Here is a 288,358-nt window from a genome sequence, read left to right as displayed (position 1 = left end):
GTACAAATATTCATTCCAGCCCCATCAGTCATTAAGAGGGTGGGGAATTGCACCATGAGCCAAGAACAAAGTTCGTTGCATTGTCTTTACAAAACAGGAGCTTGATCTTTGTAGAAGAAATATGATCACAGCCTATCAAGTTTTTCCAAGATACTTTGAACAAAATAATTGAGCAGGAAAACCTCTCAGGCCTTCATTTCTCAAAATATTAAAATTGTAATGTAAATTATCTTATGCCTGGAGCAAAAAACTTATAAAATGTCAGGATTGTCATGGTTTTAAATACAGAAGCAGTCAATCCTTTGTCAACTCATATTGGAATCTTAGCCATCCAGATAAATTGTTCCTTCACAGAGACACACACATATAGACACACACATAGGGCTTTTTTTTTTTTTTAAATAATGAACCTGCACCTCAAAGGGTGTTGCAGAGACTTGCAATTCCTGGCTTCTAGAAACATCCATAAAAGGAGCCAGCTAATATTTTCGGAGCAAATCCACCTGGGTGTGGGGAACTTATTTATGTAAAAAGATTTGACTGTATAAAATGATTTCTGCTACTGCATCCATTTATATTTTTGTCTTGGTGTAACTAATGGATACAGCAGCAGACCGTGATGGAGGAACATTAAAGAAGTGCAGACTGGCTTGATCCAAATAATAGATCTTTAAAAAAATCCAGTTGTGAGCAAATCTTTGAATACAAAACTTGTCTTGGGGTGGATTGTGATTCAAATGATGCATCCCGTGCAGACAAATAAAACATATCCACCTCTCCCTGAAGATGCGGCGGGCCCAGGCTCCAAGGCTCAGGTACAAGAAGCAGCACCAGGGCATCCCTGGGCAGCTGGGCACAATTTTGCCGACCATGAGCTGGCAGTAGTGGTCAGCATGAGAAGGGGGAATTTTGGTGCTGCTGCAGCCAATAGTCATTTACTGCATCCCGAGAAAAAACAGGGGAAAATGGGATGAGCCATATCAGGGTACAGCTGGGGTGGTGGTTGCTGAGGGTTAGCCCTGGGATAGTTCAAAGATGTTTTCCACTTCAGCCTGTGCCTGGAAAAGCAGTAGCTCTCAGAGGGGATTTTTAAATGGCTGTATTTAATTTAATGTAGATTTGCAGCCTACAAATACCTTCTTCCTGCTGATAGAGAGTTTTCCTAGGATCTGATTCATGAATGTGCAGATTTATCAGAGGTAAAAGCATTGCTTACACTTAGCAGGAGATAGTTTGCAGTTTGTTCATCATGTTTGTGGGTCATTTTGGGGGACTAAATATCTGCTCAAGTCTAAAAGGAAGATGTGTACAAACGACTTAGTGTGCACACAAGAGTCAGTCCTTCCTGGGTACACAATGCCTGGGCTCAGTAAGTGTGGGAGGAGAAATTTTTCTCAACTATAATTTTGCAGGATGGTTTTTATAGCTCTGTTGGAAGTTAAGGCAAAGGTGGATGAGGTCACTGGGACTCCTAAGTGGTGCCTGTCTGGAAAGGACACAGCAATGATGCAATACATGTCAAACAAAAAATTGACAGGAGGGTGGCTTATATCTCATCATCTAGATGAAGGCTACTTTGATGTTTTGGCTGTGGGATCTCCAACAAGAGGTGGTGAAAAGACATGTGCAAAGATGGCTCCTTCCAGCTTACTGTTGTACCAACAACTGTGGATGCATATACAAAAAACATTACTAGGAACCCTGATCATGTTGCTTATATGGGGCATACTGGTTTACAGCTGGATTAAATCAAATTCACATACAGCATAAGCAGCTCCTTGTCCCTGACCTCTTGGCCAGGCTTCCAGTTTCAAGACAAGGCGCATTTCTGCAATGTACAGGATGTTTTTTCTTGCTCAGCTTCTCATTTTATTGGGTTTTTGCTTCCAAACTGCAATATCTTTAACATCTAACTGGCCACATGTAAATGTTTTTGTTGTGTAGAGATCCAAATAAAGCTGGTTTATATTTACTCTTCTGTTTAACTTCTCCTCTGGTAAAATGCTACATCCTGAGCTCCTTGTCTTTTGTTTGGCAGCATACCTATCACAGCAGTGTTTGGCATTGTTTTGTACCTATTTGTTTACAGTATCCTATCCACAGTAATCAAGGGTCTAATTTAATCTACCTTTCTGTGCGTTGCTGATTAAAAGGGAGCATAAGAGAAAGAGACTGCAGCACGTGACCTCATTTATGCAAAACGGAGTCTGTAGCACAAAATGGTTTTAATTCAGTCATACTCAAGCCAAACTACATCGATATTTTCTTGTGGATCTCAGATAGATGTAGTTGTCTTCTGAGGTGTGTATCTCACACTGTTGACCATGGAAGAAGCTGAGACAACTGGTTTAGTTTAAAAGTCTACCTTTAAATGTCTAAGGGATCACAAAATCAATCCCATCCTTACACTGCAAGTGTTTCAGCAGCGGGTCACGTCCCAGCATCGTCTGGTAGTGCCCTGCCCAAGGCAGCTCCAGGTCCAGGGGACCAGTCCCAGAGCAAACGCAACCCAAACCATCCTGCCACGGTGCCTGCTCTGTCGACACAGGTAGTTCAAACCTTCAGAGCTGCTACGTAAATCTGCCCCTTACCAAAGCACTGTGTGCAACGACGACATAAATCACTCGAGGTTTTCTAAGCCGGATGATCCCAAGCAGGGCAGCGCTGACCTGTGCTCAACATGTCATTTGCTAGCCTGCGTTGATGCATTATTGAGCCAGTCATAATTATTGTGTCAAAGAAAGCCAATTTGTACTTGGGCAGATTGACATCTTGTTTTAGGTGGCAGCAGCCTTTCCTTCAGTAAATGAAATGATTGTTCTTAGTGTGCATTGTCAGAAAATGACATTCTTGCTGATATCACTGAAGTGACTTATATTCACTCTGGAGCTAAACAGATATTGTCAGGTCCGAGCTGACAAGTCATTTTCTTCTTTCAGGAAGAAATCTCATTACCTCCAGTGATAACAGGTGGTAGCCCCAGCGCTTTTGGAGGGCTGCTCCGGGGCGAGGGTGTTGTGCCACATACCCGAGGGGTGCTAAGGAAGGAGGTGAAGAGGTCGGGGCTGGGCAGAGGTAAGTCTAAACCCTTTCCTTGCAGGCAGGAGGCAGATCAAAAGTGACTTAAGGGGTCCTGAGCACAAATAACCCACCGGAGGACTTGAGGGTAGAACAGATCTGTCCCCTTGAATCCAGTCCTGCTCTCTAACTGGGTGTGAGTGCAAACTGGAGAGCAAGGTGAAGGCTGTTTTGCTGCCCCAAGTTGGCGGTTTTGCCTGTTTCTGCATGTGGGCACCCCAGGAGCTCATCTGCCCTCACCTGCAGCTCCGTTGCTCTTTGTGAGCCCCATTCGGAGGGAGGCTTTCCCTGGTTTGTGCACCCAGTGCCCTTGCCACTTTGGAAGTCGTTAGGGAGGATCCCAGGAAAGGCCATGGCATGGTGGGACGACGACCACGTCCTCGTACACCACCTGTCCTTCTCAGTTCATCCTTTATCAGATTTTACTGACGAAGCAGCAACGTGGAAGAATGGACATAAGGTCTACAGTCGAAGCCCCTGTCTAAGATTGCATTTCCCTCCATCTAGCTATCAGAATATTTTAGCCTCAGTCTCTAGAGGAGGAAATTTGGAAAAATGTCAGAATCTTCTAATTACAATCAAGCTACTATTTAAGGAATGTTTTCTTTTGTGAATTGCTCACAAGATTTTATTGAAATTTCTATCAGAAATTGTTCTTTTTGTATTTCTCCAATAGTTTTGTTGTTTATGTGCTTTTTCTCTTAAAAAAAGAATATTGCCCCCCCCCCCCCCCAATAAATCAGTCTGTTTGCAAAGTTTGTGAAATGGAAAGAATTTAAGAATTTTGACTCTTTCCTGATATGTTTATGACCATGTAATGATGGAGAAAACAGCAGTTCCAGTGACTCTTTCATCAAACGGTGAAGTCAGTCTCCAAGGGTTGAAATGGATATTGCTGAACACAGTGCAGGCTTTTGAGTTTTTCTCAAAGCATCCAAAGCACAGAGAATTACTTTAAATTGTACTCAGCCTACTTGTCCCTAATCCAGTGTTCCTTGATATTTGCACTCCTTTTTTTAACACTGAGCATCAGTCTAGTTTTAAGGAGAAGTATGCTGGATTGTTGCAATTGGTGTTGTCAAGGCTAGTAAAAAAAAGATAATCAGCTAGATTATAATAAAAAAAATGCAGTTTCCTTTTTGCTTTAACTAGACCCACCCCCAGGTTTTTATGCCTAAGTTAGCTGTGCATCTTCCTGCCTTTGTCAGGAACATTGAGAGGACTCTGCCTTTCTTTTATAAAGTTGGACACGTTAACTATATAAATGTAAGATACTGGAATGATCCCCTTTTCTCAGTATGGGTAAGTACTGACATATTTGCACCAAAGAGTTGTTGAGTGTTAAAAGTTCATTATTGGCTCAGTCTTCACTGGCAACCTTTCTTCCCACACCTCTCCAGTGGATGGACTGCAAGACAGGACTAGGGGAGCAAAGTCGCTCCCACTGTAAGAGAAGATCAGGTTCGTGACCACCTGAGGAACCTGAACATACCTGAGTCTATGGGACCTGATGAGATGTATGAGTTGATGAGTCCTGAGGGAATTAGCTGATGTGGTTGTCAAGCCACTCTCCATGATATTTGAAAAGTCATGGCAGTCAGGTGAAGTCTCCGGTGACTGGAAAGAGGGAAACATTGCCCCCATTTTTAAAAAGGGTAGAAAGGAGGACTCTGGGAACTACCAACGTGTCAGCCTCACCGCCGTGCCTGGGAAGATCATGGAACAGATCCTCCTAGAAACTGCTAAGGCACATGGAGGACAGGGAGGTGATTTGAGACAGCCAGCATGGCTTCACCAAGGGCAAGTCCTGCCTGACCAACCTAGTGGCCTTCTATGATGGAGTGACTACATCAGTGGACAGGGGAAGAGCCATGGATGTCGTCTATATGGACTTCTGTAACACCTTTGACACAGTCCTCCACAACATCCTTCTCCCTAAATTGGAGAGATATGGATTTGATGGATGGACTGTTTGGTGGATGAGGAATCAGCTGGATGGTCACGTCCAGAGGGTAGTGGTCAATGGCTCAATGTCCAGATGGAGATCAGTGAGGAGTGGTGTCCCTCAGGGTTCTGTATGGGGACCAGTGCTCTTTAATATCTTCATCAATGATGTAGACAGTGGGATTGACTGCACCCTCAGCAAGTTTGCAGACAACACCAAGCTGAGTAGTGTGGCTGACATGCCTGAAGGACGGGATGACATCCAGAGGGACCTGGACAAGCTCAAGAAGTGGACCCATGTGAACTTCATGAGATTCAACAAGGCCAAGTGCAAGTTCCTGCACCTGGGTCAGGGCAACCGCTGGTATCAATACAAGCTGGGGGGTGAAGGGATTGAGAGCAGCCCTGAGGAGAAGGACTTGGGAGTACTGGTGGATGAAAAGCTGGACATGACCCGTCAACGTGTGCTTGCAGCTCAGAAGGTCAACCATATCCTGGGCTGCATCAAAGGAAGCGTGACCAGCAGGTCAAGATTCTCCCCCTCTGCTCCACTCTGCTGAGACCCCCCCCTGCAGTACTGCGTTCAGCTCTGGGGTCCTCAGCAGATGAAAGACTCGGACCTGTTGGAGTGGGTCCAGAGGAGGGCCACGAAAATGATCAGAGAGATGGAACACCTCTGTTAGAAAGACAGGCTGAGAGAGTTGGGGTTGTTCAGCCTGGAGAGTAGAAGGCTCCAGGAAGACGTTATTGTGGCCTTTGGGTACTTAAAGGGGGCTTATAAGAAAGATGGGGACAGACTTTTTAGTAGGGCCTGTAGCAATATGACAAGGGGTAATGGATTTAAACTAAAAGAGGGTAGATTCAGAGTAGACGTAAGGAAGAAATTTTTTACGCTGAGGGTGGTGAAACCCTGGCCCAGGTTGCCCAGAGAGGTGGTAGATGCCCCATCCCTGGAAACATTCAAGGTCAGCTTGGATGGGGCTTTGAGCAACCTGGTCTAGTTGAAGATGTCCCTGTTCATGGCAGGGAGGTTGGATGAGATGACCTTTAAAGGTCCCTTCCAACCCAGATTATTATATGATTCTGTGATTCTATGACACTCTCTGTATTTTGTCTAAAATATCAAAGGTTTTTCTTAAACACACCATTGAAAGGACAGAAAAAAATCTGACAGGACAAAATAATAAAAATAGAACAATAATCTGCACAAGGTTTGTAGTTTAACAAATTTAAAAGAAGCAACTTGTCGGATACTGCCAGTTGCTATTGAGCCAATATCTATATTTCATTAGTTATTATTAAATATTAGAGAAGAAAGTCAAGAATGTGGGGAGAGTGACACAATTTTCCACTGATGATGATTTCTGTATTTTGATGCTTGATGTGTTTACAACAACAGAGTTGCTTGTATGCTGAATTGTGTAATATAAACCCAGCAAAATAATATATGAGAACGTGGCTGGTAAGAGTGAAGGGGCCATAAGGTGCAGAGAGCTTTCAGTATCATTACCAGCTTTCTCACTTGAGAAGCAATAAATCCAGGAATAATGCTTTTTTGGGTTGAACTACTTACACTTCTTCACCATTTTCTCTCCTCTGAGACTGTCTTTGGGTATAACAGGGAATTAAGCATGTGAAAGCAGGGAAAAGTGCATCATCAAAGTGCAAAAATCATGTTTAGCACTTCAGTAAGGAAAGAGCAGCCTGTAAGGAGAGAAAATGATGGTGAATAAGCTTGTGGAATAAACCAGTTATGTGCCATGTCCTGAGCAGACTCAAAGTGCGGGCTGCTCGCTTTAGAAGCTGATATGCCTTTTTTTGATTATTAATTCATATTCTTTTACCTGGCACACCGCACAGAGAAAAGGACACATGGGAGAAATATATATTCTTGTGATAAAAGACCAAAAAAGAAACAGAAGTGCTATTACTCCAGTTTCTTGATACCTGTAGATGATTGCGAGCAAAGGCTATGAAATAGCACCCACCTGAATATGCCCATATGGACATGTATTTGGTGTTACCAGGGAAAACGTCCTAAATGCTTTTTGTGCCTAAAACACAGGTGCATAATGGCTCTGAATCAGCCCGCTGGGAAAGTATAAATTGGTTTCAGGCCTTTCCTATCTGGTAGGGGCTTGTTGTGGCTTTAATATACTCTGCATGAGGTGCGGGTATGGGTTTCCCTGCTGTCCTGCTTTGCATCGTTGGGGGGCCTGAGGACCAGTGGTAGCTGCGTGGGTGTGCTTCCACACTAGGGTAGGTTTTCGGAGCCTGGTTGCTGCCAAGAGGGGGAAATTAGGCATCTTTCTGGAGTAAGCGATATCTGTACAGGTTTTGCTGCATCTTGGGAAGCTACAGAAGGTGCTGGGAACCAAACCTACGAGCAAGAATCTCCCTTGCAGAGACACACGGTAGGAAAACATGGACTTATAAACGCTTTGCATTTCTGATGTGGCTGAGCCAGTTGCTTAGTGCTTCTTTGCTTTAAGCGTTACCTATCCTTGCTAATATTCTGATAAACCCACTTTTAATTTTGAGATTCCTTATAAAGAGATGTTCCAGGTGCCTGATTCAAAGCTGTGGTGGTCCTGAAGTGCTGCTGTAGGTGTCTGTGGGCTCTGTGCAGAGCTGTTTGATGCTGTGCTGATAAAAGTGGGATGCAGGCGTTAAACCCTACATCACTTGGTGGTACCTCTGCACTGCATGGGCTGGTGCAAACCTGAGCCTTTGGGTGTTTTGGGTGTAGAAAGGACAAAAGGCCTCATCCATGACCATGTTTTAATTGTGGTTGCCAAGCCATGTTTTCCTTGAGCTGTTGTATAATTTCAGAGCTTTGAACATGGAGCAGAGTCTGATTGTTTTAATAATTTTATTTATTATATTTTCTTAAATGCATTAGTCTAGGGATCATGATATGTTATGGCTATATATTGCAACAGCTTCTTTATTGGGAATTGCTTAAACTTGTTTTTGCAAGTTGTCTGAAGGCTTCTTTTTAAGTGTTGCTTCAAGTGGAAGTACAAGCTATCAATGTACAGGTTAAACATGGACAAATGTTGAATATGCTGTATCTTGTGAAAAAAGATTTGATATGCACATTCAAGAGGATCTATTTTTCTAGTGTATGCATTTTATGCCCTCTTGTAATGGAGGGCTACAGTAACAGACTTGAATAAGAAAATAGAATTTCTGGCCAGACATATCTCAGCAATTTTCTCAACATTGCTGTTTATCTGAGGACAAGGTAAAGTTAGATTTTCAATTCCTATGTGAACTTTCTGTATCTCTTTAACTATAGCTTTTAAGATTTTGGGAATTGCCCAAACCCAAAGCTCCCTCATATGATGGGAGCTCCCCTTTTACTGGGAAGTACTGCTCATTTTCAGCACTTCTTTGGCCACCAGAGCCCATGCCTTGACCAGCTATGAACATGTTCTGTGTTTTGTTTTTGTTAGTGATGATTCCTGCCTCGTCCCCCTTTATTTCTTTTCATCTTGCCAGTCCCAAAGCTCTTGATAAAGGACATCAAGCAAGGCATATGGATGACAGGGAGGTGATTAGAGACAGCCAACATGGCTTTACATGGTAACGTGGTAAATCTGGTGGCTTACTACAATAGAGTGACTGTGTTGGTGGCTAAAGGAAGATCAACTGATGTCATCTATCTTGACTACTGTAAGGACTTTGACATGGCCCCACACAACATTCTTGTTGCTAAAATTGGAGATATTGTGAGAGACTAAAAGAGTTAATGTCTCAAACATTGTGGTAGGGCAAGTTTTGCTTAACGACTAACTCTGCATAACAAGGAACTCAGCCTAGCAAGGAATCCCAGGCCTATCAGCACAGAACATCAGCAACAGGGGGTGGTGGTGGTGCAGGAGGGTGCACAGCTCCCTGTTCTGATATGCTGAGCAGGACAGCTCACCATGCAGGGAGGGGGAAGTTACTCCCCAAACGAACCCCAAGCCCAAAGGCTCACAAACCACTCATGATGCCTAATGAGCCTAATGCCCACCCGAAGGAAGGGCAAGGATGATAAAAGGACACAAACTGAAGCCCCAGATGTGCAAGCCCACCAGAACCGGACCCCTTGGCTGACTGGACCAATGCTGGACCCAGGACTGGTGACATCTTTCTCTTTTCTCTCTCTCTTTTCCACATAATTTGTACACCTCATTCCTTTAGACATAAACCATTGACCAAGTCTGGGACTAGGACCAGATCCAGCTGCCCCATGGCTCCTTTCTGAGAAGGATTCTAGAAAGCGTGGGGGTCTGCCCTGAACCTCCTGACCCAACAGGAGGGATCTCCTTATTGTCTTCCCTGAACTGATCCCCAAATAAGCAAGGCCCGTAGTATATATCTGGTGATGTATTGTTAGTATATGTTACACAGTTTACTGACATAGTTTCATGCCAGTTTTTGTGGTGAGCATGCCAATTCTTGTTATGAGTGAATAAAAATTGGGTATTGTGAGCTAAAGGATCCCTGGTGGAGTTCCACCTTAATCCTGACCTGGGAATCAGCAAACCTGAGTCATTGTCCTGAGAAATTGAGACTTGACAGATATGGATGGACTATTTGATGGATAAGGAATTATCTTGATAGCCATATCCAAAGGGTTGCAGTCACTGTCTCAGTCTCCAAATGGAGATTAGTATCAAGTGATGTCCCTCACGGGTCCATACTGGGACAGGTACTGTTCAATATCTTTATTACTGACATAGTTGGATTGAGTGCAAGGCTTTGGATGACACCAAGCCATGTGGTGAGGTCAACACGCTGGAGGGGAGGGATGCCATCCAGAGGGACCTTCACGGGCTTGAGAAGTGGGTCTGTGCGAACCTCATGACGTTCAACGAGGCCAACTGCAAGATCCTGCACATGGGTCAGGGCAACTACCAGTATCAGTACAGACTGGGGGATGAATGGATTGAGAGCAGCCCTGCAGAGAAGGACTTGGGGATACTCACAGATGAAAAATCGGATATGAACTGGCAATGTGTGCTTCCAGCCCAGAAAGACAATCATATCCTGGGTTGATTCTGTAATCAGTTTTACTGTTCCTACTTACAGTTGGGAAGACCTAGGCAGAGTGTTTGAACATCATTAGCAGCCCCCAAATTTCCTTGTTGCCAGAACAAAGATACCAGGGTTTGATTTCTGGTTTAATGCAATCCCATGCAAAATATTCTCAAAACCAATCCCTCAGTTTCAGTGGAAAATGCATTATACAGAACAGCAAGAACAAAAGATGGCTGTCAGTAACATTTCTTGCCAAGTTGCACTTCTGAAGAGTAGATTTTTTTTTTTTGTATTGTTTGTCAGACTGACTCCAGCTCCTGTGACTAAGGGCAAATGTGTTCCCCTCAGGTGGGACTCACTGGGCCATCCAGAAGGATGCTGGCCAGTCCTGGGTGATGCTGAATAGTGGAGATGGATTGATGGCTCACAGAGAGGCATCTACTGTGGCTGGATTGTTTTGCTGGGCTAACGCTGGATATACTACTGGATAACAAGAGGAAGGTGCATTAGAGAGATGGTGATAGCAAAGGGTGGAGGGAAGTTTAGAGGAACCTACACAAAATGTTCTGTAGTTAGGTTTGCAGGGAAGGTATTTGCTTACGAAAAACCAAGCAGAACTCTTCTGTGACAGAGCGAAGGGCAGAGCACAGCTTGGTCACCACCACCCTAAACCAGCATAGGTGATGGGGTGAATGCTGTTGGTGGGTCTTCACCTCCAAAATTGGTTGAATTAAGTATTTTTTGTACAGGTTGGTTGCAGAGGCGAGTCTGTGTCAGTGTACCTGGGAGAGGGTGGGAAAATAGCTTTTCTTGGTCTGAGATTTGAAGCACACATCTCTCGTACTAATTCCTGTTTCTGACAGGTGTGGCTCCAGAAATACCCTTATCACGTGGCTTTCCCTGTACTTGAGATTACCTTCTTGTTTGGCTGGATAAGATTTGAGTCTATAAGTGTGAGATTATAAAATCGCTTGGCCTTGGAGATATTTCCTAGCCAGAGTCAGCAGCTTACTCAAATCCTCTTTCGAGATCGGCTGTAACTACTTTCCCTCCACTCCACCCACTCCATGATGGGTATTTGTGTGAATCTTTATTTTGTGTATGATAACAACCTTGCTGCACAAAACCCCAGTGTTTTATCAGCTGTGCTTCTCAAATGGATGCTTTCTTTATGAAGGCTTCAGTATTTTGTGGGAGATATGAAGTGCTTTTTTTTTCTTTTTTTCTTTTTTTTTGTTTTCTTCCCACATCAAAGGTCTGGTAATTCAGCAGATCACCATCAGCAGCAGGCTGCTCTATTATACATGACATCCTCCTATGCTCACAGCGTGCTCTCTTCACAAGTACTCTTCAATCCTCCGAAACAAGAGCACTCATCACTTTCTAAAGCGGACCCTTAATCTTGTATCAGATACTCTTTTGAAATAGTTGCATGCTGTATCTGGCTGTGATTTGATGTATGGGGGCTATATTTCTTTATTGTACGTTGCATATTTAATAAGCTGAGTAGCTCTCAGGCTCAGCAAAATGGCTTCAGCTTCCTTGCGCCTCCGCACTATCGCTTTGAATACGTTTTGGAGGAAGGATGGGATAATTTGGTGTTTCGTGACTGCTGTGGGTTTGTAGATAATTCTGCTGTCTTCCAGATGCTTTCTCCCACCCTGTCTCACCTTTGCAGATGTTGATCTAACCCGTCAAGAGTCATCACTAAACAAATATCTGGATTGTACCGGAGTCATCTGAGGTGTGGGTGTTTCATGCCAAACCCAAGACACAGCTGTGGCTGTAAGGGTTTCTACCAGTTTTACATGGCTGATTCATGAGGGTTAATAATTTTTGATTATTAGAGTCCCAGACTGAAGCTGTGCAGAGAGCAGAGGTTCAGCTTTGTGAAAGGTTTCTGGAGGGGAGCGGGAATTTTGAAATTTGGCTGCTTTGTCAGTAGAAGCTAAAATGGAAAAACTAAAAGACTTTACAGAACTGGAAGAGTAACAATTTATCAGTGAAAAATATTTGTTTTATGGTATGTCTTTCATCACTGATCCATTTTTCAAATGTCTTATTAAAAAAATGTTTATTTTATATATGCCACTTAAAAATGAGAAATCAGAAGATGGGAAGCTGATTCTTTTGAAGGTGATATTTTGGGTTTGTCCTTTGTAGAGCAAAATGCAGTTAACACTGGACTGATTCTGTCTTTGTAAAAAAAACATTTTCTGCTAGAAAAAGGCTTCAGCAGAACTTTCTGCCCAGCAATGCATCTGAGGGTCAGATCTGTCTCCGAGGGAGGAGGCTGATGGCAGGGCTGGCTGGACCACAGCTGGCCATGTCACATCTCTGCATCTTTTGTTTTGCAAAGAAATTGGCTCAGAAGGCGTGTGGTAAAACCCCAACAGAGCTGGAGGTAGATCTAGCTTTGAGAAGCAAAGTCTAGGTTGCAAGCTTTGAAGAGAAACAAAAAGTAGATCACATGGTGGTAAGTTAATTAGGCGTAGCACTCCCCGAGTATATCTGTACCCTGTCGATGGCATTGACTATATGATGCCATCAACAATTTCAGTTCTTTCAATACTGAAATGAACTGGCACTGGCTAGAAAGGACTGAGCTGCACTGCCGTCATTGGAGAAGCATACCGAGAGAGCAGAGTGGACAATAAATTATACTAGTCCACTTCCACTAGCGGCTGTGCACTATTAAGCTGCTAATTTTAGTCCGACTTGATAAGAGGACAGTGGTGCTGACTGCTGCGTTCCTGGATTTCAAACTAAAGTACTTTCCATTAACAAAGATGAGGATATATTGACTTGAACTGGAAGAATAAGTGTCTCCTGCTCATTTAATTGGCTCCTTACGCTCCCCTTCTGGTGAGCTGCTCTGCATTAGAGATTAGTGTCTCTACTTGATTCCTTATGACTTCCTAATTCCTAAAGAATGCATGGTCACCCTAATTGCAACGTATAGTGGAACATCTCCTTTTTTTTTTTATAGATGCAGCTAGAGCATCAGACAGTATTTTGCACGCAGTCTTGTAGTGATGATCTCTAATTATAGCCATACTCAGCTGTAAAAATGGGTGTTTTGCTTTGTTCCGTTGGAGAAGGAACTTAATTATAGAGACATGAATGTTGTGCTCAGAAGTGCCAGCCTGTCCTATATGACAATAAGAGATTCATTAGGAAAGCTGCTTTGTGGTACAGGCAACATTCCCTCTCCTCTGCCTGTGTATTAAGTCATTGAGCAACATAAATGTTGAACTATTATGAAAATCAAAACTTAGAAATTGACTCCAGTTTCACATGCAAGGATGGCTTAAAATGAAGAAAACAAGCTCACTCTTGGCAGGCTTATAATATGATACGCACTCTTTGTCAACTCATTTAATATGTGATTATGATTATCAGCTCTAATAATAATGACCAAATAAGCAATTAACAAGGCTGAGCTTGGCATGGGCTTAAGACAGAAATGCTATGTAAGTAATCTGAATCTTTAAAATTAAAATTGTTTCACTCTAATTTCTCTTCAATAGTAGTTAAATAAAGTGCTTGAGAGGTTGTATGTTAAGCTGGAATGCTGTGAGTGCCTCCATAGCTTGTGTTATATCCATAAGTGTGATGGGTCACTGGCATCAAACTGAAATGAGGGGTGGAGAAAATCTTTGTAGCTCCCTTGATTTCTGGTGGGCAGCATCAAATAGAGAATTGGTCATCAAAAGTTTGGGCAAGGATTTCTTTTCTGTTTATGATAGCTCTCAGGGATGCAGATGGAGACAGTTTCAGTGCTGGGAGACCTGGAACAAGATTTGGGGTGGGTGGGGTGGAGAGGATGCTCAGCTTTCTCTGTCATGAAGGTTTGGTACCTGTCCTTTTTTCAAAACTAATTTTAAATCATTTTTTTAACATAAAAAATTTTATCAGAGCACTTCCAGCATTTTCAGCTTTTCCCTGATTTTTTTTTTTTTTAACCTAAATCTTGGTAGTATTTGGGGTACTAACATAATATGGCCATGGCTGATCATACCCATCAATCTGGACCCCAAATGGGCTCCCAATCATATGAGAGCATCCCAGGACTGGGCAGATTGCTTGATTTCCCCATCTTATGGGAGTCCTGAGATTATGGGGTCTTCCCTGGTCTCTTGGTGGTCTATGTCAGCCCTGTGGGGATGAGTCTGCCTCCCGGGGACTAATTGCATCTTGTTGCCTGATGGTGTGGCCGATCTTGGTCTCAGACAGGAGATTGCCCCCTTGGCTACAGAAACGCATTCCATGGAACTGACTTGAGTAACGACTCTGATAATAAAAATCCCTCTGTCCTGCTGCTAGCATCTCCTCTGGTTGGCTCTTCTTACTGCTCTAGCGGGGCTCTGGACAGCCTGATTGAGAGCTGGGTCCCATCAGATAACTCCCCATGGCTTGGGTGATTAGTGGCAGCTCAGGAGTCTGGAAGACTTGTGCATCGTCCTAGCAGGAACAGATTTCCTGATACCTGACACTTAGATCTGAGCCAAAAATATGTTATAACAGCAGGCATTCACCTGTTGTTCCACATTTCCCATTTTGGACCCAGTCAGCATCTGGCAGTACAGCTGTAAGAAGCTGGTGGGATGGTGCTGCCCTCCTTTGCGGTGCTGGTGTGTTAAAGGATAACAGCCCAGGGCTGCTGCCACATAGCCCTGAGAGGGCTTAATCAATGAAATAAAAATAAGTAATAACGTAAATATGCTAAGTCATTCCAGAGATTCGTTATTAGCTGAGCTCTATGGAGAGGTGATGGTTGGGAAGCAAAGCTGCCTTTTGAGGTTTGCAACCGAGTCCATGTTCAGCAGCTCCAATGGCAAGGCCAGGTTGGGTATTAACAGAAGCAGATCAAATTATCTCAATCTCTCATCAGCCTCATATTAGAACAGAGCTGAGAGATGCTGGTGCTTAATATGGAACAAAAGGCATGCAGGATCCTCAGGCGTATTATTGACTCTAAGTGCCATTTGCTCTCACTGGCACACATCTCATATGTTTTTAAAGAAAATCTTTTAAAACGTTATTTGTCATACTTTTTGACTTGCCAAGGCCTGCTGGAGAGTAATGTGTCCCTACGACAACGGAGCTCTGACGGCATATCCCACTAATTCATCATTCCCAAATTGCATCCTGATGATGTATTACATTAATACATCATCAGAAACACAGCCTGCTGATCACTAGATCTTTAATGATGTATTTGTGTGAACTCTGATCAAAAGGCCACCCTTATGTTGATATATGACTCAACAGCATAACCAGCCCTGTTTGGCAAAAATATGTTGTATAAAGCAAAGAACTTGAATTTCCTAGTGTGAGTTGGAGACAGCAGATGCATCTTTCATTCCTGCGTATGTGGTGGTGAAGTGAGGACAAATGTGAGAGTAAAGCTGCTCTGAAGTCCACTTGTTTGCAAGCTGATCTAGGGACGCGTACCAGCTGAACTGAAGTGCAGGGCCTTAAATGCTGCTTGTATTTGTTTGAGCTGTGTATAAGACATGGGATAATAACTAGCTTAAAGGCTGTTTTCCTTGTGGCCTGGAAAACAACAAAGGAAACTCTGTTAATCTTGGGTTTATGTGCTCAGTGGTCCTTCAGCCAGATGGTGTAGGAGGTGTTCAGTACTGTAAAGTATTTAACACAATATGCTAAAATGGCTTTCTCTGTTTATTCTGGTGCGAAGGGAGGACAGGGAAGGTATCTCATGATCTTTAACTCTGTGTATGCAGAAGCTCAGACCATAACCAGGTCTTCATTTTGCTTGGAGGATCACAAAGGTCCTTCATGACAAAACTTGGTTATGGGACAGTTTTGGTTTTGTTACCACTACAGAATGATGCTTGGGATTTAGCAGGCTTTTATTGCTGAATGGGAAAGTCTGTGGTGGGCAAGAAAAGAGACCAGTAAGAACTTTCTCTGAAGAAAGGAGTCTATTGGATTTTTTTTTTCTGACTTCGACTGAATCCGGGTGTAATAGGAGATAGCTATACTTCTAAAGTGCGTGGCTTACATCATCTCAATTGCCATGGGTTGTGGCAGGTTGGGCAAGAGGCATATGACAACACATATGGGACAAAGGGACCTGAACACCTTGGTCTTGGCTTTGAGCTGGCTGTGCGTAAGCAAACTCCTGGCTACTGGCCACAGACCTGTGTTTGTGTGCCTGGTTCCCTGGCTAACACAGCCCCATGGGGTCAAAGAAACCTCCTCTTGCCCTTCCCTAACTCAGAAAGGAGATGTCAGTGTTGCCCAGCAGTGGGACATCCTGCTCGACTTTACCCTGTCCTCTCTTGAGACAATGTGTTCAAAGCCAGCCATGAGCTCCTAAGAATCTTGCCTAATTCATCCTTCAGCTGGCAAAGCTTTTAAGGAAGTTCAGTTCCTTTTTTCGGCACATATTCTTCATTTTACAGGACATACTAACCATTGCATACAATCTTAGCACCTTCATCCTAATGCTGTTGTACCCTTTCGAGAAGAGTATCTTGGATGAAAAGTGCAGTTTGCTGAAAGACAAATTTTTGTTGGTAATAGAGCAGTCCCAGAAGATAAGGACTACTTTAAGTAATTCCTCCCTGCGACCCAGAGGGTTGGTGATGAGGGTTTGTGTGTTTTCCTGCTACATGTGCTGGAAAGAGTAATGTTAATCCCAAGAGCAGTTGGAAATGTCACCTGGCACAGGAGTTACTGCCAGGGACCCATGGGTCTGCACCAAGAGGCGACTTTGACAAAATCAATACTGCCAGTGCTCTAGCAGGACTGGTTTTGGAAGGTGTTTCTCTTACACAGCCAAAACTTTCACCTTCCTTTGGTTTCAGCTCTGCCTCTGCTGTGGGTGACTCCTTGGGATAACCCATGACCCAACGGTTATCACCAGCAACTGCCCCACAGCTGGTGAAGGACATCCCTTAGTATGTGATGAGCAAAGTGTCACATCTGGACAGGGAGAGGTTTCAGGGGCCATCCCATGTCAGTGCAGCCAGCCAAGTGATGGGGATGCCCTTTGGGAATAGGGTAGTGTTTGCCTTTGATTCAGTGCTTTTTCTATCTGACTTTCCACTTTGAAAGTATGGCTACTGGCCTTGCAAGCCCCACTGGTTTTCCATTTCAGGAAAGCTTTTTAGTTTTTGGAGATTATCTTCTTAACTCTTTGCTACCTGAGAGCTCACAGCAGAGAGATTTTTCTTGTAGGCTCCAGGCCAGGTAGTAATGCCACTCTAAAATAGAAGCAACAGTGGCAGCAGCGGTGTGAAATCTTTCTTATTTGATTTTGATTGAGTGCACTGTTGGTGAGGCACTACAATGCCCAGAGTCAGATCTATATTTCAACATTTCTGGAGGGTTCATGCCCCTGCCTCCTGTTGTGTACTGTAAATAACCTTGTTTGAGTGTGACAATGCTTCTCATTTCTCATCCTCAGCATCTCCCTGGGTGGGAATCTGTGTATGACTTTAGGCTGAGCTCTCTGTTCTAAGCACGCAGGGGGAAATGCTTGAGCAGGGGGTTGGACAAGGTGATTCCAAGATGTGCCTTCCAACCTCAGTGATCCCGTGTGAACTTCATGAAACATATATGATGATTAGCAGTATAAGAATGGTAATTTTAAACCAGAGAGACACAAGCTTGGGAGATGGCTGAAAATGTACGCACCCAAGTGGCATCTTCTGTGTGGACCCCAGTAGATATTGAGTGAATTCTGTAGGAAGTAAAGGGCCACGGCTGATCTATGGGTAGATGTTCTGACCCAGTCTCCACTTTATAGCAAGTGTTAATTTAGCAGCCAAGCTTTTAGTGGGGGGGTTACGGGATAGGGCATCTTTTTTTTTCTTGAGGAAGGCTGAAGTGCCTTCTTCAGCAGGCCAATGGCTTCTCAAAAGCAAGGCGTATTGCTGATTTTGTGATAATCTGTATGGAAAAGGCAGCCCTACCAATTTTATGGAGGATGCAGTGCACTGAAGGCTCAGGCAAAATATTGTTAGCATAGTGTAACCTGCTACCAAATATCATTTGAGGTATGGTGGCAGCCTATATGTGCGCTCTTACTTTGCAGCAAAATCAAAATACCACTTAATTGTCTGTCAGTGCAGAATAAGCTCAACGGTGTTATTTTTCCCGTTGCATTGGTTAATGCTCCTTATGAGGAAAATCACCCCAGCTCAGTACCTATATGGTAACTTAAACTCAGGTCAGTTGTGGCTGAGCCCTGTGGAATGGAATTGTTTTTGGCAAGCAACATGCAAACTGAGATTTATGGTGTCTATTGTCACTTCAATAGATATGGAGGATGTATCGTTTTTCTTAGGAGGTACCTACAGTGCTCGTTGAACAGCACTTTGAGTGCATGCCCAAGAGCAGCCTTGGCTACTTTGCAAGCCTGCAGTGGGAATTAGCCTTTCCTCTGGCTCTGGAGCTTGGTGAAACTACAGAGCCCCTCAAACACCTCAGCATCAACCCATTCTTGCTTGCTGGGGTGGCTTGGGCTGGTTTATCATGGCTGGGGCTCTGCTGAGGCCCCAGTTACCAACAGACATACCTTTCTAGAGGCTTCAGATGTCACTACCCTTTCCTAGCAGACATCTTCCTTGGGTCTGGGCCTCGTTAAGTGCAACGTGGAGGTTGTACACACAAACTAAAGAAGGGCTGAATGCTGTCAAGTCAGCTGTGCAGACAGTCAATGCAGAAGTTGAAGGACTTTGAGCAAGCCTGATTTCACATTGCTCTGCAGAAACACGCTCTGAAAAACATCGTGATGGTCCCTTTGGAGTTGATGGTCCAATGGTTCTTGCAACAATTTTGGATCATATACATATGGAAAGAATCACATTCACTTTTTGTTAAAAGCATTTTTGAGGGGAATAAAAAAGATTGTCAATATTTTGTAAGTCAAATTGACAACATTACTGTAAAAGACTAAAATTTGATAAGTATTTTGGGTCTTTTTCTTGCTAAAAGTAGTTTGAAATGATGAAACCAGGTCTCGCAGGGCCTGCCCTGGGGAACAGGCACAATCATTTCTCTCCCCTGTGTGGTTTTCATGGTGGGGGAAGGAGACAAGGTGAAATGCAGTTATGTGGATGTGCACATTTGCTGTGAGTATCCTGGTACCTCAGCTGGATAGATACATTTTAAATGTTCCTAATTAGCTTTCCATTGAATGTTGGCAAGAGGATCCTTAGCTCAGCCCTGGACTTCTTGACTCAACGTCTCTGAATAGGGCCAAATCCTTTGATGGAGTAGAATTCACCAACCCCATCTTGGGTGAGTTTTTTAGCCTCTCTGTGTAGGCTAGTCACCTTGGACTTATTTATAGCCAATGGAGTGAAACATTTGCCTTCAAAGAGTGATTAATGTCCTATTCCAGCAGATGTTTAAGTCAGATGAATCACCCTTTGCATGTGTCTATCTTTGAACTCGAAGAGTGAGGAACAGCAGCCAAATTATATGTACAACTACTGGTCATATGAAATTACATGAGATGTATCTTACCTGTTGTGTAAATTCCATAAATATCACAGATGTCATAGCATTTTGCACCAATAGAAGTTTATAACATTATTTTTAAAAAAGTGTGAAAACTTGTCAAAACCTTTTTCTACAACCCCCCCTTTTTCCCTGGCTGTTTTCTAATGTGTTCTTCATAGACTTCACCAGCAATTTCTTTTTCTTTTTTTTGTAGAAGTTTTTTTTTTTTCCCCCCAATAAGATTGGGTCTGTAGGCTGACTAGCCTATAATTGAGATAAGCAACAGTTAGTATGAGTAACGTGTGGTTGAGCCCAGAGCAAAACAAGGAATGAACAGATTAGCTGCCACTGAGTAATTCACATTGCTAAGCAAGATAGGAGATAAAGAGCAGTGGCGTGATGAGTAAGCAGAGGCATTACCAGACTCAGACAAAGAACTAGGAAGACTGTTGTAGGGGATCCTTTGCTTGGAGCAAATGAGAACTGAACGTACCCCTTCAGTAGAAGCATCCTCCTATTCCCAGGGCGTCAGGTTGCCAAGATAGTGCTCCCAGGGACTGCCTATCCCTGCTCACTGCTGTACAGCTCCATGTGTACCCTGAAAGCTCCTTTTAGAGGATGGCTTGCTTTTCCCTTGCTGGCTGACAGTGGTTGCCTGATACCTGGATTCAGCCCTGTGACCATAGAGCTGAAAGAAAACTGCACCTGATCTTGAGATTGCCTTTGAAGGTTTGTTCAGCTCTGAGCATGATTTTAAATCACCCAGCCCCTGCAGACACTAAGGTTTCTACACTGTTTTCTTCACTAATGTTTTCTGTATTTGTATATATTCCCTTTGTAAATCTAAGGAGTGGGAGAAGGCCAAAGCCCAGCATCAACCTTGCTGTTTAAACCTGATTTAATGTTAAGGCTGATATTACAGTACCATTGCTTACTCTGGTAGGTGGCCAAGGAACCTGTTTGTGGGAGATGGGAAGAAGTCAGTCCCTGCACAGACTTGACAAAAGGACCTGGCTTGACTTGTGTGAAGCATGAGGTGTAAGTGAAGAGTCCTTCAGTGCAGTCACACCTCACTGCAAAGAGCTGACGAGAAGCCTGAGGACAACAGAATTGCTTTTTTGTTTTCTGAACACTCTGAGAAGGGTTATGGAGCATCTAAGCCATTGCGTCTGCGTCATGGCCTCCAGAGCTGGGTTGACTCCTGTTGCAGAAGGATGGCATGGTCAATGCTTCTGTCAAAGAGAGTTACTGGGGTCTCTTTCTTGTTATTTCCAGTTAACAGACTCTGAAGCGTTTCCCTCGTGAACTGAATTCTCCAAAGCCCCCACACAAAGTTGGATGAAAACCAGTTAACATAAAAAGTTAGATGAAAGTTTTTGGGATGTGCTTCCTTGTAATGACTAAGGAAAAAAGATTAGTTAAGTCCCTGTAATACTGAGTTTGAGGTTTTTTCAGTTTAATTTTTAAGATTTAAGTAGGAAATTGAGGCTTGGAGCTCAAAATACTTGGCATGTGTAGCATATATTACAATGTAATGTCATGACAGGCTTAATTGCTGATAATCATTATAAACTAGCAATGATGGATGGGGCAGAGAAAAGGGATGGAGCCAATGACCTTGGAGCATTCAAAGGTAAAAAGACTCAAGGGCTCAATTATCCCTTTCCCTGCATTCCCTCTGGTACCTCAGTACTTGCTGGTGCTGTTGTAAATTAAGGCAGAACTTGGCTCCCTTTCTCAAGGCAGACCTTCTGTATGCATTTTTGGGCTGTCTTCAGGGAATCTCAGTAGCCGGCACAACGTGGCAGTAGCCTACAGTTCAACAGAATGATCCCATCATAACAAATCTGAAGAGCAAAGAACTGCACCAGTGGTCTTATGACATACAATATGTCAATATTGTGTGAAATTGGAAAATGTAGTGGCTCAATCAAGATATTCCTATATCAGCAAACTAGCCAGTGTCCTTTCTGGATGTATGGATGTTAGAGTCACTATTACTACTCCAGGTGCATTAGCTTGGGGCTTATTCTTAGTGGATGCTCCATGGGATGTAATAGCAGTTTTTTAATATATCTGGAGAAAACAGGGACAGTTCTAGAAAGTGAATTTTTGACAAGCAAATATCAAAGGGATAAAATAATTTTGTACTTTTTTAAAACTTGGTAATAATTAAGTATCCATGGAAAAACTGGTGCTCAGCATCTGTTCCAGTTTTTCATCAGTATATGTATATATTTCTCAGGTATTTGTGCCAGGAAGGGTCCCAGGAACAGGCGTAACCCGAAGGCTGTGGCCCTTGTCACTGAAATCAATTGGGGTGTTGATTTGCTTGAAAGCTTTGATGGCAGGAATCCTGTTGACAGGAGCGAAGATTCAGCATCTTGTCCTGAAAGTGATGTCTTTTAATTTCAAGAATTCAAGTTGACAAATGGACCTGTACCACAAGAGCTGTTGTGATTGCTTCTGAAATGCTTTCTCAGAGCGTACTGCACCTGCTAAGTGAAAGCCTCCTGGAGTACAGTTTTATCTAATTGTGACGAGGATGATTATGAAATGCATCCATTACTTAGATTGCATGAGTCCTGTCAAAATAGGGATCCATTATGCTGGGAATGATACATGCACCAGATACTGCTATTTTAGCAAGCTCATTAGGAAACCCAAACAGATGAAAGGTAGGGGGTAGATGAAATATATATTGTAAGTGAATATAGGGCTCAGGAACAATTTTTCTTTTCTGCTTATATGTCTTTGCTGTATGGCAAAACTTATATGGTGTTTTAAAGTCCCCAAAACAGGACTTGAGTAAGAAATGTGTTTGTTAACTTTACACTAGCTATTCACATAACGGTGATTCTGATCTTTAAATGTTAAATCCCAGGTTTCCTGGATAACATGAAAATTTAAACGTTCCTTGTAGGAGCATATGTTATTTTACAGCTTCTAGAGCAATGTGCTCTAGGTAGGAACAAGTAGCTTTCTGACTGGAAAAAAAAAATTCTTAAGATAATATTTGAGAGGCAGTTCACAAAATCTATGTATTAAGAGAGGCAAAAACTTGCTTGCTTTTTTTTTCCAAGTGAGTGCTTACTTGTGACATTCTTGAAATAAAGTATAGGTTAAAACAATGGCTGTCATATACAGTATGCCATAATCATGAACTTGATGGATAAGAAAATTGTGTTTGAGCTGTGAATTGGGAAAACCTTTGTTGGGATTAAACAATTCAACACAGATGTGCAGGAAGGAAACTGTGGATCTGAAGTTTTCTTGTGTCATTGGCAGTGACTTCACATGAAGTGCAGGAAAGCACTAAACCCACCTCAGTGATTGTCCTACTTATCAGGCTCAATGTCAAATAAGTGTCACAAAGATTTAAAGCCTCAGTGATAAGGGTCCAATTGGAAATGCATTTCTATTATGCATTTATAGCAATGTGATGTTGCCTGTTAACCAAACAGAATTTAAAACACTCGAGCCATTGAGAGATGCAATTCTCATGGTCCAATACTAATTTTCATTGATCACTTTTATGACACAATCATCATCTTTGAGATTCAGCTTTTGCTGCAAACTTGAGGCCACCATAATTTGGGAATATAATAACCTGTGACTTACTAATGAGACAGCCTAAGGATCTCTTCATGGCAATAGTTTAAAACCAGCCTGGTGTGGGTTGTTTTTCAGGCCTTCTCTGCTATAAGGAGTATTGGCTGCATTTGGATTTTGGCTACAAAATATTTATGGTGTCTAGTATTGAGGCGGGCTGCATTCACGGTGGTGGGATCAAGGTTTTCAAATGCGAGTACAGGTGGCTTGAACACAGGTGTATCTGGAAGGGCATAGTTTTGCCTCTCCCTGGAAGAGATTTGATATGAATGATAAACAACAATTGTATATCAAATGGCATAGTCAAAATGGAAGAGGTTTTAAATCTTGGAGTGCATGTGACAGTTTTACTGGTACAGATAAAGGTCAGGCAGTTGTTCTGTATAAACTGGCTGTAATTGAGAAATTAATAGAAATACTAGCGGAAAAGCCAGGTTTACCAGTAGGTTTGAAGAGGTTTGAGTCCACATAGCTGACTGGTAGCACTGCACGCTCTCTTTCCATGTATATAGATAAAATCAGGATGGCAGCTGTAGTGATATAAAAGTTAACCTCATTAATGGACACCATAAATTCTCATAACAGTCTTAAATTTTAAATGCCACTGTTTACTTCTGACCGTGGCTGGTGTAATGAGGGTAAGGAATGCACACATAAAGGTTTCTTTGCTGTCACCCTTCCAGGCATAAATATGTGATGTGAACTTTTACCAGCTGGAATGGTTATTCTGGTGAATCATTAAATTTCCTTTCTCTGGAGTTATTAAAAAAGAAAAACCCCTCTCTGGCCCCAGTGAATGAGTGACAACTTCTTCTGGATGACAGTCAGAGGAAGAGCAAAAGGCTGCATCCTCTGCTGGTGCACGCTGGCAGAGCTTCATGGGTGCTGCATCAATTTGCATTGACAGACTGTCTGGCCCAGTGGCTATGAAAAGTTCAACATGAGCATTGGGTGGGTTAGGAGAAAATAGCTGAATAATTTTTCAGCAAGGTGCCAGAGACAAAAGCACGTGGTATATTCAAACAGTCTTTCTCTTAATTAGTGCTTTAAGTGCTGCCAGACTGTATGATGTGTCCCATTCTTTAGGATTAGTAAGCAGCTACCATTACATTTTTATCACTTATGGCTTGGCAAATACACACAAAATGAAAACAATTAGGAAAAAAATACAGCTTAAAACAGTGATATTTACAAAAAAGATAATTGGTTACATGCAGCCTAAGGTGGAGGTATTACAGTGGCTGTTTTTAATCAGTTCATACACATGTACTCAATCTCGATGTATCTATGGGACTGTTTTGCTGTGACCATGACTAATTATGCACACCAGTCATGCATTGCTTTTGGTTATAAACAAGTTAGAGCAAGAAAAATGCTGATACAGAGTTCAGCCTGAAGTTTCCCAGGGGCTCCGAGTCTGTCAAATTAGCAGGACAGAAATATCTGGTCTTGTGTTAAGAGTTGCCTAAGACTTCTACTTTTTCTCTGTAGCTTCTTCTTCACTTCAGTAGGCATCTTCATGGACCAGGTACTCTCATCTTTATTTCTCACCTTCCCTGCTCTGTTTTGCTCCCCCTGGGTTTTCTGTTTTTGTTTCCCATGCTTAGGCTTTGGATCTAGGGCTGCTTAATGCAGACACTTGTATCTAGTATCTGCATTCAAAAAATTATCAGGGTGTAGGCGCGTATGTGTTTTTTTGCAAGATCAGGACCCCAAGCACAAAACTTATCAGTGAAAAGTGATAGGATGGAATTCACTTGATAACTGTCTGAATTGGGCTGGTTTGAAATAAGGTCTGGGGTTACGAGCAGTGTCTTGTGTACATGTGCAGCACCATTGATTGTAATACATGCCAGTGAACACAGGGGTCGGAGCTTGCTGCTCATGTATAGATTTTCATCTGAAAAAAGATGGAATGCTTCAAGATCAGTTTTAGGACCAAGCTAATTTAGATCATCTTTTTCCTTTAAATGACTTGGAAGAAAAAAACCATTGATTTCACATAATCTTTCCATACAGCAGATTAAAAAAACCCAGTGCTTTGTTTTGGGCAGATTAAAAAGTATTAATAAAGGATCAAGAATACTAAAGTTAGCAAGTGGTGAAAGGACAAATCCTTACCCACAGTGTTTTACCAGCAAGAGCTGTTCAGCCAGGTGTTGTGGGTGCTCATTCAAGTAGCTCTGTTGCCTGTGCTGAGCTGAGCCCCTCCATCCTGGGATGGAGCTCTAACCGCTGCACAAAAATACCTGGTGAGCTTGTATGTGCTCAGCCTCTTCTGAACGATCATTTCAGCTGGGAGTAGAGCTGTAGATACAGTTGTGGGTTGTTGGTCTGTAGGGCTCCCTCACAACATGCGACACCTCAAGCAGAGGCTGTTTCCCGCAGGTAGGATGGAAACGGGCAGCACCCGCACCTACACCCTGCGCTTGTGGTAGCCAAGGGAGGAGGGAAGAGCCTTGGACAAGAGGAAAAGTAGGAGGGGAAAAAAATAGCATCATCACAAATGGAGGCTGGAATTGGGCTTTGTTTCCTTAATCCGGAGGAAGCACTTTAATGACCAAATTATAACATCTAAGACTGGGGTTTATGGTGACTGTCACCACCTTTGTGTTGGTAGGAGTTGAGTCCTTCCCCTTTTCCTGTTACTTTTCTGTTCTGAAAGTGTTTAGTAAATTTTTACTGAAGTGTTTTAGTAAATTCAAGTTCAATTCTTTAATAGTTTCCAACTGCATCCTTTTGGCAAACTTTCTGTTCTCCAGAAACAATTTTCCTACTTCTAGTTAGCAAGTGAGCAAATAATTTAATTTCAAAGAATCAGTAAGCATAGAGAAATCATGAGCTGATTAATCTAAACTATTCAGGGCTCTGAGAACTTTTTTCCCCACATTGAATGCAAATCCTTGGTAAGACAGAGTAGGAATGCTTGAATAGATCTAGAAATTGCAAAATAAGAGTATGTGCAAGCAAAACAATTACATGCCTATGGATTGAAACCCTTTCCCTCCCTGATGAACAAAGCACATGATTTAAAACAAAAGAGGGAGGGCACTACCAGTCTAGCTTTTCAGCTAAGTCTCTTCTCTCAAAGATGTTGATCTGTGCCACCTGAGAAGATGTGGGAAGAAGGGAATGCATGTGAAATTTTCATAAGCTTTCCCATAAGTACGCCAGTTTGTCTCATCGTTATTTTGGAAGCACAATGGGTTCACATTTGAGTCTTGTTTGGGGATCTGTGGGTTGAAACATCAGCTGCTCAAAGAGAAGGTACCAATTCAAATTTTTTTTAAAAGATGTTTTTATTGATATATTCTTAGACAGACTTATTTATATACTAGATCACAACAGCTAAAAATGTTCTTTCAGTTTGTCTGTTTGCCAGGACTAGTGTGATCTGATAGAATAACGTTTGGTAGCAGGGTCTTGCTGAGAAATTTGATTTTTCAATAAAGGGAGATGTAATTTCTAAGGCAAATTCTAGATTCAAGAAGAACTCAGTGTTTGTTTCATAGATGGGACAGGAGAGGGCAAATGTACTCAAACCTCTTAGGACCTCTTAGTTTAGACTGTAGGGCAATGACGTTTAAAAAGGTTTTCTCCCATTCTTTGTTAAATGGAGCCCATTGAGAACAGCAGCCTATGTGAACTGTTCAAGGGAACCCTTGGCAAATGTCGTTTTGGTGTGTGGGGGAAGCCATGATGGCAAGCACAGTTAGATATTGAAGGGAAGTTGCAGCTCAGTGTGGGGCGAAAAAGCTGGCTTCCACCTAAACTTAAATATTCATGTTATTTGCTGGGAGCATGGAAGGAAAGAAATGTTGACACCTTCCTATGAATGTGACTTTTAATTTTTTTTTTTTATTCTTGAAGCATCCAAGTTAATCTGTGCAGCTAGTGCTGTGAATTTCTATTTGTCATCCCTTTTATTCTGTCAAGATGTCTTTCTGCCTATAGGTAGGAGCTTTAGCGAGTTCGAGAAAAATGTTGAAGTGAGTTCCCTCTTGTAGACAGGGCTGTGTGTTCCGCGCAACTTTAACCCCATGGAGACGTGGGGCAGTACTGCTTTCTCTCTCAGGAAGGGTTTCCATTGCTTTGCAAGCAGAGGGCAATCCTAGGAGTTTGTGTTTGGAATGGCCAACATCTGAGAAGGGAGCAAGCCATTCTTACTCTGTGCTACTGCTGGAAAGCTTCCCTTGGGTCTACTTGGACTATGGCTCAGGTTTGTCATGGATTACCCTTCCTGTTCTGTGCTTTGTGTTGCCTGGGTTTTTTTGAACACCAGAGATTTACAGGGAAGACTGGTGAGGACATAAGCGCACATAGTGCAAGGTGTGAAAGGAGCTGCGTGGAGGAGCTTGTATGTACATATACATCTATATGTGAAATGGGAGATGGAGAGACTCTCAATCAGTGATAATGGGTTGAAAAAGCACCAGGCTGATGCAACAGGGAAAGGGACAGAGAAACTAGATGGTATCAACAAAGGGCAAGTAATAAAAGTTCAGCAGAACACGATAGCTAAAAGCACAACGATACCAAGAGCAGATGGGCTGTACACGAAGCAAATCTCGCTCGCCACTGGCCTCGCTTGAACCTGGGAGCTCGCCCCCAGCATGCAGCATAGCTCAGGCAGGACTGGCAGTGGTGCTGATTAGGGTAGTGTGTTTTATGATGGTACTATTAAGCAGGGTTATTTATACCATCATACTTCTCACTTTATCGCTTGCCGAGTTCAAAGCGTTCTCCTTTTGGATAATGAAGCTCAATGTTTTTGTACCTCGTGGTGTCCCATTATTCTGCAAAGACACCAATGTCGGTAAGGTATGGTGAGCTGACAGTTTTATTCATTGACTACTGTTAAATACTCATATTCTGTATGGAGCTATTATGTGTGTTGTACTTTAGATAATGGGCTGTAAATAATAACGAAATCTAGTCACTGAATGCCCTTATAGGTGACATTAAACTTCATGAAGAAATATGTTAAAGCCATGTGGAAATAATTTCCGCAAGACAGCCTTAATTTTCAGCCTCAATTTCCAAATAATGCTTATTAGGTTCTGTGGCCTCTGGAGATCTCCTTTTTAGTCAATGATGACAAATGAAATTCCTTAAGAATATCAGTTCACCAAATAGACCTGCATGGTATTTTTGTTACCCTCAAAGTCCTGGAGTGGTGCCCACCTGGCCCCCTCATCCCTGCACAGGAGAAAAGTAGAAACTTTTCATGATAAAATGGTGAAGGATACACATTTAACCTGAGAACAACTTTTTTTCTCCCTTAAATGTTGATAGGCATTCACTACCTATTCTCAGATGCCATTATCAGTGTAATAGGTTTCATCCCTCTGGAGATGTTAAAAAAAGTTGTTTCCATAGGTAGATTATCAAAAAGATAGGTAAACCTCTCTTCCTTTCTAATGAGAAGGAATTCCCCTTGCTAAGGCTGTATATGTGTGGAGATGGCCTCTCCTGCCCTCCTCTGCTGGGTGGCTGGGCAGAGGATGCCAACCATAATGAAGGATCAGGTTGCCTTAAACTACTTGTTGCCCTCGTCTTCATAATTTATCTTAACTACCATGTGATATTCCAGAGTGTGGTGGTTTTTTTTTAAATCCGTAGTTTGCAGCAGATGCCTAAATGGGACTGTCGAGTTGCTCTAAGTGCAGATCTGTCAAAGAATATGAAAATAAGTGCACAAGAGTAGGAATCAAGCTGCCTTAATCTTTTGGGTGATGGATACACACCAAATAGTCCATATTCAAGTATCTGGCATCAATACTTTAGGAGTATATTCCTTGGAGGGCTAGGGAAAGGGGATGTGACCACAGGCTGTTGTGATCCTGCTGGCCTGGAGGTGGGTAGAGTGGGCAGAACCAACGTGTCTATGCGATGCAGCAAACCTGCCGTGGGCCAAAGACTCTGAGCTGAAGGACAAGCAGAGGGAGGGGAAGCTGTGTGGAAAGGCTGTGTGTGCTTGCTGACGGGCTCTTTTTTGAAACATGATGGTGGGAGATCTCAATGGGTGTTAACTTTCAAAGAAATGCTATCCCACAGGTGGTTCTGAGGTAGGTTAGCTCTCCTGGAGATGCCCTGGAGAAGGGAACAGTCAAGTATGGTATCTAGGTGAGGAAAAATCCTCACTTTGCTGACTCGATTGCAAAATTCCTCCTAGATCTGCTAGCTTCAGGATTTTAAACATTTAATATATAAAAAATTATTATATACACTATATATGTTCAAATTTTACATATTTAAAGTTTCTCATACAGACACATATACACATGTATATGTACATACATATGTATATGTGCATATATATATGTATACACACACAAACACATAACGCCCTTTGCCCACTGTTTTCTCTCTAACCCTGTCCTGGGGGAACATCTTATCCCCTCACATTGCTAAGTTTTTTTGCCAAACACTTGTTTACTTGCCTTTCCTTAGTGAACTGTCTCTCCCTATAGCAAATCTCAAGACTTGCCTGGAAATGCCACAGAAAGGTGTCCTGAGCTTGGCCAAATGTTGCCTCTGTATTTGATTATATTTTTTTCCTCTCTTTTGATCTCAAATGCCCTTTCTTTGTTTCCCACACTGACTTCAGGAGGACCCAGATCTGGTCTCCTCCCATCGTGCCTACCACAGTTCCTTCTCTCCTTTTTACTGCAGTCCCCCTACGCTGCTATGTCGTGGCTGCTCTGATGTGTTCGTCTTCTACTTAACCCACTTCTTGTGATGCCTTTGCTGCTTCCCAGTGACAATATTAATGTGTTCTGCCACTGTTGCCCCTTTCCATCACACTTCTAAACATCCTGTCTTTACTTTCAAGTAATTTCAAAGCTTTCCTCCCCTCTCCCTTCTGTGTCTTTATCTAGTGCATCGCCCTCTCCTATTCTCTCCACTGGTTTCCCATGCATATTTGTCTTTCTGCCACAGGCCTCATTTTCTTCTGCAATGTCCTCATTTCCCAGCTAATCTACTAGTCACTTGTCTCTCAGCTCCTTTTTTCATCCCTCTTCTGCTTTTGGTACCCGTAAGAAGGCATCAGGTAACTGAATCTTGGTGATGAAAAGGAAATGTGTAATGAAGTCTGTGAAACACAGCTTCACACAGCAGGTTTAGATGCTGTTTAAAAGGTAAATGCCTCTGTGCTTTCTGAGGAAGCAGGTGCCCAAGCATAATCTTTAAAAGTTGAGATTAATACATATATATAAATATATATATTTATAAATATAAAAATAAATCTCAGCCCTGGAAAGCAGCTGAGCAACAACAGCAGGCTGGCCAGACTAGCTATCTCGATCAGACAGCCTTTGCTCTTGGTGAGCTAGTCTCTCATGAGCATGACATTTTTCCGATTCCTGACTTTCAGCATGCCTACTACACTTTTGGAGCTGACATCAGCAAATTTTTAACTTTTCTGGAGTTGGGAACTGGTTTCCAGAACCTTTGGATACTGGGGCTTTTCCATGGCTTGGGAGAGAGGAAACAGAAATACGTATTTTCAAATACTTTTAATACAGAAGAGCTCTACCACGTGTGCTCCTCAGTAACATATTTAGCAAAATCACTGCAGAAATCACTTGGAGGCAGGCAGGAGGCCTTGCTGTGCAGAGCAGCTTCCGCAGGTTGCAGGAAGGTGGAGCTGAGCACCCAGAATTTTGCATTTCTTATTGTGCTCCTGTAGCAGCCAGAGGTTTCAACTGAAATAGGAACTCCCGCCAGGGCAAGCACCATAAAAATACCCAAGAAGGATGTTACAAACCTCACCCACCTTTAGTTTAGTTAGGTTTTAGTGCAGACCAACCATCAATTTCCTTTTATAACCAGTGGAGACAAAAGAACATACAGAAAATGATTCTTAGCAGAACATGAGTTATCTTATGGAATTATCTTTCTCTCCCCATTAATAAAGGAATTTTGGAGAGTTGCTTAGTGTGAGCATCCAAATTTTTGTATGTTAATGGGTAGTCCACATAAACAAAAAGACACAAAAGGTTGGGAGAGGAGTCAGACTTGCTCAAGGTTAGTAGTTTAGTCAGGAGTAAAATCCAAGACTTGTGGCTTGCAGTTCAGTTCTCTATCCAGTAGAGAATATTCTTCCCCTTGGAGGAAGAAAAATAAGGGAAGGAAAAGAAGCCGGCATGGATTTTCACTGAGCAGTAGGTAAGAGCTAGAGATAGGAAATACTGGTAGAGAAAACTGAATCTGGTGGTATTAGGTAGGACACCATAGGACAACTCCAGTATAGGAGAAGGCTTCTCCAATGTGATCACTGACCAACACCTGTATGAGGTTGTGTCCTGAAATTGTACAGCCTCAGTCCTGTGAAGCCCCAAGTGGCAAAGAACAGGACACCCTTCCCAGTGGTCACACGTGTCTGTCTTACCTCTGCTGGAGGTCAAACAGTGCCAACAGCAACATGCTTTACTGTGGCTGGCTGGCTTCAATGCCTCCATATAAAATCCATATACATAATGACTTCATATACATTCCTAAAAGCTAATGCCTGAGATTTAGCTCATTAAAATTCAAATGGCACACTGGTAAAATGGAGTCTACCAATGTACCAGATTTGCTCACAGAAAAGTAGGATGCTGTCAGATTTTTCCAATCATTTATGAGCAATAAATATTCAGTAGTTTAGAATAAGTGCTTTCCTGCTTTTTGACTGCAGATTCCGGAGGAAAAACTTGGGGACACATGGGGACAGCTCTTGCTAATGCTGAGGATACCCTTGCATGAGTGAAGTGGGCAGGGTTGGCTGCAAATAGCATTGGATGCAGTGTTGATCTGCAGCAGCCCTGGGATTTAATGCATCACTCTTGTACAACGGACTTGCTGTTAGCAGCTGGAATAAGCTACTTTGCAGCATCTTGCTTGTGAGTTTGTGTGCTGAGAGTGCTTCCTGCAGCTCAGCTTAATGTACAAAACCTCTCCGCAGAGAGGAGGGTCCCACCAGGGAATAGTGGAGAGCAGCTTTTCCACAGCAGAGCTGCCAAAGTGGTTTTGTTCCAAGTGCTTTGTTTCAGCATTTTCTGAATAGGGATGATATTACTCAGTTGAAGAGCTTTGCAGTTTGGAGCACAAGCTGGTTTAGAATTGGGCCCAATTTATATGGAATGGGTTTATTTCTGCAGTAATGGTTTCTTCTAGGCTGAAAGTGTTTATAGCCTTTCCCTTTGGAATCATTGTCACTCAGACTAGACTGTCTAGACAGCTCAGTTTTCAGGCATACTCACCGCCCTGTTCTCTACAGTGGATAATAATGTGTCAAAGCCATAATACTGCCAGCTAAGGCAGGCTCTGCAGGGGGAGGTGACTCTGGTGTCTCTCTTCTTGGGAGGGAAAGTGGAGAAAGTTCTGTTACTGCTGTTCGGGAGGGGAAGGTCCATGGTCTACTGCTCCTCCAGTCTGCGTATCGCAGGTGCGAGAGCCCTAGGGGTGGACCCAGGGGTCTTTGGCTCCCAGATCTGTCACTTCATTAAATGCATGCTCCCTTGCCCTAATGTGCAAGAATATCTGGAGCATTTGCAGAAAGGAAAGGAGCCAGGAAGCTTTTAGTTCCCTACTTCAATAATACATTCTTTAAAATACATTTCCTTTTGGGAGAAACAGCTGGTGATCATGCTATGTAAATACCATGACAATAGTTGTCCTCAAGGAAATGGAATAGGCTTTTCCCACCAGCTTGTGATTCCAGGTCAGATGGAAGATCTTGACCAGATTGATCTTGTTTTATGTACCCTTTCCAAGGATGCTCAAGAAGCATGGTGTGATTTGCCACGCATGACATGGCCAGACCAAACACCACTGTGAAGTTGTGGGTGATGTTTTGCCATGCCTTTGAGTCTTGTAGTCTGTGCTTTTGCTCCCTTTGACAGCTTGGTGAAAAATCAGAATATTGTAGAAGCGTAATTAATTTCAAGTAGATGCCTGCTGGGCCCTTCTGCACAGTCTGTGATTTTAGGGAGTGATGAAGTAAATTTTTTAGCTCATCTTAAAGACATTTGTAAGAGAAGAACTGATGACACTATATAAGTGAATTCCGAAAGGAGGATTCCCTTTTGTAGGCTACTTACAAAAATGTGTTGCACAAACTTATTCACTTAAATGACTCGTGGATCCAAAGTTGTTACACCTGCCCTAGAATTTCTGTACCTTCATTGACAATGGCTAATTGAATTTAGTGGTTGCAGGCTGGTGGCTTGCAAACCCCACAGGAAGCGCAGAAATGCTCCTGAAGCCTTTGGATACTAGTAGAGGACTCCCTTGGCCGGAGAGGATTGTGGTTTAGAAAGCGTGACAAGGCATTTTGCATTTAGCAGGCTAGGCATCCAGGGCTCCCATTGGTACGTGAAGGGAAAAAGTAGGTGCCACTGACATATAACCTCCTTTAGGCAGTGGAAAGGTGGAGAGCAATATCAGATGCTATTTCTAGTTAGATATACAGTGTAAATATACTACACTGCATATATCTACTTATATGCAGTGTGTAGGGCTGATGAGCAGCCTTAGTACAGCTATCGGTCCTATGGTTATTGTGAACCTGGCATTTGCCCATGGAGGGATTCAGGGGGAAGTGATGGGAACGTCCTTCCCTTCTGCATCACTGACTTGAGTATCTCTGCCAAGGAGACTGTCACATAATCCTTTTCAGAAAAATATCAGGCTCTGTGGTTTAAGACTCTACTACTCTTCACAGAAAGGCTGTTCCAGATTTTTACTGCTTTAACAGTTAGAGACTTTCTTTAAATTTCCAGCCTAGCTATATTCACAGTCAATTTTGTCCCATTTGTTTTCATGCCAGAATCACTCTATACTTTAAATATACGTCGTGTTCCCCCCCCTGCCGTTAGTGGTGTTTTGAGGTTGTTGAGACTGTCTGTCTTCTGTAATGAAAAGCAATAGAAACATTTGTGGTGGCTTATAGTTAAAATGAGGCAGAGGTGACACTTTGTGGCATCTCAATAAATAATATCTCATTAGGCACAGAATCAGGTATTCCACTAAAATATAGCACTTCTCTTGATCTGAGACACATACACTTGAGTTGCTGAGGTCCTCTCTAATGGTCTTTCCTGGCCAGCTCTCTCCTGCACACAAGGCAGAAGCAGAGATGATGTCTTGTTGCTTAATGATGCTGCCAAAATCTATTTCAGAGGTTTCTTAAAGTTCAAGTACTTCTCAAACAACGCGTCTTGTGTTTGATCTGAGTTGCCGGCAGAGACGTTGCTGTTACCCAGCTATCAAGACTCTGCCCGTTTCAGGAAATGCATTGACTATAGGATATAAATAAATCTCTTTCAAACAATCAGACTTGCGGTGATTACAAAAACCCAGGCATCCGCTCCCACGTATCCCCTGGGAGTGCCAGCATCTGGCGTCGGCGCCTGCCCTGAGTAGAGAAGCGCTCTCAGCCTACAAACCAAAAGTAAACCAAAATGAGCCAATTAACCTCTAATGTGATCAAGATTTGACCGTGAGATTTGCCAGCTTCTCCATGGCTTGAAAAGCAGACAGCTGAACAAATGCAGCAGCAGTGATGAGCATGGATGTGTTAGATGGGACTTGATGTAAAGCAGGGCATTCCCGCATGGGTACTGTTAAGAGTAACCCAAAGTGACAAGTTTATGAGGCTTTTTGTTGTTTCTTTTCAGCTCGTCAGGGGATACAAAGTCCCAGAGAATCTGCAGCTGTAGTCCAGGATGGCTTTCAGACTGAAATGGCTGTATTAGTGCTTTGGTGGTTTTTATTGCTCATCCAGGTTTCAAATACTGCACTACACTAAAATTGTCACTTGCTTTGACAGTTGGTAAGACTAATGGAGGTGGAAAAAGAGTATATAAATCTTTACTCTTTCAAGAATTCAATTTTGGACTTGACTTTACTCATGAAAGTAGCCTATGGAACAAGTCAAATAGTGTATTTACTCACAAGTACTAAAGTTTATGGTTTCAGAACAGTAATTTATCTGTGGTCACTTAGAAGAGATTTTTATGGTATCTTCAGTTCTAGGATCTAAAATATGACCAATTTCACATCTCCATGGGCAGACTACAAAGCATGCTGGCCTGTTTCAGAGGTTGCTCCCCTTTTATCCTGGTGTGTCAAGGCACCGTGTAGGACAGACCTTCACCTTTTCCAAGGGTGTCTACTACCTGCTGAGACTGAAGCTGGGCCTTGTCTACCAGCAGCAGCTTCAGCAGGAAGGAAGGCTAGTCTCCACGTTGGCCAAGTGGGGACCTGGTGATGTTTATTCCAGGGAGGTTATAATAAGTGTTAGTAGCAGTTTGGGGAACAAGGAGGGATTTCTCCCCCCCCCCCCCCCAGGTCACATAATCATATCCCAAATATCCAAAAAGACCTGGTACAAAGTTAAAGATGGGTGGAGCGAGTCTGAGGTGAGATGTCTATAGGATATCTCTGTACCTTGACAAGAAATGGTCGTACCTTCCCATGCAGTAGAGTGTCTACAGCCTGGAGTCAAGCTGTACAATCAATTGTACAGCTCCATTGCTGCCCCTTCTCTGCAGTTGGGTTGGCTTAGCCAACAAAACACTTTGACAACCTACGTGCATGTTTTCTTCTGCTTGTCCTGTGCCTGCAAGGGTGAGGAGGGCAGAGGAGGTATTTTGGAAGCTGCCCTCCTTTGTGTTTTGTTCTGTAAATGGATGTTTCAATTTACACTTTGAGGGTGGCTTTACAAAGAAAAGGGAGAAGACAAATTTGTATTAGAATAAGGAGGCCTAGAAGCTGTCTAGCAATACAAACCCCAGTTTTCCTAAAGGGTCTGCTTCGGGCTCTGTGCGGTCAGTGCTGCAAGGTCTTTGCCGAACGTGAGGCTTCCCAGGCAGGGCAGCGCTGCGCTGCGGGTTTAATCACACTTTCCTCCGCAGCACATGAGCATGTTGCTGCTTATTTGGAACAGACTGCCTTGAAAACGAGCAGCTTTCTGACTTTGAAGGACAAACTCATTTTTTCAAGACTTCAAGGTTGCAACTCATGATGTTCCCGACACACTTGTGGCAATCACCTGCCAGCTGAGTTCCCGTTCGTGCTGGCAGTGGCTTCGCCGGGGACGACGCAGGCATGAGGAATTGCTGGCTTTGAGCACAGTTGTCATTTTGGATTATTGTCAGAGGGATTCGATGTGCCCGTGATGATGATGTTGAATATATACGCTACACAGAATAGCGGTGTGTAGCGTCTCTCCTACAAACACCTGATCAAAGCCCACTGAAGGCACAGTGTGCATTAGTCTCAACGTTTGGCATCTGTCCCCTCCCACCCATCTGGTACCCCACTGAGCTTTTGAGGCATCTTCCATCTGTGTTGGGCACCTTGCTCTGGTTTCTCATGTCTAAAATTAGCTTTGCATTGGAGGAGGGGTGAGTTTAAGGCCGTGAATCTTTAAATACCCTCCAGAGCTGTAGCTGTGAGACATTAGCAGAAATTAGACCTGCCAATTGCAGGCAGGCTGAGCCTTGCCAGGAGTCTGACCGTATCGGGTCTGGCTGAGATGGAGTTAATTCTCCCCATAGCAGCCCTCGTAGTGCTGTGCTTTGTATTTGTAGCTAGAAAGGTGTTGTGATAACCCACCAGTGTTTTGGCCACTGCTGAGCAGTGCTCCCACAGCATCGGGGCTGTCTCTCCAACATCCCCCCCTCACCGGCAGGCTGGGGGTGGGCAAGAACTTGGGAGGGGACAGAGCCAGGACAGCCCACCCAAACTGACCAAACAGATATTCCATACCATATGTTGTCAGCTCAGCTATAAAAGCTAAGTAAAGGGAGATGGAAGGGGTGGGGGGGCATTCACTATTTATGTTTGTCTTCTGGAGCAATCACTGCAGGTACTGAAGCCCTGCTTCCCAGGAAGTGGCCAGACATCACCTGCTGATGGGAAACAGGGAGTAAAACCTTTTGATTTTCTTTGCTTTTGCAAGCAACCTTTGCTTTTGCTTTATTAAACTGTCCTTATTTTGACCCACGAGCCTTTTGTTATATTTTTCTCTGCCCTGTTCAGCTGAGGAGGGGAGTGATAGAGCGGCTTTGGTGGGTACCTGCCCTCCAGCCAGGGTCAACCCACCACACTGACTTGGATGAGCGTTTATCTGCTGGAGATGCTCTGGGTTGTCTGAGTGCCTTTGCCTCCTTGATGAACATCTCGGCACCCTGCACAGGTAGAAGACAGGTTTGCCCTTTGCGAGCAGGGACCTGGGGTGCAGAAGCTGCACCTCTTTACCAGCCTCGTCATCCTGAGGAATTCAGCACCTTGAATGAGGCACTGGCATAGATACTGAAAGGAGCTGTTTAAACTTACCTAGTGTTAATTACTTTGATATTTACTGGTATAGAAACTACAGTGAGGGTCTGTGACTGCCCAAATCACTGGGCCAGACACTCAGCGTAAGGCTTCCAGGTTAATTAGCCAAAGCAAAAAAGGTTCAGCAGCTCCAAAAGTCCAGTCCCTGGAATACCTTGCGCATAGGAAGCTTACGCAGTGATGAGGAAGAAGCAAATCCTAGTTTCCTTGAGAAATGAACCCGTTTTGATGAGATCCCTGAGAGCTCTGACTCTAGGCTAAACAAGAGCAGCAATTAGCTCAAGAAAGAAAGGGAGAAGATGCTGCAGCTTTCTCCCTAATTGTGCATTGCTCAAGAATGTGCTGAGCTGCTCAGTCCTGCCAAAGTGGACATGCCCACAGCAAATCTTTAGGAACCAAGAGGACTTTATGGTTGAAAACTCCTGTTAATAGAAATTCTTTGCTCCTTTTTCATTTTGTAGTGGCTGTACAAGGATTATGAGGATCTGTATTTTGGACTTCTTTCCTGTTATGCAAGCATAGAGCTTTCCTAGCACGTTCACTGGAGCAAAACTGCTGCCTTCAGCATGGTACTGGGTTGTTCTTTAGTCTATTAAACTGCACTGGCTTTCTATATTTCTGTATTAATTGTCTTTTTTAACTATATGTCACACTTCAGAACTTGCAGTCAACATGTGGAGCAGGGAGCTTTGCCACATCAAATATTAACCAATTGCTGAGTACTCTTGAATGGTGGCTGGGATCAATTTGCAGTGTAGCTCTCGAAACGTGACAGCTCCTGGAGGACTGCAATAGCCAGATGCACTTGCAGAGCACAGCTACAGCATCTGCTACCGTTACTGACTGCTCATGCCGGCAAGCCGTACTCCTTTGCAATCCAGTTGACAGATATTCTGGTTATTCCTGGTGAGTGATTAATATCTTCTTTCAAGCAGCCCACCCCAGGTGTTTGATTCAGGCAGTTTTGTAGGGATAACAAGGTTTTGGAAATCTTAAAAGAATTGTTCTGGGAGTCCAATGTAGTGACAGAGCTCTGTGGGTAAGGGTTTGGGTCTGCCCTGCGAGGGAGGAAAACTGTCCTGGCAATTCAGGGGGCAGCTCTGGCTGTCCAGCTGGTTCCTTATTCATCCAAACATTTGAAGGCTTTATGGGCATAGCTGCCAAACATGTTGGACTGGTGGACTGTTGTCAGCAGTCAGGTATTCCTGTGATCTCTTGTGCACCTGCATCACCCAGCTTTTAATTGAAAATAATTGGAAGCCTCGGCCAAACCCTGAATGCAGAGTTGTTGCCTCTGAAACCATTCCTGAGCCTTGTACTGCTGGAACATGGAAGAATATAACTTAGCGGTGCTGCCCCAGGCATAGCCTCAGGAGGGACCCTTGCTGCTGATTTCCAGCTACATGCTGACAGTTTAAAACTCTGTAAAGACTTTTTTTAATTGATCTGATAATTCGTGAGCTGTGATGCCGCGGATTAGGTGCTATCTTGGTGCAAATGGGCCCCAGGGATGTGGGAGAAACTCCCAGCCTGCTCCCCGTGAGCAGCCTGCCCCAGCCCACTGAGGATCCTCCTCCAGACTGAGGTTGATGGTGTAAGTGCTGGGGAAGACAGGAACAACATGTCTTGAAGGCAGATCTGGGAAAAACAAAGCCTGAATTTTGGATTTTAACCATTTACATGCCAGAAGGGCTGGACCCGAAGTGTGAGCAGAGATCTGAATTAAGTTTGCTGTTGCTTTACAGCTAGTTGCCCTACTTGGTTCTCCACTGAGAAAACTGTCAGTACAAGGCTGGTTCCTGCTTTGTAGGGGTAAGAAAGTCTGGGGGCAGATAGATGCATTGGCCTTCAGCTGCAATGCCTGTGCTTTTGAAGATATTTTAACTCTGGGAAATATCAGAGCATGCTCAAGGCAGCAAGATTTGCCGGCTAATCTACTGTGTCTTGCAGTTCCTTGAGAGGCAGCTGGGGTGGTGGTGGTGGGTGGGGGTTATATCAGATTAGATGCACACGAAATGGCCCCCGTAACACTGAGTTGACACTACTAGGAATTGCAGGGAGGCTCACAGTGCATCTGGGATCTCAGTAGTGCATACAGGGCCCTGCAATTCCCCAGGCACATCCTGTTGCTTGATCTTTTAATGTTGTGATTGAAAACATTGTTGGTAGGAGACTGAGTTGTTCCCCTCTGTTCACCAGTGGTGTCCCTGGTGGGGAAGGCTGATTTTTCAGGAGTGCTCAGCACTCACATCAACTTCAGGCTGTGGCTAGAAGGAGCCACGATCCTACAGTGGGACCTAATTTAACCGGGATGCTCATGTAAGTGTCTAGGAGCTATTTTTGGAAAGGTGGACTCTGCATAGAGGGAGAGGTAAATTCAGAAGTACAGGAGAAAGTTGATAGGAGAAGAACTGTTAAATCTGTAATTGGCGAGGGCTTTTGGTATTCTGTCCCTCTGCTGAAATTCAGGTTCCTCTTTTAGTTTAATATCCAGGACCATGAACTCACTCGCTCCTGAACAGCACTTCACAAAAGCACTGTTTGCATCGTGTCGCGCTGAGCATGGGCAGTGGTGTGTGTCTGAGCCTCTCTGTCCCACCGATGCAGTTAATACTTCCCTGCCCAAGCTGAACCAAAGGTAAAATATAAATTGGTCCTATCCACACAGAGCTGGAGCCTGTAGAGAGGTTTCATCAATCACGTTAGCACTGGAAAGAGGACCTGCTCCTTTCCTGAGCAGGCAGCCGTGCTCTGTGCCGAGAAGTGATATAAATGTACGCTGTGCCTTGGCATTAGCTGGGGGCGAGGGAGGTTGACGAGCGTGACTAATGGTGGAGGTGAAGAAGCCTTTTCTGAGCCCGCAGAAGTTCATTTTACCAACAGGGATCCCGGCACCTGAACCCATCCCAAACCTCTGCCATGTGGCAGAGACAGCAAGGTAGTTCGTCCCACTAATTTTGTTGCTCTTTGGTGCGGGATGGGCAGCAGCGCTTTGGGAAGAGTCACAGCATCGTACAGGGATCCGAGAGCTCGCTGGAAGCCAGCGGGAGAGGGACTTGTGTATGTGGTTTGGAGGCAGGCTGGAAGGGTGATGGAGAGCAGCCCTTTCACACTGCACTCCCAAAATGTTTGAGTCGTCCTAAAAAAGTGCTTAGAGAAGAGGAAGGGAGGAAAGATCCAGGGAGATGGAGGAGAAAATGCAAGGCTGGCACAGCTGGCGGTTGGGATGGATAGAGACACAAAGCCTGGGCCAGAGGAAAAACAGATACCTGGAGGGAGGGGAGTAGAAAAGCAAAGTAAGGAAGATGTGGTGAGATAAAAGAAGTCCTGCTATGTGTCGCTTTGGATTTTGCCCCAGTTTCTCTGGCCAATAGGTAGCTTGTGAGGGTAACAGCTTCCCAGCATGGCTGGCCAAGCTGTGTGGCTTTTGGGGTGCACTCAGAGCATGGCTCCTTTGGGTCAGCTCCTCCTGCCTCCTCTGCTTGTTCCCAAAGCCTTTGACAGGTATAGATCTTCTCCTGTGACACTACCCACTACCACAGAGTGGCCTTATGATGTCACTGTTTGTTTTGGGTGATTCTCGGCTTTTCTTGTGCTCATGGGCTTTGCAAAACTTGGTTTCCTGCACCTGTAGCGAGGGATTTGCTGAAATGGAAGTCACACTGGTTGCAAAATGTGCAATTAAAATGCTACACGCTGTGGCCATCAGGACACAAAAATGGCCTATTTTCTGGTGTATTCATGGTCATCCAAGGTGGATGTCCATCTTCTGGATTCTTCCAGTGTGCTGCTGCCTGTTGTGGATTACTTTAAACCAGTGAGTGCAGTGTCCTCGTCTGTTACCAGAGCTCTGGTGGAAATTAGGGAACAACTGACCCGTGCCACTGCAGCCATGGGAAGGATGCTGGGGAACATTATGGATTTCCAAGTAAAATCATCCAGAGAGGCAGCAGAGATGCCAGCAGAAGTAAGGGAGGACACAAGGAAAGCATGACGTGATCAAAATTTGTCAAGGAATATTGCTGAGGAGAGCCGGGACCAAAGCAGGGCCAGCAGAGCTGTTGAAGAGCATTACCTTTTATGTGGCTTGGAGAAGAGTGCTGAAATGAGATTTAGGTTTTGGCTGCCATAGGCAGTTGTCTAATCCCTCTATTCCAGAGCTAGAGCTGCTGGCAGTTTGGGTCAGTAACACTTTGACACCTTTTCAAAGCGCTTTCCAATCTCTGGCTGTGATATGAGGGAGGCATAAAGGTAGGGGGATAATTATTCAGCTGCCTATCTAATCTGTTTGATCTCACTAGTCTAATCTCCATTATCTTCAAAAACAGGCGATGGGTGCTTTTGATGCAGCCTGTGATCAGAATCCATGCACAGAAAGTAGGAAAGTAGGGCAGCTGGCTATTTTCAAAGCAAAGCTACAATCTATTCCTCAACTGTCTTCTGATCAGAAATAGGCTTTTTCCATCTACAAATGGACTTTTATCTTTTTTTTTTTTCTTTTCCTACCCCTCATAACAAACAGCTTTTTTGGTAAAGTTGTGATGGCTGTTCAAAAGGCTTCTGCATTAGAAGTCCTGGGATGGAGAGACTGTATCTGGGGATTGCCTGCAAAAGCTGCATTTGGTGTGGGCTTAAGAGCGTTTTTTTCTCTTGCACTGCAGTTTTTAAAATGCTTGTGGGGCAAAACATTTTGATCAATTATTATGATAATGACACAAGAGTGGAATTATGAGCATAATTATAATTACCATTTTTATGCACAGTTAATTAATCATAAAATACTACATTATAGAATTTTTCTGTTTAATGAAATTCATTATAGAGGCCCCTGAAGCCCTAAATTTAATGTTAAACAAATTAAACCTGTGTCTGGGTTTAGGGCTATTAGCACAAATGTGGCCTTAAATTAGTTGCTAAAACAGGACTTGGTGAGCCATTAGCCAAAGGGGTGGTGGTGAAAGCAGCTCTTCCTGACCACAGATACCTGCTCCAGGTTGAGTGAAGTGAGCTTTTTGCCTACTCTGGTATTTACTCTGGGTAGGTTGTGTGCCAGCCATTGAAAAGGGTGAGTTCATTAGCCTCTAGCCCAAAAGTTTGGAGGACAGTATGTGCTTGGAGGAGAAAAGCTGGTTTTCTTGACTTATTGGTACGGAGGTTCCTGAAGGGTAAACCATCCCACATCTTATCAGGGATAACTTCTTACCACATTTCAGCTCTCCTATCAGGATGTAATGCAAAGAGAATAAGAGTATGGGGGCATGGTTAGACAGCCTTGATGAAACACTTTTATAACTAGACATTGAACTTTATCACTGCCACATATCAAAGACTTGTGAAGGAACCTCCTGGAGCATACTAGCAGTGTGAAAAAGCCTGATGTTTTGAGTTGCACAGCTTTGAAAGAAGAAAGGTTAAGTTTTAGGATGGGAAGGCCAGCTGGGAATAGGTTGCAATCAGCAGCAGCGTCATTGCTCCATGTTCATTCATATTCTCTCCAAAGAGCTGTGCTGACTTAAGGCAGGTTGTAGATCATACTTTACATTGCAGCAAATCAAATGGACATCCTCTGTCTTTTGTAACCTTGTCCTCTTTAGGTAGGTCCCGGTGGGTGGGAGACATTCTGCAGCATTGTTCTCCAGCATGGCTCTGAGTCTGAGAGCTGAAAGCATGTGATGGTGTGGTTTGGTTTTTTTTTTTTTTGGGCACTAATCCCATATTGCATTTATGCCAGTGTGGCCATGTTGATCTGTTAGAGCTCTTTGCTGGAGGAGAACTGGCATCCAGGTAGCTCCATCACAGACATCTCCAGTGAGCTAAACAGCAGAAGGGCCAAAAAGCAGTGAGTTTGATCAGGAAAGTACATTTTAGTTAGGAGATGGACCAAAAAGAAGGACAGAGGTCATCTTCATTTGCCTTTAGGCATGGGAATTATCATTTATGAATCTGGGTTAGTTATCTAGTTGCTTTTATCACCATAGACCCAGTTCATTTGGCCTGTTCTAGTTCCCCTTATAGGGCACATCTTCCCTGAGCCCATTTTGTACTTCTCAGGCCAACAGGGTCTGCATGGTGGTGGGGGTGGAAGCTGTGCTCAGGTTTGTAGGGTGGCTCAATGAAAACCTCCCTGCTCCTACCCTCAGAAAGGACTTGGAAGAATGCAACAGCATCCTTCCAGCTTGCTTTCTTACATGGTTGTCGTGCCTTTTGCAGGGACGGTGGCTGGCGCCCATCTTTCCAGTCCTGTTCAGTTGATCTCATCCCTGTGTACGGTGAAAGGCTTTCAGAACTGCATACATTCAGAGATGCTGTTTGGTTTTGTTTTTACCAGTGTCTGTGTAACGGAAAGAGCTCTTGAGGTATTAAATTATCAATTTTCTCACAGGTACCCAGAGTGCTGATTGTTATGGTTGTTTTTATTGATGTCTGATCTGGAAACAGATTGCAGGTTTTGTTGTTTTTAATATAATGTGACATGTCTCAGCGTGCAGCCATAGTAATGTAATACAACAAGAAACAGGCCTATTCTGAAAGTGTCGGCATTGGTTATTGCCCTTTGGCTGGAAAAATTGCTGATGCTTTTTTCTTTTTTTCTTTGCAGTTCTTAATCAGGGAAGCTAATTCAAACCTTTGCCAAATTCTGTGTTTATAACTACGTCATTGTTAATGCAACACATAGTAGTACCATATTAACTTGTGTTGTGTGGGCATATCTAAACCCCAGGTTGCTGCTGTCTTGGGAATCTGATAGTATTGGGCAGTATGTTCAGTCACCTCAAGGTTTCCTCTCAGCATCAGGAAATTCCACTTTGTCTACTTAAGACTTTTTGGGCAGCAGAATTAAGTTTATAGTGGTGGCAGAACAGATTACGAGCTGGAAATGAGGGTGGTCCTTGGGAGGTTTGGGAACTGGGGAGGGTCAGTAGTTATATGGGTGACTGCAAGGCATCTCTGGGGGAGTAAATGGGAAGGCAGGGTCAGCAGCAAGGGAATGACTGAAGGAAGAGACCTGGGCAGCATCTAGAATTTGCAGAGGATTAGTGGGTGGAAGAGAGCTGGGAAAATATCTGTGGAGCCTTTGAAGGACTAGCAGCTGCTCAGCTTTGCCACTGGCCTCCCCTAAGAGAGGGGAAGAGTGAGGAGTCCTCCCCTGAGGAGGAAGGAGCGGCAGAGACAACGTGTGATGGACTGACCACAACCCCCTTTCCCCGTCCCCCTGCACCACTGGGGGGGTAGGTAGAGAATTCAGGAGTGAAGCTGTGCCCGGGAAAAGGGAGGGGTGGGGCAAGGTGTTTTAAGAGTTCGTTTTATTTCTTATTACCCTACTCTGGTTGATTGGTAGTAAATTAAATTAATTTTCCCCAAGTTGAGTCTGTTTTGCCCATGATGGTAATTGGTTGAGTGATCTCTCCCTGTCCTTGTCTCAACCCATGAGCCTTTCATTATATTTTTCTCCCCCCTGTCCAGTTGAGGGGAGGAGTGAGAGAGCGGCTTTGGTGGGCACCTGGTGTCCAGCCAGGGTCAACCCACCGCAACTGTCAAAAAACAAAATATGACTTAGTTATAAGGAGTCCTGTTCTCTAGTGTTAGCGTATCCTTAGCCTATTTAGGGAGTAAGTACCATGAGAGTAAATGCAGCAGCCACTGCTGTTAACCACATTTCATGGAGCATTCTGCTTGCGAGGAGCGGTCCCTTGTAGGACTGAACCACAGCCCAGTCCATGCTGTAATTGCTCTCCTGGGAATTAGAAGTACAGGCTGCGAAGAGGATCCTCCTTCAAAAATACTTATAACAAGGCTACTCCTTTTTGATAAAAACACTTCGGTTTCATATTCTGGGTTTTATTTTTAGCAGCCCTGCTGTGAAGTCTGTCTCGCTTAAACAGACCCTGCTCTCTGTTTTCACTGGTGCTTCTGGCATAAACTCAATAAACTTATAATAAGAGAAATCTCTGGAGAATTTTGCAGAACTTTGTTAGGCTGACAACAGGTGGAAAAAATGCATTATAGGTTATATTTAAACCACACTGATTCGAGGCATGCATTCGCGTAGTAAACAAACTCATGGCTATTCTCAACTGAGTAGTTAAACCTGCAAATGGGAAGTGCTGGAAGGGGCATGGAGTCCTCTGGTCCGTCCTCCTGTGCCATGGCACGGTCAGCTGGGTTCATATCGCTCCCATGAGGTGCTTGCTTAAGAGCAGGCTTAGGGAATCATCATTTAGAGACTCCCTTCAGTACAGTACTGGAATGCAGTATGATAAAAATTAAACTAAACCTCCCAATGATCCTGACCCCGCCTGAATACCTATAAGAGAAAGACAAACACTAAGACTTGCACCTTATTCTTCAAAGGAGACCTATAAAACCTAATGGCAGCCAGAGAGGTAAAAATTTATAGCTCTGAATATAACAAGTCCTAAATTCAAGTGAGATATTGGCTTCAAGACACAGTTCTTTTTTCCCCACTGCATACTTTTTTGCTACCTCTCACCTATGCTGACTTCTTGCCTCCCTTTCAGTATCACAAAAAGGCTGATCACCATTTCTGTGCTCTACAGGTGCACTTCTCCCTCAGATTGCTTAATTGGTTAATATAATTAAACATAGAGCAAGTGTTCCTAATCTGTGCTTAGCTTGAGGTTTTCAGCTTGTGTGTCACACTTGAAAAGAAGCTCCTGTGCCTGTGAGTGTGCTCATTATACTTTCAGCTGCATCCAGTTGATTAAATCCAAGATACTGCTTCTTTCTGAAAACCTTGTCTGTCCAATAAATCTTTAGAGGTATAAAGCAGATATTCTGCACATCTCAACGCGCGTTGGGTGAGGAGTGGGGATTTCTGAGGCTGTAATGCAGCTTGGGTTAGCAAACCAGTGATGGGGTTTGATGGACCTACGATGACAACGTTTAGAAGCTAAAGGAAACAAACAGTGCTGGCAGTTTACATTTTTCTGTTAGAGGGGACTACAGTGATTTTCCTGATATTACTGTGCTGGCATACGAAGTAGAAGTGTCTATCACTCATGCTGCAAGTGCTGAGAGAAACTTTGGGGACTGTGATCGTCTTTTATTCAGGAGCAGAAGTATTTCTTGCTATGGAAAATCTCATTGAAAAATCAGTTTGAGATCTCTCAGCTTTTATGCCAGAGGTGTTCTGCCAGTTTGAGGGAAAAGAATAGTTCTGATAAATAAATACTGCAGCAAGTATCTGAATGTGAGGAATGCTGGGGGAAAAAGGCTTGTACTTGGAAAAACAAAAAAAGCACTCTACAGTGCAGAGGGCGATAGGAAATAAAGCGTATTGAGTGATTCTGTTTATGGGGAGAAAGATTAAGGTTCTTGTTTCAGGCAATAGGCTGCTCCTGACCTCCAGGTGGGGAGGGAGCTCTTTTGTCAACATGTTTTTACAAGCTTTCAGGGGCAGAGATGGGTTTGCTTTTGGGAGTGGTGTGAAGGAGATCCCCTTGTTCATGGTGCGCAGCACCTCTGAATGGTCCTCGTGTGCGATGTCCAGCATGGGTGGGTGCCTGTTACTGGAAGGTTTGCCTCTGTTAGAGGCAAAAAGTTGAGTTTTGCTCTATTCATAGCACTCTGTGCCAGAACTTAGGCATTTAATGGGCACTGGTGCGGTTTGCTGCAGGGTGAGGGTTGCTCGGTGTTTAGGATCCACAGGTACGTGCAGGGGGATCTTCTGGTCACAGAAATACTTCCAGGTTTGTTTGCAGCATGGCTCTCCTGCATGCTGTGCAGCACACTCTCAGGGTCTTGACACTGGTAAACAGGGGAAGCCAAGCTGGGATTCACAGATGTTGCATGCTAGTTTGTAGCTGGATTTTTGGTTTTTTTGACACCTGTTGTTGAGGAGGGCTTTGGGTCCTTCTCCTGACGGCCAGCAGCTGGCTGTGAGCCCATCCTTAGGCTGGGCAGCCCACATGGCTTAGAGCAGCCCAGGGGCCCCATGTGGGTGCTCAGGAGAGGAAAACATAGATCTACTTTGATGCATTTAGATCATCTTAAAAATATAATTTTTTCAACCTTAATTTCCCTCCAAACAGAAAAATGCTTTGAACATCCTTATTCTTCACGAAAACTATCAGTAGATGTTTAACCTGCCCAAAAATCTGTTTTGGCACTGAAGATAAATAATTTTAGTGTATAACATGTTTGCTTTCAGAAGGAAACTTAGCTCCTGAGAAGGGAAGCCTAACTTGAAATTCTTTTGTGTGTACACTGAGCATGAAGCCCAGTACTTTATGATACTTATAGTATTGGTAACTTGGCAACTTTTAAATCATGAAAGATTTACACAAGTGCTGCGGAGTTGGAAATGTTTTATGACATGTTCATTCACACTAAATCAGACTCTGTCTTTTTAGAGTTTTCTTTCTAGACAGTTATGCAAATGCAAAAAGACAGGAATGGATTTAAAATGATTTTCAGCATTGGAAGATTAGCAGAAAGTGACAGACTGCCACGAAACACTCTGCTGCCTTGGCTGCTGCAGACTTCCAGCCCTGGTAGGGATGGGATGGGCAGCAGTGAGAAGAGGAAGAAATAGATTAAAGGTCTTAGGTTTATCTTCATTACTGGAACATTTCAGTGCTTGGATGGGATGATGGGTCTGTTTTGCAAGGTGGCTGTTACAAAATAATAATTAAAAATGATTATATAGGAATCTAGTGTAGGGCTTGACTGTTCCCAGTGTGCAACTTCTCTCCTCGCCTTTAATTGAAAATGAGCTAGGAAACTTTTCCTTTTGGTCTTGTCCAAGGACTGGACCCTGCAAAGACTTTAAAGTGATAATTATCTCTTGCTTATGTGGCTGAGCTTGTTTGTTTCTTTGGTTATGGAAGAATGAACTAGTTTTACCATGTGAAGGGCACAGGCAGGATTATCCTGCCCTGTAGCTCCCCCACCCCAAATTGGAAGTGCACTGTTTAATACCACTCATCAAAAAAAGTCACTGCTCTTCAGTGCCTGCATGCAACACTGAAAAGCTCAGTTGTCCCTGTGCTCGTATTGCCCACAGTATTTTTAATGTGCTTTTAACTCGCATGCAACTGCAATTCTTAATGGATGATTAATTGGCTTAATGTAAAAGATAAATTCATGGAAGTGACCTGAGTCAGAGCCCTGCACCCTGCTAAGGTAGGCTACTCATCATACAGTCCCCTAGGATATCTGATATTATTTGCAAAGAAGAATCCCTTAAAAGGACTGGAGTTGATAGGGTCTGGTTGCTGTCACCAGCCTGGCTGTCTCTGACACAGGTGACATGCTGAGGACAGGGGTATTTTGTACTTGCAACCTTCACTTTGATTTATGAGTACTTTGTACAAGCAAGAACTTGGGGATGTTGGTTGATGAGAAGCTCAATATGACCTGGCAGTGTGTGTTTGCAGCCCAGAACGCCAACCTTATCCTGGGCTGCATTAGAAGAAGCATGACCAGGTTGAGGGAGGGGATTCTGCCCCTCTACTCCGTTCTGGTGAGACCCCCCCCTGCAGTATTGTGTCCAGCTCTGGGGTCCCCAATGTAAGAAGGACATGGACCTGTTGGAGCGAGTCCAGATGGCTGGAGCACCTCTCCTATAAGGAAAGGCTGAGGGAGTTGGGGTTGTTCAGCCTGGAGCAGAGAAGGCTCCAGGCAGATCTTAGAGCAGCCTGCCAGTACCTAAAGGAAAGCTGGGGAGGGACTTTTTACAAGGGCATGTAGGGATAGGACAAGGGGTAATGGCTTTAAACTGAAGGAGGGTAGATTTAGACTAGATGTAAGGAAGAAGCTCTTCACTGTGAGGGTGGTGAGGCACAGAACAGGTTTCCCAGAGAGGTTGTGGATGCCCCATACCTTGAAGTGCTCAAGGCCAGGTTGGATGGGGCTTTGGGCAACCTGGTCTGGTGGAAGGTGTCCCTGCCCATGGCCGGGGGTTGGAACTAGATGACCTTTCAGGTCCCTTCCAACCCAAACCATTCTATGATAGTTGCCAGTCTTCGGCACTTTACAAATCCTTTTCCTCAAAACATGCAGCTGGGGGAAAGCAACCCTGCCCACTAACTGACTCTCGCATGGGGAAAATGATGAGAAATGTGGAGTGCAGGAGCAACAGGCTTTCTGGACAATTGTAAACAGCAATCATGTTTAAAAGCATCATCATCTGATTGCAGAGCATTCAGGGACAGAAAGGGAAATGCTGTGTTTAATGAATTAAATTGTTCATTGAAAATAATGACCCATTTCTGACATGTAGGTAGTTACTGGCTGTTTGTGATGCTGGTAGCCCTTCATCAGCACAGGGTGTGAGCAGCTCCTGCGTGTGCTTTCTCTAAGCCTCACTGCTTTTGCTTTGTGCCGGCTATGCTTGATTTGTCTGTCCTGTGCAGCTGTCTGGATGCTAACTCTATTGCAGAATAACTGCTGTGCATATGTTAACAACAAAAACATATGTGGAATCACAGAGTCACCAGCTGGCTGAGGCTGGAAGGGACCTCTGGAGGTCATCTGGTCCAACCCTCCTGCTCAAGTAAGGCCACCTACAGCCAGTTGCCCAGAACTCTTGTCTAGATGATATTTGAATATCTGCAGGGATGGAGACTCCACAACCTCCCTGGGCAGCCTGTTCCATTGCTCAATCACCCTCAAAGCAACAAAGTGTTTCCTGATGTTCAGAGGGAACCTCCTGTGCTTCAGTTTGTGCCCGTTGCCTCTGGTCCTGTCACTGGGCACTGCTGAAAAGAACCTGGCTCCATCCTTTCTACACCCTTCCTTCAGGTTTTTATACATATTGATAAGATTCCCCTGAGCCTTCTCTTCTCCAGGTTAAACACTCCCAGCTCTCTCAGCCTTTCCTCATAGGAGAGGTGCTCCAGACCCTTAATCATCTTTGTGGCCCTTCATTGGACTCTCTCCAGTATGTCCACGTTTCTCTTGCACTGAGCAGCCCAGAACAGACACAGCACTCCAGGTGTGGCCTCACCAGTGCTGGAAAAAGGGGAAGGATCACCTCCCTTGACCTGCTGGCAATACTTTGTCTAGTGCAGCTGAGGGTATTGCTCCCCTTTGCAGCAAGGGCACATTGCTGGCTCACATTCAACCACGTGTGTTCCTGTGTCCACCAGCACTCCCAGATCCTTTTCCTTTGGTGGCCCCCAGCATACGTTGGTACCTGGAGCTGTTCTTCCCCAGGTGTGGGACTTCGCACTTCTCCTTGTTGAACTAGAAAGCAAATGTCTTTTAATGTTTCTGCATTAAGGCTTCAACTCCCTCAGATAACTCATTGCCTCTCAAAAATGTTCACAAGGTCTTTTTCTATGCTATACAGTAGAGGCAATGCACTTGCAGCTCCCGTGGGGAAGTAGATCGTGTACTGTAATGTGTTTTGGTTTCTACACCAATGCACCAAGCAGGAATACCATGTTCCCCTATATTTTCCCTAGGACAAACTCCTTATACCTGTATTTAACACAAATGAACTCTTCAAAGCATCAAGGAAACTTTTCTTAAATATGGAAACTGGTTGAGAAGATGTAACAATGGGTAAGGTTGTAAGGCTGTTCCAGATGAGACGAAAAGATACGTGTAGTCGAGGACTCATTTAGGGATGTTTATTGATGGAGTGTTTCCATCGTCTTAACGACTCGCGCTCATGCTTGAAGCAATGGCAGGTTCAAGAACGTGTTGATAAATGTTTTGCTGTCGTTGGTGAGGCTCTGGTTTTCCCCATACATTTTACTGGAGAGGTGGAGGTACTTCTAATGGTAACAAGTAAGTCTTCCTGCTGATATCTTTAACCTGTTATTTTTCCTCTTTCCTGTGAACAGCTGCAGGTTGTGTGAGTGCTTATTCTCAAACTTCTTACTAACTCAGTGTCAAAGATAATGTGTGTATGTAAACATTTATATAGAAATACAAAGACAGTGTGTAGAGAACAGGCTCTTAATTCCGCATCAGATCTCTCCTCCTAGCTCAGGCTGGCAAAGGAGGGAACAGAGGCTTTCAAACCTGTCCAGTATTGCTATAACCTTTTCATAGTTTCCATGTGCTAACATACATTTAAGGTGTGAAATCTCGGGTTGCTGTCTTTGCAGGGCTTGTCTGATTTTAGATGTAAGCACATGAAATACCAGACTTGGAGGGTGTGTAGGAAAGGTCGTGCCACGTATTGCGTTGTCCGATACCTCACGGTCCAGAAGAGCAGCTGGGGTCGGTCTGTGATGGCAGACGTGGGTGGACTTTTATATGGGCGCTGCTGATGATTGCGATGGCTGCTCTATCTGCTGTGCCATATTTTCTGCCCCAAAAGGCTGACTCTGGTGCTAGGGAGAGCAGTATGCCAAGCACTATGATTGCTTGGACTGGGCCTATAGCACTTGGGAGTCCTTTCCATGTCAGTGGTGATTAAACCACCCTTCCTAGGAGCTGGTGAGGTGGAAAATGCTGTGATTACCAAGCTGATATCCTGGGATTGCTATTGACAATCAAATTGGGTGATTCTCCTCTGGCTGATTAGACCAGATGTGCAGGACATTTTTAATAAACTGCAAAACAATTGAGATGATTTGATAGCAAACCTGAAGAGAATGGATTAATAATTTAAGACTCAAGCAAATACGGTCTTTGAAAGTCATGTATTCTGGCAGGCTGGCTAATGCTTCTGCTCAGCAGCTGTGCTGCCCTTGTGCTCCAGAAGAAACCTGGCAGACCCAGTAAGCCCTGTGCCTTGCACTCCAGTTAAAGTACAAAACCAAATCTAGCGCTTGGACTTTGCATTCACCTCCGTGAATTTGTCCACACTGGTGCCGATGGGATGAGGGGTCGGTTGGGTGGTCGGGGCATCACGGGAGATGCGGCAGAGGTACTCAGCATGGTCAGGTAGATGGAGAATCCTGCTTAATTAACACACTGTGTGCTAATCAATGCCATCATTGCATTTACTGCAAACTAAATCTGTCAGATTAAATGGGGTAAGCTGTGGGAACATATAGGAAAAGGTACTTCTGTTGTGGTGGTGAAGAGCTTTACTGTTTTGCTCCAAACTGCGCCCACTTCAATTTGTCATTCTTATAGGCTTGCTCTAAACAGTTTCCATCAATGTTGTATACGCATTTGAACATTACTACTACTTTTATTTTTAAAAGGGAAACAGCTAAGTAGAGCAGGCATTCTAATAAATGCTGACACAAAGCCAAGTGTCAGACTGTCCAAATCAGTCAGATCAGAGGATTGCATTAAAGAAATTAAATTTCATGAAAGCTCATTACAAGGGACAATTAGTGGGGAGCAGGATCCTTATCAAATGGCAACTATGCCTTCAAAATACAAGGGAGCGCTGACATTGGGGTGATTAGACCAGAGGCTGTGGGTCATGCACTGTGTAATTAATTTATTCTAGAGCTTGCATTGAGAAATCAGATGGTAGTATATTAGAAACGTGGTAATTATAAAAGTATGGCTTACAAGACCATTTGCAGAAAACTGCTACTTTTATGTGATATCCTGCCTCTGGTGACATTCAGCCACCCAGTCTGGTGCGAGGTGCTTCCCTACATGACCTCCCTGAGGAAGATGTTCTCCTTCTACTTGGGTATCTTCAGATCTTATTGGGATTGTGTGTTTGAAACACCGTCATGCAGTCCAGTTAGACGCACTTTGCCTTTGATGAGCTTGAGTAGAGATATTTAACAGAAATACTTGTTTAGCAGACAGTCAGGCTTTTGCTGTGTGAATTCCTTTAGAGGTCTGGGGAGCAGCAGGAGGCTGTTGCTGAGTTCAAGTAGCTTATTATCCGTACACGAGGGCTGCATTTCATTTCTATGCTTAAGAAAAGGCAAAGCTCGACATACTTTGCTTCTGTTTCTGAATAGAAAGACAGGAGGCAGACTACAAGTTTCTCCAGGCATGTTGTGTTATTCATGCAAGAAGGGTTGCAGGCAGCTCACGAGGAGGTGAAATGGGTTATGTGCTTTTCCAGAGCAGTTGTTCCTAGGGTTTTTGGTTGCTTTGTTCAGAAAGTTTATGTTTTTTTCCGCCTGAATGCCACTTTCCACTCCTCCTTTCTAAGCAAGGGTTTTGCTAGCAATAGCTTTCTTGGACTATACAGCATGGGTAGCAAATGCATTGGCTGCCCATTTCTGTGTCTTACTCTTTCTGTTTGCACACTGACTTTGTAACATATAACATAAAAGCAGTAGATTAGCCACACCCAATTAGAAAAATCCTCATCTTTTCTAGTGTCATGTTTTCAGCAGTGATCAAAAGCAGAGCCCAGGGAACAAGAGAGTGAGGCAAGTAGGTAGAGATACCTCCTCAAAATACTATTCCCACGCTCCAGGAATTTGCTTCTTGGGTATTTCCTGACCCAAGATCGGTGTCTTAGTGTTTAATAACTATGTATCTAAGTAATCTCTTCAGTGACTTTTTTTCATCTTGCTTGGAGGTTGGCATAGTTTTGGTTCACCAAGGGACAGTTGGTGTCTCTGGGAATATGTACAGCACTGTGCACAAAGCTCCCCTGCTCCGGAGGGGATGCTACTTCTGAAATTATTCAAAACCTGTCTCCCAGGAAGGTGAAGGACCACACCATAACCTACTGATCCATTTGCAACTGTTTGAGCATCCTACCTGGCTTCTTATGCAGGTCCAGCACGATGTTGTAGTGGTACTCATTGAGACACTTACCAAAGATTACAAGGATCTGAAAGACACTGTTAGAGGTTTATGAGTTGTTTTAACAGCCTAAGTCTTTTTCTGTGATGTTTCTCACGCACTGGTTGCAGGTGGAGAAAATTAGCCATAAAGACAACTTGATTTTAGCTTATGATTAATTTGATTTTTAGAAGTTATCTCTGTTCAATTGCCCTTCTGGGAATTTCTACGTAAAAACACAAATTGTTTCTTAAGAGTCTGAAATTAAGAAGCTCTCCAGGTGCTTTTTGGTAGAGGTGCTCACACACTCACTCACTTAGTAGATTATGCAGGAAATTCTGATTTTTCATATGGCAAGGTTTAGCTGACACAATACAGCTTCGGAAGGGACAACATGAATTAACTGAATTATAAGGTGAGATATCTCTAAGTGTTGCAGGAAAGTGTTGCTTTGGGGAGCATTCCTTGCATTTCAGAAGTGCAGGAGATGCAGGGCTCCCACGACGGAGCAATGCTGTCCCATGTCCTTTGTGGAAAGTGTGTTGGAGGCTGGTCCTGAGCACCCGAACACCAAGCAGGTCATATCCATGATCCAAAATGAGCGGGGATAAAATTCTTCCCACCCTGCACATGCCTGTACAGCACAAGAAAGTTATTTTAGAAGTGCTTTATAGCGGCTTTAAAGAACTGCCTTGGTTCCTTACCTTGCACATCACTGCCTGTTAAAGCCAGTTGCCTTAATTACCACAAGTCCAACTCTGCAGGATTGAGAGGATATTAAAACTAATAAATGTAAAACATCTCTCTATATCTTTCTTTATGTATCTATAGAGCTGGGCCTATGGGCAAGTCAGTTAACCTCTCTACCTCATTTTCCTCATCCATAAAATGAGACTAATAATCACTTACATCACAAGAATATTCAGAGAATTAATGTGCTTTGAAGGTGAGAAGTGGGCTATGAATAGTGATCATAGTGAAATAGGAGGGAAAAAAAAAGGAAAACCTTCCTCAAACAAAAATTTGTTTATGATATCTCTTTTAATGGAAGTGCTGGCATCAGTTCCTGTTCACTGGGTTATGGAAATTTAGGACCGGGGAAAAAGTTTCTAAAGGAGTCATTTAGTTAGTTTGAATTTGCCTTGATTTACTCCCCATGTTTTACGCTTCCAGCACCTCTGTACATCTTTGCAAGGGATTTGTTCCTGTGTTTTAAATATTTTTTTGGAAGCAGAGGCATCTGAGCATCAGGACATGCACAGAAGGGCGTTTCTGAGGGTGTCCCTTTCAGTGGACATTGAGCTGAGCCTTTATTCTGAAGTGGGCAGCATAATTCCACTGCTATAAAGTGGAGCAGGGCAGGTCTGTGCATCTGCTGTACACCTACACCTCCTCATACACGGTCTTCTAATTGTGTCATTACCTGGAAAACCCTAAGTTTTTATGAGTCTTTATAGCAGTCCCAAAAGAGCTTTTTTGGACATTCCCATATAGTGATTTTGTTGTTGTGTGATGGTGTCTAGAATAAATGTCATGGCTTTTGAATATCTTAAGTGTATTTTGATTTTGAGTATTAAGCAATGTAAGGTCACTAGATATACAGGGAACTGATGAAAGTACACAATTTAAGGAGAAGCTGCTGTTCTGCCTGTAGGTTTCATGCTTGTGCCGTTTCCAGTTCACCATGGGAGGAGTTACAGGCAGAGTGTAAGTCTTCAGAGAACATAATTCTTCTGCCTGTCTTTCTGAATACTACTCGTAGAAATACAGGCACAATTAGGTTAAGAGGACTGAACAAATGTCTCTAAAAGAAACAAAAAAGAATGACTCATGCTATTTATTCTCCTAGAGCATAAGTTTATATCCCTCTATCTGATAGCGATGTCAAAAATATGAATCATTTCTGCGTTAGCAAAAGCCAAACTTGGGCACTGTCGGCAGTACGCTTACAGTCGCGTCAAAATGAATCACCATCACAGGGTTGTCTTTGTCATACCGTAAAAATTATACCCACGAATTCTAGGCACTCCTCCATATTTGACATGAATATTCATTCATGATTAAAAAACACTTGCCCAGCTTTGTAAGCAGAAAAAAACAAAGTTACCGTTGGTGTTTTGTGGCTACCATGTTATGGGTTGTGGCTGGTGTTAGAGAGCAAAGCTGAGGGTGAAAAGTGTGTGAAAAAGCTGCTGAGGGGGTTGTATAGTGTGCAAGCGTGGCTGTGCTCTTAGTGGTGCTTTGCACTTTTATGCCACCTTTTTTTTTAAAAGATGATCGTGGAGCTTTATATGGCACAATGCCCTTGTTCAGCTGGATTAACTGAGGCACAAAGCAAGGTTATGATTTTCAGAAGTGCTGAGCCTCCACAAGTCTCTTGGCCCCTGTGTGGGCTCTCAGACAATCAGGTCCAAATGACTTGTTTAGGGCGTACCCTGAATTTCTGTTAAGAGCTAGAAATAGAAATCCAGGAGTCCTGACCTCTATTCTTGATGTTAAACCTGTAGCCACACTTCTTCTCACTACATGTAGTCAAATGACCTTCAGCTGAAGTAAACTGAAGCATCAGCAAAGTCTGTTCATAACTGGGATGGTTTGCTGAAGATGGCCATTAAAAAAGAGTTTTGAAGAGCAAATGCAGCAGCCTTCATCTGCCAAATGCTACTGGTGTGGACTGGAAGGTGTGTGGCAAACACCCTGGGGATGCAGCAAGCGCAGTCCCACGGGCTCCCTGGGGGATGTTCCATCTCTTTTGGTGAGAAAATTCAAAAGAAACCCCTCTTTGAGCAGCACACAGGCGTTTCAGATGCTGCGGTGTGCAGAGTTGCTCCTTATGAAGATGTCAGCCCATCCACACTGTAAATTGGCACATTATATGCTTCATTAGGATACAATATCAGGATGGGGAACGGTACTGACAACAATATGGTCCGAGCATCTGCGCCACAGCTAGAAAATGGCTGACGGTGGGCATGTAGCGCTTACGTCTGCAGCTAATTCTGGTCAAGGACTGGAAATAATTTTGTAAAAACTGCACTAGCTTTATATTGGGAAAGGCATACCTGTTTGTGGTGTGTATTACCCACGGACACTTGATTTCTCTATTGGCTGACGCTGTGTGGAGGTTCCAGGTGGCAGTGGGAAATGTTGGATATGTATGATCTGGGATACGTGGAGGGGGAGAAGTTGGAGAGGAGCCGCACAGTCTCATCTCCAACCGGAATTTCCTTGCACTGCTTCTGAACTGTAAGCCGGGTTTTGCATCTTGGGCGCTGGAAAGCCTGCCCTCCATGCTCTGTAAAGTCCAGTGTGCTGCCTATACCCACCGAAAAGCTGGACCTGGAGCTCCTGCAGGTGTTGGTGACCGAGCTCTGCTTGGCTTGGGCAGGTCCCAGGAGCAGTGAGCATGGGGCTCAGTTTCTCCTAGGGGTTTTGGGCCAAATGTGAAGCTAGGTCAGGTCTTTGCAAGTGACATATTGGCAGCACCTGGGATATAACTATGATCACACTGAGCAGCATTTGCTCACATGGGATTGCTGTCTTGGTGCAAATCAGTGAGGGTTTTGCAAGGCTTGCCACATGCTGGAAGAGATTTTTTGTTTAAAGCTGAATTATCATCCTGTTTTCTGTTTTCCAAATCTTCCCTGTGAAGAAATAGGGGAAGGAAGAAATGCCTGTGCCATCAGCTGGTGTAAAATCCTGATAATCTTTTGACTGGCTTTGGCAGTCCATGCTGAGATGATTGCTTGTGTGCCTGTTCCCTCATTTCAGCCCTCAGGTGTAAACGAATCCGAGCTACGCAGTTGCAGGGTAGTTTGCTTGGAGTTTTGGGAGTCCTACAGCTAATATCAAGGGGATTGCCATTACACAGCTTGTAGGGGTTAATGTAGCTGGCAAGGGGAGAACATTGATTTTGCACCTTCTCCAAGGGAAGGAGAACAGACAGCCTGTGATTTTGGGACTGCTGGAAGGAGGGGTGAGAACTGGTGAGCTGCAGAGACACCCCCCCCCCCCCCCCCCAAAAAAAAAAAAAAGATCAAAATGCCCAAGAATAGTTATCATTTGTGGAAACTAATATTTAATATGGTTTTTGAATTGCAGGAAAGCATTGCAAAACCCTGGACCCTTCATATTGGTAAGTGATAAGCTATTTTCTTGGCATTGCTACATGTCCAAAAAGGAATAAATCAGAGGTACAATTATTGTGATAACGGATAACACTCAGCATCTGAAATGGATTTAGTAAAACATTACCAAAAGAAAAAGAAATGAAAGGTGTAAATTAAATCTCCATAATGATGAGGGATTTGCATGATATCAAACACTAAGATACCCTATTAGCTGATAAATAACCCTTGTGCTGGTTACCTCCGGGAGCCATGTTTACATTTTATGATAATTACTTCTTGTCTTGGGGCATTTACTAAGGAAAAAGCCCAGAAAGTTAACAATAAATTTTTATAATTAAACTTCAAGATGAATTGAGACTTTGTAGACATAAATCTTTTCATTTGTGCCAAGCTGTAACATTTTGTTAGCATGATATCAACTAATTTATGGAAATATTGCCAATTATGGACATTTTCATACAAATGAAACAAACAATACTGACAATAATGGAGCAAGCAGCATATTTTGATACTCCATGGATGTGACTATGTTATTAATGAAGACAGCTTCAGTTAGTTTAAGAAAATGCCAGAGCCATTTTTAATGAGAGGAAAGCTCCCATGAAATACAAATGACAGCTGGGGAATTAATATGATCATCAAGATCCTGCCCCCCCCCCCCCCCCCCCAAAACTGTGCTTGATCTGGATCCCCTATCTTTAGGCACTCTTAGATATGGAAGTGGGAGAGTAAAAGGCCTAATCCCAGTTTTTATACCAATTTGTTGCATGATCTCGTGTGGGCTGCGTGACCTATCTGGATTGATTCAGACCATCTCTAGATTAAGTTTTGCTAAAGGGACAATGGAAAACAAGACAAAAATAATTGCAGGTCTCTACAGAAATCATCATCAGACTATTGATGAGGGAGTGTGGGAGGATATTCTGGGTCCCCTTCCTCCTACCCCCAAATTAGGATGTATTTACCCACTGCAGGAGGTGAGGATGGGTGTATTGACAGAGACCCGTGCTACCACATTCCCCATAAGTACCAAAGTCGCCCTCTAAATTTTTTCAAAACTCTCTCTATCCTCCACATCACGACAGCTTCCTAATTCACTCAGATTGCCTTTCATAACCTATAATTACTCCTTACGTAGCACAGAAGTTGTTGGGGACATCAGTGGCTCCTTAACCAGCAGACTGGAAAAAACCAGGTATACCTACTGGAAAAGGCTTTGGATTTCTGACAGCAAAAGGGAGGTTCAGACACTTACCAAAAAATGATGTATCTATTTATCTCCTGAACACCTCGACCAAACTAATTTTTCAGACTTGCCCTGGCATGGGACCATGCCTGTGATATATTTGACAGGTTGGTTTGGTTTTGATAAAGTTGAGGAAGTCAACTGGGATAACCAGGTTGATGCTGTAAGACTTGGCTTAATGATGAATGCGATGAATTGTTCAAAACAGAGAGGCAAGGATTGAGGGGATTTGTATCGATCAGGAAAGATCAGAATGAAAAGGATGTGTTGGAGGGTTCATTTTTTTCCTGCCCAAAAAGCAGCAGCTGGCTATAAATAGCTTCTGCGGTTTAAAGAAATGAGAGAGTAAAATCTTTTGATTAACTTTAAATCTTGAGAAATGGAGAAGCGCTCACAGCATTGACAAGCCGAGAAAGACAAAATGTTTTTTCTGTCTGTTGCTCGGCATTTTGGGGGAAACGGGATTTAGGAGAAGGGAAGGTTCCTGCTAGTGTGGGGGAGCGAAAGCCAAATTGCTGCTCCTCAGCCTGGCTCACGGGGGTCCCTGTCAGCTTGAACCCCCTCTGAGCTTTAGTATTCAGATGCATTTGCTTTTCATGGGCTTTTCTTCTGCTTCTGGAGCCTGTTCTGTATCACCCAGTGCTCTGCCTCTGGCCCTGTGACACCTCCCTTGGATTATTCGGTAAAGCCTATCATCATTTCTGCATCCTAGGTAGCTGTTACTGGAAAGTAGGACCTGAGCGAACCATTTACATGGTACTTAGCTGTTTTTATGGTTTTGTTACTGTTCCCTGGCTAACACGTTGGCAAAGCAAAAGGAAATATCCTTTGGACTGGTGCAGTGAAGGTGTGTGGGCATATTGCAGTGGGTGGGTTCAGTGCATCCCTGTTGCTCCAAGTGCACCCAGAGACCCGTCTCCTTTAGCGCTTTCATTCAGCAGCAGGAATTTGTCCCGGACCGTAGGATGTGTCTGGCTGAACTGTGGGCTACAGACTTCCCCGCTGCACCGAGACGGCCCCAACTCCTGTGCCAGTGGCAGAGAATAGGCGTTTTTGGGTTACGATTCACCTGATCCACTTTGGGTGTCTGCTCCAGGTGGAGATGGACCATGTGGTGGAAGGGACTCGTTCCTCCCATGCGGCTGGAGTCTCGCTGCCTGGCTCAGCCCCCGCGGTAGCTGTCTCTATCTGGCCGAAGGGATCCCACAGAGACTCTCGCTTCTTCTGGAAACAAGCTTCATTGGGATTTTTAGATATATTGGAATTTTTTAGCATCGTTTCCTTGTGGTCTAGTGGGGAGGTCCTGCTTAACAACAAATTGCAACATATGGTTTTATTAAAAAATAAATCCTGTTTATATCTTAAAGTAAAGGCAATAAATTTCTGGTTGTTGGATTGAGTTTGTGTCAATACAAAGGAGACCTCATGTGATACAATAAAAGTGATACCGTAACTAAACATAACTGTAGGGCAGTCTTATTCCTACATGGTTTAGGTAGGGTGTCAGTACTCTGGCAGTGATTAAATCTCGATATTCAATGGTGGCTTATGGAGAACTTGATTTTTGGGTGCCTGAAACCCTTCAGATTTCCCTTTTGGGGCTGCTCAACTGGGATAAAGCATCTGCTTTGTGTTGCTGAAACTAAGGCTCAGGATGGCCAAAAAAAGGAAATTGCCCAAAAAGAAACATCCAAAAGTGATTGCCATGCAGCCGCGCAGGGACAGTGTAACCCTTCCCTGGTGCCCTGCACTGGTCTGGCATGGTGAAAGCATGATGTCCCCTTCGTTAGCAGAGAGCCCAGGGTGTTACAGGCTTTCTGCACAGCCTTTAACATGAAACAAGAAACAAAGAAAAAAAAAAGTAAACCAAAATAAAACAAAAGCTTCTTTCTGCTCTGTGGCATCTTCCTATGATGGCGATGGGGACTGTGCAGCAGAGGAGCAAGCGACAGTTTTATAACAGATTGTCTGAGAGTTTGAAAGTCTGGAGGTAGAGAAGGAGATTGGTTGGAGAAGAGAAATGCAGAGATGACAGCTGTTTAGGGCTTTTGAAAGAGGATCTCAAAATATGCCCAGTGTCCTTAGTAGGAGGAACGTAGCCATAAACACAAAGTGAGCGGCTGGCATAGTCCCTGCAGTGATTCAGCTCAGCAAAACTCAGCCAAAAAAAGGGGAAAAAAACAAAAGGCATTGCAAGGAATTCAGAGAAAGTCCAGTGAAATTTGGAATGGAAAGAAGATGGTAATGCAGCAAATCCTGCGGTGAACAAAATAATTAAATGTAATTTATGGCAACGTAAAAATAGTGTTTCATTTAGCAAAGACCAGCTGTAGAATATCCTGTACAGCTAAAGGTAGTTCTGCTGCTTGGGGTTGCTTTACAATCATCTTCCTCATTCTTGTCTGAGTGTTTTAATTAACCTTTTGTGCCCTGATCCCACATCCACTCTTCATCTGTAGCTGTGCTCGTATGGAGTTATGATCCTGATTAGCAGTGCAAAGCAGAACTGGAAGGGAAGGCTTCCAATTAGTCTCTGTCTCCGCACAAGTGAACTCCTTCACTAGCTATCCATTGTTTGCCATAACATTAAATTGTTTCTTTTTAATTTAAGGAATGAAGATAAGACCTCTCCCTGTGAATTTTTAAAGGCTCATTTACAGAAAGCATTAGTAAAACAATACATGATCTATGGAATAAAAAATAATGATTTAATTCCAATGAGCAGCGTGACAAGACAGTACAACGTGGATGCTTTGCTACCATGGAGTTTAAGTTACTCTCTTCCACCACCATAGTACTCTTACTCCTCCGTTTGTGATTTTAAATTGCAGGTACTTAATGCTCAGCAATAACTCCTGGCTGCTGCCAGAGTGCCCCGGGAGAGCGCGTGTGCCTGCAGACCCAGAGCATGGCCGAGGTGTGCTGGTGCATAAACTGCGAGGGAGGCGAGACCTTGGTCTGACTCTCGGGTGCCACAGACTGTGAATTCGAACAGAATAAAAACCTGGCTAAGCAGTTTGCAGTGTTAGAACTTACAAAGTAAAAGTGAAGGCATGAACAGAGCTATGAGGCTGGATGTGCTTAACAGTGACAAATAACAAGGGTTGGGTTTTTTTTTTTTTGCTAATGTAGCTTGTTTCCTCCGAGTTCAAGGTGACATCACTATATAACTCCCAGGAACAGCAGGTAAACAAATCCGCTGGGCTTTTAACAGATAGTTTTTGAATGATTCATCATCTGGCCTTGTGGCTCAGGGCTTCTTTTACTTTTTGCCTTGTGCTTCCTCTTAGTCAGATCCCTGATCCCTTAGAAATCTGTCCCCTGGACACTTGCATTGGCTTCATTATCTGCAAGGCAGCTCTGTGGTCTGCTATCCTTGGAAAATGAAATGCTCTTGGAAAATGAAATTCCTACACTCACCCGCTGTAAATGCATCCTCATTAAGATTACCCAGAAGAGCCTTGGCTTTGTAGCCACCTACCCAATTTATTTAGAGCAATGTTCAGTTTTGGTTGCAAATTGCTTCTCCTAATCACCAGGCAATCATGGCCTGATTCCCAGTATTGTGAAGAATATAATTACTGCTTTACAGGCAATAGCCTACCAAGCTGAAGTTTCACCAGCGACTCACAGCATACAACAATATAAAAGTATTTTCCCGGTGAAACCTGCTTCCCAGTGCTGCCAGCACTGGGGCTGGGACTCCAAAGAACCAAAGAGCTGCTTGGGTGATTTCCCATCATCCATGTAAGCGTCTGGACTCCCTCTGCACTGACCTGTTGCGAATTTTGGGATGCTCGCTTGCTGGCTAAAGGAGCCAGTTTGAGGGGTCCGGATGGGTCAGGAGAGCTGAAAAGGGCAGGACCTATAAAAGGGGCTCTGTGATGAGGGACAAGGCAGGAATCAATGTCCAAGAGGGACCAAGGAGGGGGTCACTGTGATTGCTCTCATATATTTGCCTGTATAGAGGGGAAAGAACCCCTTCCCTCATCCCCACTCTGTAATTATCCAAGTTATTTTCTGCTGAGGTTTAGTCAGAGCCTCGTATAAGCAGTCTTTCCACTCGGGCAGTCCATCATGCAGAAATGTTTGGCCATCTCTTATGTCTTCAGAAGTTTTTGTTTTTTGTTTTTTTTCAGTCTGATGTTTTGTGTTCTGCACTGCTAAGCACAGAGCATCCCTTTGGGGTTGTTTCTTCTTGGGATTTGAGCCCTGGGACAAAAGCCAGGAGTCAAAAGAGTGGGTGGACTAGGAGCTCTTAAGCATAAGCATCCCAATCCTGATAAGAAACTGTCCTAGCAAGAGTGCAGCCCTTCACTGTAACAAACAGCAATGTTTCTGGCTGCTGCTTTAGATCTGCTCTCTGGCTATTTCCACCACGTTCAGAAAACACCTGCCTTTTGATCTGCTGATTTTTGCTCCTTTCTGTAGAAGAAAGAGGCCACGAACTTGCACTCACAAATTTTGCACTGAGGCTGTATTTTCCTGCAGAGCTGCTGTGTGCTTTTTGGAAAGGCTGGCACTTCTAACTTCCAGGCTTCCGTGCTTGAGGAGTTACTGCCTCTTGTGAGCTGCCCACAGCCCCAAACACTGATTTCCACTGATTTCCCCTCAATCTGCAGCTTTAGTATCCATCTTCAGGTCTTGCTGTTTAGTCAAGGACCCACAGTCAGGATCTGCCTCCCCTTGCTGGTGCAAGTGGGTCAGAAAGGAACTGGCTTTCATCCTCCCCTGGCACCAAAATATTTAGTGGCTTCCAGGTGCCCCGGGGATGGGACTACCTTCTGCGCATCCCATGCACGACCCAGGGGAGGTGTGTGAGACAGAGCCAAGCTTGGTTTGGTCCACCCTGCATGCAGAGAAACTCATGGAAGGGGCATGGTTGGCGGTGGAGTAACCTTATTCCATCTGCATGGAGCGCTGGGAACATGTGGATGACAGCGAGGCAGGGTCGTGGGCATCAGTGTCCCTTGGGCACTGATCCTTGCACTGTTTGCACCCAGCTCCCCACCTCTGCATGGGGCAATCACCCAGCTTGTGCCCCATTTTTCCCCCTTTCATTGCCTGCATTGATGCTCTGCGTGTGGTGTTGGCACAGGCGGAGCATCATCTGTGTTTTCCCAGTGCTTTGGTGCACAGTGAAGGACCAGAGGAAGCTTTGTAAAAACACTCTCCTTCATCCTATCCCATCCCACACGTACAGTCAGTGTCTGTAAAATTGTGCTGCATCAGAAAGATTTTCCTACTGCAAACCCATTTGTTCCTCTTGCTTTTTGGCTCCCGGAGAGGTTTTGTGCAGCATTCCAAGCCTGCTTCCACTTGGGTGGCTGAGCCAGTCTGCAGCTTGCAGAGCTATTCCTAATTCTATTTATTTCCTCATTTTTGTAAAAAATGTATTTATTCTGTTGGGGGATGTCATCATCTTTCTGTGTTCACCCTGGCATTTTGTCCATTACCTCTGGAGTTTGCCCACGGGAAAGAATTAAACAGCTGAGTCTCCTGTAAAAAAAACAACAAACAGTAAACAAACTTCGAATCAGATAAATGGGGATGCTGTGCTGCACATCGGTCCTGCTCTCATAATGCACTCTCCCAATTTATTCAGTTCCAGCTTCATCCTTAAAGGAGACCACCTACTTAATTCAAATCCTCTGGAGGAGTTCTCAGACTGATGAACAGGGCAGCAGGATTAATGAAGAGTAATGGCTGGGAAGGCAAACCTGGAGCAGTGGCTGATGTGGCTAAGACTCCCAATTATGTTGCTTTTAGGTATAACATCTGTGGCTGGTGTTTTCACATGTTTTCAGCATTTTCTATAGCAGCAAAGAGAAGGCTGAAGAGGGCTGAAGTGCTTTTCTGAACATAAAGGGGTCAGGATCCAGAGATGGGGTCAGCCCTCTCCCCTGGGGAGACGCAGTTCTGCACGACGCCTCCGCTTCTTGGCGTGTTACAAGTCTCCCCTAAATTGTTTTTCATCAGAGATTTCACCTTGTTTGCGCATCAAGCCTTTCTTCATCTGCAAACTTCTCTCAGTCCTCCTGGCTATTCCAAAACCAACCTTGTCCTCGTACATCTCCTCCCCATCAGCGCTGCTGGTGGCCCTGGCCATGGCATCGTCTTCAGAGCTGCAGGGCATGTGGCAGCCTGGGAAGGGGATGCGATGGTCCATCCCCAACCCCTGGGCTCCAGCAGCTTCCCCAAACCCCATCTGTCCCCAGACCCTGAGCTTTAACAGGGCTCCTAACCCGACCCTTCACGCTGCCACCGCTGGTCCTGCTTGTTTCCAGATCTGTGTTGTGCTCCCCTCGGTTGGGTGATAGCGGCTTGCTTTCATGCCGCTAAGACCGCTGTATGGAGACCAAGGACCTCCTCGCTGCTGGACGCTGATTTTCCTGAAGAATCTAAATATATGGCCTGGCTGGCAGGAAAATTCAGTGATTGTGATGGTTTCTTCCAGCCCTTTTCCCTATTTTCAGCTAAAGAAAGAAGACCTTCTGTTGGAGAGGCTTTTGGACTGCTTTGTACCACCTCTGGTGCCACCTTGCTCATGTCTGCCTTTAGGCAGCTCCAGAAAATGGGTTGATCTTAACTGGGCCACGTTGGCAGAAATGAGGTGGTCCAATATGATAAAACCGAGGCAGGAGGGTTTGCCTTCATGTGTTTTTGGCACCTGGTGAGCCTCTGGGAGCGTGGAAACAAATTCAGCTGTGTAGCGGCGTATTAAGGCATAAAATAGGGCAGCATAAAATATAGACTAACTCCCCACGTTTTCCCTATATCCTATCTCTGGCACTTCTTCAGAATTTCTGTCCAAAAACGGACTTGTGATGTGACTGTAATGAAGGGTCTTGTACGAACATGAATATTTTAAAGTTTTATTTTTCTTGTGAAATAAAATTTAAAAAGAAAGAGAAAAAGAGAGAGAGAGAGTGAGCAAAGACGCTTCAGTCACCTATAGATCTGTTATTTAAGCAAGCTTGGTTTTGTGGGCAACCCTCCCTTTCAGCTTGAGAGACCATTCCTGATGGACAGAGTCTTGACTTAGGACTCAGGAAACCTTGATTCCCCCCTGACCTCCAGTCTTCTAGCTATTTAATTATGCCTGGCTCAGTTTCCCATATGTAAAATAGGGATGAGAGTGCTTAATTTCACCCGTAAAGAATTTAAAGCTCTACTGTTGGGGGATGCATAAGACAAGGATTTATAACTTTAAATAAATTGAATTGCAGCCAAGTTTTGCATTGCTGCTGTAATTGTCCTTAGTATATAGTGTTTTTTGTTTTTTTTACACCGTACTAAGAGCTTGTTAGTACTGCTTTGACATCTATGCTATTAAGTACAAGAGAAGTAATTGATTGCTTTTATTTAGACCTGCTCCTTACACAGATGATTTTTCTTTGTTAAACTGTGTTTCAGTGCAGTGCATTAAAAAGCTGGATTTCCAGAAACTCTTTCTTTAGTGGGAGTAATTTTTCAAGAGAACACCAGGCCCATGGTGGTAGACGAGTGAAGCTGAGCGAATATTACTGGGAGCTGCTGCCGGTGAGCAGGGCTGGGCTGGCAGTTTTCTGATGGAGGATTTTCTGATGCTGCGTTTTTAAATTCTTATTCTGTGAGAGTGCCTGAGGGCATCATCAGGATGTTTTACTTCAGCTGTGTTATTTTAACTCTTCAGGGATGCTGTGCGTTATGTAAAAGTCAAAATGATAAAGCCAGGGCGAAAAGCAGAATGAAATGAAACTTTAAAAATTTTGACCTACAAGAAATGTTCTGACCTCATCAAAAGCGGAGGCGTAAGGACAATGCCAAACTGTTTTCAGAATATTCCATTTCACTGCAAGGTTGAGATTCTGACTTATTATTCCAATTTGAGTGGAAACTTAATGTTGAGTTATTTGACTTTCTCACAGCAGGAGACATATCAGCTGTAGCTCTGCATGTTTTTGTAAACTGGACCCATAGCCCAATTTTTAACAATCTATTCATATTGGTTTCCACCCCCTCTCTGCAAATCACTTGTAAGAGTGCAGGTAGAGATTTAGAATAATCACAGAAATAATATCCTGGGTGCTTTGATCACAGATAGACACAGACCTTTGCTGCTGAACTCCAGCAGCCCATCTCTGATTTCAGTGTTGTTGTAAACAAAAGGATAGTGAGGTTAATAACACTTGAGGGTAAAAACTCATTGGTAATTGGGAGCATTTATTGTTATGGATATCAAAGCCTTGCAAACACTCAGATGCATTGTACACAGAGGGATGGCAGTAAGAAGAGTCATATGGCTTATGAACTCACCTTTGATGGGGAGCTGAGACAACCTTTTGCTTCTCTGCAAAACATTGAATTTAATACTACTTTATGTATAACTATTTTTCTTTCCCATATAGTGTTTAACTATTTTTGTTTCCCATATAGTGTTTGTGTACGCAGGCATTTTTGGTTAGAAGCTGACTGCATGCTTTAATTAGTGAGCAAGACCAAGAACTGAAGCAGAGGTTTATTGGGGTGAAATGCTCTTCTCACCCATTTCGGAGGAGATGATCTGGAAAAAAACAATTGTGAAGAACAGTTTCCTTCTCCCCCTCCATGTGGCACATGTGCAAGATGACCCATAATCTCTGCGGCAGACCATTCCAGTTAACACGGTCTAGCATGTGAAGATCTGCAGGTAAATCACCTGTGCTCAAGGATGCTTGACTTTGATAAGACTTGTCAGGGAGCACCTGATGAGATTCGCTGCGTGCTGTGGGTTTGCAAAGACCCCGATATCAGCGGCACGTGGGAAGGTCTGCGGTGCAGAGCCACGCTTGAGGCTTGCATGGGATGAGGGTGGATGCTGCTGAGTCAGAAGTCTTCTAGCTGCAGCAGAATTAATTTTGGGTTGGGGAGGGAGCAGCCTGGCTTGGCTCTCCTCTCCCAGATGATCCCATGCACCCCTCCTTTTCCCTGCCTTTGTTCTAGCCCTTGCCCAAAGCCATCCTTCCCACGGGTAGGATTTCTTCCAGTGTTGTCCTTCATTTATTCTTATCCTGGACTCTTTCCTGTGGAATTAGTATTCTGCTTTTTCTGCCCAGACACTCTCCAACATCATGTCCCAACAACTAAATTAAAAAAATCACCTTGTTAGGTACTCAAGTGGAGGAAAATTTATGTTCTGCCTTTTCTAATGCAAGGAGGAAAGCATCACTGAATTTTTCTGGCGTTTGGAGAATGAAGTTTGCCTGAATTGCATAGGTGTTGTCCTTAATCTTATGTTTGGTCTTATAGAAAACAAACTCCACCAGCCCAAATATTAGTGTGCCAAAAAATTTCTAAAAATGCCCGTTTGTACATCGGTTTCACATGGACATGCTCATGCAAAGGGATTTATTTGCTGAGAAAGAAATGATTGCAAGTTAGATTTTTGTCTTGCATTTTATTTTTGTTTCTTGAATGAGCTGTAATTAATTTAATTAGTTATGACTGATTGTATGCATATCCTCAAACATACAAATACGTGCTAATATATACTTAAGAAGGTGTGCCTATGTGCCTCTGCTTTGCTTTGTAACTAAGGGAATTAAGAGCCAATGAAAGAAACTAATGAATAGCAGGAAAAGAAAACTAAAGAATAGATATCTGAAATACTCTCCTTTTGTACCTAGGTCACTAACTTAATTTTCTCCTCCAATTGAATAGATTTTAATTTCTAGGAAGTCTTACAGATATCTTGAATCTTTGTCAAATTATCATTATGTTGATTTATTATCTTCACAAAAAACGTTAGCTCCACCACGCAGAGAAACCAATCATTTCTAATGGAAACCTTTAAACAATTCTTTCTGTTCAAAAGGGAGACTGTAATATACAGCACTGAGTCTAATTTTCATTAATTTGTGCCTGAGCAAAGAAATCTTTTTTTATGGAGTAGGAGACTCACTTTATAATCTGCACGAAACTGAAGTCATTTGGAGAGATGAGGAGCTAGTGCCAATGATCTTTCACTTGAGGAGAGGTGAAATATCCTTGAACTCTCTTCTTTTTTTCCTAGCAATTCCTATCACGCCATAGAGCCATAAGATGATCCTGAACTGGATTTGGAGAACAATATACTGGCACAACTCCTCCAGAGTTGGGAGCATTAGCAGTTTGGCAATGGCATGGGGTGTGATGAGCAGAAGGTCTGGTAATTTCAATTTAGGAAGAGAAAGAGTGAGAAATTGAAGGCTTGTCCCTGCTCCGTTTCTCAAAAATACATTTTGGTTTTGTACAAGATAAAACCTTGACAGATGGGGAGGTACGAGCTGCTCTCTTGGTGGCTCTAGAGCCTGGCAAGGACCTGCCAGTCGGGTTGGTTAGGAAATCTGACTGCCTGGTGGCGGTCCCTTGCCTGCCAAGGGCAGCCTCGTACCCCCCAGTGCATCACGTACAAGAGCAATTAAGCTCATGCAATTATTGAAATTGCTGAGCGTGGCCCCACCTGGGCAGTTACGGGTTTCCTGTTACTTAAATAAAATACTAGTGATGCCATACCTGACCCCAGGTAGTTCAGCTTCATAAATGGCTCACAAAGTTGAGTCCAGCAGTGCGGATCCCAAATTATGGGGGTGGATGCTTCCTTCTCCCAAAGACCAAGTGCCTTTCACAGGCACCTGGTCTTGGGCACCATCAGTCTGTGCACCTCGGCACTGCTGTCTGCCTCCCAAATCCCCTGGCACTTTCTGTTGGTAAAAACTAGGGTCCCACAGACCCAGTAATTCATACTCCAGCTTGCTTTTTCATTCCCTGCAGGGCAGCATCTGGAAATGCATATCACTTATCTGTCATCCTTCAAGGAAAATATTTCTATTGTGGTTGAGCATCTGTTACAACTTTATAAATTGCACACCTTGTTTGCAGCATAGCTTACTGTAATGACTTTATTTGATATGGTGATATCAATATAAGAAGTGATATTTCTTGTATTGCAGTACATTCATCGTTATGGAGCATGCTTGCAATGCACTAGGTAGCAACTCTGACATATTCAAACTGTGCAAAGGTCACACTGGCAACTTCTGTTTTGTAAAGTATGTGATATATATTTGCTATGAATACCCAGATTTGTTTCATACTTATAAGAAGTATCTGAGAATTTACAAAATATATAAGATTAAGAATAGTTGAATTAATATCTACCTTTTCCTACCCTTCCTTCTTTCCTTTCCTCCTGGAAAGATTTAGAACCCAAAGCACCTTCTGGCTATTAGTTCCCACTGTTTCATGTTTTGTCTTTGCAATATGTATTTTTCAAAAAAATCCTTCATTAAAATTTAAATTGCAGTCCTCAGTACAATTTACTTTGCATATTTGGCATACACTATACTTTATTTAGCATAGCTAAATGTGCAGGCTGTTGTCTCTGCTTTTAGGATATTGGACGAGGATGTATATGGAAAGTGATCATTCCTCATTTGCCAACTGCAGAATTTTTATAAATTCCTTCCAAGCATCCGGCTTTTGACACAGCTGCAGACAAGAACTTGGGTATGATAGACAGGTTTTAATTCATTGTTGCATTTCAAATTGTTCCTGTGAAGTTAGTAAACCTAGGAGTAGGGTTGGAGCTGTTGAGTTTTATGCCTTATTTTCTTTTTTCTTAAAAAAAAAAAATAAAAAAAAAATTAATATCCTTTCTTTTAGCAACTAAGTCTGTAAGTCAAGTCTAGAATAATACTAGGTAGCATATGTTCTCTTATTCTCCCAGACAGCAGAAAATAAATAAATAAAACCCCTTTCCAATTCTTTTACCTTAACCAAAAAAGCAATCTGCTATAAATGATATCTGTAGCCAAGTATTGCACCGCTCCTGGCTTAATAAGACCTTGAGACTTAGTAAGGCAGAAGGAGGAAATAAAGCAGCACTTTCAAAATAATCCTATTCTGGAAGAATCCTTTTGTTTAATAGCCCATATACTTTCATTAAGCGTAATTCCCCCACTCAGTTTCTGCTGTCAATGAGATTATCCCGTGTGGCTTCTGGAGTTCAAATGCAGCAAAGTTGAGAGCAAAGCATATCTGCTTTGCATTGGTCTTACCGCAAAGAGGCAAACACGGCGGCATTTCCCCTGGACATCCTGAGTCACATCAGTCTTCATAGAATCACAGAATGGTTTGGGTTGGAAGGGACCTGAAAGATCACCCAGTTCCAACCCCCTGCCATGGGCAGGGACACCTTCCACTAGACCGGGTTGCCCAAAGCCCCATCCAACCTGGCCTTGAGCACTGCCAGGGATGGGGCAGACACAGCCTCTCTGGGAAACCTGTTCCAGTGCCTCACCACCCTCACAGTGAAGAACTTCTTCCTTACATCTAGTCTAAATCTACCCTCCTTCAGTTTAAAGCCATTACCCCTTGTCCTATCCCTACATGCCCTTGTAAAAAGTCCCTCCCCAGCTTTCCTGTAGCCCCCCTTCAGGTACTGGCAGGCTGCTGTAAGGTCTGCCTGGAGCCTTCTCTTCTCCAGGCTGAACAACCCCAACTCTCTCAGCCTGTCCTCATAGAAGAGGTGCTCCAGCCCTCGGATCATCTTCATGGCCCTACTTTGGACTCGCTCCAACAGGTCCATGTCTGTCTTACGTTGGGGACCCCAGAGCTGGACGCAGTACTGCAGGGGGGTCTCACCAGAGCAGAGCAGAGGGGCAGAATCCCCTCCCTCGACCTGCTGGTCACGCTGCCTTGGATGCAGCCCAGGATACAGCTGGCTTTTTGGGCTGCAAATACACATTGCCAGGTGTCCTGGTTTTGGCTGGGATAGAGTTAATTTTCTTCCTAGTAGCTGCTATAATGTTGTGTTTTGGATTTAGTATGAGAATAATGTTGGTAACACACTGATGTTTTTAGTTATAGCTGAGCAGTGCTTTCACAGAGTCAAAGCCTTTTCTCTTCCTCACACCACCCCACCAGCGAGGAGGCTGGGGGTGCATAAATATTGGGAGGAGACACAGCTGGGACAACTGATGCCAACTGACCCAAGGGATATTCCAGACCACATGATGTCATGCTCAGCATATAAAACTGGTGGAAAAAGAAAGAAGATGGGAACACGTTCAGAGTGATGACACTGGGGCATGTGCACATGCAAGACATTTTGATTCAAAACCACTAGAATTTTTCATTCTGTATCAAAATTTAGACTGAGAGGCAAAGACTAGAGGTAAGAGAGGAAAAAAACCTACTTCAAACTTTGGTGCTGGCGTATAACTCCCTTACTATGAAGAAAGCTTATAGACATCAAAGTCTTTACAGTAAACTTCCCCAGTGCTTTATTGCTCAAGCTCCTGGCTAGGACGCAGCGAGGTTTCCACTGCCAGAGCTCATGCCTTGCGCTTTAAGACCTGGGAAGTTTGGGAGGGCTGTGATTTATCACCTGTGTGCAACCGTACCCCTCTCCTGTGAATGCAGCTTTGTTCTAACGAGCTCGAGAAGTTGGTTAAATCAGCAAGTCAGGGGGTCCCTGAGGATTTGGTTTCCCATTGAAGCTGTCAAGCTTTTGTTTATCGCTTCCCCGCTGAGTTTTGTACACGAGCTGCCACCAGCTCTCCTTGTGCAGTGGAGGTGATGATGCTTTGCTGCTGAGGGGGGGAGCGAGCCTGTTTTACACCCAGCCTCTTCCCCCCCATCTCTGCTACCCCACATTGGGACATGGTGACCCTTGTGATTTTTTTTTTTTGTTGTGGAAGAACCAGCGTCTCTGCAAGCCCTCAGGGCCATTGTTATGTTTTGGGTTCAATTGTGTGCATTACTCCTTAATAACAACTCCTTCCCTTGGGTATGGACCTTTAAATCTCATTTATTGTTCTTCAGTACTGCTGTTCAGGCTTTCTGTGTTTTGGGTAGAGAGGAGGCACCGCTGTCTGTGCAAAAGGAGGGACCAATACTGCCCTGTAATAGGAGGGTGAAAGCCCTCTTCTCTGCCTGTCCCCACCTTGTTTTATCCTGATGTTTGGAGAAGAAACCACATTTTTGGTGTGTTTTTTACAGCGCCTAACTCATTCTCCTCCTACCCTAGTTCTTTAGGGGTGCAAAGCATTTCTACCATATGCACAAAGAGCAGTGGTTCCCTAAGAAAATAAAGGGTTATTTTTAACCAGCTCTGAAAGCATAGATCTGAATTTCACAGACATGAAAGCACCCTTGGTTCAGACTCCCTGGAGCTCTGAGGAGCACTCAAATATGGGGTAGTGCAGAGGAGCTCAAAATGTGCCAGAAAACAGCTGAGCACTGCATTTCAGATGCGTCACTTTGGAAAGCAGGTTTTTTTAATAAGGAATGAGCGATGCAGGAGACTCAGCAGGACAAAGTAGTCACTAAATGTTGACATGTGTTTGTAAATCCTTACGTAAGGGCTAGTGTATAAACACATAAAGATGGTATGCTATACATTTGGGAAGAAAACACTACTTTATTTATATTTTAATTTGTTTAGACTGAATTTCGTTACAGTTGTTCACAAAACCAGACTCCGCTGTGTAGGCACAGGTGGAAAGTATTGATTTTAGTGCAGAGAGTGTAAACATGTTTTGGTAACAAATAAACTGTTAATGTGGGCAAACGGAGGGAACTTGGTTGTGTTTATCCTGGGGACTCAGCTGTGCAGGGAGAGGCAGCAGGACAGGAGTGAGATGGGGACCCACCACGGCAGCACATGTTCATGTCTTCTGCCCATTTCTGGGGTTTTTCTAAGTTGCAGACATAGAGGCCCGAATGCATATAGAGGAAAAAAACACGCCCAAAGGTGTTTATAAAGAAATCATGCTGCTGCTGTCTGGGGATACCACAGGTTTCTCAGAATTCCCAGTTGGGACCTGGATGCTTGAGCCTTGGGCTTGTAGATTCCCTGGAGTCCCACAAGAGCTGACATTCAGCTCTTTCCTAAAAACCTCATCTCTCTGACCTTACATTTCAAATTACTCGGCTTGTTCAGTTTGCTTCCTCTCCCTCTGGGTGTATAATTGATATCTCATACTATATCTCTGATTGATATGTCACAGAATTAAATGCTCTGCATGGCCAGGTAACTCTAGACAGCAGTCTTCCAGCTGCTGGTTCTGAATAATGAAGTGTTTTGCTCTGAGAACAACTGGGTTAAACATTTAGGTTTTTAAAGCCTGGCACATGGTAGTAGGACATATAGAGCCTTTATTTTAACTGTTTGAATTATTCTTCACTGCTCTGTGGTCATCCTGGGGTCAGCTTGGTTGCTTTGACACCACAATGTATTTTTTTCACCTCTAGCATATTCTCTGCTACCTTGAGCATCTCTGCTGCGGGTCCAGCTGTGCAGGGCAGGTGCACTTGTGGTTTCTGGGAAGAAAACCATTTGCATTTGTGAGGCTAAGAGAAGTCATCAGCAGCTGGTGGTGCACAGGGCTCTACAGTCGATATGCAGGAATGGCCGAGCTCCTCGTTCTTCCCCAAATCCAGGGAAAGCGCTCGCTTCTTCCTCACTCAGCCAGAATAGCAATGACCTGCTATTAACCTCTTACTAGCTAACGATTTATTGGAGATTCTGCAGAGAAGAACATCGTTTTCAGGCTCCTGTGACGCTGATAGCCAAACGCTGCCTGAGCTGATACGAGGAGGGGAAGCAGTAGTATATTTTGGACGTTTACTTGAGGAATCCAGCCTGTCTTGGCAGAGATATGAGGCAGGTGGTAGAGGTGCACCTCAGCATGGCTGTTGCTTTCCCCACGATAAGGAAAAAAAACTGGTGGGGAATCAGCTGGAGGTGTGACACATTGCATAAATCACAGTGTTTGTCGCAGAGAGATGTGGTGCTGACACAGAAGAGATGAAACTGCAGAAAAGCTACAGCATACCTCCAGGGAAGTCCAGTCCATAAGCCAGGAGACGGGGCTGGGGTTGGGCACCCCTAGGGAGCAGATCCATCAAGGTCTGGGTGCCCAAGCAGAGGGTGCTTGGGTGGGGGTCCCAGTGAGGCTGGTCGGGGCCACGAAGCCCTGTTGGTGCCCTCAGGATAAAGGTAATGAAGGTGATCTGAGGGAGGGGAGCAGATACGCTCCCTGAGACTGCAGAATTGGCTCTGCTGGCGCACGTTTCCTAAACCTGCACTGACACCACGCAGTGGGACAAGACTTCCCAAAGGAGGGTGGATGGACACAGATGCGGGATGAAGAAAGAAATTTCCGTTGTTGAGCAGGACATGGGCTTTTCTCACCGTAAGCCAAAACCTGAGATCACGGCGGGAGACTGATCACCCTGATTTCCCTCCAGCCTCCTGCTTGTCTCAGCACACGTGGCCTTGCGAGCTTGTTGACTCTGCCGCTGTCTCGCTCTGCTGTTGACAGTCTGATTTCCCTCTCTCCAGCAGCTCATGTTTTAGCTCCTGCCTGTGTTCTCTTTGAAGTCCTTGCGAACCAGCCAAAGCTCATTGTGCTGTTCTGACTCTGAAGTCTTTCAGCCTGAGAATTTGCCACTTCAGCCCGCTTCATCTCTTCAGTGCTCATGCTGTTTTAGGCACCTGCTCAACGCTATGGAGCAGTTTGCCTCGAGTTTGAACGTACTGTGCAAAAACAAAAAAGGTTGTTGAGTTTCTGGACCACTGGAAATTGTGACAGTTACTGCTGAAAAATAACATAATTTGGACTACTGCAACATTTCCTGCTGGCTGACTTTCAGGAAGGAAATCTTTCATGCCAGCAGCTGAAAGCAGAGATGTCGTGAAGATGGAGCGTGGCTTCCTCTATGCCTGGAGCACACGGGGTGGTGGGGCTTGGTTCCTGCCACAAGCATGGGCTTCACAAGGGATAGCACAAGTGCAGTAGATATCATGGAGGATGACGTTTCTTTCCCCTTGCTATTCCTTGGGAGCAGATACTTCGTCTGATCTCGGGAGGGAGGCAGGAGCCTAATTGAGAGCATAACCATAGCCAGCATGAAAAATCCCGAGTCATGCCCTGAATCCTTGGTTGTTGGAGGATAGGTGTAAATTTAAGACTGCTCAGTTTATTTAATCCTGTGCAGCTACTGTCTGTCTGATTTGAAGGTGGACCCAAAATGACAGCAAATAGATACAAAGATGTTTAATGATCCACATCATAATGATGGACCATCTCATGACAATGGCTTCTTCTGAAGTGTATGTGCTAACCCCAGAACAGCAATGGACTTGCTGAAGGGCTAACACCCAGCCTACGGACTAGGTCAGACTACATGGCAGAGGATTTTAGAGATATGCAGGCACGTGAGTTCAGCTTCTGTTGATTTCAACTGGAATCGAACTTCTGTGGTGCTGAACAAACTGTTAGCAGAGACTTCATGTCACCTCTCTTGGCTGCTAAGTGGAAGAGGGACTTTTTTGATGGCTCTCCAAACCCACCCTGGTGCTGTGTTCTGCCATGGATGTGTCTTTGGGCAACAATCCTGAATGGTGCCTGTTGTACTAGGCAAAGCCCAGCCTCTTGGACATGCCTCCAGCAAGCGATGGGTGCCCTGGTCCCTGGGGACGTGACCTGTGCACCGTGGGAAGGGCTGGGGTACACGTCATCCCAGCTCTGAGGTGGTTGAATGCGGAGAATGGACTTGGCATATCTGATTTGATGACCTCCTCCAGTGTAATCCCCATGTCCTTACCTGATATATCAACATCTGTATCAATATTGTCATCTATATATAAATATAGATGTATACACACACACACATATATATCTTTTCCATGCTTACCGAGAAGCAAATGCAGTTTTCATCTGCATGGTTTCAGTAATCAACAAGACAGTATCTGGCTCCCAGAAGTCTCTCTCTGTGGCTTAGGGTAATTAAATGTGCAGAATGCACTTACCTGCATTAGAGAGGGATCATTAGGGTAATCACAGCCTGGGTACGGGTGTAGGGTTGCATCAGTGTCATTTTACTAGTACTGAAACTCATCTTTCTCTGCCCAAATCAGGACAGAGGCGACCCAACAGGAAAGTTAGAGAAATAGTGAAAAGAAAGGAGGTGTGGGAGCTTTCTGCATTTGTGATTTGTCACACGTACCAGTGGAGCTGCTAGATTAGCTGCACTAATCAAGATCTGGAGAATCTGGTTCTCCATTTGAAGGGAGCATCCCTTTTGTAATAGTCTCTGAAGTTGTTTTAACTTGCATTGACACAAATTAAACAGGAATCTTGCTGTCTATTGATTTTGTCAGCAATGTTTTTTTCCCCTCCTGAAGTCATCTTTAAAGACTTTACTTTTATTAAACTAAATGCTGCCAGTTAACTAAAGTCTTTGTTTTTATAGACTCAAGAGAACAAGATCTAACATAAATTAATCATGACTTAATTGACTGAACTAATTCAAGTTCTCTCCAGTCCACTGCACAGCAATATTCCTGTCTTCCCAATGCTGAAACTGAAGGCTAAATGGTACATTGCTTTAACAGCATAAACTTTTTATATCTTTAACACAACATTTTTACTGTGGACAAAAGTTTTAATTTCCTTGGAATTAAGTCCGCAAAACACTTTCACAGTTAGGAATGCTGAAGTGAACACCCGTTTTGTAATGCATATTAGAGCTGACTTCAATTTCTTCCTATTATCTTTTTTTTTTTTCTCTGTGCACGGACTAAATTATTTATTTGGTATTACTATTTCAAAGGAAAACCAAGTATTAATTCAATTTACAGCAGTAGTCTCTCACCCTACAGAGCATAAAATGAAATGCAATGAATTGCTAATGCCACTGATGTCAAGAACGCAATGCATTTAGCGAAGCTGGCTAAATCATTGATGCGAGTAGCTCTCCTCAAAAAGGCACTGCCGCCAGGAATCGGTGAACGCAGTGCGTGGCTTTTGGGTTTAGCCCATGCAGTGAGTCCGGGCACAAACCCACCAGTCGTGTCCCGCATGGCAGAGCAGGGAGGGAGTTTGGGGCTGCCTTGTTGGGAGAGCTTGCAAAATTAGGGAGGGTGCAGGCTGTGATCCTGCTGCGATGGCCTTTCAAGGCCATTAGCCACCAGCTCCAAAGAAGACAGCCCGGCAACCTCTTTGCTGCTTCTTGGGGACGGCACCAGAAATCTGGGCAGGCGCAGCTTCAGCTCAGGATATTCACCATTGACCCATGAGGCAGTGGGCTTGAAGGATTATTCATTGAGTGCATTTAAATAAGGAATCCATGCGAGGAAACTGCAGGCTGCTCGTTGGCTTTCCACTGCTGAAAGAGGCAAAATTAATCAAATAGGCTATTCCCTGCCTAGTTTCTTTATTCAGCTCTGCATTTTTCAGCTCTGCGTTTCCCAGCACTACTTCTTTCCTGCAGCAGAGCTTTAAATATCCCAAGCAAGGGTGGGTGCTGTTATTACTTCCCTTAGGAGCCTGTTCCTTAATCTAACAAATCTCTGTCAGGAATAGGGCTTTTGCCCCTATCAGCCTAAACTTTTCACAGCTTTATTTCATGCTCTTTTGCTTCGTTTTGCCCCTCAGCATCATCCACAATAAGTTCTACTCCTAGGGCAGTTCAGGGAGTTATCATGTGTTATCCCATACCAGCGTGACTCCCATCTCTCCATCGGATGAACTGTGCTTGTTTTTCTTGGTGGAACTGTTTCTTCAACCAAAAGCCGCATTTGATGCTAGTCTCTGTGTGTTCTCTCATTTCACATCTTTTTGGTGGCTTCCCCACAGCCTGTAGTTGACACAGTGTTAATGTCTGGTGGTTTGCAAGAGCTCAGTGATACAATGAGCTTTTGAGCAGAGGTTTGGAGAAAGGAATACCCAATTTTACCATTTCTTAGTGGTACCACTTCCTAAGAAGCTGCTGCAAGAGAAGATTTCTGTACTCAGTGTCGAGCGATTTGGGGCAGATAATGGGTTTTGTGTTGGGTTTTCAACCACTGGCGGGGGAGAATGCAGACCTGGGAACAGCAGTCGGGTCCGCAGCGGGGACCGTCCTGCTCGTGTCCTCTGACGGACTGCTGGAAACCTTCATGCTGCCTTGGGAATGGTCAAAAGAACCCTACTTGAAACGTGTGGAGGGAGATTTTTCCCTAGGGGAAGCTTTTGTGTCAAGCCTAGAAAGTACATAATGGCTTAGACCCTGAGTGTCAGGAGCTTGTATTCGCTTATCCAGCGTTTTGCTAATGTACTTGGAAAAGGTCTGAAGAAGCATTGTCCTTCAGTGACAGAGGTCTGTTTTGCCATTAGTATCTGCTCTTCCAGCTGTTTTATACTGTTAATGCCATTCTCTTAGTTGTGTCTTTCTGTTCTGTTAAGATGTTTCGATCAATTTATGTGGTACTGAAATAGGGAATAATGTCCGTCTGGGACCACCACGATCATGGTAAAACCTCATTGCTTTGAAGGTGGCTCCGGTCTTTGCTACCTGCACTGAGTTGCTGCCAATACTTCAGCTTTGTTCACAAGCACCTACTGACACTTCTTCTGGCTAAGACCTATGCAAAATAACCTTGTTTTAGCTTTACCTCACTCTTTAATTCCTCTTTTCCCTTTTCAGCTCTGGTGTGAAACAACCTGCATACTGCTGGAAGGTCGGGAGAGACACTTTCACCTATAAATAAATACAGGTTTACAGCCTGAAGGCTTCTCTCCTGCTCTGTCTTCCCAAAGCTCCTCTGCATCATTTCATACTGAGCTGATGTTATCAGCTTGGGTTTCAGAAGTCAGCGACTTCTGGTCAGCAACTGCTGCCACTTACTCCGGTGTAAAACTGACCCTTAGGAAGGGACTAATTTTCTGTATCTTCTGGGAGCAGAGGTTGTGAGTAGAGAATTGGAGAGACTCTCATCCCGCTTAACCCGACGTACAGCTGTGTGGCTGCTGGGTACTCTTGTCACCAGACCCTTTGGTGGTCAGCAGAACTGAGGTGGCACGTCCAGGGGTGCTGCATGACCTTCTTGTAGCACAGGATGAGCTGCCTTTTGAGGTTGCCTCTCTCCCTCCATTGACCAATGCCCGTCTGTTGAGTAACTTTGACCAGATGCTTAGTTTTTGATGAAGAAAGTCAGATCGCATAAATCCCACCTTGTATTTTATATAGAAGTGCGTGCAAACTCCAGTAATTTCAGCAAATTACAGCTATGTACCTGTGCTGAGAGTCTGAAACAACAGATTTTGGTTTCTTGAAGCCCATCCAGGCTCGGAGCTCCTGGACGCAGTGGAGTCAAGATGTATACGTTCCTTGGACTCGGGAACTCAAGAGGTGTTAAATGAATTAAATTAATGTCACCTTTATAATCGCTTGAGCAGGGTCTGTAAAGCAGTCCTTCATCGCTGGAAACTCTCACCCTGAGAAGAGACTCCTCTCCATCTTCCTCACCACGATAAAAAGACTCTATAGTACTTCTCAAAATGCTTGATAGATGTACACACAAAGCATTAATGCACTTTAAGAGAAAAAAAGTTAATGTACCGTACAGCCTTGCGTACTATTTAAACTTAATTTGATGAAATACCAACTACCAACAAATGTAAAAGGTCTGTAGTAAATATATGTAGTGTTCTTCGTAATGAAAGTGCCATCATAAGGTGTGATTCATTATAGGCTCATCACTTTGCTTTTATGTTTCAGGTCATTAATTGCTGATAGAGGTTACAACACAGAATGGATTAGGTGATAAAATTACATTTCAAAATCTGCCCTTTTTCCTCTGAAGACTAAGAAATTTACATCTACAAAAGCAAAGTAGCATCCAAATATCTCAGAGCAGATGTAAACTATCGACATTGTACTTCAATGCACCTGCATGTAATGAAAACCTGAAATTGAATTTTAACTTAATAAAGTAGATTGTTTTTTAATTAAATGTTGGTTTTTTTCCTTTGACTGGGAACATTCCCACTCTTTAATTATGTTTCATTTAAGAGAAGAACAAATAAAATCAATTTATTTTCTGACAGTGAAAAGGGAACATGCAGTATTTCTCAGCAGTTTGAAAAGCAGCACCCCACACCTTGAGCAAATCTATTAAAATAATGTGCTTAAAGCAAGCAGTCATTTTTAATTAAAACAGCTACTCTGTAAACAGCTTATATATCAAGGCTTCATATATATTCTCACTGCACGCTGCATTTTTTTGTGAGGGCAGCTATATAATGCATGGTGAGAGAAAGCCGTTCACAAAGGAGTCCTTTTTGGAGAAAGCTGCAGTTTTATCTAATGCTGGGCAGGTGCCTGGCAGGGACCACCCCAGCACTGATACTGGGCTCTCTGGTGCGTGTCCCACCCCTCCGTGCACTTGACATTCAGCTGCCTGTCCCTGGCCCCGCTTCACGTTTACGAAACGGGAAAAAAATATTCCTCGAGTTCTCCCACACTGACCCTGTTTTGCTGATAATAGAAAGACATTTCTGCAAATACCTTGTTCTTCCCAGTGTGGCTGCAACAGCCTTGCTTTCCTCTGCTTTGATGCCTTGATCTGATTTTCAGGGTGAAAACAGCTGGGGCTGTACTTAGCTGGCTTTCCCAGGGACCAAAGGAGGTTTTAGAAGGAACAGAACTTACATTTAGTAATAAATTTTCATGACAGCATATCTTAAATACCCAAATCCTCCAAAGTTCTTTAAAATTTCCTCTTCAGGATGTGTTGAGCAAAACATTCATTGTCAGGATTTTTGATCTCAGTTGTAAAGTTTGGAACAGAAACATCAAAGATAAAATGTGAATGATCTCACGTTGCATTTGCGTGCACAGCATTCTCCTTTTGAGAACGATGATGTGTTTTCTTTTTTTTTTTCTTTTAGGACAGTAGCTTTTTTCTTTCTTGCTTACTCTATGCTGGTTTTTGGCATTAGAACAAGAGAAGGGTATTAAAAAATCCTCTTACCCCAGACAGGGAGAGAGCAGGGAAATGGCAAAAGCAATACCTCCCCCTTTCCATTGCATTTTATGCTTTTTCCTTGCTCTTTCCCCGCTGGAAAGATTAAAAGAAGAAATAAGGAGGGCAGGTTCCTGCTTTACTCCTTTTCTGTTGCTGATAGACTTTGCTGGGAATCATGTATTCCCATTTCATGGGATATCTTAATGTGACAAAAAAAGGGAATGGCTTGATATCAACAACAACTTTCTGTGGAGTGGGGAAGCCAGAATGTCTGGAAAGACGGAGTGACGTTTTCTCTTCAGTATTTTGGGATGCTCTGCAGGCTCACCATCGTGAGCCAGGACATCCTCGCAAGCTGCTGGGGAAGGATGGGAAGGGTGGTTAGAGGGTGTCTGGAGCGGTTTGGTGGCACCGCTGTCCTCGGAGCTGCCCTCCTGAGGCTGGGGGTACACCCAAGGGTCCCTTCCCAAATCGGCGCTGCATGGGGCAGGAGACTGCGAGGGAGCCGCTCTCGCGTGGAGTGTCCTCGCCACGGCTTCAGATTAACGGTTTTCGTTGCAGCAGCTCGGTGGTCAAGACTGATGAGGTAGAAAAGGGCGAAAGGTGATCGTTTCGCGACGGTATGTGTCTGAAATCACTCACAGGCTGGAAGCCCATGTCTCTATAATGGGAAAATCTTCTCTGGTGTATTCCCAAAATGAGAGCAGTGATGTCTGAGGCTTTTGGGTCTGACAGTGCTGTAGCCAAGTCCCTACCACAAGCTACTTTCCTTCCCCTCAACCTCTTTTCCTTATTTCACGCCCCTGGAAGAAAAATACCAACTATGGTTTACATAGCTGTTTGATGGGGATAAAAGCAGAAAAAGCACAAATACTACATAGCTGTTTGATGGGGATAAAAGCAGAAAAAGCACAAACACCTTTCTCCACTCTTCTGCACATGTAACATGTCACTGTGCAATGCTCAGCGCGGGCAGCAGGTGCTATTCAGTCCACCCAGCCTCTGCTTTAATAAGCACGTACTTCAAAAGTGAATTAGCAGCTGATGAGATGGGATTTTGTTGCTTCAGCCCAAAGGTGGTTAAACATTTACTGACATGTCTAAGCAAACACGGGATGAGGTGATGGGGTTTGAAGTGCTGTGATTACGCTGCTTGTAGAGCAATGCCTTCTGCAGAGCAGGTGGGATAAGGATTAAATCAAACAGATGCATTTACGCACGTGTGGGTAGCAGACTTTTATGAGGTTATTTTACAGAATAGCCATTTTTTTCAAGGCAGGGCTGATCCCAGTTGTGACTTGCTAGCTGGGAAGGATGCTCACACTGCTTTCGCCTCTGCATTCCAGCTACAGCTGCCCTGCTGTTGTGTTAATGCTGTGTATTGAGGTTTGCTCATTGTGGAAAGTTTAGTGAAAGTTTTTTCCTTGAAAGTTTCTGTCTTTTTGTCAAAAATGCAGAACCCTATTTTTTTTTTTTTTTTTTAATTTCAGTGAAAACGTGGAAATCTTTGACCAGAATGAGAAAATGGTAGTACTTTAAAAAAAAAAAAAAAAAGCTATTACTAACCCATACAAATGGAAAAATGTCAATGTAATGCAAAGACCACATTAACAGATTTCAGTTTACCAACAGCAAGCTACTGCGAAGTCTTTGTTTGGTATCAAGGCAAAGGTTAACTTTAATAGGGATTTGAAAGAGCTTAATGAACTGGAGGGAGGGTAATGCACGTTGTCACACAGAGACCTTACACATCCCCAGCACACTTGGATCAGATTTCCCCAGAGCTATGTAGACTCTATGACAAAAGCAAATTTGCTTTTAAAAAGTATTTGGGCTCCATCAGCGGCTGGTCACCAGATTTGCATGTTTAGTCTACACTGTGGCTGGAGTCAGCAGCGTCTTTTCATTGATTTTTAAGTGGTTTGGGGGATTCTGTGTCTCCAAATGTGGAAATAACTAATTTTGCTGTTTCTTGGTGATTCCAGAGAAAAACTAGGTTAAATGGAACACTTAATTTAGCTAAGACCAAGCAGTTTCCTTCTTGTTTCTACTGTTTTCCTAAAGACGTAAACCAATAAACAACTGAGGGCATTTGTTTACAATAAAGGAAAAACCCCAAAGCTGAAACTTGTTTCAAAATAGAAAAAACTCCAAGGTTGTCTCATTCAGGAAAAAGAAAAATGAGACATTTTCACTTTCCCAGATTATTGTTCTTTTTTCTTCTGCCCTTTCTTCCCAGGCAGACGTTTCAGAGAAGCCAATACGCATTTGCAAAACATTTTGATGTATCTGAACCTGAAGTTTTTAGTGTGGAAAAAAATGGTGACCAAAAAAATTCTTCGGGTTTCCCATGGCTACGGAGGAGACTATCCTTGCACCAGTTATATAGCTACGTTCAGGGGAACCGACTGCATCCTTCTTTGCTGTGACCTTCCTCTGTAGCCTTTCTTAAAAATGAACGACATCAGGAATAAACCCCAAACCAGGAGATGTTTTCCTTCATGTGCTTTGTGGGGCTCCTTGTCCTTGTCCCTTGTGGTGGTATGTCCTTGAGGGTCTCTCCCCAGGGGTGAACCTGGGAGGGGGGACATCGCTGCTGCCTCCTCCCAGACCACGTGCGGAATAGCTAATCGCTATTTCAGCTCTGTTTGCAAGAAATGGTGCTCAACCTCATCCCCCGCAAACTAATTACAGGTTTGGAACATCCCCAGGGAAATATCTTAGGCTTGATTTCTTAGAATATCAAAAGGTAGCAGCCCAAATCTGATTAAGCACGGAGTGCCCGATGAATATGCTCTGTCTGCAGAAAAGGAATTCCCTATCAGATGCCTCTCTCAGAGCAGCCACCAGCAGCTACCATCGCAAACAAATTTTAAACCACTGCACTTCGTCTTTTCCTCCATTTGCTCCATCAGGTCTTATCAGAGAGAGAGCCCGTGACTACTGTGTGTATATTGAAAATGAAGAAAGTTTCATCTCTGGTTAAATCTCCCACAGCTGTCACCACGCTCGTGCTAGCAGCTACCCAGAGCTAAACCACACAGTGATGGGGACACGGGCACCCCAGGGACAGCAGATCCTACCTTGGACATCCATCATGGGTGGGGTGTCTCACCTGACCTCCTTTTTTCCTCTGTTTTCTTTGGAAAAAATACAGAATGAGTGCCTAGATTGCTTTTTAGGGTCTGGTGCTGCACTTCTGTTGATGGAGACAAACAGCCCTTAGGTCTAGTTGTCACCCAGGATTTTCCATACCATTGCCTTAATCAAACTAATGACATACCGGTTTTATTTATGTACCAAAATCCTATGGATACCAGATACTTTGCGCTGTGGAACCTGACAGAGGGAGAACTTTGCACTGGGATGTGGGATGTTAGATATGATCATGGCAATGGAAGGAGGCTGGAAGAGACCTCAGGACGTCTAGTCTGGTCCCACGTATCTAACACGCCTCCAGCAGCGAATACTCCGTAGCTTTTCTTGTCAAACTATTTTAGTGCTTTGTTACAATTACTGCTTAAAAGTATTTTTCCTAATGATAGTCTGATTTTCCCTTCTCGTACTTTACTTAAAGGCCATTCAATTCTAAATGAATCTCAGCTGAAATATATTTCACTCCCCCCCAAAAATTTAAATAAATTGTTTTGACATGAAGAATGTTTCCTTGGCTAATTTGCAGTCTGAACTCTCTGATGAATTTGACCTGAGTTCAGAATAGCTTCAGTTTCACCAAAACGCGACTCCTTGGTAAATTTACTGTTCACAAAAGAGAAACCCCAGATTTAAATTCATTGTCTCACTTCAGTTGCAGGAATCTGCTGGCTTAAATTCTGAATACATTCAGGAGGAGAAAATGCCATCAATACTGTGGAGCCCAAAGTAAACACAGAAAGAAAATAAGGATTATCCTGCATTTATATAATATAATCAAGTTCAAATTTACCTAGGTGTTGAGTAATATAATTGGGGATTTGGGTGAATCCCACAGCCAATGGCATCTTTTAGAGATAACCAGTCTTTTTAGAAATGAGATTAAGTGGGGAGAAAGCCTAGTTATGCTAATTAAAGTAAAAAAAAAAACATCCAGACTAAGGAATAATTGAATTTAAAAAATAGCCCACTGCTTAAAGAACATGAACTTGAATAGCTCTAAAATATGTCTGATCCTTGTTCCCTGCTTGCAACTAATATCCTAGAGAGTGTGTGGCTGTGGCTTGAGTCACTGCTCCATGGCTGGGGCTGTGCTCAGGTCTGGGTCAGGATAAAATCCAAGGGACTGGGTGGGCAGACAAATGCAAAATGCTCTGCTTGCACTCACGGAAAGGCATACTCGTATGTATTGCTAACGTCTTCCTGGAAGCCCTTTGGAAAGCTTTTACTAGTGCATAACTTCAAGAAGAATCATGGTGGTAGGGGTGATGGTTTTACTGGCAGAGCAGTTTGCATCAAGCAGAAAAATTCTCTGCACTGAGATGATGCTCTGTGCGGCGCCTGGCATGGGAAGAAACAGCACCAAGGCCGACCAGGGATGAGAGCTAGCATGAGAAATGTTTCCTTCTGCTGACCACAACATTTCCAGCAGGTTCGTGTTCAATATACTCTTTGAATTCAAAACAAGGTAACTCTTCAGGAGCAGAAGGCTCTGCAGGGCTCTGTCCCCCATCTCAGCACTAAACACTGATTCTGCTCCTTGCAAAAGCTGCTCAATCAGTGCAGACTGGCTGGGCCGTGTGACAGTTTCAGTGCCATCTATTAAACCTAGGGAAGGTAGCAACAGCTTTTTTTTAAAATTTATTTATTAATTTTTAACTCACAGCTTCAAAAAATTCTCTCTCTTTTTTTCTTTTTCCTAGACCATTTCTGCTTGATGTGCTTGGTGGCCCAGCCGTTTCCTCCCTCCCTCCTGTTGGTTCCTCAGCGTCGGTGGCTCTGTTAAAGTTGCTTTTGATTTCTCCACCTTTGCCTGGGAAATGGACTTGGCCACCCTCTTGCCTTACTCAGTCCTTTGCCGAATGTCAAGCGCGGCCAGGTCCCTGGGCTGACATGGAGGAGCTGCCTGGGAGCGTTCCCAAGAGCAGCGAAACAGGTACTTCATCTTTTCATCACCTTTTGCATCAGGGGTGCCCTTTCTTCTGCAGTTAGCACTTTCCAGAGCCAAAATGTTGAGGGTGGTCTCTGTCAAGTCCTACGTGGTCCTTCTGTTTTGGAGAGGAGATTTTGGCCAGAGGCTTGTTGCAGCCGAATACAGCAGGGCTCTGGGTGAGGAGCATCATGGCTCAGACCACATCTGTCCCTTAGTGACAATAAATAGGGACCTGAAACAGAGATGGAGCAGCATAAAAGAGGCAACCTGAAGAGTTTTATAATGGTTTAACTGAACTGCATCAGTAAAAGAGAAAATTTTTGCTCCATTAAGATACCGTTTGACAGCTCACCAATTGCTAGCCAGAATGCAATGCAGAGCACCACCTGACTTACCCTTTTTTAGGGATATCTGCCCCTCTTCAAAGGTCATCCTGGCCATGTTGCTTATCAATTCTTGGCAGCAGCAAAGAGCCTGTGTGCTCCAAGCACCACCACCCATCCTGACCGATGCTGTGTTATCGTTTCCTTGCATTTCCTCACCTTGCATTCATTTGCTGTTGCTTGGATTGGGTATTTGCTGTATCCAAGTTGCTATACTTGGATAAGAAAAAAACAGATTGATTAGGGCCCATCTGGTTGTACAGCACCGTGCAAAAAGGATCCACACCACTGCAATACAAATGAGGTGTTTATAAATTTTTTGGGACCGACAGAAGTTTGTTCATTAATGTGTACGCACACACAGACTTACGCTCAGTTTAATTTATTTGGTGGCTGAAGCAACCGTACCTCTTACGCCAATGACTTTACAAGGATTAGGTGTAATGTAAGAGCAGGAGTTGGTTCTGTGCAAACAGTGCATGTATTATAATAGAGGAACTTCCCTGTTCCTATGTTTGGGGTAATGCTTTTGAAAAGCGTGGTGGTATGCTTACACCTGGTGCATTTATGAACTCTTGACTCTGTGAAGGAAGATAAAGGATCAACGGCTTTCCTAGTTTTAGAAACAGGGAATTCTGCTTGTTTCAGCAGAAATATTTATAAGTTGAGTCCCAAAGAAAATTTTTTGCTTGGACGGTGTAGTGTTGTATTTCTCTCATTTGCACCCTCATTAGCAAGAAGCATCCGCAGACCCTCTAAGCGCACAGCAGCCTCAGAAATAACGGCGAGGTACGGGATGAAGGGCGTTCCTTAGCATTCTTATTTTGCTGCTTAAAATCGAAAGGCAAGCATTTGCTTGTGCACTTGTGCTGGCAATAAAGTTACAGATAAAGCGGCTCCCTTTATTCACGAGCTATCACGGTGTGTGCTGTGTGTTTAAGCGCCTTAATTCTTGGCTGTTTGCCAAAGATCCCCTGCTTAAAAGTTAGCTGGAATGAAGTGTTTGATTTGGAAGGGGCATGATTCAGTGCGGTGTAATTCACCTGTAAAATTCCTTTCCACCGTTGCATTTTATTTCAGCAGAATTGGCGGGGGGAGTCAATGTTGTTGTAATTCCATAGATTTTCTGTTTGATAGACGCTGACCATAATTATGATTTATGAATTGGATTAACTCCCTCTTCTCTCTAAGCCACGGTATGGTGAGATGAGGAAGAGCTTAATGAAATCGCACCTAACTCCAACACGTCCTTTAACTCCTTCCTTACCTACAGAGTGCTGCTTGCATTGCTGGTGCTTGCAGTGGTGTGGACTTTGGTGTGAATTCCCAGCAGATCTGGCAAAGTCTGGGGAAGATGGGGGCATGGGCAGGATCACCCATGGGGATGCATCCCCAGAGCCTGCGTGGGGAGGGCGATTGCTGCTGGGTGTAAATCGGTGAGTGCTGGGTAAGAGGGTGTGAAATACAGCTGTTAGGCTACCATGCACCATATTTCTACTCTCAAAACCTCATTTGTGAGCAAAGAAGAAGCACACATTACACATAAAGACCAGAATTTATTTTTAAGATTTACTGAAATCTTAACAGTGTAATCCAAGAATCGTCATTACTAGCCCAGATGTGTCTGTTACAGAAAGACAAAGAGTATATCTATGCAGGAAACCTTTTAATAGTAGTAGTACTACTACTAGTACAGTTAAAATTGTTACTCATACTATGTAGTTTCTACCCCTTTTCCCAGCAATATGTTCCCCCTGCTCTTCTGGGTGCTACAGTTGGGGATTTCGCCCTGGGGCTGGCCTCACAGCGAGTGCCAGCACCAGTGGTCCTTTGCTGGGATGGGATGTCCATGCTGATGGTTTCTTCTCCCTCACCACTTAGAGTCAACTTTATATGTTTGCTAACACGCTTTTGTACCTTTTCCTTTCTTCACTGGTCCTCAGCTCCACGTCGCATCCTAATTTACTATATGTGGTGCCCTTTATGCATGTTAGATACTATTTCAGAGTATCTGAAATGCAGAAAACAGAGATGCTATTCTCTTGGTTACACCAGAAACCAGTTTTGTCCAGGTCTAGCTCTGCATTTCTTTAACTGTCCGTGGGTGAGCTGTGTGCAGGCTGTGGCGTGTCCCATGCCAGCCTGTGCCCATCTCTTACTATCTGTTGCCTGACCCAAGCTGCATCCTGGGTCCCCACTTCCCAAAGCCTCTGCTATTGTAGAAGGTCTGGATTTCTCTAATCATCAGTATGTTAGTGATAAATATCTTGTTCTACCTAGAATAACTGCTTGTAACTGCTGTCCATATAAAACTACAGTTGTACCATACAAATATAAACAAAAGTAGAGCAAATTAGCCGCAGACAGCTGGTCAATTAGGAAAACTGCTGTTACAGCTAAACCAAGTAAGAGAAAGCTGCAGGCAGGTCAGGAAAAGTTCAGGCAGAGCAGAGCTGAGGCCACGCAAACTTAGGGCAAAGCTTATGGCCTGTAATATCCTATTACAGGGCTACACGGCTGCAGGATGACTGCTATTAATGATAATGGAGCAATGGTGCAAACTTGCTGCCGACGGAGGCAGCGGTTAGCCAAGGGGGCAACGTGAGTGCATATGATTAAGAAAAAATATACATGAAATAGGTCAACTGGGAGGTGGGGCTGGGTAAATCACCACATTTAAGGGACAGTGGGTTTTGCCAGGGTACTGTCATTGGTGCTTGTTTTGTTAACTCACAAACATGACAGCGACATGGCCAGCGAGGGGGTTTTCTTGTTGGCTTGTTACATTGACTGCAGTAGAGACTTCATATCCATTTTCTTTTGTTTCCTTAAGACTAATGTGCAAACATCCCAGTAACAGCTTACATACACGTTGCAAAAGGACAAACGTGTAGAGGGATATGCCTCTACCTGCACCTGAGGGTTAGTAATAAGTGACAATCCTGAGCTAGTAACGTGCTGTGCACGTTTTCCTGCAGAAAAGAAGGAGGTTCATGGATGCAATACTGTCCAAAAATCACATATTGAAGACATCTCCTCTCAAGACTCACTTCTTAACCTTCACAATGGCCTCACTCCTGAGGTTATCATAGGATGCCAAAAAAATTTGAAACACTTTTTTGCGCTTTACTTATGCATTGAGTAAGATGTGAGAGAAGCTGCTGAAATACTCCAAAGCAAGTTTGTGCCCAGGAGCAGTGCCCCGGGGAAGCAATTGATGAGTGATCCCTGAAGTGCCCATGCTGAATTTGTGGGGCTTATTGAGGATTTTGGAGCTGTCTCAGGACCACAAAGCCAGTGACATCCATCAGCCCTGCTCATGTGGCGTGGCACCTCACTTCTCCCATCAGCTCGCTCAGCGCCTGTAGGGTGTTGCTGGGTGCAAGGCAGTCGAGTGTCACTCAGGATCCCACGATGAGATTTAAATAAGCATTGTGCTGTGGAAGTTACCCTCATTTGTCACAGAACAGTTTTCCTCAGGAAGAACACTATCTGCGCTAAAGGAGCTTGGCCAGGTCGAATCCTGTGTACCTGAGCTCAAGACAGAGGAGAAACAAGCACAATGTGGCTGAGCAAGGGTGGACGAAGCTGACCCTTTGGACCTTGTGTACTGCAGTGCCATTTTGCAAAAAAAATGGGAAAAAAGTTCCTCTTAGTTCAGACCCATGTGTCTGGATGGAGTCACAGCTGGATTGGTTTTGTCCTCGATCTCCCTTCCCTCAGCTGTTCCTTGTCGCACTCCTCCTTCATTTTCCCCTCTTTTTAAGACAGCAATCAGGAGCAGAGTCAAACATTTGACTTCTGTTTGAACCATGATACCAAATCAGTGTAACATGCAAACAGGACAAGAAGGATGGAAGGATGCCATGGGAGAGAAATGTGATGGCAGAACCAGGCTGTTGCTTTTGGGAAGAAGCACTCTTTGGTAGGTAAAGGATAGGATTTAATAGTACCAATGAGCAGACTCTTTTCAGGGTCCTGTTATATTGCCTTTTAAACACTGAGAAGGATACTTAAAAAACTAATAAATTCTGAGAAAGAATTTCTTGATATTTGTTCAATACACTTAGCATTAAAAGAAAACAGCGTGTCCTTGCTTTGCTTTGGAATTTAGAATTAAAAGATACATTTTAAAAACATTTTTCTGATGCTTTTAGAAGCAGCTTTCCTACCAGGCTTCGATTGCCCCCTCCAAGTTCTATTATTTCCCTTGCCTAAAAAATGCAACACCATGTCCTTCTCCCTCCTTGGCAGGGGAGTGCAGAAGGGGAACGTGAATTTCCATTTCTACTTTATACTGCACCTAGTGAGAAGGAGCTGAGCAGTGCATTTTTTCTTAAGCCCTCCCTTCTAACATACTGAGATGTAAGGAGAATTTCACAAGTTGATTCTGAAGTGTTTTAATTTACTGCTCAATACCTGAGAGCCCTGGAGGTTTGGAAGTGGTGATGGTCATGCCAGACTGGTAGATGAGTAAGTGCCTTCTGCAAACACAGGACAGGAACCAGCCTGGGACCGCACAAGTCTTGGATCCTTTTATTCAATGAAACAAAGGAGAATCACCCAGAGCACAGCATTTCATAGGCAGAAAGTGGCTGCGGTACAACCCTATGATTGATTTTTTAGGCTCTCTGATGTGTGAGGACCCCATTTCTGCTCGCACAAGGGGCTATGTTGGAGTGGAAACCTCGGCGCTGCACTCAGAGTTTAGGAAGCTACTTTTGAAAATTGGACATCTGGCGTCAATGAGGCTGTTAGTGCTATTTGTGAGATGAACACATTGCTTTTCCCAAGGGCGGTGATGCATTGTAATTCTTCGCTGTTCATTAAACAGAATATTTTCCCAGTTTAATATCATAATAGTCATAATTGCTCTGCTCATAAGGACCAAGGTTTACTAAATTCAAATGATGCAATGGATGCAAAACCCACATAAGGGTATTTTATCACTGATACTATAAAGACTTCCCTATAGCAAACATATTTTTATACTCTGCAAACAGCTTTAGGAAGATTAACAGAAAACATCATAAAAATACTCCTTAAATTAAAGATTGCATTGACTTTAGTGGTTTACCCTTCCCCCATACCACCATTCCAGCAATAAAAACACAATGATGTTTACATGGTTTCCAAACCATAAAACACTCATTTTTCATTATTTCTCCGATCTCATAATGTAGAGTCATGTTTATCTATAACTCAATACATTTTAACAAAAGGCCTGACATTTAAGTGAATGCTGATAGGAAACAAGCACAGAAAATGGTTTATAAACAAATTAACAAGGTTACTACAAGAAAATTAATTGGAAATAAAAATGGGATCTATCAAAGAAACATACTGATAGGTTGTTTGTACCTGAGGTGCATTTTTCCATGAGTTTTTCAACGTAGGTCTCCATCATTACTGAACACCAAAATTATACTGTCTGACACCAATGTAACCACCAGCCTTACCTCCCTCTCCCCTTACTTCTGCCCAAATTACGCACCAGGCAATTTTGCACCTTCCTGGAACTGCCACTGACTATTCACAAAGGCAGGAGGTCTGGAAAAAAAAGTTTATTGTTATGTTATTTTTCTGCTATGACAGCAAAGTCATAAACTGAAAGGGTTTAAACCATTCTGAACAGAGGTGACCAGAAGCCACAGCAGCAAAATCAATGCATTTTTCTAAAGTAATTTCCAAAATCCAAAGCCTGGGGTGTGTGGCCACCTCCCTGCATCCTGGCCCCATCCCTCAGCAGCTGGCTAGTCTGTGGGGGCAAAGCCACCAGCTCCTGTTTTGGCTCAGCATCTTCTTGATGGACCTGTCCCACTGGCATAAGAAAAGTAGGAACAAATAATTACAGCCGAGAATAATTATAGCCCTAGCACACTTGAATGAACCAGCGACTTCTCACATATTTCTCTTGGTGGTAGACAGGAACATAGTATAATGGATTATTTGTCACTACGCTGGAATTTTAATATACGTATGGGAAATAGTTTGCAGGACACTGTTCCCCATAGGAAGTGCCATATTGTTTCCAAGACACAACTTTATTCTGCTCTTCATTTGCTAGAATTAAAAATATTGATCTCCTTGGGAAGCACAAGCCCTCTAACAACAATTGCTCTCAAACACAATGGCAATACTGGGTCCATTAATATAATCGCATTATCGCAGAGATGATATTGTATATTATTAGGCTGGAGAAGGGCAGGGAGTGGGATTAAACACATCATCCAATCAATCCTGAAGGTGTAATTCAATATAAATCATTTTTTAATCAACGGGAGGATGTGTTAAAGTCATTTGTTTGTGGTGCCTGTTTGTATTGAGAAAATGCAGCCATATTAAAAAACAGTTTATGTCTCTGAATGTATTTTTAAATTGTTGTTTTTTTTTTTAATTGGCCCATAGTACAATAGGCAAATGAGATATTCTCAAGTACATATTTGTCATCTGAGATGGTTACGTGTCTTTTGTAGGAGATATACCGCCTTCAAAAGGTAAGTTGAAAAAAATCCCTGGTCTCTAGTCTTCATGTTTACATATCACCCCCATTTTGCCTTTATGCGATAACTCCCCTCGCAGTTAATAGCAGAACAGGCAGCCGTGCGGCGGCCGTGGTTTGCTGCTGAGCACCCTGCCCTGAGCACCGCTGCTGGAGACACGCTCTGGCTTTATTTGCTGAATTTAATGCCACGCTCAGACCCCATTACATTAACCGATGGCAAAGAAACTATTTAATTGTCTCCTGCGCTCTGAGGGTTGGCGGTTTTAATTGCATGGTGGCAGTTTAATGCATTAAAAGTTATGATTTTAATGCAAAGGAAAGAACGGTGTCTTCAGGAGGGAAGAGTGGTGTCCTCTTGTACCTGCCTTCAGTCAGCACGGGAAGGCTGCTGCCGAAGGAATAGCACCGGAGAAGGAAAGAGTGAATTTGGGCTAATCCTGCAGAAACAAGTTTGGTTCGGCGTGTTAGCGCAGCAGCTATTCTCTCCCCGTCCCAGCCGGCTGGTGCATTGGATTGCTGCTAGCTTATAAATGTCATAGATTTTTCCCCCTTCCTGATGAAAGATGCGATGCTGGTGGGTTGCATGGGCAGCCTGACCTTTTCCAGCAAGGATGTGCTGATTCCGCTAGGATTTCAGCGGTGCCCTGTTCGGGTATCGCTCACCGTCTGTGGTTTGTGGGAGACCCGCAGGATGTGAGAGGGACCCCAGGGGCTGGGGCTGTGTCTGCCCAGCTCTGCCAAATCTTGGCTTCCACATCTCTCGGGGTGGGGGGGGGGGGGGGAAATTCCCACCCTGTCTTCCACATCACTTGATCTAAAAAATTTTTCACCTGTGCTGAGATTTCCCAGCAAGCCAGTTTGAGTCAGGGAAGGTAGCTGGGTCTAGAGGGCAAAACCCACCCTCTTCTTCTAATGGGTGGTGGGAACCCCCTGCCTAAGCACCAAAGCAGGTAGGGTGTGCAGAAATGGCACCATCAGTTAATTAGCCCTGAAAACCCTCCGGTCTTTCATGTCGTCTGCACTGCTGATCGCTGCTTGGGAGCTGGAGCAGGATCGAAGAACTGACCTCGCTTCTCTGCAGTTTTTGCACTCTCAAGTAATTTAAAGGGTAAAGAAAAGATCCCTTAGCTGTTACAGCTCTTAACAATTACTCATCGTATTAGCTGTACCTCCCCAAGACATCTTGCCTAACAAATGAATCCACTGTGCTGATATTGAATTCTTTGGAAAATTACTAAAGATTTTCAATTATACACGTTTCTTTCCCTAAGTTTAAAATATGTACATGCATTATGGACTTAAATTAGTATTTGAGCTATTAATTGGAGATTGCACTTGGCAGCAAGTTATTTTTTGTGGTGCAATGCTCATGTACCCAGAGATAATATGATGACTGCATTTTTAGCAGCTTATAAATAAATAAAAATAAATGGAATTCTTCAAGAACTACTCATATCGAGCTATCAAAATGAATCAACTTGATTGCAGGGCCATTTGCTGTCTGACCTTGCCCTTTGCCTAGCACCTCTGTGCCACCCCTCTGGACCTGTGAGGCAGATCTTCAGTGCTTTTGAGGTGTCCCATGCACGAGCAGCACTACAGCTTTTTAGCATCCCATTGATTTTTGTGCTGTGAACAAAGGTTTGTGAACCATTCAGTGAATTTAATTCCTTTCTCGTGCTTGTGCATTATCCAGGAGCAACCTGCTATTTTTATGCCTTCACAAACACCTGCAAGGAGCAGCTCTGTGCCTGTATTGAATAAATAGCTGTTTTGCAAGAAAGCTATTGTGTGTATTTACTATTAATCAGGTGATGACTCTACTAATTGCCAAAGCATTGTTTTAAAGGTTTATCAGATAACCTGAGCTCTATAGGTGGGGGAAAAAAAAAATACTCTTTCACTTGTGAATTATTTGTGGACATTTATAAGCATAGGGTAGGGTCATTGTGTGAATGGTGAATTCAGGCAGTGACCCACAGAGTGTCTAAAATGTTTATTAATAATATTGCATGAATGATAATAAGTGCTTTAATGTGCACATTACTGTGTTTGGAAATGACCAAGAGAAGAAATAGGCTTAATTTGCCAAAAACTCATCAGTCTTTTTTTGGATCTTTGTCCCTGCTGACCTCCTTGTAGTTAAGTGGTTTATTTCTACGAGTTCCTCCTGCACAGCGGTTCAGCTCTTACCCTTTACACATCTTGCCTGACCGTGGAGCAGGTATTTGCTGTTCGAAGGGACGATGCTGGAAGCAGCCTGGCAAAGCTCTTTCTGTGCCTGTCTAAATTAGTTATCAGTTATGCAACCAGGATACGTACATGAGAGGGGGAAAATATCAACTCACAGGAGTAATTTCATTAGCAAGTTAAATCATTCCCATGTGTCAGCTGTGTTTTAGGAAGACAAAAACTCTCACTAAACTGTTTTCTGTGGCTGATTGTGTCACTCATAAAGCCTGCTGAAATCAAAGGAAGCTATTTGAATCTTTCACACGGCTGCCTTTCTGTCCTGGTTCCCATGAAGCGCTCTCAAACTCATAACATTTGTGATCCATCAGTCCAAATAGCTCTTGCCGTATCTGATTTATAAGCTAAAATAGACATCTCCGGGGCTCTCAGATAATACGGATGGCTGCTTTTCCTTTTATTAACAAAATCTATTAACAGCAGTTGTCTCCAACATCTCCGCAAACAAAATCTGCTTCAGCCCCCTCATCCACTCGCGGGGAGGAGCTCATATCTTAAATGGAAATGTGAACAACTGTGTTTAAAGTCACGCAGATGGTGTTACTATACGCTGGTGCTAAACGGTTTCACCGTAGAGAAGGGAGGTGTGCATGTTTTGAGCCTCCAAGTTTTTCCACTTTTCCTCAACTGTGTGTTAATTACTCAAGCCATTATGAAACAGGATATACCTGGAGAAATCAAAGCACAGCTGAACAGAGCAAAATTAATCAAAGTTCATTTCAGAGCAGAAGTGAAACACAGGAAAACCTACAGGCGAGACTTCAGGAAGAGCTGAGGGACGTAAACCAAACTCCTGCTCCTTCTCCTGTTCATCTGGCCAACATGGACCTTGTGACGGTCCTGCTTAACACAAGCAACAAGTGGTGGTTTGAATGTGCCCATGTGCAATGTTCACGTGCATTCGGGGAGGAGGATTTGGAGATGGGTCTTCTGTTGGCGGTGGAGACGTGGCGGTGTTACACACAGGACACCAGTGTCCAACGGATGGGTAAATGTCCCTGTGCCTCGGTCCCTTCTCTGCAGAGGGGCAGCTCTTTGCATGACCAAGACACTGGGCTATGCACTGGGTTTGGAGAAGTCCTCGTACACCGCGGTAGACTAATATCTTACTGCGACTTCTCTGCTCTCTCTCGTATTGAAAATCCCAGGTGAGCTACTGAGATTCAAAGCAGCGGCAGACGGTTGTTTTGGGGCCAACATCACTGGGTTGTCCTGAATCCAGGTGTTTATTCATCCCATGGAGGAACCATTAGCATCTGCAAGTTCCCTTTCCCTCTCTTTTCTGCAGTGTTGGTATGTTTGAGGGTCCTTGTGCATACAAAGATTTTAGTACAGGGGCTGTAAGGGCAAAAGCGTTGGCTCTGCTAGGTCTAAACAAAAATAACAGGTCATAAAATACTGTTTGCCATTTTTCACTTTGATCTCATATTTAAGTGGTTTGAGATTTAGAGTCCACTCAGTAGTTGAGATGTTGCCTAGTTACCATTTTTGATATCACAGAGAAAGAATAAATAAAATGACATTTTAATATTAAATGCTGTGGCTTGAGAATTGCAGATGTGCTCCCTGTGCGTCAGAGAGCCAAGTCAGAAATCCTCTTTTGAAAAAGCTCAGATTCTTCTGTCCTTTTTAATTTACTTTTTTAATTTTTTTTTTTTTTTTTACAATGGTCCCTGCATTGCATTTGCTCTGCAGTACAGAGTCTGAGACAGGGCATTTTTTTTTGGCAGGGCCCAGTAACCCCAAGCATAAAGTCTTGCTACTGGGGTATATTGTTACAGGCACAGAAAAGTCCAGCACTGCAGTAGCCACCACCCCAGTTGTTGGTCGTTGTTGTAGTGTCTGGGTCTGCAGTGCTATATTTTGACCTGCCACACGCTCGTCATACTCCTTGCGACACATTACAGAGTTCCCCGCCGGGCTGCCTTAGGAGAGCAGACAGCTACTGCTGTTCAATGATGACAATTTATGGGCAATGCCTGCTTTTGAGGTGGCTCTTGACTGCTGACCCTATTTCATCCTCAGTGCCTTCTAACATCAGAATTAGGCATTCTTCTTGCTTCCCAAACCTGACATTTGAGAAGTGCGCATGGCGCCGAGAAATCTTTCATTCTGCAGCAGCTGTCTAATCAGCGAAAAGGTGAATGTCTGTGCAGGCACATCGGAAATTTCTTGGGTTGCTGTCTGATTGTTGAAAATCTTCGTATCTTTAACAATGGGCATATTTAGTACTACCTGGCATGCAGAAGATATCAGTCCCTATCCCTCAATCAGCCCTTTATGAGCTATCCTGAAAGCGCTGGAGAGGGCAGAACACGAGACAGAACCATCCTCCCTTCTACGTGTCGTACGCTGCTTCGTCTGCTAACCACGACTGGAAGGGACGGCCGAGACCTCCCCTCTGCTTCTGTGTTTTGTCCTGACTTTCCTCTCTCAATCCCTCCTCTATAAGGAACCCACTGATGCTGGTTTTTAACGACTTGCAAGTCATTAACTATAAACAAGAGGGGTCTGGAAATTTTTACTCTAGGAACTATTTAGTCTTGTAATTCCAATTTTTTTTGGTCTCCTTCAGTATTTTTGTTTGGGCTTTTTGGTGAGTTTGTTCTGGTAACGATGTGTATTCAGGCTTTCCTGGGTAAAGCCTGAAGTTTCGTGGGTGTCCTTTCCTGTGTAAGGAAACACAGCAAGAAACACAGAAAAAGAGATTTAATTATGGAGTTCAGTAAGTACTTCATAATCAAGAATTATAAACTCAGGAAAGTTTCAGCTGGCATTTATATTTAAGAGAAATCTACGAAATGGGAAGAAACACATAGCTCAGGAATTTGAAGTGGCTTTCAAATCATTAACATTTAGAGATATAGACACCGAAACACTTTAGCTGTATGGCTGTTGCATACTGTCATTGCATCACTTAATAACTGGCAGGAATAAGCACTATATTAGGTACTGAAGATAATGCTAATTCATGCAAAGGCTTTCAATTGATTTTAATTCCTGCAGCAACATAAAGTGATGAGAAAGTTCCATTGCAGCCAGGGGATATCAGTGAATCTTTCCCTAAACATTAACAGCAATATATAAATATATGTATATACAGTGATAAATAGCTATACACATAGATATTTTAAAAGCTTGCAGTGCATATTTTGCAGTGACTAGAAATATCACATAGAAGGATTTTTCTGGCTTTCTTATTAATGAGTCAGAATATTGATTGTTTTCTGGTACAAGGAAATTTTCAGGCAAAAGTCTACGTGGATCTGGAGTTGTGGCTGAAGACGTGTATTCATAATTTAAGATTAAAATTCTTCCCAGGAATGACACTGCAATATCTTTCAAAGCAAGCAATGTTTGTTTGTTTGGAGTTAGGATGGACATTAAAAGAAATGCTAATTTATCAAGGTAGAGGAAATCAGCAGTTAAGCTGCCCCCAGAAACCTTTTCTTCTGCCTCATGAGGGCACCATGGTTCATTTCTAGTACCTGGAAATGTCTCTTCCGACTCTACCCATCAGCTGGTTGTCTACACCTGATTTTTCAGCAGTGGAGAGCCATGAGTGGCAATGGAGAGGAAAATCTCCCAACGGCTTTAGGAGGGAGGTGGGAGCTGTACTAGGAGCTTGGCTTTTCACCAGCCAAAGCGAACATGTGCCCTTCCAGGCCAGAAGAATCCCAGTTCCCCATTGAAAAGCTGCCACAACTAATTTTAAGGTATTTGTGAAATAGATGTGAGTAGTGTCCTCTTTGTGGACAAGGTGCAATAAAGCAGAGTTAAAAGCCACAGAGCTGCCTTAGCTCTTTCCCTGCATTGCGAAGCTCAGCCCGTCTCCTCCTGAGGAGGTGTCCCCTGGCATTTCTCTTTGAGCATTCACTTTCTCTCTGTTTCTAGTTCTTTCTAGTTCACAGATAAATGTTTTCTTTTGATACTCCTGAGCTGAAGCCAGTAGGACAAACATGTCCTTGTGATGCAGGATTTCTAGCTAAATTGGCACCAGTAGCGCGGGCAGAGGAACTCTGTATCTCTGCAGGACAGTAGAGCTTGACAACCTCAGTTATGAGCAGATAAATCAAAACAAAGTGTGATTTCAAAATGGGAAAGATAATTTTGATTTAAGATGAAATGAAAATGTAAAGTGATATTGCAGAAGGAAATTGGTAAGTTCTTGAAATGTACATATCTGGTAAATGTTTAAGCCAAGGGAGCTGAAAAAGTTACCCAAGAAACTATCAAGTGCAGAGATGTTCTGAAGCCATTTTTTACTTTGATTGTTTTCTGTCTTTTTATGGAAGTACTACCCTCAAAATAGTTATATCTCATCAAAGAATAAGCATCTGCCATATTTCAATTTTAGAAACCAGATAGCATTTTCTGAGCTGTTCGTTAGGGATTTTTATTTTCTTGATTTACTTTGTTGTTGCTTAAATTACTTTAACACAAATGAACTCATCCCTCTCAATTTTAAGCAACTAAACCCCAGTCATCTCTCTGAAGATGAGACCTGCACTCTTTAGTTGTCCCAAACGTATTTTGCAGCAGAATTATAAGCTGTTAAAAAATAAGTTTTTACTCTGAACACTGAAAAAAATTCAGCTCAGGTGGCAAAAGCTGTCTTTCGTACAATAAAAGCCTTTTTTGAAGATCTGGTTAATGGAAACTACATCATTCAAGCTTAGATGGCTAACAATATCTGCCAGTTTATCCGGCAGTTTGGGAAATTAATCCATGAAACTTAATTGGCTTTATATATTTACATTCAAAATATTCAAAGGGAAACTCCAGTTTATCTGACGGGTCGCCCACGCTTCTCTTTGATGAGCCTCATCATGAATAAAGATGGCTTCAGCTGGGTTTCGAAAAGAAACTGTAAAGTGTTGGGGATCTTGCAAGTCTCCAGGTAAGGCAACCTACATATCAAAGACTTAGGTCCTAAGCTGGATTTTTCATAAATATCTGAAAAGAGTTGACAGTTGATTCCTCTTGCCTTCCTTCCCCCCTCCTCCTTCCTCCATCCCTTCACCATAAGAAAAAGCTATTCCCATTCTGCCGGTTCACACTTTGCCTCCAAAGCACACAGCCTGAGCTCAGAAAATCCACAAATAACCTGAGTTGTTGATTCCTGTCCAAATGCCCATGCTGTCCAACTCTGAGAGTGATTATGTTTATCAGGCAAACTGCACCTGCTGTGACACCAGCCATTCACATCTTGTAAGAAGATGCTCAGTGGTTTATAAGGAGAATTTAGTGCCTGTTGCAAGCCAAGAAATCAATTTCCCAAGTCTCAGCAGACACCCAGGCCACAGGTCCTTCCTGGAACCTAACTCAGATTGAATTATTGCTTCAGTTCCACCTGGCAAAGATGATGTTAATGCAGAAGATGAGTTAGGAGAAAATAAGTAGTGACTGCAGTAAAAATGCATGTGGATGAAAGAAAATGCGCTTAAATGAAATAATATCTTCTAGATAGCATCACATAAAATCAGGAGGCAGCTTTTAACTCAATAGGCAGGAAATTAGAGATGTGATTCCTGTATTATGAAGGGCAGCTGCACACCTGATTCCCAGCAAGTTATGATGACATTCACCCTGAAGCCTCTTCTGGAACTGCAGTTTTTCTATCAATGGTGCTCCATTTTGGTTACGAGGTTAAGCAGCCCACCACGCCTCTACTAAACGAGTTTGCTTCCTCTGAAAAACACTCCCTCAATCCCTTGATTTCTGGGCATATCCTAGCAACAGTTTTTGTATGAGATTATATTTTCAGAAGCGCCACATGCGTTGCCTTGTACCTCAAAAGTAAGCTGCAGTGTGTAGTTTTGATTTAATGGCTGCGGAAGGTTTCCCAGCATCTCAGACTGGCGTATGAAGTGATGGTCCTCAGTTTTGCTTTGGCAGTTTAAATGAGAAAGACATTTTTGGCTTTTATTTTGTTGCCTTTTTGTCTTTATGCCCTCCCCAGTCAAGGTAAGATGGTTCAGCCGAAGCCACATCAGCAGCACCAGGAAGAGCTGGTGGGCTGGTGGCCCTTCCGTGGTGGGCTGGCTGGTTAGCTCTGGAGGGCTGGTCCGTGCTGAGAGATTCAGGGTTGTTTTTAATAGCGATGAGCACACTGAAGAATGACTGAGGAAAGCAGCTGATGATCCAGCATGAGCTTATGCAGGGAAAACTGGTATAACTTGATTTTATGCAACGATCAGCGACTAGTGACCATAAAAGAAGTGATACCACTTGCCTATGCCTTGCTAGAAGGAGAGAGACCAAGACCAGCAGTCCGTGCACGACTGCTAGTGACTGGCCAGGTGTTTGCAGAGAGGAAGCTGGTGGATATATTGAAGCAATAACAAGTGGAGGCGATTTTTTTTTTTAGGTTTCACTTTGGTTAAGGTAACACTGTAGAAGAGATGACCAGAACAAATAACCTGGTGGACATGAACTGGTGAAATAAAATAGAAGGAGAAACAAGTAGTGGTTTGTCTTTTCTTTTAAGGGCAGACTCTGAGAAACGAAGTGAAGCAGTGAAATCGTCTGGAGGGAAGAGTAAACTAGAGCTGCAGTGGGTTCCATGTGGAGGAGACATGGAGCCGTAGAAGTCAGAAGTACAAAAACTACTTAACATTTGTGTCACAAGGAAAAGGGTTTTTTTGCACTGACTGTGAATAACCTTCTTAGAAAGACTATTAAGAGTAAATAAAGAGGTACATGGGCAGTAAAGAGGACTGATCAGCAATAAAAAACAGATACTGAGGGTCAGAAAGAGATCATGACTTGAAAGGACACCTTGCTCAACTGAGGCTCAATTAGACTTGAGAGAGAGACTGGGTAGCCAAGTGAATCACCAGTTATAAGTCTGGTACAAGGACTTCTAGGAATTCTCTCAAATCAAGGATGGTACAGTATAACTGGAGAATAACCAACAGAGTACTTAAGTCCCTTTATTTAGGAAAGGCAAAAAGTGATGTGGGTGGTTGTAGCCTACTTGGTCTAACCTTGGTACTCTACAAGATAGTGGCATCAAGGGAAATAAAAACCAGGGTAAAACCCACTGTGATGGATGGCAAAAGGTAGGCTGGGCTACACTAACCTATTATCTTCCTGTAATAAGATAACTGAAGTGATATCTCACTTGATGGGAAATGTGGGAGAAATTACATTAGAGAGGAAAAGGTGTTCTTAGAAGAGCCAGACACCATTGGCTGTGGTGTCAAGTCACTTACTGCCAACAAGAAGCAAAGAAAAGGACTGAAACAATGAACATTTTTTATTGTATTCAAATTCTACTTTAGGCAGGATAATCCCATTCTTCCAAATATTTAAGTTTCCAAAAGGGGAAAAAAAAAAAAAAGTTGTGCTTTGTTTTGTGTAGCCTCACATTTCCCCCAAGGAGAACTCCTTCCTACTCCTTCCATCAAATAGGCACTTGTGCTGCTCACAGCTCTGTGGCCGGGAGCAGGATCCAGTGTTGGGAACACCGCTGCCGCGGGTCAGGAACAGGGCATGAACTGCAGGCAAGGACAGCACGTGTTTGGCACAGAAAGGTCGAGGTGGCATTAGGAACTCACAGGCTAGCTTGTAGGAAAGCACAAAAGAGCACAAAGCAGAGGACTGGAAAGTCAAGGAGACTGTCTGGACCCCCAGGAGAGGGCATCAGGAGCTGGGCAAGGATTCCTGCAGCAAAGCATTGCATGAATTGACAAAACCGGGATTTTTGGCCATCTGGAGAAATTCGGAGAACTTTATTTGTTCTCACCCTGCTTTCCCTTTGTTGCTCTGGTGCTAGTAATTTGGCTCACCGGTTCTTCTCCTTTCTCTCTATGTATCAGCCAGATCCTTATTTAGAGGCTCATGTGCCCACTCTTGCTGGATCGCTGCTTTAAAGAAATAGGTTTATTAGTAATAAGAAGGACAACCAGCTTACTGAGTTTAGAGTCAGGAACTAGGTTTTCAGCCTGGAGGATATGGGAAACAAGGTCCGTTATTCCCTGGTGAAATTGAGGTGACTCCAGACAGATCAGCAGGTTTCCTACATGTAGAATAACCCTCTCCCAGCGCCCTGTCCCAAAAGAGCATTTGTTCTGTCCTCAGCAGACACATTGGGGACACACTTGGTTTTGTCTAAATGACAATTCCTCCTGTTTTTTCCTAATGAAACTGGCAACATGGCCGGTAAATCTTGCCAGCACTGCTCTGCTTCACAACAGTCCCATCTCCTTGATATGATGCTGAAGTTTTACCCCTCCAGTTTGCTGTACTTAATTTTGGGAGATGATTTCTAAAGGGAAACGCATCCTAATAAAACTAAAACTTAGCCAGTTCCCCTATGCTAGGCAGAGTTATCGCTCAACACAGAGGGATAAATCAAACCTCAGATCAGAAAACTACTGAATTTCAGCATTCAAACCATTCCTAGGCAGCATTCCTTCCTTTTGGGAACTGGAAACAAAATATACCTCTGGCATCCTTTTAGTACAGCTTCCCCGTTGGTTATGTTTTAGACTAACCTGTTTTTAGGGTTAATGAGGTAGTAAATAATGTACTTCTATAGCATTGGCCAACGTCTTGCTAAGTGCTGGCTGGGCGTATCGCTGCTGGCATCCCTGGGTCACCCTGTCGGTGCTGCGGCTGTCGCCGCTGCAGACTCTTCAAAACAGGATGGCTGAGCACTGTGGGAGTCCGATTCCTTATTCATCCCCTTCACCCACTGCAACTGGGGGATTAGGAGCTATTTTAAGCCTAACAAATTGAAAGGACTTGGACCAGATTTTGCAGTTACTGCTATCCCAGGGCTTGCTTGTTCCCAGCAAAAACAATTTCCAGTTCCCAGCAGGTCATAATGAGAAGGAAGGAAGGTATTAGCCCACCTGCAATAGCAAGTGCTTACATCAAGACTTGGTGCCATTGAAAAAGTAATCAGATTATTACCAAAACTTGCCACGTTTTATTTCTCATCTTCCAGCAGCCTCCCTTAGGAAGTGGCATTGGTGGAATAGGCAGTGGAGAGCAACGTTATACTCAGGGTTTGCAGAAGAAAGCTCGTGTTTGTGCACCATCCAACCCCTTGGAGGGGTGGCCGTACCCTCACAAAAGTGCTCTCTGGGGGAATATCTACTCTTGCTGCCCCTCCCATAGAAATGACTTGTGTCAGCCCTCCTTAATTGCTTCAGGCAAAATCAATCAGGGTAACGAAGACCTGCTGCTTAAAGGCTGGCTGCTAACCCAGCTTATTTTAGCTGAAGCGAGCATGGAGGGGCTCAGGCAAACAGCTCCTGGGCTGCTTGCTGGCAGAGGAAGGCACAGGGTCTGGAGGAAGGTAAGTTCTCTGCATTATGGATTAGATTTATGTCTTGTTTGCTTTCTATATGCTTGGCTCCTCTGTCTCTTGCTTGCTGGATCTTTTCTGCTGTGTTGAGGAGTCCAGTGGGAAATTGCAGAGCAATGATTAATTGCTTCTCCATAGGTGACTTGCACAAATGCATTTTGAGGCAGAAGTATGGAGCTGGGTACAGACAGCATCCCAAGAGAGGCAGTTGGCATCTTACTGAGACAGTTTTTGTGCTGAATCCACAAAGGACAAACAGACCGGTCTACTTTTGTCATGTTTCTGACTGAGCTGCTCTCTGTTCTTGGCCTTGGTAGCCTATACAGATATGAATGTCCATCGTATTACTTTGAAAACTCCTGTTTTTACCAGCCACCTGCCCATTTACTCATTTAAATCCTAGATCATAAAGATTATATTCAGAGCAGAGATAATCTCGGTGCATCTCATTTGCTCAGCGCTGGCTCTAACAGTGTTGTGGTCCCTCATTAGAGTCCTTAAATCTGACTTCAGTTAAAAATCTGCAATAGTGGTTTGCTGAATTGTCTTTGCTTTCAGGCCTGTTGTGTTGTAGCTCTCTAAAATGACCCAGCCACCTGATTATTCCTTTAGCTAGGAAACCCTTTGGGAAGTAAGTAGCTTCAGGCCACAGCTAGCAGAGAGGAATTTAGTGTCACCAGGCTGGGTACAAGATCCAGCAGGATCCGAGCATAATTTCCTAGCAGCAAGTTGAAAACCAGTCAAAGGAACTGGTGTGTGGTTTTTTGTTTTTGTTTTTTTTTTCCCCAATGCATACAATCACTAGTCCCTGGGCATCCCAGTTAAAGGATCCCTAGACATGCCCTATTTTCACTTTAAACCTCTAGTTCCTACCACCACGGGACAGGATTCACTGGGCTCTGGGGCAATTATTTTTCTGAATTTGGTAGTTTATTTTATTCAGCTGTTGCTTTCTTGGAGCCCACCCAAATCTCACAAGCAGTGCAAACAGCTGCTGATGTGCAGCCAACTCTGAGTGTGCAGTGCTTCAAACGCTGCTCAGCTGCTGATCCCAATCCCAGTTTCCTGGATTCATCAAGCTGGTACAGTCAGTCTGAAGGGTTTTAGCCCTGCAAATGCCAACAGTGATAGATGCTGGCCTGACCAACCTGCTCTCCTTAAAGACTTTTTGTGCAGCAGGTTTCTTGAGGCTGGGGATGATGCCTGAAGAGTTTCTTAAAGGAAATACAATCTGTACACCCTTTTCTTGTGTTGCTGTAGCCTCTCTATGCATGAGGGCTCGCTGAAATGATAGATAAACACCATACCTGGGTTTTTGCTTTAAGCATGTGTATAATTAATGATGTAGTTTATGCAATTTATCTGGATGCTGGGTGGCTTTTGTGGGGGGTGGTGGGCTAAGGCAGTGACTTGTCTCAGAAACCTGGGCAAGAAACACAGGGAACCAAAGTCCTAAGAAATTGTGTTCTGTGTGCCATGAACTATGTTAATATTTTGGCTAGGATGGAGAACTTCGGGCTGGAGTGCAGTGCTGTCTAATCAATGGTCAACTGAATGTGCTAAGCAATTCCCAGGAGGCAAGTTTTTTCTTGGTATTAGAGCTTCAGATAAATCCAGCTGGCTCTAGAAACAAGAGCTCTTCTCATATTTTCTTGTTTTCTTTCCTACAAATGCTTTCCCAGTGAAATCTATACCCCTTAGATACAGGTTTGATGAAAAAGTAATGAATGTATTTACCACTGTACTTCCTTACCCCAAAGGAAAGCAAAGGGAAATTACAATCAGAATTTCTGCCTCCTATTTTCTTTATAACTTTTTTTGTGTTTAAAGTGCTAAATGACCAGCACTAAGGAAATTGATTTGTACTTGTATTTTTATTTGATTTTGATTCACCTGACTGAAAGAGTCAGTTTTGGTTAAAATTACTTTGCTAGATGGCCATTGATCAACTTACACCCGTGAAGGGAGGAACCTTGCACCAGGTAGCAGTGAAGCCTGTCTCTCCTCTCGCTTCATTCTGGGTTAATACACTTCAGGGATGATCAGAAATGGCAAATTCATAGCTAGCAATTGTTTTTCCCTGAGGGATGGAGACTGCAGCGTTCAAGGCAGATAATTTCAGCTGAAGAGGTAATGGGACTTGAATGCCTAATTCCTCTGTAAAGTCCTTGCTTGCACATGTAGGTCCGGAGCCAGTGGGAAGAGGGCGATTGTCGCAGGCTCTGTGCTGAGTCCTTGGTGAGGAATCCATTAAAGTCCATGTGAAGACGGTGCCTGTCCCTTTAGCAGCCACTTGCCTTAACTGCTCCTCGGTTTTCCATGTTTATGTTCTGGTTTGGATGCTCTTCCTTCTGCTGCTCTCTATTCACTGCCCACTTTGACCATCTCCACTTGCTCATCCCCAGGCTTCTGCCCAAGCCCCGTTCTCTGCTCCTCTCCTCTCCCTGCTTCTTGGCCCTTTCTTTTTCCTTGACTCCTCACCATCTGATACGTCTCATAGGAATAATTTTTTTCCAGTCCTATCCTTTGCCATCTTTTCCTGGACGCTTTCTGCAGATGGAGGAGGCAGTGATGGTGTAGGTCTCGTTATGGTGTTGCTGTGACCAGTTGCTCCGTGATGGTACGGGTCACTTGGATGAAGAGGCAGGCAAACGACTTTGGGGTTTCACTACTTGCGCTGCACGCTGAATGTAGAGCCAGGATGAATTGCCAAGACGCATTTCTGGATGCTGCCGTGTAGTATCTGGGCTCGTGGTCATTAAAACTCTGTTTGCAGCAGGAAGCTGTATGGAAACTGCTGCCAATGTGGTCTCGAGGAGAAACTTGAAACTGAAAGGCTTCTTGCTTCCTTTTGCTGAGTTTTCTGCTGTACCATCTCACAATACACTCAGAGGTGCATGAAAATGATTAAAATTCTGATTACTGATATGAACAATGTGGAAAAGAACAGCTTTGGAATTAAAATTCAGAGAGAAATTGAATCCCATAACAGTCTGCATCTATATTCAAGATATGCTAATATGCTGTTCCATGAGATCTTTGAATTCAATCAGGAAATCACATAACAATAAAAGCCTAAAAATATATACAGAAGAGAAAGCCAGTGGATGGCATTGATAAAGTCTCAGCACAGATCTAGACAAACCTGACTGATAGGTTATTTTTTAAAGATTTTTAGACATTACTCCAATGAGAGTGTTTATGCCTGGTTTCTTTCTGTTAGCTCTTTCTTGATGTTGGCACAGTGAATGAACACAGTCTTTCTCTGTTTTTTGTGTTTGTTTTTTTCTTTTTCTTTTTTTTCCCTTGGCATGATCTTGAAGTTCTGAAGGAATTAGCTGGTCTAGACAAAGCAGTAGGTTTCTAATTTAGTTTATTTATTATGTAACTGAATGTAATTGCTAATAGAAAAACAAGTTATTACTGGCTGATATGCCTAGTTAACAAGAGCAAAGACCGATTCAAATACAACTCCAGTTCTCATGTTTAGTAACATCATTTGGCTTTTTGATAGGCATGACAGGAGCTTGTTAGTTATTTCTTACTGCAGAGCCATGCAGTATTTGGCATGGTTACAGCAGAAAACGTTCGTAGCACAATAGGTAGTGGCAGTGCCTGACTGTGTAAGTTGCTGGGGCTCGGGGTGTCATGCAACTGTCTGAGTTCAGGTGTTTGGATATCTGGGGGCAATTAAGCCTGTTGATTATTGTGCATATTAAAGACTTGTGCGTATTTAAGTGTCAGGGCCTTTGTCATTAGAGAGGTCTCTGCCGCTGAATGACAGCCTTGTATAATTTTGCTGGCAGTCTTGCCCAAAGAAACTGAGTGTTAGCAGCAGCGAAGAGACGCACATTGCCAGGTACAAAGATTGTTAATTGGCTGGCCCTATGGGAGATAGTGATGGGTTTTTTTTGCGGAGCTGAAGTATCTCCAGAAGATTTTTCTAAAGCTAAGAATATCAAGAATTGCCTTATGCAATATGCAAAGCACTTGATTGCAAAGAGTCCAACCATCGTTCGGAGACCAGAGGGATCTTGGGGGTGCTGCATGCTGTCTGCAGGGAGGGACTGCTGGGTCACTGCTAAACTGTCGGGGATCTAGCTAGGGTCCATCAGATTTATGAGTTGTTCTTAACATGGGGGTTGAATAACTGAATTATTCATAGGGGCTGTCTTCTGCGATAGTGTGGTGAGGGATTGCAGCTCACACTGCAGTGCTGCAGGTAGATGCAGTGAAAGTGCATCATTTCCCAGCATGTGACAGTGTGCTATGTTTTAGGAACCTGGAATATTTGCAGGAAAATTGCTGTTTCTACTGCAGAAGCAAAGAATCTTGTATGCTGAACAGGTGCTTTTGTGCTGGCCACAGGTACTCTGGTCCTGATGCAAATTTCCCCAGGGTTTGAATGCTCCTGTGTTACATTGAGCAAAAGAAGTTTGCAAGCTGTACTTAGAAATCTGTTACAATTTCATCATGTCTACTAATTCTCATACTTGCTCTTTAAACAATCTCATTTACCTTTGACAACTATGTGACATGGCCTGGGTTTTTCTGGAGTCACTTAGCTACTTTTCATGTGAAATTATGGTTTGTATAAGAACTACCACATCTTTGGGCATGTTTTTCTGGCAAATCTGGAACTATGCATTCATCTCTCTGGCAACGCAGGTAAGATAAGATTAATTTCCAACCCTCACCCATAATTAAAAATTATCCAGGTTCAGTCTTCCTTAATGATCGTAATCCATTGCGCTGTGTCTTCACACTGATAAATGATTCAATAACAAACTTCTGTGTTCATGGTTATGCTTGTGTTGCTTATTTTTCCTGGTGCTTTCCAGCAACCTGAAGTGTGAACACTGACAGAAAAAGTGAAGTTTCAGCTCTTTATTACTTGCTCTAACACCTCAAAAACATGGGAAACCTTACAATGAAAGTCTGTTCCTCTGCAGTTTCTGTCCTGCTGGCTAGATTCCTCTCCCACGTTTGAACTTGTCTCTCAAACTCCAGGAGGTTTTCCTGTCTCTAGAAATTTGCATGGCTCAATATTAGCTGGTTTTATGTTGGTTGCCAGGAAGATTAGGAGAACCTGTCCTGCCTGATACAGGGGTCTATAGTGGCAATTGGTAATATCTAAATCCTGATGGGCCACTTACTTCTAATGACTGCTGTGCCTGTGGAAAAGGAAATTGAAGACATCCATCTGGATACTTCTAAATCCTATACCCTGTCCTATTTATAAAAGTCCTTCTGAGCTTATATGGTACAGAAGGACAATAATACTCCAATATAAAAAAAATAAACTGTACCCTGACTAGTCTGCTTGAGACCTGGGGAGTTCTCAGTCTAAAATGTTTGCATTGTGGAGGAATGCAAAGTGTGTGTGTGGTCAGCAGCTCTGGAGGCTGCTTTTGTGAATTAAATTATGAATAAAATGCCTTTAGTACTTGAGAACTTAAAATATGTTACTGCCAGTGCTTGTTTAGGGCATAGATGTGGAATATGTCACTTTTGTATGCAGCTACAGGCATGGTGGGGGAGAGAAAAGAATGTATTTTCATGCTTTCAGGTCAAGGAGAGACCTTGCTGCTCATAATGTCTACCCCCAACTGTGAGAGTCTGCCTTGTATCTGATGAACTAGGGCCTAACATCATACACCAAACACATGAGGTCTGGAAGTCTCTTATGCTTCATTTTTGAAGTACTAATATCTCAATTTAATTTGCATATAAATAACCTACACTGCAAATATTCATGGCTGACTTGTCTGAGAGTATGAAACAATCCTACTGGTGTTTCATTTGCCTTTTTAAAAATTTTTGATACGTGGTTTCTGGGAAGGTATTAAACAGCTTTTGGATCTTCTGTAATAAATAAATCCAGCCTGGCCCTCTTAATTCTTTGAATAATTGCAAAGAGATTTGAAATTCTTCATAGAATGAGCATTTTCCCAAGACTACATAGACATTACCTGAATTTTAAGCCAATCTAATTTCTTTATCTGGGTTTAACAATTATCTTGATTCATGTGCCAGACTGAGGTTTCTTCATAAAAATATGAATCAGATTATGCATTTGGGAAACTATATGAAAACTTGCACATGAGTTTTGCACAAGCTTTTTCCTTATAGAATCATAGAATTGTTTAGGTTGGAAAAGACCTCTAAGATTGAGTCCAACTATTTCTTTTTTCCTAAGGAAACAAAGCTCAGGAAGTTTGATATCTTTCTCCTTCCCCTACATGAAAAGCAGTATGTAATACATGGGCTCATTTCACTCAAACTTTAGGAAATGCAAAATTCTGCTGCTCACAAAGCTACCTATTCTCATTATCTCTCCAGCTTGTGGAAATAGGAGAGTGGTTGATGCCAGCATGATCTTAGACACAGGACTTGTAACGCTAGTACACGGAGGACTTGGATGCTAGTAACTGGTGGAGTGTGAAGAGTTGCTTTTGTTCAGTCTGTGTGATCATTCAGATCCAGACAATTTCATGCGAGTCTGAAGAACTAAAGCATGTATTTTTTCCTTGCATTATGAGTTTTTTCTATTATTTTTTGAAGTGTGGCTCTGCTACAGTTGAAATTTTTGCTCAACAGTTGAATAGAGAAAACTCAGGCACATCAATTCATGTCTTTAAATTTGGTGTACTTCCTGCTGGCCCATGGATACTCAGAACTCCAATTTTAAGATACTTGAGTGCAAGGATGTTCTGATATGTGATGCTTCCTTCTATACCTCCTACCTTTTCTTAGTCAGTGGAATTTAGTCATGTTTCTTCTGCAGTGAAGTGGGAAAACAACTCCAGGTCTCATCATGCCCAGTTGTTTTTTGTTCCTCTATTTGTCCCAGGACACATGCTTTTCCTATTGGATCAAACATTGTGCTGGACAGCTGGAGCAGTACCTGACACACATTATGCTGGACATCCTTAGAGTTGCCAAATGGTATTCAAACCTGATAGTTTCCCATGGGAGCTGAGAATTTCAAGGGTCTCTGCCATAGTGGAACATGACTTTAATCATGCTGAGTGGGAATCCCTTGCTGTTAGAGAAGCAGGGGAGGAGGATGGAGTGTCATGGATGGATGGTGGCTTTTGGGATCATTTGGTGCTTAAAATTTATGATTAGGGTAGTTAAAAAGGGTATGTGAGAGAAGGGTAGATCTGCTGTCTCAGTGGTGTTGGAGGATGAGCCTCTGTTTCATAAAGAAACGGTGGCTCATCCTGCTGCCTCAAGGCTATGGCTCCTTGGATCAGCAGGGCCAAGAGTCTGGAAGCAGCTTCTGGATGCCTGGATCTCCTCTAGAGCCTAGGTTTAGTCACCAAGGCTGTGTGAATGATGTGCACCTGTGATCCTCCCCTTTGGGAAGGTTTGGCCCCTTCTGAAATCTGATTGACTTGATACTGGCTGGTATTATATACCTATATAAGTAATCTATTATATCTGCTGTTATATTCTTGATAAATTGCTTCACTAATAAGTCTGTAAAAACCTGTAATAGCAACAACTAAGTAGGTATGTGCTATTAGTGGTTGTTGCTATGTGATTGGTTGCTACTAATATTAACTGTCGTCATACTATTGACTGGTACTATATTATTGATTGCTGATAGTAATTTGTAATAGCTTGATCTCTATATTTGCTTTATGAATCATAGGTATATTTGCTAGTGGTGATTCTTTGAGTTTTTGTGGTAATCTGCAATAAAGTAGAGAAATTTAGAGGCTAGAAGCCTCTGCCATTGTGTATTAAGGAATCCTATGAACCCATGGCTGACTATCTCTGTACACCCACAGACCGGGTAACCCTTTAGATCCTGGCAGGCCCTTCTCTGCAGTTGTGTACGTTGTGTAGATGCTGGTATGTCCCTTGCACAGCTTTGTACCAGGCAGGCAGGGCTGGCTGGCTCATGGCAGTGTGTGCAAAAGGCTGGCTCCTGGGCAGTCTGGAGCTGGCCACTCTGTTTTTTTCTTTTCTTTTTTCTTTTCTTTTTTTTTTGGAGATGAGGAAGTGTAAGTACATAGATATGAGTTGTGCTTTCCTATGTAGCTGCAGGGCAGGGAGCAGCACTTAGCCAGCTTTATTTACTACTGCAGACATAACTTGAAGCTTTAGCTGGAAAACCCTCCCACAAATGCTAGGCGAGATGCATGGGTAGATTTTATTCATGTTCAGCTGCTCTGTCATAACTAAGTTTTTCTGTCAGCATTTTCTGTCTAGGTTAGCTAGAGCTAATGTGTTGAGCTGTACATATGGTGACTTGCATGAAATGTAGGCTCTGTGAACTATAGTTAGGAGTCTCAGACAAATGAGTATGGCTCGTTTCCCTGCTATCTCCTAGTGCTTTGGTTATTCATCCAGGATGCACAGGATGCTGTTTCAGGTCTGTATTTGAGGCAGGTTTTGAACCACAGTCTGTCCTTTTATGTATGAGTAAACCCTACTTGTTAGCTGTTGAAAGACAGTCTCTTTTGCTTAGTTACATGAAGCAGAACAACTATTTACTGAGTCTGTGAAAGAAGATGAGTAGTTTCTAGAGTGGATAAAGGCAATCACCTGGGATAGGGTAATGCAGGTCATGACTCCAGAGAGTGTTAAACAAAAGTCATCAGAAAAGGGATTAAGAAATAGTTGAGAATGTTTTTAGGGTTGCCTTTTGAGGAAAGTGGGAAGAGAGTTTGGCTCAAATGTCTTCTGAACCAATCGGGTAGAAAAGGGTTTTGAAATGAGGTGGTACTATTAGCTCAGAAAATTCCTCCTGCTGATTTTTTCTGCTTTTCTTGACTATCAAAATGTTTTATTTAATCTGGAGTAAGTTTCTCTCTGCCCCTCAGCAGGTGTCATTGGTTTGACTAACAAACCAAAGAAATCAATTATTCTCGCAGCTCTGTGCAACATGCTTCACTCTTCTACCAAAAACACTTAAGAGTGCTTAAACTGTGGTGAAAATAGCGTGAGGTTGTTTGCACTAAAATGTAACATATGGTAGACAAGTCAGATCAGAAAAAGTATTATTGCTCATATCTAACAGCTGGAGAATTGTATTACCATTATATGGTTGATTACTTCCTAAGGGATTCAGGCTTCTCATGGTAGAGATCTCCAAAGCAAATGGCTCTCCCCTGAGCTCAGGACCATGAATTTTAAAGATCTGTGCAATATTAGCAGCCTTGGAGCAGGCTGTGTCAATCACTGTATAGTTGTCTTGTGTAAATTCAGCATCACAATGGTTGCTTTGAGATGTTCACGTTGACTATGTGTACTTGGGAAAAGACCTGATAAAGATGGAGTCCTGGGTATAAGGTAAGAAAAAACCTCCTGTACCTTCAGGCAGAAGCCCAAAAGGGAGGTGAAGGCTTCTCCATCCAGTGTCACTTTGTGTGATTACCTGCCCTATAGGTGACTGGTATTTGTTTACTCATGTATGCAGCGAGATGGTTTTCAGAGACAATCCTGCCTCTTAGTCCCATGGTATCCAAGCTGTAGGAGCTCACACATGTTGATCTGTAGCCGAAAATATAGCCAAGCTCCATCTCCAGGTTAGCCACACCTTGCTGAAAAGGAGAAACATCTTGGGACAGAAAATAGATGATGGCCATGTATCGCTTGGTGTACAGGTCCCTGGTTTGGGGATCCCAAATCAATAACAGGTGGGAATGCAGTGCTAGGGAATCTTGCTATCAAGCATTGGATAACTGGATTTATAAACCCAGTGGCTTTTCTGCTTGATGCAGAAGACCTTTGGGGAGGGGAGGTAGTTCTGGTTCACAGTGATGAAAATTATAAATGCTTGTGGTCCAAGTGGATGCCAAAAATGCTAGGGCGATTGGAAACTAGCCTTGGAGGTAAAGCATAAACCATTAAATTGGACTGTAGAGATCTGGATTGCAATGTTACCATCTTTTGAAGTGTTCCCATTGTATCCAGGGCTGTACATTGGACCTGGTTGAAGATATATCAAAGATACCCTTTGTCATAACGACCAGAATGCTTTCAGATTCGGTGCCTTGTGGTTACTGCATGCACAGAAAGGCCTCTTCAAAAAAAACCAAGCAGCTAGAAGGGTAAAACACTTGCGGGTGGAATGGATATTTTTTAAAGATGCCACGTTAGAGATATACAGCAAATGTATACCATGTGCTGAAGAAGGGTTTAGGAGTTTAAAAGTTTGCTTTCTAGGCTTCCTTTACAGTGAGTAGGACGAGAGACACAAAAGAGAAAACTTGTCCAACTTCACAGAGGAAGAAATTATTGTCTTCAAGAAATGCAAGTATCAACAATTTGCAAAAACCACAAAGCATTTTCAGAAACTGTAAACCCACTTAAAGTTGAGCCAATGACTGTATCTACAGTTGACTGTATCTGCGCTGGTTGAGTTTCAGGGCAGATCTGTTACCTTCTTTGAAACCATTCTACTAGAAGCTTTCATCTTAGAAAACCATTAGGTAGTGCATTAGAAAACAATAAGGAGATCTGGATTTAGGTAGAGTATGTTGTTGGTCTGCAATTTTAACCAATTATCATTTTTGAATTCAATTACCCATTTGAATTGTTCCCTAATCAACAGCATGGTGCTCCAGGATTACTTTAGCATGTTTTTCCTGGAATGAGGATGCACCAGCAATTCATACTCTGCAGGTATGGCTGCAGCACCTGATGAGGTGCTAACTGTAATCAGGTGAGAACACTGGGGAATAGATGCTTAACAAACTACCTAATCAAAACCCCATTATACTGTCAGAATTAATGAGATACTGAGTGCTTCAATTAAGACTTCTACAAAATGCCCAGTATTATGTTTTATGAATTTAGCAATAATCCCTGGCAGATGACTATCAGTAGCAGTTGCAACAAAACTGCTGGGGTGCTCAGAACTTGTTCAGAGGTAGATTTAGGCATAGTTACAGTCTGGTTGTTTAATGACACACTGGCACACCTCTGTTGGTATTCTTAACTCATGTAAGCTTGATATTTCAAATGAATACTTCCATGCACACTGAGAATATATATCAGTCTGAGCACTGAGTTTACTTAAGCAGAAAGTATATATGTAAACACCTTTGTGTGTGCAAGACACGCACATTCAAATGCCTATTTGCATAGCTAAATGGAGGAGTTGGAGCTTAGAGATACTGCAAATGTTTTTGTATCTGCATTCAACAGATGCATTAGTTTTCATTTCTAAAAAAAGAAATAGTCTGTCTCAAGTAGTGTAAACAAATCTGTTGTATATTTATCTTTTTACAGAAATAATCAAGACTTACTTTGGAAAACTCTTATTACATTTGAGCCAGTACCAGAGCTGATACTCAAAGATATTTCCATTTCAAATAGATATTTTTGGTTGCTAGTAGTTTTATGATCTTAACTTTTGTGCTGCAATCTGGCATATGTGGATATATGTATATTTGTCTCAGTGCAGGAACATGTGCTTAGAATGCAGTTTGGCATTTTGGGGAACAAATCATGATATCTCACTCTGTGGAGCGCCAGCATCAAGATTTGTTCAAAACCTGGCACTTGGGTTTTCAGAGGACTGCAGGTGCTTCTTGTGCACCCTCAAACTTCCATTTCAGAAATCAACTGCCAATTAACCAACTGCCTCTGTGGATCTTCACCCAGTCTTCCAAGACTGTGATGCTTTGCTAGTTAAGGACAATTTGCAAACCGGGACTTCTCAGTAGGTAAAAATTAAAGTCCGCTGAATCCAACTCTGTAATCTGAAGGAACACTGAATTTCTGCAGCCTTTGACAGAGGTAGTCCATGGCCTGTATATTGAAGCCAGAAAGTCACTTTATTTGAAAAGAAACTTCCTGTTTTCCTTTCTCTAATCTGCTGTCACTGTAATTTGCAGTTTCCAGCAACTGAACTGAAAACTGAGCCATTTGTCTGCACCTAATTATGATGATTTAGGTGCCTATGTGCAATGGACTTTTGTGCTGAATCTTTATTTGGAAGAGATGTCTAAATGTAGTCCAGTATTAGCAATCTAAGACTGAATTAAGGACAGTTTCTTCCAGTCTTTTTTTTTCTTGGTTGTCATAAGCGTCTCCCTACTGAAAATTCCCTCTCCGTTTTAGATGTGCGCATCTGGTATTTAGGGACCTGGTCCTCCCCAGTTAGCATAAAGGGAATTTGGGGATTTGACTTGGCATCTGATTTCCATAGCAGTAACCACTTGCTCTTAATTTGGATGCTACTTCAAGAAAGTCTAAGTGCCATTATAGGCCTAATTTTTTTTCTGAAATTAATCTTGCCATCTAAATAATCAACTGTACACTTGTTCCCTCTTCATGACTCTTAGAAAAATATATGTTGGGTGACAAACATGTGATTGCTTATAGACATGACTGATCAACTGTTGAATGTATGCAGTTCTTTCATTTGATTTAAAACCACAAATAGTCCCATCTTAAATGTTGTCCAGGCAGGAGTAGGCCCAAAAGGAAATCGGGTATGATCACTGTTATACTTCTGGGGCATGAGAATAAAAGCCATCCCAACATTGGCAGTATCACTTGTCAAAAATCATAAATCTAGTTAGTTAGATGTCAGATTTGAAAGCTTGTTTTTATCTTTTTACAAAGTCATGATGTTGATTCATTCTTATAAAGCTTTCATTTCTAGTAGGACTATTAAAAACTTTTGGTTTGTAGGTGGCTTTTTGCCAAGGCTTGTAACTTCTTTTGAAGGATAGTCTAATTTTGGCATACTGCTGGCAAAAAGCTTGCCACTCTGGTATTTTTGTACATTTTGAAGACTGGAATTGTATGTTGTGCAATTCCTCATTAGGAAGATCAGACTGGACTTTTTTTACCCTTTAGCCTGAGTTTGGGTGATTCTGCAGGAATTAAAGCTCACACAAGTACTATAAAGTCAGGCTTGTCTGAGCAGTCCCCTCATTGAAATTCATCCTTCAAAAAAGGCATTGGTTTGACTTATGTTATGATACAGTGCTTAGTTGTGATGACTGAATTTTTTTGAAAGATCATTGAAAAATTGGTAGAAAAGGGCAAAAAGAGCCACAGAATGGCCTTGGAGCTGTGGAAAATGCATTATAGTAAGAGACCTCAGGAACGCAATCTGTGTAGTCCATCAAAAAGGAGATTAAGGTGACTTGATCTAAGTGACTTCCTGGTAGGGATATAATGGCTCCTGAAGTAATTTTAATAAAGTAAAAGGGGAGAGAAAGAACCAATAGTGGGGAGCCGAAGCAATAAAAATTCAAACATGAATTAGAGCAAATTTTTTTATAGATGAATGTGGTTAACTGCTAGAGTAAGTGTCGGCTTCAATTGATGTCTTTTTAGCACCAGTGAAAAATCTGTTTTTAAAGTATACTTTATCCAAAATGTAATTATTCTTCAGTCATGTATAATCTGTTAGGCTCTACATAACAGCATCTGGATAAAATACAATATACAGGATTTTGTTAGAGGACTTGGTGGTCATTTGTGCTGATAAAAGTTTGCAAATTATTAAAGGAATTATGCTGGGTCAGACCTAAGATCTAAACCTCCCTTCCCCAGACAGGCTGAGGGACACACAGAATTCATGAGAAGTGGGGAAAATACTGTAACTTCTCTATTAGTGTGGGGGGTTATTTTGAACTGACCTGTTGGACCAGTGCTGGGTGGCAAAAGTACGAAGTTTAGCTCTGATATAATCTCTAGGTGAGGAGACACTGGAAACAGAGTTGGTCCATGAAATGTTGAAATAGAAAAGCTGATAAGTTGCTCCCTTTCTATACTCTGGCCTTAGGAAATAGACCCACTTTCAAAGAGGGCTTTAAATTCTCTTGAACTGCTTTCAAGGAGACAGAGGCATAATGCAAGTTAACATCTTGCTTTTACCAGCGTGGTACAGCTTTTGGAGTCTGTGCTATAGCTTCCAAGTCCTAGAAGCTGACTGACTGCCTCTGCACTTTTGTATTTCATTGAATATGCTCTTAGCAGACAGAAAAACCATGACAAGATGTTATTAAGAATCTGATGTGCTCTTTGTTAGAACCATTTTCTTGGAAAATATTGTTTCCTCCGATTCAAAGCTTTTAGAGAAACCTTCCAACTCCAATGAAATTCTAGTAAGATTGAAAAGAAAGAGGGGACTTTTTGCTTCCTTACACTTGATATGAAATTATATAAAACACTTTAGAAAAATTAGTGTAAGGGGAAAAAGCTGATGTTTTCTATTCCATGTCACATTACTCCACGTTGTTCAATAAGCTTATTTTGTGGGAATGTTCAGCATGATGGATGCTCTCACCTGTGATGGAGATCATGAAGCAGAGGATGATGTACAGCCAATGGAAACACGCTTGCTTTGTCCTAGGTAGAACCACAGGTCTGTGGTGGAGTTTGGGAAATTTTTACTCTCAGGTTAAGCCAGTTGCCGATAACAAAGTATTTCACAGGTGGCAAGGAGTTTGGAGAAAGTAGTTAATTTCCTAGAATTCTGACAGAGTATCATTGCTTTTGGATTCACAGAATATAGACCCAGATATCATCTAATCTGAACTCTGTAGGTGACAGGCTTAATGACCTCTCTCTAACTGCAACAAAATCAACCCTATCTTGATCACATCTCATGTCCTCAATCTTCCCTTAGATAATAGGCCTTCTCTCTCTAAAGCAAGTTTTCCTAATTTTCACAAGCCTGTAGTCATCCTCTAACATCTCTGCTTTTTCAGTATCTTCTTGGTGTTCGAGCTGTAAGAATTACAGCAGTGTCTGCTGCAGGGGTAGTTGGGCTCTCCATTCCTGCCCTCCATGTCTTTCACCAGCACTCTTTTTTTGTAGACCCCATGTCATCCTGGGATGTCGTGACTAGTAGGCTGAGAAGATTTGAGTCTCTAGGTGAATATTTTTTTTACAATGCCATCCTGGCTCCTGCTGGTAAAGGCCATGTTCTTTGCTCCTATTTGCATGACTAGGTGCTGAAGAGCTGTGATGTTGCCTCCATCGTTCGTTGCCAGCAAACCAGGCTGACGTGAAGATGTACGCCTGCCCGGCGAGGTGGGTGTATGGGGAACTGCCCGAGCTCCCTGTGGAAGTCCTGCTACTGCTTCTGAGCATCAACCCAACGGCAGCTTCCCTCTGGCCATCTCACTCCTTGTTGCTCCAGGACCTGCTGAGAACCAACACGAGCAGGTCTGGAGAGCTGCTGTTAGCCCAACAAAAGACCTGCTGGAGCACTTGGGAGACAACTAATGTCCCCTACCTACTTTCTGTGTTTCGGGTGCTTCAGGGGTGACATTACCACCTTGGGGGTTACTGCTGCTCCCCTCCTCTCTTGCTAAAAGGACTTTGCAAAGGCTCGCTTGGTGCTCTGAGCCTGTGTTGGCAGAGGTTGATGTCCACCTCCTGCAGCAAAGAAACCTGCAATGGGAGCTGCTTGAAAAAAATGTGAATCAGTATGACTTGAGGAATAATGTAACTGCAGGATTAAAGGTTAGAGCCTCCACTGCTGGGGAATAGGTAATAGTTGAAGGCTCATTACCCTGCCATTTTAGGAAATCTTGAGTCTTTGGTACAGTGTGGGATTTTATTCCCAGACACCTACTCTATTTCCTCTATTTCTGTTGGTTTTTTTTTTCCTTGAGTCCTGGTGTGCTAAGTTTCAATGTTGTTTGTTTTTTGGTAACTGAAATTTAGACATCATCAATTTTATTTGTCTGTATCAAGCTACATTTTGCATTTGTGGAAAACGCAGGGCAGATCTGTCTGTGTTTATCAGGTGCAACCAAACAGATTTTGTAAAAGATCTGGAACTTGTGTCCCTTGAGATTCTCCATTAACCTCCTCACCAACAATAAACATCTCTGTGTTGTGGAGCTGGTCAGGTGTAAACTAATAGTAGAAATTCAAGTACCTTTGGCAGGGTAGCTCCACAGAGACTGGTGCAGTACAGCAGAAGGGATTAAAATACTAGTTTATACCAGGTGAAGATATGTGCTGTTAGCTATGGCCTCTGCCTCTGCTTACTGCAGGCATCATTACATGATGTTCTTTGCATTTATTTCTGAGTGGGCCATATACTTTTGCTTTTGGGGAATGAAAGCATGGAGTCAAAGATATTTAAAGCAGAGCATGAGAAGATATGGGGGAAGAAAAACTCTTGATGAATGGGGGGGGGGGAAATGACATCTGCAGATGAACCTTTCATTAAAATGAAACAATCTGTGCAACCCATTCTTTTTCCTGGATCTTTTTCCAGCCTGGCTTAACTTGCAGTTCTCATAAAACTGGAGATGGACAATTTGGTTTATTGGTGATTCAGATACTAGCAGAATAGGGCTATGTTTGCCAGTCCACAAACTTCACAGACATTAGGCTGCTCCCGGCAATACCAGTCTGCTGTATTATTTCTGCTGGAGAGTCACTTTATGAAAAAGCAGCAGCTGCTCACTGAAAATAAACATCTTCTCTTGATACTGTAAGCAAAAAGATGCCTTTTAATCATTAAATGCTTCATACTGTTAAAGCAATGTGTCTTATTGACAAAAGTGCTATATTATCACTGTCACTCTATTGCCTCCAGTGTTGAAGTCATCTCTCTTGTACTGGTTTTCCACGCAAGTCCTTTGATTTCAATAATGATATCTTTTAAGTAATTAAAATAGAATTAGAGCCTACTAATACTATATCCTAATGCACTACAGCATCAATACTTCATCATGGCACATGCCCTCAATTCACTTTCCTATAAATCCTCTTGTTGGAGGGGAAAAAAAAACCCCAAACAAAAAGCCCAAACCTTTGCATTGAGACTCCTGGATGATTAATTCGCTATTTAAGAAGAGATGTGCAAACTGTAAAGGTTCTACATTGAGCAGTTTATTAATACAGGTAGCAAAATCTTCCTGGTGAAATCTGTGGAGAATATACTGTGTGTGGGTGTGGGTTGTTTTGTGTTTGTTTTTTTTATTCACTGTCAGTTCCCCACCAGGGGATCATGAGAACACATCTCTGAGCTGGGGACCTCGTATGCAGCTAAGATTCTCCTAAAATGATGTAAAAACCCAAACCAGTATGCCTCGCTTATACAAATAGTGGCAGCTTGTGGGACTGATGCTGGGGACTGTCTCTGCACAGGGGTGAGGGTGGGGCGTGAAACCAGGTTTGGTTGCGTTGGTTTCATCCACTAAAAAGCTTGTAGCTCTATTCTCAGGCAGTGATGCTGCATATACCTTGTCTCCCTAATTTGCTCTTGGAATCCCTGTGCTTTGATTACCCTGTGGGCATGCATGCTGCTTTACTGCTGGGGTGGTTTTTTTTGAGGTGTGATTCAACCCAGGTGTTATCCTGGGCACAGAGAGCACCAAGGCAGCATGAACACCAAGCTCCACCTTGTCCCCCCAGTCCTCTGATGGTACCCCAGCACATTTGGACTACTGTAGGGCTCCCCATGTTTGCATCATGCAACCTTGTATCGTGCTTTTAAAACCCTGTTGGGGTGGCCTGCAATACAGCCCTCACTTTAACACTAGGCGTTACAATGAAATAATTGCAAAAGTATTGTAATTACGCACACCGTGGGAGTGCTACTTGGGATCCAGGTAAGAGCCGTGAATCGCTCCAGGGAGGGCCAGCTCTGAGCTGCGTTGATGTACGTCACTACAACATTTAGTGTGGCACATGCCTTTAGCAATTTAGACATAGCCATTGTTAGACTACTCCGGATTATAAACCTTTATTTTTGCTGTTGAACTGGAAACTGCGTGATGCATCATGTTAGGTTATACCACCTTCTCTGCAAAAAGCAATTATGGATACAGCCTTTTGTCTTTGCACCTGAATAAGCTAGGGTTTCTAATAGTTCTGGGCAAATGAAAGAAACAGCCTTTTTAGTGGAAAATGTCTCAAGAAATATGTGCCCTGCGTGCGCTCAGAGCTGCGGTAACATACTTGATAGCCTAAAGCTTTCCTCAGGGATTTAGCAGATAACAAACCGTTCACCATTACAACTGTGTCAAACTGTCAGAAAAAGCTGATTTATTGAAACTGAAACTTCATGAAGAGATGCCTTTTTTTGTGGTGGGGGGGAGAAGTTAATGGGAAAAATTTCCCTGCACTTTTGAGTGGAGTTTTTGAGCAGACTAATAGCTTTAGTGAGGCAGTTGAGTAAAGTGAGGTTCAAGCTTGCTGTGGTTGCATCCCACAGCCAGAACTTCATCTGCTCCTGCTGCGCTGTCATGCAAGTCCTGTGCTGCTCTCTCAGTGCGCACTTAATCATCTTCAGGTTTTCACATATTAATGAAAATCACTTTCTAGTTGTTTATTTGTTGGTTCTCGTCACAACTTTTGTACTATTTTCCTTGGGGTTGGCAGCAGACATCTTAGCCTGAAGTTTCCTAGCCCCCTGCTTGCCGCTGCTGCGTGCAGACACGTGAGCGCTCTTCCAGTCCCTTGAACTGCACCGATGTATCAAGATGTGTTAAAAATGTAGAATAACATCTCATGACTGGCTTATAATTCTGCCGAGTGACTGAAACATCAGGAAGGCTTCACCGGGAGCAAATACGGAGTTGTTTATCCTGCTCGGCATAGAGTAAAACACGATGTTGGTTTGCTACCTGTGGATCTCGGCTTGCCCCAAGCCCTCGTACTTTGGTTGGGGTTTACTGCTTAGAGAAGGATTTTCATGTGATGCTTCCTGGGGCAAGCTCCTTTGCTTTGTTCTCATCCCTCTGAGATTTCCAATTCCTTTTGATAACCATCGGTGATGGATGGTACAACAAAAGAAGCCTTCTTAAATCCTTAAAAAATTAATGTGTAAGCAGTTTTCCAAGGGAGGGCAAAAAGAAAGGAAAGAAATATGATAGGCAAGACATTAAAATAAATGGCCAGCAATTACTGATTCACTTGTTATTCTCTGCAATCATGAATCCAGAGGGTATGAACATGCTTTTAAATGGAATATCTGGTCCAGGAAATCTCTTCCAAATCCCTCCTGATTACAGGTTGTGATGGTGACTGATGACTCTGAATGGAAATGCCAATTTCTGCAAGTCTGTGACTGGTTGTTCAGGTTCCCTGCTATAACTAAGAGACACAAGTGAGAGATTTACTGCCTCTTCTTTTTTTTTCTTTTTTAAAGATTTGATTATTGTGAGGTTACCAAAGGTTTCAGAGAGAAAATGTGAACAGTTTGTTTCCAAAGTAAATACTGCCAACCACCCATGCACATGCAGTGCATACTTACCTGCAGGTAGCTGTTTATTCAGTTCCCATATTTGCTTATTTATTATTTTCACAAAACCTGAGGGGTTTTTGACCTAGGGTTAACACTTCCAATTTACCAGTGTATCAACATGTGGTAAAATGCACATAAAAAAAAATGGAGAGCGCAGTGTTTTTGGGGGCTAATTAAGCGTGCCTTTCTCTTGTTGTTATTTATGGATTTGCATGTTGGCTGCGCCTTGAGGTCATAACTGATCCGTGTGCTGCTCTGGGCTGGGTGCAGCAAAAATAATTCCTATCCTAAAACATGGCAATCCAGGGGATGTGGTGTGCTGGGCAATGCTGTCTGTTCTGGAAGGATTTTGGTGGCTTCCTAGTATATTTTTACCTTCCCCCGACTCGTCTTTGCTTGTGGGGTTTTTGAGAGCAGCCTGACTTGGTGTAGTGGGGATGGACAAGCCTTGAGCAGGCAACAAGGGTGAGAGCCAACCGAGATTGTTGAGTAGGGAAGGGACTTCAACTTCCACAGTGCCTGATTAAGATTCCTCCCACACTATTAATTTACTGGGTGCCTTTCCTGGTTTTCTGTTTGTGGAGACATTTATGGCTTCTTTAGTGTTCCTATGGATTTTTTTTTTTTAATTTCAGTGAGTCTTTGTGAGTCAAAGCCAGTCCATTTCATCCTTCACATCATAGAAGCTCTGGGTTAAAAACACTGACTTGGTCCTGTGGTTTGCTGTGACGGCCTTAAGCAGGTTCTTCCATGGATCAGTCTAGTTTCCTGTGCTGATGGCAGTAAAAATGTTGGTGCCACATCCATGCAGATAGGTAGGCAGCCAACTTCTGTTGACACCATTTAGGGGTTAGTCCAGATACTTTTGTAGCACTAGGCCATAAGGCCTTGCAGACCCCCAAAGCAGTCTTCAAAAGAGGCAGGGAAAGACTTTCTGAGACTCCAGGGGTGAAAGGTTTTTGAGGAGCAAGTGCTGATAGTCATTGAGAATCAGAGAAGACCAAGAACTATGCCCCAAGATAGCTTGGTGGCGTGTCAGCATCGCTTGGTCAGTGTTATTGGAAAACCTGTGGAAGGAGACAAGAAGATAGGTTGGCTTCAAAATCCTCCTTGCTTACTAATGCAATGTAGATGGGCAGCATTTTGATGTGCTCTCGTACCATGGTTATGATGCTCGTGAAAGTCGGACATCTCACCATCAAGAGCAAACAATTGGTGGCAACATAGGTAGGGTCTGCACAAGGGTTTGAATTTAAAGTTGTATATAAATTTAATTGCAATTCTCTAAGGCAGTCTGAGCTCTTTATTTGCTCAGCCCTTGTCATCTGACATTTAGCAATACTGCTAAAATGCAGTGCTTTAGGGATGCGGTGCCCATGCTAGCACTTGGTGCATTATCAACCTAAGTGTGCTGAAATGACATGTCTTTATTTGAGGCTGGCTCTGCAGTCTCTGCCAATGAAGTAATCACAGCACTTCTAATATAGTCATCTGATGCTGCAATATCATTTCTACAAGTGCAGGAAGGACATATTTCAAGAAAAAAATATAAAACGAGCGTGGTTCCCTCGTGTTCAGACTACATGAAGGTATATCTGCTATTTAATTTATTGAGTACTCAAGGACACGTGGCAGGATAGATGTTCCAGTCCCAGCCCATCTGAAATAACAAGCCAGGAGAAGTCTCTGCTGCTGATATGAAGTGTCAGGAAAGAAGAAAAGCCTGCAGGAAAGAGAGCATTACTGAATTTAGGCAACATGCCAGAGTTTAACCCTACATAGAATATTCGTTTGATTTTTAATCAACCATTCTTGTAGCAAGTTAGGAAGGAGGATTTCAGAGGAGACTGAACCCTGAGGCTTGCACTGGACAGGAGGCCAGGGCTGCCATCAGACGGAATCTGTGCATACACCTTGGGGGTGAAAGCAAAATATATGATCAGCACCTTCTTCTTGAGCATGGAGAGGCCAAGAAATTAAAGCAGGAGGAGGATGTTTAGCACCGCTCTGGATGTCAAAGCCCACTGTTTTGCATGAATGCAAAAATAATCTGTACAAGAGAAGAATATGGGCTGAAAGCTAATTCTTACTGGCAGAAAATCAGGCAGGAATGAATTCTAAGTCAGGCTGAGCTCCTTTAAGATGAGCTCTTCAACAGGAGCAGTCTGGAAAGGAGCATGGGGCAAAGAAAGAGGGATGAGGCCAACAGGCTGCAGCTCCAGCAAGAGCACATCTCCTTCTGAAGCTGCCAAAATGCCAAGCTTCAGGGGAAGCTTCAAGTGAAATGCAAGGTGAAAGTATGTCTTGCAGATGGCAGTGAAATACGCACAATATCCAGAGTCTGACGTAGTTGCTACACTGTGGTGGTCACAGGAGAAGATGAAAACTTATGAGCAGTGCAGCAAAAGAAGAGGATGTATAAGGAGACGAAGCATTTTCAAGCAGTTGGCTACCCCTAAACATTTTATCAGCTATGCATTAAGGCTAACCACTGGTGGCAAATGGCAGTAAGCCGCTTGTTCAACGATGGATCATAGGTCCTGATTTAGAGACGTTTTAGGAGGCGCAGCAGAGTTATAACTGATGAGACTGCAGCCCTGGTGTTCACTCCCTTTGAGTGGCGAAAACCAGCTGAAAGGAAAGCAGCGAAGTATCTGGCTTTCCCTTCTGGAAGAGGATGGTGGGGTGGAGGCTTTGTACCACCCCATGACATCAGGAACAAGGGCAGCTTCTCCCCCTCCATTTCCTCTCAAGGCCTTTGAAATTTGTTGTTGTTGTTTTATACCCAGCAGTAACAGCAGCTGCCATTCATCTGAGCTACACTTGCAATGTAACTTAAGGGAAACATCAGGAGGCTGTTTTGGGAGTGGGGTAACGCAGGCTCAAGTGAGATGTATGTCCAAATTTGGCATCCTCAGGTGTTTTTAAACAGGGCTTTGTTAGCTTTGGCCCTTATTCTCTGGCCTAATCTCAGTAATGTATGTTCCAAAATTACCCCTGGACTCGTCTCTTGGTTTTCTACATCATTCTGTCTTTCATTGCTCCTTTCCTTTAGCCTCATCTCCAGGCCTCCTAGCTCCGTAACATTAAACATGAACTCTTTGAGGAACATGTCCCCTTTTCATTATAAGTGCTTATGAACTGGAAGATGTGAGCTTGAATTGTGATGGATTTGATGGCTTGTTGTAATATTTTCTTATTCTTTCTAATTTCTTCTCTTTTTTTTCTACACCAGCAATTTTTTGCTTTCTCTCATGTTGTCTTTCATGCTGCTGCTGATAAAAAGGTGGCAAATGATTTGGACCATGAATATGTCCAAGCATTATTGGTTGCTCCTTGTTGAATTCAAAATTTAATGTGCAAACTTAGACTCGCCCTTGGTAAGCTGAAATCAGGCACTGAGGAGAAAGTCAAGGAACTTTATTTTCCAAGTGAAATACAAAACCAAGTAAATGCTCAGTTGTTTAAGAATGTCACCGGGACTCAGCATCTGACCCAGTTTTGTGACCTTCCAGACCATGGCTGCCTGAATTTCAAGCTGAAGGCTTGAGAAGGAAACTTCATAAAACTGGTGGTGACCATCCTCTTGTTTGCACGTTTCAGTTCACTTCTGTACCCAAAAGGCCACTGCATTCTTTGAAAAGACTTTGTTGAAGGTTGGTGGTTCTCCTACGGTGAGCATGTGTGGAAGTGCACAGTGTGGGACAGATCTAGCTGAGCTCTCTGGGGGCTCATTTAGGATGTGTCAGACAACTAAACTCACAGCTGGAGTTTGTGTTGAATGGGAAAGTCCCACGTTGGCATAGAAATATTCTGTCCGTTTTTTTCCCCTCAAACACAAGCACAAGCCAGATCTGCAGCCTTTACTCCTCCAGCCTTTCCCTCCCTGATACTGCTGTTTTCAAACGAGTACTTTGATTTCCTTTTCATCCTTTCACTGCCTGTATCGGATGTTGGGTATCCTTGGGTTGTCAGTGGTCTAAGAAATGATGATATCTGTGATGAATGATTAACAAGAAATCAGAAAGTGGTCTGATGTGCAAAGTACAATGGCAAAAGATGTTTTCCTAAGTACCAGCAGGCAACCACCGGGATAAGCAGCAAATAGTTGGTGGTCCAACCTGATGGGTCCACTGGGGATGAAGCAGCTTGGCTTCCCAAGTGGGATTGCTAAGGGGCACTGGAAGGAGGGCAGGAACGGAACTGGCTTTGCTGCTGCCACAAGGCAAAGCTGCGTGGGTCTTGCTGTGGGCACCCAAGGAGTCGCTAATGGGCAAGCGGCAGCATGGGAGCTATTCTTTCCTTGAAAAGGGGAGCAGGGAGACTGAAAATGGGAGGAAAGTGAATCAATCTGACTGCAGCAGAGCTCTGGAATAATTAATGAATAATGTGCATTGACTCGGTTAGAGGGTTGTTTACTGCATGAATGCATGGATTTAGCTTAATAGGGAGCTGTAGGGGGAAAACCCTGAACAATCAGGAAGGGAAAATAATGACCGAGAAAATTCCTGCCTTCATTAAAACTTGAAGCTTTTTAAGAGACAACGTCAGGACAAGAATTTCTGCAGGCACAGTTAATTTGACAAGAGAAGAGGATATTGCATAGAAGACAGGTAACCATAAACTCTGGCATCCCTTTTTCCACCGTGGGACTTCCTGATGGAGCCACTGGCACACACAGTGCCCTGTGCAAGGGGACACGCACAGACTGGGACCTTGCGGTGTGTTTGCACGAGTCTTTTAAGTTCATCTGACCTACAAATATCTGACAGATGTTGGGATGAGGTTTCCTCGGGAAAATGGCTGGGGCCACTCCTCTGGGATGGCTGGATTTGGCAAACTGGCAGGATTTGGGAAGATCTGGATGGGTGAAAGAGAAATTTCAGCTTAGGAGGAGTGAAGACTTGAGGCTTGCCAGCTCCTGGGGGGGATGTTTAAAAAGGATGGCAGAGGGTCAGAAATGGAGCTGAGTCTGGGAAAGAACTTTCACTTTAACTCTTTCTCACTGGGAGAGGAGTAGTAGGAAAATTGAAGAATAAACAAGAGATTCAGACATGAAAATTCAGATACTGTTGGGACTAGATTATGCAGGAGGAAACTATAGGGACATAATTATCTCAGATACCTAATTAATGAGATGGGAGGGTCTGTGCAGGCCTGCAGCTGTCTTGGTAGAGGAAGGAAAGGCTTGGAGGAAGGGGAAACTTTGCTCCTTGGAGGAAAGGGGACTTTCTGTACAGTTGTATTGCTTTGGTGTAGGTAAGGCCTGTGGATATTTTGAGTGGTGGGTGGGAATTAGCAGACCTGGGAAGGGTAAGCGGTTCAGGAAAGTTTTGTGGGTAAATCCCATTTGTTAATATGGAAAGTGTTAGTGGGCTCGAGGCAGGGCTGGTGGCTGGGTGTGCTGGGACAGCCATGGAGGGACGGGAGGGCACTGCCTGGGAAGCAGTGACCTAAGCACAAGTGATTTCTGACTCTTTATTTGTGGGTCAGCTCAAACATGTCCAGCTGATGACAGACAGACAGGTTGGACTATTGCAATGGTTCCTTCTGTCCTCAAAAATCTGCATGACTTGTTTTTCTGTAGCTGTACCTCCTGCTTCCATCTTCTGACTCCAACAAGTGCCATTCCTTCTCTTCAGATCTCTCCCCCCTTTTTTTTTGGGGGTGTGTGTGTATTAATAAATAATTTGCTGTATCATGAAGAGATGTAGGTTGTGGAAGCAAGTGCGTGCTTTGTGGCTTTTTTTGTGACTGTCTAATGGTGTGGTGCCTTTCAAAGCAAAGCTGGAGTCTTCATTTGTGTTAGATTAGTTGTGATGATTAAGGCTTTTTGCTTGAGTACCTTTCTGGTGAACCTTTGTGATTAAAGTGAAAATCATTAACTGGGGCTTTGCAAGTCTTTTCGATGATTTCAGAAGCCCTGACTGTATTGAGGAGGGAAAAAGAAAGAAAATGCCCTAGCTTGTCTTTCCCACTGCACTAACAAGCATCTACAAACACAAATGTGTAAAACAGGCAGCGCGCAGCTATCGCAGGCCTAAGTTAAGAGTAGGCAGATGTGCAATTAAATTACAGTTTAACAAGTCATCGTGTGTCAGCAGAGCTTCAGTTGTTGCCTGTGTGTGAATGTTAAGCTCTCGGCAGAGAAAGGCAATTTCCCATGGCGTAAGCTGCGACGAGCAAGAATTCCGTTACATGAAATTACTCAGCTTTCTCGTGATCCGAGAGGATGCGTGCAGATGGCTTTAACAGCTCAGGTGCTGAGTGGCAGCTCACTGAGCTGCAGTAATTTGACAGTGTTTCACCCCCCTGAAAGAGGAGGAGCTTTGGAGTCCGGGGGTTTTCCAATGCACATATATAAAAAAACCGTATATAAAACCTTGTTTGGGCTTGCAGGGCTGTGAAGCAAAGCAATGTATTTGAGTTTACTGAATATAATGCAACTTCAGGGCCACCCGTGATTCTTCACGTGCTCCTGCTGGGTGTCGTGGCTGCTGCCCCATGTCGTGATTTGCACGGGGAGCTGGGTTACAGGTGGCAGTGCCATGCAGTGTGTTTGTGCGTCTATTCGTGGGATTTGGACCCTCAAATCGTTGGGTAAATCCAGATCCACCTGCACTGGGTGCTGCTGCTTGCACTGACGTGCAGGTGGTTGGGAATGAGGTGTGAGTGACTCTCCATCCCTCTGCGGAAGGAGGTGGCCTCTCTCCTGGTGTCCCTTCTCCTGGTGTCCCTGCTGGGCACCTTGCCCATGCACTGACATCCCCAGCCCAGCTGGTTCCCCTTTGCCTTCTCCCTTGCAAGTGGTGAAATGATATGGTAATTGTCCCTGTGTTTGAAAGGCTGAAGCGCAGATGTTGTTGTTGCTATGAAATCAGTTTGTTGATGGAAAAAGGAGTGTGTGGCTGCATGTTGTGACTAGGGCTGGTAATAGTGTGTGATTATTTCTTGCAACATCAACAGAAGTGCTTAATGAAAGAGTCTGCAAAATGACTGCTAAAATGTTTGGTGCAAGAAGGCAGCAGCAGCTATGATATGTAGTAACTTTGAAAGGGTTGTGGTTTAAGCCCAGCCGGCAACAAAGCACCATGAAGCCGCTGGCTTACTGCCCTCCGGCCCCGGTGGGATGGGGAGGAGAAAATATAAAGAAAAGCTCGTGGGTCGAGACAAGGACAGGGAGGGATCGCTCCCCACTTATGGTCACAGGCAAAAGACAGGCTCAACTTGGGGGAAAAAAAAAATCAAATTAATTTGTTACCAATTGAATCAAAACAAAGATAATGAGAAATAAACCCAAATCTTAAAACCCCTTCCCCCCACCCATCCCTTCTTCCCAGATTTAACTTTGCTCCTGAATTCTCTACCTTCTCCCCTCCAGCAGCGCAGGGGGACGGGGAATGGGGGTTGGGGTCAGTTCATCACACCTTGTCTCTGCTGCTTCATTCTCTTCAGGGGCAGGACTCCTCACTCTTCCCCTGCTCTGCCGTGGGGTCCCTCCCATGGGAGACAGTCCTCCATGAACTTCTCCAAAGTGGGTCTTTCCCATGGGCTGCAGTTCATGAACTGCTCCAGCGTGGGTCCCTTCCACGGGCTGCAGTCCTTCAGGCACAGACTGCTCCAGCGTGGGCTTTCCCATGGAATCACAGCCATCTTGGGGGGCATCCATCCCCCTGCTCCCCTCCACGGGCTGGGGGGGACAGCCTGCCGCCTCACCGTGGGCTATGGGGGCATCCCCTCCTCCCCCACTTTTCCTCCCCTCCTTCACTGACCTCAGTATCTGCACAGGAGTTTCTCTCACATCCCACTCCCCTCTCTGCTGAAGGTTCCCCTTCTTAACTCCGTTCTCCCAGAGGCACTACCACCATCACTGATGGGCTCTGCCTGGGCCAGTGGCGGGTCTGACTTGGAGCCGGGGAAGCTTCGAGCAGCTTCTCACTGGAGCTGGCCCTGCAGCCCTTCCCCTGCTACCAAAACCCCGCCACACAAACCCAAAACAGAAAGGGAGGTTGAGGGAGAGACACTATTGTAATAGGAAGAATTGCAATGGCAATATGGATGTTGCCATCCCGGACATGAGGGAAAACTAATTTCTCTGAGGTTGTGTGAAGGGAATAGTATTGCATTTCCATTTATCTTGCCAGCAGACTTCAGGCTTTGCTGTGGTACGTAGCACACGCTTTGTCTGCTCCCTGCTCACACCTACCAGCCCATGCCAGTACTCCAGCCTCTGCCCAAGCGCCGGCTGGTGGGGCTCAGCGTGGCCATCGCTGGGTCGGCAGCTCTGTACGTTTTGCGTAGCATAGACCTTGCAGCCAGGCTGGTGCGTCCAACCTTCGACCGTGAAAAATCTCAGTTTGGGGCATTTTTTTATATCCAGCCATTTGGGACTTTGGGCATCCATTGACAGTCTGGAAAGATGTAAAAAAGTGCACAAATGCTACTTAGCTTGTGGGATGCGAGCTCCTGTCTATTATGCTGAAGGTGGGCTTAAAGCCAGCAGAGCCATGTTGTGAACTCTGTAACCATTAGTTTGGTTTCACTTCAGGTTCCCTGATACTGAGAATACGCTACTGCATCTGGACTTCACTTCCCTGGACATGGGCTGGTGATTTTCCCTCATGCCCAGGAACACAAACTGCTCATTTAATTAAAGACTTGGACCATGGATTTTTTTTCCTTTGTTTCTTTTTCTTTTCTTTCTTGCATGATTTGTTTCTCCAGTTTTAAAATGCATTCGCCAGTTAAACTTAATCATTGGTGAAACCTCCATTCAGGTGAAAAAAGACTGCAAAGGTGTTTTTCTCATTTGTCGTGAGCTGGAGAAGAGGTGCACACTGGCTGCAGCAGAGGAAGATAATGAGGGATGGGTAATTCCTTGCTGCTGTTATGATTACTCAGCTACTCAGTTTAAACCAGCCCTCAGTCACTCCAGCACAAGAAGCCCCTTGGGGATGGAGACGTTGACAAATGGCTTGTGGAAATGTCTCTCCTTGTCAAGTCTCCCCTGTTTTTGCACTGCTTGCTTTGATGGGAGCACCTTTAAAGCTCCACCGACGGCCCCGCTCTGAGATGTACTGTGTTGGTGATTGTGCCCACCACAGCGGCTCCTCTCCCGTCACACACGTGAGACTGTTTGCCCTCTGTACCTGTGCAACTGCAACTTACCTTCGCGCTTACAACTCTACCAGCGGCCCCCGAAAAGCCAGCGCGGGGGCTGTCGAGCAGTGCTGTGCACCAGTCCGTGCTGTCGCGTTCCTGCTGGTGGGCTGATCGTTCCTCCCGGCTGACGTCGGTGATGGAAGGCAAGTGCTCCGTCTGCGAGCCTCTCCGGGGGGGCACAGCCAGGGAGTGACTCATCTCCTCTTATATATAGGTCCTTGCAAGGTGCTGGCGGGGAGTGACTCATTTCACCTCTCCATTTGCTGTCAAGAAAGCTGGTGTGATGGGCTCAAATTGGGTGTCAAACTTCCCCATGGCTAGAGGGAGAGGGGATGGGTTTTGCTCTCTGTAATGCCAGGGAAGCCACAGGTGCTAGCTGTGGATTAGTTAGTGAAGGTGAAGGCTTTATGCCCTACTGGCTGCTTTTGCCCATTATTTTTTTAGAGGCAAAATACTGGGTCTCCAGGGCAGGAGGCAGAGTCCAATGTACCAGCTCTGAGCTGCTCAACCAGGGCGTCTGAGCCATGTGTTGTATTAACACGAGGAGGAGGATTGCACTGTCTTATTCTTCCCTCTTCTGGTGTCCCTACACACTTCTGCCCTGTCCCGGGTGGATTTGACCTTGTTATGGCTGGCCCAGCTCATTTGGTGATTGTGCAATGTAGAATAATTAGATAATAAGAGGTTACACAGTTCAGGAGATCCTGGATGCTGTCCCTTGGACCTGTCAGACTGGTGGTAGGGAAAAACCAAAATTTTGCTCACTGTGTTTTAGCTCTGACCAGAATTGCCATGTTCTTAAGAAAACTAATCTTTAAGAAAAAGGCAAATCTGTTGAATTTAATGCAAAGGAGGTAATGGTTTTTGGGGGGCGGAATTTGCACTGAGGAAAGCAAATGGCAGAACTTGTAACTTTGGGGCTCTCTTAGAGGTAGTAAATGTTTTGCATTCCCTGCTAACTCCTTAAAATCTAGAGAAAATAGTTTTATCTTTCCCAGGCTGTCTTACTGTGGTTGGGCTGCAAGTTGGGTTGCTGTTCCATTTCTTCCTATGGAAACACCAGGAGAAAGTTTTCCTTTGCTGAGATGTTGTCTTGCCTTATTAGTTTTGCTCAGACAAGCTGCAAGTTCAGCTTTTCGCTTGGTTTAAATGGGTCTTGGGCTTGGGACTTGAGTTGAATTTGGCCTGGAATCATAATGGGATGTAAAACTAGGGATTAATTGCCACTGACTTTGACTTTAGCACAAACTGAACATCGAAGTGTGGCGCAGGAAACACCTCTGTATACAGAAGCATTTTGAGAGGCTTGTGAGAAGCTGAAGAAATGTGACCTCTCTTTTAAATACGACTTCTACTTCCGTGTTTCTCCCAAGGGCACAGATTTACATGCCTACACCTCTATGTGCAAAAAAAAGCAGTTGTATGCCCAAACCAGATAATAAAATATCTAAATTGCCTGACTGTCCTGCCAATGCCTTTGTCAGGCCATGTTTAGATTAGCAGGAAATCTAGATGTAGATATAATTATATTTTTTTTCCCCCTTTTGAAACCTGCATGCAAATCCAGTCCTAGAGCCCTGTGCTTTGAGCAGGCAATGAGAGGGTACAAAGCAAAGTCCAGTTCAGTCACAAATTATGTGCTTTCCATAAAGTTGGAGGTACTTTTCCCTTCCCTTTTAATAGGAATTATGTTTCCTGGCACTGGTGCACGATGCATGCTCCATTTGTCAAGCTGCAGAAGAAATCCAGAACTTCATGTAATGAATTGCCCACTCAGCTTGCCAGCTGGCAGTGTGTATTCAAGGCAGTAGCTGTGCTGAAAGCAGTTATTCTCTGAATTTTCAGGGATAAATGAAATCAGACTCCTGTCAGCTGCTTCAGCTGTTGCTTCCAGTTACTATTATTTTCTTCAGATACACCAGGATTCAGCTTTCTGCTTTGTCTCTTCCCAGACCTACAGTGCTTGTCATAGGACGCAAATGTTTCCCTTCCCACCCCTAAGGATAATTAAACCATCATTAAATTGATTTATAAATAAAAGAGAAGGCTTTTGGCAGAGGCCCAAGAAGCTTGTGTTCGTGTCCGAGATGTACTTAAATGCTGGACAAGGGTTTTTCAGCCCGAAGAGGCCATGCAAGGGCAAAGAAGCAGAACCACTACCTGCAGCAGGCAGGGAGTGCGTGGAGCCACGGCAGAGCCAAAACGATTGGTACACATGGGCAAGAAACGGTGATGATCAGTGTTGCTAAGAAACATGCTCTTTTATACAGCATTGCATTTTTCTCCTGTCCATCTCTCTGCCTCTTCCCTTCGCTGCTGTTTTTTTACATAGCTCTGCGTTCCCCCCTTTTTTTTCCTTCTGTATTATTGAAGGAATTGTCCAACAAAAAGAGCAGCCTACACTTGAGTGCTCAAGCAAACAGCCTCAAAGAACCAGCATTTGAATTCTGGGCACAAAGAAGTCATTACTTGGCTGGTCTGTCCATTTGTCATTATATGAAATGCACCCTGACTCATCTGTAAAAGCTACAAAAAGCCATCTGGTCATATTAGTCTTTCTCTTTCCTTTATCAGTCCCTGGTTGTATGTCTTTATTATGTTCTTTTAAGAGAATCACAGTGTAAATGCTTGAGGCAGGTGAAGAAGAATCTATGGGTGTATCTTCCTTTGTAATTTTCCATGGGGGGATTTAATTCATTACAGAGGTGGAAAAATAACGATAAAATAACTCCCTCCTGTTGCTCATCTCAGGCAAAAGTTGAACCTCCCGGAGTCTTGAAGCTCCTGAGATGAGATCCTGGCACGATGTACGTGCAGTGTGAGGGAAAGGAGGAATTGCAGACTTGCAGAGGCTGTTCAAACTTCTTGACAAGTTTGCATTAAGCTATGTTGAATACGTCTTTTCCAGCACAAAGTAGCTGTAATGGACTGACCCCATGGAGGGGCAGTAGTTAAGAGCCTGTGTATTGAGAGGACCGAGGCTTTGCTCGTTGTGAGCAGTCAGAATGCGGCTGGGTTTTGCTGTCTTTTCTGTGGTACCTCAGTATTCATGCATTTGCTGTCACACATGGTGTTTTACAACTTAGAAGTGAGCTGCTGAATAAAGCAAGATCCATATTGCCCATGTTAACAGCTACCAAGCAGAACTCATTATGAATTTCTATGAAAAATTTATTGCTGTTTTTCTTTTTTTCAAAATGTCTTACAGTCTTTTGCCAGCACTCAAAGAACACAAAAGCTTTCATTGTACAGAACTTGTGAAAATGCCATTGCATTTATGTTAAACAGGTGCATCTGCTGACAGTCTTGGGGGTGGAGAGGAAGTGTCCACATATGGCTGCATAAATGCACATTAAAGAGGAAGATTACAGTTATCTTGGGTGTTGATTTGTGAGACAATCTTTTGGTAGGATATGAACGACTCCGTAAAAAGACTTTGCAAGTCACAATAACAGTGTAATGTGTCACTTAGTACTCCAGCAACATTTGGTATTTTATTTTATACCTTTTTTCTCTAGGTACACTACAGATTGTGGTAAAATGGGAATAAAACCTTTAAAGGTCCCTTTTGTTCATTGCAGTTCTGTAAACTGTGCTGCACAGTCACCTCCACTTTTTGCATATTTTCTATGAACAACTTTCAGCCTGTAAGAATACTTTGTTGGCGGAAGTTGGGTGCTGAAGGGTTTGGCTAAAACTTTCAACCTGTTGTCCAGGGGACCTAAGGGCATTGTTTTACTAGTAGTAAAATATGCTTGTGACAGCTCTTTGGCATTGAAGACGATTGAGCCATGGTGGCCATATTACTAAGCATTTTTATCCCCCAAAATAGGGTGGACGCATATAGACCTTTAAAAATGGTCTTGGGAACCATGCCTATAAATTGTTTGAAAGACTGATAAATGGTCTGGGCAAAACCATGCAAGTCATGTTAGATGGGGAATTGCACGGCGTTGTTTCCGTTCCTGCGGCAAGGGTCTGTCCTCCTGGAAAGAGCTCTCGAGTCCTCTCCTGACCCTTTTGCATACACGGCTTCATCTTTTGGCACAGGATCTGCATCATTTGCCTTTTGATGCATCTACCTTACACTGGACAAGAGCAGAGTCACATTTTGATGTATGTGTTTACTGGCAGGAGGCTGCCCCTCATGTTCCCAGTAATGGACAGAAGTGCTTCCCCAGTACCGGGGAGGAGAATGGGCTGTTGTAACCCACACGCTCACAGCACAAGAGCTTTTTTTTTTTGCTTTTTAAAGAAGGGGAAATGGATATCTATATTTTCCAAGATTGTAGACCATAACGTAAGGATCCCAGAAAAGACCTGATGCGGGTAGAGGAAGGGGCGCGGTAATGACTGAGGTTGCTTGTAGGTGTTGCTGAAGCTTGGCAGAGTGTTAAGGGTAAATGCTCAGACCCCTTCCCACATCAGCTCAGGGGGAAACACTCCACATAAGGAGTGTGGCCTTAGAGGTCCAACAGTTTTGCCTACATGCTTTACATGCTGATTGATGAGGGGCTTGTGTATTCTTTAGCAACAGGTCTTTAATATACGTTTGTATAAATTACATTTATACAGACACAAATATATAAATATGTATATTTTTTTTCTCTAATATATTGTATGAGATTCTCAGTGGTTTTAAGCTCTGTGAGGAATTGACTTCCTGCTTTTCAGTGCAAAAGCTGCTACAGGCTAGGAAATTGGGAGGTATATTTCTAAGAAATAATATCCCCTCATGTCTTGACTGAAACTTTTTTGCTGGATTATTACTTGAGATGGGAGACGAAAAATTTGATTGTGACTGTGACATAACACCATTATAACACAGTAATCAACCAGGTGTTGCTCAGTGGATGACACTTGTGGATGTCATAAAGCCACTACCTGGACCACTGTTATTTTCTCCTCTTTCCTACTTAAGTGTAATGCTGGGGAATTCAGCTTTGAAGACTTTAGTGGGGAACTGAGCTTTCTAGTATGCTCTGTATAGAACCAGTCCTCTCCCTCTGGCAGATAATAATTCAAGATAATACTTTTCCCCAAGCCACCCATTTTTGGATCTTAGGACAGAGACCTGAATGAATTTAGGTTGCCAGCATTTGTGTGAGTTTGTCTTTTATAGCATCTTATGTACAGATGAAGGCTCATGCACTTAGGGAAGTCACTTCCTCAAAATGTGTTTCCTCAAAAAAGTACATGCCAAAACCGAGAAGACAACCTAAGCCTCTTTGTTCATAGATACTTTCTTACTCCTAAAACATGTTTATTAAAATGAATGACTATAAATTACTACTTCTGTAAGTCTAAGGCAGTGATTTTTTTTATTTTTTTCCAATTAATCTTCCAAATTATTTACCTCTTCCCTCTTCTTTCTTCTCATGGTCATCTCTGGAGAATTTTCCACATCAAATGAACTTTCTTAGTTTAAACAAAGTGTCCAGATCTCCAGACTCCCTCTAGAGCATGCATTTTGCCAAGCAGCAAATCAGAGATGGACAGTATTGAGTGTCCCTGGGTACCAAACCTTGCAGCATCCCATTGCACTAGGGAGCAGTAGCATGGCAGCAGAGATGCTACACACAAATGACAGAAAATTTCCTGAGTCTTGGTGTAGCCTTGTGGGTGACGAGTCCTGCGGGATCACAAACTGTCTCTATGGAGCAATGCTCTGACTTCATTTCTCCCACCCTTTGTGCAATCTTGAGGTGCCTGATTAAAAAAAAAATAGATTTAGAGAATTCTAAAAATGATATAGTTTTAATTTTAAATAGTATTAATATTCCGTTTTCCAAGCAGTAAGTATCTTATGATATTTTTGTTACCCATGAAGACTAAAACACTGTTGTGCAACAAGCTAAACACGCTGTTTGAGTCTAGCAAAACACCTAACGCTGCTTCAGCACTGAGCTTGGAAGTGGTTTTTTTTGTGTGGTTTTTTTTTTTACAGTCACATCAAAGTTTCTAGAGCAAGTTGTTGAAGCAGCATCTTGCATTGGGTGCCTGGATGCAAGGGGAGTGCAGTGCATTGGCGAGGAGGCAGTTATCCTGTGGGAAGGTGGCATCTCCTCGCAGGAGGTGCTCAGGGGATGGAGGGAAACCTGCTGGGTCCCAGAATTTCTTGTCCCTGTGTTGGCAGCACTTGGCTGTCCCGTTTAGGTAACTTTTGGTCTCCTCCTCAGCGCTGGATTCACGATTCCTTCCAAGAGCCCTGCTCTGTGGCGTTAGGAGAACCCAGCCCCAAGGCTGAGTCTGTGTTATTCTTCAAGGAAAGGCTCAAATACCCAAACCCTACCTGGGCTCCCAGCCAAACAGCGAGCTGCAAGTTTGGCTGGGCCGGCCAAAAGCCCTCGAAGATGCGACAATAGCTGCCTGGGCTTTGAATTTGACAACAAAAGTGTTTTTAATATCTGCAGGCTATGCTGATGTGCTCTTCTCCCACGGTCTGAAATCAATACGTGAAGCTGCTCTGCATATTTATTACTCTAGCTGCAATGTAACCACTTGGGCATCTGCTTGCAAGAGCGATTCACGTCTCTACAAAATATATCTGCTTTCAGTGATTGAAGCTTAAGGAAAAAATACCCAGCAAAACCTATGGAAGTATCTTTACAAAGAAAGCTGAGTCCCTTTAAAGCCATTACATACCTGTGTCGTTCATCTTTCCTGGGAAAAGCAGAGAAGCACTTTTAAACTCCAGGAATTTTCCCAAATAACAGAATTTGGCATAGTTGGGGCATCTACCCATAGAAGCTATTTGGGAGATTTGTAGAGGTTTTTTGTTTGTTTGTCTTCTTTTAAAAGATAGTGATGTGTGGGTTAGAAAATAAAGTTCATTGTGAGCTGCATAGAAAATCTGGTGGCAAGAAACAAATATTATGTTCCTGTAAGCAGATATGCTTATTGATGTGCAGGGTCACTGGGACTGGCAGCTGACTAAGGAGAATCTGCAGTCGCTGGGAGTGCCAAGCTGTGGTTTACCTAACCAAGGTCTTGAAAAATATGACAGGGTGAGATTAAAAAAGCATAATGTTGCTCGAGTGGAATTTTCATTGTTTAAGGGGCAGATACTGTATTTTTGAAGTAAAATTGGATATTGCTAGTTGGCTTGCATTAATCTGCTTTTATGGCTGTGTTTATACACAGCAGACAGCACCGCTCTGTTATTTAACTGGCTGTAAGTGAAATGGAGCAATTCTGCTTCATTCAGGAGTGTTAAAGCAGATGTGCTCTGGCAGGTAGTCTTTGGAGGTATGGCTGCGTTTTGCTTTTTGACCTGTGCTTGCTGTTCCTCTGTGCCAAGAGCTCCTCCGCTTACGCCCCCCCCATCCTTCGCCCAACTCAGATTTGTCGGCAGTGTTTACGTCGCTCCCACCATGAAGCTTCTGCTGGTGGAGAACAGGCAAGATGCCCCTCGGGCATTTTAAACGAAGGCTAAAATCCTCCCTTGAGTTTCCCACTTGACTCTGCCCTGCCAGCTGCTGAAATGGCCTTTTCTGTGCAGCGAAGCCGTCTGCAGCCCCGGGAAGTGATCTCTCAAGCTCTGTTCCAGCTTTCCAGATTAATCCCTTTGTCTGTGGGCAGGACAAGTGAATGATACTGTCTGGGTTCATTAAGACTCAACTACTATTTAATCCTGTGCTGTAAAATCTGAAGGCTGTGATTGGGGTTACGGGGAACGGCATAGAAAAAGTTTCCTCTGCGCTCTGCTGCACCAGAGACCTCTGAGAAAATTGCTAAAAGTCTGTTCCTTTGCTGGAAGTGCCTCTGCAATGCTGTCTCAGTTTGCCTCTCGTCTGTCTGCCCTTCCTTTAGTACCTCACCTCGCTCAAAAGCTTCCCATTCCCTAAACTTACTGCATAATAAAAGAAAACATTTTGTAAAATGCTTTCTGAATTTCCAAACCTTTTATCTTGCACTCAGGCGAGCTGTTAAACTCATTCAGATGAGTGGAAACTGTGAAAGCAGGCATTATGCATGCCAATAAAAAATAGGACGCACTTCAAAGAGGAAGGGAATTTACCTTCAGACTCCAGGGGAATTCCACTGGAAGCTGGAATATTATTAGATACTTCAAGTTTCCTTCACCAGGAAGCATCTACCCAAATGCTCAGCAAACTGAATCACTTACTGCTGTGCTGGGGGATGAGATCCTAGAGAAATTCTCCAAGGATGATTAATGACTTCATCTCTTGGGTCCCATAGGGGTGCCAGGGTCGTTCGTGTCTGCGGCACCCCTTGCTTTCACCCTGTCTCCAGGTGCCATCAGACAAGAGCAACCACCTTGGGGCTGCCGGGTCCATCACCGTCTGATGGAAATATTACTCTTTCCACATGATGCAGAAGAAAAGCGAGTCCCACAGCAGTTTTCCTGCCTCAGTGCAGCTAAATTTTCAAATCAGCAGACAGGACCTCATTATCCTCCCAGCAAGGGGAAAAGACAGGCAGGAGCAAATCAACTTTTCAAACATCAGAAGAACAAATCTAGTTTCTTGAGTCAGCTAAAACATTTGAAAGCTTGCAGAATTTTTTTTTTAAGAGATCCCTTTTCTCAACTTGGTATTTTGGTTGGAGATAACCCCTGATTGCAGAGGGGCTAGTCATGTTTCACAGTTAAACAAGGGATTAAATAACCTGCTGAATAGGCGAAAGGGAGCAAGTGCTGATTTTTCACTGTCGATCTGTTTGGAAATATCTAGGCAAAAATATTCTTGCAGTTCATTTTAGTGACACTCTTGACTAATGGTAGTGGCTACCTGTGGCCAAATATGTGGCCTCTTCTTCCTTTCTTGGGGCTGGACTATGACTAGTCCAGTACCCATAAAGTCACTGGAAAGATGCATTTATGGAAATCATGTCCAGGTGTTCTTTTGCTCACAGGTAACACGGTATTGTTAATTTGCAGAAAACATGCTGAGAGTGAAAGGAATGTTTTTGGTTATAGAGGGACAAGTTATCTGATCTCCAACTCCTGAAAGCTTATAATGCGAGGAAACAAAAACCAGCAAGTGTCCCAGCTGCAAACAGCATCAACTGGCAGGAGGTTCAGGGCTGTGATCTGCTGTGACAGTCGCACGAGGTGCTAGGGGAGTCATGGATGAAAATCCCACTCAAAGATTGCTGAATTCTGTTTCCTCGATAAAGAGCAGAAAGGGTGTTAGTAGTAACATGGATGAAATAAGCAATGGTTGCTTTAGTCTGCGTTTTCTTTTCTAAGCCTTCCTTTAGAGGGCTTTAAGAGTGATTATGCTTTTAAGCGGAGGTCTGTCTGTGGGGCATCTTTTTCCCCCAAGTTCTTAGTCAATCCTGTCTTACTGAAGTGTTGCTAAAGATAAAACACTTTACAGAGGAGCAAAGATTTCCATTTAAGAGCTGGTGAATCCTGTTTGGTAGGTAGGTAATCTTCAGTAAAGCTCTCTGAAACCAACGTGAGCGTTTAAGCTAGTTACAAGAAGCCACGTAAAGAGTTGTCTTGAAGCAGACAAATCAATAGCTATCGAGAGTCCTAAAGCTGAAGGAAATCCCACTGCTCCTCTCCATTTACCAAAGTTGGCTCCTCTCCTCCCAGCAGGACTTCCTCTGGCACTGGAAGTTCAACACACCGTGGTGTGAGCTGGGAGATTTGGAGAACACAAGAGATTTTGGGAGCCCTTAGCTGTCCTTGGGTGGCCATAAATCCAGCAGCAACGGCTCCTCTGCCACGAAGAGCCAAGCCACGGCCAGCAAGCGCAGCATTTTTTGATGCCTTGCGGGCTTTGATCTTCTTCTGAATCCTTTCACGATTCCCTGGGGTCTGCGAGGCAGTTTGAGAAATACTTGGCAGGCAGAAGCGTGACCCGCTTGGATTTCGGTATCCCGTTAAAGCGATCCCTGAGACACATACCTGTGTGCTATCTGGGTGAGGTTTGACAACTTCATCTCGCTGCAGCTGTAAGGACCGAGGAACGGGAAAGGTTTAATCCCCTTCACGCTGTGGTGGTGTTTCCTTTGCTTTCTGCTGGCCTAATTGCTGCTCGCTTGTGTAAGCGATCCAGGTGAGCTGTGATAAGAACTAAAATTTGAGAGTGGAGAAGTGCGTTTGCTCAGATCAGGTGCATTATATTGTCTGTTCCCTCCGTAACTCCCTGAAAGGATGAGACCACAAGGCTGTCGTGCTTCAATAGGTTTGAAATTTGCTGCTGTCATCCTTTTCTCCTGCTCAAATTCACTGTGAATTTATCTCACCAGCCTCTCTGCTCCCTGAACAGAAAGTCAAATTAATCCATATGCAGCACATTTCTAATCACCTTTTTTTTTTTTTTTTTTGGCAGGGAATTCTTGGAATATCCTTAAAGTTAGCATTTGAGCTATTTATTTCATTTTCTGGGGTGCTGAGTTAATTTCACCAGAATTTCTCAGGAGTCAAAATCTTGTTTTAAATAAATCCAAAGGGCCCTACTACTTCTATGTCATACAGCTCTCTTTTCAAATGTAACTAATTCTTAAAGGGTTCATAACTTCAGAGCCAATAAAGAAGTCATTGTCTTTTCTTTTTAATTACTGTTAGAGAAGTATCTCTTGTCTGTCTGAGACTGGTAAGGAAGTAGCTACAACTCTGCCAAATAACTGATTTCCCAGTTTGATATTAATTTTTCCACTTAAATAACTTAAAAAATTTCTCACATTAATAGTGAATGCTGACATCAAATGACCTTGCTGTATTGTACAAAAGCATTTTTTCTGTTTAGATAAGAGGGTATCAGGCAGTCGCTACATGAGAGCCACAGCTGTATCTCCTGTGACTTGTCATCAAATGTTCATGCTTGTACTACTACAAGAAAACAAGGACTGGAGGGATCCAGCCTTCTTTGTAGGGCATTTCCCAACCCTCAGTATTCCTAAAATTGCACAGATGTAGACCACTTCTGCAAAGTTTGTGGTTTGTTTTCTACACCCCCACCCCCACCCCCAATGCCTTGGGATAGTTTTAAATTTTGTGTTCGGAGAGGGATGGAGAAGACTTGCTTCATAGTTTTCCTAATGGCTTGGCTAACTCTTCCTTCTGTTTCTGCTTCTACATGCTTCCAAAATTCTGCTAAAGTGGAAACTTTTTAAAAGAAGCGTAGATATCTGAAGAGGTTTCTTTGGTTTGGGTTTTCTGTTGGTTTTGTTTGTGTGGTTTTTTTATTTATGTGTTTTTTAGTCATGTTAAACATCATGCTTAGTTTAAACTGCTGTCTTGTAAAAGATAGTCTGATGTGAGGATGATGCTCATCCTTATGGAATGACTGTTAAATAAATTGTCTTAGTTTTTCCAGTTTACCATTTCTAGTGCATTTACCATTTGGCATGAAAAATTTTTGTTATATATGATATAAAAAGTACTTATTTGAACAACCAATAGTTATGTGTGCACAATTCTGAACACACATAACATAAAAAAGAATAATATAGAATATTGAAAGAACTCAGAAGTTATAAAAGCTGCATTTTGGAAGCTATATAAACACATTTAGATTTTTATGGGCAGCAATGTCATCTTTTTGGATACTTGAGACTTGTCTTATGGTGACAGCAGAAAAGTCCTGAGAGCTTTCATTGGTATGAGATAAATCTAACAAAATAATGTAAATGAAGGGAAACATCTCTCCTCCCAAATGGCATGCAAGTGTTATTCTCTGTAAGTTTCATGGGTATAAAGTAATTGTCAACATCTTTCAAAATTCTCTACAACGCAGGCCAGTTTGTGCTCTATTGTGGTAAAAATAAAATGTGGCAATGTACCCATCCTCTTTTCTCCCTTTGAAACACTTTTGTCTACACAGACGGTGTGCAAGCCTTTTTGTGCACCGTTACCTTTCATGTGGAGAAATGGAAGATATTCGGGGCTTGGCCCATGGCGAGCCAACTAAAAGATGAAGATTTGCAGATAACTCTTAATTTCTGTGTATTTTTGAGATGTTTAGCTGGGTATCAGAAATAGGAAACCTTCTGCTGGATGGATCTCTCACTCTCTGAATGAGTCTCTTACTGTGTTTGTAAAGAGAAGGAAACGCATCTCATTATATGCAATTCATACCTGGTGGGGCAGCATGATGGGTCATCTTTTTCTATTTTCTATATTATATTTGGTATTTTCTTCTAGCTTCTGACTTATTCTAATATAAGGTAGAATCAAGCCCATGCAACCCTGCCAGTATAAGGAACTAACAACTTGATTTATGAGATTAATTTAATCTGAAGGTCATGGTGATTATGGCTATTTTTTTATGGGTTTCTAGCCAAGAAAAGGTGACCAGTTAGCAAAATCCCACATCAAATTATTTTCTAGGTTCATTAGATGACATGTTGTGTCTGTTCTTACTAAGAAATCAAGTAGATTGAGTAGTCACCTTTGCAGCCTTTCTTGGCAAGTCTTAAAAAGCTCGACGGTGCTAGAGAGGTGCTGCAGTATCACTGAAATTTGCACCTGATGCAGTGCAAGTCCTTACGTGGTCCTTGCAAAAGGATCCCTGAATAGATGGCAGCAGCAAGTAGAGAGGAGCGTCTGACGTTTTGGGGTAATTCAGATAACTTTCTGCCTGCTGAAGGTGTCCTCAGCCAAGGATAAATTAATAAATACTGAGATGAATTCTGCCTAAAGGAGCTGGTGATGGGCAGACGTTCACTTTTCCAAGCAGCCACGGGAGTGAGGATGCGCCGGTGTTGGCGTTACCCCGATTGCTGCCCTTGCCGCAGAACGAATTTCCAGAGTTAAATGGGCCAAATGCCGGATAGGAAGAAATAAAGCGGCATTTCCTCCCGTTCCCAGTTTCTGAGTTACGCTGCCTGCTGCCATCACCACTGTTTGCCCAGATGATAGGACAATTCATTAGCGAAACAACTGACCGTAATTGGCGTGCTCCGAACCACAGCGCGCAGCCTGCCGTCGTTACAGCAGCTCCATCAACGGCCTCGCCGACCCGTGGCCGTGTTTCTCTGCGGCCATCGATGCCGCCGTTTTTTTGCCAGCCTTGCAGCGCAGAATAAACGAGATCGGGGGGCGCTGATCTGGGGAGCGAGGCGGATTTGCGTGGGGAAGAAATAATGCGGCGGTGCCAAGGCTTAACTTGCGGTGCCTGGCGTTGCTCCTGTGCCAAGCGTGGAGTCATGCTGCTGTACTCCCGGGTCAGCCTGATGGGAGACCGCTCTGCAGGAGACATCACCAGAGAAGGGTCTTTCCAACCAGTAATGACGAACAGTGTCTGAAAGAGAGGGGGTGGTTCTCCCTCTCTCTCTCCCCCCCGCTATGTTTAATGAGACTGGAATCAAATGTGTGAAATAAATAGTCTGTATTTAATGGCTGTTTTGCTGAGATCTAGACCAAACAGGAGTCATGAAAAATCTGTGCAAATTCAGCTCTTATCTTTCACTGCTAAGAACAAATTATCTGGACTGAGATAGTGATGTCATCTGTCCTCTTCCAAAATTAATTATACAGAATGTGTTTTGTCTCCAGTAGACGAAGGCTTTAATTGTTCCGTGTGGAGGCCTGACATTTCCCCTTTTCCAGGGATTTTGCAGAAGTGATTTCTGCAGGAAGAAACCAGGCTTGGAGCACAGAGCAGGAGATTCAGGCAACGTGGTGTCACACGCGTCTCCTGCCTGGAAGAGAGGATGAGGATGGGTGGTGAGGATGTTGACATAGTGACAGTGCCAAAAAATAGGGACGACCGAAAATAGAGAAGGGGAAAACGTCTGCAGTGCTTGGCTGACGCGGAGGGAGGGGAGAGCACCTGCTGCAGAGGTGCTCGGTGATGCAGGTTTCTGGCTACACGTGGCAGAGAGTTTTGCGGGACTTGCCCGTGGCAGATTTGCCCATCCCGTGGGAAGATGTGGCTTGCAGCTCTGGAAACCCAAAGTACCGTTTGGTCTCAAGGCAGCTGAGGGGTGTCCTCAGCTCCAGATCCTCCTTGGTGCCGTTTGGAGAAGAGTTTTCCAGCAACCACCTGTAGAAGACGTGTTAGTGCCTGGGTGAGCACCCCGTGCTTGTTCTTCTGGGTGGGTGCCAGGGGGCCTCTTGGTTGGGGCTTTCATCTGCAAACATTAGCAAGTCACAAATCAGGCCCCTGATTTTTAATCTTTTAGACAACTTCTGGCTGTTTTCTTTGCAATAAGGACTGAAGGAGTGGGATTCAGCAGTCTTGAAAATACACCTTTTGTGCCTGTTTCACCTCACTGTTCAGAGTTGCAGTAGGATCATAAGAACCAGCAGACTGACGGCTTGTTGGCAACTGGTAGGATTGACACAATCTAAGCCACCAGTGACAATGATCCTAGTATTTTTCTAGTTATAAACATGTGGGAAACCCCAACGTGTGACTAATCTCTTCACAAATCCTTAAAAGTCAGACTTTATGGAAAGATAGTCTGATTTATATTTTATTATTTAAAATGAAAACATACCTCTGTTTCATTCTAATGGATGGAATGCAAAACAATGTTAATTACCTCTTCAATTTTAAAATGCAATATTTTAAAAAAATAATTCCCTCGTCTCAGCATCTAACAAAAAGCACAAGCTTTTAATTACTATTAAGAAAAAAAGTTATCACTATTAAAAGCTTTTAAAGGTTACATTATTTCAAGTTTTGTCCTTTTCTTTTTTTCAAAGTGGGAATTTTGAAAATACAAGTGCAGATGATTGGGTATCCCAATGAGTGGTGCAAGAGGAAAACTTATGTCACTTTAAGAATCCTCCTACCATCTCCCATGCTTGTAGATTTTATTTTAAAGTAAATGCCCACAAAACCTAAAACCAAACAAATGTTATTTGTAAGTCAGCTGATTTAATGCTCCTAGGAACTGGAACTCAAGTTCTGTACAACGATAAATTACGATTATTCCAATACCTGCATTTTTTTAAACTCAATAACCTGCAATCAGTTATCCAATAACACTGCAGGCAGGCTGAATAATTCAGTCCCATCTTTCTTCTAATGTTAGAAGTCTTTTGAAATGGACTGATTCTTATCTTCTGCTATAGTCATTAAGGTGTCATTTAAAACCCACACAGCCTTTATAGCAGCTTTATGCCTCCCGAAGGATTAAACTATGAAGAGATAAATGCATTCCTTAAGTTTTTAGCAATGAATTCAATATCAAAGGAAAGCAGCAGATTGGCATCTTTTAGACTAAAACCCTTCATTAGCTTGTATTTGGGCGCAGCTCATTTTGGGTCAGAGAACACAGTATTATTCACATCACAAGGATCTGTCTGTGTTGCTGCTAGAGACTTGACCCTACTGCTTGTTGTTTTTTCAGTTTCTTATATAGCTCACGCCAACAGTGTCAGCATAAAATTGAAATGGGATCACGGAAACGTGCTGTTTTTTCTCCCAGTATTCTGTGTGAATTTCCAATTTTAGAGTTCTCTACTTTTGTCTCCCCATATGCTCTCTCATCAGCTGGAGTTGAGCAATCTCTTGGTTATCGGTAAAACGGAAAGCATCTGTCAGTCAGAAATCCAATCAACACTTACCACCCATCAGGGCACAGAGATTTCTCTTAGTAATAAATGTTAAATCTAGTAGTAAACACCTCCGTGCCAAGCCTTCATTTGTGATCCTACAGATAACTCAAAAGCACTTCTGTGTTGGTATGAAGGCTTAATTATTGATGTTATAATGGGGCTTAAAGACCTTAGCCGGTTTGCTTTGCTGTTTGCTCTTGTGAAGAAGTGATCCTGAGTGCATCTACTATTTTATCCAGGGCTGAATTCAATTGCAGCCTGTTACATAAATGATTCCACAACAAATTTCCTTCCACATTACAGGAGCGAGGATAATAACCCGCAATTAGGATTGCCTGAAAAATGCCATTTGTTGCTTCAGTTCTGTTCTTCCACGGAAAATGTTGAAAGCTTTTGTTTGCTTGTAAATTTTCCCATGAGTAGGGTAAGGTTTTGTGACAAGAAACTCAAACAAAAGAATACAGTATAAATCTCACTGTTCACTGCCTGGTTGGGTTTAAACAAGACAAGACCCTTCAGCTTCTCTGCAGGACTGTGCTCTGTGTGCATCACTCTAGGATATGACATAAGTCAGATTATTATTATTTTCTTTTAGCTAAAATTTTTACTGATAGAGAAACCAAAACCTGGTTTCCTTCTTGCTTTGAAAATAAAATTTAAAAGAAAAGCAAATCCAAACCTGAAAAGTTTTTCTTCTACCTGTGGTGGGGCTGGAGGGGTAGGGCTTTTGGTGCCTTTCCAGTATAGGGAACGAGGATGCTCTATAATGCAGAAATTTCCCAGAATGTTTTTCTTTACTTTAAAAGCCATATTTTCACTAAAAATGTAGTTTGCTGGCAAAACCCGATCTCCTTAAATCCCCTGCCTCTCTATAGCATTACGGTAAGGGTATTTTGCTAGGAGCCTACAGCATGGTGGAGTCAGCTCACACGTGGCCGTCTGTCCACCCGCGTGGCACCTTGTTGACCCACAGGGTCTTCTCTTGACCCATGTGGGCTCTTCCACCCATGTGGGCTCTTCCACCCATGTGCAGCAGCAGCTCGGTCTGGTCCTGGGCCACTGAATGTATACAGCCCCGTTTGAAGAGCTCGAATGGGGTACGGGTGAGTGTTACAGGCACAGCAAGTGTTTTCAGATGAACCCATAAACGTAATAATTAGTTAGGGCCAATATACTCTAGTTTAATACACTGCTAGTAAGGTACTTGCAGAGCAGATCTCTCTGCTCTCTTGCCTAAAGGCATATTCTACTAAAAGGGAGGTAAGGTTTTTTGGGGAAAGTGGTATTTTCCTTCATTGACTCTTAATTTTTTAAGAGGAAATTGCACAATGCCTGAATTCCTTCCCATTTTAGGAAATCCTGTGGGAATGGATAGGCCAGGCTATATGTGACGGTTCAAAATAGACATGGTTTCCAGTAAGATGCCTAAAAGAAACACTGCAGCTGGGTTTTCCTTTCACACATACCGAGTGCCCTGTTAGTCCTACTGGGAACATGAAGCAATTTGGGGGGTGATCACTTGGAAGTGACTCCAGCACTCCATTTGTTCCTTAGAAATCAGCAATATCCAGTGTAAACCCAGCGTGTCCTTCAGCAAGAGCATCAGTCAAGACACAAATAAAGGAAAGTAGGGCCAGGAGTGAATGAGGGCCATCAAATTTGGTCCCGAGCTCCCGCTCACAGCCCTGCAGGATGCTCAAAGGGGTATAAGGATGAACACTCCTCCAGCCCCAAATTTGGCAACACCTGCAACTCTGTGTCTCTGAATCACACCCCGGGGACCAAGAAGGACATGATTGCATTCGTACAATGCCTTGCTTGAGGATCATCGTGAGAAGGAGGCAGTCAATGGAGGGAGGTGGGCGGCCGAGCAAAGTCTCATCTTCTGAGGGATTGAGGGAGGGAGGCGGAGGCCCCTCTGTGTTTTGGGAAAGCCTCCTTTTCTTTTGAAGGCCAAGAGAAAGGGAGGAGTGTCTTTGAGTGAGCTGAGCTACTGAGACAATTACTTACCTTCACGCACAATAAAAATACAGAGAGCTATTTTTGTAAGCTTAGCAGCTATTCACTCCTGATCACGCTCAAATTATAAATGAATAAGATAATGAGGGCTATTAAAATAATTTTTCATCAAGGTTAATAGATGAATAAGACAATTTAATGTTGACACATACATCTCCAGGATTAGGACTGCAAGGTCCTAGGCAAGCTGTCTTCTTCCCGAGGATGGCTTTAAGGATGTTCAGGATCCATAGATGCCCTTGGAAAACCCAGCATAGCCTGTCTCAGTTTGATTCTTTGTGAAAACATCATGTTACTGAAATATTTAAGTTATTTAAATAAGTGCAGGGACGCATTCCTACTCTGTGTCCTACTTAATACAGCATTAGTGGATTGGTCACCTCATGCTGCATGAATAATGAAAATACAGATTCAGCACTGTTTACAAGAATAAAAGCCAAGCATTAAGTTCTGCTGTTTGTCCCTCTGTTATTTGTGAGTGCTCCCGCAGCTTCAGCTGTTCCTGGTGATGCTTTTGAGCCCTGCATGACCTGCATGTTGAAAATGTATTTTCTAGAGTGGAAAAATGTATATACCTGTTTTTGGAGAGTCATTATTTTTCTGGTTAAAAGTCTCTTAAGTGATGCAGCTGGGGAGCTGATCTAATACCATGTACTTTGGCAGCTGGCTGTGCTTCAGAAACAGTGAAAAAAATTGTCTAGAAACATAACACAGGCTGGAAGTCCTTTGTCCAAACTGTTTGGCAAACACCTCAGGCTTCATCCTGTGTTTATTGGGAGCAGGCTGAATTAGCAGCAGTCAGAGGAGAGGTGATGCACGTGGGGAGGACCTGTCTGTAACGCTCTCATTCAAATTGATCTGTCAAGTTCCCAGCTTCACTCTTTTTTGGACCAAATGATGTTCAGCACAGGTAAAGTGGTACAATCTGTTGCATAGGACTTGAGCGAAACTTTGACTCTACTTAAAAATAATCCCAGCAATTATTTGCAAATCATTTCCACCAGGGTTTTCTTCTTAGTTCTTGATCTTAATAGAACTGGGCTTTTGGTTATGAGCCAGAAAACTCAAGCCCTTTTTGATCATAATTTTTGCCTATGTTTCTGGGAAAAGCTTGAGAAGGTGCAAACAAAAACGTTGGAAACCACAGGACTTCTAAGAAATGCAGAGTATATTTTTGAAGGATGGGTGGTTCGGTGATGTGGAATTCCTTGTTAGCAGCTCCCCAAATATCTGTGGGGGTCTGAACTGCTCTGCTGCAGCGTTCCATGACCAACACCTGTGGCTTTTCTTCAGCGACAGCAACAAGCAACTCTTCTGGTCAGCGCAAGGGCACAGCGGTTTGCCACACTTGATCAGACATATTAGGCATCGGACAGCCTGGAGACAAAAAAACTCACTTGATTTCTAAGCATGGAAAATAAGGAGACTTTAGCTCCCCAAACAAATTTACCGGTTGTCTATTATGCCTGGCTATGTGTCTTGAACTTCCACTAACGTGTCGGCTAGACAGATTAACCTCTGTGCTTTTGGGAGCAAAAGGGCAGGCAGGTCCAAGTATAAAGCTGAGAGAAGATACCAAAATAGCCCAGAAGGCACCATCATCCGTCACAAACCCTATTTCCACTCTGGAAGTGCCCAGAAACAGCCCTGCATGGGCGGAGGGAGGCACTGAATACAAACAGGGAGGGAACTACTGAGCCGGGATGACTCCAGTGTTGTTATCCCACTGAGTAAATGATTTCTTCATCACATTTACATATAGGCACCTAAAGCCAGGCTAAATCCTCCTGTAAGCTCCCAAGCCCCAGCTCAGATCTAGTTTGGAGTGTGATTTGTAATAAGTAATTAAGCACTTCAAATAGGTGGCTCCCCTGTGTGGCTTGAAGACTGGCTGAACTTGATGCTTTTCCTGGATGGATTTGCTTTAAAACAGGGAAATCTTTTATTTGTTGCTTAAGATGTGAAAATATCCACAAGCGCTGTACTTTGCTAACAGGCTGATGACTACCACCTCCCTAGAATCGAAAAGCTGAATCATTCAAGAAACTGCTGTGTTGAAGTCCACTCCAAAGCCTCATTAATTAAAAACAAAACCTGGAGATAGCTGTAGCCCCTGAGGACTTTTTCACTTACAAAAACCTATGTTCAGTTCCTAATTCCTCTGAGCACAAACAGCCACTTTTAACAAGAAACTTGGGTTTGATTGTCCACTGCCCTCGGTGCATCCAGCTGTGTTTCTTACTATGGTGGTAAACGGAATAAAAGTGAAGACATGGGAGTTGAGAAGAGGAACCGTTGTCATGGTTGGGCGTTGGAAGGTTTCTTAACTCCCAAATACATTTCTGTTTTTAATGTTCTGTAATGTTTGCTTACAACAGAATCTGCTTTCATGTATGCATCCGGCACCACCGGGTACGAAATGGCAGCACATTTGAAGCAAGCGAAGCAGCGCTTTGATTTAACTCCAGCTGTGCAAGTGGAGACTTAAGTGAAGTGCTGCTGTTCAGCTCCTGGCTGAGAGGAGGGCTGCTGTAGGAAATAACTACACGTTTCTAAATTCTTGCCTGTTGGCTGACGGAAGGAGCAAAGCAGAATTAGCTGCACTGGATCACAGGAATAACAAGTACTAATTTCTGCACGGTTAAGCATGCAGTGAACTAAAATGAAGCAGGGGTCATAGAAAGGAGTTTGATGTCTCTTTGTGGCTTCATGCATGGCAACAACTTAAGCTACTCAAATAATTACAGAAATGAAATTAGATGAGCTACTGGTGAACCTTTCCCGGCCCTGTTTCTGGAAGCTGTAATTTTATTTATTTATTTATTCAGATTAAAATGTATTAGAATTAAAATGCCTGAGCGCTTTAGGAAAGAAGAAAACTATCTTTTGTCACTGTAAAGCAAACGCCTTTCACACGAGGGAAGACCACAGCAATGCACAGCCAAAGCTGGTGAGGCCAGTGGGAGAGCGAAGCCACTGTTGTCTGGCAGCTCCTGGGTACCAGCTGGTGTGAGGGAGGATTCAGCATCCGATGAGTAAGTGAAAAGATGTTACTGCTGGTCTGGATAGTCCGTAATAAACCCAATGGCGATTCTTGCGTTTGTGACAAAAATAATCAACTCTTCTTCTCCTGTTTCAATGTTAATTTATTCCTGATGGGACTGGCTACGATTTTGTGAGCTGTCTTAAAACGTGATGAATATGATTGCTGTTACTCTGGTGACTAAGCGTCAGGGGTTGTGTTGGAGGACAGATAAGAGATTGTCAAGTGCCGCATCTGTGCCATGACTTCCAATGAGAAGGTTTCCTTCCGAGCCACGCTCTCTGCTTCTGGCTCGAGCTTTTGTGGCTCACAAACTCGTTTCTTTGCGTTGATGCTAGCGGCGGGCCTGGTTGTTAACGTTAATGAAAGGGAATAGGGTTTTAGCCGCTCCTTGCTCCATCGTCTGCCCAGTTTGGATGTATCGCCATCGGCGGGCTGTGCCAAGGGGTCCGTCTGCAGTGGCTGCAGAGCAAAGGAGGGATGAGAGCTGTGTGGGCACGGCGCTGAGCACGGCTTAGCAGCCCCGTGAGCACGCAGAGATGCTGGCTGTAGCTGTGGGGTCTGGGCTCACGGCCCTGTGGCACTGGTGGGGACTGGTGGCAGGCAGGGAACAGCCGCCGCCGGTGTAAGATGGCTGAGGGAGTTTTGAGTAAGCAGCACAGGGCATGCCATAGGTGATATCCAGTTACGCTGAATTAGGGTCGTTGGTCTGACTGTGTCCTAACATGAGAATTTGGATTGACTCTGCTCCTGCCAACAGGTGACCACCCAACATCAACTACTCCAGTATTGCTGTACTAGGAAACAGCCTTGGTGGCAGTACTTCGTCTCCTTGAACATGTTTTCTGTGATAACTAATCATGCTTATAAAACATAATTGCCCTTTGGACTATGCCTCTGTGATGCTTCCTTTTCCCTACTTTTTTTTTTTTTTTAATAATTAATTTTGTGCAGGACATTCCTGGCTTAATTTGACAAGCACAATAAACTGCGTAGGTAAGCGCCGCTCACCTTAGGTGATTTAGCAGTGTTATGGTCAGCAACAAATTACCTTTTCTCCTCTGATCAATGTCTGCCTGCAGCTCTTGTCTGGTTTTCTAAGAGGGCAATGATTCTTATTTATCTCGAATTTTAAAATCTATAGCAGAAAACAGGCTGAGCTACCACAACGGGGGAAGGCTTAAGCCAGCAGAGATACAATCCCCTAAGTGCAGGACAGGGGGTCCAGGTACCGGTGCTCCCTCCTCTTTACCATTAGCGCTCCCTGACAAAAGTGCATCTTCTGCTCTCGGAATGCAACCGCGGTCCCACCTGCGTGCTCAGAGCTCAGATGAACGCACCCCGCCGTAAATTGTGGTTGAAAACTAAACTGTGCAATAAAACTGTAAGGGAATATAAATAGCTTAAATGGTGAGGAATGGAGGATGGGTAGTAATGGGGACCCTGGAGGTACCAGAGGGAGCTTGGTGGGCAGAGGAGACGATGAGAAGAGTGACAGACCACTGAACCCGCTGGAGACAAAAACAACCAGGGCTGAGCTTCGCAGATGAAGAAACTCAGAGGGTCAGACAAGGAGAAACCAGCTTGACACAGCCAAGAGGATTCAGAAATGAATTTTTACCCATGGGGATCGCATCCCCTTGTCTTATGCTGGGGGACCCTGAGCTGTCCCACCGCCCGAGAGGCTGGCGGCTCCTGGGGGGATGCTGGGGACCCTTGGGAGGGCACAGAGGTCCCCATGTCCCACCCACAGCTCCGAGAGGCTGTTGAGCAGTTTGCTGAGGGAGGTCCTTTTCTTGCCACTGGGTACCTCTGTCCAGTTTTCCTTTTCCCCAGACTTTGTGCTCAAGGGCCTGCCTTGCTTGGACTCACCCTCCTTTTCACGCTTACTATATTTCTTGCCTTAAATCTGGAGACCCTACAATGAGCAAAGTGGGGGGTGTCATCACCTGACGGTGTATGCGGAGAAGGTTTTTTCTTTTAAATACCTCCAACGTGCTGCTCTGTGATTACAGAAGAGCATGCAGAGTTCCTGTAACACGGCTTGCTGACAAAATGGCTCCTGGTTAGGTATTTAAGAGGGTTTGCTGCTGAAATAATACACAACCCCAGCATATGGTAATTAGAGATAAGCAAACAGCTGAAATAAAATCTCTTAAATTATACCACATCGTGCACAAGGAAATGTGAGGCACATAAACAAACAAGCTTTCTTCCCTAGCTGCAGACAGGGTGTTAGCAGGTGATTCACTAGCAGTGCGTCTCTCCTTGTCTGGTTCATTAGATCATCATTAATTTACACCTGTGTTTGGTGAATTACGGAAAAACACGGGCTTAGAAAACACCCTGATTTTTTGCAATGCTTACAAGGAAGAAATATTACCAAACAAAGTGAGCTCCCTTGGAAAATTAGGAAAGGGTTGGCTTCTTCTTCCAAAAGCAATTTGTTAATCCAGATATTTCTTAAGTCTTATTTTTAAGGGCATTAGTGAGCTTGAAAGCAATTTTGAGACCCCTTGTCCTATACACAGCATCGTTTCTTTCTGCCTAGGAGTGGCTTATCAACTCAGCATTTACAAAATCCATTGCCTTGTCCAGAAAACATGAGGAAAGGGCTTTTCCTATTGATAGTACAGTAACAGCTTAGTGTGAAAAAAACCTACCACAGTGCTTTTGGTTGTAACCAGGGGGCAGCTTTTGACAAGAACTGTTATTTTCTCCCCATTTCTGTGCCTGTGTTTACATTGCTTCATGCCTTTTCTGGGTATTTTGGGGGGGTCATTGAAAATCTGTACATTGATTGGGTTGAAAGAGGGACTGTCCCTTGCTAGGATGTGTGGTGACCCCCATCACAGAGACCACCAGAGATGCTGCAAATGAAAACCGATGGGAAGCGATGTCACTTCTGTTAGGGGCTTAGGGCAGTTCATCTGTTCTCTAGGAAAAACCTCGCAGAGATTTCTCAGTTTTGGAAGTCGTGTGTACTGGGCACTGTGCGTATACGTGTTAACTCTGGTTAAAATGTATAGAAATGGTCCATAGAGCCTAACCTGGGACAGTTCAGATCTGGACGTAATTCAGGGTCTGTGCTGGAAAAAAGAACAAATCAGCCTCCTGGCTGCTGAACTAACATTCCTCTTGCTTCAGTGTTTATTTGGGGAGTTTTCATCAAATGGTGTAGCAGCATGTCTGTAAGCAGTGTCCCTGAGGGCAGCGATTCCCCAGTGACCCACAGTAGAGGGGGCTGGCCAGGCTGGCATCTGTGGGGTTTGGACTTCAGGTGGGGATTTCAGCATTTAGAGATGTGTTACAGCAGATCTGCAAGCAAAGTAGTCAATCTAGATATAAACTGATCTTTGTAAGCGTTTGATTAACCCCACTGCTAACAGTGCATATCATATTTGTAGTTTGAATTTATTTGTGCTCAGCCACCCATTGAGAGATTTCAGGATGTCTTTTAAAGCAAGACTAATAATTTTTCTGTTTTTTTTTTTTTTTTTTTTTAATTTGAGGTGCTTGTAGGCAATAATCAAGTCAATGCATATGCATTCTAAACAATACACTACTAATCTGCTTAAGTTTTCCTCTGGAAGAGAAGTTTTTGAGACCATGAGCCACTCTTTTATGGAAACTAAACTCACTCCTATGGGCAGTATTTCTTTCTTCAGATGCCAAGATATAAGTCTTAACAAGGCAAAAATAGGGGATTTTGATTAAGTCAGCATCTTAAAGATGTATCTTAAACAATAAAAATACTCCCAGACTGGAACAGGAAACACGATAGTGTTTCATCAAGTGAACATCTAACCTGACATCCTCTATTCGCTGGCCATCTACTGTTAGCAGTGCTACCTGCATGGAGCCCAATAACTTCTGATTAAAATAGAGCTGCTATTTTTGAAAAGCAGTTTATCACCAAGACTGTGAAAGCTGGAGAGTTTAGCGCTCTCCTTCATAAGCTGTTTCAGTGGTTAGATACTCTTGCATCAAAAGCGTGAATGTCTCTTCCTACTTCAGCTATTCTGTGATTTTCCAGCTCAGAATTTCCTGGCTAGGAGACAAATTACTGCTTTACCTGCTAGATGTCTACAGCAGGAGATAGAGAAGACTGAAGGAGGGCAAAAACGTTGAATACTTTGTCATTGGAAGTGAGAGGGGGATGGAATTTTTGCTGAAATACCCTGTTCTTCATGCGCTGCTCACCCAGGAACAGGCACAAAGGGAGGCATTAATCTCAGCTCACAGTAGGCACGCAGAAATTGGGCATCTAGTCTAAGCTGCCTGTCTAAACCCCTCTCTAGCCAGTAGAGGGGAACAGCCCTTTCTAAAGGGTGATTCATTAGGTAGGTGTCAAACATAGAGTGAAGAACACTTGGCCCACTGAAGATCTTCTCTTTGCTGCCCTGACTGCAGAGACCGCTTAGGCAACAGGTTTGTTTCAGACGCTCAATTTTCAGACAGCGTAAGAAGCTGAGCAGAACAGTCTTCGTCTCCCCCTAAAGCTCTAGGCTTGTCCCTCCTGCTCCTGTGCTCCTGGAGTGTGCAGAAAAGTTGGCCCGTGCTATCTGGGAGGTCAGCCCAGTTCATCCAGTTACTCATCCTTGTCTGCATCTTTAGCTATGAAGGATCGAGAAAGATGGAGGGGAAACCAGCAGCTCTTCCTGCAAAGACTAATAGCTGTAGCAGCAGAGATCTGTCATATCTTCACGACTGCCTTGGTTTACAGTGCAGTCCCCATCTGCTGCATGTAAAACAGGCTGTGTCAGCCATAAAATATTGGAAGTCTGACTCCAGCACAAAGATCCCTGACAATTTAATAAGAATTCCTCGTGATGCTTCACAAGCTCTTTCATGGTTTTGACACAATGCCTCAGGCAGGATGGATTACGTGGGCTCCCAGGCACTTTCCAAGAGGGAATTGCACTGGCCAATACGTATGAGTCAGCTAACCATCTCACTTCATCATCGTGGACTGATGCCTTGCATCCTGTAAACTGAGGCTAGCCTTATACTCCCTGACCCTTTCTTGTGCCATGAGACAAGATAGAGGATGTTATTGTTGCCTCCTCAAATGGCTGACACATAATCCTTAATGGGACATCAGGTTTAATAAATGCATGGCTATATTGCTTGTATAGGAAAGCTTTGTATCCTTCACGTAATCACACAGAGTCAATAGGGATGAACATAACCTTTTATATACTTATTTTCCTGAGGTTTGTGAGTATATCCTAAATAAATCTTAGAAGAAGGTTTCATTTTTCTTTTGCATGGTCAATACTCAGCTTGCAGGGAGCCGATACATCTGTTTATTTTCATCATCTTGCGGGATATACGTAGCACACAGCACCATGAACAAGGACTGGCTGGAAAAGGGATGCTGTTATTTCCTCTTATCTCAGCCTATCATTTCTGAAATGAGCTGACATAAGATTTAATAAATATTCAGTTAAAAGGGAAGCAAAATGTTTTCTGCAAAGCTTCAGCTTTCAACTGGAGGAAAGAAAAAAAAAAGAGAGATAGGAGACATTTCTGATTTCTAGGGTAGCTTTGTTAAAAGAAGAGATGGGATGACTGTACGTGGTTTAAAATACCAGACTGATATCCTTGATCACTACCTCCAGACAGTCTCTTAAGTCACATATGGCAGCAAACTCCATGGAGCAGAACTCCACCTCAGTTCCTTGACAATGTTTGAACGGGAAATAAATATGTGACTGGATGCTAAACAGATATATAACATAGAGACCAAAGGGGAAGATAGAATGTGTCAGGGCAGGCAAAACACAGCTATACCACGGAAATGGGATATTAGGACCTACTGGGACACAGACTTAAAATTTTCCTGGTATTTATTAAACAGATCTTCTCAATGCTGTCATCCAGTTACAGCTCTCAGCCAAAAGGTGCAAGGCAGCTTCCACTGTTCTCTGACAAAAGTAAAGCAGCTAAATAGTAAAAGAATCCTGAGTTTCTGAGTTTCTCCTATGTGTGTGAGAAGGAAGAGAAGAGAATCTATCCCAGTGTGAAAAATAGAAAATTTAGGGAGATGTGATATACAGATTAAAAGGACACTTGAAAAACAAGTAAGTTGAGTGATGAGAAATAAAGACACATGTTTATTCGAATCCAACACCCTTTCCTGTTCTTGCTGCCCTGAGTGATGACTTCTGGGCACACGGGAGTCTGGGGAGAGACCAGGTCAGAGCCCTTGCTAATAAAGACACTGCTATCTACCAGCTGATGATTTGGCTCCCAAATCACATACTCTAAAGCACCATGCAAAGCATACAATGATGAAGGTACTCAAGAAAGACTAGGTCAATATTGCACATTTCTGCATGATGAACCTCAGTATGTGATGTGAATAGATGACACATGGCTGCTGCAGAAGGAGCCTGGGTGTGAACACAGCTACGCTGGTAAGGGATAGTTTTTGTACATGAGAGGAGGCCATCATGTTATTTCAGCAGAAAAACTCCCTGTGGCAATTCAAATCTGCCCTAGGGGATGGAGCCAGAGGAGCAGGGCTGTGGTTACAGATACTCCTCCACCTTCTCAATTTTTTTGAGTCCATTCCTGTGCAAATAAGCAAAGGCAGCGGCAGGTTTATCACTGTTGGGATTAGGTTGGCTGGCTGATTAGATACCAGCAAAACTTGGAATGAGACTTTATATAGGGAGTGCTGTGATTCCTCCCTTGTTGTACTCTGCGGCTCCTCACCGCAAGGTTTGATGGAGCAATCAATGTCTATTCATGGGGTTTGGCACCTACTTCAGCAATAGATCGGTTTGTCCTGTCCATCTAAAGAGATTTTAAGCTTACCAAGTTTCTCTCAGAGACTCATCTGCTTTCTGAGTCATCTGCTGCTTCCAGTGAGGATATTCTAGAGCCATGCTATAAACCCAATCATTTGGAAACAGCCAACTTTGGCCATTAATACCGTTTTAATAATGACAAAGCTCCTGGTTAAAAATAACCCTTTGATCTTTGAAAGGCTTGAAAATGAGCAGAACACAGCTGAAGTTCAGTTCAGATTACCTGCAAACATTTGCATACAACACTGTGCCCTTTGGGGCTGAGGGACCGTATTTGTTTTAAAAAAAACAACACAAAACCCCCCAAAGTTAATTAAATTAGATAGAGTATCAACAGTGATTTGAAACAAGCATGGTTAAAAATTAGAAATGCTTTGAATTCTAGCAGAAAAGTGCTCTGAAAGAGGTCTCAGAGAAGAAGGTAATGAACAGCCAGAAATATTATTCATGAACGTTCAGTTGGCTTTTAAATAGGAGTTTGCTTTGATTGCTGGTTCATAGACCTGAATGGCAATGATCTGTCAAAAAATTATATTTCATTTCTGGTCTAGGGAACTTTCCTCAGGAACTGTTCACTGTCTCGTTAGAAGGTTATTGACTGTTGTATTATATCTGAAAAATGGCCTGTGAAATGGTGTTTTGAGTGCTTAGAAACTCTGTGGAGATGCAGGTAGTTCAGCTGGGCAAGGAAAAGGATGGTAGTTACCAAGCAGAAATCTTTTGGAGGGGAACGAGCTTTACCCCAACTGGTGGCTGAAAAGCCAGATGTTGGCTGTGGGGAAGCAAAGCGCGTCCCAAGAGCTGGACCAGGTGATGCTGCGTCTCTGAGTCTACCTGGGAGGAAGGGGGAGGAAATGCAACCGCGTGGCTGGTACTTCTGGGGCCACCGCTGTACCTCCTGGAGAGCAGGGTCACCCCGTGGGATCTGGCATTGTGGAGGGACACCGCTGGACGCCGCCCTGCGGTAGCATGGAGAGGGGGCTGGTATTGACCACCCATCATCCAGCCCGTTTCTCTCTGGGCTTGGCTACCTTGCCCTTCAAGAAAAGCTACTGCTCTTCAAACCATTCAGCTTCAAGGCTCCGGGGCTAAGATCTGTGGCTCCCAGCCGATGCCCTAGGCTCAGGCATGAGCGCTGGTCAGGCTGAACTGCTCTTCAGAGCAAAGGGTGAATCCCCTGCGCGCTAGCTGCGGAGTCAAGCACTGTTTTTTCCTCACTCCTTTGCACTGCTGAGGTGTTCTGCGTGGCTGGTTCACAGCTGAAATATCTCTTTTGTGCAGTGAAAGAAAACTTGCTTTATATAAAGTTCTCAGGGCCAAGATCTGGGAAACAATCCTACCTTCCACCCCCAAACTTGTGTATTCTAACGCACATACCATCATGCTTTCTCCTTCCTGTTGCTGTTAACAAATAAATGTGCTAGTTGTCTTTGCTGTGTGAAAAGACCTCCCTAGCAGCTAACAGCAGCATTCTTGGACCTCTGCCTGTCTTGTGATAAGTATCTCTGTTTCCTTGCAGCCTTCATCCGATGTTAGTGTTTGCAGCTTCAGATTGAGGTGATATGCACTGAGCAACAGTGGCTGTGCTGGGTTTTCTGTCCATGCAATGCTGAGGACAGGAGGGTTCTTGTTATTCCCACTATTAATTACGTTTCAGATACATGGATGTGACAACCAATTAGCCAATGCAGCCGTCTGTAGTTTTGCTGTTATAATAGGAGAATTTGATGTTTTGTCTCACCTGTTCAGGAAGCAAACTTTGGTGTGACCTGGGAGAGGCAGCATGCTGCTCCTTCCAAATATCTCCACTAGCTGGGTGGAAAACCACCTTTCCTGTGTTCTCCACCTTCAGTCAGTCCTCAGACTTCCCATTTCCTTCAGCAGCAGGATCCTGGTGGTGGCTTTGGCTGGTGCACAAACAGCTCAGCCTGTGTCCGTGATCTGTAGCAGCTGTTGGCCTGGATGTTTAACGATGGAGAAGGACAGGAGGGAAGGACAAGGGCCCTTGATGCCATCTGTAGTCATATGCTGGCAGCCAACGCTGACTTCTTTTGTTCTGGAGGCGATATCATCTTGAAGGATGGGGCCCTGGTGACACCTGGCAGGGAAGGAGCAGCAGAGTAAGTGGTAACATGACCATTAAATTTGGTTGATGAACCAGAAGCATCGAGAGAGCGTGACTTTAGCCAGTATGAGTGATTTTAGCCAATGTCTATGTCAAGGATTTTTCTTTGTTTTGGGTCGTGTCTGTGTATACGTGCATTTCTTTGTAATGCTGATTATTTTCATAGAAAATACAGCTTCTGGGCTGAAGAGACTTAGCTAGTGTATAAGATTTGAAAGGACTGCAAACTTTAAAAATGAAATCTCCTAGGCACAGCAGATCGTCACTCAAACAGCAAACGATGGTGTCTCTAATTGCCTTGATTGTTTTAAGGAAACTGGTCTAACTGGAGAAAAATCTGTAACTTATGTATGAAATGAGAAACTCATTGCCTACAGTACAGAAAGAAGCCACAGTAATTAGTAATCACACCTATGTTATCTAGATCAGGCTCAGACAGGAAAAATCCTCAGTAAAGTCTGTTGCATAAAAGGGGAGTAGATACATCACAAATTTCCACATTGTGGTTGTTACTCCTCTTTTAGGCTTTATTCCTTTTCATCATCCCAGAGATTTTGGGTGTACATTGCCAGCTCATCAGCAGGCAGACTTTGTGCTTCTCTGAAGAACAAAGAGAGATGCAGCATCTCCTCTCCGTGCTCTGAAAAACTGGAAAACACCAGCATGGTCCTGGAAAGTTGTACAGACACACCTCCCACTGCAGCTCTGCAAAAGGAGCTGTGAGTCTGGGCATGGCTTATCTTGCAATAAATCCCGGTCACTGAGTTAAGCTTCTGGGAACGAGGAGCCTGCACGTGTGCGTGTTTCTGTACGGCTCTGCACGTGAGTGCGTCGTGAGACAGAAGTTGTGCCCTTTGAAGGAGCTGCCCTTCATGCTTACCTTTGATGCAGGGTGGGCAAGCAGACTTCAGCAGATCCCGAGGTGCAGGCGTTTGGCCGTTATGGTTGTCCTCTGGCTGTGACTTGGGTTGCCAAGGTGATGGATTTCAAAAGGCCAAATCTGCGCTCGGTTTTCAAAGGCTGGGTTGTTTCTTTTGATCTGCAAACCAGGAGGAAAGACAGATACAGGATACTGGCTTTTTTTGTTCTGTTTTGTTTTGTTTCTGTATTACAATCTGAATGATCTTGGCAACCGAATTTGTTGGGTTAAAAACTCAGGGTAGGTCTTGACAGTGACAGGTTGCCAAAGTCACTATTGAACGGCTGAAGTATTTTTGCAAAAAGACATCTAAATACCGTGCCTGCGAACTCTCTGATATTCTCTAATTCACGGGCAGAGTGATGCAGTTGAGATGGCTTTTGAAGACTTTACTATGCTATGGTGGTATCCATGGGCATCCAGGATGCTGTTTGCAAAGGCTGTTGGATACAAACCATAGTTCTTGATCAGTGTAGCTCACTGGAGGAATTTAGTTTGCAGAGGGAGATTGGGACCAGCGTGAGAACCCATGTGCAATGACTACATCTCAAACCTGAATAAGCACCTGGCACAAGAAATTACTTGTATATTCCTGGGTTTTAATCATGCTGGGGTTGGAATAGCTTTTTCCTTGGCCTTTTTGTTGACTCCTGAAGTTAATGCTTTTTTTCCTCAGCTCAGAAGGAAGATGTCCTGACTCAGCTGCTCAGACCCCAACGACCAATAAAGAACCTTGCACAACATGGTGCAGTGAATTTAAGGCTATCTTCCCCAAATGCTGCTTTCGTGGTTGACAGAATACAATAACTAAACAGCATGGTGCTCAGTTTTTGCTGATATTTATGTCAAACTTATTTCACCCACAAACAGTATAAGCGATGCTCAGAACCAGGCAAAAGAATTCTGCATTTGCACATTGCTCTTTGACTCCCCGAGCCTGGGCATTCCTGATCACTCCTATTTTGCCATACTCTCAGTGTTTATTAGATGAATGTTCTATCGTTTCAGAGCCCTGGAAGAAGACAGGCAATTTACATAAAGCTTCTCTTCCTCTGCAGAAATTTGGTCTGCAAAGACTTCAGGTGGGTATCATCCTAGTTGCTTGTTTTCAGCAGAGAGTACTGTTATGTACCTATAGCCCTTTTCCCTAATTGGTATCTCTGGTCTGAAATATGGGATTAAGTTTTTTCAGCTTAACAAACTATTACACCTACAGCTCCCATTTGTGCCCCCAAGCTGTGGTAAACACCAGGAATTCATCTTTCCCTGGTCTGCAGTGAAAAAAAAGAATTAAGTGCCTTTAGTTTGCATAGTTGTGGCCTAAGCTGATGTACCTGGACAGCTCCTGCAGTAAGGCTGATGGGTGGTAGTTGAGACAACACTCGTATGAAAGCCCTCAAACAAATGCATCCTTGTCTTCCAGCCTGAGGCATGAATAGGTTGTTATAGAAGTGCCAGCAATGTCCTAATTAACCTCCATCTGCTTGGGTCAGAGATTCTAACCTATAACCTGTTGGAAAGCATATCTTTCCCGTTGTCTTGCCTGACCTCTGCGTGATGTGCCTACATGAAATTGTTGTCTGGGTCTCGGTCCTGTGCTGGCACCTGATGCCATCCTTGCACATCAGCTCTCTGCTGCCCAGGATGCTGCCTGCGTGTCAGAAGATGTCAGTGTTGATTCTGACTGCTGTTTTTCTGGCGCAGGTAACGTTTGCTGCTCATGTACTTCTGCAGATATCTGCTGTGTATTGCCACTGTGCAGGCAGGATAAAAGCACTTGGTTTTTTATACCTGTGCTTTCCTCTTGTCTGTGGTTTTGTGTGATCTGCCTTGTGCTGGTGGCCCAGTGCACCGCCAACCTTGCGTCATTTCCATGTTTGCTGAATCCTGGTGGCTGAACACACGCTGACTGAGCTGTCAGTTACTAGCTGTAGTTCCTTCCTTTCGGCATCTGCATTTCGCTTCTCCTTGCATCTTTGCCAATGCTGAGACTTTCACACAGATATGGAAGTGTGAGTCTTATTTTTCTCAGGGCTTTAACTTAAGCTGCTGTGGGTAGTGCAACTCTCTGTATGCTGACTCTCGTTTTTTGATGTAACACTGTTTTTATGGATCAACTTTGTAGTTCATATTCAAGTATTCACTGTCTTTCAGAAACAGCAAGACATCCTTTCTTCTACCTAAACTGTGTCTACTTTTAATGTTTTCTGAAATGTTCTGCTGCTGAGAGTATTTTCTTGGTCTGTGTATACCACTTTTGATATCCCAAGAGCATAGGGTGAGGGCAAATATAAAAGGCAAAATACTTCTTTTAGATAATAGACACTGACTATCCTGCAGGTCTCCGTGCCTTGCACAATGTGTTCCAGAATCGGAACAAGTCCCCTCCTGCTGGCAGGCCTTGGCATTTGTAGGTGCCTGTTTCAGGGAGTGACACCTTACACTATGCTTCAATATTGCCTTGAGAGGTTTTCGGTCCACCCACATGCAATGCAGACACAGCAAGCTTGCCTTGCCTGGGTTGCAGCCATCCTGCTCTTCTGCTGTGGCTAGGATTGCTCAGCTGATGATCTTTAATGACTGTTCTTTTGAAAAGCAAACCCAGAGAAGCATTGCCCTCCTTTTGTACTACAGGAATACAGTACAATTAATAAACATAAGGCTGGACATATAGGGAGTTCATGACAACAAAGTTTCATTGCAGGTATGCAGGCAGGTTGGCTAAATGGTGAAAGCAGATAGGAGACACAGGGCTGTCAGGTGTTGGTGACAGACTAACAGGTGATTAATGGGCAGAGAAATGCTCCTATACCCTACTGACCCCACAGGCAGGATGGCAGCTAGAGGCAAGCTGTTTCTCTGACAGTATCCAATGAGTAGGGATGGAAAAAAGCCTATTTGGGAGGTCCCAGCAGCCTTCCCAAATGGCAGGACATAAAACTTATCCTGAAAATTCCACAATCTACCTTCACTTCCAAACCCACACAAAGGGGGAATCCTCAAAGAGTATTTAAGCACATTGTGGAGTGATGTGGAGTGATGTGGAGCAGCTGGAGCAGAGCTAAGGACACGGGCACACACCAAGCAAGGTCTGTAATATGCACGTTCAAGGTGTTTCTCTTAGGAATGAACCCAAAGAAGAGTTTATCTACTCCCCAAAACAGCAAGAGCAGCCAGAATTCCCATTCCTCTTCTCTGCTCTGGAGGTCTGAGCCTCGAGATCTTCTCAGATACAGTGTTGGTACCTGCTGGTACCCCTTTGGAGTCATCCCATGAAGAGTGTTTGTACAATGCAGAACTGAGTAGCCAGACGTGAGATCATTACGGATTAGCTGGTGCTTGGGGAATTTCCACCACGTTGAGGTGTCGTTTTGTTTGTGTCACGTAGCCTTGCTGAGAAACACTGAATATTAGTCTGGGAGGAATGCCATGGTAACCTGGCAGTGTTGCTTCCCATATCTCAGCTAACTTAACAGACAGCTTGAATATCCCTCCACAACTCTACCTAGTGTCTTACAGACATATATTTTGTGGTCTTGTGCAGTGAAATAAGAGGCTGAGGCTCCAAGCAAAAGCATTTCTCTCTGTCCTTCCTTGTTGGACTTCATGCTTGAAATTTTTCTTCTTTAGCTTCTTGTTCTCATGGGACTGTATTAGCAAAAAGGCTGTAATTTGTACCAGACTCTGCAGACAGTTATTTGATCTTCACTGCCTCTTTTTGTTTCATCTTCAGATAGACAGAGTGCTGGCCTGGGCATTAGGATTCTGTGTAATTCTGGAAGCTTTCTGTATTTAATTTTCCAGAGTCCTTTGTGGCATGGCTAATGCTCCTGTAATGTGAAAAAAGTGGAGCAGGCAATATATTTCTGTTTAAATATCGTGAGGTACTGCTAGTCTCTTAGGAAAACCCATGTTGTTTTCCAATCCGTTCCCACGGAATTCTTATCTATTGGAAAGGTAGTGGAATCCAGAGACACTCTATGGTTTTCTGCTATTATTGGTGATTCCTTAATGTTATTTGTATCTCTTAATGTCTACATTGTGAAAGCTTTTTCTTCCAGTGTGGTGTGGAGGAGATGGAAAAGGTAGAATAGAATGGTTGGAAGGGACCTGCAACGATCATCTAGTCCAAATGCCTGACCACTTCAGGGCTGACCAAAAGTTAAAGCATGTTATTAAGGATGTCGTCCAAATGCCTCTTCAACACTGACAGGCTTGGGATATCGACCACCTCTCTAGGAAGCTTGTTCCAGTGTTTGGACACCCTCTCTGTAAAGAAATGCTTCCTAATGTCAAGTCTAACAGTGGAGGACATGCTCTCCTCCACCTGGTTGTTAACCATTCTTTTCTAGAGATGACTATCTGAAATTCTATCAAAATAATTGAAAACCTGTTGTATCTCAAAACCCAAATGGTTCGTTGTCCCCCTAAGAGCAACGTAGGCCAGGCTGTATCCAAGACCTCAGCAGCCAGGGAGGAGGAAGAAAGTACAGTATCTGGTGAGTGCTGGAGCCATAAGAGCACCCACAACCTGTGCTCGCGATGGCAGATGAGGTGCACTGAAGTGGCAGACGATAGCTGCCATCTGCGGCTGCCCAGAGGTTTATTGTGGTCAGCTAAATTACGGCAGTTCGTGTGTGGCTAACCTGTGTCCTTGCTTTGTAATTTGGGAAACGGTAGCTGACAATAAGAGATTTCCTTGCTGGAATATTGTGGTCACTAGCCATTTCCTATGTGTCCTTTCAATCCCAGGACATTTCCCCTCTCGAGTGCTGTATTACAACAGACTCACCTGCTGGTTCATTCCCCCGTATTGACACATTTTCTAACAGCCCATGACATGACTGACGGTTGAACCCTTTGTTGCCTTATTTGTTGTGAAAGGTTACCAACTTGAGTGAAATGTATTTAGAAAGTAAGACATTTGGCCTGGGGTTTAACCTTTAGAGTGCTGGGAGCAGGGAAATTTGACTTTAGACCTTGAACATACCCACAAAGCTGTCAAAGGAGAGAGCTCCGTGTTTGCCTGGGTTGGAGGTGGAGGCTCCCTGCTGTCAGCCGGGGCTGAGGCAAAGGGCAGGCTGCGAGTGGTTCAGATTTTTTTGCAATTGCAGATGCGGTGGAAGTGCTGCATATTCGCTCAGGGCTTTTTACACCTTGTATTTGCATGTGTAGTTTATCTGGAGACTTTAGTTTCAATCCCCTTTTGAACAACTGCCTCCATCAGCAGCTTGTGTTTTGTGGCTTAGATGAGATTGAAGGTTTGGTTTTCAATATCTCCCCCCCCCCCCCATTGTGGCCATTGTCCGTTTGAAAGATGCACGCTGTTAGGAGCAGAACGAGGGAAGTGTCAGCAGAACAATTTACAGGCAGTCAAAGTCAGGGTTTTTGAAACAAATGCGCTATTGAACTGAAACATTGCATAGCCAATGCACAAAGAGGTTTTTCCGACGAGGTATGCCACGGGGGAACTGCTGAGGATGGCAGAACTTCCCCTGTGGGACAGCACACGTGAACAGCTTAGCTGTATGCTTTCATTATAGGGTGGATTGGACTTAGGGTGCAACAAGGAGGTTCTGCTGGTGGTCCTGGGGTACAGCTTTTGTCCTCAGGAGAAACTGTGTTTCCTAACATCTGGTTGCAGATTGAGGGAGTCTCTTGTTTTAGCTTGGGGCGAGTGGCCAGGAAGCAATGACCAAGAACCTCTCCTTTGACTGAATTATTGCCTTGGTGACAGGATCGTGGCAGTGACACGCTGGGATGCTGATTAGCTGGGAGCCCCTGCCTGCCTGCTGGCTCACCAGCAAGGAATGAGCTCGGGGAGAAGTGGAAATCCCTACGCACACCCATCACCAACCTCTTCTATACCCTCTCATTTCCCTTCCAATTTAAAAAATCCCAACACTTTGTTCAAAGGTCCAGAAAACCCAATGTACAAATATATTCCAGGTTTCCCACAACCCAGTGATTCTCAGGGTGTTTGAATGCCTCTCCAGATAGAGAGAATGAATCCTGAATCCTTTCTACCTATGTGGAAAGGGCAGGGTGGCCAGACCCTCCCCTTCCCACCCTCCTGGTCTCCAAACCTGCAATAAAACAGTTAAGTAAGCCCTTATTTTCCTGCAGTGGTTCCTCTACGTGGGAGGAGGAGTCACCACCTTCTCTAGGGAGTGATGCTGAACTCAGTGTACAGGAAAGATGCACCTTAGATGCTAGGAAAACCCAAATCCGATGGGAAAAGAGGTTAAAAGCATCGGTCTGGACCATCTATGGAGATGTGTAGCCTCCATTTGTGGAGGTCTTGAGGAGCAAGTTGGACAAACATCCGGCAGGACTGCCACTGATTACAGGGAAGGGGTTTCTCCAAGTCCCTTCCAGCACTGTTTCCCAATGGTGCCGTACTCTGTCAGGCTTAATAATGTTTGGGGAGGGTGAGCAGGGGGCTGAAGGCAGCACCTCTGACCTGCACCGACCCCTTCAGGGAGAGACCGAGAGGAGAAGGAACTCTGCAGGGAGCTACAAAACATCCTACAACCTCCGGGTCCCAGAGAACAACAGGTTTTCCCTCTGCTCTTCTGCAAAAGATGTGCAGCCTTGCTGGGTTGTCTCAGATGCTATCAGAGTGAAGCAATGCATATTTTCTTTTTTTTTGGATGCTGATAAGAGGGCTGGCTGTGGACAAGGACTGCTTTTAACTTTCCTGCTATCCTATGTATTTTGTGTAGTTTCATTGAATTTTCTGAGGCTAATACAGAGGTTATAACATCTAAAAAGCATTTGCCATTTTTTGTTACTTTCCACCTTTTAATTTCTTTCTTGTGTAATAGTATTTAATGTGAAGACCTTTCTTTCCATGTAGGACACTGTGTATTTAGAACCATTCAAAATATTCTTTTTTTTGCACCTGTCTTTAAATAAGTTCAGGCCAAGCAATCTTTGCTGCAAGAACATGCTGACTCCACAGTAGAATCTTACTCTAAGTGTGAAAGTAAGCAAATTCAATTGCACTTGCTTTTCTTGCATCCTGTTGAGTGGAACTAGGAGATTTTCATGGTAGCATCACCACAAAAACAAAGGAAAAAAAAAATCCTTTGAAAAAAATTGGCTTGATCAGCTCGTTCTTTCTTCCCTCCTATGATGAAAGAGAAATTGTTATTTTGGAGGCACGGAACATATAACTTTTATAAAGGAAGTCTGCTTCAGGGAGGCACATCTTTGCTGAGGGTTAGAAGGTGTCTAGGAATGTTATGGCTATGGTTTAAAATATGAGCTAATGACCCTTCTGATGGTCCTGTTCCCATCACCCGAGGGGCTATGCAGAAACACCCAGACTGAGCAGAACCCGTGTCTGAGAAGCAGCACCAGGATGGAGAGGGGGAGTCAGGGAGACCAAAAGAGAGATGTGGGGTGTTATAAGGGACAGAAAATGACCTTGGTCTAGGATTGCTCCTAAAAGCTGCCACTCACTGTCTACCCAGGTGTTGAGGAGCTGCAAAATGCACTATGGAAAAGAAATGTGGAGGAACCAGAGTTCATTCGTACCTTTGCTGTGGTAGAAGTAGGGGAGATGCCCATCACCTGGTTGAACCAATTTGTTCCCAGTTGAGAAGAACATAGACTAGAGAAGCTGCATGTTTGTCCTGTCCTGACCAGTACTCCTTGGTCATGGCTGAAGCCTCTGAAAAAGGAGAATAGGGGAAAAACAAATCTTCCTCAGGTGTACCTGAGCATGTTGGGCTTTGGAGATCCTCCTGGTATGGCTGGTGAGCATCTGGGAGGATAATCAGGGAGACAGATGGATGTGTGCAATGGAGCAAAACACCTGAAGGGAAAAGGAAAGCTGCCTGTCCTGGGAGCAAATCCCGAGACAAGGAGGTTTCCTGCAGGCTGGGAGGAGATTGTAGGTCCCTTCAACCTGAGAAGACACTGATGACTGCTGGAATTGAGAGAAAGGAAGGGACAGTCACAGCAGCAGGGGCAAATTGGAAACTGGTCTTCAGACTTGGTTCTTCGCACTCAGGTATTTTGGTTTTCGTATTTTTCAGGTTGTTTTCTAGTTTTTTCTTTTCCTGTCATCTTAAAAAAACACCCCACCCTTCTTCAGTGATAGCAAATGGCTTCTAACTTTTAGGAAAATCTTGGAAAGAGAAGAGGGAGCTGCCAACATCATTGTCATGGCCGGTGGTCATCCCTGGTCCCATTGTATACACAGAAAAGACAGTGTGGGCAAAGCAGGGGAGAGAGAGTGATTTAAATCAAACTTGCAGAAGTTGCAGCTCCCATCATATATTATACACTGAGACCAGTTTTTGATCCTGTGAGCTCCCAAATGTCTTCTATGGCTCTTCAAGTTGAAAGAAACTGCTGATCAAGGTCCTGAGGGACAAGAAGCAATATCTTCATCAGATATCTGATATGGGAGAAAGGCATTGCAGCTCCTTTTATGAGCATACTTGAAATGACTTGTGTATAAGCAATAAGACTGTCAAAACGGTAGGGAAAAATTCTCAGTATAATTTGGGTTGGTTCAATTTCTCATTAAATTATCATAGGTCTTCCAGTGATATGAAGCAGGAGAGGAGGTGGGAGTAGCATGCTTAGGCATGGGAGATTCTCTGTGTGCTGAGTAGGGATGAGAACAGCATACGGGCACTGCAACATTTACAAACAAACCCCCAAAGACTCAAGTCAAATGGGTGACTTATTTTTTTCTTTAGGAGGTCACTGTTGCGTTTCTCCATGTCTAGCTGGACACTGACTTGGGTATCAAAAATATAGACTGTTGCCCAGGTATCTGTGAGGTCTCAGGCTGTGTCATACATTTACCTGTGATGATTCCTGATGGCTTATTAAAAAAATATTATTTGGTCCCTTTATGTACACATCTGGGAGTAAGAAGGTAGTACTCATTTTTGGGAGGTTATAGTCATATCTTTTTTTCCTGAGCCAGTTCTGGATTTCATGCTTTCTCATGTCTTTTATTTTCTCCCTCCTGAGTGGCTGTAATTTTGATTATGGCATTCTCTTTTTGAACACTGATTGTAAAGAAAAGCTCCCTGAAAGGTGCAGGAAAACTATATATGTTTCCAGAGACTGAACTGTAATTTAGGAAAGTATCTTGCATCCTTAGGCAACAGGAGAAATGCGTAGTCTTTGTTACGGTTCCTGTGAATAAGGAGGAACCTGTGTACGATTACACTGTAAATATTTATCCCTTGTAGTGGGGAGATAATCCAGCTTTTGTTTAAAAACAAAACAAAACAAACACAAACCCTGAAATCTCCTGTGACTACAGAAGCATTGGGTCGGTTTATATGTTGACTCTTTCTCTTCTTAACCACTCATAGTACATATCTGTATTAGTTTTCTGCCCTGAGTCATGTAACCACCCACTTTGACTAACCGGACATAAATCTGAATTGCATCTGGATCTTGTTGCTTTTCTCTAATGACTCAAGAGTTTGTTAATTGAGAAACACCTCAGAAAGCCCTGCAAGGTGGGGTGGTAATCCTTCCTTTGGGAGGGCTCCTTCTCCATCCAGGGCTCTGCTCCATCCTCTCCTTGGGCTGGTCCATCTTGAGCAGGAGAGGAAAAATTACTATCACCTTGCTTAATTTTGTTCCGTACTTTGGGAGTTACTAGGAAAGACTGGGACTTCAGAAATGGGTTATTTCTTCTAGAAATCCTTTACTGAAGAAGGTCTGCATGTCACTATAAGCATGATGCAGAAATTACAATACTAATGCCAATCTGCAGCAATAAATCAGTGCAGTTCAGTCCGGGCTCACCAGTTCAGGGTGTACATGGGGCAGGCTGCGAGCCCTGTCTCCATTCCCTACACCTGAGCTCTCCAAAATCCCTAACTTGGCTTGGTTTATCCTGATCACTCGATGTCTCAGTACTTCCAGTTGTGGATCCAGATGTCTCTGTATGCCTTTGGCGATGTGTCCCTGCTCTCTCCTTCATACTATTGCCCGGGCTATAGTCCCCTTGTACGACTGGTATGTATTTTTGTCTGCTGGTGTGAACCTTGGCTGCTCTGCATCTCGCAGAGTCAAGCTGTGACTGCATGAACACAGCAAAAATAATTCAGCATCACCAGCAGCCTCACTGAGGTGGTTGTGTGTCTCTGATTCCATCTCCTGCCAGCTCCATCTCAGGGCTGGTGAGACTGTGGCAGAGTCAGCTCCTCCATGGACATGTTCACTTGCTTCACATGCACATGTGCGTGGCCTCTTGTCTGCAGCAAAATTATCCTATGGTTGCAGCTAGTGAAAATGTACCTGGGTTTGGCCCTGGAGCCAGAGCTGGCTGAGGTGTTTTATTCAGTCCTGGAGAAGCTGAGATTCCCTAAAATGTTCTGAAATAATAGAACATTCTTAAATAGGAATTAAAAGCCTAAACCCTAAAAATATTCATCAACTGGAAATATAAAAGGGAAAAATGATTAAAAAAAATAATTCTTCATGCATCTTTGATTTAAATTGCTTTGACTTGGGGGAGAGGGGTAAAACCCCAAAGCCACCAACAATCTTTTAAGTTTAATCTCAGAATGGAATATTTCTACAGTTTTTTATGTGGGTCCAAACTATTTTCTGGTAAGAGGATTAGTTAGAACCAGCTTTGGGTCATGGATACTTGGGTTTCTCTGTCTTTTTTCTTGAGTGGGGGAAAAAAAAAATGTTGGAAGTGATCAACCCGTCATGTGTCAAATGGTGGAGGCTGAATTGTCTTCCCATGCCATGAAGAGCGGAACTGTAGGAGATGCTGTGAATAGTGATGTGCTTGGAAGAAGCAGAACTCTGTGTGGAATTTAGGAAGCCTGAGGAAAATATAGCTGCTGTGCCCCTGCTGTGGAAAAAAGAACAGCACCCAATTCCTCTGCATCCTCCTGGCTTCCTTCCTTCCCCTCTGCCCTGCAGGCTGCAGTCCCGAGCGCAGATTTGTGCTTGCTTCCTAGATATTTCTGCTATATCAGCACTGACTTGATCAATACTGCGCTGAGCCTATGATTCCCTGCGATGTGCCATCATCTAGCGAGTAAAGGCAATGACGGCTCAGAAAAACATGTCAGGCAAGGCAGGCTTTTCAAACAAAGCTAGTGTGCTCATGGAGCTAGCATTAGACATTGCTTCCTAGAAGTACTCAAAGGGCAAAATCCCAAGGACTTCCTTTCAGAAAATTCTGGCAATCTTATATTTGCATATGCAATTCAAATATTACAGTTCTATTTGTTTCAGTTCCTTTATTTCAGTTCTTTCATGATATTAGGGAATTTATTTGGTACTATACTGGTGTAGCTATAATATGGTGTTAAGGGTATTTATTCTCCCATCTCCTGATCTAGAGCTGAGGATGATTTGCTGAATGGTGAATCTCAAAGTAATCGGGGAGGGAAGAATGTAATATTCTGCCTGTCTATGGCTTCCTAGGATTATTACCTAAAACTGAAGGTATAGTTGAGCTCAGTATTTGCAGAATGATGCTTTCTCTCTGAAGTTCTTCTTCTGTCAAGATGGTCTGGCCACAGCCTGCTCAGCAGAGGGTATCAAGAGGAGCAGAAGAGGACCCACTTGACTGACCCTCCAGGATGGAGAGCAGGCTGGAGCTGAAATGACCGGGCTCAGCGGGTGGGTAGGAGGGTGCAGACAAAGAGATGCTATACAGGAGGGCAGAAAGATGCCGCCCGTGCCCTTTCAGGGTGTAAACTCTGTGAATTTGGGGGCAGTGGTCAACGGGGAATAAATGGCAAGCAGTGATGGATTTAGAGTCGGTCAAGACTGGAGGGGGTTGCCTGGGGGAAAGCTGCTGGTGGCTCTAAGCTGCTGGTGCTCAGTTAGCGTGTGGTGAAGAAGTGGATGGTATTGAGGAAAAACTCTGAGCTAAGAGGAGCAGCTCACAAACCGAGATTTGCTTATGCGAAGGGAAAATAACATCGTTTTGGCAAGACCACCACTTACCTTTTGTAGGCAAATTTATTCCATTTTAAGAGTGGCCAATTGCATTTTACTTAAACCTCTTCCCAATCAACAGAAGCTAAATAAAGCATTTCAGTTAAGCTAATATGAGATTATCCTCATGGAGTCTTGCACTGGCTTAGCAAAACTCGTTTAAAAACCATCCCTGAAATTAAAGCACCAGCACTTAATAATTGAGAAGCTCTGGATGGCATGATGTGGAGGCATTAGGCACTTGGATTCACTGTGATGGATTTGTTCTGGGACCCCAGACAGAATGTGTTAAAGATAAATGAAATTGTTGTGAAAGACGTCTCCCTCTTGTCTAAATGTGTACCTAACTATGTGTGAGTACATACAGTGAATTTCAGCAGTTAGTAGTGATGCTTTGAGTCTAATTTCTGTCTCTTTCACCTTGAAAGAGTCAAAACACCAAATAAAATCTGTGCGTTTGATTAATGGTATTTTCAGATGCATTTTTTGGTGATTGGAATGTTTTTTAAGAAACAATTTGAGAAAGTAACCCCAGTTTTGGGAGTTATTCTCAACCTCAAGCAATGTTTCCACTTAATGGTTATGTCCAATAAATTCTAGGCAATGTTTCCAATTAATAATGATGTCCAAACTCCCGTATTACCCTGCCACAGAGATTTTAGTAATATATGGGCAAATTACTTCAATTCTTCCCAGTTCCCATTAGCATATTAAACTACAATTATCATATTCTCATATTTCAAACATTCTGAAGTTTTTACCATATAGCATTGGAATTCCTTTCGGTGATGTCTGCAAAAAAAGGGAACTCATCTGCATAACACTATATTGGGTTTGAAGAGAGCTGAATCTGCTATTAAGAAATGAATATTTTACAGCCTGCATTAGGAAAAGACAGCTTTAACTGAGCAGGATATAGTTCATTTAAAAAAAAGAAAAAGGCTTCTCCTTTAGAACTGGCTGATATGACCTGCGTTTCTTTGTTAATAATAATAAAGAAAAGATTTCTTGATGCTAATAGGCAGAAATAATTAGTCTCAAGACAGTATTGTGGGGATAAAGAGGCTGTGGTGTTGTTCCTCAAAAATTCCCAGTGTTACATTGGCTTGCTAAGAAATGTTGAAAGTGTTCTGAACACATCTGTTCAGAATTTATCATGTAAGGAAGCACAACCTAATACAAAATATGTCCAGTGGCCCATATCAAAGATTAACTTGCCTCAGTATCCACATATCCAACAGTGACCATAAATGAGTGCCCAGGGAAGGACACAAAAATTAAATATTTTCCCCCCAAAGCTCTTCCTGTCTCCAGCTCTTTTGAGTTCAAAGACGTTCGATGCCAGATGTGGCTTCTGTATTGCAGCAATTCTTGATGGAACTCTCCCCGTGAACTTTATGCAAGACTGAAGAAGACTCTGTAGGAGGTGATTTTTCTCTTTCTATACAGGAATGGAAAAACTCAGGGAAATAACTGTGACTTTCTGGTAGGTCCTGCTGTGGTAATGAGAGGAGGGTTGCCCTTTTCCCTGATATGGATATAAAGGAAATATAAGCTGCAGAAGCCATGAAGCGCAGAGGAGCCTTGTAATCTGGAGCCTACACAATCTTTGCCTGGAGAGGAAAGGGGATAGGAACAGAGGGAGGGCAAAATGGGACACTGGCTCCATAGCTACGCAAGTCTGCTCGCCACTTCTCCCGAGAGAAATATCACAGGCAAAGACCTAAAGAAAGGGATAAGAATAGCAAGCTCATTCTCATCATGGCAGAAGGATTACAGAGAAGTTGCAACATTCTATACCAAGGGATTTGTGTTTTAATCCATTCCTTAGTAATCCTCCCCCAAAACACTAAGAAAAGTATTAATAAATAATAATAATTGGAAAGGTAAGCATTGAGCTAGCAAAATGTCCAAGCGAGCAAAGTATTTTTTTCTTCTTTTTCAGGATAGCCACATTGACAAAAGACTGGTGTGACATCAAGGAGATCTAAGCACTCTGGGACACTTGGTGGCATGGGAGGCTGAAGAGTCAGCTGGAGCAAAACTTTAACAATCCGTAGGATTTAAGGGTTTTACTGTTTCGGTAAAAGGACCAAATTGTTAGTGTAGATGCTGCAGTGGAAGTCTCTGCTCAGTGTGGTTAAAAAAAAAAAAGCAGCAAAATAAAGGGCTGTGAGAGAGACCTTCAGGGCCAATCTCACAACATTTGAAATCAATGATGTAGCTTCGATGGGAGCCCGATGTGGTACTTGTTGCAAAAGATATTGCTAAACTAGAAAAGGTTGAGAAGAGCAAGACAAATGATAAAGGCTGAGGTAAACAAACATCTTCTCTGAAGAGCATCTGAAACCACCTTTGTCCTTGGAGGGGACATGAGGTGCAAGTTTGTCTGTAAAGGCTGGTCTAAGGGGCACAGTCTGAAAACACAAGTATCCATCCCTGGTGTCTGAGCACAAGAAGGGGAGGAAATTCAATGAAACTGAAAGGCAAGAAATGCTGAGAGGAAAAAAATACTCTTTTATGCAGTTTATACTAAGCCTGTGGAACTGCCAAATGATGCGACTAAAGCCAGAATCAGCATTACCAAATGCATGTTTTTCTGGATAATTAAAATAGCCAGAGTCCTTATAAGTAAAGGATGAGGGGGAATCCCCTTTCATGGCATTTAAACCAATCTCCATCTTCAAGGATTAGCATGAAACTTATTGTCAGTAGCAGATTATTACACCTGTCTATTAGTGGTGTTTCATGTAGCTCCCTTTAAAAGTCTCCTCTGCTAGTAACTGCTAGAAGTAATTTGGCTCTGTTCCAGTCTGGGAATTTCTGTGCTCCTGACTGCAAATTATTCTTGGTCAGGATAATTGAACCAGATCCTCAGTGGATGTAAATTATCCCTGGTCTGTTGGAATTGCTATTGCATGGTTTCTGCAGATCCAGCATTTATGGTATTGTGCATGAAGGTGTTGAACATGCTACAAGTACGTTGGGTATCTGCTCCTCTGGATATTTCACAGGATTATTAAGTTAAATAGGTTAGCAGGAGGATTTGTAAAATGTTAATTTAATTGTACTTTAACTGTGTTGATTAATTGTGCCTAGTTTCAGGAGCAAAGCATGCTCATCTGGTTGGTGCAGCAGAAATGAAGGCTGAGGGACATACGTGGCAATGTAATCATATAGCTTGATGTCTACTTCTTGCTTACTAATTTTATTAAACTCTGTAGATTCTCTTTATTGGTAGGTTTCAACCATTCTTTCCCCAGCTAGAGAAATCAAAAAACCCTGAAAATTTATTCCTGATAAATAGTATTTGCTGTTTAAAAAAGAAGGAATTTTTATGTATGAAGAATTATTTTTTAGAGCCATTTCTCTTAATCGTATTGTGGTGCTAAGAAGTAGCATATTGAAATATCTTTGTATGAGCCAGACATGAAGAGAAGTTATTACTGCACTGTGCAAGACAAATAGGTGAACAAATTAAGTATTATAAAAATGCATACAAAAAAAGCGTAGTATATTCTTATTAGCTCACTTTGATGAAATGCATGACTTCTAGTACTCTTCTAAAATGTTCACAGCTGAACACAGCTTGGACACAGATTTTCATTCAAAAGAAATCATTCTGTCTGAGTTACAGTCCTGCTGAAAAGTGATGCTTGTACAAACAACAGCCATAGAAGGAAAGGCTGAGTTTTCAGGTATTAGGCTGGACTCAAGAGGCTGCGGTTCAGTTCAGCCCTCTGCAGATCTCCGATGTAAGCCGGCTCTTCCTTCTGCGTGCATCTGTGCTAGTGTTTTACTTGGGAGCAGGAATGCACTTTTAAAGTAAATCTCCAACATCCTCATTTTACTGCACTTGTGTGCTGTGGAGTGGTTTTGGCATGTGCAAATCAGTTTCCTTTGGGATGTAAGTCAGCTGCACCCAACACGTGCCCATCACCCACTGGTGTTCAGCACACAGTACCAGACCAGAGCCAGGCCAAAGTAAAAAACATGTATAACACAGTGAGGATGCTGAATCTTCAGAGCCGACTGCTGCACTTTACAGATCCACTCCTATCGTGGCCCCAGGAGCCTTGGTAAAGTTAGGGCAGCCACTGTGCCTCAATTCTCTCTCCATCCAATGCAGACTGCCATCTTGCCTTTGTTTCTCTTGTCTAGGATGGAAAAGAAAGAACAAGCTTCATATAATGGCATCACTGAGGTGGGACTACATCTATATGTACTACTGCACGGATTTCTTTGGGAGAGAGGGCTGAAATATCCTCCTTCCCAGTATCCAGTGCATTGCCAGCTCTGTGGTATATGATGGGAAGGCAGCTCTGTTGCTGGACTCCTTCCCATGTTGCTATCCTACCCGCATCTTACCTTGACAAGTACCATGACAGAAATGGTTGTTTATATTTAAATGATCATTTTTTCATATGGTCATTTATAAGATGTTGCAGAAACTTGAGTTGTATTACTCCTTCTATAGCAAACCATTTAGATTACCCTAGAGCTTTTCTTGAGGTGGATTTTAGAAATGAAGAAGCCCCAAGACTGGAATCATTGTCTTTAGAAATCAACCAGGGACTGAATTGCAGTGATCAGTACTCAGCTTCAGTATCTTTGCTTGCTCATATGCTGTTCATTCGAAGCTTTGCCATTCCTTCTGCACTGTGACACTGGTTTTAAAATTGCTTTGCTGCATCACTACTGCATGCAGCATTCAGAAGTGCAGAGGGCTATGCCACTGACAATTAGTCCAATTGACATTCCCTAAATTCCATGCTACAAGGGGGATGCATCACAGATGTAATGAATTTTCCCAGCTCTAACCATCGTCAAGAAGGAGCTTGGTGAATGGCATGCTCAGCATCCCCAAATACACCAATAGGAACAAAAATAAGAAATGTAATTAAGTTACTAAAATTATATCCTGGTGTTCTACCAACTTGTATCTCTGTTCAGGACTTGGTCTTAGCTGAGGTCACGTCGATAGTTAATCATTGCAAATTTCCTGGAAAACTGTTTAATCAGAAGCTTTACCTTTAAGCAGAAGATTTTTGAGTATGGGTCATGACAAATAGAAAGATATTCACCTCCATTCTAACTTTAGGGTTTTTTCAATTATTGTAAGTTTTTTAGGACATGTGGATCAATACAGCTGATTTGCAGCCAGTGTAAGACCTCTTTATGCCCAGCTTCCAAAAAACTAACTAACTTTCTCTTAGTGAGAAAATTTTCGGTGACAAAGGATGAGAGTGAGACATCACTGAGCTGAACAAGGTACAGCATGAAAGATCTGTAATTGATTTACAAGATGTATGTCTTCTCCTACGTGAATGTCCTTTCTTTTTTTTTTCTTTTTAAATCCCTAGACTTTCTTGCTTTTAGCAAACATACAGGAAATGGTGACCCCTGTTGCAAATGGCTTACAGTAAAAAGGAAAGAAATATGGCACAGAAAGGTTGGATTATACTGTTAAGCACGGTCATCATGAAAGAGTGGTATATGCAACGATAACTCAGTTTTAAGCAGGTTAAGAAGAAGTGGATATATTCAAGGTCATCTCTTGCTGTCTGGAGCACATTTGTAGCCCTTAGCTAGTGAGTGAAGCAGGAGGAAGATCAGAGGAGGGACAACCAAGAGGAGAAAACTGGCCTCTTCTTCCAGGTCCTCCCCAGGACAATCTCTTCACCACTGAGCTGTGGTCTCAAGGCAGGTGAAGATGGGGTCTGGGAAAGACATGAGTTATAAAGAGGCCAGGTTGATAAGGATCCTAAATTGCTTGTTTTGTATGCCCCATATACAACTGCAGCCATGGGATGTTTTTTCCCTTTTCCTTTCCGTTTGTTGCTGGAAGACAGTAATGAGATAGGCTGCAGACCGGTGGGACTGTACTTGTGGCAGGTATGTGGAACCGAAGGGGACACTCAGGATCACTGAATCGTGTCTCCTGTACTTGCAGAGGAGCTGGTAATGGGTATCTCATCCAGAAGGATCCACAGAGCATCCCTTCCAAAAGCTGCCAAACCCCAAAGGCTGCAAAACGCTTTCCAGTGCCCTGGAATGAACACGACTTTCCAAAGTCCTTTTCCAATTTACTGCCCCAGACACTCTGCAAAATAGGAAGGAAGAGCCACGGACACATTTAAATAGGCTTTTCTTGAAGGAAATATCACTCCCCCATCGTCTGTCCATCTATCCCACATTAGGCTATAAGCCAAGTTGACCAACCCCATTTGGCACTCCAAAGCTAATATTTTGGCCAAATGTATCGTAGTTACTGCAAGGCCCTTGTATGATAAAAAAATTTGGCTTTTCATTAAATTTGTATTTAACCCCTTTTTCTTTCTTTCTTTTTTTCTCAATTTGTCTAATCCTTGTCATTTAGAGTATCTGTACATTTTATCGTGTTAATGTTAGTCATGTTAATGAATACCCATCACTAGTATTAAAAATAAAGAGTTTAATTCCTAATTCATTCTCATAGGAACATAAAAGCTGTTTGGCATAAAGTAGCATGATTCCTGACAGTACAAATAATTTCTACTCTAACTGTGTGAATTCTGCCTGATATTCCCTGATGGGATTGTAATTGCTGTATAGTTTACCTTAAAAAAAACCGCCAGCCCCATCCATAGTCTAGTACATCAAATCTTACTGAAAAGACAACTGCCATGAGCAGTGGCCAAAAGTTTCCATCTGTGGCTATTAGCAAGTCCTTAGATACCATCAATAATGCTTTATTGCTCTAGTCTTGTGCACTTGCCCAGTATTTTTCAGCCAGATCAAAATATGAATGTCAGGCAAGTAATTACAGTATCTTCCAAAGATTTGACTTAAGAGAAATGAAATACAGCAATTTGGAACTCAGAACAAAATATGAAAGGTTATTAATACTCTTTTAGGTATTACGGGTTTTGTGCAGATAATGTATTTGAGGAAGCTCAGAACATCCTGGTCTGCAAGGATGCAGAATGTATTAATTTATACTTGCAGTTGCATTTCAGGTACATTTATTAAAAAAAACTTGGGTTTCATTACCTGTAGCCTGCTAGTGACTGCAGTTAGCAGATTTTCATCCCCAAAGTGGAACTGTGTCAGAGGTGATGGCTGTTGTAGGTCCTCCATGTGTGTCTGTTCCACTGTCCCTCTAGATCCAGCCTCGACATCAAAGGGCTTCATTTTTCATATCGTTTGAGCGCAGCCTACCACTTTCTCTTACTCACTTCAAAGTCACCGTCCTCTCTGTAACAGTGACAGTGGGTTTGTTCCCTTAAGCCACTCGAGCACGCACCAAAAGTCGATGCCCTTGTTTGCTTGATGCTCCAGCCCCCTTCACCAAGGGGAGCGTGCATTTCAATGTACTCATAATTCAACTCGGCAGCAGGACACACAGCAGAGCCCTTGAGGAAGGAGCTCTTTAAGGAAATTTCTGTTTCACCCATCGCCAGCACAAAGAAGCTGTGCTATTTGGACACTTAACCCAACTGAACTATCCCACTTTTAAACATTCGCTGCTCAGTAGCAAGGGCACAGCAAATGAGTGAGTTTTCGCAGCTTGGCCTTACTTGACTTTGTTGTATTACCAAGAGTAATACAAATTGTCTCCACTTTCATAAAAGCAAGCTAGACGCTTATTGTTTTCTTGATGTAAAGTAGATTTACTGGCATTCTAACTGATCTTTGACAGTATTGGGAGATAATTCTCAACTAATCTGCAGTAATATTTTTTTTTTTTGCTGCTTTCAAGAACATGCTTCCCCCAGTTACAATTTATTCTGCATCTCATAGATCACTGCGGGATGGTCCCTGGCAACTCAGGCTTGTTCAGTGTGTGTGCAGACAGATTGCATTATCTCTAATGTTTTGAATCAGATCATGCTATGTATTTAATCTCCAAATCAGTTTCCCAATGAGTTTTGAGAGCATTTGTTTCTGTTAGCTAAATTCTGTATATGGAGAACTTAGAGCTGTGTGGCTGCAACAGCTCGAGTCCTTTCTGGGAAAGGCACTTTTTTTCTGTAGGGGTCTTATAACAAAACCAGACTAAGGATTTTTGTGCGCCCAATCTCGCTCTGTCATTTACTGAATGTAAAAGGTTCAGGGTATTTGTTAGTACCAACGGATTTATGGAGAGACTGGATACTTTAAGCCCTCTGGATTTAATAGAGGAAGAGACCCGAACAAAAACTTCCAGCAATTCAGCAGAATCCCCTGAAAGGGAGCTCAGGGGCTGCAGATTTCACTTTTCTTGCAGAATTGTCACGGGAACTTGCACACCAGTTGACTGGACAACCCAGCCACGGCCAGAGCAACAACCTCGGGCTTCAGTCCTCTGATAACTGATGTGTCTATAGGAGGTTTTTGCACCCTTGCTTTTTTCTTTTGACCAGCTCTTGAAGGCTAGAATATTTTATTTCTGGTAGGTAGACTGCTCTTACAAACACAGGCAGAAATTAAAATTTTACTGGTTATTTCCTCCAGAAATATGTCAAAGAACTTCTGTAGCTATGATGGAGTCAAAAAGGTTTTAACTTCATACATTTCACCAGCTTTAGAGCTAATAATTTCTCCTCTTGATGTCAACTGGTAACATTACTTGCCTGAAAAGAAATAATTTCATGCATGGCCATGGCAATTAAATCTAATCCTTTCACTGATCTGGCCAGAAACCTAGAAAATACTCATATGTATAAACAAAAAAATTATAACTTGAAGCAGAATGTCTTTCGAAACATAGAAAGACATCACAGGGGCTTGGCAAGGAATGAGGCAAAAGAGCAAACTTTGAGGAAAGTTGAAATTTGCCTTTTATCTACTGTCCATGGGAACCCTATCCATTTTCCAGTGAGATCAATGGGAGTATTTTTTTGTTTCACTCCAGTTTTGAAGAGCAACTAGAACAGTGGCAGACTTAAGTCAAACACTGCAATTCTTGGCTCTGCTCTCCAATTCCTTCTAGTGTTCATATTAAAGTACCAGGGAGGAAAACCCCATCACTAATAGCATTTCTGAGAATACTTTGACATGCATTGCAAAGGAAGCAACAATTCCACCAGAAATAAGGAGAGCTTGGAAAAGCAAGACTTTTTTGTTTATTTCCTCTATTGTTCTCATTATCAATATTTCAACAGGGCACAGCCCTTTAAGATGGGATAAGAAAAGTAATCGCAGAGAAATGACAGCTGTATTGTTAGAGGAGAGAAACTGAAGACATTCTGTAATAAAGTGGTTGAAACTCCCATGCCTTTAAGCTGGGTTAATGACTGGCTGACTTATTGTACCCCCCACTTAAAATGAGTCTATATAGACAGTTTGCTTTACTCATGATTAAAACCACCACAGCCTCTAAGGCACAACACAGCAGCAGCTCAGCAGTACAGCAAAGTAAAAGTTTTTTACATGACTGGACAAAGTATAAGCTAGTTATATATTATTATTAAGATGAGAAGCACTTAGATGAGCTAAAATAATGACCTGCATTTTTGATACCTGGTTGCTGCACAGGGCTAATTATAACCTGCCCTTTCAATTCTTCTTGTTGCCTCAATTGGGTGCATTATTAATGGATAACCATTACAGTGCATCTGAGAAATACCGACCCAGAAGAAAACCATCTGCTGCACTGTCAACAGCAGCCGGGATAGCACCTGCATCTTTTCCAGTCCTGAAAAAACTCATCTTATCTTATGCATTCAGCTCCAGGTTGGCTTGACACAGTGGGGTAGTCTTTTAGAAACAAAGTTGGAAGAAACTAAGTCGAATGGCAGTGCATTGGAAATGAAAGCGCCTAGTTTCAAATTTATGCTCAAGGGCATTTTGTATTAGTATTATTGCAAGATTCCTAAAACCCAGTCTCGAGGTGCAGTGTTGCAAAGGGGGAGTGAAGCCAGAGCCATTGACATCTCATTTTCTCTCCTAGTATATGACAAGCCTGTCTGCTGTGGCTCTGAAACCAGATACAAACGGTTTTCAACAATGTAACTGCAGGTGTCTTTTTTTTCATTTTCCTAGATAATCTCCTATCAAGAGAATTAGGCTGTGTCCTACAGGGAGAAGACAGCAGCTTTGATGATATCCCTCCGATTTAATGTTGGTTATATCTGGTATGGGTGCTGCCCTGGACCAGGGTCTGTGGGAAAACACAGGGTGGGAGTTTTTGTATTGGAGCATCCTTGTTGGAGAGACAAACAGAAACTCGTAAAGTTTCCAGGGTCCTTCCAGGAATCACAGATGTCTTTTCTTTGTGTGTGCGGTATTTAATAAATATTCTGCCTTTGTGAAATCAGGGAAGGGTGACATTTGGTGCAGTACTGGGATGCACCAAGGAAAAATTTGGCTTTGTGATGGCAGTGACAGGCTTGCTTAGGCCAACTAGCTATGCCCTCTTCGTGATAAGTAGCATCCCAACCCTCCAGATGATTGATGAACATGTTATGGGGTCAAGTGTTGCTCAGCATGAAGGAGAGCTGCAAAAGACTGCTTCCATGCAAAACCTCAAAATACATGCTCTTTTTGGGCAAAAAGAGCAACCAAGCTTTTTCTCTGCATTTTTAAAATATTTTTTTTCACAATAACAATGTGAAATCCACCTGTAAAAATCCAGCCACTTAATTCTCACCTAGATAAATTTTCCTAACTGGAATTAGCATTACTCTTTTTAAGAGCAAGAGGTTGATAAAGCTGCTGTTAGATGAGAAGCACAGCCCTGCACATAGGCAGACACCAGGAGCAAGCATATGTGCCAGAAGCACACTGGAATTTTTCTCTGCTTCTGGCTTTTTCTTGGGGTGTATGAATTGCAGGCAGCCTATGCCCATCTCATGGTAGTTTAATATCCGCGCTCATAGCTCAAGTAATAAAGTAGTCTTAATCAATAAAACCTGTGCATCGATATTTGTGGTTCTCAGTTTCAGTGCTCCCAGAGTTCAGCGCACGCTGCTTCGCTGGCGGATGGGTCTGTGCGTTTCCAGCTCAGCTATCACAGCCGAATGCAAAGGCACGATACCTGATACCCAATTAGAAAAGATTGGCAGTTGTAATAAGACCAAAGAAAAGGTTTTTTTTCTCCACAGATTTGTTGAACATAAGAATTAAGGTTTGTGGCTCGGGCCCCCCAGGTACATCAATTTGGCTAAAGAAACACGAGACAGGTGTTTTTTAAAGAATACTTGTTAGTTCTAAACACTTCTCTGGTTCTTTGGTTTCATATTTTTCAACTTCCTCCCTTAAATAGAAGCTGTAAACTTTGATGTCTAAAGCAAAATTGAAATTAAATTCTAGGCTTTTTGAGCTGTAAGAAAACAATATATCTATTGCAGTTTTAAAGATGCAACTGTGAGAGGTAGTAACAGTGACGGAAGTATATTATTTGCTTACGGTATTTGCTTACAGCTGTGTTCAGTGTGGTACAATTTTTTTTTTCCTGATGCCCTCTTTCTCTGAGCACAGCAAACACAATTTTGCTCATTTATACTAAGCTTGTTTTACTCAATACTTTTATTGAATAATAAAAGTAATGGGAATAACAAAAATAAACATTCTTATATATAGCTTGGTGAGGGCTGTGCTAGAGCTTTCAGGATGATCATTTCAGTGGAAATCATTGGGGAGGATAATGCTTTTCAGACTGCCACCCAACTGCATTCTTACAAACACAGCTACTGCAAAGAGAGTGCCTTTTAAGTTCAGTAAAAGAGAGGTTCTCTTTATTTTCATGCTCTCTGGATTATCATCTGGGTTTTTAGTTGTCATTCAAAAAAAAAAAAAAAAAAGTGGGGCTTTAAAGGCAGACCAAAAGGTTGCTTCTTTCCTGGGACAGGTTTATTCTTTTTCAAAATTCAGGAAGCAATGAATGAAGAATAATCGAGATACGTTTCAAAGCTTTTTGCTGAAATCATTTGCATTGGCTTCAAACCTAATACACTGTAGCTGATCTCAAAAATTTCTAAAATCAACTCCTCTCCTGTCTGCAGTGTCTTAATTAATAACGCTGGAACACTCCGCCTATTAAAAGGAATCCATTTACTTGAAGAAAGAGAATTACAGTCTTGGCATATTTTCCTCGCAAATCAATTTGCATTCACTTCCCATGCTGCTATGGACTTGGATAAAACAATTGTACTTTTCAGACTCTGGCAGAAGACAACTTTCAATGGAAATTTCTTTTGCAAACATTTTATTCTGACAGCTTTATTAGGCTATGAATAGGAACTTGAGGCTGAATTTAGCGTATTGATAGGTTTTAAGATACCGCATGAGCACAGCCTGCTGAAAGCAATTTCACAAGTCAGTCACAATATCCATTAGTTTACAGATACACTGAAAGTAACTTTTGCCTTCTCTCCACCTTAGACTAGTTCTTTTCCACCTGTATAAACTAATTCTTTGTCACTTTAGAGTGAAGGTCAAGCGTTCAGGAGTTAAAAGCTAGCAACTGCAACATGGTGGCGGAAAGCTGCAAAGCCAACCTTCAAATGCGCCTTATTCACATGCATTTGCAAGACAGCCTCCGCACCGATCATCATTAAGTCACTTGCCAAAAAGCGATGTAGAAGGTTCTTCTGATCTGTGTACTGCTCTGGTGCCAGTAGCTGAAATACCACAAACTCCTGCAGCAGTTTTAAAGTGAAAATCCCACTGACTGGGAACACCATGGCTGTTTCCAGTACTAAATGCCCATAAAATCTCTGCCATGGAGAGTTATATGTCCGTGTTTTTTCCATTAATGTTTTTTCTCCCTGCTAGGGTGGATTTCTTTCCCCTCTGAAGCTCCTCCTGGTGAACCTGCTTCTCTCTTGCCTTTGACCTATCTGTGTCTGGCCATTCTGAGGGCTTTCTTTTTCTGACACTTTTATTATTTTTAAGCTCTTTGCTTTCCAGTTGTTTCTATCTTGGTTGTCAAAAATAATCATGTTATTATTGTTTCTTTGGAAACTCTTGCAATTTTTTTGACGTTGAAAATGTTTGGAAGAAAAGTGGTGGCAGAGATGTAGTGAAGTTCATTGTCTCTGGGTTTTCAGTATGTGTCAGTGGTCTGTCTAGTGGTGGGACAGTGGCTGATTTAAAGCACACAGATTTGTTCTTGGGGCAGCTTTTCCTACCTGGTACACCAAGTTGCTGGAAAATGTCACCCTATACAAATATCCCTTTAGTTTTCACTTTCTGGAGCTGATTATGAGACACAGGGACATTTTAAGGGAAAGAACGAGAGGATTGTTTTTTGGTCAAGCCTAGGTGGAGCAGGAATAAAGGAAAGGAAAGGAAGAGAAGGAGAAAGCAAATGCAAAAAAAGCTGAAATCCAGTAGCTCAGCAGCTTTTGATTCTGGGTTCATTAGTCTCCTCCTCCTTTTGGCAAACACATGAAAAACACTTTGATTCTCCTACCCATTAAAAAAAGGATTTACTTTCTGTCCAGCCCAGTTATTTAGAAAGAGCTCTAAGTCTTAAATTTCGCGGTAGAAAGGTGTTTGCAACCTGGGAGCTAAAAAAGATTAGCAGTCAATTCCTGTTTTCATGCCAAAATTATAGCTGTAGTGGCATGGTGAGCTGCAGCGTCATGGCTTTCCATAGTAACATTAAAAAAAATAATCATTTTCATACAAATTTGTATCAACACCCTTTGTATTTGCTGCCAAGCATGACCATTTCCTTTGATATACTAATAATTTCCTCCTGGCTGACACTGTAAATATGCCTGTTTGGTGAGGTGTTCTGGTTTTTCCATGCATATTTATTACAAATTAAGTGTTAAATTTCCCTGCATTAGCTCAGGGATGGATTTAAAGAGCAGAAAAATGCAAGTAAGCTTTTGTTTTATGGGCTACAGTTTTTATAATATACTTTCTTCAAGGAAGAATGAACATGCTTTCCTCATTGACATAACTCTTTGAAAGCTAATATTTTTACTAGTGTTCACAGAGTACAGTAAATTAATTTAAAATACCTTTTAAAGATGTAATAATATAATGAATAAGAAAAGTGGAAAGGAAATGTGTAGTGAGAAAATCAAATGAAAATAATCAAAGCTGATCATGCCAGTGAGCTTTCAAACTTTATTTAATGCTGAACTTTAGAGGAGGCAAAAAGAATAATAATTAAAAAAATCTCGTTTACTTTAACCTACAGACCTACTTCTATTTTTAGCCTTAATTATCCTTGGTGGCATTCATTATATCCTAGCTTAGCCATCTTAAAAATTGCCACTTGTCCTGAAACTGTAATCTTGGCTTTCTCTACAGTCATTGAAGAGGCTTTGATGTCTGTGAAGAGCATCTTGGCTGGTGTGAGATGCGTGTCTCATACAAGTGAGGTGCTGGTAGGATGGAGGGAGGCGATCCAAGAAAGGGCACAAAATAGATCAATAATTTTGGAAAGTGAACCTTGAGTGAAAGATATTTTAATAGGATCTGGGCTCACATTCCAGCTTTTTCACTGCCTTTCTGGATGATCTTAGTGCCAAAAGAAAACTTCTCTTTTACACAGACATCCCAGTCTCAACAGGCAAGGGAATGACTGTCTCCTCCACTGCAGAGATGTGTCAATGGACACATATAGATGAGTAAAGTTTCTGTGCCAAAGGCACTCACACACTGGTTTCACTGTCCCACAGCCTTTGTAATGTCAGTATTATATTTATAGTCTTCCTTTTGTCTTCCTTTTGCATCTCTCCTTGACTATGTTTTTCTTTGCTCTCCAAAGTCTGGGATGTGATTCCCTGAGCACCTTCCAAAGGTGAAAATGGGAAATTACTGCTCGTTGCCCAGCTCAGGATTCTCCAAGCCCCGGATCAGATTTTGAAGGTGTACAGGTTTTTCCTAACACATCTTTTCCAAATGACCACATTTGGCCCTGTACCCTGTGAGAAACCTACCTTCAAAGTACTTGTGACGTGGTTTTGGCTTTGACTGTGGGAACGGCTCTAGCCGAGAGCCTCAGAACTGCACTTGCTCCATAAGGACTGAAGCCTTTTATTCTGATGCTTGCTGAGCTTCCCTCACTGTCCCTTCCGAGCCCAGGGTGTGTAACTCTCAGGCCATACTCTTTACTCCCAAATCTGTATACCCTTCCAGTGCTCTGGGAGCAACGAGGAGAAAAAAACCTAAGAATTGCAACGTAGCTCACACACTGGGCTACTGATCATCTGTCAGTATTGCTGACCCTAGTCTCTGGTTTCCCATCTCTGACTCCCAGCTCTGGAATCTGGAAGCTAATGAACTATAATCAGTCAGTCCTTCCATCAGTCAGTCAACCCAGGTGAGTTATCTTCAACTCTCCTGCTTCAATAAAGTCTAAGCCAATCCTCTATCTTTCTATCTCTGTCTTCATGTAGAAGTATGGCCCTCTGCTAAGGGCCAAATTTAACTTAATTTATCTTTTAAGGAAGCATATCACATCTGGCAGCTGGAAAGTGGAGGGAGAGCTCAACATCCATCCTTACAGGGATGCCTGCAGAAGAATAAGTGGTAGGGTAAAGCAGGCGGTGTCGGAGAACCTGCAAATCTCCCCACAAAAGTTGTGAATGCTCAGACAACCCATTGCCAGCTTAGTCCGACAAATACGCAAGGCGATGTGTGTACTTCCCTCAAGATTATTTTCACAGAGTAAACCAGCTGTGGCAGAAGAACAGTATTCTCACTGCTGAACAGAAATGCTTTTAAAATCATACAATAACCATAAAACCAATCAATGGAAATGTCCCAAGTATCCTAATTTCTCATCAATTTTGTGAGAACAGTATTACAGGGAGTTTGCATCTGCTGCCTGTACATCTGTAGTCCAGTGATCGCTAAACAGATGAGCATCAACTAGTAATGAAAAGCATTTGAAAGTTCACAAGTCTGATTATATAAATTGCTTGTATGACAGTATGTGGGTGCCAAACTGTAAAACTGGCCATAAATTCTTGCAAGGGCAGCTTTTTTTTTTTTTTTTTTTCCTACAGGTGCCCAGTTCAGTTAAGGGAATAATTGTTTTTCACACATTTGTAAGTTTTAAGGTGAGAAGAATCTGTAATGATTATCTAGTCTTGACCTTGCATGGTAAGACATTGCAGAATTTCACCTCTGACTTCCTTCCCTGGTGTTCACTTCGGGGATATAAGAAAGTCCCTACCTCATCCAAGGCAGAAAATCTCTTTTTAACCTCATCTGTTGTAGAGATCTCCAGATCCATCAAGGAACCAAACAGTATCTTAGCAAGTGTGGGCTTTGGATTGGTGCTAATATACTACCTTGGGATACAGGAATCTAATTTATGGTTAGCCTTCCTGTGTGCTATAGTGATGCAAATCCTAAATTATATTATTGGCAGACTCATATGGGTTAAGGCTGGTGGGACAATTTGATGCCCGTGGCCCCTAGTCTGCCATAGGCCACCGCATTTGTCTCCGTTTGCTCTTGGTGAGGCTCATGTCTGGCCCACAGGACCCTCTTTGGTTCGTTCCAGTTCCTCCTTCCTCAGCTGGGTTGGAGGAATATTTAACAATTCAGTACTTCGCCTCTCAGTCTGGCTGCAAGGAATTTTATTTCTGGCCCATGGAAGGTTTTTTCAGACCTTTTGTGCACCTTTTAATATATTCCAACTGTCTTTAAGAAACATGAGTGCCAGAACCATACTCAGTATGACTATGCAGTCTCCCCAGTGCTAAAAGCAGAAATAAAATTATCTGTTCTTGCTTTCTGCAATCCTACCTATGCGCCCAAAGGTTGCTGCTTGGGTCTCAGTAACATATAACAAATTTATGCTGAATTGCTATTTTCTGCTATAAACCCATCACAATTTCCAGTCATTGCTTTCCATAGCATGGTTGCTATTTCACAGGTGTGACCAAACATCTGACCCTGAACAAGTCCATCGTTAAACGTCACTGCTTAAGTGGCCCTGCCTTATTCAAGTCCATTGCTCTCTGTAAGTACCTGGTCCTCAGCGTTATTTACTGTTCTGCTGATCTTGTTTTAATCTGCAAATTTCATCATTACATTACTGATGGTAATGAGCACCGGTGTGTGATGTGGCCAGTTCTATGTGCACGCACCGTGGACTTTACAGGTGTTGGAAGGGGTTGGCATTTTAGGAACAGCAGGCAGGATGGGTTAGGAGGTCCCTTCCCAGGCTATCACCATAGTCATCAAATCGTACACACTTGTTGCATGTTGCCTTTTGCTTATGTATTTCTTTTTCTTAAACGGTTTCTCTCCCTCTCCACCCCAGAATCACTTCTTTGAACCTGTCTCATTTTCCCTGGGCACAGGCAACCAAAGCTGTTTGTAATATTTAAGAAATAATCTCCTTATCATCTTTCATGATATCCACTGCAAATAGCGTAGCAGAATATCAACCCGTGCTAAGTAACTGTGATTTTTGTAATGTCTGTTACAAAAATCGAGCTACATTGCTTCCATGCAAATACCTTTATTCACCAAATTTATAAGCTCATAAAAGAATGAAATCAGATTTGTCTGACGTGACTTATTTTTCATGAAAAGTTGTTGGCTGGAATTAATTATATCTCTACCTTTTAATCCTTATTGATTTCCATATCAGCTTCCTCATTATCTTCCTCATTACCTTCCCCTATCCCTGGAAGTGTTCAAGGCCAGGTTGGATGGGGCTTTGGGCAACCTGGTCTAGTGGAAGGTGTCCCTGCCCATGGCAGGGGGTTTTCAGGTCCCTTCTGACCCAAACCATTCTGTGATTCTATGGTTATTTTGCCCGGGACTGAGAGCAGATTAATCAGCCTGTAAATTACTTGTTTCACCACAACTGCTTTTTTGAATGTTAACACCACTATTCCAATCTTCTGGAAATTCTTATGTTTTAACATACTTACTAAGACTTAATAGCAGTGGGAAAGAGATTTTTCTCAGGTAACTTTTTTTAGAATTCTGGACTGAAATTCATCTGGGTTTGCCTAATTTTCCCCTGCTGACTTTGTCTTTAAAAAAATGAGGCTTATGAATGACCTGGAAGTTGTTTCATCAACACTTCTGGATATGAATACCTTCTGCTGTTTTCCAGATGTGACACTCAGGACTTGCTCACACCACAAATAAATTTCTGAGGTCCCTGTGGGATGGGAGCCCCTATCCCACTGCCTGTACTGGGGGGCTGACTTTCCCCTCTATATTGCCAACTGTGGAATTTGGGAAGTTGACAAAGGAGGAGTATGGGGAGGTAGCAGCGAGGTGAGGAGCAGCGTGAGCTCGAGGACCGTGCACCAGCTGAGCTGTCAGGAGAGCGTGGTCCTCTTCCCACGTTGTGGTTGAACTCTTCAGGCACCGCTGGCAATTCCCTCCATCGTGTTCTCCTCCTTTCCTTTTTGTATAATATGGCTGTGCTACCCATAATAAAGGGGATTGTGGGAGTGGGTGGGGGAAACTTACTCAGATGATTTAATAAATAGTCATTATTGATAATAATACATTATTGGTTGTTAATTTTAGTGCTTTGTCTCCCTGCATTTGTAGGGTTCCAACACTGACAACTTTCTGCCACGTGTAAGTAGGTCATTCCTTTTCTTATTCCTACTATGTAATTATAGGGGGAACATTAAAATAGATATAAATTTAGTAAAGGTCACATTTTACTTTTATTCTTTGGAATTTGTGCTTTGATAAATTTGCAACTTGTAATGTTTATGTGTCATTGAATACAATGGCAGTGACCTACTATTGTAGTTGAAAGTTCATTAGTTCTGGTAGATTAGACAGTATTAATTAACTAAGATTAAACATTCTTTTAAACCATCATAAACTGCCATCTCAGTGTGGCAGCTTATTAAAGAACATTTTCTGGTTGTTTGTTAAACCAGACTGAAGTGACAATGTAATTATATTTGTTCCATCAAACAGAAAGGTCAGTTGACAAGGCTGATGTTTTCTGGTTAATTACAAGTGGATGATTTCATTGATTAAAAATATGGGCTTGTTAAACCTGTGCATAGAGCTAAGAGATATATAGGAACCCAGGGGAGGCAGGAGAGGGGATGGGAGGAAGAGGATTTGAAATGTTATTTCCACTCCCACTCGTTCACATGTTTGGCATGAGCAGAAAATGATTCAAGCGCTGATAATTCACCGATCTGTGGGGTCCCTGCTTTTGGGGGTACAGCTTTGTGTTAGATCAGGAGGGCTGATCTCCCATACCCCAAGTGCTGATGCATCATTTCCACAGTGATAAACTGTGTCTAAGCAAAAGGCAGGACTGTGCAGCAAAAGGCTCAGCTGTGCGTGGGGTGCAGAGCTCTGCACAAATGTGCAGTGGGACGTGGGAGCGGGTCAGGGTGCTGAATGGGCTCTGTGGGAATCACAGGATCATTTAGGTTGGAAAAGACCTTTAAGATCATCGAGTCCAACCAAGTTAACTTAACACTGCTAATTCCAGCACTAAACCATGTCCCTAAGTGCCATGTCTACACGACTTTTAAATACCTCCAGGGATGGTGACTCCACCACTTCCCTGGGCAGCCTGTTCCGATGCCTGACAATCCTTTCAGTGAAGAAATTTTTTCCTAGTATCCAATCTAAACCTCCCCTGGCACAACTTGAGGCTGTCTCCTCTTGGAACTACCTATCACTAGTTACTTGGGAGAAGAGATGGACACCCACCTCACAACAACCTCCCCTTCTTGGCCACCTGGGCACACTGCTGGCTCACATTCAACTCTTGTGAAGCTGAAGTGAGGTTTGGCATCTGGGCTTCTGGTGCAGGGGGCAAGTTCAGAGCTCCAGGACTGAAAGCTTTGGAGAGCTGTTAATTTTGCTGGCTGGCTGGACAAGACTGAATTGTGAAGCTCTGCTGTAGGGTCCTATCTGACCACCAGCTCCCAGTTAAGAAAAAACCAAGGTGACTTTGAGAAGTCTCCAAGAACTCTGTCTCCAAATCTCTCTCTCCAGTATTCCTCAATTATGAGCTAACCTTTCTAGTGCAATGCATCTCTGCAAATATGAAAATGGAAACCAATTTTTGGGTGTAAGCCTAATACAAAGCAATACCATCAACAAAGATAATATGGGGTGGTATGTCATGGCTGCTTAAGAAAAGGCTCTTAGATCTACTTGTGCCTCCTGTGTCACCCTGGCATGTTGTGAAAGGCTGATACTTCATTTCTGTGCTGAAGAATAGGAATTTCCCTCTGTTTGAACTGATGTTGGCTGAATTGGTGTTGGGTGAATCTTTCTGAATGGAAAATTGAGTTTGGGATTAGATACAACTTTTTTGTTCTTCATTGGAAAAGCTAGTCCTCGTTAATATTCAGAAGTTTTTCTTTTATGTGATTTCAGAACTTTCTAAAAAATTAATTTTGAAACTCAAAATTACACCCTGAAAAATTTGGGGAAAACAACATTTTGGTGTTTCCTTTTTTTTTTTCACTTTATTTATTTGTTGACACAATTTTCTGTGGCAATTTTGTGCTGTGATAATAGATGGGATTCAAATATAACAAGGGCCCATCAGAGGCACCACCTCTGGCCTTCTAGGACAGAGCTGATGTCAATCCAGATAAGTAACTGATTTGCTTGGACTGACCAAACTAAAGGTCACTGGTGCCCTAAACAAAGCAAAAAACAGGCATGATACTGTTAGTTTAGACAGTGTTCTTTTTTTAAGGCCCATTTCTAAATAAATTCAATTATCACACGTCTAACTTCTTCCAAAAATATATCTAGAAACCACACATGGCTCCAAAAATAATGCAAGTGACAGCTAAAACATTGCACTTCGTCTGCAGCAAGAGAAAGCATGGTGCTGGTGCAGTAAGCAGCAGCAAATACTGTGACTGATCTTTAGATCCACATATCAGGCAAGCTTCAGCAGAGCTTGGGTTAACAAGTTTTTTTTCTGTCCATTGACGGAAGCTGTAGAGACAATCCCCACATTGCAGCCATGTACAGGAATATCAGGTTTTTTTGCATTTCTTAAACTTGTTTTGGGTCAGATTCTTCAGTACCAGGATTTCTGCCAGTCTGGGCTGCCACAGTCACTCCTAGGTGAGAGCACAGATCAAGGATCTAAGGGAAGGGCACAAAAGGTTTATTCTTCTCCTCTTTTCTCTAAAGCTTGCTGAGAATAGACTTACAGAAACAACCTCGCAGATCCTTGTTTGACCTGGGGGAGGTCCATGTGATATGCCCCTGGCTCTCCAGCCATCCGTCTGGAGACACCAGGTTGGAAAGGACAGAGGGTTACTTTGGCAGATGGCAAGAAGGACTTTTGTCCCATTTGTTCCTTCTCCTGCACAGACTATTTTGCAGGATAAAGGACTTTGCTAAGTGAGGGGCAAAGCAGGCAGGATAAATAAACACAGGCAATGAGAACTGAGCATAGGTGTTCCAATAATTCTTGGCAACCAGAGAAATAAAGATGTTCCTTCTCCCAGATCCTCTCAAGATAAAGATGCTGCTTAGAGCAAGCACAGTGACTATTACAAATTCACTTTGAAAACTCGAAAGGCACCATGTGGTGACAATGTCAAGATGAGCATGCCTTGTGCAGGGCAAGCCAACCGTGAAAACATGAGGCATGTTCCAGGCGGAGAAGGCATGGGGCCACAGAAATTATAGGAACGGTGCCAAGGCATCAGGAACCAAAAGCTCCTGCTAGCAACAGGCTCCAACACTGCATGAGGAAGCAACATTGCAGGCACCTTAATATCTTCCAGCCTTGGCAGCCAGCATCCCTGTTAGAAAGACGATTCCTCCTCTGACTTTGAGGCTGTGAGACATGACAGTCAAACCTGGAAGATTGTCCTGCCAAAGGCTGCTCTTCAACTTGTGTTGGGTGCCTGCTAAATTAGACATTTCCCTCTAAGAGGTCAAATAAAAAAAGCATCACATTGACTTCTAGCATTGATCAGCTTTCAAAGGAGAGGGCATTTAAAGAGCCATTTTTTACAGGACGATCCCATATTAAATCACTAAGAAAGAAAATCAGCAATGGAATGGATGGCGGAGTATTGGGTACTGACTCTTAAGAATTTCTGCCTTCGATGTGACACTGCTAGGCTCAGCCATTTGTCAGTTTGCAGCCTGATAGTGAAGGTCTAATCTTTCTCCCTTGTTTTAATGGTTCCTATTTTGTTAACTACCACCTAAGATGAGTCTGAGACACAAGTGACACAACTCCGATTGCATGATTAGACTGTGCAATCCCTGGGCTGCATATTTCTTTATCCCCCTATGGGAGCCTTCCTTCTATAGAGAGGTTTCCTAATCTATTACTGCCCTCCTGGTTAGGCAGTTCCCTTTTTTTTCTCAACTGCCTCACCTCAAATTCATTTCTTAAGAAAGCCATTAAGATGAGTGGTGTGTTGGAATAATATCCCCATAACAAATAGTAAAAGAGGGTACAGGGCTTATAATGGATGTTCATGTCAAGCTCACGCTGTCTACAGGACACATTTTGCTGTTAATGTAGGGGTTTATGGTTCCATTAACTCTAAAGGGAGTCACACGGTTAAATGCTCCACAGCTTCTTGGAAGTTCACTCCTGGAAGCATCTCACACTCCTTCATATGGCTGACGACATAAAGGCATGGCATCAACATAGTGGGAACTTTCTCTGTAGCAGCTTGTGAACTGTTCCAGGCAGAACCCAGTATAAGGTCCAGTATGTAAGGATCACTATACAGGTATAGCACATAGGCTGGATGAAGATCTCAGTTCTTTCCCCACTATGGCAAGGATATGGACTGAAACCCAGCCTAAGTAGGAGAAGCCGGTAACTATTGCCGCTGGAGGGGTACTTGGAGATTCATGTGGCATTAGCATTCATTTGCATTCATTTCCTCATGTGAGGTTATTTTTTTTCTCCTTCGGTGCCGTCATTGAACCACACCAAGAAAAAAGGGGCAGAGGAGTGAGAGAGAAGAGAAAGACTTGCCCCATCTGGTAACACCTCAGGGACCGGGGAACTGATGCTCTTGCAGCTCTGCGTAAAGAACTTCAGCTTCTGGCCACTGCTCTGGCATCTTCCCAAAGCCCTCTCTTGAAATAGGTAACTAAAAACATGGAAGAGCTTGCTCTTTTTCCTGGGAGACCTTAACAAAGTGCATGGTAAGAATATGTGAGGCAAGGTCAGGAGAAAACACGCAGCAGAACACAGAGCTATTTCTGTTTTCTAAATCATATTGCAATGGCACGAGATCCTTTGAGAGAGGTTGCCAGAGGCCAATACGCAGCTTACGTGGCGTTGTACTTCATGCATGTGACCTGCCTGCAGCTTTTGTGTTACTCCTGCTTGCTGGTGCTGAGGGTCGTCTCATATAATGCATGAACACGTTAAAAAATACCTTGATGTGGAACCGTGGAGGCTTAAACTTTTTATGAGAAATGCTTGTTGCCTCTGAAGTTTCAGGCAGACTTTTCCGCTGTCATGTCACTACCATAAAATAAGGTGGCAAAGGAGAAATTCTATTATACATTAAAAACCCCGCTGAAAGCAGTATTTATTGACCTGTGTTTTGGGACACTAAAATGCATGAAAAAGAGAAGATTTACAGAGTTTGCTATGCTGGCCTTTCGTTACAGACACTCATTAAAGATCTTTCCCTCCCAGGGCATGATACTCCTCCCATCTCTCCAATCTTTCACTCCTTCTTCTTTTCTAAATCCCCAAATATATGTCTCTAACACCCTACAAACCCTAAAATCCTCCAGCTTTCAGGGCTTTTATTCCCACAGGTTTGTGGACCTTGACATCAAAGAGCTGCAGTTCAGATTAAGGAGATCTGTTCCCGCAGTGCTGGACCTCCCCGTTCCCTTTAGTCACTGGTCCAGTGTCGTCGCCCAGGGTGAAGGACTTCTGCCCCGGTGACAATTCACAGCTCTCCGTTACTTGATCTTTTGGCACGTTCGTGCCTCAGTAACCCGGCTCTAAGCCAATGGGGCTGTCGCTGGTTTATTACCCAACGGTTCTGCTATGGATGAGATTCAGAGAAAATGTTGCAGGCTACTTCTGGCCTTGATATTTGGAACTAAAATAGCATCCAATCAGGTCAGAAGGCAGGCTGCAATGTAAATGTGATTTTCATCTGGCTGTTCCTCCCATAATTTTAGATACATTTGACCCAGCCTTAGGACATGTAGACAGAGCAGACAACCTCCCCAAACCATCCCATCCAGTCCTATTTTTTCTATTATTCCTTTAACATATCCAGAATAAAATGCCTCATGCCTGTAGTGTTCCCATGTTGGGGCTTGATTAGCATTTGTATGTACCTAATGTACAGATTTTCTGTACAGATAATGTACAGATACTCTGCTCTTAGAGACTCGTAGGGGAACTGTCTTGTCTAACTTGGTGTTTCCATGTACTTCAAGCCTGGATGACAGAATTTCTTTTTTTTTTCAACTAAGTTTTAAATAAAGGATTACATTTGATTAGTCCATGACACCTTCTGAACAGCATTTCCCCTCACTCCCTTTGTTCCTTCTGATGCCTTCACTTTGATTTACATAGCAAATGAAAAAGTAATAAATCCCAGCTCTTGTTAGTCTGAGATTTGGCATTTGAGCAGCATGACAATTACTCAAAATTCTGCCCCCGCCCCCTCTCCATTTCAGCTTAGGGGCATTCCCAAGGTATCTCCTACTTTTGTATGGTCAGATCATATTTTCAAAGATGTATAAAGATCAAGGTTTGCCTTTTAGTTTTTGCTCAACTAATTAGTCTGGCATTATCAAAATACACTCACTCCCCAGGTGTTTGCAGAAACACTAAGATAACGCAAGTGACTGATGAGGTGACATGACAAAGGCATATGCTGGATTTCACCTGCCAGCGTGAGAATAAACAGTTTTGTAGTAGAAGAGGTGCCCTGGCAAAGAAGTGTGGAGTGGGAAGGAGAAAACACCTCCTTCAGAAATCAGTGCAGAGGCTTATGGGCTTAGCTCCTGTGGTTGCACAAGCCTTGTAGGATTTGTGCCTATTTTTCTTCAAGTCCCAGGTCCTGGCATCAAGGGAGTATAGAATAATTTCAGTCTTTTTTTTTTTTTTTACATTTTTTAAAAAAATAAGCTGATATAGGTTTTTAGGATATTTGAGGCTTCTGTATAAAGATAAGGACAGTCTGATGTTGTCTGGTCTTGTAAGGGTGAGTGTTTTCTGCTGCAAGATGTGGTGGGCTGCCGGCTCATGCATTAAATACAGCAGGACAGAGGTGTTGGTCAAAGAAGCTGCTGTCAGGATGGACAAAGTGGATTAAATGCAATGAAGTGTTTGGGGGACAAAGGGGGGGAGGGATGGGGCAGGGGGAGTTTATAAACTGGAAAAAAATAATAAAATCAATCTCAATGGGCTTTGAAAATTCAGAGATGCAGCAAAAAGATAACCCAAGCATTCATTTAAAGAAAGGTGTCCTCTGGGATTTGGAAGCTGATGTAGGAATTCAGGTTATTTGTGGCTGCATTCCCTTAATCAAATAAGGGTAACAGCTTTGGTAAAAAAGAGGATGCTAAAACAAACTCAAATGAAAGCCAGGTAACTATACCTGTCCTGTGGCTGCCCAAACACCCATGCCAGAGAGATTAAGTGAGAGACTTTCAGCTAACGTAAATCAAAGCAGCTACGTCTAAACCAGACAGTTCAATGGAGCTGAAGGCCGTGGAGCTGAGCATCTCTCCCTGAATGTTTTGCAGTGGGCAGAGAGCAAGAAGCCTTTCTGCCAAGGAGGGGAGATGGCAAACGAGCTTTGACATGCACCAGCCAATGCTGCCGATGGGCAAAGCCACTGAGACAGCACAGAAGTGACAAGTTAAAGGGTTGTTTCCTCACCAGGCCTGAGCAACTGTCAATAAATTTAATACTGAAGAAAAAAGAAAGATGAACACTCTGGGGTTTTGGTTTGTTTTTTTTCCTCTTGTGTTTTTTCTCTACATCTGGAACAGAGGTCGTCATACTTCCCAGTAATAGCAACTGATTTGTATTCAGTCGGAAACTTTGGCAGATATATTAATTTGGAAGTTTCTTGCAAAGATGATCCAGTATTTACTCTGGTATGACTGAAAAGGCTCCAAATGGAACTATAATCCATAAAATAGGTCTTGAATGATGTTATTATAAATTCAAATTATGCCCTGAAATGCCAGGCTACAAATGAAGACTTAAAGGGAGGTGAAACCTAAGGCCGGTGTTAGTATTCAACACAGTGGTTTTGTTTGTGACAGAGTAATCGCCGGGATTTTCATGAAATAACCGAAGAAAGCGGTTTCTAAAGGGAATCTATCTGCAATGGAGATATCCTGACCTGTGTAACAGTAGCGCAATGACCTGCTGCCCACAGAGAAAGCGAGTAAGTCAAGCTAATGAATCTTGCTATTAAATACCTCCCTATCTCTCATATTTACGTAGTGCTGGGATATATATCGTACATGGGTAATGAACTCCAGCAGCATTCAGGAGGGGCTTTGGATCCGCTAATGAAGCTGTACAAGCCTGTAGACTGAGGACATGCGGAGGATTGAGCAGTAACACAGTCTACCCACCAAAGAAAGTCTCTGGCCCCAAACACCTCCCTCAGTGACCCTCCTGTGGGCAGGAGTCAGCAAAGAAAGCAGATTTGGGTGAACCCTTCCCTCTCACTCGTCACTCTCCAGCTTTTTGCAGGCAATTTAATTCATGCATTGTGTATGATGGACTGGGAGGACTGGTGTTCAGAGGATTACTCGTGAATGTCTGATAATATTTGTCTGGTAAATGAAAAATCTTGCCTAGATAATATAGACCACTAAGGGTCTTCAAATGGGACTCAGGCAATTAAGTGAGTTCACCCCCAAAATCTCCATGTAATTTATACTCCAGCCAAAACTCTGGGAGCAGTTCAGTACCAAGGAGGTGTCACAGAAAAATGCCTTTGTGCCTCCTGAATTTCCCCAGCTTATGTCTAACCCCGATGGAGGATCAGAAACTGCCTGTCTCTTTTTTTTTTGTCTCAGGCACCCACAGCAGCTGCTCAGAGCAAAGGTAACACACAGAAAATTAATTGTGCTCTTGCCCAAATGAGCCTGTGGCTGCCACTGCATTTTAAAACAGGGAGGTGGACTATACTCCCACAAGCTGTTTCTGTGTTTCATGCGGGGATGGTTTAATGAAACAGTTCTGGATGAAGGGGTTAGACATTAGTGTCCCCTCTGCTTCCCCAAATACCTCCTTGGCACCTCTGGAGTCATGCTCCCAGTCTTGTTCCCTCTCTTGTGTCCCCAGACTGTGCCCTGCTATTGCTTTGCAGCCCCTTAGCCTTGGCTGGAGGTCATCTCCTCCTCACCAGCAAGACCCAGCAAGGGCTGGAAGAAACAACCTGGAGCAGGGTCCATCACACTGATCCAAAGGGGAATGACACACACACACCCCACCTCCTCTGTTCTTGCTCCAAACCAAGGTTTCTAAAAGAATAAAACACCCAACATGCTTTTAGCATACAAATTTTGTTCTTTTTATTCAGGTTTGGAGATGGAATAACTGTTTTCACTTGCAGAAGGGACCTGAGTGGGAAATCTAACAAGCTGTCGAATCTATAACCAAGGTTTCACAGTGGAAAATGTCCAGCTAGGTACCGGCCAGAGTACGAATAGCAGGGCTGCGATTGCTGTGAAAAAGATGAGATACAGGGATATTATCAATGTTGTGTATCCCAGCGATGGAGTTACTCACCACCTTCCAGTTACTATTCCAATTAAGAGCTAAAGCTTACCTTTGACTGCAGGTGTTTCTCATGCTTTCTTAAGACACGTGTGAAGATACATAGCACACTGCTTTACTAATCTCTTTTCATGTTAAGATTAAGGTGTTCACAGGGTCACTCTCCCTTCCCCAGCTCATCCCCACAGTCTCCCTTACCAGGCATGTTTTGACGAAGGAATTACTGGCAGGTTGCCTTTTGCAAGACCGTGCCCTCGGTTGGGTGTTGTTGCTCAGGATCAACACCTGTGGTTTGTGGGCTCTTCCTTTCCTTTGCAAACCTGACAATCCTCCGTCTGCCTGATGCAACACGGGAGTTTGCTGCTTCCTCAGGCTAGCCTGGCACTGCTCAGGCTTGAGCATCTCTCCAGAGGGGACCAGTCCAAACCTGGTGTCCCTGGGCAGCCGGAGCAGCACCCTTTGCTCTTACCAAATCCTTCACTCCAGCCGGGTTTGCCTTGCTCCCAGGCACTGCAGAAAGGAGGGCAGCACTGGGGTATTGCAGCCTTGTCCCCTTCTTATAGCATCTTGTGTTTAGGGCTGAAAGCAGTGATCTTTCATTTTGTGTAGCACCTTCTCCTGTCTCCCAGCTGCTATCAGCCCATCTCCACAGGTCCTGCCCATCTCCATGTCCCCACAGTACTCCCCACGTGGGCACTGGTGCCAAAGGGTGCATTGGCAACAACAAAATTCAGTATCATAATTCAACTAATTGAAGGCCAAATTCTCCACTGGTGTGGATACTGATGTGCCAGTGGTCAGATTTAGGCTGGACTTGGCGACGGAGATGGGAGACCAATACAAAGTCAGAGCAAGCTGAGGACTGTAGAAGTTGATGGATGCAAGAGCTGAAACAGCAGACTTGGAGAATATGCAGAGACCAGAAAGGCCAAAAGATAGGCTGGTGTCTCACTGAAGAAACAGCAACCAGTTTGCAACTCCGAGGGCAGTTATTTTACTAGTGTTTTGCATGGCTGATGCTTGGGGTACCTACCACGTTGGATCCCAGGCCGGATCCCGTCTAGTTAAGCTCATCCAAGCGTCGTTTGCTGCAGAGATGGGCTGCTGCCAGCAGCAGAGCTGAGCACGTCGCCTGGGGCTGCCAGAACTCAGCCTGCCAGCCAGGCAGGGGTGGCTGCTCCCTGACGTCAGGTCGCTGTGCATTGCCTATTTGTAGAAAGCCTCCTGCAGCTAACGCGTTGTCTTTGTCTCTGCTGTTCTGCATGCATAACTAAAGAGGCAGTCAAATTATATTTCAGCTAGGAAAGAAACAGAACCTCTGGGTGCTCATTTGCTGGCACTCAAATCCCCCATGTACAGCTTGCTGGCACCATACCACTGGCAACTCATGGCATTTGGTTTAATAGTAATTTGTGATGAATGTAACTACTAGCAAAAAGCACACAGTTGTTTTACAGGCAAGTGCACTTCTGTAGATTTAGTCAGCTGCCCTGTGACTGTGTGGGCAAATGCACACACAAATAACCTGAAAAAAAATGTTTAATAATTGCAGACACCCACCAACAAGCCCAAAGTGCAGGAGAAGGTAAGCTGAATCCTGCATTCAATGTGTTGCAATGAAGCATCTAAAGACCATCGTTAACCAAGAACTGGAAATTCACTGAGTTTAGCTTTTGAGTTAATGCTGGAGTGTTATTTTAGCAAAATACGATTGTTGGATTTGTGGTCTTTAGTTATAGAGGGATTTATAAGGGAAAACACACAACAGCTAACTGGTGCTGTGTCAGCTTGCGGAAACTTTTGTTAATCCTGCATTAAGCTAATGAAGGCACTTCTTTGGCTTTTGACAAGAGGCATCAAAGTGAAGCCACCATACAGATATTGCAGTGTGCATTCTTCTTCTGCATTGCCGTGACCAAGACTGTAATCCCACTGTGTCAGGCACTGCACAAATTCATAACAATAAAATTCCTGTGATCTGAACAAGACAAGATGGATTTCTCTTGCCTTGTATTGTCACCTACCCCCAAATACATGGTGATAGCCTCTATTAGTAGCTAATCCATGCCACTGAAATGTCAGAGAGAGAGGAGGGTCCCTTGGAAGTTCTCTGGGGTAAGAAGGATCAGAATAAAAGATGCTTCTTCCTTCCCCAGGCAGCGCCAAGTCATTGTGGCATTTGGGAGATTTCTGGCCATTTTTCCACATAGACATATACTGTTAACCAGCCCCTAAATGATTTTGTGAGCTGCATGATACAATCTGGATCAAGCCAGACAATTTGCTCTCTGCATGTTCCCCAAATTCAATTGATGCAGTTAATAGAAAGGTGAGAATACACCAAAGAGCAGCTTTGTCTCCTAATTAAACCAAATTAGAATAACTTTGTTACTGGAAAGCCACCTGCTATTTCCTATTTCCTTAATGATTTAATAAAATGCTAAATGCCTTCCCTTATTTTCCTATTCCTGGTAATCATTCAGCGCTGTGCATGGAGCAAGGGGATGCTTGGAGCAGAGTCCCAGCCAGCAGACGAAGCGTGACTGTCACTGTAGCACAAAGTGTCCCCTCGCCTCTGATGGAGGCACTTTGGGGCTGTACACCTGCAAACAGCCTCCTGTGCCAGCACACAACCCGGCTATGTAGATGCGGTCAGCAAAGAGTAAACCTCTCTTCACATATCTGGTGCACTTCTAATTCCCCGCATGCCAGGCTTAGCTCTGCAGCTGAGATGTTCGAGTTCAGCTATTTTTGTCTGCAAATCCCTCAGGACAGAGCTCTTACCAGATTACTCTTTTAGAGCTCTGTTCGAGCATATTCTTTTATTAGTAATAATATAAACTAAAACAGCCGTAAACCTGCAGCCTTTGTGTATTTGTAGTGCGTTAACTTGATTTATTCTGCTTTTGATAAGACCACAGCAGTCTCCTCTTTGAGATGTGGATCAATGAATTTTGGAGGGTTTGCAGACCAATTCTCAGGCTGGTTTTGTTCAAACTCCGATCAATGTATTTTTGGCAGAGGCACAGTTCAAGGGGCTGCATTTCCACCAGCCAAATGCTGTGCTGAGGACTGATTTGCTCCAGGAATTTAGCAGGGGATATTGTTTTTGATGCAAGATTTGGAGAACCGGTCTCTCTTACCACTGATCACAGAGATAAAGAGGCAGAAGATTTGTCTCTTCTCTTTTTCCCTTTGTTTTCCATGAGGACTTCAGGATGATTATTCTGCTGTGCCCTATGGGCTACCAACAGGACTGCACTGCTAGGTTTGCACTGCCCAGCCCATTTGGAGACCTCCTTAAATGACAATTTAGCTGAGAGTGGGTACGCTCATCCATTCTCCTCTCATATTTAGTGCACTTCAAAAATCCAAAACCCCATATTTCTAAAATATCACTGAAATCACTGAAGTGACATTAGCATAAAAGTGGCATAAGAAAACAGAAAATGAGAGCAAGATGTCAGTTGATTCAAAACCAAGCCATGTTCATTTTCTTTACTTTAAAAATTTTTCAGGAAAAGTTTGATTCCGTTGCAATTAATGCTCTCCATGGGAAGACATAAGTAATCACAAGAAATATAAAAAATGAAGATGTCTGTTACAATTATAATTTGGAAATGAAATTATGCTTCATTCTGACTTTAATGTTGGACTTTTGGGGATTTGAGAAACTGTACAATTTTGGTTTCCTATTTTAAGGTTCCCTTATCTCCTCTTTAAAGCAAACCAAAATGAAACATCTCATTTGGTTCTTCCATTGAAGAAGAGAAAAAATAGATCAAAGAACCTGAAAAGTGAGGTGTACTCATGAACACGAAATGCTGCACCTGGATTCATGCCAAAGGCCTTTTCTTTCCTATGCAACATAGAAAAAAGACACTTCCAGCATTAACTATGGCATGGTCTTTGAAATCCTGAAGGCCAAGTTGGGCAAAGTGAGGAGCTCAGCGCTGCTGGGCAGCTCTGCAAGTCAAGGTGCTCGGTGAAGGTGGTCGGGGGATGCCCTAATCTGCCCTTGCTGGGCAAGGGGGACAGCTGGACATTTGCCATTTGGGTTTTCCCCTTTTATTTCAGAGTTTGTGTTGACTCCTTTCCCAGCACGACCTCCAAGGGGAGGCTCATCAAGGGTATCTCCTGACTTTCTATTCCCAGGGCGCAGCGTGGAGCAGGGCAGGGAGCTCAGCACAGATGCTTTGTTTGTAGCCAAAACCAGTTATGAAAAAATGGTGAGAGCATCAGTGATACCTCCCATTGCTCGATTTGCAAGTATTTATGTGACAAAGTCACATTAGTCCAAGCGTCCTGCATACAGTTATGCTAGTGTCCAAGCAGGTTCACGCTTTTTGCAATGGCTTTTCTCCTTCCCCAGAGTAGGGAGATGCTGTAATCTCACAAGTAGCAACACCTCACTACAGATAAGAGGGAGGAAAAGAGCTAATGTGAGTTTTGACTGCTTATTTTGTGTTTATCCTTGTAATGATTGATATGTTGTGCTTCGAAGAACATTAAGCTGTAACACTTCTGTTAAAAGAAGGTTTTAAGCACTGGATTTTTATGAACCTTTATATGCAACTTTATTCCCTTGTTGACTTAATGAAAGGGGTAGAAGACTGTGAAGTATTAAGAAGAATCATCTTCATAATTGCAGTGTGCTTTATGGTGCCATCATGCCACTCTAGGCACCTGCAGTCAAAGGAAGCGATACAGGTTTCCCTCCCGTCACTGTGCTGTCGTTACTGCCGTGATAGGAAAAGCAGAGGGAGATCAAAGGATGTCTTAATGTGCTGGTTGTGTCCCATCTCACATCACCTCAGGGTTACTCAGGGACCAGGGAGCTTTAGAATGAAGTTACACTTGACCTAAGCACAAATTATTAGGGCTAAAAGAAGGTGAAATTCAATGGTTTCTGTTATGTGGGACAGCCACACAAATGATTCAGTGATCTCTTCTCAGCTCAAACACTGTAATTCTGTGTGACTGCTTCTACAGCTTACCTGTGACTCAGCTTAAACCGTATCTATAATCAGGGACAGAGGTCTCTCTTCTTTCACCAGTGACGTTCTTTTCCTTGATTTCTTGACTTTATTTTCTTTAGCCATTTCTGAGCTTGAACCCAGGATTCTCTTCTTTCATCTCAATGAACCCCAGTGATACAAATCAAGACACATTGTCTTTTTTATTTTTTCTTAGCTGGATACTGTTCACTTGGGGTGTTTGAGTATATCAAGTAGTGGCATCACCAGAGGAAATGGCGAGGTGGAAAGATCAAAAGAGAGTGTGAGCAACAGAAGGGGCAGTGATGGCTTCATCAGATGAAAAGGAAAGATGCCAGCGACAGATGATGACAGCTTGTGTGTTTCTTCAGCAACATGACACGAGTGAAGTTTTGTTGTTCTCACTAGGATTTTAGTAAAAAAACAGCTTTGGTGGAAGCAGATAAAATTAAAAAAAAATAGGAAGAGAGAAAGAAAAAGAGGAAAAAAGGCTGGAGATCTCAGTCAGAATTGATCTTGTGAAGTAACTGCAACATTTTCGGGGCTTTCGTTTGCAGATCAGGTTCTTTCCTGAGCTGTTTTGCTTCCCTTCCACTGTTTCTATCCCCATCCAAATTGAACACTGAACTGTTTCCAGTATGAGATAAGTGGCATATAGCTTTTACATGCAACAAATTCACTCTTCAAGGACATTTTACAATCATAAGAGGCTCCTTGGAGTCCTTCTTTGATATATCGTGTGGTGTCCCCAATAAATCCTAACAAGAGTAGCTCTCCAGAAGCATCTCACTTTTTTGCTCAAGGCTTCAGGGCATCACATTCAAATGTATTTGCCTACATTTGCCCAGCACTGAGGATTTTGATGCATATTTTTGTGACATTATATCAACAATTCATTTAGGAACATTTCATGTTGGAACACGTCAACTGCCTAATATGAGTACAACGACTGCTAGAATTGCTCATGAGCTATGTTAATGTGAACTGGTCTTTTGAGCAGCTCTGTCTCCCAGCTACTTTGCTGCATGGGTTTGAGTAGCTATGAAAATAAACAAACACCCCCCCCGGTAAAGCAGCTTAAAAAATTACAGAAGTCCAAAAATCCCTATTTACATATTTGAATCAGAGTGGTAAATACTCCCCACTCCCCAGTGGTGGGCACCTGTAAACAAGAAAGATGAGGCACGATGAAATGATTCCAGAAAGGTTACTGAGTCCATCGGCTTAGCGGGGACAGGCAGCACAATTTTTCTGAGGCAGATGGCTGACACTGGTGTTAATACAAATGGGATGCTCAAAAGAAGGTTGCAGAATGTCCTAGTTAGCAGCAAGTTAATTGCTGTGCAACCTTATGTTTCTCTGTCATTTCTTCACTAAATACAAAGGAATATTAAAAAAAGTAAAAAAAAAGTGTGATGTGTAATATAATGCCAAAGAGAAATCTGATGGGGTAAAGAGCAAGGATGCAGATTGAGCAGGCATGAGGACCTTTTGGGGTGGGATGCATTAAGCTGTGGAATAGCCTCCTAGGAGAAAAGGATGAATGCATGCCATTGCTGGAGATATTACCTTAGGCTGAGCAAAATTCTAGCAAACAACTGGAAATCATCAAAAAACCCCTCTGATTCTGTGCATTCATGAGTTTTATGGTCACATTTAATGACAAATTACACTTTCTAGTGGTCCATATAATGGCATTGTGGGTAAATATTATACAAAAAAAGACGTGCCAGTGAGTAAAAATATCATAATCTTAGCTTTGGTGCAGCATACTATATACTCCCTGTTGGGCTGTGGACATTCAGTGGTCTGTAATGCTCTCAAAACTTCCCAAATTGTTTATTTTTCCTGCTTCTGGGAAGAGTTACATGGACTGTAGCGCAGGCAGCAGAACCTCATTTCCTTCCCTGTAAAAATCAAAGAGAAGTCTGGCAACAGCAAAGAGGGGAATTAAATAGACTTTCTGACATACAATGGGCATGGCAACATGACAGCATCAGGACTAACTGTGACAACCTCCCTCCTGTCCATTCCCTAGCAAAAAGCATGTCTGAAGGTGAAAATAAGCTGCAGGTTGTCATGGCTAGAGGGTTATTAAATCAGGCCATCAACTTCAGTTTTGTAAACACTCTAGTCAGAGGGAAAAAAAACCAACCCACCTTGTTGCTTGTTCTCAACTTTGATCACCTGCCACCAACGGGACCAGACTGATCTCACTCTTGTGCTTCTCCATGCAGATAAACAAGATACGCAACACCGTAATGGCAGCGGTTACTGTTGTAAAAGATACAGGCTGCAGTGCATCTGAGGAATTTTGTCCATGTAGTTACGAATATTTCACTCAGAAGGAATGCACAACACAGCATAATCTTAGAAACCAACCAAACCAAAAATCCTATATGAAAGTTTAATGAGGGGAACAAATGAATATTTTGGTGTATATCCAAATAGGAATGTCTTCATTATCAGTGTCTTTTGTGCCAGCATCCCTGAGGCCATTACACTGGATAGAATTGATGGGCATTTATTCTTGCTTCAGCCCTAGAGTATTCAGCCTGTTCAAGCTAATGTTTCAGTTGCTTTTTTGCTATTTCCTCATTAAAGCCTTTGCTTGACACTTACAAAAGTTCTTTGTCTTGCCTGTGTTAAACGAACACCGCCACCAGCAAAATTTGCAGTGGTATGAAGTTTGCAGACATCACCTAAAGCAACCCAGACACTTTTGTTCCGATGATAGTGCTACAAGACCTATATTTAGCCTTCCCAAGGGTATAGAGAAAACCAGAAATCATTTGAACTTTTGTAGATACTTGAGTGTTATGAGATTGGGTGGGAATAATGGGGAAACAAAGCATAATCAGCTCAGAAAATGGTTTCCTAGCATGCTTTTTTTTCTTTCCCTGAAAGAAACTTCAGAAGGCACAGCATAAGAGGTAATGGTAAAGTGTTTTTCACAATAAGCAGGCTAATAACACACTGGGATGTATAATATAGAAGAGCAATCTGTGTTGTGTAGGAGGTAAGTCTCTTGAGACAAATCAGCCATCTGAAATCCATCCTGTCACTTTTATTAGCCTGGGACGAGAAGTCCAGGATTCTCTGTGGCCTGATTCTCCCTGGTGCTGAGCACCCAATCCCTTTGGCAGAGATGCTCAGCCATTCTATCATCAGGCCATAGGTCCCTCTTTACTCTGTTGGCTTGTTATGGCCCTCAGATCACATTTCATGAGTTTATGATATGATATTTCTGCACTGGACAGAAAACGTAGGAGAGTTTGATGTAGTGAAATGTCAGGGAAGTGTAAAATAGGGTTTTCTATTCCAGTTCCAAACTGGAATGTTTCATAAGAGCTTTCCTCCAATAATCCCTGAACAATCTGCAAGGTCATTAGCAATAATGTCAGCAGTTGCTGGATTCCATTGGGGTTGGACTGTACAAGTCAACTGGTGTAAAATGGCACTGACCTGAGGAGTTTTTGAGATGCACTGGGGACTCTTTAGCAAAAAATTTTGTCTGGAGCATCTCCAGAGTGGTTCATTCCTCTTATCTCAGCTTTTGATGAACCAGCTGCTGAAACTCTGTGCCACTCTGCTGTATAGAGGGAGGGTAGGTATGCAGTTTTGATTAGAAGCTTGAATTTTAGACTAAAAGCCAAGAAAGATTAATTCCATTGTGTGAGGAATAGATAAGGTACCAGTCAAGATTCCAAGCTTCTTTACTGTTACCAGGAGATTTCACTGGTTTTATGCTCCAAACCTACTGACTCTTTCTATAGTGCCAAATTCCACAGCCACGGGAGGAAATGTAGGCATCACCTTTAGGTCCTCTCCAAACGGAGAAATTCACACTCTTCAGACCTTCAGATTTCTGCCATGAGATGATGATTGTAAGACAGGTCTGGAATTAAACTCATAAAACTCAGTGAGACACCTTCCACTCTACTACTTGGACCTCGAATCAAGTCCTTGGGAAGAGATTATCAAAAGAAAGTGGCAGATCAGCTGTGGATGCTGAGCATGAGGTGTAGAGCATGGGATGAGTAAGCAATGTCTTGCAATCTACTGCAGATAATAATGACTGGAAAAAACCCTTCAATTATTAAATGTTTTCAAACCACTTCATCACCTCCGATTTTGCTGGTGACTGCTATTGCAAACAACTTTTGCTCTCATACGTGAAGAGCAGACTTTCTGAAAGGATTTCTCCCCGAGAAGAGAGTTCTTCTTGTTACAGGGCTGCTTCAATCTACGTCATGTCTTTGACACAGCTTTACATGTTGTACCTCCAGAGTCCCTAGGGAAGTGAGTTGAACTGACATCCATCTGCTAATGCAAGAAGAAGGGTGAAAGAGTGCTAATAAACTCAGGGAGTCTGCTCAGTGTCTGTGTTTTTTTCCAGCAAAGGGAGTTTTGCAGACCACAGCAGCCCGTGCAGAGGCAGGACACACACTGCTGCCATTCACTGCTGTGATGGATGGAACAGCCGGCCTGATTTATGATCACCCATGTCACACAGACACTTGCCCTTGTCCCTGAGCTATGAAAGGCTGTAAGAATGAAGGAGATAAATGGCAAAGTACTGCAGCTGCAGAAATAATTACCTTCCAGAAATGTAAAACCAAACCATTTTTCCCCTATCCGTTTCAAACCTAAACTCTTCAGCACTGGATACCTGCAAGAAGGGGCTGCCTTTTCAAGATGCCATTCACAGAGATGATAACGTAGGCTATGGTTTTTCACTCTGAATGTCAGATCTACAGACTCTGGTCCCTATGCGCCTCTTTGGTTGCTGAAAAAGTCCTCCAAATCGCTTACTAATGTTAAGATGTTGGTATACAATCAGTGCGCTGACACAAATATTTCTGCAGACTGGATCAATACAGCTATCTCTATGTTAGTAAATAAAATCGGTGACCTGCTTCATCTTGCCTATTGGACACTGTCCTTACCCTGTGTTGTTGGCCAAGCTGTGTTAAAGCACTGTTTGGAGCAGACCAAAGGAAACAGACCTCCAATGAAGGATCTTAGATGATTGTGGTCCACAGCTTGACTATGTGCTTAGGTGCTCTTTTATTCACTGGGACAGATGTAGCCAACAGTGCAGAGTTATGATGGTCATCCTTTGGTTTGCTCCTCTTACACCATTCATTGGTTGTTTTTTACTGTTTCCTTTTCTTAAGACGATAATAATTTTTGTTTTAGGCAAGGAAGGTACCCTGTGCCAAGCACCTTAGTAAGACATAACCGAGGCAAATAGGTGCATTCTCAGCCTTGCACTAAACCAGCAAACTTAATGAATGGAGCACTCACCAGCAATTCCGTACTGAGGTCATTATCAAAAGCAGAGCTTCATATGATCAGATGTTTCATGTCTTGACTGCAGCAATTGTTCTGGCTCCCAGCTTTCACAGAGCATTTCTGGATGAAAACGAACAGTTTTGGCTGGCATCTGTCAGGAACGACATCTGGCTGACCATAAATTCTGTTATCAGGCTTGCAGCTGGTGGCAGTGGGAATGCAGGTGGAGCAGGTCCTGCACAGCTTTCCTGCCCATAGGTCCACCCCAGTCAATCCCTTATGAGCCACAGATCTTCAGCAGAGCACATCGCTGAGTGCTCCTGCGTTGAACCCATGGAGCAGTACCCATACGCTTTGTCCTGGCAGGAATGTAGGGACTGAATGGAGAACAAGCAGCAGGGAAAGGGCATCACTAGGGTGGCAAGTTGTTATCCACAGCTGCTTACACTGAAGTCCTATTCCTTCTCCTCTTCTGTCTGAAATTTAATGGAAAACCTGCTCATGTCGTTCAAGAACATCCTTAGGACAGAGTTTGGGGTTCTTGGCTCAGGATTATGAGGGGATGGAGATGCCTCCTCAGCCACTTTTTCTTGGGTATAAGGAAAGTTGTACATGTTTCCCTCTGCTCAGTATTTCCCTGCAGTTTTCTGCCTCGCGTGCAGAGATTTTGAGGTTGCCTTTCTCTGGTGCCTGATTTTCATCATGCACAGCAGAAGATCATAGGCTTTGCGTTTCACTGCATGAAGCACATGTCTGTGTGCTTTGTGGGATTTGGCTCATAAGTCAGATTTTCTGTGAGTGGTCTCCAGCTTTGTGCTCCCTGATTTCTGGGTGCTTGCCCTGTGACCCTGGTGGTAGGCTTGCACAAGTGCTGACCATTCCCAGCTGTGTATGGAATCCCAGATCCAGAACTTGTTAATAATGCTAAATGAGCTAAAAGTACTGTAATTGGTGTTTCAAAACTGATGCCCACAATTAGTGGAGGCTTTCAAGCCTGAGCGCTCTATGCAGCTGGTTCCAGTCTGTAAACCACCCCTCCTTCAGCTAGAAAATTAAATGGGTAGGTAATGCACCTGATTTTGGAGCAGAGTTTGAAGAGCACGCAATAAGTAAGGACTTAGACGACATACTGAACAATGCTAAAAAGCAAAATATTGATTTTCTTTTATTAAGGGAATGGCCTCTATTCTATGTGCAAAGAAGGTAGAGGACCTGAGAATAAAAATGGCGTATAATCATGAAATTAAAGATAGCATCAGAAACAGCTCCACTTGGAGGCTGAATCTGCATATGCAGCTTTATCTCTTTTCGTTCCTTAATTTTAATTGTTGACATTATATCATTATCAATTGTCTTTTTTTGTAAATAAGATCCACAGATGGTCACTAAATCAGCATGCACTTAATGCAGTCTTTTGTAGTGACCATAGCATTTGTTCAGCTCTTGAAGGCAATGCCTAATGAACATCATCAGCTGAATGATTTCAATTAACAGGAGAACCAGGACGAGCCTTTTGCAGAAGGACATTTTCTCTCTAAGATGCTTTTCTCTTCTATAAAAAGCTGATTGTATAAATGTAGCAAAAGGCTCCCATCTCTGGGAGGTATAATTAAGATAGTCAAACCATGCAGCCATTAGTGACATGGACAATTTTTTTTCTCTTTAACATACTAATGCTTTCAGTGTTGAGCAGAGACACCCATTTATAAGGGCAGGTCAAGACATCACTTCCACTAAGCCCTGTAAAATCCCTATTGGAAAGACAAATTCTTGCTTGGCTTTGGCTAGAGCGGGCAAGCCATGGTGCTGATCCCCTGGGGAGGCGGCAGGAGCTTCTTGCTGCAGCCAAAATCAGGTGTGTAGGGAGAAAGGTTAAAATATATGGAGACTCAGAGCTTTTCCCAACCCAGCAAGGTATCTCAGTTACACCTATGCTTCCTACAACCAGAGAGAGAAAACCAAAAAAGACATGGGATACTCAGTAATGCCAGAAATCACTTCCACACTGAGGTCATTTCATATCGGTGAAAGTACGTGAGCTTTGGGGAAAGGCCTGGGTTTGCATATCTGTATACCTGGTTCTTTTCTACAGTCTCTCCTTATCTCAGTATAACATTGCTAATAAAAGATTCAATATATCCTTTTAATTTCTCTTCCTAAATAATATGATATCAGCCTCTGGGGCATTAAGAAGAAAATGAACATTAATTAAAACAACTTCCATATGGAAATACAATCTCCCCATGTAATTTTCATAGATTAAATCCATACTGAGGGCAAAGAATGTTATCATCAGCAGGAATGTGACATCAGATTGCTATTGATACCAGCTACATAAAAGAAAAATAACAGGGATGTGAAAATGAAACCCTTTGGGATTCCTTGGTTTGAACATGAAAAAAGAGAGAATCCTGTTTTTGGACTTAGAATCATAGAATCATAGAATTGTTTGGGTTGGAAGGGACCTGAAATATCATCCAGTTCCAACCCCCTGCCATGGGCAGGGACACCTTCCACCAGACCAGGTTGCCCAAAGCCCCATCCAACCTGGCCTTGGACACTTCAAGGGATGGGGCAGCCACAGCCTCTCTGGGAAACCTGTTCCAGTGCCTCACCACCCTCACAGTGAAGAACTTCTTCCTTACATCTAGTCTAAATCTACCCTCCTTCAGTTTAAAGCCATTACCCCTTGTCCTATCCCTACATGCCCTTGTAAAAAGTCCCTCCCCAGCTTTCCTGTAGCCCCCTTTACGTACTGGAAGGCTGCTGTAAGGTCTGCCTGGAGCCTGTTGGGGACCCCAGAGCTGGACGCAGTACTGCAGGGGGGGTCTCACCAGAGCAGAGCAGAGGGGCAGAATCACCACCCTCGACCTGCTGGTCATGCTGCTCTGGATGCAGCCCAGGATAGGGTTGGCTTTCTGGGCTGGAAACACACATTGCTGGGTCATGTTGAGCTTCTCATCAACCAACACCCCAAGTCCTTCTCAGGGCTGCTCTCAGTCCGCTCATCGCCCAGCTTGTATTTGTACTTGGGATTGCCCCGACCCATGTGCAGGACCTTGCATTTGGCCTTGTTGAACCTCATGAGGTTTGCATGGGCCCTCCTCTCCAGCCCGCCAAGGTCCCTCTGGATGGTCCCTTCCCTCCAGCATGTCACCACACCACACAGCTTGGTGTCATTGGCAAACTTGCTGAAGGTGCCCTCGATCCCGCTGTCCATGTGACCGACAAAGATGTTGAACAGCACCGACTTGCTGGAAGTTATGATGCACTGCAGCTTTTAAAGAGAAGAAAAATATGGCACTGATAATTTCCAGAGCAAGATGAGGAAGAACAATTTTCCATTCCTGCTTCAAAGTATTAAAAAGTTGATAGACAAGCCTCAGCCCATGGCGGCACATCCCAAAATCTAGCTGCTGGGCTATTAATTTGTGGCAATTTCAGCAGCAGCAGAGCACATGCTTTCCAACCCAAATAACTTGAAAACAAGTTGTACCTTATGTTTGAATGTCAATAAAGACGTGATGTAAAGGAACAGATGTTGTTGTCTTCAGCGAAATTTCATCTCTGCATACAAATTTATGGAAGACTTAAGTGACTCCATGGGAATGGTCTCTGCTTAATACATACGCCTTTGTAGGGGTTCAGCCTGTATACACCCAGATGAAGCAACCCTTATTAGATACTCCGAACCAACAGGTCTTAGTCCTACTTGTGCCTTAGGTGGGAAGCCTTTCTGACTTTAGCAAGGCCAGAGACTCATCTTTCTAGTAAGGGGTTCTTGTCTGGTCACCTACAGAGCTCATTCTGGTGTAAAGTGTTTTGTTCTGTTCTGTCCCACGGAAAACCCATGACCTACCTCTTTTTAGTGAATGTTTAACATATGTTAACCAGCATCTTAAGTGAACCCGAAACAGTGTCATCAAAACAGTGTCAGTGGAGGGAGCCAAGAATTGTGTTAGATCAACTTGGAATGATTCTTTTTTCCCCCAACAGTATGTTCAGCAACAGGACCAAAAAAAACCCCCACTGATTTTCTTAGATCTTCTGAGGAAATCAGCATTCATCCCTCACCTTTCTAGACCACTTGTGTAACCTAGCAAATTACCTAGACCTTGCATGCTGATTTCCAGGCTGCTGTCACTTTTTAGCTGCTTTGTCTACTTGTAACATCTACCAGCAGGTTGGCCTCTTTCTGTGACTCTCTTAGATCCGAGCACGGCACACTGAAACCCTTACTTGCTACTGCAGACACCTTTTTGACTCCAATAAACTGGAGTTTACGGAAAGCGAACTTCCTTGATGTGTCCATTTATTCTGAGATTATACTACGTGTACATTTTGCTTTGACAAATCTTCATCTGCTTCCAAGAGGACATGGAAAGACTAGACAACTTTAATGCAAATACAGCTGCGGCTAGCCGAGGCACTGAAAGCCGCTCACAGGAGCTGAGCTAATTATGGAGAATGTAGCTAATAAAGGTAAATAAATTTTAGCCATGCATTCTTTATAAATCTGCACAGCAAGGCAGATGTACAGTCGTCTGGTTATTACATGGCTGAATGGTAGCTGCCGTTTGATTACAAAGCTGTAGTCAGAAGTGTATCATCTAAATAACTTTGTAATCAGTCCTTTGCCTCAGTTTTGCCTGATTAAAATTGCTGCACAAGTATCTATTCTTTCATAGCCTTTTTCCCCAACAGAATTTTTAGACACCCCAGCAAAGGCAGATATTTTTAAATGTCCAGGATTTGCTCTCCGAGGTTGCCTCCCCTATGTTTAAATGTGTAAGTGCCACTGAATGTGAACTCACACTGTGGAGGGATGGAAGAAGAAAGAACAAGGTGAGCAGAACTGCTTGAATCAAAGGCTCCAAGCCCATTGCAAGCCCTTACGCTCTTCGGTGCATTTAGGGGTGAAAGCCAACCCTCCTTCGCAGTTCATAGGGTCCTGATTTGTATATTTGCCTACAGACAGCTCCTCCATGGAGCTCCGGGTCTGTCGGACAGAGGCCCCTGAATGTTATCTTCTGCTGGGCACAGGTAAGCACTGTGTAGGAAGCTGGTTTTGGAAAGCAAAGATTTTGCCCCACATTTTTCAACCTTTTCTGAATACAGAGAAATTGCCCCATAGTTCTACATTCTTGACATAGCTCCCTGGCTCTGAAACAGCTAGAAGACTGCTGGTGTTCTGCTTTCTGCCTAACGGATACTTGTCCACAAAGGTCATGTTCTGCGTATCGTGAAAGCGCACACGGCCTTCATTTACTGCAATACATCTATGTAAATGAAAGACAACTGCAGAATTGCATCCAGATCATAACAATAATGGGGAACAGGCTGCAGAAGAGGCAATCTGCTTGAGGTGTTCCGTGAGCCTGAAAGTGCCTTAGTAATACCTGTAATAAATAACACCAAATCTGGCAATAGTTTTCCAGTTTTCCCTTTCAATTTAGCATCAAAGCTCTCTTTAGAAGCTTTCACACAAAGACAAAAAAATACAGCCTAATGTTCTTTGCTTTTTCAGAAGTGCTCTTTCACTAATGCCCTACTGTGTCCAGATAACGCAACTCTCCCCCATTCCGCCAGTTTTCCCAGGTCCTCCACCTGATGTTTGATTTAAAATTTTGATGAGAAATTGAGCAGCTGATTTATATTTTTAAAAGCAGCAGCAGCAGCGCATCAGCTAGCAGAGTCTACAGCTGCAGCTTGTCAAAGCCAGCACAACGTTTCTGACTGTCTTTGGGTGCCCAGGGTTTTTAAGAGAGATCCTGGAGGTTGCTGGCAGCTCAACCTATAGACTAGTGAATGTCTCCATTTCGGGGAGAAGGGGACAACTTGACCGTATAGCTCCTGGGGCTGGTCCAGGGCCACCAAATTGGGTACATTTTCACTCTGGCATTTCTTGAGGCTCAGGTAAAAGGCTGCTCTTCACTTGCTCCTGGGAGGTTGGCTTTTACTTTTACCTCCTGCATTTGCCATCAGTGCCTTGTGTCAGTCCCACTGTCTGCAGCACAGAGTTGCGTCCTACCTGGGCACAGATATCCTGCAGATCATCACGAGAGCCCTGGCAGGTCGTGCTGCAGACCAGGAGAGCCACCACACCACTGTGCTGCAGTCTTGGATTAGCCATGAAAGCCAGAGTCACACTAGATAAGATTTATTTCCTGGCTTCAGCCCAGATCTATCATTCTTCCCTGTCATATCAGTGGCAATGCCAGACTTGTGCCCTTCGCCTGACTTGATGTGACTTTGTTTCTCATGAAAAAGTGAGAAAAAGTGAGAAGAGTGAGTGATAGTGACACCATGCTTCCAGGTCCTTCAGCTCTGGCAGAGCAGCTGAAGCTCCATCTTCCAACTTCACCATCTCAGCAGCTCCAAAAGATTGGGAAAGACCACTTTCCCTTCCTGAGACTTGCAGCACTGCGCGCTGGTGGCTGATGTGTTCCCATGTCATGCGTGGCTATATGGAGAGTTGGTGTCAGGAGCAGAACCCCTCGCAGCAGGAGTTAGATGAGGGCGCACCTCCTTCCCTGGCACTCAGTGGACAATGACGAAGTGCAAGCCTCTTGGTGAGTCCTGATGAGTCGGAGAGTGGCTGGACAAATCAGTTTAGGAGCTGTTTGGGAGGTAAGTGGAGACCTGCTCTTCCAAAGCCTTCCTATTTACCTCCCTGAGGCTGCCCTGGCCATGCGGCATTTCCCAGGACAGGCAGAGCAGCTTTGGTACAGAAAACAGAGGAAAAAGCTTTCAGTGGGGGAACACCTTGTGGAAGAGGAAACATTTTCCTAGCACTGCTAGGGAGAAAATAAGTGATTTTGGAAGCATGCTGGTTCCAAGCTGTGATGGCTTTGAAGAATGGTTGCAGGAGAAAGCCGCTTTGGAAAGTTTCAGTAGCCAAGATCTAAGCCTTGCACAACACACGGTTTGTTGGCAATTAGTTTGTGTATGTGTCTGAGCATCTGGCTCCATCCCCATGGGTTAGGTAGAAGATCATGATGACCTATATGAATTATAAGCTGCCTTTCAGAGAAACAGCACTTCCAAAGGTTTTGATGGTGAGCAGGATCCCTTGTTGTTTCACATAACATATACTTGCCAATTAGTTGGGCATTATTAACTAAGTCATGACACAAAGCATCTTATTATGGGAGCTCATGTCACCTCCTATTAGTGCTAACCTAAGAAATATGAAAATTTGTGGTCTGGAAAAAGAGGAGCATTTCAGCTTTTCAGATCTGAGGCATCCACATGCTGCACTCCCTACTTAATTTTCCTTCTAATTTAGTGGGGCTTATTTAAAAAACCCCGATGAAGCACAGCCTACAAGTCACGTAGGCAGCCTCAGGTTGTGCGCCAGTTACACAAGCCATCAGAGCCCATTTCTGTACGAGGGTCACTCCTCCTGAGTCAACATTTTTGCCAGGCTGGCTGAGTTTTGCCCAGGGGTCAGACAATATTGTTGTTCTCCATCCAAGCCTGATCACTGAAGCGCTTCTCTAAAAAGAATTTGAGGTTTCTGTTCCTTGCGTTCTTCCACCCCTGCTCAGGGTTTTACTGTTTCAAGGTCAAGACAATTCACTATACTGCAGTGCTACTAATGTATTCGCTGCGAGGATAGAGGGGAGGATTTGAATAAAGTTGGGAAAACACCCTTTCTGATGTAGCTCTTTATCTGAACTGAATCTGCACCGAGCTTTCCTTTTTCCTATTCAAATGAGCACGAAGGCTAATTAAATGCAGGTCTCCATTTTTTCAGGCATTTTCTGATTCCTCCAAAGACAGGAATGGAAAGTATAAAACCACAGAGGGATTCAGGAACTGTCAAATAAGTTGGGAAAGGGATTAAAATATTGCCAAATCTGACTCAATTGTTCCATGCTGCTCTTGAAATCTGTTTCTTGAAGTTGCTGCTGCTTAAACCAAGAGACAGAAAGTGAAACTCAGCTTTGATTTAAAGAACAAGTATCAAGAAGAGCTTTTCCAGAGAAGCAGGTTGGACATGAGAAATAAATTAAGTTTCTGAACTGAGAGTCAAATAAGAACTGGTGGTGTGCTTTTTCAGGAAAAAAAAATCTGAAGATAAATCAACTTTGTGATAATTTCTGAAAGTTTTGTTTTAATATTTGAAGACCTAATTTTGAGAATGGTAACAGCATGATAAATAGATGCTATTTTTCATACAGCTCGCCTGAACTAGGAGTGGCGAGGGTCTTATAAGGAAGGTAATTTACTTGAGCTATTCAGCTGAGTTTTTCTCTTTCAAGTTGTCTGAGAAGGTCCAGGTAATGATCTGAAGTCTGGGTGCTTCTTATCCGTGAAATCTGTCTTTGAATCTCTAGTGCACCGACAGCTAATGATCCAGCACTCGAAAAGCCTGGCAGGATCACAGCTTTTCAACGTGATTTTCCTACTTGCAGTTCACCAACACACTTTTGCTTTTTTGATCCTACAGGGAGCAGACATTTGCAACCGCTACAGCTGGCGCAAGGCACAATATCCCACGCACACCTTCCTCCCAGGCTCCCCACGGACTTTGGTCCAGGGTTCCCAGGCAGGTGGTCCATTTAGCAGCGAAGATCTCCGACTCAGCCTTTACAGCTCCCACAACTCTTTCTGGCCTCAGCCCCTGCTCGGTGTGAGCTTCCAGACCTCATCTCTTCATGCCTCTTTGTTCCATGGCTTGTTGGAGGTGTTATCTCGCCTTGCTCCCTTCCATGCCCGACCACGTTGCAGTGATGTCCCCAGCCTTCACCTCTGGCACAACTCCCTGCTCTGACCTGCACAACCCAACATTATTCTCCTAATGGACAAGCCCACCCTGAAGCTTTATATAATGGAAAAAAGGCCAAAGGGAATTTTAATAGGCTCCTTTATGCCTTTCATTGTTCTGAAGCAATCTTATTCAAACAGGCTCTTGGAAGAATTTCTGTGAGCTCTAGAGGATCAATTACAATGAAGAGATGATTAAAGAATAGATAAAGGTTTTTAATAAATTATAAACTTCCTGCAGAAGTACTTTAACAAAATGAAGTTACGATGGTGGTGATATAATACTGCCTTATGATCACTTCCCATCTGTGAATAGGAGATTAGACAAAGATTAGTGAAACAATGGAGAAATAGGAAATGTGAAGCTGAGGTTCAAATGCATAAGAATACTACACTGACAATAGGAATCATGTTAAAATGAGAAAATACATGATTTGTATGCCACCCTGCCTTATTCAGCAAAATTTCTGTAAATTAGATTTTGGTCAGCATGATACGTGCAAACACTTAGAGTTTTCAATATTCAAACTGCAAGCTGTGTCGGACACAGACTTAAGATCACACAGTTTGATTCTGTTCTTTGACTGGGTAGATGTAAATTTTAAAGTTGGCTTTCCAGGGGAACTGATATTTATGAATTCAGAATTTGCTTTCCAAATTGATTGTCTCCAAGAAAATTCATTTCAGTAGAGTCAGTACTGGCTGGATGATAGGAAAGGTGCTGAAAGTGAGCTCACTGGATAAACAAACAAAAATAGACTTTATGTTACAAGAAGGTTTTCACCCATTCATGTTAGGAACAACACCAATCAGAAAACTACCCCACAAGAATTTTAATGCTTAAAGAAATTGCCTTTTACAAATCAGAAGGAAAAGTGGAAATGTCCAAATCTAGTCCAACAAACAAATCCAAAGCAATTAATATTGGGGAAAATATTAATATAATATTCAACATTAAGAAGGTGAAAACTATACAACTTCTGGATTGCTCTCCCCAGTACAACACAAAACATCAGATGCAGCAGGAGTATAAAATACCATATGCCAAAATTAACTGCAACCATTAATAAATGCCCCAAACCGTAAGATAAAAGGAGCCAGTACAAATGAAAAATTTTAATCTAAATGGTTTTGATCCCTTTTTACCCAGAGAAAATCACTGAAGTTGACTCCCATAAAACATTTCTGTTTCAAGAAAACCCATATTATCTGCGGGAAAAATGCTACACCTATTTTTTTCTCTGTGGGTAACTCCAGTATCGAATAACTCAAGTTCTTATCATCATCCTGCTGAAAAGCATCTGACCTTGCACTTAGTGATGCTGATTTTAATGAGACTCTTGAATGAGTAAAATACTTCTCAAGATGAGCGGAAGGACCAAAATGTCACCCAGCACTGTTTCAACGGAGTAAATTTTTCAGAGCTGATCCTGGCTGACCTCCAGCTGAAGAAATGACCCTGTGGGAAAAATCACATGATTCATATTTTCTTATCTAAAAAAGGCGATGCAGGTCTGAGCTATCCTGCAACATTCATCATTCTCTTTTCAGGTTGCTTTCAGACTCTTCTCAAGACATGAACATAGGGTGAAAACCAGCAAGGTGTGTCTGAATAAACTTTGTGCCATTTCCATTCCTAGTAATACTATCAAATTCAATTACATTTCACGCTGATGGCATTTTATTTCTCAGCTGTTCTATAAATATCTTTTTACAGGAAACAGTGTCTCAGAATGTCATGTGCTAGTAAATCAGCAGAGCTCGATTAAGCCCAGGGAAAGATGCTGATTTTCCCCACCTGAGGTTTTCTCCCTGCATATTTATTCTCAATGGTCTGGGGATATACAGAGATTGAAAGTGGCAAATGACTAATGCAGCTTTGTGAATCTCCATCCATCTGACCGATCTTCCCTGGCTTATAATATCATGTTAGTCATGAGAAAGAAATAATATTTAATGATATTATTTCTCCCATTCATTTGCTACTTGACTAATTCAGTCATACACAGGTAGTGTAGCATCTCTCTTGGAGAAATTAAATGCAGGCCTTGAATGCTGCAGAAGAATGACTACTTGCCGTGACATTCAGTTTATATATACCTCGTTCATGTATTCACAGCAAAGCCCTTCTTACATACAACATGTTATTTATCCCCTCTTGCTTATAAGCGTTACAGTCACTGGACAGCAAAGTGAAAAGACGATGAATATAAGGCTTGCAGATTTTATAAAGGAAAAGGAAGCATTTGAATGACTGCTATGTAATTCTTCTATTGTTCTTTCTAAAGCAAAACCCCCTCGCCTTAATAATAGAGTTCCCTGGCAAAGTGAGTCATATTCTTGAAACTAGATCATGAGCTGCTTTTAATACTCACGGCATCTTGTTAATTTATGAATATTTGCAAAGGTTCCACATGTTCCTATTTTGGGGAGAGCCAGTGAGTAGCAACTTAGAGAAATATTTACTTACTAAAAAAAATTCCTCCTATTACTGGCTAGTGATGTATCAAAATGACCTGTTGGACATCTCAACTGCGGATTGCCATTTAAAAAAAATATGGGAGTGACTCAGGACTGTTCTGTACTGATTTGTGACCATGATTGAGCAGACACTAGATTTCAGGCTAGTGGTTATTTCAGCATCTGGAATTGCAAAATAAATTCTTTAGCTGTAATGTGTTGCAGCATGGTGCCGCACATGAATAGAAACATTAATCCATTTTTCATCATGAGCTACCAGAAAAAGAAACCCTTAAGAATAACATGTCAGAAACCTTGAGATATTACTCAGCTACACTTTTTGAATGAGGCATATAACTTGTTGCATTAGTTTATAACACCTACCAGTGATTTATGCACCAAGATCAAAACTGGATGTCATTGTTGGAATTTGCTGCTGTTATAAGGAATTGTAGTCGTCACGTTTTGTGCTGATGTCAAGTTGTTATTGGAAAGGGCCGAAATACCAATAAATGCAGTTGCCTAAAAACTATTTGGAGAACTATTAAAGCACTGGCTAACACCTGTTTTTTTTCTTAAAAGGAATGGAAAAATACACTTCTCTGTTTTTATTAATTTGATATTTCCTTGTTGAAAAAGTAGAAGTACCTAAAGCAAGGGCTAAATAAACCTACATTTTCAGGTCTGCAGCTGGTGTAGTTGCAATGATGGAATCAGTACTGATGGCATTTGTGACTGTCACAAGTGCTGTGCTGAAAAGGGATGAACTGCACACTGCCCCGGCCAGCCATAACTGTTACCGTATTCATCGGATTTTGAGAAAGAAGCAGCTTATTTAAGCCAATGCCTGAAACCATTAATTAAGATTCGAGTTTTAGGAGTATTAAATATAGACCAGGAAAAAAAATGACATCTATGCCTCCATGTCCTCAAGACAAACTGATAAAACAGAAGAAGAGAAAGAATAATTAGGAATAAACTTCACATAAATCTGCATGTCATCTGCATAAAAACTGATCCTTATCCATATCTTCAGATCATCTCAGTCAAAGGAAGCTTGTGGAGGCTGAATAAAGATGAGCCCAACGACAAACCCTGTGGGGCATCAGAGGAACCAGACTCTGAAATCAGAGCGGATCAGCCAACCTGAATTCGATGGATATAAAGAGAAGGCAAAACCCCCGAGCCCAGCCGAAAGGCCAGCTCTGTTGTCAGCAGTGAGGTGCTCAGGACCGGGCTGCTCGTGGCTGGATCCTCTGGGTGCTGAGGAGCAGAGCTGACCCTGCACCATGGTGGGAGGGAGAAGAAAGCTCACTGAGAAGCAACTTCTGGGCTCCCTCCAGCTCTTGAGTGAGGATATTGCTGTAAAGTCGGTCAGGACCTAGGAGACTGTTTTAAGAAATGGGGCTAGAGACCTTGGTTTTGTTTGGGTTCATGTTGCACCGGTGGTCTCAGCCCAACTCCTGTTGCAGATGGTGAAGTCTCCTGGGCAGAGCGTTGGACAACGTCACTGGGGCAGGTCCCAGGAGTGCTGTTATCTCCTTCTCCGCCACGTCTCGGCAGAGCCACGTCAGATTAAACGGAGTGCCTTTGTCAGGCTAACGGTCTGTCAGTGTCCACGGAGAAAGGGGCACAGCAGTAGGGGCAGCTTCTTGGGTCTTCTCGAACTGAACAACAGGAGGGGAAAAGATGGCATCTCACCTGTCCCCACGGCTTGAGAGTGCCACTGGCTAGTCACCAGCAAGCCCCTTTAGTGAAACACGTGAGCGTCAATAATATGCACTTCTTTCAGTTGAACTGAAATACCGTGAACTCAAATGTCTGCAGCCACAAGAGGCTGATAGATCAGGCTTGTAACAAACCAGATGGTTTCTTTCAGTCATCTTGCATAAATGAAGCCAAATACCTATTTTTTACCACATCTTCTAGGAATGTAGCCTTGTTTCATTTGCAGATATGAAACGACGGAGAATTCCCCCCTGTTCACAACAATGTTTCTGTGCTTTCCAAAACTGGGATGTTTCCCTCAGATGGGGTTTAACAGCTTGATCCTGCTCCCAAGGATGTCAGTGGGCGATTTGTCGTTACAGACACAACACGGCCCTGCATTTGCCGTCTCCCCGCAGCTCTACCTCTGCCCCGTCAGCGCGGGGTATTGCTGAGGATGAACGAGCTGCCGCGATGGCGGTGGCTGGGCAGACGCTGGTGCACCTGAACCTTGCCAGGACATAAGGTGCTAAGGTTCATCTTGATCTCCCTACTTTGCTACTTCAGGAAACTACAGCGCAGTAACTGCGTTATGTGCTGATTGCACTCCAGCTTTGAAGGTAATTACCCCTTTTGTGCTAATTACCTCTGCAGGCAGGTTGTGGCGGAACCTCACCGTGCTCAGGCCTTCTTGTCTTACCGGTGCCACCCAGAGTTATAATTTTGGCACGTGTCCCAAGTCCACTTAACTGGTTATTGTACAGCCTCCTTGCCAAGGACTCACCATTTCCAAATAAAAAGTCAGATTCTTCGCAAAAGATTTCTCTATAATGCAGATTCTGGTGTTGGGTTGATCTCAGTGAGGAATATCTTCCATAAGTCCTTGTCTTTGAGATGCAGAAGATGATCTCCCATTTCACAGTTTTGAACACAACTACCTTCGCTGCAACTATTTAAATGCAGGCATACCTCAAAATCCTCACCAATAAGCTTCAAGGGACCCTGCTGTCTCCATAGCAGCAAAAGGGGACCCAACCATAGACTCTTTATCATCAGCTACTATGGAGTCTGAGCTGCACTTAGTGGTTGGACACCACAAAACGAGAAGACGTCTAAGTTGCTGTCCATGGAGAACAAGGAGTGTGGCAAAAAAGTGATACAATGAGGTTGCCCTGGCTATAAATAACTCCTTTCTACATCTCCTTTTCATTCCTGGAAATGATAGTAAGATGATGAGCAGATGTCCCTGCAAAAATCCTTAGGTCAAAAGTCTAAGGAGGTTAGCTTCTTTGCAGCTGTCTAAACAAGTGTAACTTTAAAATCAGGATTCAGCAAAGCACTTCAGTGCATGTATGCATTCTATTGCAGAAAGTCCATGTTTGAGTGCTTTGCTGGTTCAGGGGCTAAATTAATTGGTAGTAATTTTATTAACAATACCTTATACATCATTTCCGCATTAAGTTCTAAACATTGGTTTTGATGAATTTGAACAATTACACCATGCATCAACACCATTCATTAAAATAAATTATTACCTGCCCACCTTTTATTAATGGTGCTAGCTCTGCTCTATTTTGTAGACTACAGACAGATTGTTTAGCTGGTGTAAATCAGCAATACTCCATCATTGCCAGTAGTGGGAAGTTAATGTAAACCTCTGAGAATCTGGCCCGGTGTGCTGAGACAAGTTTTTAGAAACCTATGGTCCAGGTGGATCACAGCTGGTCTGATTAAAGTACAAGCAAAGTTGGCTGGATGGAATCCAGAATAAGCTGATTACCCAGTAGTGGCCTGAAAACGCATAAATCGTGTTCAAAGTATTGTGCTATGGTTTCTAATAAGCTTATCTCCCAGCTCCAGCAAGCCAGTCTCTTATGGGAAAAGCCAATAAATAACTGTAAAATGAAATAGGAATCTCAGAAATTATTACTGTTATTTATAATTTATTAACTGTGCTGCACTGGCATAGAGGAAGGCACTCTCTGCAAAAGGGGGATTATGCACTAAGTCACACATCATACCCAACAGATACACATGGAACACAGCAGACCTAAACTAGCACAGAAATCTAGACTCACCCCTCCAAACCCTCCTTCAATTTTTGGGTAACAATGGTTTATAATCTCATTCAGAAAACTTGTCAAACTTCATCTTCTAACTACAAGCATTTTGCCTTCCTACACACACTGGTACTTCCTCAGGAGGTCAGCTAAAGCATTTTCTAATTTCTAGCCCAGAACTTCTTCTGACCTGTTCAAACACCATTAGTTCTTGTTTCAGCATTTTTCTTTAAATAACTCAATCCCCTTCTGTGTTTTTTCCCCCCCCCCTTCTGGACTTATTTATTAAAAAATGCATTTCCCTCTCATATCTTCCCTTGGGCCCCTCACTACAGGAAAGACATTGAGGTGCTGGAGCGTGTCCAGAGAAGGGCAACCAGGATGGTGAGGGGCCTGGGGCACAAGTCTTATGGGGAGCGGCTGAGGGAGCTGGGGCTGTTTAGCCTGGAGAAAAGGAGGCTGAGGGGAGACCTGATCGCTCTCTACAACTACCTGAAAGGAGGGTGTAGCGAGGTGGGTGCTGGTCTCTTCTCCCAAGTAACTAGTGATAGGTAGTTCCGAGAGGAAACAGCCTCAAGTTGTGCCAGGGGTGGTTTAGATTGGATATTGGGAAAAATTTCTTTACTGAAAGGGTTGTCAGGTATTGGAACAGGCTGCCCAGGGAAGTGGTTGAGTCACCGTCCCTGGAGGCATTCAAAAAGTGTGTAGACAAGGCACTTCAGGACATGGTTTAGTGGGCATAGTTGATGGTTGGACTTGATCTTAAAGGTCTTTTCCAACCTAAATGATTCTGTGATTCTATGATTCTATGATTCATTTTGTGAGACACAACATCCAAATGACCTCAAGATAGATGGATTTTCTATGAGTCGTTTGGTTCCAGGGAAGACTTCCAAGCATGGCCAGACTAAGGACCAGTTGGTTTAACAATATGAATGATTTCTGATCTAACTAGCTGTGAATATTGGCCTGATTAACACAGTGAAAGTATCCTGAGCATCCCACCAGCCAACACACTTTGCAATGGGTTGATCACCTATGCAGTGGCAAAAATTTGTCAATTCTTGATGGTGGGTGACCAGTAATGTTGAGGGTTCTCCATTCTCATCACAGCAATGTACAGGGTCTCCCTGCATCTCCTGGAGTACCTTGCATGGTACATCACTGAGACAACCCCCAGATTTCAGCAGAGTGAGGTTTTGTAGAGAGAGAAGCTTAAACTTTAGGTGTGGAGATTAGGCTGTGAACTAGGTGCAGAGTGTTTGAAGAAAGAACGGGGGTATTTTGGATATCGGCACTGCATAGATTCAACTAGATGATGTGAGGAGCTGGGAAACCTAGTATGCAGCGACGGGGTCTGGACAAGATCAAATGCTCTTTACACTTTGCCTTTGCCACAGTATCCTCAAAACTGCATGACCATGAGGCAAATTATTAAATGAGAGCTTGGCTTATGCTGTTGACCAAAATTATCTTAATTTTTTTGCATGCTTCATTTGCCTATATTATGCTCTTGCTTCTCAGATTTTAATTCCTTTGTGGCTGGGAATATCTTTGTTCTGTGTATCTCTTTGTACTGCCTAGCACACACAGTCCTGCTCCAATTTTTGCACTTCTGTGTGCTACCATATTAAACAGTATGTTCAAATAATGTATCTTAATAATGTCGAAAAGAGAAAGGAAAGTATCTCATGAAAAAATCAGGATCCTTAGTCAGAACGAGATGGACAGATCTCTGCAATCATCATGCGGACAAGGTAAAACAAAGGCACTGTTGTTAGGGAAACCACTTGCTCCTTAGTGATTAAAATAACATCTGATAGACTGCAGAAATCATCTGTTATGAATATTCAATTTTTTTCCGCTCTTCAGAACAACACCCTACTGAGGACCACGAGCATATTGCAAAGTTTTACCTTTTCTCATTTCATAAAATGATTTGAGAAAGTGGGATAGGCAAGGGGGCAGGAAGAGGGGGTGGAACTTGATCTTGGTGAGCTTCATCCTAATGGGAGTGTTTGCAGAGTGTAAATTTTCCCATTGGGATCTCCTGCTTCCTCTGCAAGTGCACCAGGATTTCATATAAAACGCACATAAAGTTGCTACTATGTGCTCATTTCGATGCAGTTTCATTTGTTAAATATGCCCACAGCTAACCCATGGGCTGTGTTTCCCAGAAGTCTAAGTCCCAAGGCACCCCTACCCACTGAGAGATGTGACCAGTTTATTCTCCTCTCCAAGTACCTTAACTTATGTTTCCAGTGGTGATGGTTTTTATAGAATGACAGAAAACTTGAGGCTGGAAGGGATCTCTGGGGTTCTCTAGATTAGATCAGGTTGCTCAGGGACTTGTCCAGTCAATTTTTGAATATCTCCAAAATATTTCTCAACTTCTTCAGGTCCCTGTTCCAGTTTTTTACTACCTTCACGATGAAAAAGAAAGAATACTCATATCTAATTGTAATTCCCCAGGTTGCAATTTGTGCTGTTTCCCTCATCCTTCTGCTGTGTACGTCAGAGAAGAGTCTGGCTCTGTCTCCTCTACGCCCGGACTCCATGGGCTGTTGCTAATCCTGTGGAACGAACAGTCAAGGCAGAGATTTGCACATCAGCCATGCTGGAGTAAGAATGACATCATTTAAGTGGCACGGTGGGACGTGGTTTTGGGAGATGGTCCCTCATGGATGTGTTCTGGGTATGTGCATGCTCTGAGATGGGCTATTTGGGTAGCTCTTGTGAAAGGATCTTATTATATATGAAGAGGACAGCACCAATATTTTTTCTGAATGACAAAATTGCTTAAAAAAATTACTATAAATGTTGCATGTGCAGATATGAAGGGTTTGAACCTAAAATGTGCCCTGCACTCACAAAGCCTGTGGGCTTCAGAGAGAGGTCAGTGCTCATTTTGCATGTGTTCTGAGCATATGAATATTCTTCAAAAAATGTGAAAAGATGACCTTTGGGTTATACTGGGAAAGTGGAAGGGGCAGAGGAGTTTAATTGACTTGTGCTGCCTTAGAACGCAACAAATGTGTGAATGTTCAGCGTAGCCATTAACAGTGTTTGTGTCTGAGTTCCTCTATTTCTGTGGGCTTAAACTTAAATAAAGACTTCATAATGAAATGCAACAGCTCCATTTTTAAGGCAAGAGAATCCAAGCAATATTTTAATATAGTGCTAAGTAAGCTATTTCCAAGTACTGCTTCTGAAGTCAGGAAGGAGCCTATGTGGACCTTGGTGTACTTCCTACAGACCATGTGCACTGGAAGTTACAGCTGTGTTTCCTGTGTGCATTCTATGGCACAAATTTTGCTAAATGTGATGAGTGAGAGATGTAGAGATCTGTAGGTAGGAAAGGCTGGCCAAAAAGGGACACTAGCTGGACCTATGAAAGAGAAGAATCATTTAATCATTTTGACCCAGCTAAAAAGTAGTCGGGTAAAGTCATCTCCTCTCTTAGCATATTCATCTGATGACTTCTTAGACACCTTCCAAGACTTGGACTTTCATAAATCCTCTTTTGCTGTGCCACAATATGAGCTTAAGTCTTTCCCCAGTCATCTCAAAATATTGGGTAAAGGCCTGAATTTCTACTCGCTTCAGGTATGTCATGTCTCAATAGCACATTCTAAATCTCTGTTTTTGTTTTTTTTTTCTAATTACAAAACTAATAAAATTACACTTTTCTTTGCCTTTACCTTTTCCTTAGTGACATTTAGTACTCCAAACTAAAATGCCATTTCAATGGTTAGAAAAAGCAGAGACAGGTAGTCTGGAGTTCAAGGAGGAAAGACTTGTGGTAATAAATCTGTGTAACAAATTCCAGTCTGTGGTCTGTATCACTCACCAAGGACAAAGGAGCGAGACAGATGCTATTCTAGAAGCTGCAACCACCCATTAGAATTTGTCACTTGGTGGGCTGCAGCATCACATAAACATAGCAGAGCTATTGCAGTTATGCCTACATTTTTAATAGCTTTATGCCTCTATTTCTAGGCCACCTCTGATAAAAAAACACATGCATGCACATACATGCAAATCTCTTGTCAGATCTCTTGTGCTTTTTATTTTTTGCTTTGTTTAAAATTGGTTACCTTCAGAGAATGGGGAGTGGGTGGGTAGATGTTGGCAGTTATCTTTCTGAAATGGTTAATGGAAGGCAGAAAAGGAGAAATTAAATCACCGCAATACTAATTCTGGCCATGCCGCACAACGTACGCTTCTCAACCTGTCTCTAAGTGGGACTTCCCATGAGTCACTCCTTTATGAAGACTTGGCTTTGCAAACTAAGCAAGCAGGTTAAGTACTCAAGTTACAGAATTATTATCCAAGCCGTTCCCTGGAGCCTGGAGTGGAGTGGATAAGCCATAAAGGCTGCATAATAAACCAGCCCAGGAATTCTCAGCAGCTTCGCAGGCAGGCACACTGTCATTGCCTTCACTCCATGGGGAGCACTAATTGTAGCACTTGCTGCAGTCCCCTTCAGCTTACTGACAGAATGCCAATTTCAGGCAAGAACTAATTTATCAATGGCTGGAGTGGCTAAAGAGAATATACCTCCTGTCATGTTCCAGGCTGCGACTGCAGTGTTTCTAAAGTAGCTTTTGTTGCTTTCACAAAAAACGCATGTTTGCAGGGTATTTCTGCAACGAGTAAGAAGGTCCTCTAGGCTTCTAGTCTTATTAGATAACAGTTGTTCTACATTAATCTGTTTTAATGAAGTTCCTGACCTTCTTCCTTGGTAGACTGATGAGTAATTTTCCAAATAAATCTTGCCTCGCATCTTAATCCTATTTTGCAAATAATCCCAATAACTCATGTATGAACACTTACATCAGGACTATGCAAAAAAAAAAAAGAGAGAGTAATACACATGGAGACTAAGACTCTGGGTAATTACATTATGTGTTACTTAGGTCAGTGATTGACAGTTCTGATTCATGGGGAAAACAGTACACAAGAAAGATGTGAAGTGGACTATTAAGTCCCATAAAAATTTATGCAGATGTCTTCAACAAACCCGTGCAATTGTAAAGTAACCAGGCAATGTGGAAAAAAGGTCTTATTTATGGTGCATTGCATAAGTCAAGAGATTTAGTAGGATCTTGTAACAAAGTGAGAGTAATTAAATGCCTTAGAATCAAGAATTGGACACTGTAAATGAAAAATGTCTGAAGAGGAACAGTTAATAGAGTATGTCAGTGTGTGTTTCTAGAGAAGTTAATGGACATGATTAAATCTATTTTTTATCTCTACCCATAAAACATATTGGTTCTCAGGTACTGAACTCTCCATCTGTGCATGGAGAGAAGTGAGAAAGAAGTGAACAGTCATGTCTAGATGGGTAGCGTAGGAGAGAAAAGTGGAACAAGGATGTAGGAGATGCTTTTAAGTTTATGTCTTAGATTAGAGGGGAAAAAAGGGGACGTGCAGCAAAGATTGAACATAGTAACAGTTTGCTATGGTTTATGGCTGTGATGGATATACAGTGAGGGGTGCTGAGATCGTGCTTAGCTCTTCAGAAGTACAGTGCTTTGTGGATACATTTTTCCCTCCCATGGTATCAGGTGAAACTGCCCAACCCTACCATTCGCAGACTAAATTTCAACCCTCTCGTTTCCCACCTAGTTACATCTAGCAGTCTTCCATTTTCTTCCAGGGAATGGCAGCTGCCAAGTGAAATGGCTGTAAAGAAGCCTCCCAAAGACAAAGAATAAAGTATGCCAAGCCAGAGGGACATGAAGTCTGTTATTTTGGGATTTTTCTGGGTACCTTCTTACAGGTTTCCATCAGCTTGGGGCCTCCATTTCTGGCTGGGGAAGACAGCTAGGTAACCGCAGTTGCCTCTTTGGATGTCTTTGTCCAACCAATGCTCCTTTCCCCCATGCTTGGACCAATGCTGACAATCCTGTATTTCACTGTTCAAACATTTTATTTAATTCAGAGGACATGTGACTATCTTAATTTTTTTCTATTGCTTCTTTGGTCATTATATTTTTGGATGTGGCACTTTGATCTGGTCATTGGTAAAACGAACAGCCCTTACTCTCCAGTGTAATGTTTAATATATGAGCAACTTTCTACTCACAGAGTACAGACCAACCGGTTTTTTAGGAATTCTTATTTTGTACAACTGTGTTGGCTTTTTGGAGAAGGTGGCCAGATATTGGATTGTATTTTTCTTGTGCGTTATGCTTAGTTAATCACTGCCATGAAATAGATGAATGAAGCAAACTACAACACCTTTTTTTCTTTGTGCTTCTGGAGCATCTCGCATTTAAGGAGAGGCTGAGAGAACTGGAACTGTTCAGCATGGAGAAGAGAAGGCTCAGGGTTCAGGGCTCAGAGGGATCTTATCCATGTGCATAAATTCCTGGTGGGAGGGTGGGAAAAAGATGGAGCTATGTTCTTCTTAGTGGTGCCCACTGACAGGATGAGAGGCACAGACTGAATACAGGAAATTCCACTGAAATAAAGGAAATTCCACTGAAACTTAAAATAAAAAAAAAAAAAAAAAGGTTTTTAATGTGAGGCTGGTCAAACACCAGAGCAGGTTTCCCAGAGAGGCTGTGGAGTCTCCATCCTTGGAGATATTCAGGACGCGACTGGACACAGCCCCAGGGAACCTGCTCCCGCTGACCCTGCTCTGAGCAAGGCAGCTGGACGGGACAATCTCCAGAGGTGCCACCAAACTCACCCCTTCTGGGATATGGTGAATGGGGGTATGAGGCCATGAAGGAAAAAGGGCTGCTTCAGGGGAAGGACAAATTTTTCATGAGAATATGTTTGGGTAAACTGGCTCTGGCTACTTTGGTCTGATCGCTAAGAGATCTCTACTGCCAGGGCAGAAAATAGAGAACAGAATTCCAAATACATATACAAAATCACGTGGTTTGAAGAGGCAACCTGGGCATTTCACTGGGGAGAGCCTGTGTCCCAGGCTGTAGCGTGGGAGTGGAGGCAGTAACCCGGAGCTCTCCTTCCAGTGCCTCGTTCATGCAGCCTGGGGAAACCTGACTTGGCCGTGGCCTGCCAGTGCTGATGGAGAAAGTGCCATAATTACGTCATTTCAAGCAGTAGAAATACGCCTGAGAATAGAGAGCTGCAGCAAACAACTCTCTGCTTTTCCTATTATGTCCAGTTTTGTTATCTATGAACATAGATCTGTCTAAGAGTATCTGGGAGTACGTTATAAATGATGGTCCCTACAGACAGACTGTATTTATCTTTAAGGTAAACACAAACTCCAGAAAATAAACGAAGTTGTTTGGAGAGCTTGAACCGGTCACAGAAGAAATTAACATCATTAGTTGTGATTGACTGGTGGAGTCGTTAAGGTCAGGCTTATAGAAAATCTAGCCTGACCTCGGGCATCTTCTGGGTCACAGATGCTCACCCTGTAACCTGCATCACATCTGTAACTCCTAGTTGAGCTAGAGCAGGGATTTGGGGAAGAAACCCAGTTAGGATTTAGAGATAGATTCAAAGTCTCCTCATGAATCGACTAAATAGCTCCTGATCCTCTGAAAAAGCAGAGTGCTGTCAAAAAAGAGCAAGTGTGGGGAGGTAAAAAATATGTTTCTGAAGAGCAGTGACAATCACAGTATGGGGTAGACACACTCTTTGTTTTGAGATCCTTGCTAAAACCGTGACAGCTTAAAGCACTCTACAGAAATGAAACACTGGAGCAAAATAAAGTGGGACTGCTGAGAGAGTGTTTTTGCAGCAAATTCCAGAGCTGAAAAGTGGAGGAACGCGTTGACTGTATGCCCAGGAGAGAAAGCAAAAATGGATGTGAACAAACGATTGCAAAACACTGTGTTTTTGCAGCCGAGCAAGTGATCATGCAGGTGTTTGGATCGAATGAGCTCTGCCCGGCTGTCGTGGTGGCAGAAGAGTACACACGGTGGGTAATTACTTCAGCCTGGCTGACAGTGATACATTTATTAAGCTGTGATAAGTCATTGCTTTCACTTGTCTGTCCAGGCCCGAAGTACTTCTATAGTGATAAAGTCCAAAAAGAGATTGTAAAGATTTCTACCTGCAGAAGCAAATTAAATTTCTGCCCCCATGCTACCAGGACTCTTAGCAGAGCAGATAATTTATGTCAAGAAGGTGACTAGCCTCTTGGCATAGGTAAGGGAAGCGGAGGAGCCGAGTCTAGGGAAAAATTCAGGGAGGCAGAAATTTGATCCCTCTATAGAAGAGAAATTGCAGAGAGCCTCAGAGGCTGAAGCAAAGCATTCTCTTCTCGTGGAGAAACCTTGAAAAATCTTTCAGTTGGCAGGAAACAGAGAAACAGGTTGGCAGTCACAAGGATACCATTTAAAAATTCAGATTCTGGACAGCAGCATTCTTTTCTTGTACAATTTTAGGTTTCCTGTTCCAAGCCTTGTATTTTTCTCCAAACTCATTTTTATTCTCTGTACTGAATTAAGATTTCTATTTTGCTCTGCAGTAAGCAGCAGTACCATATTATAAACACAAAGTCATGCAAATATACCAACCTTCACTGTTGACAAATGCTGCTCCTGTAGGCTGGTTTTCAGCCAGCAATTCTGAAGATAGAGTGTATTAGTGCCTGGATTTTGCCAGTTCACAAGCTACAGTAAATGAATGACTCATTAGAAAAAAATATATACATATATTTATTTTCTTCTCTTTGAACTCATCATTTAAGGCTAAATCCATTTATGGAGCTAAATGAGAATGGCAGAAAACAAAATAATGTGGACATGGCTTATAGGCATGCAATGAAAGTTGGCTTAGTTTTATTCTTTCTAGCCCAACATCTGCTATGGCTCTGAGGCCAGGGTCTCCATTGGAAAATGTTGGAAAACTGCAACCACACACAGTTAAAGATAATCTATTTGACAAAAATAAAAAGGCAAATCCACCAATAAAGAATATTTTATGTCAGATGGTACGCAAGAGGAAAAGAAGTAGTAGCATCTGCTCTAATAACACTTTGCAAAAACCTACACTATGAAAAAAGATCCTTGGAGATCTTTGTTGCAGGAAGCAGTGATCTGAAAAGTAGGTGGCACATAATCAGATGGACAAGACCTTTCAGTGCAACGCTCCAGTCCAAATGGATGACGAAGTACTTGGATACAAATACAGGGAACTATTGAGGAGGAGCAAAGGGTTTCTGTTGCATCGGGACTTAGTGCTGATGCAAGTGTAATGTGATCACTGTGTTATGTCCTTTGTCCACAGCTCCAGGAGAAGGTTAATAGGTTAAACAAGGCTCATACTGGAACCAAACAAATGTTGAAAATGTGGGAAAATATGCCCTGGTAGCAACAGACTGCAGGAGCACAATGTGGGTAATTTAGAAAGGGATTAAAAGATGACTTGATCATAACAAGTAAGTAGCGACACGGGGAATAGAAATTAAGATAATGGGCTCTTGAGTCTTTCAGGCCCATATGTAACAAGATCTAGTGGCTGGAAGCTGAAATTAGTCAAATTAAGAGTAGAAAAAAAGTACATGCCTGATGATGAGAGTAAATTAACCAATGGGACCACTGGCTGGGCGTTGGGAAACATATTAATACATATATCACTGGGAATATGTAAACCAGTGAGGTATTTTTCAAAACAGCATGCTGATTATTGTAGGAAGGTCTTCTGACTAGTATCACGCAGATAGTTTGCAAGGATAAACTCAGGTTAAATAATCTATGAGTTCCTGACTGTCTCTAGTGATTAAGATGTAAAGATACAAGAAGAGTTATAGTTCCCTCTGCTGTGGCCTGGTTGGAGTTAGTCTTGTTTGTAAATCACACGAGGACTTCAGAGGTTTTCCCAAATACGTGTCTCGCGGCCCCCCATGACAGAAGGCAGAAGCGGGATGAAGTTCTTTGCAGCGACTCCTCGCACCCAAGCACCAGTCACCCGGGGTGCGTTGAGTAAGAGGAGCCAGTGGAGTAAGATAAGAAAGTAATTGTGCAGCTGTCACTGAAACACAAGGCATTGTAGTCCTGGAGATTGGCAGAGGTTAATTAAAAGTGTGAATTTCAAATTATTCCATTAAACTGGTACAAATCCCATTTTGAACACTAATTTTTCATTCCAAAACCATAGGCTCTAATTTAGTTTAAAGAATAGTGTTCAAGTAACCTAAGATGGGAACCGTTTAAACCCAAAATGCATATATGCATGTGAAAGAGTGCATCACTTAGTGGTTCGAGCAGCCCAGTGCGAAACAGTATGTATCTTAAACCTCATAGTCTTGTGGAAGAGAGACATGTGTGCAATTAATATTTTTAACTAGTGGGTCAATTTTGCCCTCCTCCTGTGTCTATCTTTCCCATGCATATTACATGTACTTCAAGCATATGTCAATGCAAGAAGATTTCCCTGTTCTCCGGGAACGGAGTGCTAGTTCTTTCTGTGCTTCAGGTCACTGCAGAAAAGGTAACTATCCAGATAAAAAGTGTTTTTCAACAACTTTTGAGATTTCAACATTCCTTTTATATTGCACTGGAGCATAAGCATTTCACAAGCTGCTTTTGTCCAAAAAGTTATTTCAAGTCCTGAAACTCTGAAGCTTCTGAGTTGCTTAGGTTTCTGTGGTTGAAGAGACCCTGAGGACCCTGAAGAGACCTCAAAAACCTTAACAAAAGCCTGAAAATGCTAACCCTTCAGAAAATCCTTAGCTTTCCATGGACTTGCAAATTTAACATTCAGCTGAAGATTGGAGTGTTAAATGGGATTTCTTTGTCTTCAGTTGCTTATAGTGTTTACTTGCTCAGTCTCTGCCGTGCAATAATTATTTTGGGAGGGAAGTTGGAGCTTTTTCCATTAGTCAAAGAAATGAAAGTCCTCAGTCTCTTTTATTTTGGAAAAATTAAAGCCTGACTTTAAGGCCTTTCTGCTGAGTCAAATTTATACTATGTTCTTGTTGCTCAAACAAAATGTTTTAAGGGTCATTTTCAGTACAGCTGGAGTGACTTTTTAGGCACAATCCATGCTTAAAATGCCTTGGCTGAAATCGTTTCTAACACGACATTTCTGTGCAGCGGCTCTTTGGCTACTTTATTTAAAGGAAATATTTTGTGTGGGTGCGAGCGCAACGCAAATCGTCTGTTACATCCTGTTACTTTTCCAACCCGACTTCAGGAATGGGGTAAGGGGTACATTATGACAGCTCTTGTGGCTCATGAAAGGCCACCTTTTATTCTGAAATAGAAATTGAAGGATTTCTCTGTACTTTGAGATGCAAAAGCTAAATTTATCACTGGCTTCACAATAGAGAAACCTAGTTCGTCTCATTGGAGAGAGATTGAAAAGGGTGATTTTCATTTTATTACATAGTGGCAGACATTTCATCCAAGAGAGTTGTGCCAGTCATACGTGCACTCATTCAACATTGTGTATGACTTTTGATTTGTGGTTTACAAAATAAGCTGTGAGTTATTCTGCAGATTATTTTAGGAATACTGTTTGGAAATGAGTGTCACAGAAGTTTGAGTCTTCCTCTAAGCATCATAGCTGTAGGTGACCATGGGAAATATTTGGAGAGTTCAAATGTCACTTCTGAGAAATATATTAAAAATTGTTGAATCCGATACATAAAAGTTTATTTTATGAACTTTTTTTGCAAAAGTTCGTGCATCTTTCCAATACAATGACAAGGGAGAAAGACCCATGGTGCTTTGCAATATCCAGTGCAATGTCATGATTAGAAGACGCATTAAGGAAGAACCAGCATTTATCAGCAGGCTGACTTGTCCCACAATCCTGATTTTATTTGAGAAAAAACCAGTGATAGCTTAATATAGTTAAATCTCTTGGGACAAGGCAGATAATCTTGCAGTTCAGCCATTATATTAGCCACAAGGAGACCTGATTTCCATTCCAAGTTCTGATACCTTTATCAATAGTGGAAATCAATCAGATTAAGCTGAAGGCACCTAATTGTTGCATCTCAGAAACACTGTACAGAAACAAAGACCACATGAGCTGTACAATATTTGTATGGTGGCTCTCACATGCCCTGCTCTGTTCAACCTGCTGCAAATGCTGTGCGCAGCTTTCTCCCAGATATGCAATAAACACATTGCACTTTTGAGGCTCTGGACTTGCTCTGCACACTGAGACTGATCCAACAGCGTGGGCAGAGGGAACTTCTGGAACTGCTGGGCATGAAGATCTAGCAGACTGCTAGATAACTGCAAAACCTGACAAAGGAAAAGTATCATTGTTTTTCAGTCTGGACTTCCCCCCCCTCTCTTTTTTTTCTGAATGATTTTTCTGGGCAATAAGAAATTTGAAAAGAAACAATCAGCAGGGAAACCCAGATGACTGGCAGCTCTACCGAGGCTATTTAGCTTCTTTTAAAACAATGCTCAGGTTTGCAAAGAAGGCTTTTTTTTTGTGCAGGAATTGATTTTTGGTTTGCATTTGTGTAACATGCAATAAATAAAACCTCTGATCCACCTGGAGCCCCCAGGGCCCCTCTGTGTAGCCTGAGATCAACGAGTTCATTCAGTAGTGTAAATCACAGAAATGTAAGAAGGAAGCTTAAACAACTGGGTACATCAAAGGTCTGCACTGAGGGAAAATATCCCTTATTCCTGCCCTGCTCCCCAGGCAGAGTGTTCATCTCATGTTCTTGCAAACATTCACGAGAGAGGACTCCTTGGCTCCCTGCTTCGTTGGCATTTCAGTTAAAGATGTTTCTCTAAAAGCCAAATGAAACCTTGGAGGTGATAATTTCTCCTGGTGGGGAAAAAATTGATTGCCCTCACATTTATGACCCATTTAACCTATGTTAGCATCCTTGCCATACCCATTCCCTATATCTGTCCACATCCCTCCACCTGTCTGAGCAGTTCATGCTTGCTGGATGGCTGAACACTGTTTCTCTTCTGCAAATTCTTTCCATTTTCTTACATCTTCCTTCCTTGAAGTACAGTGCTCAGAACATGGGGTAGCACGTCAGTATCCTGTATCCTACCCCCAGCTCTCCTGTTTATATCTCGCAGTGATATCTGCCATTTCACTAACAAGATCAGCACGTGGTTCACTCACAGAGAGTTGTAGGTTACTAACACCTGCAAATCTTCTCTGGTTATTAAATGCTCCTTTAAAACAGGGAACAAAACCAGACACCGAGATGACGCCAACAGTGACAGCTACTAAAGATGCAGAGGTTCAGCTAGACAATCCTTCTTCTAACCATCTCGTTTTTCAATTTGAATGGAGTATTGGCCACAGGTATGCAAACAGCTAAATGCAGATCAGCTGCATTTTTGTTACCAATAATGAAGGCCCTCAGATTTCCTCAGGCCCATCTCCTGTTGAGACAATAAGCTACAGCTGAACATAAATGCTGTAAGCTATTAAAATGTTATGACTGTACGCCTGAAACGCTGACAAATAAACTAGTGTAACTGGCATTTGACTCATTGGGTCACATTTCATTTAACTTAAGAAAATAAATAATAAGATATGACAGTTCTGTTCATGCAGAAATAAAATTGTGCTGTCTCAGGAAGTGGGTGTTCACACACAGTGCCAGTTTCTGTCGAATGTATGCAAAATATATAAATCAGCTGAGCTGATTTGACATTAATTACATGTTTAATTTTTCCTACAGTAAACTGCATAATGAATAAAAAACTCTAAAGGGGGGGAAGTGAAATCCCACTTCCGTTGCCTCTCAAATACATCAAAATTGAGTCTATGTTTATAATCACTGAAACCTGGCTGTATGCAGTAAAAGGTGGTTGGTGATACTGCAGTGACATCCCTCACTTGTTCTTCAGTGTTGTCAATTCAAAATTAGCTCTTCCACATATTTGGAGCATGGCTTTGGGAAAAAACCTACTTCTATTGTGCATCATATTAAGCTATGCATCAGTGGACCGTAATCACTCCTTGCCCTGAATGTCTAGCTGGAAACATGCCATGGTAACCCTTCCTTTCTCCCAGCGTTAAGACGTGTGCTCCTTTGTGGCCAGGGTTGATGGTGAGGACAGATTGGGACAGAATCAGATTTACCGAGCTGCTAGGTATCCATGTGACTGCTGTGCTCTTATTTTATCTAGTTAGATTTATCATAAACTAAAAGATTGCATTTTACCAGAGAGCCAGGGAATCTTTGTGCTCAGAAGTGCTCAGAAAACACAACCCTCTGGGAGGAAAGGGTAGTACAAAACTTTCAAGGTTGCTGTTGGACTTGAGAGAATGGTGGTTTCTTCCATGTTCATCCTGTGGTCTGCCTGTCCTGCCTGGGACCAGCCCATGAAAGTCACTTAGTTAACTAAAGGTAGGTACCTACAGCTAGGTCTGGATAGCGACAGGGCACACGACACTTAATTCTTTTTTTTGTCCATCCCCTAGGTCCTAAGTCCTACGCTTGTAGGGTCCTAAATATCTTGAAGATTTTGGGACCTGGTGGAATATCCAAGGCTTTTTAGTGGCCTAGAAAGATACTTCATTACATTTAGTTTCCAAAACCTGTCTTATATTTCTAACTGGTCACCTTAGCATCTAAATTCCCTTAAAATTTTCATGTAGATAGTTCTAAAAATACAATGTAAGTCATCGAGCACTTAATCATTTTAAATAATGCGAGGGCCTGCTGAAATTTATCTGAAAATATTCACAGACTCAACCAGAATGATGTTAAAGTCTTCAGACAATAGCACTTTCCCTCTGGAGCATACGAGAGAAGCCAAAAGGCTTTGAAAGATCAAAAAGCATTGCTGTATTTAGAAAGAGGCAGGAAAGGGAAGTGGAACCATAGGTCAGATAATTTGCATTTCTGGAGTTATACTGGAGAAACTGGAATAAGAGTGGAGAAACTGGAATGAATCTGACTTCCTGAGGGATGTTGTGCCAAAATGGAAGGTGATTTGAGAAACACTTTGTATGTACAAACAATCCGGACAAATTAGAGATCTTTTACATTTTTGAATAAGCAATTGCTTATACACAAGCTGGGGACAGCTGGATCAAGAGTCTGCAAAGAATTAGAGGTGGAAACCTCAGACTGCTGTGGAAAAAAAAAAATCATCTTGGGACATGCATACAGGAGTACTGTATAATAAACCTTACCTTCTGTGCAATTATGGAGAGGTCTCAAGCTGTCCAGACATGGGCCCCAGAAAGCAAGAAAGACATGAAATAATAGGATATAGTCCACGGGAAAAAAAACAAAAAAACCCAAACAATAAAAATCACTAGGAATCTAGAAAGCAGAGATTGAAAGAGCTGGGGTTGTTTAGTTTAGAGAACAGAAGGCAGAGGGGAGATATACGAGAGCTTAAATGTTTGAAATATTGCTGTAGAGAGGAAATATCTATTTTCCATATGCAGTGCAAGAAATTAGGGGTATGAATTGTAGTAAGGGCGAGAGGGATCAGTCTCCAAAATCCAATGGGTTAGCACTGGAGTAGGCTGCCTGGGGAGGTGGGAGCATCTCCCTCCATCTGTGGAGATGTCTGAGCATGGGTCTGGGTAAGAGCAGTTTGAGCAGAGCTGAAACAGCCATTGTGCAAGGAGGTAGACTAGGTGACCTCTATCATGGCTGAAAAATTAGGCCCTTAGTTTCACTGTCACTCATATTTTTCTCTGTAAAATGGGGACAATTCATAGCAAGCCATGCTATTACCTTAAATCTGTCAAAGATTATGAGGAGCTCAGATGCCTCAGGAGCAAGAGAAAGGAGGTGTATAAGCTTCTGAGGTTGATCAGCAGCCTCTTAAAACCATGATTTAAGTGGCATAGTGCTGTTGTGTTATAATTCAGATGCTGCTGTACTGAGTTCCCTGCAGGGAATGGGAGCTTTCCCCCCTGCCCCCCCCTAAACATTATCAAACACGGTGTCAGAGGCAGTATTTGAGAAACCCACCATAGACCAAGAGCTGTGATCTTTATTTTCCTGGGACAGCATTTTCAATGAGGCCATTGGCCTGTATCTATGTGGCTGTTAATGAAGAACTGTCAACTCTTACTGCACACAGGCAGCACGGAAGAATTAGTCCTGCAAAAAGCCAGCTCGCGGCAGCCGAGTGTTCCTCTTTCGTATTGGGCTCTACTAGAATAGAGGGAGAGGATTGCTAACTGGAAGGGGAGCTTAAACTGGACTCCATCTCAAATAGGAATTTGGGCTGAAAATGTATTTTCTGAATTGCAAGAATGCTGAGGCGGCGGCACAAGAACACTGCCCAAATTTGATTGTCAAATGTTGAGTTTTCTTGAAAGGAAATTATTCATTATTAAAGGTAAACATAATAGTCCAGCAGCAATTTAGGGTCCAGCAAGTAAGACAGCCAAAAAAAGGTAATTTCTTTGAGACCATGTCTTCAGGATTTAGGCGTGTGAATGCAGCAAATGAATTGTCATGGCTTAATAAGTTACTGGTGATGAGCTGAGTTGCAGGACATTGGTGGGCTGTAGCAAAGTGATGGCTTAGGATGGGGAATAGCTGAGAAACCTGCAACTGAGACAAAGATCCAAGACAAAAACTTTCACAGTGGGGAGAAGGTTATCTTGTCACCGGAGCATCTTCTCCATCTCTATCTTTTTTCAGAGTGTTGTGATACTATTCACTGATGCTTTAATACTGGTCCCAGCAGGCCAGACCTCTTGGAAGTTATCAATTAAATAGAAACTAGAAGTTTGGCTAAGTGCAACACAGGAAGTCATTGGAAAATTCAAAGAAAAATTCAGGTTTTCCTGCACCTGACCCAAATCTCCTCCTACAAGAGCTTGCAGTGTCCTGACCACTATTTTAAACATTGCAGAGCTGATCTTGCTCACAGAATAGAACAAGCTTTTTTTTTTTTAGACATTTTAAAATAAATCTTTATTAGAGTTACAGATCTTAGAGCCAGAGGAAACTGCTAGGACTCTGTCTGACCTCCTCCCAGGCACCCATGGGAGTGCTCCAGGAAACCCCTTGTTTTCTGACTGAGCTGAAACATCTCAGGTAGTCTCCCCAGTTTGGTTTAATGACTTCTCATGGCTGAGAATACACTACTTGCACAGGTGAATTACACCAGAGGCTAATTGCTTTATTGTTCAAAAAAATGCAGTCTGTATTTCCTGCCAGGTTTCTCCCAGCTTCTGCTTTCAGACATGGATCTTCTCACACCTTTGGCTGGTGGCCTGGGAAGATCCCACCTGAAAGAAAACTTTTCTGCAGGTACTCAGAAAACAGATCAAGTCATCACTTCCACTTCTCTTGGTTAAACTAAAGAAGATGAGCTTATTAAGCCTCTTGCTGTTTGGCAAGTTTTCCACACTTGAAATAAAACAAAATAACTTCCCTCTGCTACATACTTATCTCTGTCCTGCAAAGTATTGTTTTAAAATCTAAATGCTCTGCAAGCAAGCTGTGCTGTTGTGTTTGGAGATTGCTTATTCCAGTTCATAATGTTCTCCTGGAGGGATGAACTTGTTCAGCAAGAACATCTAAGGGGAGAATCTGGAATTTAAAATTAGGTGTTGGAAGTAAGGAGGGACTGTTTTCAGTGCATCCTCAAAGTGTCTGATTAAGGACTAGGTACTGAACAGGGATAACGTATCCTTGTATTTAACACAGCAGCTGTCTGGGATTTGGAGATTAAAGAGCAATCTTTACACCTCAGAGGTAATCTCCTCATTAAATGCTGGATCTGGAAATGCCCCAGGCTATAATGCAAAGGTCTGTACGGAAAAAGAAGAGAAGGCTGTCCATTTGGTATGTGCGGTAGCATAAATTGCAGATTTTCATGGAATGGGCAACAGAACAGTAATTTATTCAGCATGATTTCTTATCAGGAAATTGCCTATTTTTAGGCAAGAGTAATGTACATTGCTGTGGATTTGCAGCTGCTGGTAATGATGAACACCTAATTATTTATAAAAATTTGTATCATTGTGCCTTCCTGTATTGTTTCCTAACAGCCTTGTTGATTCAGCTTAAGATAGTCACAGAGTAAATACCTTGCTAATGTAGAAAGGATACACTGTTCATACAGTCATGAATTATTGAATACTGACTCTTGATTTAGTTATTGAGGTATTTACTATATGTCTGTTTGGACTAAATAGAGATGTTAGCAAAAAGTTCAGTGAAGCAAGAATTAATCAAGATAGCAGCACATATAAACCCTAAAGAATCCTGACTGCATCTGCAATAATGGGCTCTCCACACTGTGATGGGACCATGGGAACCTCTGAAGTCTGCTTCAGTCTGATCCCCACTGTCATATTATCCATTCCGTAAAATGATTTAGATCACCTTCAGCCTCCTGACAAGGACCCAATCCTCAGCATCTCTGTGCTAATGGGTACAGATCTTCGGATATCCAGCTGAAATGAGTTCCAGTTTGCCCCTACGTATTCTTGTGCCAACATCATCCTGTACTTCAAGTTGGTCTGCTCCACTTGTGGTCTATTTCTGTCCTTCCCCAGACATCTACAAAAAGCAATTAAATCTTGTCTTAGCCTTTCTTTATTAAACCTACCAAGCCCAAACATCCTTCACCTTCTCTTAGGAGATCACCAGTGCCTTATGCCCTTTATAGTCCTCCTTAGCAATTGTTCTAGTGCCAATTTTTCTTTCTTCAAAGAGCCTGTCCAGAACTGCAGAGAGATGAAGTCTCACCTAGGCCTGTTTCACTGGCATTGGGGTGATCTTCACTGGAATTAATTGTCTCCACATATCGTAGCACTGAATTTTTTCTTCTTCCAGCCCTGTGATGTTGGTGGCTAGATGTTGTTTCCATTTCTGCTAACTGGTGAGTGTCACATGGGACAGATATTCCTCCCTAAGCGTTGTGCACAGTGTTCTGCTGTCTCTTCAAATGTATTATTGTATGTCAGCACAATGGTTGGGTTTATTTACTTTTCTCTAAGCCTTAAGGCCATCCAGTTCTTCCTCCTGATATTCCTGCTTTACTCAGAGTTAATGATGCTCCAACAGATTTAATGGGAACACTACTAATTTAGATCACAGAATGGTTTGGGTTGGAAGGGACCTCAAAGATCATATAGTTCCAACCCCCTGCCATGGGCAGGGACACCTTCCACTAGACCAGGTTATTCAAAGCCCCATCCAACCTGGTCTTGAACACTGCCAGGGATGGGGCATCCACAGCCTCTATGGGCAACCTGTTCCACCACGGTCACAGTGAAGAACTTCTTCATTACATCTAATCTAAATCTATCCTCCTTCAGTTTAAAGCCATTACCCCTTGTCCTATCCCTACACTCCCTGATAAAGTGTCCCTCTCCACCTTCCCTGTAGGCCCCCTTTAGGTACTGGAAGGCTGCTATAAGGTCTCCCTGGAGCCTTCGCTTCTCCAGGCTGAACAACCTCAGCAGCCTCAAGTTCACCTCCACCTGTGCCTTGGCTTTCCTGATCCCCTCCCTGCTCTCCCAGGCCATACCCCTATAATCTCCCCAGGATGTATATCCCTGCCTCCACTGCCTATGCATTTTGGTTTTGTGTTTTGGGTTGGCTAAGAGGTCTTGACTTAACCAAGCTGGCCTCCTGCCTCCCCTGCCTGACTTCTTGCATGTAGGGATTAAGAGCTCTTGCACCCTAAGGAAAATGTCTTTAAATATCTCCCAGCTCTCATTCTCTCCTTTGCCTCTGAGGGCAGTTTCCCAAGGGATCCCATGCACTGGCACCCTAAACAGCCAAAAGTTTGCCTTTCTGAAGTTTGGGATCCTGACTCTACTTTTTACCGGTCCTCTACCCCTCAAGATTGAGAATTCAACCATGGTATGATCACTGCAGTCCAGGTTACCTCCAATCTTGACCTCCCTGATAAGTTCTTCAGCATTAGCGAGCAATAGGTCCAGCAGTGCCTCTCCCACAAAGTTGCCTTTGTTGGCTTGGTCTCTAATTTTCACCCATAAGCTCTCGACCTGCGCATTGCTATTCTTCAAAGATAGCTCTGTGCAATCAATTACATTTTTGGCACAGAAGGCAACTCCCCCACCTCTCCTTCCTTGCCTGTCCCTTCTGAATAGTTTATAGCCATCGATCATCGCACTCCAAGCATGCAATTAATCCCATCAAGTTTCTGTGATAGCAATCAGGTCATAGTTTTCCATGTGGGCAGCTACCAGCTCCTCCTGTTTGTTTCCCATGTTGTGTGCATTGGTACAGAATCACTTGAGCTGGGCTATCAGCCACATCCCCTTTTTGGAGGAGTTTCCCCTAATTCTCCAGAGCAACTCACAGGCATTTCCCTGTTACTTCCTGATGCCTCAGTAGCCACTGACTCCTTTTTAGTGCTTAGAACTCCATCCCCTTCCCCTGCTAAATCTAGTTTAAAGCTCTGTTTATAAGTCCAACCCAGCTTGTTGCCCAGGACAACAAACCCAGCACACCAATACAAATACTAAAATTCCCTGAGAAACTCTTCCAGTAGCTGTGTTATAAAGAAATATTTCCTCTTTTAACCCTGTTTCCTTTTTCTAGCCTCTTCCTTTCCTACTGTAGTGTTAACTTATGCTTCATCTTCTCTTGCATAATTTTGTATCTGGTACTTTACAAATTATTTTTTTTTTTTTAAACCACCAAATGGATTTGACCTATGGCATTACTTGCCTAAGACTCTAATCCAGCATGCTTGTAAAATTCTGTTTAATTTTATCTCATTTTCCATCATCACCATGTCTTCAACTACTTTCTAAATCTTTGCATATAACTAAACTTGAATTAATTAGTCATTGGTACCCATACGAGTCTTTCCCAGTCTTCTACCTTAAGTAGATATCTGAGCTCATAAATCCAAGTCTTGCATTGCTCTTAAACAATACTGTGTTTGATCATTTAGTTTGATTTTATGTTCTGGCTACTTCACCTATTGATGTCACATGCCCTAAATGTAGGATCTCATCATCATCAGATTGATGCCCTAAATAGATGGAGGGTAGTGTTCAGAGTCTTGTCAGTCCAGGCTTTCATATGAATAATTGCATCCAGGCAGTTTTCAAGTGACAAAACCCAGCTAGTTTTCAAGAGGCAAACATTTTTTTCAAAAACCTGTAGGCTTTTCAGTAATTCCTAAAGAAGGACTCTGGAAGAGTGCTATTGACTGGACACTTTGGAAAGGAATCCTTCTTTCTCCTTCTATCCTTGAACCTCAACTGTCTTTGCATCATGTCCTTACTCCATCTGCAGGTGATAATTTGTCCTTTCAGGACTTGTTTATAGGGTTTCCCTTGACTTCAGCAGCCCACTTATCTTTGTCTGCCCCGCTCCTCACATTTTTCTGCCTCCCTACCCAAAACTCAGGTTTCTGATGGTAAGATGATCTGGAGTGAATCCAGACCAAGAGCTGACATCCATGTTCAGTGCAAGAGAGAAAATTGCACGTGTTGGGTGCAAAGTGCTTCTGTCAGATGGCTATCAGGGCATCCAGTGGGCTAAACCCTGCACCACCCAAGGCTTAGGTTTATCGTGAAAGGGCTGTGGGAAAATGCATGTAATAAGTTGTTTCTCAGCTCATGCCTATAACCTTCTCCTGAGCCTTGATTTCTGTGCTTGCTTTAAGATGGAGCAGCAGGTCATGCTTTCCTTAGGCATCACTGTCACTTCATACAGCAGCTGAGCAGGCAGAGGACTCATCCAGATTATGGGATGCAAGTTCAAACTCCAGCTCTGCTGGAAAAGATACAACCTAGAACCCCCCCGACCATGGAAGGTACCTCTGCCTCTTCAGACCAATGCTGTTGGTGGGCCACTGTGGAGAGAATAAGTTGAAGCTCGAAAGGAGCAGAGGGAATGAAAAGGAAAAGGTGACGTGGTATCGTAGGAATTAGAGCTGGTAAGAGCAGAGGGCATCCAGTCTCTGCGTTGAGGCCGGCTTGCAGAAATTGCTCTTAGTGCTGTTGCAGATGACAGACAGCCTTGCAGAAAGCATGGGAGCAGCTCTGAGAGGAGGGATCAGAAACCAGGATCCTGCCCTGCTAGACAGCCCATTGCACGTTCGACTCTGGAGTCAGACCTTGCACTTGCTCTTACGCCGCCCCAAAGAGAAACTTGTGTCTTTCCTTGCAGGGGGGCCAGCCAGAAAAAAAAAAAGGCTGCAGTTGCAGGAAAAGCCAGAGATCCTGGTGCAAAGAGATCAGGGCTGCATCCTTCTTGGTCTCAGCAGCCCCCTCCTCCCAGCAGACGTCTGATACATGCACTTTTTCATACTGTGGAGAGAGAAAATACTTACACAACTAAATTATGCATATCTATTCACTTCCTGCTGGGTCTGTGCTTGTGTTTCTTTGATATTGTGGGTTCTTTACTGACCCAAAGGGAAAATGCATATTTTGGCATGTCTTGCCGCTAACTATGGGAACAGAGGGTATCATGAAACATGGAATGACCTCAAAAGACATCAAGTAGGTAGCAATTAAATGGGAAAACAGCTTATGGAAGAAACTGAGTTAACAGTTTGCTGTTAGAATTGTAACAGCTAATTTTTTAGAGGCTAAAAATGGGTATTGCCCAGCACTTTCTTATCCTTCCTGCAGCCAAGCTTTATGATGCATTACGGTTTTTGATCGGTTAATAGAAAACAAATCAATTTGTGAGCTTTCTTATTGAAAGTGTAATGTAATCATTCCTATAACAGATTGTTATCTGTGAGGAACAAGATTATTTTGCAAGGGCCGTGATGGGTTAAGAGTAATTATCGACTAATAAACATGCCTGAAATCTTGTACTGAGAGGCATAGTTGTCTTTTCTTTTCAAGAGAATTAAATTTAAGTGATGCTGTTGTGCTGCTAGTGCCAAAAAACAAAGCATGAGATTCTTGAGAACACTGAACTCTTGGTGACCTCTCCAATGACAACGTTAGCACTTGGCAGTACTTGGTAGGAAAAAGCACTCTGAGAACAGATCACAAGTCTAAGCCTTACTGCTAAAGGCAATCCTACGTAGTATGAATTGCACTCACCTCTGAACCACTCCACTGGATTTCAAAGAAGTTACAGCAGTGTAAAGCTGGAGCAAAGCACTGGCCAGTTTGTCCAGTTGCCATTTCATTGACATTTAGGTGCATTTGCAAATGGGAGATATAACAATTTTAAATTTCTCATGCTGAGGTTGGACACAGAAGGCCAAACACCTGGGACACCACAAGCCTTCAGTGGAAGATTCTGGACCAGATCCAAATGAACGGGCTTGCAACCAAACCCATGGAGAGTTTTCTGTGATGCCATACATCGTGCACTTGCAAAACTAGGACTGAGGGTCCCCAAGGCCAGTTCCTGCTCTCCCCGATGGCCACATCACGCTGTCCTGACTACAAAGCCCTTTTGCATCTGTCCCCAAGGTGTTTCTCCACCTGGAGCAGGCACAAGAAGCACCAGGATCTGGACAAGGGGTGATGCAAAGCACAGCTGCAGCTAAAACCAGCAAAGCTGGAAGTAGCTTAAGCTGGGAGTGAGAGTTAATGGAGGCGGGAGACGGAGAACATAACTTGGCATTTTCCAACAGGGGGGCAAAAGGTGACTAATGGATTAGAAACCAGATGCAGCCCTACTGTGGATTAACCCAATCTGAAATAAAAAAACAAGAAAACTCCATTAGTGTAATACATCTTTCACACAGCTGTGACCAAGCTGCAGGCTCTGTGTGTGGAGGGAACAACAATTTCCCTTGCTGTGAGCATTAGTACATTAGTGTCATCTTGGATGAAGAGGGAGAAAATGAGAAATTGAAAGCGTAAGGAATCTTGTTTCTCTGAAGAGGCAGCCCATGGGACAGAGGTGAATCCTGCAATCCCAGCCCTGCAGGGATGCTATTTAAGGACCGACGATGTGTTTTCCCTGTCCCTGTGTTTCCACTGTTTGCTGCTGAGGTCCTGGTCCTTACCTGAAAGTCTCATGATTGCTTCCCCTCCAGTGTTGCCAACAAGGTAAAGAAGCCCTTTTACTTTAAGAGGGGAGCAGAGAAAACCGCACACAGAGAGGATTCACGAAAGCAAAAACTGTCCCTGTCTTTACCCCAGGCTGGCTCCTTGGGTTCAGCACGCTTGATAGAGCATGGATTTAGTTGCTGAAGTTTGCCTTATTCACACTGAAGCCATGCCAAACCAAAATTACACCCGTTGCTGTCGTCTAGCCTTGAGACCATACAACAGCCTGGTCCTGGGCAAGCCTGGAGGTGCCTTCACCCTCGCAGTGCTGAGCAGCCCCGTCCCTGCGTCGTGCCTGTGTCCTCCCAGCAGCTGAGAATTAAGCTTCATCCACTTAGGTTTCCTGAAGGCTTGGCTTGACTGGATACGTTTACACTCAATGTCCTCTGCTCTCTTCCTGTTCATTTTTAGCTTCTAATATCCTTATAGTTGAAAAATGCCACTAGGAAATGGGAGACTTTGTGCCTACCTCTGCTCACACCAGAGTGTCCAGGTAAGTGCCTTTGCCCCAAGTCTGCAGACTGCTCTGGACAAAAGTGGGCTTAAACCTTTCTTCTGGATCTGTGCTCCTTTGCAAAATACTTAAGTAAACTGGGGGAAAGAAAAAGGGAACTGATCTGGGCTGGGACAGTCTTGCCCAGTGGTTGGAGCAGACCTCTTGGTGATGAGGAGATATTGATGGACAGGACTACAAATCCAGCACCACACATGTGGTCCTGGGGTGTCTGAGTCGTTGTGGGGACATAGCCCTCAGCTGCTCTCTGGGCCTCCAAGGCAACGGGTCATGTAAATATCTTCGATGGCCTTAAACATTGGGATATGAACACTTCCCACAATTGTTATTGCTCTAGACAGTGACAAGTCATTGCTTTTATCAGGAGCAAGCTATTAAAATATAGAAACACAAGAAAAAAGTTGACATGCTACAGAGGAGAGAGAAGAAAGTCAATACCATGAAGTCAGGGACAGATGGAGAAGAAATAAAGAAAATTAGAACAGTTTCAGAACATTAAATTTGCAAATAAAAGAAAATGCGAGACCAACTATGATGAAAGCCCGGAGTGGTGAAAACTGGTGTATTTCTTCAGAGATCAATAAAACAGTCCCAGCTACTGAAATTTTGACTGATCAGCTGTGAAAAGTTGCTTTAGTGAATATGCAAAGGGTTCCATCTCCTCAAACCCATGAGAACCCTGCCTACCATGGGGGTCTGTCCCTGTGGTCCCTCCTGACCACCAGCCTGCTTTAGCTCCTTGCCTTCGAGGAGAAGGTAAAGGCTTGTTGAAGGACTCACCCTCAGCAGCACACTCTGCTGTGTGGCCAGGAGCATGCGTGGGAGGCTTTCTGCAAATTATCGTGACTTTTTTCTTGTTAAAATTCTGGCTTTCTAAAGGCCATGCCTTTCACCTGTTCCAGCACTCGTCAGGGAGGACATGGTGGGGACCAGGAGAGAAAGCTGGCCGGGTTGAGCAATCAATATATACACAGGAGTAAAAGGGTCAGCACAGTGCAGCACCATGTATTTCTTTCCCCTGCTTAATATTTGATCCCTGCGGTTAAGATACACCACTCTCTGATTTAATGCCATGCTACATGCCACAGCGTGATGCTGCTGACCCAGCTTGACATGAGAAGCCATAAAAGGACACTTTGACGTGATGATTATTTTCAAAAAGGTTTTAAAGTGTGATTACAGAAACTTCAATTTTCAAAAGCTGGGAGCCTATCAAAGATGTTCTCAGTCTGTTCATACATATCTATAACTTCAAAGAAAAGTTGAGAGGCCTCACATCCCTTCCTGTTTGAATACTGGCCAAAATTGCCTAGTTAACTTAAATTACCCCCTGGGAGTGATCATGGCAGGGTTTTCTGCTTTTATCCAGCGAGAGGTTCTTAACCAATTCTTACAAAGCTGGACCCAAGTTTCTCTCCCTGTGTGTCCTACAGATGGGTCACATTCTCACCGAGGGATTCTGAGGGAGCTCTTTGCACTGCCTGCTTCATCTGGGAGACTGCACGTATTTCTGCCAAAATTAACCCCCTCAGCAAAGCCCAGGCCTATGTTAGGAATTGAACAGGCCCCAGACCTCCAGATTATTGATTTGTTGCAGCAAAGGACCCTTAAGGAATGTATTTGGAAAATATAGTCCTAATGATGAAGACAAAAGTCAATCACGTTAAAAGAATATACACTTCTCTCTTCTTCACCCCTTCCTTTTTCCATATTCCCTGGTTTTGCATTTCCTATCATAGCCCTTTAACAAGACAAAATAAGGATGGAGAGGAAATAAGGAAGAAAATTTAGGTGAAAAATGGAAGTGGAAAAAAGTGCTGATTTAGTCTATAGGTTCTCTTGTAACAAAATTGAGGAAAATTGATGAGTGCATTTTTTATCATTTTCCCATGAAACAATGATTCTCTTCCAAACTCTTCTGCTTGGGGCTATGGCTGTTGCTGCTACTGTAGTAAATGCTTTTCTTAGTCAAGCTCCTCCAGAAGGTTAATCCTGACAAAGGATTTCAGAGTTCCTCCAGGTGTTGCCAGCTCTCTCAGCAGCCTGATGGCATGTAACTGTCTTGCACACTCCCTTGCCCAGCAAGAAGCTCTCTCCCCTCCCTGTGAGCTCTCTCTCCACTCACTGGAACTGCTCATACTTCGCATTTCTGAAATAGAGGATTTTAGCTGGTTTTCCATCATGGTTGTTCTCTTGACTAACCTGATGTGCATTACTACCATGACAGGGGCAGCACGAAGTCCTGGAAAACCTTATCAGTAATTCCTTTTTATTTTGTTTTCTCTCCTTCCCAGTCTGTCATGCCTGACCACTCTCCCTGATTTGCTCAATCCCTTCCTCTCTTACCTTTTGGGGAAGACCAGAGAATTCAAGTGGGAAATTGCACTGAAGGTAGGACTTCTGAAATCTTGGCAGATATGTCAATAACAATGCAGCTTTTCACACAGCCTTTCATTCTCCCTGCCAAACCAGTTGCAAAAGTCCCAATTTTTTATTAGTCAGGGTTTTAAAAGACACACATAACACCTTGACCTTCACTGCATTCGCTTTCTGTGCCTACCTTGTCTAAAAGGATTGCTAGCAGCTCAGGCAGGACTCTGCTGGCCCAGAGGCATCCAGTCTCTCCAATTAAATGGATGGGATGTTGTTCACTGCTCTTAGACTTTAAGCATAGGCAATGTTCTTGTCTCTGTTTCAGTTTCTCCCTGGTAAGTTACTAGGGACTTGACACTAAAAAAACCCACCTCTGACGATCTGGTAGCTGCCAAGGTCTTCCAGGGTAACCCAATGGAAAACTGGAATGAAGTTTGAACAATTGGTTTTATCCCCTCCTTTGATAAGTGATTTGTAATATCTCTAGTCTATTGATGTGGCAAGCCTAGTCAATAGCTGAAATTTAAGTGTGAAACAAACCTTTTTCAAGTTTACTTGGAATAAAAAGCTGAGTTTCTGAATCTACCATAGAAGTTTCGAAGACCAATTAGTGCTGGTGTATCTTCACTGTCTGTGGATGAACCTCAAAGTAACGTGGCAAAAATGCTGTGATGCCCTGCAGGTTACTGAATAGTGGTTGTATGACCTTGGACCACTCTCATTTCCAGGGCCGTATACTTGAAGATTCTCAGCAAGATCAAACTCACCCTGCTCAAATAATCCCTATAGACCAACGCTGATCTGGGCCAGATGAGGGGCTGTTTTAGGGGGCAGAAAACCATACCAACCAACCACCCAACTTGCCAGCCAACCAACTCCACCAGGGCCAAAGAGGATCATTACATTTAGTTATTAAGCTCAATTTGATCAGCAGGTGGGTGTAAAGAGCCAGAAAGGAGACCAAAGTTATGCTGTGTGTTGGCTATGGTAGCGGGAGTGTTTGCATTTTAAAAATAATGATGCTAGTTCAAAGCTGGTCCAGATCCATGCCCCCCTCGCTGCCACCAAAAAATTAGAAACAGCTGAGCAGAAATACTATCACAACCTTATAATATACTTCTGATTGCTGAGAGCAGAGTTTCACCTTACCCCACACTAACATTGTTGACACTTGTGTTACTGATTTCTTCTACCCTTTCATGAGAGCAGGTGAAACATACAATAATTGCAGCCTACAAGTCCGTAATTGAGAAGACTGCAAGGAGAAATTGGAGCAAATTAAATGAAAGGGCTCATTTTTCTTAGACAGAAAAAGAAATAATACATATGTGAGTGCCTGTTTTTCATAAAAAGTCATTTACAGCTCTTTTCAGAATGGATGTGCGTGAGCAAGACACACACACATATAATAGAGACAAATTAAATTCCCCTGAGTCAATGGTGGCTCTGCACAGCATTGCAATACAAAGCAGAAATACCTGGAGACACACTCAATCGGACCCTGTTTGTAGAAACCATACCACTTGAAGTCTCCTAGGTTTGAGCACCTAGTTCTCTCAAACTCCTTCCAAAATCACAGCCTAGATGAGGGAATGGGTTTCCTTCGCAGCCCGTTTGGCCGAGTGGAACTATCTGCTCCCGATATCCCGCAGCCAAGCCCAGCACAGACCTGTCTTATCTGCTCCTCGGTCGGTGACACTCATTTGCTGTCACACGTGATAATACATTTACCAGTGGCACCAGCACCGTATCAGTTGCCAAGGCGATTACTTCAGTGCCTTTATTAAAGGCCAGACCCTTCCATTACCTTGTTGATTTTTGGGAGAGAAAAGGTCTTTCCAGACCGCACCGGGAATTCCTTGTGTTTCAGCCCATGCCTGCTGAAGCCCAGTTGTTCTGGCCAGATTTGGCTCCGCAGAGGTTGGTTTGCTGCAACAGGCTGCATGAGCGAACACGAGTCCTTCCCCCGACTCTGCCTTTGTTTGAAGAAAATTCTCCAAACTGCAAATCCTCTTGCAAACTCCTTCCATGTCGCCTGGCTGGCTGGAGAGCACCATCATCAGCATGGCCCTCGCATCCCTGGGCACAACGAGGGGTAGGAGGAGCAGGGGATGGTTGCTTCAGTTGCTCTCTGTGTCACCAGGACTAAGTTTAAAGTTTCCTTAAGGGAGGAGAAAAATGAGGCACAGTAGAAAAGAGAGGAAGATCCACCAACTTTCTGCACGATGAGTTTTCTTCTTGCTTCCTTTTCCAGATTTTCAAGTTTTCAGTGTCTGCGTGTCAGCTGGAGGCTGCGCAGGGATCTGGTAGAGTAAACATGCCTCTAAAACCCAAGCTCCCTGATAGGGACAAATGCCCAGGGGTCTCTGGGAGAAGGACACTAAATACCCTGCCATGGATATTTCACTTGGTGCTTCTTCATTTCATTGTTTGGATATTTTTTCTTCATATTCTTTTGATTTATATATATGTCTTCTTGGAAACCTTATCATGGATCTCTCTATTTTTTATGAAATCTGATTTCTAACTGTGCTGTGGTTAGGAATAATTGCAATAACTCTAACAACTGAGTAACAAGGTTTTGAAAATACCTTTAATTTCAGCCTTGAAGAAGTAGAAGCTAGGAAGTCACACTCCATCTCACAGCTTCTTCCAAGGAGCTCAGCTAACAGATCTTTTTAGTATTATTTCTTATTACACTTTCACCTGTGGTCCCTTAATTGTTGTGAAGATACAGGATGCCTGATAGGGATATTGAGAATAGCCTACCAAGAGCGCGCAATGTTAACGATGCACAGGGGGGTGTCTCTGTGAGGTGCAAACTCCCCATGGGACAAACCAGCTGGTACAGGAAGATTCAGGTCATGTTTCCTCCATGGGCACATGCAGCAGCTGCAGAGACCCAGAACATCCCATTGGTGTGCTGTTGCTCATGTTGCTAACAATTAAGTATATTTACTCATTTCTGGTTGTTTCATTTCTAGGCATTCAGCTGTGCAACCACAAAAAAATCCCCAGTAAATCAGAGACGTGCACAACATTCCCTGGTTTTAGATTGTGAATATGTTGAATGCTGGGTTTTATCAAGAAGAAAGAACACGAGCGCTGGGAGTCAGATAGATCAACAGTCCTGAAAGGACCAACAATCCCATGACACTCAAATGTCTATTGCATGGACCGAAATCCACCATATGAATTTCAGAGAAGATCAGAAGTAGAAATCCCATCAAAACCTTATACAAGGAATGCAGTGAGGAGAGGAATGGCCCAGGGGATCGGAACACGGTGTTCCACATATGGACCAGTGTGAAGGAAACCACAAAATTCTTTCACTGAGAAAAACTTGCACAAGGATTTGTGCAAGGTAACATCACTGGGAAGAGGAAGAGATAACATTCAAATAAAAGAAATAGGATAATGCAGTGCTACCCAAAAAACCATCAAGCCTACGTCCAGGAGGCACAGGAGTCCCCATCAGAGTTTGCTTTCACTAGGCTGCACTCCATAATTTTGCCACGAGAGATTATCTGCAGTTTATTTTAACTGGGATGTCGGAGCTATTTTTGGCTTTGCAGTTTTAAAGATTCTTGTCGCTTGGCTCCAAGCAGGCTTTAAAACCAAGTACCTAGGGATCTTAAGAAAACAAATAACAGGGCCTTTTCTGCTAGTCATGCTGCCTGCATTACAGACCCATCACATTTAATGTGTCAGTCAGGCATTTAGGATCTGCTTTCCCTGTCAACCACATATACTGCTGGCATAAAAGTCAAGTGTAAGTTGAAGCCAGGATTGTAAGCTATATATTATAGTTATGAAACAGACTCTGCACTCCCCTTGCTAAATGTTTATCATTCTGGTTCCTCATAATACAGAATATGGATTTTTCTTCTTAAGATTTGGGTCATTAATGCAGAAGGAAAGACCAGGTGTACCATGTTAATTGTGCGGCAGAGTGATGCAACAGAATTTTCTGTCACTTGGAAGTATCAAATGGCTCAAGCCAGAGGGAATCATTGACGTTTCTGTGCTAAATGACTACCCAAAAAGCAGACACACAAACAAATTCGCATTTGACTGGAAGGATTAATCACTTCTAGCGTATCTGCCTAAAATGAGGTGTCCCACCTAAGCTGGACATTCAGCTTTCTTCCATGGCTATTGATCTCTTGTACCTTAGATACACTTGCCTTCAGGCATGATGAGTTGCCTTTAGGAGATGCTCATCTCTCTCCACTGACTACCAAAGCAGCCTGGAGCTTAAAATACATGTTTACGTCTACAACAGCAAAAACTAACAGAGATAAATTATGGACCTACCCCGAGACCAGCAGTCTGCTGCTAGAACTGGAAGGGGACTGCTGGTCATAGAGCCTAAGCTCCTGCAGGACTCCATGTCACCCAGAGCTCAATTTTCAGGTAAATTAGCCACCAACTCTGCCCCTTCCTACCCCTCAGTTCACTCATTTTGCGAATGAGCCCAAGTTCCCTTTTGAGTCTTCGTTTTCAAATGTCCTTTGCTTGCATTCAAAATGTTCGTAACCAGAAGGGAAATAATTCACTTTGGGATGATGGCAAAGTTTGAATTATTAAAAAAATAATAATCGGGGTACAATTATTTTTTTTTTGGCACATTCTTTGCTGTACGCTCAGAATTCCAGCTTTAAAACCCTATTTTTGGCATTTTTTTCACATTTGAAGAGCTTCAAGTTCTGTAGTTGGGCCTCTGATATCTCTGCCAGAGCACACCGAGTTCGCTGGGAAGGTTTGCATTCGTATTCGCTGGCTCTCCATATGCAGTCATGGGGGTGATACAGTCACACAGGCAGTGAACACCCTACCGAACCCCCCATCTTCACTTTCCTTCTTCAGATCTCTGGATGGGAACCACAGAAACACGACACATCCTACTGCGCTAACATTCCCCATGACCAGAATAGTGGTTTACTCTTTTTTTTTCTTTTTTCTTTTTTTTTTTTCCCCCCTCCGTCTGCCAAAATGTGGTTAGTTATAGCTTAGCCATTGTCAAGCCTGCCAGTATCATAGTGGAGCCGAATGATCCTTGCATTGCAAACCTGCCTGTGTGTTCCAGCAGGAAAACCTGCATTGGGCCAGATGCTATCTGTTTGCTGAGGTGCCAAAGAAGTCTGAGATGATGTAGGGAATGGTGGGCAGCTGAGAACACCACTGCAGACCCAGGCAGAGGAGTGAGGAGGCTGGTGGAGTTCATCATGGATGCACCACAGAGTCAAGAGTTATCAAGCTGAGAATGAAATCAGGCTGAGAATGAAAGAGTGACTGGAACCGTTTTGAAAGGGAGTTTGGATGGACTCCTCTTCAAAGCAGACTTTAGTGTGGGAGGGCAGTGGCAACCAGGATATTTTAAATTTTTATCTTGTACCCTTGGCTTACTTCTTTGTGCTTGGTCTCTTCAGAGCATCAGACTTTTTTTGACTTCTAGCCAGGAAAACAATAATTCTACACTATTTTCAAGATTTTCTTAAAAGCCAGGCTCTGTAAGAGAGCTCAGGCTAAGAAAGCAGCGTGATTAAGTGTCCTTTCCCCATCATTGGATGTGGAAGAGCATTTGGAGGACAGAGCCCACTGCTGATCTCCATGTGAATACCTGTGGGGGGAGCGTGAGAGTTTGATTATTCAAGAATAAGAAGGAAATTTTCTGTTAATTAATTTGGAAGAGTTTCTGATGTGAACAGGTTAAGATTTTCTAAGAAAAATCAGAGTTGATTAAATAAAATCCAATAAGAGGAAATTCAGTGCCAGGAATCTACTAAATTACCAGGACTCTTTTACCTCTGTACCATCTTTATTAACCACCTGAAAAGAAAATGAAGTAAACAACTTGCGTTTGTTCAGTAGGATGAGGGCACTGGCAAGTGGCATTTTCCGTTTAAAATAATTACCTGTTTCAATTAGCGAATTCAGCCGTGTGACAGTGTGACAGGGTGTTTGTGGCAATAGGTGTTGTTAGCATTCCTGGTTTTGCCAGAGGACACTTTTCTTGTACATAGTAGTTACATGACGGCTTGCTAATTGTTTACTACTTTCATCCTTTCTAAAGGCTTATTTCAGCAAATAGAGCGGGTTTTTACTTGCCTGGCTCCTTTCACAGGTTGTTAGTGGAGGTCCCATGGGATGGTGAAGGAGAAGGGGCAGAGCAGAGACATCCAGGAGCGTTGCTTCTTAGCCGTGGCTGATGGTGCCAAACACAGCAGGCAGGATTAGACCAAAGAAAAACATGTGAGTGATTTCTCCAAGAGACACTCATCTTGCCACACAGATTTTTTTTTTTTTTTTTTTTTTGGCCACCCTTGAATCCTCTTTGCCAGCTGGAACTCGGGAGTAATTTAGAGCAAATTGGTTGGGGCTGTAATAAAGGTGTGGTATGAAGACAACAACATATCAACCTTCTCCACTGGTCACAGGCAGGAGAAGCAGCGTGCAAGCCAGTGCAATGTCTCTCAAGAGCCCCATTTCTACTGAAGTCCGGACTGGTATGGGACCCCCAGCCCAAAGCCCTGTTGCTCTTCAAACTTCATCAAAACTGTAGCTGAGACAATTCCAGCTTAGCTTACGGTTTTAGCAGAGGAGCAGGGAGGGCATCGGGCTTTTCTTGGTGTTTCTGTTCTCCTTCTGTGCAAACTGCAGCCCAGGTTCTCTCTTCTGTTGGCCTGAGTCTAGCATGGCACATTGAACAGATGAACAAATAAAAGCAGCTTTCTGTGTTAGGATTTTCCTTGAATAGCCATATGCCACACTTGTAGAATCATAGAATGGTTTGGGTTGGAAGGGACCTCAAAGATCATCCAGTTCCAACCCCCCTGCCGTGGGCAAGGACACCTTCCACTAGAGCAGGTTGCCCAAAGCCCCATCCAACCTGGCCTTGAATGACTGCAAGGTGGGTTAAAGTCAAGTTTTCCCTGATTCAGCCTAGAGTAGACATGAGGAGGATCTATCCTGTAACTGATACTTAGATCCTCATACAAATTTGCTCTCAGGTAAGGAAAGAAAACTTTAAGATGATGGATGACTCGATGTTTTTCCATGGTGGCACTTCTCGAAGGTGGTGATTTGCAAGATGCTGCCTTCCCATGAGGGGGACATCTGTTTGGGGAGCTAAATCAGTGAGAAGACACAGCTGGCCTCATCTCCACAGCCACCCAACGACGCTGTTAAAGTGCCATAGTAAGTATATTTACAAACAGCATCTGTTTAAAAAGGATAATGTGGCTAGGCTCCATCACCCAGGAAATTCAGAACACAGCTGTATTTTAGAAGAATTTCTCAAAGAATTATAGATGAGGTATTTACTATGATTTAAAAACAGAAGCTTCCGTTAAAAAAGAAAATACAATTCCATTAGTCTCCAACTGTGCTCAGGATTTTTCCCTTCAGCCTTCCAGCACCAGGGACTTTACTTGCAGGAGAAGAGTTGTCTGACTTTGCTCCCTTTGCTAAGTTAACTTTGCTCTAGTCCTACTTAGCTTAATGCTTTTGCCACTCTTTTTATAGCCTCGATTTATTCACACATTCTCAAACATTCTTTCCTTAAGGCCTCCAGACCAAACAGCTCTGTGCTCTGATTGTGCACGTTGCTTGTGTTGTTGCAGATAAGTGCGCTAGCAAATTGCCAATAAATTCTGAATTACAGATTGTTTCTATTTTCTTTTTTGAATTTCTGCACTACAGAGAGCAGCTGGATATGAATTTTTGTTTCTGAGGTTTTCCTAGCATGAAACACAACTCAGAATCCATCCACGCTAGAGAATAAAATTGTTTGTTTTGCCTCAGGTGGAAATCAAAAGTAGTGTTTGTTAAATCTCAGAGATATTTATATGGACTAACTTCAAAGCTCTGGATACGCAGAGCAATTAGACAGAAAACTATATGTGTGTTATATGATCACTGCTCTACTATAATATTAAATAAAAAAAAAAACTAATTTATTTTTGCTAAACAAAAAAACCAACCTCCAAACGATTTCCAAAAAGCATCTCTTTCATCTTCACTATAGAAAACTTCCAGGTAGCAAAGCACAATGAATTTCACTGCAGTGCCTCATTAGTACTGAGTTAGCAAATACAAAAGGGTTTGATGAGAAGGAACAGATAAAAGCTATTGCCATTTCACTTTTAAAGTTGCTGCATGCCTCCCAGTTTCTGAATGAGTGCTGGGAGTCTGCTGACAGTCTACCTGATAAAACGATTGGATTTTGCCAGCAATTTTAATAATCCTAATTCAATAATTTTAACAATGCAAAATGAGTTTCTGATGACCACTTTAACTACTTGATGATCTTGTTTGTTCGGTCTTGTTTAAGACCATATTAGTTTCATTTTAATTCAATATACAACCTGAACTGATGTACGAGATATAATGATAAATTATTCCTAGACCGTGGAATTGATTTCTGACAGATTATCCTGTGTGTTGCTCGAGCGTTTTCCTGGCCTTGGCATAAGCTGGATGGGTGGCAAGGTGATGGAGTACGTGTGATACGCACCGGGCTGCATTGCATGAGCAGCAGTAATAGAAACCAGCTTTGAGCTTTTCAGGGACATCGTGTTTTTGCTATGACAATACCAAAAAGCAAAGGGAATCCCCCCCCCCCCCCCTTTTTTTAATTGCTTAAAAAAATTAACTTGGAGGCCTTTGTGATCACTGTGCAATATTTAACTCTTTCTTTGAGCTCTTTTATCATCAACCAAAGCGTGTTATTCTGTGGTGGAGGAGTCCAGGGAGGACAGTCATGCTGGTTGAAAAATAGGGTTTATCTTTCAAGGACTTCTTTTTCCCCACAGCTTTGTGATTTCTTAACTTTTTTTACAGGGGCAAAAGGACAGGAGATATTCTTGTGCAAATGAACAGTGGGAAGTGGTTCCTTTCCATAGCCTCTTGTTTTCTCAAACTGACTTAGCCACCTTTTTTAGAAAAAGCAGATTTCTTTTTTGATTGATTTTTTAAAATTCTTTTTTTCCCTTTATAAAAAAGAATGCCATTTTTTACCTAAATGGAAATGGCTGGTAATCTTCTTTTGCATCAGATCATCACTATTCTGTCAAGACATATGGGAAGCAAGAAAAATAAGAATTGAAATAATCCTACAACTATACACAGTAACTTTTTAGGGCTGTGGTTTTGGATAGTTCAGAATTTCAACTGCAGACCCACTTAGAGATAAGAAAAAGCTCCAAACCCTTGAGACTTCAAGTGAATGTGTAAGAGCAAGCTCTGTAGGGAAGTTGTCAGAGCTTCTCAGTTGTCAACTACTGGGAAAACAAAAAGAGAAATCAGACATTTGAAATCATGGTTCCTTTTGCTGCTTCTCAGCTGTGGCAAGGAGAATTTTAATGCACCATTTGGGAAATCTAGAATCCCATAAGGAAGGAAAAGAAAAGATGAAGTTGCAGTTGTATGTACGGATGAAGTGAAAGTGGTATTTTGTCCTTCTTTGATGATTTATGTACATGTAAATCACAATTCCAATTTTTACACTGTATTGCCAGAAATCACAATTATGTCACCACCCCAACTAGAAACAATAATTAAAGACAAACGTATTTTAATGATTTTTTCCCTTATGTTTCCTTCAAACATAATCAGATACCTATTGCTGTTGGAAGTAGTTACAATTTGTGTACACAGTATGCAGTCGCCACTACAAATATTTATCTGAAAACACGAATCCAAAATAGTGCATGGAAACCATTTGACTGAAACTGCAAGACATGCTCTTATTCAGTGGAAGAATCAAATGAAATGGAATGAAAACAATGGATTTTCCCATTTGTTTGGCTCTTTCACTGTTCAGTATTTTGAGTGTACCAGATTGATTGAAAACTTCTTAAATTATTGAATTAAAATCCCTCATTAAAATAATTCCAAATTATATATTTAATTATCTGGTTTATCTGAATCCAGACTAATGCTTCCTTCTGACTAAAGGCAAATTTTAATGTTTTTATCACACAAATGGAAAGACAATTTCAAAACAAAAACACTAGAGAAGCAGAAAAATTGAAACATTTAATTTAGTTTGTCAAAACAAAATCTGTCTTTCACGGTGCAGACCTATTTTCAGACTTCAGCTGGCACGAGACATGTGACAAAATGTTACAAATTGGCAAAATAACATTGCTATCTACATGTAATACTGGAAAATATTTAATTCAAAAATTATTCCAGTATTAATTATCAATTCCTAGTGAAATTATTTTTCATGAACAATTTTGCTGACAAGTGTGTCCCTTTCTCAGCAACACTAGATGCAAAACTTGTGAGTTTGCCAGGGTGGGATTTGTCCTGCGAATGTTTAACGTGAGCTGCTTGCACCATACTTGCCTGCATGTGAGCTCTGAATTTCTCGTTCCAGTTGTACGGCTGCTCACTGAAGCCGTGTGGCTGCACATCTCATATGCAAAGTGATTTCACACAGGCTTTATTATTTTTTCCGGCTAGAGCAGTGTCTGTAACCCAAAAAAGAGAGAAGGTAACTTCTGCGAGGACATTCATCCCACCCTGGGGGCCGTCCCCATCCCTCTCCACTGACCGAGCGTGCGGAGGGGACGGCCACGGTGAACGTTTGGGAAAGCACTAACTTTGAGATTGTAAAATTAGGTGACATGAACCGCATTGTGAGCGATTTCAAGTGCGAATCCACGTGGTCCTAGGGGTGGAAATCTGTGCGCTTGTTCCCATTGAAATGCTTATAAATTTATTTGATTTTCCTCAGTGTATAATTGGATGGGGTTTGTCCCTGTGACAGCAGTCAGCCTAAAGCACACTCATCCTCGCACGCTGTTAAACTCACTTTGAAGACTTGGCCAGGGCTGTAATCTAATATATGCAGTGGAGTTTTGCATAGGACAAGGGACATTATATTCAAATTCTCCGTTAATTTTAGCCCACAGGTTTTTCAGTTCCTACTCCTTATATCCCAATCCCCATTAAAAAAACAGAATAAGTGTTTGGGTTTTTTTTTAGTCTACGAAGTGGCTGAACCCTCATGTGCTCATAAGCAGGAACAATAGAAGAAAAGTGGTAACAACAACTTACTACGTCTGATACCTCTCGACTTTGACCTAAAGAAAGCAGAGTCGGGGAGCTCTAATCAGCTCTCCACCAGCTCTCAAGCCCTGCAAAAGAGAGTCTTTTCCTAAAGAAACTCTTCATTAAAGTTTTGCTTTCATGTTGAAAGAGCAGTCCTAGAAACCCTTTGCTTTTATGCTCTTGGGCAGATTTTTCATGAGGTTTGGCTCTCTCCGTGCTGGCTAAAGATATACATTTCATAAGAAATGAAGAAGTCGCAGGGAACACTGCCTGCGTTCCTTTTTTCTTAAAACTTTCCCTTATTGAGAAAGCAAATAGAAAGCATAAAGGCTATTTCCCTTGAGTGGACTGCAATCATTGTTACAAGCTGCGGCTTTGTGCAAGCCCTGCTAAATAGGCAGGGGTAGCTATCGCTTGCAGGATTGTGGTTTTAATCATCCGCTGGGCAACAGATGTAGATACATTTTTCTGGAAAGAGAATTTTGAGAGAAAAGCAGCAACCTGCTTTGTGCCTCTGGGATGTCTAAATATAAACATAGGCTTCATTTAATTTTCTCCGCACGTGCACGTGCTTAAAGTGTGCTCATTATAGAAACTGATTACAGAAATAAAGGTCAACATGACCCTCTGACTTGGAAGAGTGAAGTCACCAGAAAAAGCAAAACACATTCCGGTGGTCGGAATGGGGAAGCGATGTGTGGCAGGGGTGTATTGGTATGTATTTCTCAAGGGAATTTGGTGTTACTTTATGCTCCTTTACGTTGTCCTGAAGCCAGAATAACATGTCTCTGCTGCCTTCAGCTCCGTCCCCACTCCTAATCCTCTGCGAAGGAGTTGCAGGTGCTCCAGACTGGAGAACAAGCATTGTCCCATATGGGCTGCAAATTCGCGTAAGCTTTGCTGCTAATGCACCCGAGGCAGCAAACCTCTCGCAACGTCGTAAGCTGTCGTGACCTCAACGGCACTGGGACTGCTGCGGTCACTACCTGTCTTAGGGGGCTCTCAGGAGGTGACCTCCGGCCCTTCTCCCTGCCCACAGCCTTCTTTCTTCAATCCTTCGGGAGAAGAAGGGGGGAGCGGTGGGAGAAGTGCGCAGCCCAGCAAAGACGAGAGCCTCTGGAGGTGATACACCTAGAAAACAAGTCGTTATCCTCAACTCCACCTCTATCAGCCCAATCCAGCTTTATTCCACGTATACAATCTGTTTTTTTAACTTCTTTCTTAGTCGGAACAAATCTTGGACCTTTTTCCATTTTCCTTTCCTACAGCACTGTAGAAACACTGGAGGCCACAGGGACCAAGTCCAAGGCCTGTTAATACCGATTCAAAAACTGCCAAAGGCCTTTAGATCAGAAACCCTGTTTCCAAGGATTATCTCATTTGGTAGCCAGACCATCTAGATGAAATCACCCTAGATACAGCCTAGCTGCTCTAACATTTGGCCAACTCTGGACTCCTTCACATGCTAAAGAGTAGGTCAGAATTTACATCAAAATCTCCTTTTAAGGTCAGCAAATACACAGAACAATTTCAATGACTTAAATTCATACAGCAGGGCCAGAATCCATGGAAGATTTATGAGCATCATGCGTCTTTGTATAGGGGCCAACCCTCCCACATTATCCCAAAATCAGAGTGTAACCTTTTAGAGTGTTTAAGTTGGGCCACAATGACATAATGGTCAGTGTCATGTGGATGATCAGTGTGGGGTTTATTGCAGTTGTTTTAATTAAAAAGTGCTTAATAAGAGAGAGTGAAAAATTCCTCCAATTGTTGGGTTTCACCAGATAAAACTACATATATAATTTTCTTTGCTGTTCTCTACTTTCTCTTCTTCACATTTTCTTCCTCTTCTATTACATCTATGAAGTGTTATTAGAATTGGCTTCTCTTTGCAGTTCTGCTCTGCCAGAATTGTGGAGATAAAAATGACCTTAGACTTTCTCTGAAAAGAAGAGGAACATGAGATTAATGCTGCTTTCCTCTGCTCAGTTTATGGAAACAGCATCATAGTCTCAAACTATATCCAAAATTAGAAAAAACTACATGTAGTACTGAAAAGTGCTGTAAAATACCTTGTATAGCATAATGAAAGGTTCAAAATCTCTTATTTCTCAGATGCTGGATTTAATTTTGTTTTGAGAAATATTCTATTTCCTCTTCTCTGATAACTTAATGAGTGTTGGACCAGACTTTGAAACCGAAGATTTATCCCAATGTGAGACCAGCAGGAGTAAGAGTAAGATGCACAACTGAATATCCATTCACTACAGCAGTGCAAGTCTGATCTGGATTCATACTTGACTTATACTGGTGTAGGAATCAAGCTACCACTGTATTTTAGAGAACACACAGATGCATCTCAAGCTGCTGCGGACTGATGTAGCTACATGATGCAGACTGAGTGAAGGTGATTTAGTTGCATGGTCCTCTAAAGCGTATCTTGAGCATGCCAAGTGATGAAGGTCTTAATTCTTTACTTCTTTTTGTATTCATATCAGGAGCCAGAGCAACTGTCTCATCATTCCCAACAACGTGTTTCCATTACATGCCTTAGAAATTATATAGATGGAAATGAGGTACTCATTTCCATTTGTATAGGCACAGACATTGGTAAGATGAGGGACATGATAATACATAAGGATAGAGTGATCTCTTGTAGAGGTACTTCAGCTATATACCAGTAAACCCCAGAACAGAATAGCTGGTCTGGAAAAGCAAGCTTTTATTGCACAGTGGGTGATGAATGCCACAACCATCTGGTGTGGAAAGCTGCCTATCACTTGTATGGTTTACAGACTATGTCAAGACGATATAGCCATTGTGGTTCAGCCTCTAGGGTGGTATATATGATAATATAAATGTAATGGTGTTGCCCACAGTACAATTAGTCACCTGGGGATACCCAGCTAAAACAGGCAGGCACCATGAAGACCAGAGTCGACTAGAGAAGCCTTCAGCACATGCAAGACTGAGCTGCGGTATTTCTTGTTCCACATTAGAGACTCCTGGCAAGCCTTCTGTAGGAAGTCTAGAACATCTAGATGTATCTGCATTTGTTTTGACATCCACACCACAATTATTTTGGCAGTTGATGCAGGTGGGAGATGCTGAATCCTGTTTCAGAGTCAGGAAGGGATCTATCAGGATACAAAAGGCTTTTGTTACTGCCTTTGCCTTATAACAGGAGATCTGAAGGAGGAAAGGTGTTTTGTTCCCTTTCCTTTATCTTGAGCAGTCTGGGCACTCTGTCTGCTCCCACATCGGTCCAGAGGAGTTTCGCAGACTTTTGCAGTTGCCCCACAAAGGGTGTGCAGAGTAAGATAGAGGGGAAAACACCTCAAGCCCCAGCAGGCAGACATCACACCACTTCAATTCGCATGTGCAAAGGTAAGTCATCAAAAAGGTCATCTGGGCTCTCTAGTAGATGGGGAGAGATTTGTTCCCTCCTAAGGTGCAGGCTTGCCCTGGAGGTCCCTCTCTGCCCAGTGGCCACTGAAAAGCCTAGATGGCCACTTGGACGATACAGCTAGTTTAACAGAGCCAAGTCAGCTGTATTGACCCACATTGCACGTCCCTTCTCACTGACGGGTGAAAATCCATACGCAGCTGTCGTTCCTGTTTATAGTATTTGTGGAGAATCCTCAGCTGCCCTGTGAGGATGATTTTCCACCTGCCTTGTTGATCTCATGCAGAACAAACCGAGCATAATCAGGGCCTAGAATTCAATAAAAAAAATATACTGACACTCTGCGAGGTCTACTGACTCGGCATTCTGCAGATACGACCTTTGGAAAGTTAATGCAAGACCGCTTTATATTGGAAGGTCGGCCTGAAGATTAAACAAAAACAACTTGTGCATGAAAGACTTGGCAATGTGAAAAGATACTCTCCCTATAAAGACTCAGCTGCAGATTTTTAAATTGGATACATATACAAATGCTGTTGACAATGTGACAGAGAAGTCTGAAAAACATGGTTTCGCCTCTGTGATCTTGAAAGATACTGAGCTCAAAATGCTGCAGAGCTGATGCCTCTGCCATCGTCTGCCCAGTGTGGTCAAGCATCCACAGTTCCGAAATTTTAATAACTAAATGTTTACCTGTCTCAGATACAAAAACTGAAACTATGCCTAGATTTAGTGGCATGAATAGCACAGTGCACCAAATTACCCTCAAAACGTGATGTGTGCTTTCACCAAGAATTTTGGTTATGCAAAACTGTCACAGAGCTTCCTTATTTTCCCATCAGGAGATACTGTGCGCAGCCTCATCTGCAGTAACTGTTCTGCTATGAGCTCATGAAGGAGGGCTAAACTAGCCCATTTATCTTGCATTTGCTGCAGGCTAATGGGATGCATGTAGAAAATTATCACAGCTCAGCTGATACATGGTGAGTTTTTACCTACAGGTCATTTCACAAACATAAAGAGGTATGGCTTGTCTGGGGGAAAAGAAAAGAAGCAGCAACAGCCACATGAATTTGTGCTAGTCAGTCAAATAGTCTGAAGGCTGTATAATTACTGTGCAAACTCAGTATGGCTGTCAGTCATTCGCTGAGGTTTGCTGAATGGCGGTGGCTGATCACGCCTGAGGTCTTTGTTGGCCTCAGCGACACAGCAGGACACATTCCACCTTCCTCAAGGTAAAAAGAAGACATCTGGTATCCCATGTGGGGTCTTGAAGGCCACATAGGTGGCTAATTAACGGCACTCAGCTGGTGGAAGGCAATGAGCTAAGGAGCCACAAGCCAGGACAGTTCGGGCATTCTCCCCTCCCATCCATCTCGCCTGTCATCTGCGTCTGGATGTCCTACTTGTCATAGCAGGTTTGCAGCCCTGTGACCACACCGGCTTTTGCCTTTTAATCGCGCTTCACTATATGATAATTCCTTGCTGGCACGCTAGCTGTCTTCAGGCATTTCCAACCCACCACGGCCCAAAGCTGAAATTGCACAGAGTGTGGGGAAGGAAGGAAAAGATGCCTTAGTGACCCACACGGTCCATGGCAGAGAGACAGAAGATCTGTTGATTCTTGCTGTTGAAGGATCAAACCTTTGTCATTTAAAATTATACATGGAGGTCGTTCTCAGTGCCAAAGGCACTTCTGATGAGATTTGGAATGGATTTATTTACAAATGGGATGACTAATTTTCATTTATAAACGATGACTTCTCTGGATATCTTTTGAATTGGACATGGATGTGCCCAATGCTTTTAAGATATTTTGGCAGCTCTTGGCTATTGGTGAGTCAACTCAGTGCTGACCCACCTCTTTCTGAGGATGGTGTCAGCAGCTCCTAGTCCTGCTGAAGTCCTGGAGTGCTCACCGCGCCATGCCTGGGAGCCTTGCCTCCAAAGGGGCAAGGAAATCACAGGGGCACACGATGAATTCACACCTGCTAGAGAAAAGCCTTTGGCTTTGTCTGGATCCCCTCTGCCTCATTGTCCTGTAGGACCTGGTCAGTGTTTTGGCCGCTTACTGAAACCAACTGAAATTCAGATACTGCCAAAGAATGTGTCTACAGAGTCTGAATGCAAGACCACAGTTTCAGATATTTTTTTAGGCAAGAAACAACAATTACCATAATCTTGTCTGACATCTTGCATGACTTGGGCAAGTTCTAGTGATTCTTTTAACTTATTAAACCCAAGCTAGAACAGATCGTTTAGAAGGACAAACATTCTCGTGTTAGAGTTATGTAGTTGCACTTCTTTCACCACATTTATCTTGCAAATTAGACAACCAACATTAAAGTGATCTTCCAGATGCGTGGAATAAGATGGGTGTCTTTCTTACTACGATGTGTTGAACTCTGGTAGATGTCACCTCCATCCATTAGCTGTAAACGGAGACTAAACAACTAATGTAGACTTGATCTCAGTGTTTTAGAGGATTGAAGTTACATTCATAGACAGAGATTTCTTTTACATGGCCCTGACTGTCTTTGTTAAGATGGTAGTCCATTCTTGTTGGCATATTTTCCTGCTTCAAACCATTTTAGCTCCCAGATGGGACAATTTCAATCCAGCAATTCATTTAATTTTGCCTATCACAAAGCTGTGACTTTTTGCACAGCCACAGTCCTGCAAAGAACTCTGCTTGGGGAGGCGGTCCCAGGCCCCAAATCAAAGCCAAAGAGAACATTTTGGAAAATCCTTTCTTTTCCCCCCCTTTATTTAAAGCTGGTCTTTTTTTTAAAAAACTTTTTGTTCAGGTTCATACTCCATGCTTCTGCATTAATTAATGCAATTAATTTTCTCTGGATTGAAAAAGAGTCTGTACTAGTCAAGTAAAAGCATTGTACTTAAGGGAGGTCCTTGCTTACTGGCACTAGTCAGGACTTAAACCAACGATCAATGGGTGAAAAGGCTTTTTTTCCCCTTAATGACAGAGTTCCATTTTATTGAAAAATAGCCTGACTTGTAACAAGAATTGTAGTCTAAAGAAATTTAACTCCACAATAAGTTAAATTATGGAAGAGAGAAATGTGTAGTTTGGAAACCAGTAATAGAACAATAATGAAGGTGAATATATTCTGAGTTAATAGGAAAACCACAAAACTCATTTTCTCCACATAAATTCTATACATCTATTTATTTATAAATGTATACACAGGGTTGTATGTGTGTTTATTTATGCCTCTTAAATGATGGAAACTAAACTACGCAGATGGGATTTCTGAGAAAACTAGTAATTTTTCACTTAATACATCAATACTGACATTTTTTTGAGTGGCTGTGGATCTTCTCTAGCACTGTATTTCACACTTTTCACTAACAAATAAAGTTTTTGTGGCAGAAAACATTCTGTTTTCACCATTTTCCTATAAGAATGCTTCCCCTTTCACTCCCAGGGAGTGCAACTCTCTGTTTTGATGCTCCCCTTTGCATTTTCGTCAAAAATTTAAAGCCGCTTTCATCAATGCATTGAGATTTTTCTCCCAGGCTTTCACTGCTAGTGTGCAAGCTTGATAAAAAGGGTTTGCAGCTTGCTAAGGAAAACAAACTGCCAGTTCCTTTTAACAGAAATGAAAGTGTCTGAGCAATGTGAAGCTGCTGCTTCCACTCTTTAGTTTTGCTTGAAAAGAAAATGTAAAAGCCCTTTGTACTGCACATTGTTAAAAATCCAGGCTGTTTCATGTTTTAAGAAATACCAAATTGTTTAGACTAAAGACAGAAAAACCACACCTTTAAAGGCTGAAATAGTTATATTAGCACGTAATCTTGTAGAAGCATTACAGCCTCTGGTGTGTTTTTCTCTTTGCCATTCTTCTCTAAGGAAAGTCTGATTTGATTCAGGTAAAGGGACACCTAATGAGATATATCTAATAAGAACACTGGAGAATTTTTAGAAATTAATTCCCAGAAACCAAGGACTAATGGTCACCGTTATAAATTTAGTAAAGTATGATCTGCAGACTGTAAGGAAACATAGTGCATCTGTTTGAAAAAAAAAGAAAACCCTCTGGTTTTAGGAAACTGCTGATTCCTAAATTATTCCAGTTCAAAGCATGGGGGATACTGCTGGAATTAGCATCCTCTCTAGAGCAAGACCACGCTACTACTGTGAATGTGCTCACCCTGTATGTTGCAGTGAAGAACAAGCCTTTTTCCCACCCTCAGAGGCTGGAGGGCAGCAAAGTAAGAAAAGAACTGGTATGTGATAGAGATGAGAGGAAGGTGGGGAGGAAGAAGATAAAGAGAGGTTTGAGGACAGGGACGAGGACTTCACTTTGGGCCATCTCAGTACATACAGAGGGAACCACCTCTGATCTGAGAAACTTCCCACCATTTGCCAAAATACATAGAAAGCTGCCAGCCCCAAGAAAGACTCAGCTCAGCGACAGCCAAAGGTTGTCTACTCCTTGACCACAGGCAACAAGGAAATGTTTGTTTGTGTCTCTTGTGGCAAACAGGACATTTGGTCCAGCCTAGAGAGAGAAAGAAAGAAACTCCTTCCAAAAATATTCACCCTTTTCTAAAACTTATTTTTGCAGCCCAGCTCACTCCTCCACCCAGGCAAAAGTTTGAGAGACTTGGAGGAAAGAGGAAAAGAAAGGAACAGGTTTAATAGTACTTCTAATGTATTACTTCCTTAGCCAATCAAAGACTTTCAGCTTTGCAAAGGTGAGAACTTGGGGTGAAAAAAAAAAAAGAGACAATCCGAACATTTGAAACTAGGAATTTAAATGAACAAATCCTGATAATTTGAGATGATGATTTGGTCGAACACATTTGTAAGGTTATATGCATTTGTCACATAACATTTAACTGGGAGGAATTTCTGTGATGGATTTAAGTTTCTAGGCAATTTTCAGAAAAGTCTGAGGTTTTAAGGTTCACTGTGCGGCTAGATATTAAAGCTACATTTCTTTCCAGTTACAATGCAATCTGCTGCAGTTTGACGTGATTTGGATGAGGGTAACAGCAACAGTATATGAGGAGATGGAGCACACTCAGCATGGGCCCCCTTTTGTCCACCACCTTTTTTCCCTCAGCCTGGTTTTTGTAACTGCTGGTTCCAGAGGAACGATCCTTACCATGAATCCCTTGACGGTCCAGGTTAGCGTAGCAGTCAGTCTCTCATCTGTCCTGCAGCAGCTGTAACTCATAATGCAGACAAACAAAACTCAAGCAGGCAACTAAATTGGGTTTGGTCAAGAAGAGGAGAAGTAGCTAAACAGGCTTGGTAAGGAAAACCAAGACCTGCTCCTGCTGCTGTTACTGAGACCAATGAAAAAAACCTCCCAGATTTCAGGGGAAGCTTTTCCTGCTACAAAAAGCTCCATCTTGAGAAGGAGGAGCGTGCTCAGTAAGAGGGCTTCAAATGCACCATTAGTTCTGTGCCTTGTAGGAAGCAAGAAGACAATTGCAGCAATATTAAAACTGTTAGAAAAGTGTCTCAAGCTGTCCTACAAATTATCTCCTGCTGTCTCAGCTCTCCAAGATTTTGAAAGTAGAATAATTTAAGTACAAATACACTGTATACAATCTTTAAAACCACTTTGGATGAACTCAGAAGGACTTGGAGAAAATATTTATCATCCTATAGTGATATAATGAGGTAAATTGCTAATGTCATCAATTCTTTTCTCTTTTAGCTACAAACAGTAGGGTTCTCAGATGCACAGCTTCAGTCAAATGAAATTTAATATAGGAACCATGACACTATTTTAAGTTTATTTGATTCATTTCTTGCCAGATTCCATTTGCTGACGCTTGTTTTTTTCTGCAGATGAATCATATTAAAGAGGTAGCTATGGAAGCAGAATTTGGAGATAGTCATCTTTAAAATAATTGATGTAGGGAAGCCAACCCTGCATATAGTAAGTCAACCGCCTGCTCAAGTTAACAATTATGTGTTAAAGCTGGCTCAAATCAGAACCACTCCTAGCTCAGCTTTCTAGTTTGGAAGGTCCATTGTCCCCGAATGGAAAGGATGATAATGACTTAAGGCTAGAAAGGTCCCTTGGATAATCAGGTTACTCCAAACTTTGAAATCACAGTCTCCTGGATTACAAAGTTACTGAGCTGTATCACAGATTAAAAGTTTAGCACAGAGCTCCTGATTTGCAGACCGTGTGTATAGGAGGATGCTTGCCATTGAATTCTGGCAGTGCTGGATCAGGCCCTAAATAATTTCTGTGTGCAGATTTATTTCTAAGGCTTATCTAGGAGCTGAGATTTTTCATCAGGGATCATCAGCGTACAGAAATTGTTGAGACTTCCTTTTGTGGTAAAGGAAGCCGTACCTGTATTCAACTTATTTTCCTCATTTGCAACACTTCTTCAGGAGAAATCACCTCTTCCACTCAAATCAGCAACTCCTGAGCCTTCTCTGTATAAATCCAGCAGCTGGGCAAGGAACTAATCCTGAAACTTCACTGTACAAGTATTCCAACCTAATAACACCCAACAAGAGCTGGGCTGAAGGCTCAGGCTGCACGTACAAGAGTAACAGAGGAGAGCTCCTTTTCTCCACAGCCTGAAACGTGATTTAACCCATCTAATTAGGGCTCTTTTGCACTCATAAAGATAAAAGTCAGCTTTCATTTCTCTGTATTATTTCTTCAGTTTACTTAGTAATTAAAGTCAATGCACAGCTCAGATCACCTGAGGTCCCTGTCACCTTGAAATCTCTGTGCTTCTGCAGCGCTGAAAGAGCAGCAGAGAAATCAAGAGACACAGACTCGAGTGATTTGCTGTAAATGCCAACCCCTCCATCTGACTTGTTGATGTATATGTTGGATATAGCTGTGTGGTGGGTGTGCTGAACTGACTGTTCCAGAATATATTAGAATTCTTAATCATTGTATTTATCAGATCCTACCTCAGATGCATTCGGAGTTCAGCAGTACAATCTGAAATATGCTGTTCTTGAAGACATTTAGCTAACAGAGGATTTTAGCAATACATAAGAAAAATAGAAGAGGAAGGTTATGCTTAAGAGGCAGTGGAAACTAACTCTGGCAGGCTCCCTAAGCATGGAAGAGGAAAGAAAATCCCTACAACTACAGAAAAGGCTACCCCAAACATTGCTGGAATTAATTTAAGACAGTTATCAGGCATCAGCAGCAGGTGAGAAAGAAATAAGCAAAAAACCCAAAGGCGACAAAGATCAAACCAGTTAGGACCAAGAGCAGGGCAGGAGCAGCAGGAAAGGAAGTCAGCAATCAGCAGGTAATTTCAGTTCCCTCTTCCCTTAACTCTTCATATGAAGAGTCATCACACCATGTGGGAGCAATCTCTCAGAGAGAGGCCTCTAATCAAAGAGTGATAATTAAGGCCAGCAGAGCAAGAAGACCTCAGACCAAGTAGGAAACATCCTCCCCACACAACTGCCTGCAGTAGGCTTCACCAGGGATTTTATACTCAATCGATGGTGCTTGACGGGTCCACCTCAGGCCATCATCTTAGGAGAAGTGTGCTTGGGCTCTGGGTCAATGTGACCTTAGTTGCCTTGTGATGGACTGGGCATTTGGAGAAGGGTGGATTTCCCCTGCTTGGGTCACCAGCAATTGCTCACCTGGAATGACTCGCCAGGGTAGGTGATAGCTTGTTGTATAGAGCTCTCTTAGGGAACTGGGCAGGGAGGTAAGATGTGAAGGGTTAAGTGGCAGATAAAATATCTGCTAGGACAGAAGCCTTTTAGCCTGAAATTGTCAAACTCAATGAACATTCTCATAGTTCCTCAATTATCATCTCCTGGAGTGTCATCCTCCTCCTCATGCTTTCTTTTTTAATACCCTTTGCTGTCATTACTTTGACTGATGTAGTCTGGATAACTGCCTGCCCAGGCTGAATTCAAAGCAAATTGGAGTGTCCTGCTTGCTGGATGTAATTGCTGCATGTGTGTAGTCACTTAGTGGGATTAAAGGAAAGTAAGAAAAACGGGCACACCCTCTTCAGGTAACAAACCTCAGAAAACTCCATACTTGCTGGATCTTGAAGTTGTTTTGCTTGTCGAGAGCCCAGTGCCAGTCTGGAATCAGATTCAGTGTTAGGCTAAGACTGATGTACAGAAAATACAGTAAGGAGCATCCTGAGTTAACATTTATCGACTGGAGGTCAAGAGAAGATGATAGAAAAGAAGCTCAAGACCACCGAGGGACTCCCCTGGACGTAATGGGGGTGAAGTACTTGCTGGTTTGCTGCATTGTGGTGGGTGTAACATTACCAGGGTCCCATCTCTCTTGCTATATAGGTCTTGGCAATACCATACCAGAAACCTCTTAACGAGGGGAAAACCCGCTGCTCCTTTTGTATCCTGTCTTCTCCGGGCAAGAGAAAGTCTGTGCAGTTCTGCTCCCTCCCCCTTGAATTTAGCTGGGATTTAGCATTAGTTGAGAGCTATTTGGTGGGCACGTAGTACAGTGCAGGCTAGGGCTCACCTTGCTGACTGTCCAGGGCAAGGGACTAGATCCTGACCTTCAGTTGTGTCACAAGATCACTGGACTGAAAGGGAAACCCTGGATTAATGAATATCGTCCACCTTCAGTCCATCAAGTGTGACATGAGGACAGCTAGGTCTGCTTTTCCTTCCCACTAGTAGGGGAAAGTATTCCAGAAAATCTCTTCTCTACTTGCCAGGATGTTTTTTTTTTTTTTTTCCCAGCCTATGTGGAGTCAAAGTCACCTTAAACCCACTTATTTTTGTGTTTTCATTGCTCACTGGAGCAATTGCCAGTGCCGTGGCAGGGAGAGACAAAAATCAGGCTGTCCTAGTATGAATGTGATTAGAGCACTTTCCCTCCTTGTTTCTGTCATATTGTTGGTGATAATTAACAAGGAGCCTCACTTGGCACCAATAATTATGAGGCTTCTTTAATTACACTATAAGAAGGGTAACAACCAGTGGAGGAAAAAGCTGGGGAGGAGGAGTGTGCTGTGCTGTAATCACAGAACTGAATGACCCAAGTGGCTCTAAGCAAGATGTCCTGCAGATGGTAGGTATCTGCCCAAGATCTGAAGGGACAAAACATTGCATCTCTTTCCCTTTGGGTATCCTAAATGTGTCCTGCAGATGTTTCATTGTAGGTACTAATTTCCCCTTCTGGTCCCAATTTTCTGTTCTCTCCATCTTTACTTTTTTTTTTCTTTTCTAATCCAGTAACACTTAAGTCCTATTCATAGAAGAAGCCTGTTCACAAGAATCTTTTAAAAAGATGGTTAAAAATCAACTTTTGCATAAGTGCTTGGCTTTTATTAGAGTTTTAGCCTGTGACAGCACAGGATAACCGTCCAGTCAAGCCTCTCCTGCTTTTCTTTAATCCATGTGGAGCCTACCATCTTGCCGCTGTGTGCGTTGCCTTTCTTCTCCTTTGTGCAGCTCTGCAAAGGTTGGTGTTGACCTGTGGCACAGCAGCAGTTGTGCTTTAATTCTTTATGCATTCCATCTCTTGGGATAATTTTAAAAAGTCTTGAACCCATTTTGTGCACTTAGAGATGATCTTTGTGGGTCTGATTCAATGTCCACTCATGCTGTACCATTGACCCTCTTAAATGATAGTGAGGGAATGGCATCAGATCATGGGACACTTGGATAAACTGAAAGACAATGGTACATCGGACATCACAACTTGGTTTGGGCAGACTCCTGATGCCAATGGTTGTATGCAAAAAACCTCTCCAAAATCTTCCTTGGTTCCAAGTCAACGTAAGTAAAAGCAGAAACTGCTTTAGAAATCAAATTGTTTTTCCTAAAGTGTTTCTGTATTTCAATGTACTTAGAAATTGTGTAAAATACACTCAGTTGGTGATATTCTCGTAAGTTGCGCTCTAATTAGCGCGTTGACTCCTGCCTCTTGAGAATCAGACCTAAAATGCACATACAAGGAAAATTTCTACAAAATAAAATATGGCCACAATAACAGCCTTTCAGAAAATAAGTAAGCAACAAAGCTATTGTTTTCTCCCTGACTCTGGCACAACTAATTAAGCATATTTATCTGACTAAATAGTTCAGTGTACTGCTATAAAATGATTCTGCGTTGCACTGGCCCTCAGTGGTAGTTTATTTTTAATCTCCCTTTGCTTGGCTCTGTTACTCCTGTGCAAGAAGTGGAACATTTGCAAGTATGTCAATATGAATTTTTTTTTTAATTTGGGGGCAGCCTGGCTTATAGGGGTCTTTTTGCCATATTACGTGTCCATTCCTTGTATTTTTCTGATTACTTAGAATAACAGATATTTATAAGCTTAACAGAGGAGCTTTGAGCAGCTTGACATCTTTGTCTTTTGACAGTCCAACAAATTGCTTGCCAGTTTATAGGTAGTTTGTCTGAACAGCAGCCCAGCATTGCAGGAACTTCTTGCTCATTATACTTGGGGGTTGTGTATAATAAGCACTATATTGAAGTTTTCTCCACATGATGTTTCCCATTGCAAATCCAAAGAAACAGAAATACCCCAGGGAGTTGCTAACAGATCTGATTCTAAAATAGAGCTGGGCAAACCATTTGCAAGACAAAAACCCCAACAACCCAAAGTGCTGAATTTTGACAATTTGCCTATTAGTGATTTACTGGTGAGTTCTGAGTTTTAAATTTTCATTCAGTGAATGGTCTGTGGTTGGTCTTTGCCTATGGGTTGCTTATATAAAGTATTTGCTTTAATGGCACTGTGAGCTCTGTCTTTGGTCAGTAGAGAATGCATCTTTCAAATACAAAAGACCAAAAACCCAACTTCTACTCTCCTCATAAGTGCCAAAAGCAGCTGAGAAATGGAAAGAAAGCATTAAAGAGGTCTTTTAGATTTTTTCATTTTTTTTTTCCCCTAATATTTCCTTAATTAAAGCCGATAAATGCTGGTCTAAACAGAAAGATTTGCTGAGAAGCAGGGCTCAAGTGGAGACCAAACAGTAGGAGCAGGACAGAAAAGTGGAGTAACCTCTTTTTCTAATGAGGTTCTAGGAAAAGGAGACATTGAGCCAGTTTCTTTTTCTGCCTCATGCAATGGGTGTTCAAACCCTATCTTGGGGAAGCAAAAATATCGTCTCTGTTTTCAGAATAGGTAGCTGAAACCATTTTAACTCTTCCCCCTGCCTGTTTCTTATTGCATACTTCTATACATATGTTTACAAAGGAAGGGTTGTTCTTTGCCTATTTGAGGGAATAAATGTCTGCACAGAATTGTACATGTTAAAAGTGGAGGGTTTATTGACAAACCTTTTCTAACCACATCTGCTCTGGACAGCACAGCTCCAAACTTCCAGCCATGCAATGAAGAAACAGCACCTTGGAAGCTCTGCATCTTTCTCAACTGAAAAGTAAGCCAGTTAACTGTTCATGCAGCCAATACTCCTTCTCAGCAAGAAGCCTGAATAGGCCATTTCTAGTGTACCAGGATGCTTATCAGCCTTTGCATCGTATCGATTTGAATAATTTCCCATAGGTAGAGAGAATGATGTTTCAGAAAGATGCATCCATGACACCGTCTTGCGGTGGCACTCACTGGTTAGAACCGAGTTATCTTTCTTCTCTGCAAGAGGAAATTCTTAACAATTTGTTATGACTTCAGCTGCCATTTCAGCTCCATCATATTTCATTGAAAGGTGAGGTTACATTAATCGGAGAAAACTTGAGCATTTGCAACTTTACCTAAACTGACTGCCAGTTTCTGTCCATGTGACGTGGATTGTCACGCTGGTTCGAGTATCAGTCAAACTACCACTGGCTACTTGGACTTGTACCATTAGATTAGAGCGTCCTCTGCATTTTAATTACAATAGCACTTATTTCTTCTTCATCCATACACCAAACTTGGGTTTAGTTTGTGGTGATTCACAGCTTGGGGGGTTAAACTAGATTTGTGCAGAACCAAAACTGATGGGAACCCTCTGAGCCAGACCTCTTCTGGAGAGGATTCCTGAATCTATGGGACTGTATAAAGGCATCTGGCCATATTCTTTGATATCTCTTGTCTTTTTGAAAGTTTTTTTTTTTCTTGACGTAGAGATTTCTCATTACGTGAATCATTCACTTATGCAAATGCTTAATATTCCTTAGAACTGTGGTGTAGTCAAATGAATTGAAACAAGCTCATTGAAAATATTTGTGTTAAACACTATTTTTCATATGGAAGGCAGGTGTCTGACAGAGGCATTGTTTAGCTGAGTCATTTGGAAACAGCAAGTCTAATAACCAGCTTTCAGCAGACTGTGGTTTCCCTTGTGTTCAAAGAGGTGGGCTGGCTGTTTCTGCCAGGCTGTTGGGTTGCAGCACATGCTGTCCCTCCTGAGCTGTTTTCAGAATCCGCAGATGTATTTTCTTCAAAATTTCCCTTTTTTTGTTTCCTCTTACAGCACTTGTCCATCCTCCATCATCACAATTTTATTTTTCCATTCCAGCCTCCTCTAATAGACAAGGGAACTTGCTTCAGTCCAGGCCATCTGGATGTTATTCTTCATATTGAAATATTTGTTGCAAGATCACTTTTCAATTCTCACACTGTTTTTCTAGTTTATTTACAGATGTTAGTAGGTACAGGAGTATCACATGCAGCTTTCTTCTCTTTTGTGGTAACTATCACTTGGACACAAAATAAGGAGGTACTGTAAGAATTTGTCTCCTTGGACTATATATACACAGTCTTGCAAGTTGTGCGTTGGTGATAGTGCATTAAGGACTTGCTGATGCAATACCTAAACATTTGGAAGGGTTGCATGGCAGGGAGAGCCCTGTATTCTGTGCTGACATACAGGCAGCTGATGGCACTTCTGATATCCAGAGACAGCAGTTTCTAGAAGTCCAGAGGAATCTAATTCAGCGCATTTTTATCTCATTCTTCTCTATACTATCTCTCTCTCCAACAATATCCAACCTCTCAATGAATGTTTTACCTTCCCTTCATACGTTGCTTCTAACAACTTTACTGTTCTGACCGCACTCGAACCAAACATTTCATTTGGTGCCTCCCTGTTCATAAATCAGCCCTCGCCTTGCTACTCATTTTCAACATAGCTGCAAAACCCAAAACCAAGCAGGAACTTAATAAGGCTTAATGAAAGGTATTCCATAAAAGGCAGATATTGCTGCAAGTCAGGAGCGATGCTGAGCTGGGTCTGGGAGGGGAGTACTGCACGGCGGACTTGGGGCCAGGCAGCAGCTCGGCAGTGATTGACCACTTCCAGGTTCTGCGCTCGGGAGCAGGCTGCTGATCTTGGGTCTTTGAGGTGACTGGATCTGCGGTTCCTCTGGGTCTCTTCTCATCGATTTTTGGAAAGCAGCTTTGATTCTTGAATGCTTTGTTCCAGGTGTGAGGCCGGGCTGCTACATTTGAACTTGAGCTGTGAGCTTGTTGGATAACCTTTAATGAAGAGGAAGGAAAGGCCAGCATTAAGCCCAGTGAAGCAGAGGTCATTTGAACAGTAATGGCAAAGAGCTAACATCAGAAATGGTCACAGAGGAAATCTGGAGACTTCACTTCACATGTTGGGTTGTTTTTTCTTTCAGTAAAGCAACTCCTCTCTGTTGTGGTTTATATCAGATATGGAATATTCTGATTTTTGCCTAGAGAGACAAGGAACTGTTTGCCTGCGAACAAAACTTGTGTTGGAGATTAAGTTTCAAAGTCTTGAGGAACAAGAGACTACCTTGTGAAATGTCACAAAACATTCCCACATCATTTACTATGGCTCCTGCTCTCACAGGGGAGGCACTAAAGGCCAGTGACATTGAGAAATAAGGACAGCAAAACGCAGACCACCAGAATCAGCAGAACACCAAGGATAAGCTGGAAGGTGAATGATCCAAATTGCTGTTATGTGCTGAGTTAGATCGCTGAAAGCAGCATAATGAAGGACCAACTAGACAAAAGGTCCTGCAGGGAGCAGAAAAAGCAACGGAAGGCTGTTGCTCAGCTGAACGCAGACAAGCACAGAAAAGCACCCGAAACTACTATGGGAACATGCTCCTCTCTCAGGAGTCCTTGTGAAGAAGGAGTGGGATGTTCCCCAGTAGGCTGGAGAAAAAAAAGGACAGTTTCTTCCCGGAATGAAAGGCATCACTGAAAAATAAGAAATATCTTGAGCATAAGAAATGCATCTGGTGACGAGTCGTACTGGACTACCTGTAATCCGCCCAGCACAAATCCACTGAACTGCAAAGCTTACTAAATACAGAAAGGAAGCAGAAAGAGAGAAATACTTACACAAATGCCTTAGAAATCCGTGCTGACCCTTTAGCAAGAGGGCAGCAAATACTGTAGATAAGCAAGGAGCCAAGCGACTATTGAAAGGGAGAGGTTTTATAGCACATTAGCTTCCCCCATATCAAGAGTAAAGGCCTTCTGGGTTGGACGTCCAGAAACACCATCACTGTTCCAGCTGCAGTCCATTCATGATCACAGCACCTTGAAATTTAGAGACTAAGGCTCTAATAGATGTAACTAAAAATGCTAGGCAAGGCATTAGTTATTACAATAGCAGAAGATGACTTCCTAAGTATCTCGTCACAAGATATTGGAGAAAAACCAGAGCTGGCACGTGAAGTCTTTGACATGGAACAATTTGCTGCATTCCATGTAGACCGTAATGGGTAGTTTAAAAATACTTGCAGTTCTGTGCTGGGCTGGGTAAATCTAGGCTGGAGATCCAATGGAGTTGGTGGGGTTGAAATACATTTATCACTGACTTGAAAGTAAGTATGCGCTTGGGAAGCGATAGCTGTGGTCTTGCTGCGTTTGCTTTGTGCAGACAGAACATGGCACTGAGCAGTAACGTGTAGACTCAGAGCTGTTGGAGAGCTGCTTCCCCAGAGTTTATAACAGCAGTCAGCCTAACTCGCTAAGAATACAAACCTAAAATGGGAAACATGAACAAAACCTGGAAATTGTTCAGTTCCTAGATTCCCCGTGGTCAAGAAAACATTTTAGGGCTACACACCATTATGGTTAAGAAAAGATGAGGAAACAGTGACAAAACATTCAAGGCTCAGGCAGGGATGGTCTTAATGAATAAAAAAGGGTTGTAAATGATTTTTAATATAATTTGGGAGTAATTAATAAAGGAAGATGTGGGGAGTAATGAAGTAACAGTAATATAGACTATTAGCTATAAACAAAAGTCTTTTGAAAATACAGTTAGAAGAGGAAAAATACCTACCAGTTACAGGTTTACTATTAGTTAAGCTGGAAGTAATGAGGCAGGAGAGTCAGAAATGCAAAGCAGATGGTTCTGTTTTATATTGGATGGTATTTGGCTGCCTTCAAAAATGAACACTTCATCAATACATTGGGATGATTTCGTCAATTTTCACCCATCTACCTGGCAAAAAGAATAACAGCCTAGAGAAAATGATTTTTCTTTCATGTTATATCTCTTTACAATAGATCCTTTGATAGAGTGCAATCTGTCATTACACTAACTATCTGTTCAAGTGAAATGGCATCTCTGATACGCTGTGTGGCAGAGTGAATGTTCTAATGGGTATAGAGGTACACTGCCACAAAGGCTGTGGTTTCAAAAAAAAAAGAAAAGCTAGAGGCACCAGGCATTCATATAGCATTTCTTTTTAACAGGATGTGAGATCCTAACTCCATTTAAACTCCTTTGGAAACCTGAGCCAGAAATCCTATGATTTTATAAGATGGTTTGATTAACTAAGCCAAAGAGGTTAAATAGGTGCTGATTATGCTGCAGTGGCACAACTAGACATGCGAGGTATGGGCGTTGAAGGGTGCTGTAGGGAGATAGGCTACCACAAAGGGTGTAATTGCGAGCTCTGCCATCTGACACAAGAAAGTGTTTGAGGGAGAGGAAAGATTTTGCAGAGATGACAAATGAAATAGAAATGCTGTAAATAGAGGCTCTGCACTTCTGTGTTTTGTAGCTCATAGGAAAAAGGTACGGACAGTTTGGAGAGAAATCGCTGGCCCAAGCACTATCAAAATGCTGCAGTTGTGCCACAGCTTAAAATTTGTCATTTTGCATTTACCGATTAAATATATAATAGTGTCAACTGTCAAACGTACAGTTGTGACATGCAATTGATTACCTGCAGGGATTCTATTTGAAAATATGTAACATTTCATATTATGTATTAATCATGTGAAACACTGTATTGCGTGGTGGAGATTAACCAGCATTTGGTTTCCATACAGACTCTTAGAGAGAAATCTTGCTCTGTGTGTGGGTTGTTTCAATTATACAGTGCTTTTCTTTATTTTTAGCGCTATAGAAATGTAATAATTTGGCTGGAGTAAGTCCAACCACATTGTAAAGTTAATGAATTTCTTAGCAGGTCTTTTTTAAGACTTTGTGTTCAGAAAAAGCCACTGAGCACAAAATTAATTGGGCAGGGTTACAAAATATCCAACTCAGACATTATAGGAGTCAATGAGAGAGGTTGTGTGGAGAAAGCCTTATTGCTTTTATCTCCCTGTATGTCATAGTCATACAGCAGTGATGATGATGCTTTATATTGAAAATTAAAGGAGTGCTTCAAAGCCCATTTAGAATGAGAAAGGAAAAGCTGTTGCTGCAGGACTAAACTTGGTGGGAAGTGTGACTTATCATTTCAGCGCTGCCCCAGGGGCTTGCTGCGGGCAGATGTTTGCTGGCCAGAGCTTTTGCAGGCAGGAGCACCAAGTGAGCAAAGTGCACCCGTGGTCTTCCCACTCCCTGCGGGGACGGTGAGCGCTTCGCCCGAGGGCTCGCTCTGCAGCACCTCTGACACCTCTGCCTGCATTTCACACTGGGTCTGGAGTGCGGCTTGGCTTATTCCTCCAACTTCTCCTGATACTGAGATGGTTCATTCACCGCCTTTGCATGCTGGAACAAAACTGCCAGTGTGCCAACTGGAGGACGGGGTATTTCTGAGTACAAAAACTACTTGTACGTGAAGATCCTAGTTAATACCACCTAACACAAAGCATTATGTTAGAGGCTTAGTCACCTGAGTTATAGCCACTGAGTGACAGAAGACAGAAGTCTCTTCAGCCATAGTCATTCTGACCATCCTTGCTCCTCTCCTTCGACCTGGGAGGAAGCCAGACAGATGAATCACCTGCTTCAGCATCTCAGTGAGGAGCCTAATGAGATGGAATGAACTTGGACCCCAGCACCCAAATACAACACGCCAGTGCTCACGTAACTACACGTACAAACCAAACCTGGAGAACTCCTGGACCTGATTTTGGCAGTATTTTTTAATTCTGGTCCTTTACTCTGCTTAGCCCTGGCCAGGAGCATGCCCTAGAGGTTGGACAGGGAAGGATGATTACTTTACCACCTTTCCATCTGGCCCCTTGAATGTTTTATGGAAGTCCAAAGGCTCTGCTGGGTCGTGCTGCGGAATAGTGGCCTAAGGGTCCGTGTTCATCATGCTGTGAACAGAGAAACACCATCTGGCACAGCCCCGCTAGCCGCAGGAAGGTGCATTGTGCAGGATGTGGGAGACCTGCTCTCTACCAGAAAAAAGCTCTTCCCTCCCAGTAGGCTTCCACTTTCAGCACCTTTTATTTCTCCTGATAGCATGAAAACAGCCCTAAATCCAACTGGAACTTGGACCAAAGTGTTTACCAGACTTGGTTTGCTTTAAAAA

This window comes from Buteo buteo, chromosome 6, assembly GCF_964188355.1.
Source record: "Buteo buteo chromosome 6, bButBut1.hap1.1, whole genome shotgun sequence".
NCBI classification, from domain to species: Eukaryota; Metazoa; Chordata; class Aves; order Accipitriformes; family Accipitridae; genus Buteo; species Buteo buteo.
The sequence above is the reverse complement of the archived record's forward strand: the minus strand, read 5'-3'. Positions refer to the sequence as shown.